At 37.9% G+C, this 288,358-nt stretch overlaps 2 protein-coding genes and 1 long non-coding RNA gene across 9 annotated transcripts; 1 reads left to right on the forward strand and 2 right to left on the reverse strand.

The window, feature by feature from the left end:
• Window positions 1-8,631: 8,631 nt before the first annotated feature.
• Window positions 8,632-16,553, reverse strand: LOC140507785 (uncharacterized). The gene is made up of 3 exons (XM_072615702.1): window positions 16,295-16,553; window positions 12,082-15,841; window positions 8,632-8,823 (listed from the first exon to the last, which is right to left on the reverse strand). The coding sequence occupies exons 1-2, from the start codon at window positions 16,551-16,553 to the stop codon at window positions 15,063-15,065; spliced, it is 1,038 nt and encodes a 345-aa protein (XP_072471803.1). The 3' UTR covers window positions 8,632-8,823; window positions 12,082-15,062.
• On the forward strand, window positions 15,320-201,807 carry WASF3 (WASP family member 3). Of its 7 annotated transcripts, none has more exons than XM_072611777.1 (10): window positions 15,320-15,420; window positions 109,864-109,962; window positions 147,210-147,352; window positions 175,769-175,903; window positions 178,698-178,851; window positions 182,810-182,927; window positions 186,802-186,977; window positions 194,167-194,433; window positions 195,624-195,994; window positions 198,066-201,807. In XM_072611777.1, exons 3-10 carry the CDS (start codon window positions 147,220-147,222, stop codon window positions 198,221-198,223), a joined length of 1,512 nt encoding a protein of 503 aa, XP_072467878.1. In that variant the 5' UTR covers window positions 15,320-15,420; window positions 109,864-109,962; window positions 147,210-147,219; the 3' UTR covers window positions 198,224-201,807. The 7 variants fall into 7 exon arrangements, with proteins under 7 accessions (XP_072467878.1, XP_072467871.1, XP_072467874.1 ...); XM_072611770.1 differs by lacking the exon at window positions 186,802-186,977 and adding an exon at window positions 193,130-193,296; XM_072611772.1 differs by lacking the exons at window positions 15,320-15,420; window positions 186,802-186,977 and adding exons at window positions 17,311-17,415; window positions 193,130-193,296.
• On the reverse strand, window positions 108,627-114,072 carry LOC140505615 (uncharacterized). The gene is made up of 2 exons (XR_011967579.1): window positions 113,804-114,072; window positions 108,627-109,140 (listed from the first exon to the last, which is right to left on the reverse strand). It is a non-coding gene; the product is annotated as an uncharacterized lncRNA (long non-coding RNA).
• Window positions 201,808-288,358: the final 86,551 nt, after the last annotated feature.

A 288,358-nucleotide genomic window follows, 5' to 3' on the forward strand; every position in this document is an offset into this window, starting at 1 on the left:
TTATACTGGCCTAAATTATATTATTGCATTCCATTGCATTAATGTATCACAATTTATTTAACCATTGTCTTATTGCTAGGACATTTAGCTTGCTTCCAATATTGTTCTATTTTATAATTACAAATAAAACTGCTAAAACAATCTTTGATTGGGTATCTTTCTGGCAGTGGAACTATTGAGTCAAAAAGTATGATTTTTTTGCATCATTAAAGAAGTACTATCCTACTGATTTCCAAAAATATTCCAGTAGTTTGCAATTCCACTGGCAATGAATGAGTGTACCTGTTTCTCTGAAACTCTGCCAGTGCTGAGTTTCTAAGCTTTTAATTATTTTTGCCACTTTGAAGGATATTGTTTTAATTACCATAGTTATTTTAATCTGCATCTTTGATTATTAGTAAAGTGGAACATCTTTTGAGTAATTACTAGCAACTTGTACTTCCTTATGTGAAAATTATTCCAATTCTTTGACCATTTATCTGTTGTGAACTGTGGGTGCTTCTATTTTTCCAAGTATTCCTATGCTTTTTATGGGAAGTATAGTCAAGGGTAGCCAGGAATAAATACACCTCTTTATTTCTCATCTGACTTCAATCTAATCTTCTCTATCATGTCCCCCCATCCCTATTCTTCATCCTGTGATATAAGTTAAATCTTGCAATTCAAATATTAATGGTGTACCCCCTATCCCCAGCACATACACTTTGGATGGTTCCTCCCAGAACTTCCATTTAAGGTGGGCACCTAGGCCAGGCATCTCCTCATTTTTTGCCAGGCTACAATCTACCTCCTTCCCCCTTTCAGATTCCTTCCTTTTGTGATATTTTCCTCCATTGGAATGTAAGCTCCTTGAGGGTAGGGATGGTCTTTCTTTTTTATTTGCAAAAATAAATTTATATTCTTATTGGATTGCATAATGCTTGGCAAATAGCAAGTGCTTTATATATGTTTTCTAACATTACTTAACCTGGGAACTATACACTTGGTCTTTTATCTATTGTCTTAGGCAAGTTATCTAACTTCCCTGTGTCTTGGTTTCCTTATGTATGTGTTAAATTCATTCTGTTCTACCAAATGTTAAACCCTCCCCCACCTCTTGGACAATCTTGAATATGGATTTGCACAATTATTGCTCTTGACTATGGTTTTCCAAATGTAATGTAAGTAATAGTATTACATCCTTTTGCCAAGACTGGCACAATTTGCAGATGTGGTTCCAAGCTATTGAATGGAGCAAGTTCTTTGTGATCAGGTAAAGATTCTTTAGTTGTCTTAAGTTTATCCTTTATGTAATGATTCTCTTCTGCCTGTGTATTCTGAGGCTCACTTAGCATATTTAGTACTTCTCATGGCTATATTGATTGCTTCTTCATGCCTTAGAATGTGTATGTATATGTGTATACCTATCACTCTTGAATGGCAAGGAAAATTTCTCTCTGAGATAAAAATAGAGCCTTTCCTTTAAGAGAATCTAGGAGTAAATGAAGCATGTTTATGAAGATTTATCTTTGGAACTAAATTAGTTCATGGGTATTGAGAAATTTATAGTTGTTTCACTTTATATTGAAAACAAGTACAAATTAACATGTCAAAAGTAATGACAATTATTGTACTTTTATAATTTGATTTCTTATATAACTCTAATTACATTCTTTTAATTAGTAACCACTCTTTGTTCCTTGGTTTTCCCCAAATGAGGCGAAACTTAGTTCCTAATGTAAAACAGTTCATAATTTTTATGACATGCTATTAAACTAAAAAAGATGACATTTGTTTTTGTGTTCAAGACTTTGTGATGTCAAAGGAGAATATGAAAGATATAACATGTTGAAATGGAAAGGATCCCGGGTTTGGAGTGAAAGGGCCTGAGTTTGAATCCTGGCTTTCCCATTTAATACCTGTGTGACCCTGAGCAAGTCACTTGAACTCTGTGGGTTTCTCTGTAAAATAGTAGGACTGGACTACATGACCTCTACCATCCCTTTCCTCTCTAAATCTAGTATCCTATTATTCTATAAATAAACTCATAAGGAAATAGTCAAATCTTTTATATCTCTTGGAAAAAAAATCTTTGTATTAACACCATCTCCCTTTGAGGACCCACGTGGAGAGTAAACAATAAAACTTCCCCATCTTATATTTGGAAACCTTTTGGAAACTTACTTAAGTATGACCAGTTAGAGGAAAAAGGAGCAAATGCGGGTACATTCTATAAGCTTAAAATTATTTTAAGACCTTTTAATAGATTACATTTATTTAAGGATGCTTGCATTTGGAAAAGTGGGGTTTCTTTTCATGTGAGAGACTACTCAGCTGTCTTCACACAACTACAAATGAGGCAGTTACTAAAAGTCACTAACTCTGACTTTCCCTTTGCATGTTGCCATATCAACCTAGTCTCCAGGAAGGAAGGAGTATTTGGTTTGGTAAGACACTTGTGTAACTTTAAAAATTAAAAAAGAAATCTTTTCAAATATATATTATTTAGAAGTTACATCCCACATAAAGAGGAGGCAGGAAGCTTTAAGGATTCAGGGATATAAGATCATCCTCAGGCATCTTCAGAGGTCTTTATATCCCCTTGCAAATTCATTTGCATATGTTAATCTTCTTAAATAAAAGGAAAGTAAGCAGCAGCTATATCAGAAATCTTAAGAAACATTTGTTCTTGGTTACCTAGACAATCATACCTGTGGGGTATTTTAAACTAAGTCTACCTATGGCTCTCATTTCAACAAGCCTGGCATTAAGCCTAATGAATGGCCATCTTGGATCCTGCTAAAAATCCCTAGAAAAACCAAATTATAACATAGCTAGTCTGCAAGAACAGTGCCATATTTACTGAACAATTGATTACTGACCAGTTTCTATAGTTCTATTGTGTTAGGTATAGTGGGAATTATAGAGAGATATATGACATAGCTCCTTGTCCACAGGAAGCCCCCAGTGGGTCTAATAAGATATGAGTTCAGAGGTGGGGCAAATCAATAAAAACTGCATCACAGATTTAGAACTACAAGGGACCCTAGATATCATCTTGGCTTTCATTTTGCAGATTAATTAACTGAAGTCCAAAAAAGATAAATGACTTGCTCTCAGTTCACACAGATAGGAAGAAGTAGAGATTTGAATTCATATCCTCTGACTCCCAATCCAGTCTTCCTGCTCCTCTACCACTTTTTTCCTCTCTACCAAGTCAATTCAACAAGTATTTATTAAGCACCTGTATTCCAGCACTGTGCTGAGCACTGGGGGGATACAGAGAAAGGCTAAAACAGTTCTTCCCTTTCTGGCTATGGGATTGAATTTCTAGGTTTCTAAAATAAAAGCATGGCAGCTAGGTAGCACAGTGGATAGAATGTCATTTTGATCTTCTTCAAGTATGGGCAACAACCAATAACCATTTACCTCAGTTTCCTCATCTGTACAATTAGCTGGAGAAGGAAATGGCAAAGCCCTCTAGTATCTTTGCCAAGAAAACCCCAAGAGGATCACAAAGAGTCAGACCAAACAACAAGATAAAAGCAAATTTTCCCAGAAAGACAAAGGGGATATGATTAGCAACTTTAGAAGTTCAACTTCTCCATTTGGAAATATATTTTGGGTATCTTCCACTTTTATATGCTAAAATTTCCTAAATCAATAACCTATATATAGAAACAGAAGTTATTCCCCAGTGTGAGTGAAGTCAGGACGGAAGGAAAGTCATTTTATTCTGAAAACTGTTTCAACCTTGAAAATAGCAGAAATCATTCTGCCATCAGCTGTCTAGAGACTAGGACATTATAAATCATTCATTAACATTTTGGGTTCACTTATCAATTCTCAGAATGGCTTATGTTGACAAATATGGAAAATGAGTATTTGGCATTATAAAAATAAGGTATCTGAAATACTGCTTTTCCAAAGTACATAGTGTTACAAATTATACACTGAGAGCTACACATAGCATGCTCTCTCTCACTTCTTCTGGACATTTTGTGATATGTATGTGTGTGTGTCTAAATGGTTCTGTACAAAATCATAGTGTTTTATCCACTTTTTTGCTTTTGCATTGGCACAACTATTTTTTCCGGTGGTGGCTTTGAAAATGTCAGGTAGGCTAATATTTGTGAAGTGATTATTGACAACATGAAGTGAAAGCCAGTCACAAAATGGAGTTGGTTTGGTGTTGGAATCAAGAAAACCAATTGGATTTTATCACCATCTCGTGCTGCCGCATTTATTATCCTCTATGTTGTTTTCTCCACAAATCATTCATGGAAAAAATAGATGGTATAAGTTACCTATTGTTTTGTGAAATGCAGGTGGATACAATTAGTCAGCATCTCTTGATTATGGGAAGAAAAATACCTTGAACCTCACTTGCCTTCCTCCCAACTCAACTGAAACTCACTCTTCCTCTCTTCTAACTTGGAAAATTCATTATCTTTCCTTCAATGAGAAATAAGATTACCTAATCTTGTATTCTAGGTTATATCCTGTCATTTTCTTTTATAAAAATGTCTCTTCCTGCATTTGGGGGTCCAGTACTAAGCTGAGGAGGCCTATTCCCAATTTGTTATGTAATTGGCACAAACAGCTTAATAAACTGACATGATCAGATGCTTGAGCTTTGTTTCCTCAATTATTTCAGATTTTACCTGTCACACTATGGAAACAAGGGCAACTATCCTTCCCCAGTTAGTTTTCACTGTTTTTTTGAAATTTGTTAACTGCTGCCCAAAGTGGAAGGTTAGAGAATCACTCTGTACTTTTTGCTGAAAATGAATATGTTTTATGTATTCCACACAACTTTACTTTTCACGTTATCCATTCGTTTGTCAAAAAAACTTGACAAAAAAATTTCACTACATAAATAACAGAAAAATAGTATTGTAGATAAAATTGTGAATATCTAACATACCATTTTTAAAATCTGTATTATATTTAACATAACAGTAACAAAACTGCCCTTTTTGACTGAGTTCCAATTTGAAACTTTTTTCTGCCCTCTTTTGTGCATTTTAAAAAGCTTTCATTGATTTTCTTCTTTCCTTTCCTTTTTGGGTATCAATATCATTACCTACCTATACCACTTTATTTTTTTCTCTTCCCCAAAATAAAATCTCTCTTTTGTAACAAATAAGTTTGGTCTAGAAAAACATATCCAAATATTGACCACTTCTGAAAATTTTTGTCTCCTTCTGTACCTCTACTCCATCATGTCTCTGTTGAGAAGCAGTAAGTAGACTCTATCAGTTTTCTTGGGTCAAGTTTAGTAAATGCATTGATCAAAGTTTTTTAATCCTTCAGAAGAAAAAAGTGACATTCAGTGAAATAGAAAACCTTCAAACATTCTTTATGGAAAGACCAAAGCATTAGGATAGTTAGAAGGAGTATATATAGATAGAGGGCACAGGTGTAAGTTGAATATGAAGGGATGATATCGAAAAAATAAAATTAAGGGGTGAAAGAGAGGAATATACTGGGAGAAAAAGAATGGGGGAGGTAGAAAGGGGTAAATTATCCTACATAAAAGAGGCAAGGAAAAACTTTTGCAATGATGGGAAAGAGGGGGAAGGTAAAGGGAAATAAGTGAACCTTACTCTCATCAGAATTGACTCAAAGAGGGAATAGTATATACATGCAATTGGGTACAGAAATCTATCCTACCCTACAGGAAAGTAGCAGAAGAAGGGGATGAGATAAAGGGAGGGGGTGATAGAAGGGAGGGCAGATTAGGGTAGGAGCTTGTCAGAAGAAAACACTTTTGAAGAGGGACAGGGTGAAAGGAGAGAGAGAATAGAATAAATGGGGAGGGGAATAGGATGGAGGGTAGTAATAGTAACTGTAAAAAAATAGTGGAAGCAAATTTCTCTGATAAAACCCTCATTTCTCAAACATACAGAGAACTGAAACAAATTTATAAAAATAAGAGCTGTTTCCCAATTAATGAATGATCAAAAGATGTGATCAGTTTTCAGGTGAGGTAATCAAAAGTATCTATAGCCAGATTAAAAAAAAATACTCTACCTCACTATTGACTGGAGCAGTGCAAATTAAAACAATTTTGAGATACTAGCCCATATCTATTAAATTGTCTAACAGGAGAGAAAAGGTAAATGACAAATGTTGGAGGAGATGTGGGAAAAATGAGACATTAATGCACTGTTGGTGGAATTGTGACTTGATTCAACCATTCTGTAGAGCAATTTGGAACTATATCCAAAGGGCTATAAAACCATATGTACCCTTTGACCAAGCAATAACCCTACTAGGTCTGTATTGCAAAAGAGATTAAAAAAAAAAAAAGGAAAAAGACCTACATCTACAAAAATAGTTATAGTGGCTCTTTTCTGGGGGCAAAGAATTAGAAATACAGGGAAGTCCATCAACTGGGAAATGAGTGAACAAGTTGTGGTATGTGATTATGATGGAAAACTTTTGTACTATAAGAAAAGATGAGCAGGAAGGTATCAGAAAAACCTGGAAAGACTTGCATGGGCTAATGCAAAGTGAAATGTACTATGTATAAAGTAACAGCAATATTTTTAGATAATCAGCTGTGAGTGATTTGACTATTCTCAGCAATGCAATAATCCAGGACAACTCTGAAGGACTTATGATGAAAAGTGCTATCCATCCCCAGAGAAAAAACTGATGGTGCCTGAATATAGATTGAATCATACTTTTTTTTAACTTTTTCTTTTTTATATAATTTATTTATTTTCAGTTTACAACATTCACTTCCACAAGGTTTTGAATTCCAAATTTTCTTCCCATGTCTCCCCACCTCCCACCCCAGGAGAGTGTGCGGCCCATACACTCCTTCCCTCAATCTGTTCTCCCTTCTATCACCCCCTTTCTCCCATCTCCTCTATTTTCTAATAGGACAAGATAGATTTTTATACCCCATTGCCTGTACATCTTATTTCCAAATTGCATGCAAAAACAGTTTTTAACATTCATTTTTAAAACTTTGAGATCCATATTCTCTCCCTTCCTTCCTCTCCACCCACTCTCATTGAGAAAGCAAGCAATTTAATGTATTTCATATACATGTAGCCATGCATAACACTTCTATAAGTCATGTTGTGAAATTCTAACCACACTTCTCTTTTTCCTGTCCTGCCCTCTATTTATTCCATTCTCTCCCTTGACCTGTCTCCCCACAAATGTTTGCTTTTGATTATCTCTTCCCCCAATCTGCTGTCCTTTGTACTATCTTTCCTCTCCTATCTTCTTCCCCCTTGCATTCCTGCAGAGTAAGATAGATTTCCAGACCCAACTGCATGTGTATTACTCTTCCCTTAAGCGAAATCTGATGAGAATAAGGTTCACTTATATCCTTTCACCTCCTTTTCTTCCCCTCCATTGTAAAAACTCTTTCTCGCCTCTTTTATATGAGGTGATTTGCTGCATTCCACCTCTCCCTTTCTCTCTCTCCCAGTAGATTCTTCTCAACAATTAATTTTATTTTTTAGGTATTCTCCCTTCATATTCAGCTCACCCTGTGCCCTCTGTCTCTGTCTGTCTGGCTCTCTCTCTCCCTTTATCTAGCTATCTGTCTATCTATCTATTTATCTAAGTTACACACACACACACATACACACACACACACATATATATACATATACATGCCTAAACATATACATACACATATATAATATACACATATCACACACACATGCACATATTCCCTCTAACTACCCTAATACTGAGAAAGGTCTCATGAATTACAAATATCATCTTTCCATGTAGGAATATAAACAGTTCAACTTTAATGAGTCCTTTATGGCTTCTCTTTCCTGTCTACCTTTTTCATGTTCCTCTTGATTCTTGTATTTGAAAGTCAATTTTTCTATTTGGCCCTGGTCTTTTCAACAAGAATGCTTGGAAGTCCTCTATTTCATTGTAATTCCATTTTTTCCCCTTGAAGTATTATAATCAGTTTTGCTGGGTAGGAGATTCTTGGTTTTAATCCTAGCTCCCTTGACTGCTGGAATATAATATTCTAAACCTTTTGATCCCTTATTGTAGAAGCTGCTAAATCTTGCATATTCACTGTATTTCCACAACACTTGAATTTTTTCTTTTTGGCTGCTTGTATTATTTTCTCCTTGACCTTAGAACTCTAGAATTTGACTAAAATATTCCTAGGAGTTTTCTTTTGGGAGTGTCTTTCAGGAAGTGATTAGTGGATTCTTTCTATTTCTATTTTACCCTCTGGTTTTAGAATATCAGGACAGTTTTCCTTGATAATTCTTGGAAGATCATATTTAGGCTCTTGTTTGGATCATGGTTTTCAGGTAGACCAGTAATTTTTAAATTATCTGTTTTCTAGGTCATTTGTTTTTCCAGTGAGATATTTTACATTGTCTTCTATTTTTTTCATTCTTTTGGTTTTGTTTTATAACTTCTTGATTTCTCATAAAGTTCTTAGCTTCCATTGCTCCATTCTAATTTTTAAGCTATTATTTTCTTCAGTGAGCTTTTGGACCTCCTTTTCCATTTGGCCAATTCTTCTTTTTAAGGCATTCTTCTCGTTATTGGCTTTTTGGATTTCTTTTGCCATTTGGGTTAGTCTATTTTTAAAGGTGTTATTTTCTTCAGCATTTTTTGGATTTCCTTTAGCAAGCTGCTGACTTGTTTTTCATGATTTTCTTGCATCACGCTCATTTCTCTTTCCAACTTTTCCTCTACATCTCTTACTTGCTTTTTAAAATCCTTTTTGAGCTCTTCCATGGCCCGAGCCCATTTCATATTTTTTTTTAGAAGCTTTGGTTATAGAAGCCTTGACCTTTCTTTCTTCCTCTAGTAGTATGCTTTGATCTTCCTCATCTGAAGGGATGAAAGAAAATACCTTTTCACCAAGAAAGTAACCTTCTATAGTCTTATTTTCCCCCCTTTGGAGGTTTTTCCAGCCAATTACTTGATTTCTGAGTTCTTTGTTAAGTGGAGGGTGCACTACCCCCAAGTTTCAGAGGTTTTGTGCACCCACTTTCAGAGATATCTCTAAGGATCTGTAAGTTCTCAGTTCCTCCACAATTGTATAATCAAGGGAGAGGAGTTTACTCCTCTCCTGGACTGTGCTGTGGTCTGTGAGCAACCACAAGCACTCTTTTCTGCCCTGGAACCGCGAATAGATTTCTCTCTCCACAGGTGCCACCAGCCATGCCAGGGCTCCTCCTCACATCAGGACTGCCACTAAAGACTGTGACTCAGATCAACCACTCATTTCCCCCATGGTCTGTAGGCTGGGAGCTGCAGAAGCAGTCACTGCTGTGGCAGTAGCTGCCTCTATCCTGGGACTGGGGCTGGGGCCAGACCATGCTCCCTTCTCACCTTGGGGAGAGAGGTTTCTTACTGACCTTTGAAGTTGTCTTTGGCATTTGTGGGTAGAAAAATCTGGCAACCACAGCAGCTGCCTGTGATTCAGTACCCTGAGATCTACTCCAGTCCTGTCTGTGTTGGCACATTATGGGCCAAGCTGGTGCAATAGACCCTTCCTGTTGACCTTCCAGATTGTCTTGGGCTGGAAATCTGTTTCACTCTATCTTTTTGTGACCTCTGCTGCTCTAGTATTTGCTTAGAGTAACTGTTTTACAGGTATTTTGAGTGATTTGGTGGGGGGAGAGCTCAAGTAGGTCCCTGCTTCTACTCTGCCATCTTGGCTCTGACCCCACCCTCTTTATTTTTCTTGAGATTTTTTTCTCTGTTTTTCCCCCCCCACAACATGGCTATTATGGATATAGTTTTCAGGACTGAACATATATAGCCTATATCGAATTGCTTGCCTTCTTGGTGAGGGGGGTGGGGAGGGAAAAGAGGAGAGAATCTGGAACTCAAAGTGTTAAGAATGAATAGTGAAGATTGTTTCTACATGTAGCTGGGAAAAAAATAAAATACTAAATATAAAAAAAATTGTTTTCTTTCCACTAATAATAATAGTATTTAAATAATGCTTTAAAGTTTACAAAACAATATAAAAATATTATCTGATGCTCAAAACAACTTTGGGAAGTAGGTGCTATTATTATTTGCATTTTACAAATAAGAAAACTGAGCCAACAGAAGCCACACAGCTAGTAAGCATCTAAAGCAGTATTTGAACTCAGGTCTTCCTGACTCCAAGCCCAGCAGTCTATACATTGTCTCACCTAGTCTTCTTATATTGTAGTCATTGTATAAATTGTTGTTTTGATTCTGTTTAAATTACTGTGAGCGTTTCATACAGGTATTCCCAGGTTTCTCTAAACTGCTACCTCTTTTCATTAATTATGGCACAATGTTATTCCATTATATTTATGTCATAATTTATTCAGCCATTTCCAAATTAATATGTACCCCCTTAGTTTCTAATTCTTTGTTCTCACAAAAGAGCGATCAATATTTTTTGTACATTTAGGAATGGTATCTCACTCAAAGTGAGAATACTAGAAGACCTGAAAGGACCAGGGTCTCACGTTACATTCTGGGCCATCTCCAGCCATCCTGATGAATAGCAGGCCACTGGATCCAGATGGTTCTGGAGGAAAAAAGTATTGGCGACCTTGCACAGATCTCCCTCACTCAAATCAAAGTCAACTGCAAGCCATGTCATCATCTTGATGTCATGGTCCTCTTTGAGAATGAAGGACAAACACAACCTGTGAGTGAGTAGCAGCTCTCCTCCTCCTCCTCCTCCTCCTCCTCCTCCTTCTCCAGTGTTTCACCCCCCAAAACTTCCTTTTTTCCCGTACTGGCTACATATCTTGCTCAAAGATCAAGCCTTAAACTCAATTCACTCTGGAGCTCATAGGCTAGACAAGTCCCCACCCACCTAGCACAGAGTGAATTTAAATACTAAATAGTATTGTTTCTCTTTTACCCAGGAACCCTGAGGGTCTTCTCCTCCCAATTTGATTTTCTTTCTGTTTAAAGGGGCCATCTCTTGAGCAACTACTTGAAACCTATTCACTGAATAGGAGTATCTCACTCAAAGTGAGAATGCTATAAGACCATAGCCTGAAAAGGTCAGGGTCTCACATTGCATCCTTGGCCATCTCCAGTCGTTCTGATGAATATCAGGCCACTGGATCCAGATGGCACAGGAGAAGAAAGTGAGGTTGGTGACCTTGCACAGCCCTCCTCACTCAAATCAAAGTCAGCTGCAAGTCATCATCATCTTGATGTCATGGTCCTCTTTGAGAATGAAGGACAAACACAATCACAACAATGCTACGAAATTTTTTTGTACATACAGGTCCCCTCCCTCTTTATTCAATCTTTTTTGGGGAAGAAGATTATATATGGGTCTATAGTATTCCTCAGTCAAAGGGCAGATTAATGAATTTTTGCACATAATTTTAACATTGCTTTCAAGAATTGTTTGACTACTTTACAACTCCTTCCAACAGCGGGCTTCCATAGCCTTTCTAACAATTATAATTTCCTTTTTGATTATCTTTGTCAGTCTTATGTCTATGAGGTAGAATTGCAGAGTCATTTAAATTTCCATTTCTCTGCAAATCAAAACAAATCTGAGGTTTAGTTCACTCCACACCCATCAAACTGACAAAGACAACAAAAGATTGTAAGAGTCATATTGGATTATAAAAAGACAAGGTACAGTAATGCATTGTTGATGGAGTTGTGAACTAGTATATTCATTTTGGAAAGCAATTTGAAATCAAACAAATAACGTGGTTAAAATGTTCATGTTATGATCCATTGATTCCATTGCTAAATATTTGCCCAAAGGACATTGTTGAAAAAAAAAGAAAGGCTCCATATACGCTAGAATGCTTATAATTAGTACTTTTGTGGTAGCAAAGAACAGGAAACAAAGTAGATGCCATCAGTTGGGGATGGCTAAGTAAATTATGGCACATTAATATAATGGAATATCACTCTGCTGTAAGAAACAATGTAAGCATATGATAAATACAGAGAAGCATGAAAAGACTTACATGAACTGATTCAAAGTGATACGAGGAGACAAAAAATACACAACTATAACAAAATAAATAAAAAAACTCACTACAAAACACTAAAAAATAAATATTGCAACATTTCAAAGACCAATTGTGACTCTGAAAAAGAGTTATGAGAAAATACCTTCTGTCCTCCTTTACAGGGGAACTCCATGAATGTGGACCACTGCATATATTTTCAGATTGTTCTAATGTAAAAAAATAAAATAAAGCACATGGATGATAAAGTACGAACATTTTATATTTCTCTTATTGTTAGTGATTTGGACCAATTTTTCCTAATAATTGTTGATAGCTTGTGTTTGTTCTTTTAAGAACTATCCAGATCCTTTTACCCTTTATCTACTGGGGAATGGCTATTGCTCTTTTATATTTGTATCAATTCCCTCACCTTCCTTTCCATTCCCTCTGCTATCATACTACCTCTGTTACTAATCACCAGGAAGACCGCATTTCGCTTATTCTTAAAATATCTTGTGAAAGAATTATGTGAAGAAAGTGACAAAAATACCTGCATCTTTTGACCCATTGCTAGGCATATACTTCAAGGAGATTAATTATAAAAAGAAAAGCCTCATATACAGCAAAATATTTACAACGGCATTTTTTATCACAGCATAGAACAGAAACAAAGAAGGCCATCAATTGGGGAATGGCTAAACAGGTGATGATACATAAATGTAATGAAAGAGTACTGTGGTGTAAGACATAATCAAGAAGATGAAAATAGATGCATGGGAAACTGATATAGGAACTGATACAAAACAAATGAGGTATGCAGAACCTGGAAAACAATTTACTCGATGACAATAACCATATAAAAGGAAAGATTAACAACAATAAAAACATGCCAAAATGGAATACTGCAGAATTATATTGACCAAGCTTCTACCCTGGAAGATATATGAGAAGTTATCTCCTTCACGTCTTTAAAAAGATGGGGAATTATGAGCATGGAATACTATATATAATGTCAAGCCTTTTCCATGCCTTATTTAGTTTTGCTGAACTATGAGTTTTTTCTCCCTCTTATTTTATTCTTTGTTATAATAGATTGTTCTCTAGAGGAGTAGTGGAGAGAGTCATGTTGGGAAAGAAAGGTATTTTAAAGATGTCAGTAAAATATGTTAAAAATACTAGAAGTGTCTGTAATTTTATTGAGTTAGGGAGCTCTTTAGATATGAAACTCCCTCAATCTGTGTAGATAACAAGCCATGTGTGATGTGGTGAAGAATTAGGTCCTAGGGAGCTGCCTGAGAATGACTTACTGATTCCAATACCAGGAGTCTATTCACAGTGCTCTGCTACCTCACAAAACTACTATGGGATTAAACATGTCTAATATGTGTCCTGTGAACTCAACTTCCTTCATAATGAAATGCCATTGCTACAGACTTAAGTCTTTAAGGCACAAAACACTTACCCCAAATAGAGGGAATCTAAATAATCCTAATGATAGCAATTGAAGAAAAAGTTTAATAAAAAGAAAAAGAAAAAAAAAACTTCTGCTAAAACCTTGCATTGAATGAATTTAAAATCACCTGTCAGTCTTGTAATGAGTTCATAGGCTAGTTAAAAAATTTGACCATGTGTCTGGAAGGAGTTGTTTTCTAGTAATTCCATAAACTTTTATGGGTCTATATTCCACAAAACTGAATTAAGGGACTTGTTATATGACAGGGTTAGCCTAGGGTTAAGATAGAGAGGTAAGATAAATTAGGGTTGACAACACTATTCTATGGTAATGTCTTCTTTATTAGAGTTGAAATATAGTCAGGTGCGAATGACACCCGGGTGGTCTTTAAACACATCAAAGTCAAAATGTCCAAAATAAAAGTTATTTTCTCCTCCCTTGTCTCCCTTCCTCCCCACAAACAGAACAAAACCAACAAAACCCAAATCTAAACTCCTAGCATTTTCCCAAAATGTTTACTATGCCTTGAATGGATTTTTGGATTTCCTCTCTTGGCCACCACATGATTCTTTTCCTTCAAGATTCAACTTTCTTTTATGCCACTCTGACATCTAGTAAAAACACTTTATCACAGTTTAATTTGTATTGCAAATTGCTTGAAGTTTGGACCTCTATTATCTTTGTTCTTTGGACACTGAGTGCCTAATACTGTATCTTTCATTGAATAAATGATTGTTGAATTAAAAATAAGTAACGGCAGGGTGTTCCATTCAATAAGATTGTAATTAATTTTGCAAAAGGAAAAAATCCTGCCCATATTTAACAAAACAATGAAAATAGTGCACATTCCTGATACTGAGCTGCCTTGATAATTTAACTCTTTCAGTCTATATTATCTCTAAGTTTATGACCGAGGAAACACAGATTTGTGCTGGTTTTCAGTAATCATTTACCGTTATCAGTGACTATTTGCAAAAGGGCTTAAAGTATTGCAAAAGCCCTTAAAGTTCAATACCCCTGGTCATTTTACTCAGAATGACTTTTCCCCCCTGAAGTTCTCTAATAGAACAAGAAGTAACTCAGTTATTTGCTTTGCATAATCAAACCCAAAACTGATAAAGAAATAAAAAGAGTGCAGATGGGCAGGTTTGGATTTTATACTAACAGTATCCTTAGGGGGTTTTATGGCCTTTTTCAGATGTTTTGTCGAAACTGGCTTTATCAAATATTCCCTGTGTCTGATTGTAATAGAACGGGGTTGGATAACCTAAGAGCTATCTCACCCTTAATATGGTAATGAGTGGTTTGACCATATCTGAACCACTGAATCTGATATGGAAGTAGATAAGTGTTAACAATTAAAAAAAGGTAAAAATCAGCATTGGTTGAAGCTTAAAAGATTTCCGTAGGAAGAATTTAAAATTATTTGAGAGGTAACACGAAATCAAAAGGACACTCAGAATCCTACATCTGCAGCTCAGGGATGCTTTCACCCCAAAACTACAGGTGGGTGTCAATTCCCAGGAACCACTCCCACCCCATAAATGGAAGTGATTAGGTAGACCTTCAAATACCTGCAGCAGGTACATGTTTACCAACACATGAGCGCGCTCACTCTCTTGTTTACCCTTTGGCACGACTCAGGACCAAACTGACCCTCACCTTGCCTTTTGGCAAGAGCAGCCACAGCTTTAGCTATACCCACATCTGGGGGTGGAGAGGGGTCTGTGACTTAACCCCCTCGGCAGCGCCCTCCGCGTACCTCTCACGTCGGCGATTGGCCCAGAGCATCGCCAGTCACCGCGGGGCAGGCCAGCGAGCGGGCTTCGGTTGGCAGAGGGGGCGTCGCTGTCCCCTTCGCCCACCGCTTTCCCCGCCTCCTCCTCCCCTCGGGGAGGGCCAGGAGGGGGCGTGGCTGTGGCCGTGGCCAGGCCGGTGGCGGCGTTGGTGGCTGCCGCTGCTGCCGTGTGCGGTGTGGATGCGGCGGGCTGCGCGGCCGCTGGCTGGGCGGCTGCGACCGAAGGGGATGAAGGAGCCGCGGCGGAGCCGGTGAGTGCGGCTGCAGCCCTCGCTCGTTCTTGTCTCCCCTTCCCTTCCTTCCCAAGCTTTTCCGCTCCTCCGGGGCGGGGATGGGGGCAGGAGCGGGAGCGGGAGCTGGGCCCTCGGACCCTGGCTCCTCTTCCTCCTCCTCCTCCTCCTCCTAGCTGCCGACTTGGGTCTCGCAGTCGGCCATGCTTGGGGCCCGGGCTGGCGGGGTAGCCGAGCCCGGGCCTCGGCGCCCACCGTCTGTCCGCGGCCCCCCCGAGGGAGCTTGGTGCTCCCGGCTGCCCGAAGCTGCTGCGGCCGCCTCCTCTGCCCTGTCCTTCTCGGGCTCCTCCGGATGCTGTGCCCGGGCCAGGGCCCCGGCTGCCCGCTGCTCTGACCGCCTGCCTGGAGGGGAGCCCACACCCCTGCCTGCAGCCCAGCTCCGCTGCCCTCGCGTGCTCTCAGCCCGACTCCTGCCCTTCCCCTGGACCCACTCTTCTCTATCCCGCTCCAGGCTCTACTCGGCCCACTCTTCCCCTCCAGCTTCCCCTCCCCCTCGGCCCCTGCCTCCAGGCTCCATCTCTCTTCCCCTGGACCTACTGTCTTCTCTGGTCTCGGACGCCTTCTCTGGACACTGGACCTCCTCCTCCTCCCTCCCCTCCTCTTCCACCTCGGCCGCTTCCCTCTCCTTACCCTGAGGCCAGATTCCTGCTCTCTCCCCCGGACCCACTCCTTTCCATCCCCTGCTCCCAGCCTTCTGACCCATTCCTCCTCTCCAGCGTGCTCTCAACCTCCCTTTGACCCCTGCCCCCAGGTTCCTGCTCTCTTCCTCTGGCCCCACTCTATTCCTTGTCCCAGGTTCTTTCTCTTTACATTGGACCGACTCTTCTCCTCTAACCCCCATCCCGCAGCCAGGCTCGTGCACCATTCCCCTGGCCCCATTCCTCTACTCTCGCCACATCCTCTGCAGCCAGACTCTTCCTGTCTTCCACTGGGACCCGCTCCTCTCCATCCAGTGCCTCCAGGCTCCAGCCCCCTAACACTGGACCTCCTCTTCTCCCACCACCTTTCTTGCAGCCAGGCTCCTCCTGCTCCCTACCTACATCTCTTGTCCTCTCAAAGGCTGATCCACCTCGACCCCGTCCTCTCCTTCCCATCTTCCCAGCTAGGCGCCTCCTATCTTCTAGTTGGACCTGTTTTACCCTGTGCTCTTTCCAAGCATTTTTCTCTCCTAGTTTTCCTGCTCCTCTTCTTGGCTAGTTCTCCTTCTGCTTTTTCTCCCACCTCCAGAGTGGTTCTAGGGCACACTCCTGCCCCCCTCCTCCCACCTTTCCTTTCCTTTCTATTCCTACTGTCTGGCTCTCCCTACACCTCCCTCCAGGTGTTTGATCTCCATCCCCTTGCCTGTCCGCCATCTGCTTCCCTCTCAGTGTCTGCTCCCTCCCTACTCTTCCATCCCCCACATCGTCTACTATGGGGTGTCTCATCATCCCCCAGCTCTCTGCTTCCCCCTTATCTCCTTGTTCTCTGTCCCTTTCTTGCCCTCTTCATATCGCTGCCCTCTGTCCTGGCTTTTCTGCTCGTTTCATGAGCCTGGGCACCCTCTGTGCCCGCTGCTGGCTCTAGCCCCCGTGCCGGCTCGCCTGCGGAACCCCCCCTCCCCCCAACCCCCATCCCCCAACCTCTGAGAGAGCCCTGGCCTGGACCGCCAAGTAACTCAGCCTCAGTAACAATGCTCAGTACTCGGTCACGGTGGGAAGGTTTCTGGGGGAAGCCTGCAAGCCTCGAGTTGAAGGGGTGAAGGAGAGCCTGGCTAGCGAGGGAGCAGTGTTGCCTTGATTGATAATCACCAGGAGCCTTTCTCCGTGGGGAGCCCGGGGTGGGGATGGGGGTGGAGAGCCTGACTCTTCCGCCACCGCATTGAGGCTTCAGAGAGTTCTGCCAGGAGGACTTTCCCTCCCGGTCCCGGGTACTTGCAGGCAATGGCGATTTCTTCTTGGACTCAGAAGCTGCGCTAGGGTTAGTTTCAAAGCTGTCAAAAGAACAAAGTTATTCATTGTCATCCAGGAGTAGCAGATCGGTTTGGGGTTGAATTATTTCCTTTTTGAGAAACCCATTATCGTAACTGTTATGGGCCGGATGGTTGTCCTGTTTAGGCTTTATGTTAAAGTGTTGCCTTACCCTTACCATTTTTTTAAAGCTAAAAATTAAAGAATCAGTTTATTTGATTTGTATAGAAGCTTGTCAAAAGATGAGCAAAATATATTTCAAAGGACACTGATGCTTAACTCTTACAGAATTCATACTTGTTATGAGGTGGAGCATTTGAAATTACTTGTCAGAGATATTGTGATTTCTTTGACTTAAATATGCTTTTTAAAATTTCTATTTTATGATTCTCATAACATACAGGTTTTAGCTATCAGAGAGATTAGTTATTTTTCAGTATACCTCTAAGGCAGTTTTACTGAATATTATTAGTATACACACAAGTTATTCAACTTTGCCTCCCTCCCTAGCAGTACAACAGTGTAGTAATTCTTGCAAACCAATTCTTTTATCTTCTTGAGAAGTTAAACAAAAGAAAGCTGTCCCTGGCCTTTCCCATAGACCTTTCAGTTTGCCTCATTCTATCTCCCCTACTCCCTCCCTCCATTTTAATAGTTTAACATCACTATGGTATTTTCTCTACTTTGAAGATTTCCTTGTTAAGCAAGTAAGTAAGTGGCAATGTTTTTGAAAATCGTGGTGTAGCATTTATATGCTTAAAGCTTTGTGTTTATGTCTGCTCAAATAAGAGTAATTTCGTTGAAAGTTTGTTTCCAACTTAGGGTGCTTATGTTCTGGTTTATTTCATATTGACTTAAAATGTTGTTGACATTTACTGGTGGAAAAGAGACTTGTACTAGAGATATAAAAAGAAGTCCTCATAGAGTTTGCCATTGACAGTTTGGAAGCTGTAGCATTCTTCCGCTTATTTTCTTGAAATGAATTAAATTAAATGATTTGCCATAAACTGCAGATATTTTTTAAATACCTCAAAGTTTTTTATAAAGCACAGCTTTGAAAGCTGATCATGTCAACATGAAAATCTATTGTCAGTGACAATTTTATATTTACATGTTTAGTGTTTCTGAAACATTTAAATGAATTTGGCTGTGGCAAATGAGCCCTATTAGAAGTTATAAGGACATCTTAGTTAAAATAATTTCATAATGAGTACAAAAAGAATTTGAGACAAAGTGGTATGCTAATTATGGTGGTCCTTTTTTTCAGATTTGCCCCAGTTTCCAGGTCTAAGAGGGTTTTATTTTTGTTTGAAGTACACTCACAAAATAGGGCAATAATTCAAAAGCTTGCTTGTAATCATTGTCCTTCATTTTCATAGATAATTGCCATGTAGATGCGGCTCAAAATACCCACATTATCTTGTTGGAGACCCCCCTCCCCCTTTTAACCATCTTGTTCACTTCAAAGATTCTGTTGCTTTTGCCAAGATTGTTGTCTTCTACCAAGGCCTGTCTTCTTTTTCTCAAAATCCAGTCACTAAGCTAGTCTAATTTTCTTCTCTCTTGGACTACTCTTAACTCAGTTCTGAGTTTCTTCTCTCCCAGGTCTTGCTTTCCTCTCCTGAAAGTGCTCATCTCCCCAAGGTTCTATTCATGTCCCTCAAAATGAACTTTCCTTCAGAGTTTGACCTTTGTGCCAGAACATGTTCTTTCCCAGGGTAGCTCCCCCCTGGGAGAATGGTAATTTTATTCCCAGTGTGGTCCAGTTCACTTCCCCTCGTGTGTTGTATTCTCTTAATACTTGACTCTGCTGTCTCATGACCTGTCCTTTTTACAGGATTTGATCTCAGGGGGTTGTGTTCTCTGTGAAGAAAAAGAAATGTCTTGGGAAAAGAGCAGTTTTTCCCTTATTCACAGCCATGTCTGCTTTTGGCATATTTTCTTCTTTTTCAGAGCTTGTTCTTTCATTCTTTTATAGCCTATTTTTCTCTTTGGGGACTCTTCTCCCTATCTTGGATTTGGACTCCTTTCTCATATTTCAGCCCTTTTTTTCTTAGTGTCTTTTATTTCTTCCTTCCTTTCTTTTTAAAGGGTCTGGATTTTTAACTTCTTTCCCAGGGCCTTGACTCTCTACCTGGTATCTTCCCTAGAACTTGTTCTACTCTTAGAACCCTGTTCATGTCTTTCAGAGCCTCTGCTCTCCTCATCTGAGCTCCTGTGGCAATCCCTGTCTGAAAGATACATCTGGCAATTAATCATTCACTGCCTTCTGCAGTCTTGCTTTTGTCTTGAACAGATCTTTAAATCTTATTGTTGTTTGCATGTTTTTGTCTCAAAACCCTAACTAGATTGTGGATTCTTTTGGGGAAGGGATCCTGCGTTATATTTCCCAGATCATTTATATACTGTGAGTCTAGTAGGCCTTTAAATATGTTTAATTTTATCAGTCAATAAACATTTTTTAAGCAAGTGCTGAGAACTGTGCTAAGCACTGGGGGTACAAAAAAAGGCTTTAGACAATCTCTGCCTTCAAGGAGTTTACCATTTAACGGGAGAGATAACATGCAAATGACTGTGTGCAAGCAAGCTCTATACAGTTTAAATTGGAGATAAGCAACCTAGGAAAAGCCCTGGAATTAACAGGGATCAGGAAAAGCTGCAGGTGGAAGGTGGGATATCATTGTCCCCATGTGTGTTTGTCTTTCCTTGCCGAAGAAGACCTTGCCATCAGAGAAATAATGACATGAATTGCACTTGACTTTGCTTTGAGTGAGGGAGGGCTGTGCAGGTCACCAGCCTCACTTCTTCTCCAGAGCCATCTGAATCAGGATGACTGAAGATGAGCCAGAATGAGGCAATTGGGGTTAAGTGAGTTGCCCAAGGTCACACTGCTAGTGAGTGTCAAGTGTCTGAGGTGAGATTTGAACTCAGGTCCTCCTGACTCCTACACTGGTGCTCTATCCACTGCACTACCTAGCTACCCCAATATAGTTCCCATGGAGTCCTTTGAAGTATCATTATTCTTATTTTACCAGTAGAGAAACTGAGGCTCATTTAAGTCAAATAGCTTACTCAAGGTCATGGCTAATAAATGGCAGAATTTATTCTCCTGGTCTTCTCATTCTTAAATCCTTTGTTCTTCTGCAACTTTCTCTCTCTCTCTTCCTTTCCCCCCCTCATTTCTCTGCCTTCCTGTCTCTGTCTCTCTGTCCTTCTGTCCCGCCACCCAGCAATTACACCTCCCTAAAGAAATTATCTTTCACCTTGCACACATTTACAGATCAGTGTTTAGATTATGCAGCCACAATTGGTCATCCAGTGCCTGTGAGACTCGCACAATTCCCTCCAAAACTTTTACTAGAATCATGGCACCGTGTAGTGGAAAAACCACTCAACGTAGAGTCAGATGACCTGGGCTAATGTCCTGGTTGAGGTAATTAGTCTTTTTCTTGAGCATTAATTTTGATACTTTTCTTGTAGGATGATTTTTTTAGGAGAAAAGTACTTTAGCAGCTTTCCAGTACTACATGAATTTGAGTTCTTAAGAAAATTTGCTCCACTTTAGAGGGTTTCAGGAGTTTTACTGATTCTGTTGTTTCCTAGCGCTGTTGCATTTAAAAAAAAAATTATGCTTCACCATGTGTTTAAAGTATTGCTTTCTGGTGGTTGTTGCTTTTTTCCTTGCATTTGTTCTGTTTCAATTCATCCATAGAGCAGCCCTTTACAACTGGAACACCAAAAGAATTGTGCTACAAGGAATTAACTTCTGTGCTGATTGATTGGCTGGAGTAGAGAAAACTGTCTTGCCGTATCACAAATGTGGCTTAGCTTCAGTTGATGGGAATGAAGCTTTGTTCCAGGTGCCTAATAGGTGCTCAATAAATACTTGCTCACTGATTAATTTGCCTTGTCCCTTTCTATGAAGTTGGACACTACCACCACCCTTTAATTTAGTCTGGTGGTTGATGAAGCACATATTTTTAAACCTCTCTAAGAATGCATTTGCTTTGCTTTCCTTCTTTATCAATTAGTGCAGCATGAAAGAAGGCACTACCCAGGTAGCAGACCTTGGAGCTGTACTGGAGCTGTAGATCTTGGCAATGCTTTTTTCTTTCCAAATAAATTTGGATTTAATATTCATACAGAGGCTCATTGTGCCAGATTTGTTTTGTGTGAGGCGTTGAATTTCTCATGGCAGGCACATGATGTCTCTGAGCTCCAGAATAGACCACTTGAGCCTTGAATAGGAGGGTTTTTGAAGAGTATATTAGACATTTAACAAGTGTTTGAGTAACCACAAGTGCTGACCAATCTACTAGACAACTTGATGCCTAATACTGGCTAGGATACCTGCATTTTTGTTGATCTAACAGCGTAGTGCAACTTTTTCCACTTTCGTCAGAATTGGGCTCCTTTGAGTCAGCCAGTTAGCCAACAAGCATTTATTAAGTACGTACTCTGTACCAGGCACTGTGTTGTGTTGGGGACACAAAGAAGGGCAACAGCAAACTCCCTACCTGTCCTCCTGGCCACTCCAAGTCTCCACTCTTAAGGAGTGGACATTCTAACTTCAGTGTGTCCAATAGGACAAGATGGTGAATAACTATCTACACATATCTTCGTGTCTAGTGGGACAAGATGGTTAATCATTCTATTTATAAAACTTTCAATATAAGATTGTAACATTTGTAGCATTTCATTATTTACTCATCGGAATACCTATTGACTACAGATTTCTGGAGATCAGATACTCAGGCAAATGTATTTCTGGAGATCTTCATACATGGTATGTATAGATTTTGTGCGATCATTTTTAGGGATCTATAACTGCTATCCATGCTTAATACCTTTACATCACAACTGTATGTCTTCCACATAAAGGCACTCAGAGCATCTAAATAGCTTTATTCTCAAAGAATATAGTTTACTTCTTACTAAAGCTTTTCCATAATCAAGCTTCACTTTCAGCTTTTTATGGACATTATCAGCCAGGCAGACAATAGGCTTTACTATCTGACAGGCATAGTGCTAAGTGCTGGGATGAAAAACTAAAGACAGTCACTACCCAAGAAGAACACACAGTTTAATGGGGAAACAACAAGGACCTGGACATACAAGATAAATAGGAAATAATTTATAGATGGAAGACACTAGAAGTGAGGTATGGAAAAGGCTTTCTCTGGAAGAAGGAAGTTTAATTGGGACTTGAAAGAAGATAGGCAAATCAGGAGGTGGAGACGAGGAGGGAGAGTGTTCAGGGCATGGGGGACAGCCAGAGAAAATGTCCTGGAGAGATATTCACTTGCTGTACACAGTAAATTCATTTGACATCCCATTTTAATATATTCCTATTTTATAGTACAGGTAGCAGTCTTGGATGACAGGGTTTTTTGATTCAAATGCCTCTTCTACACAGAGGAAGAGATGAACCTTAAATAAGAGCATATACAGAGAAAGGGCAGTTTTGCTTATGCTAATGCTGAGTCTGAGAGACATCACTGCTGGTCAGAACCTCTTTCTTTTGTAGAAATATTATAAACTTTGCATACCCCTTGTAAGAGATTTGCATAAATGCAAATCCAGTAATAAGTGATTTTTGTTTGGACTGTTTTGGATGATCCATAATATATTGTTTCTTTTAGCATATATTATCAAGGCTCAACTTTATTTGGTTGGAAAAAAGATACCTTCCCTCAAAAAAACCAAAAACCCATTGCTAAATTTACTGGAGAATTCTAATTACAAATCTGTAAGAAACATTTTTGCATCATTTAATCATTCTTTTTAATGACCTTGTGAGCTAGATTGCTTTAAATAACAGTCTCCACTTTCCAGGAGAACACTACAGTATTCAAAGTATATGTAACTTTTCATTGGTAATGAAGTTAGTTGCAGAACCAAGATAAAAATTTACCTTTGAGTTTCTGGACTATTAGCCCGTTGAACCACCTGATGTCAGTCCAAAAGAATTTTTTTTCATTTCTGTTCCTATATTTTGTTTCCAGAAATGACATTCTTTGCCCCTGACAAATTTTGAGATGACTTTTGGAAAAGCCTTGCAGGGAGTTAAAAGTTTAGAGTAGAATGTCTCTTTCAATCTGTTTATAAATATGTTTGGTCACTTACTTTTGCCAGTTCACAGATAAGATAGATTGAGATGCCTGTGACTCATCTTCCTTAGTTTGCCAGATTTCTTTTTTTAATTACTTTGTTTATTTTTAGTTTTCAACATTCACTTCCATAAGATTTAGAGTTTTAAATTTTCTCCCACTCCCTCTCCTCCCCCTTCCCAAGATGGTGTGTAATCTGATAGAGGCTCTACATATTCATTCATATTAAACATACAACATAATGGGAGGAACCAGGAGAAGGAAAAAAAACAACACAACCTAAAAAAGAGCAAATAGTATGCTTTCATCTGCATTTAGACTCCAAAGTTCTTTCTCTGGATGTGGATGGCATTTTCATTATGAGTCTTTTGGAGTTTGCTAGATTTCTAATCATTTTTGTGGGAAAATATTAACTATTCTGAGACCCAGATAAAGTGCCACCTACTCCATGAAGTTTTCCCTGACTACCTTCTTTAACTTTTCTTTTCCCCAATCTCCTCTAGCTCTTCTAGGCCAGGGCTTCTTAAACTTTTTCCACTCTCAACTCCTTCAGAACCTCTCAAACTCCAAATAGGGTCGAGACCCTTGGTTTAATAAACAGAGTCTAGGCTACATTACACAATACTGTCTTATACTCAATCATATAATGTCAGTCAAACAACAAAAATTTATTAAGTAGTTATAGTGTGCCAAATGGGATAGCTAAGTGGTGCAGTGGATAGAGTGCTGGGCCTGAAGTAAGGAAAACTCATCTTCAGATTTGACCTCAGACATTTAGCCTTGTGACCCTGGGTAAGTCACTTAACCCTGTTTGTCTCAGTTTTCTCTTCTGTAAAATGAGCTGAAGAAGGAAATGGCAAACCACTCCCATATCTTTGTCCAGTAAACCCCCAGTGAAGAGTCAGACGTGACTGAAATGACTGAACAACAAATGTGCCAAGCACTATACTAAGTATTGGGTATATAACTTTTTGTCCCTACACTAGAAGCAGCTAAGTAGCAGTGTGGGTAGAGCCCTAGACTTGAAATCAGGAAGATCCAAGTTCAGATTTAGCCTTACATAGCTGTGTGATCCTGGTAGACCATTTAACCTCTGTCTCCCTCAATTTCCTCACTCTGAAAAGAAGATAATAATAATGCCTACCTCTAAACGCAGTTGTGAAGAACAAATGAGATCATATTTGTAAAGTGTCTGGTACATAGTGGAACTTAATAAATGCTTTTTTCCTTCCTGCCTTCAAGGAGCTCACAATCTAATGGAGGAGACAAACATGAAAGTAACTAAAGTATATAAACATAGGAAATACTTACAGAGTAGATAAAAAGTAATAACAGAAGGGAAGAAACTAGCTACTGTGCAGAACCCAGAGGGGAATATGAGCTGAATCTTGAAGGAAGTTGGGTAAACTAAGAGGCAGAGTTGAGGGTTGGGGAGAGCCAGTGGAAAGACACAGAGACAGGAAGAACTGCAAAGACTCTGGAGTAGGTGGATCATAGAGTATGTGGAGAAGAGTAAGTGTAAGAAGACTTAAATGCCAACCAGAGGAATCGATAGTTGATTCTAGAGGTAATAAGGACCCACTGGAGTTTGTTGAATGGGGGATGAGATGCAGTGGGGGTGACCTGATCAGACCTTCACTAGAAGCTCACTTTGGTAGCAAAATGGGGGATGGATTGGAGTGGGAGAGACTTGAGGCAAGGAGACTAAGTGGAGGCTATTGCAGTGGTATAGATGTGAGGTGATATGGGGTTTTACTAGGGTGCATTTGACTGTCATTTCATAACAACAACAACAACATCTAGCATTTATACGGCACTTTAAGGTTTACAGACACTTTGCACACATTATCTCATTTGATACTTATCGCTATTATTGTCCCCATTTTGTAGGTGAAGAAACATAGGCGCAGAGAGATGAAGGGACTTGCCCTGAGTCACTAACATTTGTTAGTTGTTTCTCCATCTCCTAGACTTTTTCTTTGATGTTGCTCTAAGTTCTTATTGAAATTTGATTGGCTTTGATGACTTCATTAGAAAGTAAGTTTCTTGGTGGTTTGAATCATTTTGTGCAGCATCTGGCACAATGCCATCTCAACCCACATGCATAGTAGGAGGTCAGGTTCCCAGAACAAGGCTACATTCCCCTTAGGATTCAAGGGGTACCAAAGGGCAGTGGGACTTTTTCCAAATACCATCAGCTTGAGCCCCCATGTCAATGTATTTCCCCCACTGGTAACCATCACCCCACTTTCCTTTAACTCATTAAACTCAATTAGTTTTTTTTAGAAAGGATCATTAATTTTGAAGCTGTAGCAAGAACGGAAATACAAATGTTTCTCCCAAACCCTTTCCCCTACCTTGGTTCCTGGTGAGAATGGGCTCAAGCTTAAAAGCAATTTGTGCATAGCATTCACTCTACCAAGAATAACTGTAGCTCCCTCTTGGCTATCTGATCTCTGCTAGGTTAAACTGGAGCTTAGCTCCTTATCATCTGGCATCTAGCAAGTCTCTGCATGAAGTTCAGCCCCCAGACTTCTAGTGGCTTGCTTTAATGACCTTTTGGAGCCCATAAGATTGCACTTATCTCCAGTATTCCTTTACCTAAAAGCAGAAAAGAATGTCAGAAGCAACAACAGGACTATGTGCTCTTGGCTTCTTCCTGCTCTTAGGTGGGGGCATAAAGGCACATTCAGAGATTTTGAGTATTATTTTCTAGGATGAAAGAGAAAAAAGAAAGCAATTCTGCTCTTTTTTCAGGTTAGTTCCTTTTGAAAGCATGCCTTGCTCCAACTCAGAAACTAGTAAAAAAGTCCCTGCTTTCTACGTGGTCAGCAGATCAGAACTGGTCATAGAATGTCTGCATATATTCCAAATCCTGAGGGCCTTGTGTTAGCATGCCTTTCTAGAATCATTTTTGCCACCTTCTCCCACATGGGCTCTGCATTAGCCAAACATTGCTAAGAATGCTCACTAGCCCTCCTTTGTTTTATTCCGTGGTCCTGTCAGTCATTCTGTTTCTCCTGAGCAAGAGTAAATACCAAATTTTAAATGTGCTTCATGTGACTGATATAAACTATCTAAATTTATAAGCATTTCCTGCTAGAGATGGTCTATTACTATTCCCAAGTTTATTTTCCTAGGATAATAGGAAGGTAATAAAGTAAAGCTGATCAATGTCAGTGACTTTGTGACCTTGGTTTTGTATTTCTCTATTTCTTTCTCATATACAGCCTTCTTTACTGAAACTGTTTTCTCAAAGGTCATTGATCATAATATCCAGGTCTAATGGCTTTCCCTTCCAGAATTATCTTCCTTGATTTTTCTTTTACTTTTGGCAGTGTTGATGTTCCCTGCTTTTTATTGTCTGTTCCCTTAGCTTCAGAGATACCGCATTTCTTCCTACCTTTTTGTAATTTGATAACCTCTTCTATGATGGTTCTATGTCCTCTTCCTAACTTTTCTATAGGGCGGTTCCTTAGGGATTTGTACTTGGTTAATACCCCTTCTTTCCCCCTGATGTTTCCTGTCTTGGCAGTTTAATCCTTATTTCTACTGGTATCCAGTTCCACATCTACATCCCTCAATATATCCCTTCCTTTGTTTTAATTGTCATACCTTTAATACTGGCTCTTATTCCCATTTGCTTGTATAAATAAATTGACTTCTTAAAAGTTCTCTCCATTTTATCACTTGCTCCCTACTATCATTGTCTGAATAATCTTTCTTGTACATGTAGCTTTTCATATCACTTCTGCTCAGAAATCTTCAGTAACTACCATTGCTATCCAAGTAAAGTTTACATTTCTTTGCCTGGAGTTTGAGGCTCTCCATGACCTAGTCCCACTCCTTCTTTCCAGTCTTAATCTCGTGTTTGTATCCTCTCCACACTCTATGGTCTTCTTTTCCTCTCTGACACATGAATTCCTCACAAACTATTTCCTGTGATTACAATAACCTCCCTCTCCCTCTTAGGTTGCTGAGTTCCTACTCATTCTTCAAAGTTCAGCTCAGATGCTCTCTGATCTATGAAGCCTATTCTTATCCCCACTGGAAAAGATCTTTTTTTTCAGTCACATAGCATTTCATTTGCAGCTCTCCTAGGTACTTAAAATGTAAGGTATTTTGTAGTTATCTGCATTTGGGCACTGTCCAATTTAATAAATTCCATGAGAGTTAAACTTTGTATCTCCCTACTGTCATAACATCAGATTGAGAACAAGTAGGTACCTAACAAAATGTATATTAAATGTAACTGATGATTTTATAAATGAGCTTTGTGATAGAAAGTGCTCTGAATAACTACAAAATGTTACATATTATTATTTCTTACAAATGGATATGTATTTCTCTTGTATCTGAACTTTAATATAAAGCTTCTCCTAATGAGAGTTACAGGGCTGGTAGTGGGTTAGCCATTCCTGTGGGGTAGGGTGCTACTTAGTTTAGTCCCATCATTCTCTGAGCTTTGTTTCTACTCTCACCCCTTTCTCTAGGTATTTAACTTCAAGGGTATTAAATAATGATAATTGTTTTTGGATAACTGACTGTTTGCTATACCAGAAGAGCCTGAAAATTCAGACTGTGAAATTGACTGCCTTGTTAATTCCCTGAAGAAATGCTGGTAGCTTGATGGAGTGGAAAGAAACCTTGCTCTTCTGTAGTCAGGAGACTAAATTTTAATCTTAGCTCTGTTCCTTTTCAAGCCTCAGTTTTCCATATTTGTCAGATGTGAATACTACCACTTGTACTTCTACCTTACAGAGTTTCTTGTGAGGAGGAGTGCCTTGTAAAGCTTAAAACATTACACAAATGTGTTATTTTGTAATAATAAGGATGAGTAAGAAAAACTAGACTGCGTTTTTGCATTCTTGTTCTGTCAATGTTTTCCTTTCCTTTTCAACTATAGTTTTCACTGTTTTTAAAGAAGTACTAGAGAAAATGGTAAGGGAGGAATAAAACAGATTATTTCATTTTAGGGTAGTGATTATATTTATGGCTTTTTGGAATAGCTGTTAATTAATGATAAAAGTTATTTAGAATGTGACCTAAATGTGCATTAAAAAATTTTCCCATTAAGCATTTGCTAGAAGGCCTATCCTAGGCAAATACAGAAAATATTAAGTAGTAATCCTAAAACTGAATCAAGGAACCTTTTCTCATTAGGCCAAAAGCAATTCGAAGTCGTCTCCCATCCTTTCTCCATCCCCAACAGGCTTCGTGTAGTGGAAGTTATGATCGGTATAAAAAATCACATTAGATTTTCTCAATAACATTATGTATCAAAGCTAGCATAAAGAGCATATTCATTCCTTCACACATTTCAAAAAAAATTTTAAGCAGCACAAATCCTACTTTAATGACTTATTGGCATATACTGCTTTTGAAGTAAATACTTGATGTTTACTTCTGACACCATTGTGATCTGCCTCATTTGGCTTTCCAAGGGAGCAGCTGTCATTCAGCAATGTTTTCAGTGAGGAAGTTGGTTAAAATGCTGATTTTCATCACGGTTTCCACTTCCCTGGAAGATGGGCTTTAAAAAGAGTGGAGAACTTTTCTGAGCTTTATGTAACTGATTGCATTGGAACCCCAGCTAGAGGCAAACAAGAAAGAACCTTTTCCTCATTGGTATGGTCTTGTCACTACAGTAATAAAATGTACCTCAATTAATATTTGTTTAGAAAGTATATACAAAGCCCCAAATCAGGGTAACAAAAAAGACAGTTAGGCACAATATTGGCCAGTCTTGTCCTAGGGAATAAAATTGTTGATATAACTATCTTCTCAGGTATTCCTGCTATTTTGAGTTGTTTTGTGCACATGTAGTTGACTCTTGGGGGTAGCTAGGTGGCTCAATCGATAGAGTGCTGGGCTTGAAGGTAGAAAGATTTATTTTCATGAGTTCAAATCTGACTTCACACACTTACTAGCAGTGTGATCCTGGACAAACCATTTAACCCTGTTTGCCTCAGTTTCCTCATCTGTAAAATGAGCTGAAGAAGCAAATAGTAAATCACTTAAGAATTTTCACCAAGAAACCCCAAATGAGGTCACAAAGAGTCTGACATGACTGAATGACTCAACAAGTACAACATGTTAGTTTTTTCAGATTTATAGTTTCATTCATTGTTGTATCCTTAAAAGCTGTCTCAGAAAGGGACAATACAAGACAATAAACATTTATTAAGTGCCTACTATGTACTAAGCACTGGGGATACAAATAAGACAAAAAAACAATCCCTGCCCTGAAAGAGTTTTCAGTCTGATAAGGGAAGACAACACACAAAAGGAAGCTTAAAAAGCTGGATCATTTTGTTAATATTATTCTTAGAATATGCCTAGGATGGAACATAACTATCTAGATATAGTGTGACTAGGACAGAGTAAAGCACATCCTTGCATTCTGAACATGATACTTCTTTGAATATAGCCAAAGATGATAGCTTTTGGGGAGCTACTCTGTTGGACTGCCCCAATGCAAGAGCATCATGCAGAACTGCAGATGGAAAGTGATGAGAAACAATTCTTTTCTTATATCCTTTATAGTCACTGCATATCCTACGGTCATAGTCATGTACCATTATATGGTACCCTTCATGGATAAGAAGAACTACTAACAAAGTTTATGAGGAATTTGGGGCAGTTGGGTCTAAATCAGCAGTTGAAATAAACTGAGCAAACAGAGTAAATCTATTAAAAAATATAGATGCCTTTAAGGCAAAATGAAGAATAAACAGATTGGTAAAAATCTCAGTGCATTGGTTGGCTGCATGGTTCAATAAGAAGAAGAATTTGGTGTCAGAGGACCTGCAATTGAATACTGGCACTACCACATATTACTTCTGTGACCTTGGGCATATTCTCATCTGGCAAGAACACATTGGGCTAGAGAATTTCCAGTGCTAAATCTGTGCTCTGACTATCCTTAAGCCTGAATAAAGAATCTGCTCTACAAAATTTCGAAGCAATGATAGTCTAATCTCTGTGCAGAGATTTCCATGAATAGAGAACTCCCTCTCCTGAGGGAGGCTGCCCATTTACTTTTGGACAGCTCCAGTGATTAGATAGTGCTTTCTCACATGAAGCCATTCTCTGCTTATGCCTCTTGCTTCCACCTCTGCCCTCTGTGGCATTCTCTCTTTGTAACAGTAGAACATTCCTTCTTCAGGACAGGCTTTCATATACCGGAAAAATAACTTTCTTGTTCTCCTTAAGTCTTCTCTTTCCTTATCCTTAATTTCTTTAGTTAGTTCTCCTGTGGCCCAACTCTGCAGTCCTCTCCCTGTCTTCTTCTTGCCATCTTCTTTTCTCTCCTCTATGCCTGCTCCATTCTGTTAATATTATTCCTAGAATATGCATAGGATAGAATTTAACAGTCTAAATGTAGTATGACAAGGGCAGAATATAGCCTGTCCTCTCATTCTGGACTCTGTGCTTCTGTGAATCTAGCTTAAGATAATATTGGCTTTTGGGGGGCTACTGTGTCAGCTTGGTGACTCATATTACACTTATAGTCCATAAAAATGCCCCAGTTTCAACTTCCTGGACTGTTATTTAGCCATATCTTTGATCTCCTGTTCTTGTGCCATTGATTGTTTTTGAACCCAAGTATAAAATTTGAAATATAATAGTGTTAGATTTGACTCATTGTTAGAGATGGTTGGAATCTATTCAAATCTTGATTTAGTCATCCAAAATGATAGATATTCCTCTCAGTTTTATGTCATCTGCAAATTTGACAAATGTGGCATCCATACCTTCATCCAAGTCAGTGTTAAAATGTTCAACATAAGGCCAAAGATAGATCCTTGGGATACTTTACTAACTACCTGTTTAACATTGAACCATTAATGATTACTCTTTGGGTGTAGTAATTTACCAACCTAACTGTACTGTCATTTAACTCATATATTATCTGCAGTGGCAGCTGATAATTTGTCACATACTTTCCTAAAATTCTACATATACTATCCATATTTCATTTCCTAACTTTACCAGTCTAGTAATCCTGTTTAAAAAGCCTAATTTGTCACCATCTGTTCTTGACGAACTATGTTCTTAGTGTCTTTCCTTGCCTATTTAAATATACATTTGTACTAATGATTGTAGCTTCTGAGCTCCAACTAGTATACTTTTCATTTCTACAAATCAGTCACAATGACATCATTAACTCTTAATTGTGAAACATTTACTAACCAAGAATGTAAAAGCAAGAATAATCAAAACAATTATCTGCTCATAAATCTGGGTCATGTTCTCCCACCAATACATACATTGGGAGAAGGGTTGCAAATGAACACAAATTTGGAGAAACTCGGCAGTGAGGCACAGTTGTTGGGAAACCCATATGTCTTGGACTCTTCATGATTCTGAATTGAAGGCCTAGATGTCTGTGGTCTCTTTATAGAATGATTTCTATCACATGTCAAATGATGTTCATGTGAGCGTCTTTAATTCTTCCAGGAAGAGTCATTTCTTTGCTACCCCTTGGACTATCGAAACAGTGTTAATCTCTTTTAGGTAAAAAGCAATCTTCTCCAGAACTTCTCAGGACTGATACCTTGGCTAAGAAGTGGGGTGATTTGACACTTTTTTTTTTTTTTTAGTGAAAAACATCTCCTTTTGGTCCTGAGACCTTTCAAGTTCTACAATTGCATTCTTTATAGACTTTGAAGGATTTCCCTTCTCTCAATCTCCAGATGGCTCTTGAGCAGGAATTCTTAATATTTTTGCATGTGTCATGTACCCCTTGGAAGTCTAGTGAAGCCTATTAACCCCTTCTTAGAACAATGCTTTTAAATACATAAAATGAAATATATAAGATTGTGAAGGAAATAAATTATATTGAAATAGTTATCAAATTATTTTTTAAATTCTAGGCTAATAGTCCACAGATTAAGGTAGGCTTCCCTCAACCAGCCCTGAAAACATGATTCTTTCCCCAATCAGCTTCCAGCATCAAAACTTTGCTCTAATCAGATCATTTCCCTTCATCAGCTTCAGCTTCTCAGATGCATTGACTTCTGTATCTTACCTTCTGAAAACAACTTTTTTTGTTGATTTCTCTCCATCTTCTCAAGCTGACTTCTTAACTTTCTGATGTGGCTTTTAATGCCTTAAATCAGCCTCCTCATGCATTATGACCTGTCTCTAACTTTGGTTGAGAAATCAAACCAAAACAAAACAAAAAAAGCCTTATATCAGGAAGTCATATATGACATACATAAGTGTGCGATACAGTAGTCTCATTGTTTTGAAACATTTCCTTGATTTGGAATTTCCTAGTAATAAAATCCCAGTACTAAAAACTATATAAGTACATTATATAGTATACCATGTAAATTAGTCTCAGAAAACAATGCATGCAGTCATCAGCTAGTATTTTTGCCTCAAAGAAAGGTTACTTTCTCTCATGCCTCCTCAGTACTTTTATCTAAAGGACTGTTTTCTCTCAGGTCCTCAGAACTGTCTGTGTTTCTATGTTTCTCATACCAATGAATTTTTTTCTCCTTTTGTAAATAAATAAACTGTCTTTCCACATAATTTTAGTGTAGGAAGGAACCTTTGAAGTCTTGTAGTCCCAACCCATATTTAGTGGAGGAGATTACTTGCATAGTCATTTGTTCTAGAATGATTTCCATTAATTGAAGACTTCATTCTCTTCCCTGTAATCAAAATCAGGACACTTGTATGTTTCTAGTGTAGCCTTAAGGATCTGCTACTGGGCCCATGAGTTGGGCGTATTGTTTCTCTCCTTGTTTTGTACCCAAGCATGGAGTTTGGACTGAGATTCAGTCTTATGAGAGCCTTCTCCTGATGACAGCCTTCAGGCATCGTGTTCTCACATGTATTGAATCATTAGGGCCAACTCCCTGGGGGCAATTTTAATTATACCAAATTAGAAGATTCTCTGTACAGTATGAATGGGGCAGGTAATGTATTCCTACACACACAAAAGAAAGGGTAAACATAAAAGAAAACAACCTTGGAAACATACACTAACAAAACAACATCCAGTAACTTAAGATAGCTACTGGTTCAAGAATGTTGACATAGAACTTTTTTTTCCTTTTCTATCACATAACTGTGCCCCAAATGTTGGATTTCGTGGTTTATTTTTTAAAAATCTTTTTAGAGTTGATGATTGTGTGCAGAATAACTTTGCTTGTAAATGGATCCAATTTTTTGTTCTTTCAAAATGTTCAGTTCCTCTTCAGAATCATCTGAGAGAACTAAAACAAATTAGCCTCTATTTTCAGTGGATTTTGTGTAAAATTGCCCATGCATTAGCTTCATGTTCTCTTTTAGACTCACTTGTCACATAAATAGTCTTTTTAAAAGTATTAGATTCAGTATTGGAGATTTTTTATTCTGTGACTCATGATGACATTTAAAACAGTTGACAATTTTTATTAGTACATAATTTATTTATTTTTCAGTTCTCAACATTCACTTCCACAAGAATTTGAATTCAAAATTTTCTCCCCATCTCTCTCCACCTCCCATACCAGGACAGCATGCACCCCATTCACCCCTTGCTCCAGTCTGTCCTCGTTTCTATTACCCACCCTTCTTCCATTCCTCTTCCCCTCAATTTTCCTGTAGGGCGAAATAGATTTCTATATTCCACTGCCTGTATATCTTAATTTCCAGTTGCATGCTAAAACAATTTTTAACTTTCATTTTTAAAGCTTTTAGTTCTATTTTCTCTCCCTCTCTCCCCACCCACCCTCATTGAGAAAACAAGCAGTTCAATATAGGTCATACATGTGTAACAATGCAAAGCACTTCCATAATAGTCATGTTGTAAAAGACTAACCACATTTCCCTCTGTCCTGTCCTGCCCTCAAATTTTTCCATTTTCTCCTTTGGCCTACCCTCCCCTAATAGTGTTTGCTTCTGATTATCCCTTTTCCCAATTTCTTTTCCCTTCTATTATCTTTCCTCTTCTATCCCCTTTCCCCTTGCCTTCCTGCAGGATAAAATAGACTTCCATATCCAATTGAGTGTGTGTTATTCCTCCTTAAGCCAAATCATACGAGAACAAAGCTTACTTATTTCCTTTCACCTACCCTCTATTGTAAAAGTTCTTTCTTCCCTCTTTTATGTGATATGATTTGCTATATTCTACCTCTCCCTTTCTCTTACTCCTAGTGCATTCCATTCAACAGTAAATTTTATTTTTTTTTACATATTCTCCCTTCATATTCAGCTTACCCTGTGCCCTCTCTATGTATACACACATGTATACATACATATATGTACACACACCCACATGCATATACACACATATGATATACACACATATACCCACACACCTACATATATGCACACATATACATATATGTACATATATGTATATACCCATATACACACATATGTATATATACACATATATGTACACATACACATGTATATTCCCTCTAACTACCCTAATACTGAAAAGGTCTCATGAGTTACAAATAACATCTTTCCATATAGGAATGTGAACAGTTCAACTTTAATGAGTTCCTTACGGCTTCTCTTTTCTCTTTACCTTTTCATATTTCTCTTGATTCTTGTATTTGAAACTCAGATTTTCTATTCAGCTCTGGTCTTTTCATCAAGAAGGCTTGAAAGTCCTCTATTTCATTGAAATTACATTTTCCCCCCTGAAGTATTACACTCAGTTTTGCTGGGTAGGTGATTCTTGGTTTTAATCCTAGCTCCTTTGACCTCTGGAATATCACATTCCAAGCTTTATGATCCCTTAGTGTAGAAGCTGCTAAATCCTGTGTTATCTTGATTATATTTCCACAATACTTGAATTGTTTCTTTCTGACTGCTTGTAATATTTTCTCTTTGACCTGGGAATTCTGGAATTTGGATACAATATTCCTAGGAGTTTTCCTTTTGGGATCTCTTTCAGGAAGTGATCAGTGAATTCTTTCCATTTATGTTTTACCTTCTGGTTCTGAAATATCATGGCAGTTTTCCTTGATAATTTCTTGGAAGATGATGTCTAGACTCTTTTGTTGATCATGGTTTTCAGGTAGACCAATAATTTTTAAATTATCTCTCCTGGATCTGTTTTCCAGGTCAGTTGTTTTTCCATTGAGATATTTCACATTATCTTCTATTTTTTCACTGTTTTGTTTTTGTTTTATAATTTCTTGATTTCTCATAAAGTCACTAGCTTCCACCTGTTCCATTCTAATTTTTAAAGAACTATTTTCTTCAGTGAGATTTTGAATCTCCTTTTCCATTTGACCCATTCTACTTTTTAAGCATTCTTCTCCTCATTGGCTTTTTGGACCTCTTGGGTTAGTCTGTTTTTTTGAAATGTTTTCAATTTATTTATTTATTTTTGGTTTTCAACATTCATTTCCATAAGATTTTGAGTTTCAAATTGTCTCTCCATCTCTTCCCTCTCCCACCCCAAAACACCATGCATTCTGATTACTCCTTCTACCAATCTACCCTCCCTTCCATCATACCCCTCTCTTCCCTTATCCCCATATTCTCTCTTTTCTTGTAGGGCAAGATGGATTTCTATACCACATTACCTGTATTTCTTATTTACCAGTTACATGTAAAAACAATTCTAAACATTAGTTTCTAAAACATTGAGTTCCAACTTGTTTCCCTTCCTCTCTCTCCACCCATCCACACTGAGAAGGCAAGCAATTCAATATAGCCTATATATGTGTAGTTTTGCTAAAGACTTCCATAATAGTCATGTTCTGAAAGACTAACTCTATTTCCCTCCATCCTATCCTGCCCCCCATTTATTCTATTCTCTCTTTTGACCTTATCCCACCCCAAAAGTGTTTACTTCTAATTACCCCCTCATCTCATTTGCCCTCCCTTCTATCATCCCCCATACCCCACTTATCCCCTTCTCCTCTACTTTCCTGTAGTATAAAATAGATTTTCATACCAAATTGAGTGTACATGTTATTCCCTCTTTAAGCCAAATGGAATGAGAGTAAGCTTCACTTTTTCCCTCTCACTTCCCCTTTTCCACTCCATTGAAAAAACTTTTTCCTGCCTCTTTTATGAGAGATAATTTGTCCCATTCCATTTCACCCTTTCTCCTCCCAATATATTCCTCTCTCACACCTTAATTTTATTTTTTTAGATATCATCCTTTCCTATTCAGCTCACACCTGTGCCCCCCCCGTATATATATGTGCATGTATATATAAAGTTTCAAGAGTTGCAAATATTATCTTTCCATGTAGGAATGTAAACAGTTCATCTTTAGTAAGTCCCTTATGATTTCTCTTTCCTGTTAACCTTTTCATGCTTCTCTTGATTCTTGTGTTTGAAAGTCAAATTTTCTATTCAGCTCTGGTCTTTTCATTAAGAATGCTTGAACATCCTCTATTTCAATGAATGACCATTTTTTTCCTTTGAAGTATTATACTCAGTTTTGGTGGGTAAGTAATTCTTGGTTTTAATCCTAGCTCCTTTGACTTCTGGAATATCACATTCCAAGCCTGTCAGTCACTTATTGTAGAGCTGCCAAATCCTGTGTTATCCTGATCATATTTTCACAATATTTAAATTGTTTCTTTTTGGCTACTTGCAATATTTTCTCCTTGACTTGGGGACTGTGGAATTTGGCTACGATATTCCTAGAAGTTTTTCTTTTGAGATCTCTTTCAGGAGGTGATCAGTGGATTCTTTCAATATTTATTTTACCCTGTGGTTCCAGAATATCAGGGCAGTTTTGATAATTTCATGAAAGATGAGGTCTAGGCTCCTTTTGTGATCATGGCTTTCAAGTAGTCCCATAATTTTAAAATTGTCTCTCCTGGATCTGTTTTCCAGGTCAGTTGTTTTTCCAATGAGATATTTCACAATGCCTTCTATTTTTTCATTCTTTTGGTTTCGTTTTATAATTTCTTGGTTTCTCATAAAGTCATTAACTTCCATCTGCTCCATTCTAATTTTTAAAGAACTGTTTTCTTCAATGATATTTTGAACATCCTTTTCCATTTGGCTAATTCTTCTTTTTAAAGCATTCTTCTCCTCATCAACTTTTTGAACCTCTTTTGCCAATTAGGTTAGTCTATTTTTAAAGGTGTTATTTTCTTCAGCATTTTGGGGGGGGGTCTCCTTTAGCAAGCTGTTGATTCACTTTTCTTGATTTTCTTGCATCGCTCTCATTTATCTTCCCAATTTTTCCTCCACTTCTCTTACTTGATTTTCAAAATCCTTTTTGAGTTCTTCCATGACCTGAGAGCACTGCATATTTTTTTGGAGACTTTGGATGCAGAGGCCTTGACTTTTATGTCTTCCTCTGAGGTTATGCTTTGTTCTTCCTCATCCAAAAGGATGGAAGAAAATATCTTTTCACAATGAGAAAATAAGCTTCTGTAGTCTTATATTTTCCCTCTTTTTGGGTATTTTCTTAGCTAGTTACTTGACTTTTGAGTCCTTTGTCAAGAGGAGGATGAACTACCCTAGGCTTCAGAGGTTTTATGCAGCTGTTCTCTGAGATATCTCTAGGGACCTATAAATTTTCAGTTCCTCCAAGGTGGCACAATCAAGGGAGAGGAGTTTACTCCTCTTCTGGCCTGCACTCTGGTTTATAAGCAGCCACAAACACTCTTTTCTGCCCTGGACCTGAAAGTAGGATTTCCTCTCCACAGCCACCACCAGCTCCAACATGCCAGTGTGCTCCTCACTCCCGGGGCTGCTGTGGACTGAGGTGCAGATCAGCTGCTCGATTCCCCCAGGGCCTCTAGGCTGAGGGCTCCAAAAGTAGAGGCTGCTGCCACAGTGGCTGCTGCTGTATCTGCTGCTGCTATGGAGCTGGGGCTTGGGCCAGACTGCCTCCCCTCTCACTCAGCTGAAAGAGCTTTCTTACGGACCTTTGAAGCTGTCTTTGGTATTTGTTGGTTGAGAAATCTGGGAACCATAGCAACTACCCATGATTTTGTGCCCTGAAGCCTTCTCTAGTCCTGTCCCTGCGACGTGGCTCATGTGGGGGTGCATTCAACTTAAAGACATGTGCGATAGACCTTTCCTATCAGTCTTCCAGGCTGCCTTGGGTAGGAAATCTGTTTCACTCTGTCATTTTGTGGCTTCTGCTGCTCTAGAATTTGTTTAGAGTCATTTTTTACAGGTATTTTATAGTTTATGGGGGAAGAGCTAGAGTAGGTCAGTCCTTCTATTCCACCATCTTGGCTATGCCCCCACAGTTGCTAATTTTTGAAAGGGAAAATATGTAGACAGCCATGGAGGGTATTTTTTGGATTTTGGGGGTATTTCTTCTTCATAGAATGTGAAACCCACTTTTAAACACTCTGAATTTAATTTTTATTAAATTAAGAATAAATTTTGTGTAATTTTTTCTCCTAGTGCTAATTAAATAGGCTCCCAAGAATCAATATAGTTATATTGAAATTTTAGATGATACGTCTTGAGCCTGGTTGTTTAGATGTGCTTATAAATACTTTTATTATTGATTAATACTTGAAGGATCAAATGGCTTCTCCATTGTCATGCTAGATCATTCTTTTTTCTGGATTCTTTCAGTTCAGTTTTCTTGCTTTGGACTTAGACTCATGAGTTTTCATAAGGAAAGTGTTTACATATTTTTGTGATAATATTGAGAAAACATTGAGAAAATGATAAGAAAAATTGGTGAGGCTGACAGATGGATCATTGACATTGCTAGGTGTGAAAAGAAAGAGAGGAAGCTGTCTAGGATATTGTGTGGTATGGAAAGGGCAGTCCCCCCAGATCACTCAGAGTAAAGAAGCTCTTCCACTGGGAGTGAGGTAATTTAACTCAACCAAGAGAGACTATCCTAGCTGTTACCCAGGGGAAAATTGCCTGAAGACTGTGCGATAGTGAACTGTGATAGGGACATGATAGAGACTGCCAGCTCCTCTCAAGTCATCTTCATTCCAGAGTCTTTTCCTTCAGCAATTTGAAGTGGGATTGGCATCTTCTTTCTTCTTTCTTGAAACTGGAAGTGAAAAGTCAAAAGTACCTGAAGCCACTTGAAGAAGTCAAAGCAGATCCAAAGACTTGAAGAGAAAACCGAAGAGTTCTCATCTCTTCCATTCTTACCAATAAAGATAGAAAGTCCTATATCGGTGGACTCTGTGACAAGGGTTACAACAGCAAGAATTGCATGGAATGAGAAGATATGGATGGTCTATGAACTGTAGTCTATGTAGTCTTCTGATGGAGGAGGAATGTCTATGACAGTTGACTTGTGGTCTCATTGAAGTATTGAAATGCCTAAAATGCAATTACAGTACATTATATCTTAGTATTTAGAGAGGCAGTTTTGCATAATGCTTGTAGAGTTAGCTTTGAAGCCAAGAGGAATAGTATTGCAGTCCTGCCTCGGACAGATACTGTTTGTGTGACTGGTGCTCTAAGCAGTTCTCTTAAGACTATAAATTGCAGAGAAGGTGAGAACTCATATTGGTGGAGAGTTTGCTTACATATAGGTTTCCTGTACCAATGAAATCACAAGCCTAAGCCCTATATTGAAGCTATCTAGACTTTAGACTTGATTAATTGCCAACTGTTTTAATTTGCTTCCTTGCTAGTATAGGCAATTCATATTATTGAAGTCAATTTCAGTGTGACTGAATCTTCTTTCTCCTAACCACTAATATTTTTTCCAGTTATGTCATATAAGTTAATTTTTATTTAAATTCATTTCAGCTTTTCATTGCTTCTTTCCCAGAGGCTTCCAATTTTAGTGATTTTTTTTCTCCTGTATCTAATGGCTTTTCCACCTTAACTGAAGCTTTTGCTTTTTGTGTTATGAATGAAGAATAATTATAGACATTTCCAGCTAGAAAGGACTTCCAAGAAAATCTAGTTAAATGTAATTTTTTTTAACAGTTGAGAAAACAGAGGCACAGAGAAGGTAAGTGACTTGGACAGAGTCTTACGGATAGTGGTGCAGGTAAATAGAACTGAACCTTTCCAATTCCAGTGCCAGTATTCTTTTGACTATATCCTACCTCCCCCAAAGGGTGACACAAACCAAAATAAGGAGATGAAAGGAGAGAGATTAAGTATAGAGACATAATTGGAAATCACCCGCTTAAAGTTCACATCAAAGCTATAAAAGCAGATAAGATCTTCCATAAGAAAATTTTTAGTGGGAGGAGAGCAGAGGGCCTGAAATAGCTTTGGTGGTTTATGGAGGTGCATTATTCTTGATTGGAGGTGATCAGAAGCCAGAGATGTTTGCATATGGGTATTTTAATTGCATACTAGAAACCCTTTCCTTGAGAATAATTTGATGTAAATTCAGCCCTGGTGGAATTCTAAAATCTAAAAGGGCTTTTGTGAATATGGAAAATGGGAATTTTGGAGAGGAAGTTAGGCAGTTAGAGTTCATAGAGGATGTATCCAGGCTTACTTTGGTTGTACTTTCCTATTTCTGAATCCATAAACTGTAACCATCAAACAACTTGTAGAGCTATGGTTTGATTTCTTAAAGCTAAGCCTTAGAATGTGACAGAGAGGTAGCAGGAGGTAGCAACATTCGTCAATTAGTAAATATACAGTAAATAGGAAAGATAATAGTAAGGAACCTCAGTAGATACCAAAATTGAGCCATGAGGAGAACCTGAAATATAACAGAATTTGAATCTCATGGTCGTGGAAAAGCTGTGTTAGAAGTATTTGAGTAGTGTAATGTAATGAATGTGGATAAGGACACTGACTTTCTTTAAGACCAGGTTTATCTGATCATGTCATTTTCTTTTTTTTAATTTCTTTTTTTTAAAATTTATTTATTTAACTTTTAACATTCATTTTCACAAAATTTTGGGTTCCAAATTTTCTTCCTCTTGTCCCCTCCCCCCACCCCAAAACACCAAGCATTCTGATTGCCCTTATCACCAATCTGCCCTCTCTTCTATCATCCCTCCCTTCCCTTGTCCCCATCTTCTCTTTTGTCCTGTAGGGCCAGATAACTTTCTGTACCCCACTACCTGTATTTCTTATTTCCTAGTAGCAAGAACAGTACTCGACAGTTGTTCTATAACTTTGAGTTCTAACTTCTCTTCATCCCTCCCTCCCCACCCATTCTCTTTAGGAAGGCAAGCAATTCAATATAGGCCATATCTGTGTAGTTTTGCAAATGACTTCCATAATAGTCGTGTTGTGTAAGACTAACTATATTTCCCTCCATCCTATCCTGCCCTCCATTGCTTCTATTCTCTCTTTTGTTCCTGTCCCTCCCCAAGAGTGTTGACTTCAGATTGCTCCCTCCTCCCACTGCCCTCCCTTCCAACATCCCCCCCCACCCTGCTTATCCTCTTCTCCCCCACATTCCTGTATTGTAAGATAGGTTTTCATACCAAAATGAGTGTGTATTTTGTTCCTTCCTTAAGTCAAGTGTGATGAGAGTAAACTTCATGTTTTTCTCTCATCTCCCCTCTTTTTCCCTCCACTAAAAAGTCTTTTGCCTGCCTCTTTTATGAGAGATAATTTGCCCCATTCCATTTCTCCCTTTCTCCTCCCCATATATTTCTCTCTCACTGCTTAATTTCATTTTTTTAAAGATATGATCCCATCCTATTCCATTCACTCTGTGCTCTCTGCCTGTGTGTATGTGTGTGTGTGTGTGTGTGTGTGTGTGTGTGTGTGTATGTAATCCCACCAACTACCCAGATACTGAAAAGTTTCAAGAGTTACAAATGTTGTCTTTCCATGTAGGAATGTAAACAGTTCAACTTTAGTAAGTCCCTTATGACTTCTCTTTGCTGTTTATCTTTTCATGCTTCTCTTCATTCTTGTGTTTGAAAGTCAAATTTTCTTTTCAGCTCTGGTCTTTTCATCAAGAATGCTTGAAAGTCCCCAATTTCATTGAAAGACCATTATTTCCCCTGAAGTATTATACTCAGTTTTGCTGGGTAGGTGATTCTTGGTTTTAGTCCTAATTCCTTTGGCTTCTGGAATATCCTATTCCATGCCCTTCGATCCCTTAATGTAGAAGCTGCTAGATCTTGTGTTATCCTGATTGTATTTCCACAATACTTGAATTGTTTCTTTCTAGCTGCTTGCAATATTTTCTTCTTGACCTGGGAACTCTGGAATTTGGCCACAATGTTCCTAGGAGTTTCTCTTTTTGGATCTCTTTCAGGCTGTGATCAGTGGATTCCATGAATACTTATTTTGCCCTCTGGTTCTAGAATCTCAGGGCAGTTTTCCTTGATAATTTCATGAAAGATGATGTCTAGGCTCTTTTTTTGATTCTGGCTTTCAGGCAATCCCATAATTTTAAAATTGTCTCTCCTGGATCTATTTTCCAGGTCAGTTGTTTTTCCAATGAGATATTTCACATTGTCTTCCATTTTTTCATTCTTTTGGTTTTGTTTTGTGATTTCTTGGTTTCTCATAAAGTCATTAGCCTCCATCTGCTCCATTCTAATTTTGAAAGAACTATTTTCTTCAGTGAGCTTTTGAACCTCCTTTTCCATTTAGCTAATTCTGCTTTTTAAAGCCTTCTTCTCCTCATTGACTTTTTGAACTTCTTTTGCCAATTGAGTTAGCCTATTTTTCAAGGTATTATTTTCTTCAGCATTTTTTTGGGTCTCCTTTAGCAAGGTGTTGACCTGCTTTTCATGCTTTTTTTGCATCTCTCTCATTTCTCTTCCCAGTTTTTCCTCCACCTCTCTAACTTGATTTTCAAAATCCTTTTTGAGCTCTTCCATGGCCTGAGCCCATGGAATATTTATTCTGGATGTTTGGGATACAGAAGCCTTGACTTCTGTGTCTTTCCCTGATGGTAAACCTTGTTCTTCCTCATCTGAAAGGAAGAGAGGAGATACCTCTTCACCAAGAAAGTAGCCTTCTTTGGTCTTATTTTTTTTCCCTTTTCTGGGTATTTTCCTAGCAAGTGACTTGACTTCTGAGTGTCCTGTCCACCCCCACCTTGCCTCCAGTTCTGCCCAGCCAGCACTTGGGGTTTGAGATTCAAATGCTGCTTCCCAGCCTCAGGGCTTTGGGTGGGGGCAGGGCTGCTATTCAGTGTGAGATCAAGTTCAGGTGCTCAGGTGGGGGCAGGGCCGCCACACGGGGGCTCAGTTCCCTCAGGGGGTTTATGTGGAGACTTTCAACAATGGATCCAGACTCCTGCCAGCTTGGGGAGCCCCTGTCTGCTGCTGCCCCCACTGCTGCCTCCCGAGGGGGCCCGAGCCACAGGGACACCCCACTCCCCTCTCGACCAGCCAAAGAGACCCTCTCACTGACTCTTGTCACCTGTGGGTGGAAGGACCTGTGCTGCTGCTGGAGATTCTGTCCCTGAAGCCTGCTTGGATCTGCTCCTCTCAGTGGTGCGCGGCCAAGGCAGGGCTGGGCTCTGCCCCAGGCCCGGTGCGACGGACCTCTGTTGTCTGTTTTCAGAGCTCTCTGGAACAGAAATCCCCTCCACTCAGCTGCTCTGTGGCTTCTGCTGCTCCCGAATTTGTTGGGAGTTCTTTACAGGTATTTTATGGGCTGTGGGTTTCGGAGCTAGCATATGTGCGTTTTTCTACTCCGCCATCTTGGCTCCTCCCCCCATGTCATTTTCTTAATAAGCTCCTCTGGCTTTCTATTATCTCTATCATCAATTATAAATTTGGCACTTAAAAACCCTTCACAACTTGGCTCCTTCATATATTTCCAGCCTCCCTCTAGATCATCCAGACTGGTCTTCTTATTGCTTCAGATACTTACAGTGCCATTTTTCATCTCTATTGCCTTTGCATTGTCTGTCTCCCATGCCAAGCCTCCTCTTAGAATCCCTCATGAAGTATTTCTTAATCCCACCAGCTGCTAATGCCCTCGTAGCCCACATTACTTTATTCTGTATTTATTTTGCATGTTTCTTCCCTATCTCCTTTAGAATGCTCCTTAAGGGCAGAGAAGTTCACTTTAGTCTTTGTAGAGGGAAGGGAAAGTTGATTGAATAATAAGGTTGCTGAGACCATGGGAACATCTCAGATTCCAGTTAATTCAGATTCAGCACTTCCAGCCTTAGAAACTCTTCTCAACTGTATCTGTGGAGATCATTTCTACCCAATTGTATTCTTTTGGGAAGATTGATAACCTTAGGCAGTATATGCTTGTATGGAGGTTTAGAATTCTATAGCTGAATGGGTCCTTCTATAATCTAATCCTGTCTTCTCATTTTACAGATGAGGATGAAGATTTACAGATGGCTCCTAAAGATTAAATGAATCTCCAGTCACACATTGAGTTATTGACAGCCAGGAAGAGAGCCCAACTTCCAGTCTAATATGTTTCTACCACAAATTTTCTGTGGTACTTATTTCCAGTATTATTTTTTTTTTTTAAGATCTTGTTGTGCAGTCATTTCAGTCATATCTGACTTTTTATGATCCCATTTGGGGTTTTCTTGGCAAAGATACTGGAATGTTTTGTCATTTCCTTCTCCAGCTCATTTTGCAGATGCGGAAACTGAGGTAAACAGGGTTAAGTGATTTGCACAAGGTCACATAACTAGTAAGTGATTGAAATCAGATTTGAACTCAGGCCTTCCTGACTTTAGGCTGGGTGCTCTATCCACTCTACCTAGCTGCTCCATTTCTTAAAACTTTTTAAACTTTGAAAAGAGACCCCTTTAAAAAGAGATTCCTTGATGCTATTCCTTCTCACACCAATGTTTCTTAACCTTAGATTTAAAAAATTTTTTTTGACTTTTTAGTAAGGCTGTTACTACTAAGGGTCATTATTCCTTAAAACTATAAACTTGAAAAAAACTGGGCTTTACTTTTATATCTTGTTCCTTTCACCTTCCACTCCTTCCTTCTTTAGGCTTCATTTCCCTTCCTGGGCCCCTAAACTAAAGAAGGCTATTATAATGAGACCATAATTCCTAATGGATGTCCCTGCATCTAAACTCTGCCCTCTCCAGTTCGTTCTCTACACAAACTACCCAAAATCACAGCTTTGTCCATTTCACTTCCTTTTCTCAGAAGCTTGCCTCTAGGAAAAAATACAGATGCCTCTGTCTGGCATTTATAGCCATTCGGTCTGGCTCCAATCTACCTTTCCACGTGGATTAAAGGTTACTCCCCGTCACATACTCTGCATCTTAGTCAAACTGGTTTATCTGCAGTGCTTCATACAGGATCTTGCATCTTCTGCTGTCCCATAGTTTTTCCTCAGGCTTGAAATGCACCTTTTCTTTGCTGTCTATGACAGTCCCTTAGGTCCTTTCAGGCTCATTTCAACTGCCAGTGACCTCAAGAGGTGCTGGTTTCTCCTGCTATTGTTTGATCAGTCTGTCAATTACTGTGTATTTATTCCATACATTTCCTTTATTTTTTTGTGAGCATATTGTATCTCCCAGAAGATAGAAAGAAAAATATATAGATAGATATATAGATATTATGTGCTAGGCACTATGCTAAATGCTGGGAATTCAAGTGAGACAGCTCCTGACCTCAAGGAACTTACAATAGAATGGGGAAAGCTAACACATAAAATGCTAGAAAAGCATTTGGGAAGGGTTAGGACAGGGAAATCTTATGATCTAGAGGTGGCCAGGAAGTGGCAGGGAAACTGTGCCAGGCAAAAAAACCTGCACCTGGAGTCAGGAAAACTTCTTACCTCAGACTTAGTAGCTGTGTGACCCTAGACAAATCACTTAACCATTGCTAACTCAGTTTTCTCATGTATAAAGCAGAGATATTAATAACATTTATCTCCCATGTTGTGAGGATAAAATAATATAGTATTTGTGAAGCAGTTTATAAACCTTAAAGTGCTATATAAATTTGATGGTGATGATGATAAAGTAAGCTCACCCCTAAGATCCTAGTGTCCCAGACACTGAGTTTCAGATTCTAGTGAAGGTAAGGAGGTGATGGCTGAAGTGTGAGTTGGCATGGTATGGAGAAGGACTGGAAGTGGCATGGAGATGTGGTTCTGGTCAAGATAGCCCTGGTTTTGAGCCCGGAGTTCCAAGGACAGAGTCTAAGGTTCTAGAGGGGTTGAGATGAAATATGAAGGGGAAAGTGTTGGACTTGGTTAATTTGTCATTTAGCTTTGTTGAACTTAGTTTAACTCAACTGAATAGTAGAATGTGATCTCTAGGAGGAAAGGAATTATCTCACTGTTATATTTTTGTCCCAGGTGCCTAGAATAGTGCCTCAAAAAGAGTAGGCACTTAAGTAAATACTTATTGATTGATTGATCAAAAGGGGGAAGAATTTCAATATTTTATCAGTTTGTAGTTGAATTCAGAAATAACTACACACATACACACACATATATATATACATAGAATGTGATACATACACATATGTGTATGTATCACATTCTAAATTTAGCTCATGCTAGTAAAATGTCAACTATAGGAGAAATTCCTTCTTGATATCTTAATTCATCAAGAACATTTACACTGTTTAGCAAGGATTTTAAAAAATTTAATATTTTATTTTTTTCCCCCAATTACAAGGATTTTAAAAAAATGTTAAGATTGATACTATATCAACATGGATCCTGGTCCACTATCAGAGGATAATAAAGACAACAGTGTACAAATTCTAATCTCCAGGATGCTAGTTACATGTAATTCTAATTTTAACTTGTTGAGAAGTAAGGATAAGTTTTTGGATGGGTCAAGAGACATGGCGGAGTTTTTTTGATTAAGCACAAATCCTAGGTCACTGATAAGATAGCTCTACAAAAGCAATACAAAAATGTTTAAAATACTTAAAAACATATTAGAAAATATCATCTCAACTTTTATTAGTTTAGTTTCATATTCCAATTATTGAACTGGACATAAGGATAAATGCAAAAGTCTAGCACTTTTGTGTGAAAAGCCATTTGTTAAAGCTATAGCTCAAAAGCATTCATGGAAAAAGAACTGAGGAATTCTAGCTGAAAATATAAAAAGTGTGATCAGGAATCCAAAGGAATTAGCTCACTCTTAGGCCACAATAAGAGAGAGCAATCAGAGTAAGAGAGATGATCATCTGTGCTCTGCCCTGATGAGACCACTTCAGGAGGACTGTGTGCAATTCTAGATGCTGTATTTTAGAGTGGTGAAGAAAAATGTTCATGCTGTACTTTTTGTTTTAGGCCCAAGTCTGCCAGAAATAATTTCATTTAATTTAATATTTTGGATCCAAACCATATGCAAACTGGCATAGTTATCCCTCTACTCAACCTCCCCAAAGTCTTCAGACTTGGTTCCACTCCAAGGCAGTTTGAGGTGACATTTATAGGAATCTTGAAAAAGAAGGTCATAATATGCTTAAAATACAAATTTGAGGTAAATGTTCCAAAACAACATTCACTTAATCTACTAATTAATCTATTAAAATGCATTCTACTCAAACTACTAAATTCCTTCCTTGACACTCCTCTTAAGAATTGAAATGGCTTCCTTCCTGTCATCAATATCTTATTTCTTGAGTAGAAAAGAGGACATTGGCCTGAGATTGGTCAAAATATCAATTACTTGGTTGGCATATTGGTAAGCAATAAATTTGATTTCCACCCTTAATATATTTCCTGGGACTTTAGCCTTTTTTTCTTTAGGGATTGTAGACTAAAAAAATATTTCTTAATATTTTCAGCTGAACTAAAAGGGAGATTTTACTATGTTTCCACAAGAGAATATACTGATGAGCTAGTGCTCACCCAGGTGGTAGCTTCAGTATTCATCACTTAGAATATCCTAGCCTTGAAGTTCAACAACCTCTTTATCCCCACAGTGTAAGAATGATCCATAGTCATCATCATCTCTTTAAGTGATCATTTTTAAACTCTTCTCCCTTTCATAGTCATACTCCTACAAAATGTCATTGACACAGGTTGTCTCCACTTCCTTGTCTCTCACTTCTCAACTTTTTGTTGTCCTCTGTCCAAGTTTACCAATGATCTCCTAACCTTTAAATACATCGGTCAATTGGTAGCTCTTGACACTATAGACATCCTTCAAGGTTTTGTCCTGGGTCTTTTTTTCCTTCTCTCCCTATACTCTCTTCTGTGGTGATCTCATTAGTTCACATGCTTTATCATCTCTGCAGATGACTCCAAAATCCATATAACCAGGCTTAATTTCTGTCTTGAATTTCAGTACTGCATCTTTAGCTTTTTATTGTTTATTTTGTACCTTTTTATTATTTGTCTGAACATCCACTTGGCATCTGAAACCCAATATATCTAAAAGAGAATTGATTGTCTTTTTCCTTAAACTTGTCTCCCATTCATACCCCCTAGAATCTCACTGTCCCCTGGCAACCAAGTTTGTAACCTTGGAGGTATCTTCAACTCTTTCCTCTTCCTGACTTCATATTCAATCATTTGCCAGATCGTATTGATTCTATTTTTATAATAACTCTAGAAAAGTGGAGTGGAAAACAGAACTTACATTTTCTGAATTCTAGTCCAAATTTTTTAGAAAGTTCAATTCAAAATTTATTAAGCACCTTCTGTTTGAACAGTTCTGTGTTAGGCACTGGGAAAAGATACGAAGTTTCAAGCAGACATTATCCTACTCTCTTGGAGCTTGTACCCTAGTACAAGTGTCACAGTGCAAATAACTATAGAAATATAGTAATATTATAGGCTATACTTGTCTTCTCTGTTACAGTTTTTAAAAATATCTGTCATTTCCATAGCCATTTATCACATAAATCAACACTATCAGCAGTTCTCTTAATTAATAGGATATCTCTTTAATGTCCCACTACTAGGCATTTCAGTTACTAACAAATAGTACTTCATCAAGGATTACTTGCCCCAAGCATTTATGGGAAGTAACCATATCATTAACATAATACTTTGAAGTAGACAATCTCTGAAAGTACTGAATTGGAGATTTTCCTGAATGAGGGGATGGCTGAGCTCTATATATTAGGACTAGAAGATAAACTCTCCCTATCTTTGTTACTTTGTATAGGTATTTAGTAAGTAGTTGGATAATTTGAATAATAGTACTAGTAGCCAAGTCCCCCAGAAATCCCTGTTCTGAATGACAAAAAGATTTTGAGTGAAGATTGATTAGAACACATCTGTGTGAACCACATTAAATCTGATTCAGTATCTGATCACCATTGCATACTCAATGAAGTTCAACATCAATCTGAGGTTCCTATTTAGGGAAAGTGTCATTTCGTATAACTTGGTTTGCTCAACTCTTTTCTCTCCCCAAACAATAAATTTGACATCCAGGAATATAAATATCATAGCTTCAACATGGTAGTATTTTTGTTACCACTACCAGTTCCCCAAAAGATGCTCAGAACTGGATCTGTCCCTTTCTTTTCTTGTCTGCCGTAAGTTCAAAATAAGTACATTTCTCAATGGCCAGTACTCTTAGATCTGCAGTTGAGCTTAGCACCTGCAAGCATCACTACAATCTTTGTGGTTTTGGGGCACGTGGCAGGGAAGTCATCTTTGTTTGACTGCCAGAGCCCTTTTGCTCTGATTCATAGTTTCTTTCCCACACTTTTCCTTTTTTTATACAGCATCACTTTGGAGGCTGGTACTTGCTACCCCTCCTTGTGGTAGTATTGTTAGCACAGAGTAATCCAATTAGAAAAGCATTATACTCCAATGTTTTCAAACTCTGTGATTTAGAAAATAATGTAAAGGCATTATCTCTTTTATGAAAGAAAAAATTGAGATGTGGAGAGTTAACTTACTCAAAGTGTACTGGGTCAAAGCTGAAACTAGACTCTAAGACTTTTTCTTTTGACCATGTGTGAAACAGTCACAAAAACACTGAGCACAGGGCTGCAGGACTTAAGTAATCATTTCGCATCTCTGTGCCTCAGTTTCTTTATCTATAAAATGAGTTGGATTAGATGACCTTCAAGAGCTCTTTCAGTTTTAGATCTATGTTCCCTCCTCTCTTTTTGTATACAGATCACATAAACAACATACATCAGCAGATAATGTGGGTATACATGCATGTATTGTATGTGTATATATTTATATTCTGCATAGTTAATATATCCTTTAGTCCTGAATCTCTCAACATAGCAACATTAATCATAGTCCTGTTTATCAATCTTATTGAGCCTTGAAGGTGCAGCAATCTTCTTTATATTGAGACACAATCTGCCTTAGAGTAATTTGCACCCATTGGCCCTAGGTCTGTTATCTGAAACTACACAAATTAGTCTATTCTGTCTGCCACATTAACAGCCTGTCAGGTATTAGAAGATTGCACTTATCTCTTTTCTCCATAGGCTTTATTACTTTACCAAGTACTTTTATCCTTCATCATATGAAGACCAATAGTCCTTTTAAACTGTGACATCTAGAGCTGGACCCTGTAGATATGATATGACCAGAAGAGTGTAATGAAACTATTGCATCCCTTTCTTAAGACAATATTCTTCTTTTACTGCAGACCTAGGCCTGAATAAGCTTTTGTGGCAATCACATAATACTGCTTGTTTTTATTGAGCTTGTAATCAACTTAATCCCTTAGGTCTTTTTCGTATGAAGTGATATTAAGTCATATCTCTCCTGGCTTGTAACTGTGCAGTTAAACTATTTGAACCTAAGTGAAGGAATTTATATACATCCCATATAAACATCCCTTGTTAATTTCATCCCATCTCCTAGCTTATTAAGAGTTTTTGAATCCTGATTGTGGCATTCAGCATATTATCCTCACTCCCCCCAGCTTTGTTCTGTTTTTTAAATTTGATAAACATGTTTTCTGTTTCTTCAAACTGTGTAGTAGTAGTAATAGTATAGTAAAGATAGTAAAAATAGTAAAGAGGATGAGGTTAAGAACAATAATCTGTGATGTGCCATTAGGGGCTGATTGACTAATTTTTTTTTCCTTTTTTTCTTTTGAAATTAATCATCAACAGATAGGAACATTTAGATATAGAAAGAGCAGAGCAAAGGATTGTGTTTGAAAGTGGGACCTTTTTTGTTACATACAGTTTATTTTTAAGGTGTATGTTAAATTTAATGTACTAGTAAAAAATTGTCCTGCATGTCTGTGTCTTTTTCTGAACTTTCTTCTGCTCTCTTCTAAGTATTTCTTTAAACAATTCATTAATGCTTTTATTACTTTCCTTCTTTTTCTGCCTGTCACTACTCACCAACTCTTCTTTCTCTCTCTTTTTCTCATCTGTGCAATACTCATTCATGAAAGTTGTCTATGTAAGAGATGAATACCCTTAACTGCATTATTATCTAATTCATATTTGTACATATTGTTAGCAAGAACATCAAGAGAGACTTGGGATTATAAACTTTGAGTGATAGAAGGGATCTTCAGAGGTTAAATTGTTTGCCTCATCCTTGAACAGAAATCTATTCTGCTACATTCTTGAAAATAGTCTTCCAACTTGACTTCTAGTTGAAGGAGAAAGCAGTCTGAGGCAGTCCATTATACTTTGGGTTGACTTTAATTGCTGAAAAGTTTTGTCTTGTTTTGAGACATAATCAGTCTCTATGTAATTTGGCCATGATTCCAAGTTCTGTTGATAGTCCTTTCTTTTCTGGGCTAAAACTTCAATTGATCCATAATTTTGAGATCCAGATGAAGGCAACCAAGGTAGATATACTCTGCTTATTATTACTTTTCCTAAATTATTTTACCCAAAATTAACCAAAAGATATGATTTTATCAAAGTATAGTCCCACTATCACCTCCCTCAGTCTGTATGCTTTACTTCTGTTAATTCAGACAAAGATTGCATTAGTTTCTTATTCATTTGAATATCACTTTATTGAGTTTGCAGGCCACTTACCTTTGTGACCTCAGGAAAGTTACTTAAGTACTCTGGGACTCATCTGCAAAATGAGGGAGTTGGACTAAATAATCCTGTCTATTGTCCAAATACTTTGCTGAAATCTGAATACATTTTCGTTCCCTGATCTCTTATTTTCAGGGCTAAGTTTGGGGATATTTTTAAAAATTGAGCCCTTTGGTTGTGTGGCATTTTTTTATTTTGGTAATTGATTCTATTGTATCTAAATCACTTAGATATAGTTTATACTTAGGATGGCATTATATGTAAATTCTTGCTGATGTCAGTCATTCAAAGGTCATCTCTGTAAAAGAAACTGCAGAAAATTATTCTTGGCAACATCATCTGTGTGTTTTTTCTTTTCCCTTATAAACATTTGGTGTTTTGAAAGGAAACATATTGTCCAGATTTTCAAAGTACTGCCAAAAAAAAATGGAAGGGGGAGTGCTTTATTTTTGAAACACATGCTTTCAGCAGAATTCATTGTTTAGAAAATCTGAATTTGCTGTCAGAGTTTATATTTTATATATATATATATATATACATATATATAGTATGTATATATGTATGTGTGTCTATGTATATATGTATCTTTCATTTTTATTTATTTTTTATTAAATTATTTTATTTGTTTTCAGTGTTCTACAATCACGTCCATATATTTTACAGTTTTTCCCCCCTCCCTCCTCCTCCATTCCCCCTCCCTCTCCACTCCTTCCCTGAGATGGTATACAATCTTATATAGGTTCTACACATACATTCTTATTAAATATATTTTAATCTTAGTCATGTTGCATAGAAGAATTAAAATGAATGGGAGAAACCATAAAACGAAACAAACCAAAACATAATACAAAAGAAAATGGTCTGCTTCAATCTGCAATCCAGTTCCATAGATCTTTCTCTGGATGTGGAAACCATTTTGCCTCAAGAGTCCAATGAAAATTTTTTAAGTCCTTGCATCACAATGAAGTACTAAGTCTACCAGAAAAGTTCCTCCCACACTGTGGTTGTTGCTGTGTACAAAGTTTTCCTGGTCTGCTCCTTCCACTCAGCATCAGTTCATATAAGTCTTTCTAGGCCTCTCTGAAGTCTTCCTGTTCATCATTTCTCATAGCACAATAGTATTCCATTACATTCATATAGCACAGCTTGTTCAGCTATTCCCCAATTGATGGGCATCCCCTTGATTTCCAGTTTTTGGCCACCACAAAGAGAGCTGCTATAAATATTTTTGTACATGTGAGACCCTTTCTCATTTCTATGATCTCTTTGGGATAGAGTCCTAGAGGGATGTTGCCGGGTCAAAGGGTATGCACATTTTTGTAGCCCTTTGGGCATAGTTCCAAATTACTCTCCAGAATAGTTGGATCAGCTCATAGCTCCACCAGCAATGAATTAGTATTCCAACTCTCCCATATCTTCTCCAACATTTATCATCTTCCTGTTTTGTCATGTTAGCCAATCTTATAGGTGTGATGTGGTACTTCAGAGTTGTTTTCATTTGCATCTCTCTAATCAATAGTGATTTAAAGCTTTTTTTCATATGACTATAGATAACTTTAATTTCTTCCTCTGAAAACTCCCTGTTCATATCCTTTGATCATTTATCAATTGGGGAATGAGATATGTATCTTTTACATTAAATCTTCCATGTAATGTAGTAAGAGTTACTTGGACAAAATTACTGACTCTTGGAGTAAAGCATAATCTCTTTACAATAATTTCTTTTTTTTCCCCCCAGGATTTCTTTAAAAATTTTTTTAAAAAATTCATTTTGAACTTAAATATAAAAAGACAAAGAAGTCTTCCATTTATACAACACAAGTCAAAGAGAGGATTCAATATGAAACCATGAATCTCCATTTCACACTGTTTACTTCTTTTGAAAAACTATGTAATAAATACTACATATTGTTTTCAAAGCAGCCCTGCTTTTCTGTGCTTCCTTCTGAGTTTTGCTCTCTGCTATTCACTTTTTATTTTTTACTTCCTCCCTTCCCATCTACCTTTAGAGATGGCCACCATTAGACACAGATGTGTGTGTGTGTGTGTATAAATATAAAAATATGTATTCTGTTTATCAGTTTTTCCTCTGGAGATGGATAGCATTTTCCTTCATAGGTCCTGTGTAGTTGATTTGAGTATTTATACTACTTGAAATAACTTAGTTTTCACAGTTGTCCTTTGAACAACTTTGAACAACAATATATTGCTGTTATATATATTATATTATATATATTGTATATTTACAATGTTCTCTTGGTCCCGTACTTTGTAGTAATTGAACAGATGAATTTTAAATTTTGAAGGTCAATCTAAATCAAACCTCAGTTTGTATAATATTATGATTGAAATTGTGTTACTGATTGGAAGCATACCATAAAGATACTAACCTTTGAGATAATGAAGCAAATGATGAGAAAAAATTACTAATCATCTGTAGGTAAGTAGCATCATAAAAGTAAACACTATTTTCACAAATGCCAAGTGTAGTTTCTGTGTCTCTTCGTTCATACATTCTTTCATTTCTTCAGCATTAAGTGTCTGCTGTGTGCAGAGCACACAAGGTGTGGGGAGATCCAGTCTCTGACCTCAAGGATTATCAGTATAATCAGTATAGTAGGACAATAAGATGCCAGCGCACTTACCTCTAATATATATAATATTACAGAACAAGAGTAACTTAGAGTTTCAAAGACTTGTATGCACTGAGAGGAGGAAGGTTATCATTGACCCAGGGAGAAGGGCTTTTTGGAGAAGATGACATACTAACTTTGAAGGTTATATATATGAATTGATCAGGTGAAGTGAAGATGGGGAAGGCATTCCATTAATAGCAAACAGCATGAGCAAAGACATGTGGTGGTAATAAAGAGCATAGTGAATGTTTAGGGGAACAGAAAAGAGTCCATTTTGGCTAGAATGTAGCATGTAGAAAGGAACAATACATAGGTTGACTGGTCCCGGATCGTGGAGGGACTTGAATGACAGGTAGAGGAGTTTGAATCTTAATTTGGTAGGCAGTGAGATTTTTGAATAGAGAAGTGACAGGAAAAGATCTTTGTTCATAAAATTTTATGTATAAAAGAATTATTCTGATAATGGTAGGCCAAAAGAAAAAGATTGTAGGAATTGGGATAGATAGGGGAGGAGATTGGTTGAAGAAGACCTGTTAGGATGCTATTGCAGCAGATGAATTGGGTGGTAATATATACCCAGACTTGGTACTGTTAGTGGGAATAGAGAGAAAGAAGAAAGGAACATATTTATGAAAGATGTTGTGGAAGTAGAATCAACAGAATTCGGTAATTGATTATAGTATGTCAAATGAGGGAGAAGGACGGAATATTAATGTAGTAATGGTGTAAAGATATTATGTTTAAGCTTTGGATAGGACTTTTAAAAAACTTAAAAGATAATGAAATATTGTATCAAATTTTAGTAGGTGGGTTTAGTTACACTAGGGAATGGTATCATTCTCTAAACTTTGATTAGTGCTCTGAAGAGGAACAAACAGTTATACAGCTGAATTAGCTGATATAAATAGTAGCTGCTATGTTGTGAACCTTATTGAAAGGAGAAAGATCATAGAAGGGAATTTGTAAGACTGGAGCATAAGCAAAAATTAACCTTAGAGTGTAATCAGAGAGATTCACACTACTTAATTAGCATTTATCAACCACTTAAAGAGTGCTTGATGCTGTACTAATCAGAAATAGAAGATACTTGGGCCATTGGGATTCATAAGAAAAATAATTGGACGTTATAATAGCATTTCTCCAAATTCTAGATGGAGTTGCATAGGTTCTTCTAAGATGAAACAGCAAACCTTAGCTTTCTCTAGGGTTCCAGGTTGAAAGCCATCATTATTAACCAAGAAGGCAGAAGTACAGTTTCAGTGAAAACACAACTCCAGGTGAAATGGTATGTTGAAGGAGGCAGTTATTTCCATAGCAACAATGTTATATATAAGAAATATATTTCTGGGCTGCCAAAAGTAAGATCTTAAAATTGGTCCTTGTAGATGGCTGGGCTGAATAGGACTACTTAAGTATGTCAATAGATCTGGGGTATAGAAACTGGAAGTCTAAAGTCATCAGAGGGAACCCTGCGGTTTGGAGTTAATAGAAAGCATTTGATAGTCCTTCCTGCTATTCTTGTGCATAAGGCAGAGATGTGAGCTAGATACTTCCAGTGAGGGAGAGCTGTGCAAAAGTCACCAGCCTCACTTTTTCCTTCAGAACCATCAGGGTCCAGTGGCCAGATGTAAATCAGGATGACTGGAGATGACCCAGGATGCCATGGAAAACCTTGACCTTTATTTGCTTAAAAGTCATGACTTCATCTTCCTAAGATCATGGTCCTCTTTGAGAATGAAGGATAAACCACATATACTTCCAGTAGAATTTTAGGGCAGAGATTATTTTATTTTGTTTTTGTGTCCCCACAGCCTAGCAAGATGCTTGACATACACAGTGAGTGCATAAGAAATGTGTATTGAATTGAATACATGATAATAAAGTTCATTGAATTTGGACCCAGATGGTAGGTATTCATAGATGTCCCTTGTAGGGGAATTTTCTAGCAGGGTGATCTAGAGACTTTTTGCACAGCTTCGTGTTGTGTAGTAGTTTTTATTTGTGATTTGGATGAAGGCATAGATAATATGCTTCTCAAATTTGTAGATGGCACAAATCCAGGAAGAACAGCTAACACTGGAGAAGGGCCAGGAAGATGGACTGGATTCAATAAGATAAAATTGAAGAGGGATAAATGCAGAGTTGTAAACTTGTATTTTAAAAAATCAGTTGCACAAGCACAGTATGCCAATCAAGCACAATCAGATTTGGTAAGATAAAGAGATCAAAGAAACATATCATGTTTTCAAGTACCATGTCATACCACTGTTTCATCTTGATGTGACATGACCTCAGATTGTGTTAATTGAGGGCTAATGGCCAGAACCAGAGAAGTGGTAATTCTTTTGTACTTTACCCATATTAGACTGTACTTAGAGAATTCAATTCAGGTTTCTAGAAGGGAGGAATGATGGATATTTATTTTGCTTAGAGCAGACTTGAGAGAAAATGATAGGTGTTTTTAAGACTTGGCATGGTTATCATTTGAAACAGAGACCTTTTTCTTTTGGGTCTCACAGAGTAAAACAAGCACTTATGAGTAGAATATACAGAGAGGCTTGTTTTGATTTAGCATAAAGAACAATCTAATAATTCTCCTGAAAGGGAAGAGCTGCTTTGTGGTGGGGAGGTAGGGTTTGGGAGGCGGTAGAAGGTACTGGATTCCCTACAAATGGACATCTTCAAGCAGAGGTTAGATGACAAATTGGGGACATTGTAACAGGATATTCCTGTTCAAATGTGTACTGTCTAACTTAAGTGTTTTTCCCCAACTATGAAGTTTTGATTTTATGTGTAAAGCAGAGAATGAGGTGGGGGCAAGGAATGAGAGAGGAGAGAAGAAACTTCAGCTGGCTAGAGAATGAGAAGCATATGAATGGAGGCATTTGCAGAGTGGTAGAGCTGAAGAATCTAATGACATCAAAGAAGGAAGTTAGGAAGAAGGATTTAATCCTTGGTCTCAAAGCTCAGGGAAATGACAACTCGCAAATAACTATGGACATTGTTTGTTGAGAGTAGGGGATGGGACAACTATTGCCTATGGCTGAGAAAGATACTCTTAATGTGCAATCTTTGTTCAGTGACTAATGCTTTGACACATTTCTAGAAAAACTGTCATATCATAATGTCATTCATATTATATTGAAGTCCTAATATAAGGGAGCTCATAAACTTTTTGCAGAGTAGAAGGCAAGGAAATTGGACAAAGGTCATTTCATTGTGCATTCAGAGATAGCAGGAAACATCTCAAGGTCATTTGGTCATCTTGTCTTGGGATGCTCTTGATGAGCCTCAACAAAAATATTCCCATGAAATTAACTGTTGCTTCTTGCCAGCATAGACATGATGTAGTGGAAAGAACTCAACTTGGAATTATGAACTGGTGTCACTGGCCAGAGTTAAGACTTTTGCTGTGTCACTTACCTCCTTTGGAACCTTGGGCAATTTACTTAATCTTTTTGGACATCTCTTTGGGCATAAAAATAAAGGATTGGAATGCTTACCTTTAAGACCCCTTCTCACACTAGATTGAAGAGGGTGAAAAAGTAGAGAAACTCCATTAAGAGCTCAACAAGCAGAACCTCCAAACAAAATCAGCATATGCGTTGGTGCTTAGTGACTTAATTTTGAAGGTAGGAAGAGAAAACTTGTTGGAAAATACAATTCTGGATCAATACATGGAAGACCAAAAGTTTGCAACACTGTTCAGAAGCTTCATACCTATTTATCATTAATTTTTTTTTTTTTGAGACCTAGAAGGCATTAGATTTGGTGAGTACCAAGCAGCATTGGAAAAAGTGAAATTGAGCACATTTAAACAGATTGGAAATGATTTTTTTACTGATATTGGTAAAGATAAGAAGAAAACATGGTATCACCTGTTTAAATAAGCTGTTGAGTCTAAAAAAGTGATAGTGACTTTTTGAACAGTCTATACTCATGCTGAGGATATGTTTGATGAAAACAGGATGAGTGAATAAGCAGAATTTCTCAGATTTTTTCTCCTTGTATTTTTATAGTCATGCAGCTGACTATAAACTGCAGGGAATATACAGTCCCATGTTTAATGTTATGGGGTTATAAAAAAGACGTTTGATTCTACAGAGTAAAGTGCACCTATAAAGAGTCTTCTTAAAGTATCTGCAATTCATGTTTGGCATCTATCACAGATGGAACTAGGGGCATAACTTAATTTGATAATCTGTTGAATAACCATATCAAACAAGACATAAGACAGGACATGCTCAAGTGAAGAACCCTCTTTTGTCATAGAAGATATCTGCCCAGAATTCAAATAGGTTTTTCCCGTCACTTCTAAATTTTTCCAAATGTTCCTAGTTGAAGGTAAGGTAGCTCTAGAATACTGTAAAATGATCTATAATCATTTGAAAGAGATTAGTCTAACAATATTTGCTTGAAAAAAACTGAAGCACATAAAAAACCCGCACATTGACAGCTGTTTCTCATTTGTAAAATGAATGAGTTGGACAAGATGACCTAAGGACCCTTCTGCCTTCTAGGTCCTTTGATACCATCACATGCAGCTGAATGGACAGCTGTTGAGTTAGTTGAATAGGAGGAAGAGACCAGTCCATATCATATTTGAGAATTATTTAAAGTACTTTGTAGATTCTCAAATGTGATTCAGATACAATCACCTCTTATTCAACTCTGGGAAGTGTGAGTGTATTGTCTATCGGTAGCACAAGGCATACATATGTGTGTACAGTACAAATAAATGTATACACTATGTGTATATATCCATCCATATGGATATACACACATAAGTGACTCATGCTTCAGATAGACAATGCTCTCACATTTCCCAGAATTGAATAGGAGGAAGATATTGTGTCCGCATCACATTTGATAGTTTGTGTAAATCCAAACTGCTTGCTCCTGCAAAACCCTATCTCTTTAATGCGAACATTTCCCCCAGTAATAACATGTGTTGTGAATCCAGGAATACTGCGATCTTGGAGCAATATAAATTAAAAGTAGCCCAAAGAATACTAGAGAAATGAATGGCAGTTGTAAGTCAGCTGTAGCATATATACCAATCATAACCTGCCTACACAGTGAAAGTGGATATGTAGGAGAATTGGCAAATGAGACAGCTAAGTTGTATGAGAACAGAAAAGGGGGGGAGTGGAGCCAAGATGGTGGAGTAGAAAGATGCATATACTCTAGCGCTTCCCCCGCAGCCCACAAAATACCTATAAAAAGGACTCTCAACAAAGTCTAGAGCAGCAGAAGCCACAGAACAACAGAGCAAAAGAGGTTTCCAGCCAAAGGTAACCCAGAAGGCCTACAGGAAAGGTCTATCTCACGGGACGCTGAGCAGAGCACAGCCCTTGCCATGTGGCACTGGGAGGAACAGGACCTGAACAGACCTCTGGGCAGAGTTCCTAGCAGGGAAGGTCCCAGATGCCTCAACCTGCAAGCAACAAAGAAAGCTCCAAAGGTCAGTGGGGGAGGGCTTTCCCAGCTGGGCAAGAAGGAATGGGGTTTTCTCCAGGAATAGCCCCAGGTGATGGCAGAGGCCAAGGCAGCAGACTGTAGGCAGCTACAGAGGCCAGGAAGCAACCTGGATCCATTGTTCAGGCAGCTCAGTTTAAAGCCTCTGGTGGTAGGGAGCAGCTGATCTAAAGCCCAGCCCTGAGTAATGACCCTGTCCCCACCCAAAGCCCAAGGGAACCAAGCATCTGAGTCTAATCTCTTGACAAAGGATTCAGAAATCAAGTAACTGACTGGGAAAATGCCCAAAAAAGGGGAAAAAGAATAAGACCATAGAAGGTTACTTTCTTGGTGAACAGGTGTCTCCTCCCATCTTTTCATATACTGTCACAGGAAGTTAAGATCCCTGCCTCCAGGGCCACCAAAGGGAACTTAAATTGGACTCAGGCAATAGAAGAACTTGAAAAGTGAGTTAGCAGCTTGCTAAAGGAGAACCAAAAAAATGCTGAGGAAAATAACACCTTTGAAAAGAGGCTAACTCAGTTGGAAAAAGAGGTCCAAAAAGTTAATGAGGAGAAGGAGGCATTAAAAAGCAGAATTAGCCAAATGGAGGAGAAGGTTCAAAAGCTCACGGAACAAAATAGTTCTCTGAAAGAGAGAATTGAGTTCAGGGAAATGAATGACTATGAGAAAAACCAAGCAGTTAGAAAACAAAACCAAAAGTTTGAAATAATAGAAGATAATGTGAAACGTCTCATTGGAAAAACAGCTGACCTGGAAAATAGATCCAGGAGAGACAATTTAAAAATTATGGGATTACCTGAAAGCCATGATCAAAAAAAGAGCCTAGATATTATCTTCCATGAAATTATCAAGGAAAACTGCCCTGATATTTTAGAACCAGAGGGCAAAATAAATATTGAAAGAATCCATCAATCACCTCCTGAAAGAGACCCGAAAAGAGAAACTCCTGGGAATTTTGTGGCCAAATTTCAGAGTTCCAAGGTCAAGGAGAAAATACTGCAAGCAGCTAGAAAGAAACAATTCTAGTATTGTGGAAATACAATCAGGATAACACAGGATCTGGCAGCTTCAACATTAAGGGATCAAAGGGCTTGGAATAGGATATTCCAGAAGTCAAAGGAATAGGGGTTAAAACCAAGGATCACCTACACAGCAAAACTGAGTATAATACTTCAAGGTAATAAATGGTCATTCAATGGTATAGAGGACTTTTAAGCATTCATGTTGAAAAGACCAGAACTGTATAGAAAATTTGACATTCAAACACAAGAATCAAAAGAAGCTTGAAAAGGTAAACAGGAAAGAGAAATCATAAAAGACTTTCTAAAACTGAACTGTTTACATTCCTACATGGAAAGAAAATATTTATAACTCTTGAGACTTTTCTCAGTATTTGGGTAGGTGGAGTGATTGTACACACACACACACACACACACACACACACACACACACACACACACACACACGCACACACGCAGACAGAGAGTACAGGCTGTGTTGAATCAAAAGAGATGATATCCACAAAAAAAAGATATAAAATAAAAATTAAGGAGTGAGGGAGGAAAAAACTTGGAGGAGAAAGGGAGAAATGGAATGGGGCAGGCTATAACTCATAAAAGAGATAAAGAAAAATCTTATTCAATGGAGGAGAAAAGGGAGAAGGGGAGAGGGGGAAAGTGAAGCTACTCTCTTCTCATACAGCTTAAGGAGGGAGTAACATGATCACTAAATTTGGTATGAAAATCTATTTTATACTATAGGAAAGTAGGGGAGGAGGTGACAAGTGGGGTGAGGGGAATAAGAGAAGGGAGGGCAAATGGGAGAAGGGAGTAACTAGAAATAAACAGTTTTGGGAAGGGACGAGGTCAAATGAGGGAGTAAAAAATGTAAGGGAAGATACAGTAGGATAGAGGGCGATATAGTTAGTATTACACAACATAATTATTATGGAAGTCTTTTGCAAAATGACACATATATAGCCTGTATTGAATTGCTTGCTTTCTCAGTGGATATGGGTAAGGAGGGAGGGAGGGAAAGAAAGTGGAATTCAAAGTATTAGAAATGAGTATTGAGAATTATTATTGCATATAACCGGGAAATAAGAAACATAGGTAATGGGGTATAGAAATTTATCTTGCCCTACAAGAAAAGAGAGAAGATGGGGATAAGGGAAGGGTGGGGTGTGATAGAAGGGAGGGCTCACTGAGGGAAGAGGTAATCAGAATGCAAGATATTAGGGAGTGGAGGGAGGGGAGAGATGGGGAGAAAAATTGAACATGTTACAAAGTGATGGAAAAGCAATTAGTATTAAAACAATTGACTGAATTAATTACTGAGACTAAATTAGAGACATCTTTAGTTTGGGGAAATGAATTTTAGTCTAAGTGTCCTGGAGGCAGCTAACTTCAGGTAAAATTTGGCATTGATGGAAAAGCTTTAATGGTAAATTTGATTTTATGATTGTTATTTCATCAGGAACTAGAAGAGGTATAGAAAGGCATGTAAGCCACTTAAGACTTGCCTCAAAAGATGTTCCTTAGCCAATGTGAAATTACAGTCATATCTGAAACCTGGTTATTGAAACTTGCTATTTTAAGATGCTATGGCACTCTAAAGTGACTGTTCTTGTGAGTCTAACTCCAGGTATGGATAGCAAGAAAGGAGGTCTGAGTCTCCAATCCATGATTCCAGTAAGCCTGTGAGATGCTGGTATGAACTGAAAAAGGTGATCTCATGGGAAGGGTGGGAGAGTGACTGACTGTTCAGCCTGGGTGAGCTGAGATAAGATTCTCCTGACTCAATTTCCCCACTGACACCTGGCAGACTCTAAGCCTCACTGAATGCAAGTTGACAATCTACTCCTGCCTGGAACTGACATGAAGTTGGGGAGATATTGTTTCCCTGCAATGTCCCTACTCTTGGTGGCAATTTCCTATAGTCAAAAGGTTTGTAAGCTTAATACCAGATCTATTAAATTATAGATTGTTGATAGGGGAACATCCGAGGTCAAGTCTAAAATTAAGCTATTAGACTTAGGACTTTACACCAACAACAATAAGTTAGGGTCCTTTAATTCTTAGTAATAGTGAGGAGACAATTAGGTCAAGGGCTTATGAAGTTAGCCTGAATAGTTATTATTTGTGTCTCAGTTGGTTAATGTTAAAAAAAAATCCTTTGTGGTCTATATTGTAAGTGCTTTAAAAGAAATTTCACCTGACCAAAAGTTGGAGTTGTGTTATGTAATATGAACTGTGTTAAAAATGAAAAAAAAAAGAATAGGAAAGACAGATAACAAGAGACAGATAGCCCAAGTATTACTTTTGGTGCCTCTGAGAAGTGAAATAAAAGAGAATCCTTTATTGGACTGATCTTCTTTGGAGTTTTTCCATGAAGACATAAATAAGAATTGCTTGCCCAGGGATGAGAAGATGCACAGAAGACATGTTCTGTATTGGTGGAAGGAAGAGATCACAGATCCTTACAAGTGTTTTGGTACCAAGTGGTTCTTAAACTGCGACCATCCTAGTTCAGGCCCTCATCATCTTTTGTCTGGATAGCTGTAATTAGAATCCCTAATGTGTTTGCCTGCATCCATTCTCTTCCCTTTCCAAGCCATCCTTTTCACAGCTGACAAAGTAATCTTAATGCAGAGGTCTGATGAAATCTCTCCTCTACTTAAAAATCTTTACTGGCTCTTTTGTAGAAGATAAAATACGAACTTGTTAGCTTGGCATTTAAGACCCTCCACAATCTTGTTCCAGCCTTATATCACATTCAGTCCCTTTGTGCACATTATATTGTAGCTAAAATGAATGGTTATCTGTTTATCCATTTGGGTATACCATCTCCAGTCTCTCTGTATTTGCATTAGGCTCTGTCTCATACCTTGAAAGCACCTTGTCACCTTTGGATTTCAGTCCTGCTGTTTCTTCGAGACTGATCAGGTGCTGCTTTTTATCCAAAGCCTTTCTTATAACTACCCAACCCAGTTGTTAAAGTTACTAAGTGTATTAGCATAAAAACCATACATAGTGATCTGATGGTAACAATTTCTTTTGAGTTAATTGTGAACTCGTTTCTCATTTGTAATTTTGATAATTTCAGTCACCCCCTCCTCAAATTCTAGCAACTTGGTTCCTTTGTAGTTTTCTGCTTGTTTCCATATAGTGAGGGGGAAGGGATGAAGGAAGTAACATTGTATTCGAGATGGGTATATTTATCATACATAGTGGATGTTCCTAGAAAGTCCTGAGTGTAGAAGAGAGTAGACCTTTTCTTTGTAAAAGGCCATTGTCAGTATCAGTATCCTGATTTTGGGGGCTTAGAAAATAAGATAATTGTAAATACATGGGACAAAATGCAACAGATGTCCAGAGAGAGAGAGAGAGAGAGAGAGAGAGAGAGAGAGAGAGAGAGAGAGAGAGAGAGAGAGAGAGAGAGAGAGGCAGACAGACAGAGAGACAGAGACAGAGAGACTTTGTTAATAGAGGCCAAGTGTGTATTTTATGGAGATTTGGTACGGGAGAGAAGCATTGTGCCTCAGAGATGAAAGATGAGAAAAGCAGAGAGGTTGGGGATCTTCCAACTCTCAAGATGTCTCCCCAGACTTGGCTTCCAGGAATACCCTGTCTCCAGGGACAGCAGTGCCACTCTAGTGCCCAGACATCTATCAGGTCATATCAGGACGTTGAGGATTGAGGCTGCTAGAGAAGGACGGAAATACCAAGTCACATGTTCAGCATCGATTTCACCTGGAAATACCCAGAAGTTGTATACCATCACCATACACCTTCTGAATAGGGACCAAGAAGGAGCCAGAAGCCTGGTCAGAATTACTGCCCTACTGCTTCTCTGAGGGGAACCTCCCAGAATGACTAGTCACTTGTTGTAGTGTTACAGGACTTCTTAATCATTGTTCAGCCTGATGTGTTTTGCTGGAACAGATATGTGGGAGCTGGATGGCCTGCTTCTCATTCAGGGAGCCATCTTGACTAGAAATCATCCCTTAGATTTTGTAATGGGATTATGATTTAAGTTTAAAGCAGGAAGGAGTTGTAGAAGCCATCTTAGCCCAACCCCACCTCCCCATTTTACAGGTAAGGAAACTGAGACCTAGGGAAATTAGGTAACTTGTTTAAGATCACATGGGTAGTAAAAGGGAGAGACAGAATTCAAACCTATGCTCTCTGATTTCATATCTAGTGGTGTTTCCATTGTGCCATGCTGTCTCCATTGTTCCCATGGGGAAATCTCTCAACTTCTTCAGTTTACTTGTCTTTACAGTGGGGATAGCAATACTTATATCAACCACCTCACAAAGTTTCTGTGAGGAAAGTATTTTGTATTTTGTAGAAATATGAGTTACTATTATTTATTGAGGACCTATTCTATGTTCAGCAGGCAAGATTCTGGGGTTGCTTGGTGAACCTTGAAACTTAATATTCCATTTGGTTAGAAAATGATAAAATTTAGATGGGCAGCATTTTGTTACTTAAAGGAGGGGACAGAGATGAGACATACTCTTGAGGATTCTTCTGAAGTGAGCAGAGATGAGAGATATGCTTGAGAATTCTGAGGGTTTTTTTTTTTGGCTTATGTAAAAATAGTCTCTAGTTTCTTTTGAAGAATTATTTTCATCCTTATGCTATATAGAGATTGTCTGGCTTAAATTAGCTTAATGGCTTTTCAAATTGGCATTTGGTTTTTATAATTTGAAATAATTTTTGCATAGTTTGTATCTCATAACATTTATTTATTATTTCTTGGCTAACTTTTGGCTATACCTGAGGTTCATCTTTGAGAGTGGGATCTGAGATAATGATCCTCAGAACTTATATTGGCTACACCTCTATGTTCTTTTTCCTAGTAGAAGTTAATCTTCTGAGGGCTCCCACTTATTTTTTTTGTCTTTGTATTTCCAGCACCTAATATATGAGTAGGTACATAGTAGATATGTAATAGATACTTAATTGTATTCTGAAACGTTTGCCATTTTTGCTTCTTGTTTATATGTGTCCTCATAACCAGTTCTCTATGGATATTTGTCTCTTTCTGTTAATTACATTAGTGAGTCATTCCAGGATGTTGACTTTATGATTTAAGTTTTCAGTTGTAGTTACAGATTGGAACATTAGAACTTGGTAGGATCTTGTCAGGATGTCTTTGGGAACTTTATTTACTTTAAAAAAAAAACTCCTTAGTTCATTTGTGTTGTTTGCAAAATTATTTTCAGTGACTGAAAACTGGATGTAATTTGACTCTCATTTGAGAAGATTTTTTTGAGAAAATTTCTAATTTACAATGTGTTCTGGAATCTTTTTATTGGCGGAGATGTGCAGATTTAGAGACATCTCCACTCTGAATGTTTGTATGGATTATTTGTGCCCAACCTGTGGTGGAGTCTGATCAGCCATAGTCTGACACACTATACCTTGACGGCAATGTCAAAATGTCATTTTGTTCCTCTTAGAAAATGAAGGACAACAACCAACCAACCATTTGTGGAGTAAGTCACATTCAGTTCTGGAATTTTTTTTTTTTTTGTATGTTTGTAATATGCATTTCTGAAGTTTGTTCCTGGACTGTCTTCTGCTACAATTTCTATTTTGTTTTTTGTTGAAGTTCTTTGTAGTGGTATTTCAAAATTTTGTTTTGTTCATGACTTTTGGATATGCATAGTAGTATTCTTTTAAACTTAATGTTGGAAACAATTTAATATAGTAATTAAGTTTGTAGCCCTATTTAAAAAACTTTCATTTCTGGTTTTAAATTATGCAAAATAGAAAAAGAAATACTTTAAAAAATCAGTGCCTCAGATAAAGACATAAAAGGCACATTATCAAATTTGCAGGTGACACAAAGTCAGGAGAAAAAACTAATGTTATAAACAAAGGAATTGAATTCAGAATTATCTCCAAAATCAATATTACAGGACTGAAATCAATAAGAGAAACCTTCTAGTTTGATTACTTCAAAGAGCCATGATTTTATTCATTTGGATATGCCCTCCACTCATGCAGATTGCAATTCCACAGCTGGATGGTCCAATGAATAGAGCCTTAGACCTAAAGTCAGGAAGACCTGAGCCTAAGTCCAGCCTCAGACACTTACTGGTTAGTTGTGTGACCCTGGGAAAATCACTCAACCGCTGTCTGCATTAGTTTATTCATCTATAAAATGGAGATAGTAACAGCCTCCACCCCCTAGAGATATAGTGAGGATAAATAAAATGAGATAGTTTTTTAAAGTGCTTTGCAAACATTAACGTACTATATGACAGCTATTACTATTACTGCCGCTGCTATGATTCCCCTCAGTGCTTTGTAACTAATTTCATGAATTGGTGGGGCCAAACAATTTGTTACTCAGTGGACAATCTGCTGATGAACCTTTTCAAACTTTGTCATTGGAATGCCAGCCTAAGTCCATTTTGGCTTAAATTTGAACCCTTTCCAGTTGAGTAATAAGTAGTAAGTGCCAGGGCCTGTGCATTGCCAGCAAAGCTTTGGAAATTCAGGGTCCTTCCTCCATCACCATGAGGTATTAGGGTAAAGTTAAGAGACAGATAAAGTTAACTAGTGATAAATGCAATTTGAGTGGCTTGTTTTAGTTTCTTCATCGGTAAAAAGGATTTGGATTAGAGGTTTTCAGGCCCCCTTTAGCTCCAAAATCCCAAGAAGGTACAATAATTCTTTAGATTTACAAAGTGCCTTCCCTGCAGCAGCTCTACGACAATGGTCATTTACATTATTTCCTCTATTTTGTAGGGGAAGAAACTGAGGCATTCATTGCTGTTGTTCATTTGTTTCAGTCATGTCCAAGTCTTCATGACCTCATTTAGGATTTTCTTGGCAAAGATACCAGAGTTTGCTATTTCTTTCTCCAGCTCCTTTTACAAATAAGGAAACAGACAAATAGGAATAAGTGACTTGCCCAGGGTCATGCAGCTGTTGAGTATTTCAGGCTGGATTTGAACTCAGGTCCTCTTGATTTCAGGACTGGCACTCTATGCAGCTTGCCACCTTAGCTGCCCTAGCTGTGGCATAGAGAAAAAATATGACTTAGTTGAGGACTCATAGCTAAGTAGTGGTCTTCAAACCTAGTTTTTTCTGACTTTCAGTCAGTTCCTCTTTACATTTTATCACATTGACTCTTGTAAATATAACATAATGTCCAAAGATCCATCTCTCAAAGATGAAACCTTTCTGACGAGACGCCTAATGGATGAAATGCCAAATAGAAAGTCAATTGCCTTTCAATTACTTAAGTACAAACCACTCAAAGGTTGAATAAATCATTTTAACCCATAATAATCCTATCAGTTTGAATAATGTATAAACAACAGAAATATTCAAGGAATTATACTCTAAAATATAGAACTTGATTCTCCACTCAGATTTTTTCATACCTCTATGTAGCTGTAGACGTCTTCATAAGTAATAAAATAAAAACTCAGCTAGTCTGCCAACTGATTCTGCTATAAAATAGGACAAATAATATGGAGAGATAAAAATCAAAATCTGCTTTCTCCCCATTGTGTTATTTTGTTGATTTTAAGGATTCAGTTTTAGATGATTTTTCTTTTTTCTCATAATTGACACAGAGACCGACTGGGAGGAGAGGTTGAAGGAGGGACATGGTCAGAAAAGATGGAGAAGGGAAATTCTAGAGTTAAACTACAACCATCAGTATTATTTGACTGAAGAGATGTGTATCATCAGAAGTCATTCCATTGGACCGTTCCAGGTTCCTTGGAAAAAAAGAAGATATGCCTGCTTTCTACTGAAAGGGGAAAGGTATTGCTAGTATTTTGGTTCTCTCTCCCAAAGCCAAATCTGCTGCATTGACCCTGAGGGTCCCAGAGGGTCATCTTGAGAAGCTGAACTCTTTGCTCTCTAATTCCACTGACTTGAGCCTTCATAGGCCGTGTTTCCCTCGTGTTAGGGACCTGTGTGACTAGAGTCTCAGTTCCATCTAACCATTTAATACTAGATAAATTTTACAAAGGGATATTTTCTTTGAAGAAATACCAAGAAAAAATATACAATCTTCTTTTCTCTCAGCACTTTCCTCCCTCCCAAACACCTCTGAGGCATGCTCTTTTCCGTATCACTTCAGTCTCTGGGATAGTAGGCTCAAAACTTAGCTCAGTTTCTACAGTCCTGGTGCTGCCAAGTTCATTCATGCCCAAATGTCGCATGGCTGCAGGATGAGTTATCTGTCTGAGCTTCTGCTCTCCTAAGTGTCCCAAAGTTCATTCCTTGCTCCTTGGAGCATCAGTTCTGGACTTGGCCATAAAACCTCATTTGGAATTCTGGGATGCTGAGGAAGGTCATGAGGCTCCACACCCTTCATCCAGAGGAAAAAGACCAAATGCAAAGGCCAAGGACTGGGATCCACTTCTTGGAGAGATATAAACCCTCATCGGAAAGAAGACCTCAAAGCTTCTTCTCTTAGAGCATGGTTGAATCTCACCAGGTGCCTTAGGTGAAGGATTTATACTACCCAGACCAGAACATTCAGAAGGACTGAGGCAAGAGGGCAATAGAAAAAGCTAGGCTGCCAGTCCAAAAGGTTTCTCGTTTAGCTTAGCCACTGGAGCCAGTTCCAAATGCCTATGAATGCTCCACAGTCTCCAAAGCACTTTTGTTACATGTCAGTATGTCTCTCCATTGCTATTCCCCAGAATCTTCTATCATCCAAGTGAGCTGATGGGTCTATGCATGTTGCAGACCCCCATTATATATATCATATGAGAAGAGGGAACTGCATTGATCCTGGCTCCATGAAACAGATGTAAATGTGTGAAATTAATTTTGTTTCTAATGCACTTTTCTCTGGATTGCTGTTTAATAGTTAACACTGGAAGAAATTTTGACTAATGCCACCATAAACCTTGAGTTATAATCTGATCATTTAAACAACAGGAAATTGTTATAGGTGAGCAGGGGGATTTAGCTTTGACAATTTGAATAGCTTGTTCATTTTTGAACCTGGCATTATAGAATATTCCTTTTGTACCATGTAAGACCATATTAAATTTCTAAGATAAAGCTTGAATCAAATAGCATTTGTCATTACAGAGAAATATGGGGAAAACACATGGACTTAAGGAATGTCTAAGTCTTTTAAAAATATGACATACGTGGGAATACAGAATTACCGTGCATTTATTTGTCTTTTAAAAATGATTGGTTCTCCCTATCTTACTCACACTGGAAGTGCAGGGGTCTACTCCACTGTTGATCAGCATGGGAGTTTTGACTTGTTCTGTTTCTCACCTGGGTTTGCCTCTCCTTAGGTAATCTGGTCAAGCATTTATTAATTGTTTACTATGTGTCAGGCACTGTTCTAAGTACTGGGAATACTAATAGAAGCAGAGGAAAAAAAAGACTGTCCTTACCATCAAGGAGCTTACACTATAATGGGGAAAGACAGCACATAGAAGGGAAATAGGAGCAGTGAGGGGGACTGAGAGCATCCTCAAAGTCCAGAGGTGAATGAAGTCATGGGAGGCTTGGACATTCTGCTGAAAATAGAGTTTTTGGGAGGAGCCAGCCCATCAGAGGGAGGGGCTAAGTGGTGGATACTTCTAGTGTGTGAAATTCAGGGCCGGAGAAAACTTCTGGGGTTCTGGGGTATTATGGAGGAAGTCCAGGATCATCATCAAGAGTCTAGCCTAATAGAATCGGAGCGCATTCTGTCTCTGGTTCTAACCCTCATGGCTTGATTGCTTAGGAAACCCAGCTACATATGTTGACAGACAAAAAACAAAGCCAAAAATAAAACACCACCCTCAAAAGCTATGGTGGTTGAGAAAAAAATCTGAGGAAGAGGACACAAAATATTTGTCAAGTGGGACTTTTCTTCGGTCCTCCTTCAAGCACAGTAATGGCATTAAGTCAGATACTTCCTAGTTTGGAGCACCTTAGATTCAACCTGTCTTTCCACAAATACAAACAAAGCCAAAATGATACCAAGCTGCCTCCACTACTGTTGTCAATAGAGGATTCCATGCTACAACCTTGCAGGCGAGCCAGAAATTACCTACCCTGCCAGGGTCAGCTCAAACCAGCCCTCTATACCTTCTTATGTTGTCACTTCCTGTCTGTGCATCCAGGCCCCAGTCAAACAACATTGGGCTCAGACAGGCTCTGATCCACGGAAAGGAGAAGAGAGAGAATCCCACTTTTAGGGGGTCACCATATTAATGCCAAATTGAGTGTGTATACTAGATTAGCATAGTCCACTGCATCTTAGAACTCCTGAGCTAAAGAAATCCACCAGCCTCAGTCTCTGTGGTAATTGAGATTATAGAAGTACACCATCATGCTCAGCCATTTATATTTTCAAAAGCTATGATAGTGTTCACTATTTAATTTCATCTAGTGAAGTAGATCTCTGATGTACATAGAATTTGAAAGGCCATGTAGAAAAGATGGAAATAGAGATATATGACCAGAAAGAAGAGTGCCAGGAAGGCCAAAGCTCAGGAGGAACTGAGGACTGAGATAAATGCTAGGGATAACAAAAGGTCTATTAAAGCAAGAGGAAAGAAGGGGCAGGCCCAGCTGCTTAGATCAAATGGTACCATGTTAGAAATGGCAGAGAGAAGTCAGAACTCTTTAGGGTTCCATTTTGTTCTGTCTTCTCAAAGAAAATTGTCTTCAGACTTTAAAGCATGGAACCAATGTGACCAAGAGGAAATTAAGGCTTAAGATAAGTAGAGACATTAAGAGAAAGCACCTAGCTTTGCAACTCTTGGCTTGGTCAAATGATACTCAAAAGTATTGAGAGGACTTGTAGAATTGATTCCTGCTTCCCTGTTTGAGGAACCATGGAAAATAGAAGTGCTACTGGAATACTAGAAGGCAGATATTCTAATTTTCAAATAGAAAAAGGTATTTTTTGGAAACTACATCATTAACTTTTATATCTATCATAGGTAAAATTATAGGACAAATTGCTAAATTGGTGATCCATGATCATTTAAAAAGGAAATGATCACTTGGAAATAACATATGTTGGTTCACTAAGAATAACTACCTGTCTCCCAACTTTGGTGTCATTCTTGACTCTCCATCCTTTCTTCCCGCCGTATCCAATCTGTTACTAAGTCCTTGTCATTCTACCTTTAATTTCTATCTTTTAATTCTAACATGTAAGGTGAAGGGGTAGCATATGCCCCCTTCTTTTCTCTGACAGTGCCAAAACCCTACTTAGTACAGGCTCTCATTACCCCATGTCTAGACTATTACATTGGTCTGCTGGCTGGTATCCCTGCCTCAAGTCTCTTCCCATGCCAATCCATTTTTCACTCAGGTATCAATTTGGTCCTTATAAAGTACAAGTCTGACCTTGTCACTCCTCTTGAATAAACTTCACTGGGTCCCTAATCACCTCCAGGATTAAATATGAAATTATCCATTTGACCTTCAAAACTATTCACTACTGGGTCAGGCTTCTTAGAATTTACTCTCCTTCACATACTTTGTGATCCAGTGACACTGGTGTCCTCGCTGTTCTTTGCAAGACATTTCAAGCATTCTTTTCTGGCTGTTCCTCATGTCTGTAATATTCTTGCTTCTCAGTTCTGCCTCTTTTTTTCTATGGTTTCCTTCAGGTACCAGGTAAAATCTCACCTTCTGCAAGAAGCCTTTCCCAGTCCCCCTTAATGCTAGAGTTTTCCCTCTGAATTTATTGCAGTTTATCATATATATGTATCATACATATGATACATATATATATATTTGTGTGTGTGTATCTTTTTTGTGCATGTATGTTGTCTTTCCATTAGACTATGAGCTTCAAAGCAAGGAGTATTTTTTTAACCTTTATTCATATCTTCAGTGCTGACACATAGAAGAAACTTAATAAATATTTGTTGACTTGTTGTCTAGCCCTTTTTAGGGGGCAGGGTTATAGGATTTTTATGAAAAAAAGGTAGAGAAATGTTTGTTGGATAATACTATAATTGACTGGTTTCCTAAGTGGTTGAAAAAAATTCCCAAGGAGAGTTCATGGATTGGTTAGTGCCAGTCTGTTAATCTCCTGTGTTAGAACTCAGAATGTTGTTATTTTTATTTTCTGTTTGCTTTTTATGTGTGCCTTACCTTAAAGCATAGATGACACACTTAAGATTTATAGGATCAATGCAGTTGGGAAATGATAACTGGTGTTGACCATGAAATTGGGTTCCAAAAAGACATGAAAATTATTCCATTAATCTTAAAAAGTAAAATTTGATAGAGGTAAGTATAAAGTTCTGTATTCAAGTTAAAAGAAAATAAACTTTATCAATACAATACCATAGAAGTATGACTATTCAATAGTTCGTTGAAAAGCCTTAGGGGTTGTAATGGACTGCAAGCTCCATATTAAGTCAGCAGTGTGATATGGTAGCCAATAAAAACTAATGTGGTCTCTGGACTAATAAAAATGTAGTGTGTAGAGTGAAGTAGGTGTTAATGATCCCCCTGTTACTCTGTGCCTGTAGCATGTTGTTCAGTTGTCGATGCTACTATAAAACAACTGAAATTGTATTCTTGCCTTTTGTTTTCTATATCTTAGTGGTTGTTGTTCAGTCGTATCCAACTTTTTGTGACCACATGTGGGGTCTTCTTGGCAAAGATAATAGAGTGGTTTGCTATTTCCTTCTTCAGGTCATTTTTACAGATGAGGAACCCAAGGCCGACAGGGTTAAGTAACTTGCCCAGGGTCACACAACTAGCAAATGTCGGAGACTAGGTTTGAACTTAAGTCTTTCTGCTCCCAGGTGTGGTGCTCTATCCACTGTGCTACCTAGCTTCCCTGTCATAGTCATCTACCCTTCATTCCTCCAGACCCAACATTGAACTCTTCCTTGTAACAAGGGATTTAGCTAAAGAAAGCTAGTCAGCATAGCAGCCATGTTTTCATGTGATTATACACGGTGTATTTTGCATATATACCGTTTGTACTTGTCTAAGGATTGTAAGGAGAGTTTACTACTTATCAGTTTTTCAGACCTGAAATTGTTAGGTAGAATATAATAGAGTTGGACTCATTTTTATTGTCATTGTTCTTACATAGTTGTATGTATTGTTTTCTTGGCTCTGCTCTTTTCATTTTATATTATGTAACATTTTCTACACTTCTCTAAGTCCTCATACTGACTTTTTCCTTATGGAACAATAATATTATATTACATACCACACTTGCAAGATTTTCTTTCAATCACCAACCTCCTTGGGATACATGGGATATATGGGATTGCTGGCTCCAAGAGCTAGTGATAATTCTCACCTAATTTCAAGTTGATTTTCAGAATTATTGAATCACTTCATAGCCCCACTAACAACATATTAATATGCGATTCTTCCTTCAAACTCTCTGACATTCTTTCCTTTTTAATCATCTTTGCTAATTAAGAAAAATAGGTTTTTATGGATAATTGCTATTTTCACATTGTCTAAATTTCTTCATCTATATTATTCAACTTTGCCTTTTTTATGAAGTAAAGCCTCAATTACTCTAATTTGACTTTTAATAATGATTTGGAGCAATCTTTCATGTGGTTGTTGATCACTTTTTAAATCACTTTTTAAATCAGAGATTGATGTTGTTTGTGCAAAAATGTTTTGATTGTATTTGGTATAAATTGTCCATTTTCTTTTTTATGATCCCTTCTGACCTGTTGGGTTAAGAAATCCACTCTTATTCCTAGTTTTGAAAGGCACTGCCTTCCATTCTCTTTCAATTTATGCATGGCATGACCTTTTATAGTAGGCCACAATCCATTTAGAGTTTATTTTGGTGTATGATTTTAAGGTGCCAACTTAAACTTAATTTCTTTCATATTACATTTCTATTTTCTGAGCATTTTTTGTTCAATAGAGCATCTTCCCCTACTTAGTTGGTGTTCTTGGGTTTATCAAGTACAGGAATGCTTTATTAACTTATTTTTGGATGTTGCTTAACCGATCTGTTCTACTGGTTTGATTTTCTGTTTTTTACTCTTGAAGATTACTGCCTTATAATCTAGTTTGAGATTTGTTAATTCTGTACCCCTTTCATTTCTACTTATATTTTTCCCATTATTTCCATGGAGGTTCTAGTTCTTTTGTTTCTCTGAATAAACTTTGTGGTAATTTTGCCAAGTTCTATACAAGTACCCCATTGGAAGTTTGGTTGGCATAGTACTGCATTTGTACAGTTGTATCATAAGAACCTTTAGCTAATGTAAATTTAGCTATATGTGCTTGTTAAAGAAAAAAGAAAAAAAAGAAGAAATAGCATAACTATACAGGTTACGCATTTAGTGACATTCCATGTTTCCCACATCCTATTTGCTTCTTTGCATTTAAAAAATGCTTCATTATTAAAGGGCATTAAAAAATGTCCTCTTTCTTTTTGACAAAATAGTTGCTCTAATTTAAGGGTTATTAACCTAGGGTCTGTGAGCTTAAAAAAAAAATCTTAATGAATATATTTCAATGTAATTGATTTCCTTTGTAATTTTAATCATTTAAAAACAGCCTTGGAGAACAGGCACAGTTAATAATCCTCTGACAGTTCGGTACGGCACTGAACAAGTAAATCGATTTAGGTAGCGTTATTATTTATATAATATTAATGTGGTCTAACCATGAATAAGTAATATTTTCCCCTTTATTTAGGTTTGTTTTTATTTCTATTAAGATGTTTTGTAATTGTATTCACATATTTCACATTTTTGTCTTGATAAGTAAACTCTCAAATGTTTTATAATTTGTGCAGTTATTTTGATTAAAATTTATCATTCTGTCTCTTTTTGCTGGACTTTATTAGTAGTTTACAGAAAAAAATAATAATTTCCATAAATTGGTTTTATATTTTATTACCTTGAGGAAGTTATTTAAATTAATTTTTAATTGAATCTTTGGGTTTCTATAGACTATCATATTATCTACAAAACTATATTTTTTTCTTCTTTATGCTTATTCTCTTAATTTATTTTTCTAATCTTATTGCTATAGTTAGCACGTCTAAGAATATGTCAAATAATAGTATGGACATCCTTGCTTTACCCTTTTTAGTATTGGAAAGGCCTTTAGTATTTTCCCATTATCTGTAATCTCACCTCTTACTTTTAGATAGATTATATTTGCCATAGTGGGGTAGGTAGGTAGTACAGTGGATAAAGTGCTGGGCCTGGAGTTAGGAAGACTCATCTTGAGTTCAAATTTGTCCTCAGACAATTGCCAGCTGTGTTACCCATGGCAAGTCACTTAACCCTGTTTGCCTGAGTTCCCTCATCTGTATGATCTGGGGAAGGAAAGGGCTAACTGCTCGAGTATCTTTGTTAAGAAAACCCCAAATGTGATCATGAATAATTGAACATGACTGAAATGACTGAAAAACAACAAAAATTTGCCATATTAAGGGGAGATAATTAGTTTCTATGCTTTTTAGTATTTTGACGGAAAAGAATCTTGTATTTTGTCACAAGTTTTCGGCATCTATTGATATAATCATATTATTATCATTAACATAATTTATTATATTTGTAGGTTTTTTCTTAGATTGAATGTGTCCTACATTCCTAGCATAAATCTAAGAATCATAATATATGATTTTTTAACATATTGTAGCCTTTAGGCTAGTTTTCTAATTTTGTGTCAATATTTAATGAGAATTTGCTTTACTTTGTTCTAGGTTTAAGTATGAAGATAACATTTGTACCATAGAAGAAGATTAGTAGGACATTTTCTTTAGTTATTTTTGTAAACAGTTTACTTAGAATTATTTGTCCTTTGTTCATATGATAAAATTAATTTGTAAAACTATTTGGTCTTGGAACTTTTTTCTTTAGAAGTTCATTCATCAGCCATTTGATTTCTTTTTCTGATAATTGATTATTTAAAAATTATGCTACTCTGGATATCAATTTTGTTGACATAATAGGGCAAAACAATTTTTATGTCATCTTCATTGGTTGTGAATTATTTTTTAGTTTTGATAATGGCAATTTGGCATTCTTTTCTTTAAAAAATAAGATTAGTGTATTGTACATTTATTTTGTTTTTTAAAAGCTTCTAGTTTTGTTTATTAATTTCTTTGTGTTTTTGCTATCATTTTTTAACCTTTTAATTGATTTTCAAAATTTTGTTTTAGTGTTTTGTTGAGGTTTTTTTAATAGTTTGTTTGGTTGTCTGACCAGTTCACTGATTTGTTTTCTTTTCCCTTTTTTGGATGAAGTTGTTTAGCAGTAGAAATTTTCACATAATTAATGCTTCAATCATGTCCCTAAAATTTTGATATGTTGTCTAGTTGGTAATTTTTTAATGAAATTTTATATTCTTTCTATGGTTTGAGCTTTGACCCACCAATTCTTGCAGACTAAATTATTATCAAATAATTTGTAATCCTTTTCTCAAAGACTATTTATTAAATAAAAGTTTCATTAAATTAGGATTGGCAAACGATGTGTTTAATACTTATTTTATTCTGCATTTGTTTTTGAGATTTTTATAACTAATAAATGGCCATTTTTTGTTATGGTACAGTGTATGTCTTATAAATATATATGTGACTTTCTTTTCTTATCTGGTAATTGCCAGAGATCTAAAATATCTCATTTTTCTAAAAGTCTATTCATGTCCCTAATTTTTCTTTTTTTTTTCTTTTATTGTTGTTGGATCTGTGTAAGTCTGAAAGAGATGCCTTGAAATCCTACTCTTTTAATTTCCCTACTTATTTCTCCTTATAAATTATTAAAGTTTCTCTTACGTATTTAGAGACTGTATCCTTTAGTTTATAGCTTAGGTATTGAAAGTGGTTTCTTGTCTATGATACCTTTAAGCATAATATAGTTGTTCTTTTAATTATGTCTGTTTTCAGCATTGATTTGTCTTTGGTCATGATTATTACTCATGCTTTTTTGAGATCCCTTGACAGACCAGTGGATGGTGTGCCGCCAGGAGTTAGGAATGCTTGTCTTACTAAATTCAAATCTGACCTCAGTTAGAACAGCTCTGTGACCCTGGACAAGTCACTTAACCTTGTTTCTCTTCAGTTTCCTTATCTGTGAAATGAGCTAGAGAAGGAAAAGGCAAACCTTCCGGTATCTTTGCCAAAAACAAACAAGCAAACAAAAAACAAACCCAAATGGAGTCATGAAGAGTTGGACACAACTGAAAAATGGCTGAACTGACATATAATAAATTATGATCTAGCCTCTTATTTAAATTCACCATCTTTATGTTTCAAATGTGCTTCTTGTAAACCACATATTGTTGGATTCTGCTTCCTAAACCACTCTGAAATTTGTTTTATATATTAGTTCATTTAAGCTCATGCTTTTGACAGTAATTAATTACTTTACTGTAATACTTAGAATTTCTAGAATGTGCCAAATACCTGCACATAGCAGGTGCTTAATAGTGGCTAACTTTTATCTTTTGTTTTTTTTTTTAATGTAAATGTTATGAAATTTTGTCTCTATATATTTAATAATCATGTTATTTCATTACCTGTTGTACCTTTTATAATGTATTTTCACTCTTATCCCTCTTGACATATTGTATTTTAATTGCCTAAGAGATTTAGATTCCCTTCCCCCACACACACATATATATTAAGTTGGAGTTCAAGTACATTGGCCATGACCTGATACTTGGTAAATTTTATTTTCGCCTTTCATTTTTTTCTTTTTTCCTTTTAAAATAATTTTTATAATCCTTTGTTGTTATGTTACCTAAATTTTCTGCACCGAGAGCCATTACATTTAACGAAATGTTTTTTAAAGAAAATAAAGAAAAAGAGGAAGAAGAGAAAAAAACAACTGGCAAAAATTACACTTAAAAAACTTGAAAATGCAAAATATGCAATGTAATACACCAGTGGACCTGGGAGAGCATGGAGAGTGAGGGGTCTTCTTATATATCTTTTTTGAGGTCATGCTCTTTTTTTAAATAATTTTTCAATTTTCATTTTTGCTTTTTTTATGATCTTTTTAATTTTTTGTTTTTTTGACTTTGTGGTAGTCCTTATGCTTAATGCTCCCTTAGCTTTGCTTATTTCACCCAGTTCATATAAATCCTTTTTTCATATTCATAATTTATTTTGTACAATAGTAATTCATTACATTCATACACCATAATTTGATGGACCTCTACTCTCCCTCCCATTTCTTTGCTACTCTAAAAAGTGTCTAGCCATTCATTTTCATTCTTGGTGTCTTTATTTTTAAAATGCATTTAACATAATTCTTAGATTGACGTTTTCCTCTTTTTCCTCATTTGTTGATATTCTCCTTTCCTTTTTCAATAAAGTCTCTTTTTGTTCCTCTACTTAGCTTTCCTTATATTAATTTGATTCTAATCTGCTCTCTTTGATTTTATCTTTTCCCTGTCCTATTGTATATTTTAAATTTTTATGTAAATTATTATTTTCTCTTCTTTTTAATTTATCCTTTCCTCTCCCAGTCCAGTTTAGAGTTCTCTTCAGAATTCTGCCCCACCCCCTTCTCTTAATTTGATTACCATTCATTTGTGTTACTCTTTAACAAGATATGTTTGCTTTTTCTTCCTCTAATTTCTTTCTCTGAAATCAAGGTTCCCATTCATGGGCTATATGCTCTTATATTTTTTTCTGTGTGGTTTATTTGAGGGAAAACTGAAGGATAAAAGTTCTGTTCGCTCCTCTGTTCCATTTATCTGTTAGCTCAGTCACAAATTATGCTCACTACTTCCTTCTCTTCTCCCCCTTTATTGTTTAATTTAGTTGAGGGTTTTTATTTTTAATTGAAAGGCCCTTTTCTGATGATCCTTCATGTCTTAATGAGTGTCCTTGCTGGGTTTTTGTTTTTGTTTTGGCCTGGAAGTTCAACTTTTCCTCAAGCTTCTGTTGCCCTTCCTGCCCCTGACCTTGCTTGCTTCATCAGCATTCTGATAAGGTAGCTGTAGCATCAGGCTTTGCAGATTCTGGAATTCTGACTGCCTAGATTTAGATTCCTGCCTTGACCCCTTTCCTCTATACTTATGTACACAGGAAGTTGGAATTCAGGAACATTGTCCATGACCTCCCCTGTCGGGCCACATGGGAAAGTATGTCCACAGTTGTTATGGTCTTAGGCAGAAATGCTTAATTGATAGGAGGCTATTGGGAAAGTCCATGGAAATCTCTGATCTCTGACCCATGTTCAGAGATCTGTGGGTCATCACAAGTTACTAATATGTAATTCTGCCTCAAAGATGCCATTCCTAGTCATAACTATTCCTGAAAGCTCGATCTGCTGAACTTTGTTCTGATTTATTCTTCAGACAAGGAAAATGTAGAAAAATGGAAGAAGGGAGGACAGCAAGCTATGGGCTCTCTATTACAGGTTCATACAGAGATACATCCTTTCTCCAGTCACTGCCACTAACTTTTCTCTTGTCTAGTCTGTCAGATCTGGTTTTTAAGAGTCTTTCTTGAGTTGGTGAGTAGAATGGGATAGGTTAGGGTCCGTCTGCTTGTCTGCTTGCTCCATTTCAAGGAATCTGTTGAAGCTGGGTTTGAAAACCCTGGTCTTTGTTCCACATGATTCTTGTTCCCCAACACATAGAGACTTAGTGGGAGCGTAGAAAGCACAAGAAAAAAATGTACATTATAGAAATTTCCAGCTGAACAGGATCTACCTTATATATTCTTCTATCCAGTTCTATTATTATTCAGAGAAGGAAATCAAGGCTGGAAATCAGTCATTTAGTTATGTCTGACAATCCCATTTGAAGTTTTCTTGGCAAAAATACTGGAGTGGTTTGCCGTTTCCTCCTCCATCTCATTTTACAGATGAGAAAACTGAGGCAAATAGGATTAAATGACTTATCCAGGGTCATACAGCTAGTGTCTGAGGGTGAATTTGAACTCAGATCTTCTTGCTACAGGCCCAGAGTTCTACCCACTGCACCAACTAGCTATCCTTTACTACTTCAAAAGGTTATGTAAATGTCATTTATCATCAGCATTATTGTTACTATAAATAATTCAATTAGTTACTATTTTTAAGCTATACTTATACTTCTTTAGTATAGAAGGCTCCTGGTGAGGATGCTCAGTACCTTCTTGCAATTTACAGTCTTAGAGAATTTCCTGGAGTACTCAGAGATTCAGTGATTGACCCAGCACCACATAGCCATTACATGTCAGAGCCTGGGCTTTGTGTCTTTTAGACTCTGAAGCTAGATCTGCCCTTTACTATGCTGCCTGCTGCCTCTAGCTGTACTGTTAATGCAACTACTTGTGAGGAAAATCCATTTCTTTCCCAATCTTTTCCACCATTTGTGCCTTGGAACCTGGGTGAAGAAAACAGGGAAACCTGTTCTAGGAAAGAAGCTTTATGGCTTCCTCTATCCCTCTCACTCCTCCATCTCTTGGCCTTGGGATGGTGCCCTGGCATGAGTTGGGGTGGTAAAGGAAAGGAAGTACAGTTACAGGGGTTAACAGGAGGGAGAAGTTAGGGGAGGAATTCCTATGACCACTGAACCATACAGTATGGTTGCTATTCTTATGTGTCTGGGGGTATACAAAGAAAATAGGTCAATATGGGATTGCCCCTAATCTGTTCTATAATTCAATAAGCAAACCAAAGCAAAAATTGACAAAAATTATGCTACATTTGTTGCCTATGGCTAACATAAACACTGTTAGAGCTTTGCTTTTGATTATTAATTTAATTTATAAGAAATTAATAAACTGGAAAATAGGAAATAAGTATATTCATTTTAATCTCTCAGTAAAGAAAAAGATAAAAGGAAAAGATTCTCAAACTTTAGTCATATTTGATTATATAATATGTTGTAAGCAGATTACCTGGAATTTTCCTTTGTTATTTCTTATTGGGGCAGTATTTTGTGAAAATAATTTTTCAGCATTCTTGTCATGTAGTAGTGAAGAAATAGCCAGAGGTACAAGCAGTTCTTTTAAAAGTTCAGCAGATCAGTAGCATTGCCCACTTTGCTAATAATCACTAGGTGGGAACATTCGGTTCCCTGCTGTTTTCATTCAGGCATAGCAGTTGGCCATAGTGAGTTTCCTATTTTGTGAGAGTATTGCTTTGGGTAAAGTTCTCATTTTTCCTCTATTATCTATTAAATTTGACACTAGAAAGTGATTTGTCTTCGAACTTGTGTTAGATAGAGTAGAAGAGTACCTAAAAAGCATCAAAAAGGGAATAAAAGGCTCACTGAGATTATCTCTGCACTGGATGTCATGGTGTGGACTTGGGATGAGGGGACTGTAAACCAGTACCATAAACTTAGCTCAGCAGGAACTGAATGACAAGAGTTCAGCAAGGTTACTCTTGTCAGCGAGCTGTTAAATTCAGCTAAAGCAGGGAGATTTTAGCCTTGTGTGGCATTGCCAGCAAACACATTTACAGTAGTGGTCGTGCTGTTTTAACATTTGTTGAACATTAAGGACCATCCAGTCGCTGTGGAGGTGATATTTTTAGAATTTATAAATTGTATGCATTATTTCCCCTCTTCATTAATCACATATATGGCATATATATGATCATATATATGCTAATCATATATAGCATATATATATATATATATACATATACATTTTGTGTAGTGCTTTAAGGTTTATTTTCATAATAAGCCTGTGAGTAAGTACAAGTATTATCATCATTTTACACATGAGGAAACTGATGCAGACAAAGGCTAAGTGTTTTGCCTAAGGTGATACAGCTGGTAAGTATCTAAGGCAACATTTGAACTCAGGTCTTCTTGATATCAGGCCCAGTGCTGTACCTAGCTACCTCATGTATAGGTAGATAGATAGTTATATGTTGTTGTTCGGTCTTTTCAGTCATGTTCAACTCTTGTGACCCCATTTGGGGTTTTCTTGGCACAGATACTGAAATGGCTTGCTATTTCTTTCTCCAGTTTTTTTTACAGTTGAGGAAACTGAGGTAAACAGGGTTAAATGACTTACCCAGGGTCACACAGGTAATGTCAGAGGCTTGCTTTGAACTCAGGTCTTCCTCACTTCAGGTTCAGCGCTCTAGTCCCTATACCACCTAGCTGCCTCTCTCTCTCTCTACACACATGCACACACACACACACATCTCAGAACCCAAATGGGGTCATGAAGAACTGGACATGCCTGGAAAACAACTAAACAACAGTATATTTGTAAATAGACACACACATATACATAATATGTAATTGTTGTATAAATGCTAGTTATTATATACAGTTCAGGGGTGAGATTGGGAATCTTATCTGTCCGTCCATCCATCCATCCATCCATCCATCCATCCATCCATCCATCCATCAATCCATCTATCCCCAGGCTTACCCCTTGAGATGTAGTCTTGCACTACCAATTGCCAATTGGATATTCCAGAAACATCTCAAATTCAAGAATTCCAAAGCATAAATCATTATATTTTTCCTCTAAACCTTTTCCTTCTGTGAAACTTTCTCATTTTTATTGAAGTTACCTCCATTCTTCCAGTCTCCCAGTTTTAGAATTTTGGCATTACCTGTGCTTCCTCATTCTTCCTCACTCCACCATAGCCAATTAGTTGCCAGATCTTAGTTTCTAATTCTACGACATCTCTAGCTGCCCATCCCTTCATCATTGTTCACCTGGATTATTGCAGTGGTTTCTTAATCATTCCTTAAGTGTCTCCCTACTATAGTACATCCTCCATGTACCTGCCATAGTGATTTTCCCTAAAGGTATGACACTCATTAATCCCCGGTGGTTGGAGGAAATGTTGCAGACTGTCTCTAACCTATCTTTTCGCCCTCATTGTACTTTACTTCCTTTCCTATTCCCTGTGACTGAGCCAGTTTGGTTTCTCTGTGTCTCATGAATTGACTGTGACTTTATACTTGTCTCCTATATCAGTCTCCTAGACTGAATTCCCTTCTTACCTAACTCCTGTGATCCCTTTCTGCCTTCAAGTAGCACCACCTTATACATGAAACCTTTCCTGTGTCAGCTCCCTCTCCCCACTGCCTTGCATTTATTTCCTTCATAACTATCTTGATACAGCTATATAGATACTTCTTGTCTTACTCAATAGAATGTAAGCAAGGTCCTTGAGAGCAGGGATGCCTTCTTTTGATTTGTATTCCCCAGCACTTAGGAAAGTGCCTGGCACATAATTTTTCATGCATGTCCAACTCTTTGTGACCTTATTTGGGGTTTTCTTGGCAGAGATACTGGAGTGGTTTGCCATTTCCTTCTCCAGCTTATTTCACAGATGATGAAACTGAGGCAAACAGGTAAAGTGACTTGCCCAGAGTCATCCAGCTAGTATGTGTCTGAGGCCAGATTTAAACTCAGGATGATGAGTCTCTCTGACCTGAGACCTGGCACTCTAAACACTGCACCACGTAGCTATCCCCTAGCTGGCACATGATAGCCCCTGAATAAATACTTCTAGATTTTCATTGTCATCATCATCATCGTCGCTGTTGGGGAGTATTCACTTTTTATAGATGTCACTATAGAGTGTAGAACAAGTGGACTTCACAGTAATGGGCTTTACACTGAATTTGAGGCCATGGTCATTTTCCCAAGGGAATTCCATATTTCTTTGTATTAGTTCATTTGGTATTGTTTTGTCTCCCCTGGGTTTATGCTCATTCAGGTGAAGACTTCTTTTATAACCACCTCAGTCTTTTGGTTTTTCTCTGGAATGAATGAAAGGTCTAAGTGCTCCCTATGCAGCATGGTAGCCTTTTCCCGTTGTTTTAGGAGACAGTCTGTTGGGAAAGCTGTCACTGAAAACACATATACAAATAGCTTACCCCACTATCACACTCATCCTTTTTGATCCCATAGTTTGTCAGGGACCTGTTGTGTTTACATCTGTCTTCTCTGATTGTGAACCTGCAATCAGGAAGACCTAGTTCAAATTACCCTTCAGACATTTACTGGTTATATGACCCTGGGAAAGTCATTCGCTACTGCTTGTCTAAGTTTCTGCATATGCAAAATAAGGATGACAACAGCATCTCCCTTCCAGTATCGTTGTGAGGATCTGAGGAATTAGTATATGTCAGTACTTTGCAAACCTTAAGGGACTATATAAATATTAGCCACTAGGTGAGCTGCAATCTTTTAGTTCTGTATAGTCAGATTAAGGGAAAAGTCTGATCATTACTTTCCTGGACTTTCCATGCTTAGGGTACTGTTGTGTATCTAGGCAATACAGCTACAGACTTGCCCTTAGGTGGCACTTTAGTAGACAAGTAGTTGGCTCCAACCCCTGTCAGCCAGCTGGAATATTCAACAGGTTCAGAGTTACTGTGCTGTTGTCTAGCCTTGTTCTGGACCTGTAGCTAAATCTCATGTCTACTGAGAGCCTTGGGGGCTGAGTCTTTACCCACTTCTATTCCACAGTTACTGCCCTGTTAACGACATCTTGGGCTAATGAGATGTTGTACTGTATTTTCAGTCTAGTGTTCTTACTGGATCTTTGTTGGGAGAGAGCTGGCCATAGTGGCTGTCTTGGCTGTTGTCTCTCCCTGTTTTGTTTTGACAGCAGAGCATAGTGAAAAGAATACAGATTTGAAATAACATGGCTTGAATTTGAGTCCTGACTAGTGCTAACTCTGTGATTGGGTTTTATCCCTTTATAATCTCTTTGAACCTCAGCCTCCTTTTCTGTAAAATAGGTATATCTAAACTACCTACCTGTTTATACGTTTATACGTTATAAAATGTTTATATGTTATAAAATGTTATGCAGATAAATTTTGTTATTATAATTATGTGACTAATTTTGGACACTGCTTTGATTGGTTGTAGTGACTATAAAGACCAATACATTGGACATAGGGCTAGTGTTTTTGTTTAGGTGGTCGTTGCTCATAAGGGGCAGTGACTAATCTAGATGCTGAAATGCTTCCCATCTTTATTTCTCAATTCCCTCTATCCTCAACAAATGCCAGATATCCAAAGTTCCCCAGAAGGATAAATAGTAGAAATAATATCAGTATCAGGAAGATAAAGCTAACTTATCAGCAGGATAACTTTTAATTCATTTCTTTGGCTGGCTTAAATTAATGAGATTTTGATAGCTAGAAAGGTAAATTTTTTTCTCTTTAAAGGTAAAGAAAGTTACATTTATAAGTGATAATCTTCTCCATAGTTTGATGAAGGCTATTCACACTGTAAGAACAGCGTATGCAGTGTTATATTCTTATCAAATGGTTAAGACCTTCGGTCTTCAGGAATACTTGAAAAAGGGGTCAGTTTTTGTAAACTTTTGGGAAGATACAAACTAAATCCACTGTTTGAAATTTTAGGGTCTTAATGTAGATTTGGAAGTGTTCTAAAATCTCATCCCAGCTGAAAATGCAGTGAATATTTATAAGCTTGCTCTGGCTTTTAGTCAGCAAAGAAGCATGACCTTCTTCATTTCTGATGTGGGCTGATTCACCTTCCTTAGATAGCCTGGTGGCCCCCTGCTTCCAGGGTCTCACCATATCGGCACCAGACAGTGCAGACATCAAATTATCTTTAACCCACTGAATCTTGGAACTCTGGTGCTGAAATGGTCCCTTGTCTCAGCCTCCCTGGTAGCAGGGATTACAGGCCTACAATAAAACTATACTTTACTTTTAAGGAATTACTTTTAAAACATATTAAAGAACTCTTTAAATCATGCTGTAGGAACAAAAAATGCTCAAAGTTAGTCTTAAGTATGCATCCTACAGGTTTATGGAAATGAACTCAAATGTGTTCTCATGCAGAGACCAGGCTTTTGGAGTTGCTTCTTGTTAACACTGCCTTGAAGACAGAAAGCTAGAATTCAGATGTGGTCCTAGCAAGAAGCAGTTGAGGATCCATCAAAGATATGGTCTTGTTTGTAGTGAAATGATGAAGAAAACTGTGCATTAGATGATCATGTGTGGGTTTTCCTCTGATGGTTTAGATTGTACTTCAGTCTATTTTAATGTATATCTGGATTTTCCCCTTTTCCTTCCCCAATTTCTTTTGTCATGTTTTGCTTATGTAATTCCCATTCCTTCCTCCTCTCATACTGATTTTACTAACAGAACTTGACCTTGTTTATGCTCTATACGAAATACTGTCCTTCACATTATCCCATTTGAATGTTTGACCCCCTTGTAAAGTAAACAAGACAGTGCTGTCAGAGTACAGTAGTGAAAAGAGCACTATATTTGGAGTCAATCTAGGTTTGAATCTTGTTTCTAAATACATTTGCATAATGTTACACAAGTGATTTAAAATTTTTATAACCATTTATTTTCTCTCCTTTGCATATCCTTACCCCCCAATAATAAAAAAGAAAACCCTCGTAACAAATCTGCTTAATCCAAGAAAATAAATTTCTACATTATCCATGTCCAAAAACATATGTCTCATTTTTGTATTTTTAGGTCCATCGCCTCTCTGCCAGGGGGTGGGGTGGCATGCTTCATCTTCAGTCCTCCCAACACGTGGCTTATCATTGCCCTGATCAAAGTTTTTCGAAGGGTTTTTCTTTACGTTGTTGTTATTGCATGAATTGTTTTCCTAGTTCTGCTCACTTCATTCTTACATAACTTCCTAGGCTTTTATCCCGTTTCCTCTGAAACTGTTCACTTTGTTGTTTCTGAAGGCTCAATGATATTCCATTACGTTCACATACCATAATTTGTTTAACCATTCTCCAATTGGTGGGCACCCTGTTAGTTTCTCGGGGTTTCTTCTTACTATGGAAAGAGCTACTATAAATATATTCAGACATATGAATCTTTTTTCTTCCTCTGTTCTCTTTAATGGTATTTCTAGGTTGAAAGATATGTAAACTCTAATAAGTCATGTAATTCCTGTGGATCTCAGGTTCTTCTTCTGTAAAATGACATTAGTGTAATGAGCCTCATTTTGCAGATGAAGAAACTGAAACTTGGTGGGTTTAAAGTATCTGGTTGATTTTACGCAGTAGGACTTGAAACCCAGATAGGTTGATGCCAAGCTCAGTGTCCTTTCTAATGCACCATGTTTCCTCAGTGTAGAAAGTATTAACTAATTGTAATTGCTTTCTTTATGCGTATAATGACCAAACATAATTCTTTTAGGTTAAACTTGTTTTTTTGCTTTATACATATAACCATCATTTGATATTTAAGGGACACTTAATTATTTTGAATTGGAATACATTTCCAATACAAAATACAAATAAAATTCCACTTCCAATTCAGAATGAATTTAATTGTAAAATTCAACTTCGTTAACCATAAGATGAGGCTTATCTTTTAAGATGCTCTTGGCTCTTAAGTCTATGATCCTTTTGAACATTTCCTGATATAGTGGTGCATTCTGTTGCCTGGAAGTGCATCTTTGAAAAAAACTAATGATCACTTTGTATCCTAAATGATAAAGGATAATAAGCTTTCAGTTGAGATGCTCTCAGAGTTAAGATTCTATTTCAAAAATTCTTGAAGAAGATGACATTTGTGTAATTTGGAAGTTGCTTCTATTGTATGAAAATGCTATGTAGGGTAGGTAGTGATTGCTGCTCACTGGTCACTAGGCTGCTAATCACTTTCAAGGTGAAATGTAAGTGATAAATATAAATTCAATATTAATTTTTGAATTCAATTCTGATATATACTTAATTTTAAAATACTTAATGGGCAAAATAGTAATAGAACATTTTCTACATGCTGTATAGAAAAAAGAAAATATGTGACATGGAGTGTATGCCTTCATGTAGAATTTTTTAGATCTGAAAGAATCATATAGCAACTCTCCCTACCCAGCATTTATACCAGTAACCTTGATCCTGACATAGGTTCTATCACCATATTGCTTATTCCTTAAGGGTTCAGAGACAGGTGATGTTGGGAGTGAAGAAGCAGCTCAAATACTGAATTTCATTGCTTTTTTAGCCACATAATCTATTCATTATCACTGTAAGGTCCAAGCTTTGAGTAGTCATAGGGTGGTTGTATTTGCTGTGTATTTTCTGCAAAAATAAGTAGGGTGTTTTAGATCCTCACAGTCCTCTTCATAGAATCCCAGAATTCGAAAGTTGGGCTATCTAGTTCACCTCATGCAACAAAAGAATCTCCACTCTAGCATACAATACAATTTTATCTATCCCTTGAAGAGAACAGGTCTCTGACACTATCCCAAGGCTAGGACTAGGATCTTTGTTCATCTCAGAAGTATCTCCCCAAGCTCCAGAGAATGATAAGAAAGTTAGCAACTGACCTCTTTAATCTTGATCTGTTTTTTTTCTTCTTTAGAAGAGTTTTCTGAGATTAATGGTGCTTGTAGAATTCTAAGCGTGTTCACTAGCAATGATTGCAAGGACAACTTCAATGTATAATATGAAAGATGATGTGCATGAATAAAGACAGGCTGAGTAGTAGAAAAGATGCAGATTGGTCTCATTTCTTCCATGTGGCATTCAAGTAGAGCCTTTCTTTTTATTTTATTTAAAAAATAAATTTTTATTGTTATCTTTTTTACATTACTGTTACTTTCCCCAGTATCTCGAATATTAAAAAATAGTATTTTTAAGGGAAAAAAGGGAAAACCATTGATCAATACATTGAAAAATTTGAAAATATGTGCAATGGGCTACATTTGTAGACCTCCCACCTCGGTAAAGGGGTGGCATTGAAAATGTCTTCTCATCTTCTCTCCCCACCTTTTTTGAGCCATGCTTCTCTTTGTCATTTTGAAACATTCAATTAATAAAAATTAATAGTTTATTCTATTTGCATTTGTGTAGTCATTGTATATATAGTATTCTTGGCTCTTTTTGCTTCATTCTTCATCAATACATGTAGATCTTAACATGATTCTCTGTATTCATGACATTTGTGATTTCCTCTAGCACAACAATAATTCTATTATATTCATACCCCACAATGTGTTGAGTCATTTCCCAATGGATAGTTAATTTCCAGTTCTTAGCTATTAGAAAAAGTGTTGCCATAAATATTTTGGTGTATATGAAAATTTTCTTCTTATCACTATCTTCTTGGAGATTTGAACATAGAAGCTCTGAGTCAAAGGATATGGGCATTATAATCACTTTATTTGCATGATTCTAAATTGCTTTCCAACATGGTTATACTGAACCACAATTCTACCAGTAATACAATAGTGTGCTTACCTTTCTACAACCACTTCAGTATTGACTATTTGAATATTTTTGCCACCTTTGTTAATTTGCAAGGTATGAAGTGGATGCTAAGGTTATTTGTTGAGCATTTCTTTTATCATTAGTCATTTGGAGCATTATCAGAGAAATCTGATAGAGAGTTTTGTTTCCCTCTCCTGACCTTCCACCATTCAACTGCTTTCCTTCTTATTCAAAGTGTATGAATGTTATTTTTTTTCAGAAGTTTTTCACTCTCATGTTATCACAATTGTTCATCCAACTTTTGCAATTTCCTCTATCCCTTGTTTGGTTAAGAATATATTTCCAACCTGTAGCTATGAAATGGTATATGATCTTTTCTTCTAATTTTTAATAAGATAATCTTTAATATCAAGGTTACATATCCATTTAGAATGTATTGTGGAATATGGTATAAGATTTAATTCTTATTTCTGCCAAATTGCATTCTAGTTTTCCCAGAATTTTTTATGAAATAGGAGTTCTTTACTTAAATAATTTATGTTTTCTGGTTAGTCGAAAGCCCTGGATTGTTGAGTTTCATTGTTTCTGATTCTCCCTCATCTAACAGATCCATGGATGGCTCAGATTGAATGTAAATAGCAGTTTGTTTCTGTTTTGGCCAGAAACCCTGAGGGTCTTTCCCCCTAACCCCATTGATTTTTTCTTTTGGACTAGGTAAAAGAGACCTTAATCACTGAATAGTTGTTGCCTTGGACAAACTGAGACCTGGGAAAGATCTTAGCTTGAAAAGGCCAAGGTCTCCCACTACATCCAGGGCCATCTCCACTCCTCCAGATCTATATCTTGCCACTGGATCCAGATGGTTCCAGAGGAGGAAGTGAGGCTGGTGACTTTGCACAGCTCTCCCTCACTTACATCCAATTCACTTGCATGTCATGGCGTCATGTCTCTGATGTCATGGTCCTCTTGGAGCATGCAGGACAAACAACAACCATCATTGATCTACCTCTCTATTTTTTAACTGAGATCAAGTGATTTTAATTACTGTTACTGTATAATATATTATGAGGTCTAGAAGTGCTGTTCCCCATTGTTCTTCCTCTTTTTATGATTTCCCGTGATATTCTGGCTATTTTATTTTTTCTAAATGCATCTATTAATTTTATCAAGTTCTCTAAAATAGCTTTTAGAATTTGATTGGCATGGAATTAAAACTATAGGTTAACTTCTGTAGAATTGTCATTTTTCTTATTTTGGCAGACGGCAGCCATGCTCACTGAATACTCTTCCAGCTATTAAAATTGTTCTTTATGTTGTTAGTGGGTACTTTGTAATTGGATATGTACAAGTACTTTGTGTGCTTTGGTAGACCAATCCCCAGATATTTTATGCATCTTGTAGTTATATGGAATGGAATTTGCTTCTATTTTTTTGTCTCTTAGATTTTATTATTATTATATAGTCAACAAGTTGTCAACAAACATTTATTGAGCAGTTTCTATATGCCAAGCCCTATGTAAGCTATGTAATATACGTATAAAGAAAAAAGAAAGTCCCCATGCTCAATGTTCATTACATTGTAATGAGTTTAGACAACATATAAAGAAAGCTGGAGGGAATTTAGGGGACAAGGGAACCTGGTCAGGAACTTTGTGGAGGAAGTCTGGGAGAAGAGTCTGTTGTGCAGCCTGCAGAAGTATGTAGATAAAGGGTGATCTTGGGTGTCCTTATAATGGAGATTCTGGGAAAAAGCAGGAGGGGTTGTAGAGGTGGAGGGATATGAAGAAATATTGAAATGTTATTGATTTTTGAACGTTTATTTGTACCCTGCAACTTTGCTGAAACTTTATCTTGAATCTTTGCAGATTTCTTAAGATTTTATATTATATTATTAGTAAATAGGGATAGTTCTATCCCTTCTTTACCTTTCTTAATGCCTTTAATTTCTTTGTCTTATTTTATTACTTGTTTTCATTTCCAAAACTATTTCAGATAATAGTGCATCCATGCATTGTTCCTATATTTATTGAGAAAGGTTCTAATCTAGTGTATCCACATTGCATATGATGCTTACTTTTGATACCTTGTATGATATTAAATTAGTTTCCTCCATACCTACACTTTGTAGGGTTTTCAGTATAAATGAGTCAAAGCATTTTACATCTGTTGAGATAAATGTGGTTTGGGATGATTTTTTTTTTTAAATTTGAAGATACTTTTACTTTTAAATATATATTTTATTTTCCCTTGGTGTTTCACAGATAACACACAGGAGGCACTGCAGTTTTAGGACTCCAACCTCTAACAGTTTCATTCTTGATGTGGTCAGACAGGTGGACAGTTTCAGAACTCTAATACTCATCCCTATTCCAGTCTGATCTTCTCAGAAAGGTTGATGGTAATGGAAGCACTAACTCCTATAGCATTCTCTGATCAGCCTTCTTGCAGGTGCTGATGAGAAGGGGGGACAACTAGCCCTACTCTTGATGGGGTCAATAGAGACAGGCACAGCTTGTGCACTCCCTTAGTTCCCCTCAAGCCTCAATGGGGGCCAGTTGAGGCATTTACATGCATTCCTGTATACATTACCTGTGATTTCCCCACTCATTGACCAGTGCCCACTTGTTTTATGGGGCAACAGAAAAAGAAGTCATATCGCCCACATTAAGCTCGCAGATTACTTTAGAAATATTGTCATTTACTAATCATAGTAAATATCAATCATGCCATGCAATATCTTATGGTGTAGCCTCAGTAAGACTGCCTGTCATTATGATTCTGGGAATTACTTTCTAGAATCCTTGGAACTATTCTGGGAAACTAGACATTCCCATGGCCATGGATCCTGAGAAACTAACTCTAAGAAGGATAACAAAATCCTCCTTACATGCACCCAGTTACATGTTAAAACAATTTTTAAATATTTTATTTTGGTTTATTTTTAAGTTTTGAGTTCCAAAATTCTATTTCTCCCTCCCTTTCTCTCTCCCTCCCTTCCTGAGATGGTAAGTAATCAGATATGGCTTATACATATGCAGTCATGTAAAACATTTCCATATTAGTCATTTTATACAAGAAGACATAAAAAAAAGAATAAAATGAAGAAAGTGAAAAATAGCATGCTTCAGTTCATCTTCAGACAATATCAGTTCTGTCTTTGGAGGTTGATAGTATGCTTCGTTATTAATCCTTTGGGATTGTCTCGAATCACTGTATTGTTGAGAATAACTAAGCCATTCACAATTCTTCATTGTATAGTACTGCTGTTTTTATATACAACTTTCCTGGTTCTGCTAACTTCACTTTCATATTCATGTAAGTCTTCCTGAAGTCATCCTGCTCATCATTTCTTGTAGCACAGTAATAATATTCCATCACAATCATATACCACAGCTTGTTCAGGCATTCCCCAGGTGATGGGCAACCCTTTTGATTTCCAATTCTTAGCCACCACAAAAAGAGCTGCTATAAATATTTTTGTACAAATAGGCCCTTTTCCCTTTTTTATGTCTTTGAGATATAGATTTAGCAGTGGTATTGCTGGATCAGTATGCATAGTTTTATGATGATTTTATTTTTAATAAGATTAGTTATGCTGAGTTTCTCTAATGTTGGACCCTCTTTGTATACCTGGTTAAATAAATGTTTAGCCTGATCATGAATGATTTCTTACGTGCAACAATGATTTCTTACATAAATTGCTGTGTTCTGTATGACAGGATTTCATTTACAATTTTTGAATGATATCCAGTGATTATATTTATTGGTCTAGAGCTCTTACTTTGTGCTAAATTTATCCTTTCCTCACTTAGGTATTAAACTACATTTATCTTACAAAAGAAATTTTGTAGGTTGCTTTCTTTCTCAATTTTTAAGAATAATTTGTGTCATATTTGGTACTAATTTTCTTGTAAAATTTGATAGGATTCTCCTATGAATATATCAGGGCCACGAATTCTTTTATTTGGCAGTTCCTTTGCAGCTAGTTCTATTTCATTTTCTCAGATTGACTTATTTAACATCTCTATCTGATCTTCTGTTAGTTCAAATGTTTATATTTTTGAAGATATTTCTCTATTTTTATTCTCAGTTTTGCTAGCAGAAAATTGTGCATCGTAAACCCACATAATTTTTTTCTTCTTTTGTTGTGATTTCACCTTGTTTCTTTGTTATTTTATAGACTTGCTTTTCTTTTTATATGTTGTCTAAAGGTTATCAATTTTATTGGTCTTTTCAAAGAAATGCTTGTTAGTTTTTAAAATTATTTTTGTATCTCTTAGTTTACAGTTTACCTACTTCTCTGATTTTTAAAATCAACTCTTTGTGTTTGTTTATTTGTTGGCTTTCTAATTTTAAAAACCCATATTCAATTCACAAATCCTCTTTTTTCTAGTTTGTTAGTGTATGTTTATAGGTATATGATATTTCCCCCCTGAGGACTGGTTTAGCTGCGTACCAGAAATTTTGTTATGTTGTGTCATTTGTTTCTATGATTTGTTATTTAGCCCCCTCATTATTTAGAATTTCATTGTTCAGTATTTCATTTGGGTCTGTGCCTTTTGTTTTTGTTCTCAGAACGGATGACTGTTTTTGTTATGTTATATGTGTGTTTACTGTGTCTTTTGTTTGCAATATCTCTGTGTTCTAATCTATAACAATTCATACAATAATAACATAAAGAAAAGCACTTTGAAAATTCTTTAGCACTCTGATCAGCGCAGTGAGAAGCCACACTGGCTCATTTTGTTGATGGGACTACTAGGCGTATCAGTCAGGAAGCTCTGTAAACATGACGTATTTTGATTTAGTAAGGCATTAATAAAAAATTTCTCAAAACATCCTTGTGGAGAAATGAAGAAATACAGTAGATTTTAGTGTAATTAATAATAATGATTTTATTATCTCATTTTGTCTTCACAACAACCCTGAGAGGTAGGTGCCATTTTAATCTCAATTTGCAGATGAGTAAATTGAGGCAGACATACCAAGTGACTTGCCTCTAGTCACATAGCTAGTTTATATCTGAGGCTGAGTTTAAACTGAAATGATGATTTGACTCTAGGTTCAGTGCTCTATCCATTGAACTACCCTAGCTTTGGAGTAATTGGCTGAAGAACTGTACCCAAGATGTTGCTTAATGAATTGATGGCAATTTGGATGATGATATTCAGTAACTTGCCATACGGCCCTATTGTGTTCAGACTTTACAGGACTTTACCAAACGTGTTTATCGGAACTGAATGTGACACAAATGTGGTAAATTGATAGTATGAAGATGAGACTCAATAGGATGAGACTCAAAATTAAAAAAAACAAACAACACATGAACAATAGTAAATTTAGTATGGATTTGTGGAGTCTTACATTTATATTCAAAAAGCAAGTGTACAAAGATGGTAGAAATCTAACTATATTAATTAGGAAAGTAATGCTCAGATCAAGGGAGTTCATAGATTAACCATACTTTTTGCATTAACCAGACCACATGTCTGGCCAACTGGGATCTGTAAATCTGCAAATCTGGATCTGTAAACCATGTTCTGAGAAGTAATTGAAAGGATTAGGTAAACTTATAATTTGATAAAGAAAAGGTCTCTCAGAGACACGATTGTCTTCAAATACTTGAAGGATTGGTCAGTCATTTGGAAAAGGACAAATATTTATTCAATGTTATTCTGGAAGGTAAATTTATTGCAATTTTAGCACGAAATAAAGAATGTTCAGCAATTAAATTTGTCTCCAAATGGAGTAAGGTGGCCAATCAAATAGTACACTCTCTGCCGTCGTAAGGGTTCAAGTAGAGATATTATAGGAGTTGTATGAATTTGGATGGTACATGAACATTTGAACCTGATGACTTCTAAAATTTTTCCAACTTTTCTGTGATTATAATAACGGCCTTCAGCTGTTTGGGTACCCGATCTGATATTTTAACTTCCCCCTTCCCTGTGTAGTTCACTTGTCTAATATTCCATATTCCTCAGCCACATTGGAGAGAGTTGGAAGCCTTCATAGAAAACCAGATTTTTTGGGCCATCAACGATCTGACTTAGTCTTGGTGTTAGAATATTCTGGCTGTGATATAGTTTGTGCCCTGTTAGCCTGGAAAGGTCTGTGTGTTACCATAGGGTAACTTGGGACTACATGGTCTCACATTCAAAATGTAGAAGAGAGGATCTTTGTAGGACTGAGATTGAGAGTAGGCCTTCAGAATGATTTGTTCTGCTCAGAGAACAGGTCAAGGGAGGTCATTTGTCTTGCCCAGGCTTACACAAGTTGTTAAGTAGTAGGAGCAGAATTTAGGGCCAGGTCCTGTGACTTCAGATTCAGTCCTCTTCAAGGACATCATGGAGAGGAAGTACTTTTGTCAGAGAACTTTGGCTTTATGATTTGGGGAATTATGGGAAAAGTTACATTTTTGAAAAGTACTTATAGAAATTAGAAATTACCAAAATGGAAAGAGATATAACTAGATTGCTCAGAAATGTAAAATTAATACCAGAAATTAAGAGAGCAAGGAAAGAGAAATATATCTAATTTATTGAGATATAAGATGTCTTACTTCTAATTTTGTGTTTTTATATCTTTGTAAAATGCCATTGTCTCTAAAAAGATGCTAAGGCATTTGAGATTCTTGCAGTTATACCTTGCCAGTAAAATACTTAAGAAAATAAATGTCATGAGTTTCTAAACAGACAACTATTTAGAGTTAAAATTTGAAGGAAGTAGGTCCGTTTGCAGTTTGAAGTGGGAGACAAAGCAGTTGGTGGAGTTTTCTTTGGATGTGGGATGTTCAGCAAATGCAGAATGTTTCTGTAGTCTAAAAAACTATCCTTTAGATGAGAGAGAATGCAAAGATTAAAATACTCATAAGGAAATCCTAATGCATCGAGATTAAGATTAAGTCACGGTGCTTGGCAGGCTGCCATTGTACCTAATAGTCTTTATGACTCCATCTCTTTAATCCTGACCTTCCCTTAAGGTTCAGATGGTTGGGATTACTCTTTCCTTTGAATGATCATAGCACTAATTATCTACCTCCCACTTGGTACTTTGCATACACTACCTAGCATGCTGTTTTTTCATAGATATTTGTATATATTTGAAATAGCAATATAATTTTATAATATAATAGTTATAATCAGATAGATGGAGTAGAATAGATCCCCGTTCTTACATCACTTAACATCACTTAACAATTTGCCACGCATGGTAAAGAGTGCATCTTACCTATGATTTAATTCACCATATGTGATTACAAGACTCTGACAGAGGTGTAATTATGGTGATAAAGGTCACCACAATTACAAACAGGGAAAAGGTCATGAAAGTCTGAATATAAAAAGCAAAAACCTTTGTACCACTAAAATTTGTACATGCTCAGGAAAATTTTTTTTAATTGACCTATCAGTGACTAATTGTGCTTTGTTGTACTGTGCATTTGGTTTGTACTTTGGCCAAGTCTTTGCTTTTTTATGGTGTTGATAAGGTATTTAAAAATCATTATATTTTTGATAATATAATAATGTAATGATACTTCAGTACATGGAAAAAATCCATTATTTCACTAATATAGATATTCCTTTCAAAGACACAGCTCAACTCTTTTATAACTTCATGTATAGAGTTTAGTGAATTCATATGTACGAAAATTTTTACCACTTTGCAATGAAACTTTTGGTAATGATCTTTTAAAAACTTATGTCATGTGGTTTTTTGGATGATAGCCTGTCACCAGGCCTGCCCTCAAAGCCAATTCATCTTTACATCTTATTGCCAAAATCTCCAGGGTAATCTCTTTATTCCAAAGTGAAGTGGCAGAATGGGATTTTGATGTTGTTTGCAGAATATTTTGCAATTTTAAAAGCCCTTTCTCATAACAGTATAATAAAAAAGATATAGAATAATATGAGGCAGCCTAGAGTATGCACCAAAAGGTAGTACAAAGACTGCTGTAGGATGGAAGGGTCAAACATGCGGCATATTGTCCACCACAGTCCTGAGTGATGCTCAAACTAGATTAAAGTGTAATTGGAAAATATTTAACAAAATAAAGACAATAAAACATAGATAATGTTAATATGTGGTTTTTAAAGTCAATATGTGATCCTCAGGGATTTTTATGTATGGCTTAGTGGCCCCTGTTTTTATTTGAGTTTGACCTACTGGTGTAGAGGTGGAAAAGAGAGGTAAGATCACTAGAAGAGGCAGGTGCTTGAGGTGAACAGCCCGGGAGACTGCAGGAAGAGAATATAGACTCAGTATAAAGAATATAGCTCAGTATAAAGAGGCGCTTCATGAAAGAGAAGTCTAAAAATCTCTGAGGTAAGAAGTTCTGTCACTGGAAATAGTCAAGCAGAGGCTGGAGGTTGTACAGTAGGTTTCTTCATAGGGGACTTTTTAACTGTGGTTATATAACACTGTGTTCTTTGTTGTTTGAAAGACTTTGATATGATTATATTTGTAAATTTTATATTAAAAATTTGCCTTAGAGTGGATAGCTAGATGGAGTGAATGGAGTGCTGGGCCTGGAATTAGGAAGACTCATCTTTCTGAGTTCAAATCTGGCCTCAAACATTTACTAGCTGTATGATCCTGGGCAAGTCATTTTAACCCTATTTGTCTCAGTTTCCTCATCTGTAAAATGAGCTGGAGAAGGAAATGGCAAACCACTCAGTACCCTTGCCAAAAAACAAACAAACCAAAAACCCAGATAGGGTCATGAAAAGTCAGACATGACTGAAACAACTGAATAGCAACAGAATGCTCTGAATGGATTTTTTTTTTTTTTAAAGCTAGGGGACTAAATGGAAGATTAAAATAGCTGCTTTGTTTGGAATTATAATTGAATGTCAACCATAATTAAATATTGTAATAGCAGATGAAAGCCTTTTATGATATTCTGATAAATTTACATTATGAAAATGCTTATTATTATGGAAAGGAATATGCCATGAAATTGGTGAAAGTCAATAACCCTGTCTTGGTTTTGGCTAGAAAAGAGTGTGCCTCACTGGAACACAGACTTAGCTATCTCTAGAGCAAATATGGAACAAAAATGACATACTGCATAAGCTCAGAAATCTTTTTCAGAATACAAATTAACCCCAACTTGAAAGTCTAGGGAGTGATTGTGTGTCTAGAGCGGTATTTTAAGGCAAACCTCTCTTGATGAGTACAGCTGGGCTCTTGTGCAGTAAAGCTCTCTGGGACTCTCTTTTATAGTTGGCATATTTTACTAAGCAATCATTTCTTTTTTTTATGAAGACAGCTTTCTTGGTCAGCCCAGTCTTATGATGATTCCCCAAGTTGTAGAATATTATGTTTTCATGATGTGATTTTTTTTTTTTTTTTACCGGAAGGCAGGAGAATTTGTTGAGGCAAAGGATTTAGTTTAGCAGTGCTCTTCTTTTGAACTGCTAAGCCAGCCCAAGGTTTTCCAGCCTAATCTTTAAGTGGATTTTGGGTAATGGTCTAAGACCTAGAATAGGATTTGTGAGTTTCTTATGAAATCTCCTATCCAGATGTATGGTGGTGATCTGATAAGATGCTCAGTCTTGTTTTGTTATTTCTGAATTTTTATTGTTTGTATTAGTTCTTCTCATTTTTATTTTCCCTCTCTTATTTGAAATGAAGACACTGGACTTATCAGTATTTCTAAAATTAATTGGGCCATAGGATACATTTGTGTTTCCAATCTGTTGACCCAATCCATTGCTAAACTGGGGGCATGAGGTAGATGTATTGAAAAACTCCTGGAATAAATTATGTGTGGGTTGAATTTTTCAGCAAAATTAGGCCGTTTCATCCAGCAAATTGCCAGAGGTAATAGGTTCTGATAAAAAACATTTTCCTATTTAATATTTTAGAGCTTAGCCCTACTAAGTATGGAGAGGCTTATCACCAGTTAGTAGAATGGGTATAAACTGATGAGGGTTTCAGCCATGGCAGCCCATGAAACAAAGAAACAAAATTAAATAGCCCTTAGTTCTGTCTAGCTCACTTTGCATCCATATTTATGGAGTGGTGTAAAGGGGAGAAGAAGAAGCCAGGACACTGTCTATAAACATTATTTTTTCTGTTGGCACTCTAGATATATAATCCTTGTCCATTGGGAGAAACTATTCTAAGAGAAACTAAGTCACACCAACGCTGACATTCTTACTGTGCATGAAACAGCTGATGGGAGAGTCATATCAAAATCACTTGCTTACGTGGCCAGACCTTTGAGTCATTAGAGCAAAGATGACAACCAAGCCCCAATAGAAAAATGCATGAATATGAGAACATATACTATACTGTTATAAGAGGTCTGCTCTGACCAATTCAGATAAGCTGGAGATGCTCACAAATGGGAACTGGAACAAGGAAAAGACACTGACTCAGACTATGAAAGTGTCATTGGTGCTTAATGGTGAGGAGGCCAAAAGAGCCCTCCACTTGGCTTAGCCAAAAAGCTCTGTGTCTCCTTGATGCTTGAAGAGATGTGGTAACCAAGACATTAGTTTAGAATATAAACTCATTTCTAAAACCTTATGGAAGAGAATAGTGGAAGTCTTGGGAGTACCATTCTTTCATAAAATGATGTGAAGCAGTGGAGGAGGGAGAAATTAAACCTTCAGGAAAGTTATCCATAGCAGGTTAAATGACTTGTCCAGGGTGACATAGCCAGTATGCAGAGGTCTTTTTGGCTTTGAGGCCAGATATGTCTGCCTGTCTTTCTCTTGACTATGCCGTGTTGCTTCTTTTATCCATAATATCAGCATATTTATGATGCTTCAAGATTTGCAAAGTGCTTTTTTATGCATCCTCACTTGATATGTAGGAAATTGAGTTTCTTAAGAGGTTATGTATGTTGTCCATCATTTCACAACTAGGAAGTATCTGAAGCAAAATTTTGGACCCAATTCTCCTAAGACAGCACTGATAGTCTGCACTGAATAGTGCATGAAGTATCAGACACTGCATTACCACAGTTCTCCTCAGCAGTGATGTCATGCTACTAATAAAGCTTATTACAATACTCATTATCAATTATGTTTTTCCTATAATCATTTGTTTGGGAACCTTGTTAATGAAATGTTGTTGATAATTTTCCCCTTTTTGTACAATACATTATGCAACTTTTTAAACTTATGTGTATTCTAGCTGGTAGTCTTTACATCTTTGCAATTTGGATAAGTAATGAAGACTCAAGGTTGTAAATTTTTTGTTTTATAGTCTGACTTTATAGGGTAATACACATTAATATCTTAAACTCCCTAGAATTTGAATCCAAAGGTTAAGGACATGAAACTCTATTAATAGATGACATCTTGTCAAGGATAACTAAACACATTTGTGTGATGCTAGAATTCATATTCAGTTTTATAATGTGGTTAGATTCTGTAAATAGCATCTATATTTAAAAAAATATTTTGTGGCATAGAACCACTTTAAAGTGAGGGAGATACATGGAAGGAAATATTGAGGGATGTGTAGTTGAAAGTTTAGTGGAAAGGGTAATAGACTCTGAAGCCAGTAAACTGGGGTTCTAGTTCTGGCTCTGAAAATAAATGTTTTGATAATTTGCATCAACTTATCTTCTGATTCTCAGTTTCTTCATTTGTAATATGGAGATAATATTTACTCTACCCATCTTACAAGACTATTATAAGGAAAATACTTTTTAAACCTTAGAGCTCTCTCTCTCTCTCTCTCTCTCTATATATATATATATGTATATATATTATATATATATACATACATATATATATAAGCTATTGTCTATGTTGGTTACTGTTCCCTTATACTTCTTTTTTTAATTGAATTACTTTATTTGATTTCAGTGTTCAACAATCACTTCCATACATCTTAAATTTTTTTTCCACTCCCTCCTCCTCATTCCCCCTTCCCTCCCCACTCCATCCCTGAGACAGTGTATAATCTTATATAGGTTCTACATGTACATTCCTATTCAATGCATATTGCATAGAAGAATTAAAAGGAATGGGAGAAACCACAAAATATACCAAAACAAAAAATAATACAAAAGAAAATGGCCTGTTTCTTTCTGTGATCCAGTTCTATACTTCTTTCTCTGGATGTGGAAAGCGTTTTGTCTCAAGAGTTCATTGGAAATTTTTTAAGTCCATTCATTTCAATGAAGTACTAAGTCTACCAGAAAAATTCCTCACACATTGTGGTTGTTGTTGTGTACAAAGTTCTCCTGGTTCTGCTCCTTTCACTCAGCATCAGTTCATATGAATCTTTCTAGGCTTCTCTGAAATCTTGCTGTTCATCATTTCTCATAGCACAATAGTATTCCATTACATTCATATACCACAATTTGTTCAAGCCATTCCCCAATTGATGGGCATCCCCATGATTTCCAGTTTTGGGCCACCACAAAGAGAGGTGCTATAAATATTTTTATACATGTGGGACCCTTTCCCATTTCTGTGATCTCTTTGGGATAGAGTCCCAGAAGCGATATTGCTGAGTTGAAGGGTATGCACATTTTTGTAGAACCTTTGGGCATAGTTCCAAATTGCTCTCCAGAATGTTTGGATCAGCTCACAGCTCCACCAACAATGAATTAGTATTCCAATTTTCCCATATCTTCTCCAACATTTATCATCTTCCTGTTTTGTCATGTTATCCAGTCTTATAGGTGTGATGTGGTACCTCAGAGTTGTTTTGATTTGCATCTCTCTAATCAATAGTGATTTGGAGCATTTTTTCATATGATTGTAGATAGCTTTAATTTCTTCCTCTGAAAATTCTCTGTTCATATCCTTTGACCATTTATCAACTGGGGAATGACTTGTATTCTTGTACATTTGACTTGGTTCTCTATATATGTTAGAAATGAGACCTTTATTACAGATACTACTTGCAAAAATTCTTTCCCAGTTTTCTGCTTCCCTCCTAATCTTGGTTGCATTGGGTTTGTTTGTGCAAAAACTTTTCAGTTTAATGTAATCAGATTTATTCATTTTGCACTTCATAATGTTCTCTATCTCTTGTTGAGTCATAAATTTCTCCTTTCTCCATAAATCTGACAAATACACTATTCCTTGCTCCCCTAACTTGTTTGCAGTATCAATCTTTACATCTAGATCATGTATCCATTTGGACTTTATTCTTGTGTATGGTGTCAGGCATTGTTCTATGCCCAGTTTCCACCACACTGTTATCCAGTTTTCCCAGCAATTTTTGTCAAACAGTGAGTTCTTATCCCAGAAGATGGGGTCCTTGAGTTTATCGAAAAGTAGATTCCTATATTCATTGACTACTATGTCTTGAGTACCCAACCTATTCCACTGGTCTACCCTCTGTTTGTTAGCCAGTACCAAGTGGTTTTGATGATTGCTGCTTTATAATACAATTTGAGAGCTGGTAAGGCTAGGCCACCTTCCCTAGCATTTCTTTTCATTAGTTCCCTTGATATTCTGGACCTATTGTTCTTCCAGATGGATTTTGATATTATTTTTTCTAGCTCCAGAAAATAATTATCTCATAGTTTGATTGGTATGGCACTGAATAAGTAAATTAATTTAGGTAAAATTGTCATTTTTATTATATTAGCTTGACCTACCCAGGAGCAGCTGATGTTTTTCCACTTACTTAGATCTGACTTTATTTGTGTGAAAAGTGTTTTGTAATTGTGTTCATATAGTCCCTGGGTTTGTTTTGGCAGGTAGACTCCCAGATATTTTATAGAGTCTACTGTAGCTTTAAATGGGATTTCTCTTTCTGTCTCTTGCTGTTGGGCTTTGTTAGGAATATATAGGAATGCAATCGATTTATGTGAGTTTATTTTGGAATCTGCAACTTTGTCAAAGTTGTTTATTATTTCAAGTAGTTTTTTACTTGATTCTCTGAAGATTCTCTAAGTATATCATCATATCATCTGCAAAGAGTGATAACTTAGTTTCTCCTTTGCCTATTCTAATTCCTTCAATTTCTTTTTCTTCTCTTACTGCTACCGCTAGCATTTCTAATACCATATTGAATAACAGTGGTGATAATGGACATCCTTGTTTCACCCCTGATCTTAAAGGAAGTGCATCTAGCTTGTCCCCATTGCATATAATACTTGCTGATGGTTTTAGGTAGATACTGCTTTTTATTTTATGGAAGGGTCCATTTGTTTCTATGCTTTCCAGTGTTTTCAATAGGAACGCGTGTTATATTTTATCAGAAGCTTTTTCTGCATCTATTGAGATAATCACGTGGCTTCTGTTAGTTTTGTAGTTGATATGATCATCCCATATACTTGTTTTCTACTTTCCTCCTCTACCTTGCCCATACTTCCACAACTGCAGTGGTGAAAGGATAGATAAGAATGCTAGATAAGAAGCACTGACTTTTATTTCCTGGATGTGGCTTGGATTGAATTTTGAGCAGAAGCAACCAAGGGGATACAGCACCCTTGTCCCCAGAGGGAAGTAGAGCTGTGATATGTGATAGCCTGGTTTTCTACTCTGTCTTCTGACAAACATTCCAGATGCTGAAGAACGTAACTTTTCATAGACACGAGGTCAGAAACACATCTCAGTGACCATCTAGTCCAACCCAGACCCAACTAGAATTTTCATTGAAGCATACCCAATAAGTGGTCATCTTTTCTCTGCCAGAAAACTATTGAAAAGGAACCCACCAGCTCCATTTTGCTTTTGAACAATTCTATTGGAACTAGAACATTTTCCCTGACATCAAGTCCAAATTGGCTTCTTTATAAATTCCACGTATTGCCCTTGGCTTTTTAGTAAAAAAAAAAAAAAAAAAAATCTAGATCCCTTTCCATATGATAGTTCATCAGATACATGAAAATCAAGTACCACATGGTCCCTTGATTCTTCTTCTGTCCAAGGTAACTTCCCCACTCCCAGTTAATTCAACTCATCATCACATGTCATGGATTCAACTCTACTGGTTGCATCTAGAAGGGAGATAAGAATTTGTAGCTACTCAGTATGTAAGAATTTAGTACAGTTCATTTTATCAGTCAAACATTTCTTGTCTGCTATGTGCCATGTAGTTTACTGGTTACTAAGGAATACAAATACCACAGTCAGAAATTCATTGCCTTGTTTAATTTTATGATTACATGTTTTGGAATAAAAGCACCGTGCTTCAGTGTTTTATTGTAGCATGGAGGTAAGTGATCCTGGATTCTCAAAGACTATCCAGTGGATCATGATCCTTTATAGGTGGTGCAGTGGGTAGAGTGCTGCCCCTGGAGTCAGGAAGATCTAAGCTCAAATCTGGCCTCAGATACTTAGTAGCTTGTATGACCCTGGGCAAGTCATTTAACCCTGTTTACCTCAGTTTCCTCATCTGTCAAGTGAGCTGGAGAAGGAAATGGCAAACCACTCCTGTATGTTTGCCAGGAAAACCTCAGATGGGGTCATGAAGAGTTGGACCCGACTGAACAACAAACAACAGCCTTCTCCTCTAGGCACTCAGTGATTCACTCAGGGCCCTTTGCACTGTGATTGACTTGTCTTTTGAATCAGGCTAATATTACTGTACTTATTCAGTTTTACATGCTTTGCTTCTATGTAAATCAAAATTCAACAGCTGGTATGTCATGGAAGATTGCATAATCTAAAGCTAATGAAAGGATCAATGTGAGCTTAATTTCTACATAAAAGAGAATTCCTACATGAAAGGAACAGAAAACTCTGTAACAAACAACAGACTTCTAGACTGCTTCCTGCAAGCATAATGGTGTCTTGCTTCTCTGCCCAGTCATATTGATCAAATTTGTTTTTTTTGCAAACCTTTATGAAGTCATAGAAACTTATAATTGGAAGGAAAACAGAGGTTATCTAGTCAAAAATATCTTTGCAATACCTCATTCAGAAATTTCCCCCAGTACTTAGAAATTGAAAGGATAATTGTCAATGCCAGCAAAGTTCAAGTAACCATTACTTTTTGGTATGATTTATTTTGGAATATGCACATCATAAAATAACATCTTAAAATGATCATATTTTACTATAAGATCATTTTAAGATGTTATTTTATGATGTGCATATTTTACTATAAGAGTTTTGTAATTGAGGAATGAGTTCTCACATTATAGGTATTATCCTGTCATGAAGCCAAGGAGAGAACTTTAAATAAGGATAATCACTCAAAATAGTAAAATTATTCTCAATCTTATATAATAGATATAAATGTATTGTGTTCATTGCTTTTAGGAGAGGTTCTGATTTACTGCAATGTAAAAATGTAATCCTTTTCTCATAAACATGGCTGCCAACTAACATACTATATATTTGTTTCTCTGTCCACCTGTCTACCCATCTATCTTTTGTATTTTGGGGATTGGTTGGGGACTGTGATTTCATTGGTGTAAGGAACTCCCAGGGAAGTGCTTTCTCTACCAATGGAGATTGGCACCTTTCATCTGCTTATGGTTTTGGGGATTTAGCTGGAGCACTATTGAGTGACTTGTCTGGAATCATACTGTTACTATTTATATGGCAGAGACAGGATCAGAACTGTGTTCTTTCTGACTCTAAAGCTAATTTTCTATCCATTTCCCCCCTACTGCTTCTCACAACTAGCTGTGAAAAATTTCTTTACTGGGAGCTCATTACACTAATGAAATCACAGTCCCCAGCTTACTCCCAAAATATAGATAGATAATAGATAGATACTATATATATATGTATGTATTATATGTAGCATGCAGGATAATATATGTATATATTTATATGCACTTATTAGTAAACTTGAAATATTTAACTGTTGGTTTTCTTAGGATTTAGAAGGAATTTTTAGAGATGATTCAATTCTCTTATTAAAAAAAGCTTTCTATAGAGGTTTAAGCTGATGCTTTATTTTTCTCTTGCTAAATTTCCCTGTAGGAAGCAGAAGCAAAACCTTTCAAAAACATCCATTGACCTCAAGCTTTGCATGAAGTTTTAGGTGTTCAATTTGTAGATGTTAATGCTAGGTGTTTTTTTTTTTCTACTGCGAAGCATTTTTTAAAAAAGTAATAGCTTGTCTAACATTTCTTTCTTTTGCTTTCTTAGGCCAACTATTCAGTATCACAGTTTAATAGACTCAGTTCAATTCAACAAATATTTTAGTGCCTATTACTGTGTATGTGGTTGAACTCTAAGAAACCTTCTCATTCAGTCCCCTCATTTTACATATGAGCAAACCTGAATATTTTAGGTCTCCATTCCAGTCTATTAAAGCTGCTTTGGGACCTAAAGACTTTCACAAAAGTCATATCAAGCAATACCTTTAGAAGCAGTAAGCCTTTATTATGGGTATGTTTTAATTCACACAAGGGAAGACCTAAGTTTTAAAATGAGACACTAGTGTTGGAAGGGACAATAAAGGGTAATAAAGGATGGGGCTGAGGAGGGGGAAAGGTAATCAAGGATGCAGCCAGAGAGATCACTAGAACCTTTGGCAAGGTATTTGTCAGGCCACAGTAGGAGGAGGAAGGGATCAGTGATGGTCCTGTGTGAGTCTGCTGTCCAGACCTTGAACATCTAGGTCATGCTCAACATAGTATGACAGCCCATGCATAGTGGGACCATAACTGGGGAAGAGCATGGATTTTCTAGGAATTAGAAACTACTTGCTCAGACATACCTGATTTCACATCTGTGACTGCACAGGTAGGGAGATGTCAGGTATTGAGCCAGTGAGCTTTCTACTCTAGAAATATCTAACATGGAAAATTCTAAGAAAGGAAGGGGGTATTATGCAGGAGGATGGGATGTGACCCTGTAGCAAGGGAGCTCTATGGATCTCAGACAGGTAGGACTGCCACAATCAGACAGCTAGTGAAGAGCAGAGCCATGAACTATTGGCTGTAGAACCAGCGATTCTGCACTCACTCCTTCCATCTTTGTCCAAAGAGTAAGCTCTCTGGCTCAGACCATTTGAGTTTTCAGCTTCTGGTTGGTTCACACAGGAATATAAGTGGTTTTTGTGAGGGTGGTTCATCTGTTGTTCGTCTTGCCAGCCATGTGACCAGCTACTGACTTTTCACGATAGTCTATCAATGTTGAGGGACCACCAGTACTTTGTTTTATTGTGAATCATTCATTATTTATGTGTGTTAATTTTTTTTAATTTTGTTTATTTTATTTGGAACTTGAGAAACATCAAATCAACTGAACATTTCCATATGCATTATAGAACAAGAGAGGATTGTTCATGAAACCACAAATCTATTATGTAGAGCTTACTTTTTTATTTAAATACGTATATATAAATTCAACTTGTAATTTTAGAAATTGTCCTGCTTGTCTATGATTCTTTCTGATCTTCCTTTTGTTCTCTTTTTTTTGTGGGGGTAGAGGAAGACTCTGTGCTTCTCCCTGCTATGTACCATCCCCATTTAAGGGGAAAAAAAATAAAACCCTTGTAACCAAATTGCATAGTCAAGTAAAACAGAGTCCCACATTTGACCATGTCAAAACAATACATGTCTTATTCTGAATTTTCTCATTCTGCATCTTGAGTCTACCACCTCTCTGAGCAGCGATCAATACTTGTTGCATCATTGGTACTTTGAAATCAGTTGGTCATTACTGATCAGAATTCTTAAGTCTTTTACATTTGTTTGCCTTCACAGCGCTGTCATCATTGTCTGCCTTGTTCTTCTGGTTTTGCTCACTTCACTTTGCATCAGTTCGTGTGAGTCTTCCCAAGTTTCTCTCAAACTTATCCTTTCATTGTTTATTTCTATGCAGAAAGAAGTATTTCATTCCATTACTATACCGTAATCCATTCAACCATACCACCGATTAATGGACACCCACCATAGTTTCTAGTTCTTTGCCACTACAGAAAGTAGTGCGATAAATATTTTTGCACATATGCATTCTTTTCCCCTTTCTTTGATCTCAGTTTCAGATTAGCCGCATAGACTGTTGCAGGCCTCACTGTGGAATTATACATGTGCCCTTGACTTGTCCTCAAAAGTTAGCACTGTATGGATGTGGCAGAAATGAGTCCACATGGTGATACATATTCTGGTCTGTTTTCTTTCTAACCAGCTGTCTGCCCAGAGGTGGTGACCAAAACACATGTATTTCATTGCCTTCTTATTCATATATCCCATTCTGCATGTTACCTTCATAAGTATATGCTTACCACAAAGTACCTACCTGTAATTTACCTCACCTTTCTTTTCTTCTGCCTGTTTCATCTCTTCACATTCACTTTAGGCATTTAAAGATAGTATTATAGCTCTTCTGGGATTGTCAGTGAGAATTATAATATTTTCCAGGCCTCTAATAACCTTCTGCATACCTCAAGCACTCATTAGCACTAAAGGGAACTAGTTTGGGGATTAGAACTGCCCCTGCTGAATTGTTCAAATGTATAATCTAAACCTTGGTTTCTTAAAATGTTTTAATTGGATTTTTCCTTACCAATGTTTAATTTTGTCATTTTTTTTTGTAGTTTTTACATTAATTGCTATCACTGCTGAGATCTGAGACAAGGTGGTATTGATGCTAGCTGAAGAAAATTTCTACAGCCCACATATAGCTTGCTTGTACGGTAAGATTCTTTGCCTTCTTTTCTCTTTCTTAAGTCATTTCATTCCTGTTGGCCTTATGTTCTGCAGTTTAATTTCTGATGCCTCAGCAAAGACCCACAGTGTCAGAAAGGTTGATATCTTAGAGCATAGATCTTAATCACCAAATTAAGAATTTAAGTGATAAGCATTTATTTTAATACTCCTTTTATCCAAATCCGTTTTTGAGAACCAAATGTTATTAGCTCTTCATATTCAGGAGATAATTATCTAATTCTTAAGTCTTAAGCTTGTGATTTCTTTCTTTTTCCCATCCTACCCAGGAGTGTTTCCCCCCCGCACCCCTTTAATTTTTATTAGTCTAGATTTTGACCATTTTTTATTTTTCATCCACATCTTTACTTTGTGTCTGAGTAGGAGGAAAAAAACCAACTACCCATAAAACATTAACTGGTCCATTCTACTACTGTAACTTTAATTGAAAATCTGGAGATGATCATTTGAACTAAAGATGAGTAACTGAAATGAGGATTTGTGTTACTTTTGGATTTAAATTATCCACTAGCAAAAAAAAGAATTATCTACTGGCTTTAAGATCTACAGGTATCTCTTGATACAGAAGGTTATTAGTACATATAACATTAAATTGGGAGGTGGAAGACATGGATGTTAGCCATGTGACCTTGGACAAATCACTTTTACCTCTCCCAGACTCACTTTTCCCATACAGAAAATGGCATGACATCTTTCTTCCCCACTTTAGGGTTACTGCCTTCCACATCATAGTCCCTTAATAAATGCATCTTGATTGATTCTTGGAAAGTTAATTAATAAGTGAAATTTTATAAATGAAATACTTTTGTCTCCTTGACTTAGTTGAATAATGGAAGTTATCCTTACTGGTTCCATAGGAGGATGTCTTTAAATATGATCATCATGAGAGAAATGAGAGCTTTCTATCACTGGGCATCTCAAACTGACCTTTATATTCCCATCCCCTTTCATTCCTTCTTTCTTCTGTCCCCCCTCATGGTTGTTGTAGCACAACCTGTACTGTTACTTCATTCATAGGTGCTTCAACTCAGGTCAGGACAGCTGTGTATAATATGTTTTCTCTTTTTGGCTAAAGAAAAATACCTAGAATGTGGTAATGGTGGATGATTCTTCCTTTTATGAAAGTTAAAGTAATAAGATTTTTAAAGAAATGTCTTTTATTGCAGCAAATTGCATTAGAGTTTTCCATGGGTTACATCCAGTTATGGGGGGAGAAAACATAGTTACAGTTATATAAACTAGGAAATGGATGTTTGTTTTTACATATATTAATATAGATTGTGCCATCTGTTTTCTGATGACTTGAATGTCAAAGTTTTATTACTGCTATTCTGAAAGCTACTATTTCTGGATCTCTTTCTCCTTTCCTACCAGATCACTCTCATCAGGCCCGATCTCCTGTACTGAACATATATAAGAGCTCTAAAAGTCATGATTTAAAGTTGTAAGCAGATGGATTTCAGATGAATGTGAGGAATAACTTTTCTGATAATTAGAACTACATTAAGTGCAGTTCATGAGAACTTCCACATTTTTTTTTCTGTGCAATAGATGGTTTCCAGTCTATAGTTTTGTAGAAAACTCATCATTAGGGATGAAATAGCTTATTATATCCTCATTAACTTGACATGTGCCACAGAGCAGAGATAACTAAGACAGTACTTTGAGAGATTCAGCTGCAGCAACTATTCAACGTGTAGGAAAGGAGTACAAAAAGCTGGTTTCTGTCCACCATTTATTAAGTACTTACTGTATGCCAGGCACTATGTTAAGTGGTGGGCACTGTGCTAAGCACTAATCTGTCAGTTTGTGAATTTTTAAAAGAAAAAATAAACAAAACCAGGAGGAATTTTTGGGTAGATGAGATCACATTCATTTAGTCCACAAATATCTCTATCATTATTAAGGAAAGGGTATGGTTTTTGGCTTTCCTTTGTCCCCTAACTTCTTTTCTCCTTTGCCATTGCCATGGGCAGGAGAGGAACAAATGAACAGAGAAAAGATGAACAAGAGAAACATATTCAGGGCAAGATTTCTGCTTTTTAAACATTTACAGCTAAAGTCCTTAACAATGTCTTCAGATTTTTAGATATTCTCTATCCCTCTCTCCATAATGGTTTTTCTAGTCTTTTTTCTTCTCTTTTCAAGCCTCCAACAAGCATCCTATCTGAACCTCTCTTCTCCTTCAGGCCCTCACCTTGTACTTTGCTAGAAAAATTGAGACTGACCACGCAAGGCTGTCCCTCTTCTTCATGCTCTTCCCATAACTCCTTGACATCTTTACTGACCACTCTCCCCCTTTACTCCTTTTTCTGGTGAAGGGGCCCTTCCCCCAGGCCAGCTCTCCTACATGTGTCTTTCATCCTATTTCCCTCCCATAGTCATCAGCAGATTGTCCCTGCTTTCCTCCCCCGGGACCGCTAGTCTTTGGTCCCTCCCTATCCTTCCATGCTATCTATGAGCTCATCCAAATTTGCACCTCTTCAACAAAACAAATACATGCTAGACTTTTATCCCTAACTATTGCTCTCTATCTCTCCACCTCTTCTTGTACAAACTTTTTTAAAGCTCTAAACTTGAGCCCTCCACATCTTTTTATTTCTTACAGTCTGGTTTCTGACTCATCACTCAGAGTAAGACTTCTCTCTGTAAAGTTATCAGAGATCTCCTGACCATCAAATCGAATGGATTTTTCTCACTCCTTATCCCCCTTGACACTGCTGACTACCCACTCCCTCTGCATGCTATTTTCCAGTGTTCCTCGTACCTGTTGGGACTGATGCTGCTCACAAGCATGTCCAAATTTCCCACCCTCCGTCCTTAAAAACTCTCACTAGACCCTGCCATACTGGCAAAGAGTCATCTTACACTTATTATTCCTTTGCCTACCAAACTCCTAAAAAAACCCAACTACTTGGTTGGTTATCTACTTCCTCTTCATTCACTCACATCTTCACTCTTTGAAATCTGACTTCTGACCTTATCACCGAACTGCAGCTGATCTCCCAAAGTTATTGGTGATACATTGGATGGAACACCAGGACCTTGGACTCAGAAACAGCTGAGTTCACATCTGACATCAGATTACTGTCCGGTTTTGTAATCCTGGGTAAGTTGCTTAACCTCTGTTTGCCTAAATTTCCTCATCATGAAATGAGGATAATAACAGCCCCTACGTGTCGGGGTTGTTGTGAGCATCAAATGAGATGATATTGATGGCACATAGTAAGTAGTATCATTACATATCTATATATCTATATATTACATATCTATCATATAGCTATTTATTATTATGATTATCTCTTAACTGCCAAATCCGACAGCTTTTTTCATTCTGCGTCCTTTTTCATCACTGCTAAATTTTGCATCGTCAACCACTCTCTCCTCCTGAATACTCTCCTTGTAGGACACTGTTCTACTTCTTCTCTTGTCTTACTGATCCTCCTGAGTCTCCTGTGTTGGTTCATCACTGATGACAAACCTAACTATGGGCAAACTCAAGGCTTTCCCTGGAACCTAGACCCTCTCCTCTTTATTCTGCCTGTAAATGACCTCAGCTCCTGTGGATTTGTCTTTATGCAGATGATTCACTTATCTTTCTGTCCACTCCTAGTTTCTCTCCTGAACTCTAGTCCCATATCACCAGCTACTTATTATTAGACTTTTCAAGCTGGATGTCCTGTAATCATCTCAAACTCAACATGTCCAAACCAGAATTAATTATCTTACATTCCTGCTCTCTGCCACCCCCATACCTGTCTTCTAAATTTCTTTGTTACAGAGGAGGGCATTATAGTTCTGGTTACTCACATTTCAACCTTGATGTCATCTTCAGCCTCTTACATATCAACCCACATATCCATTCAAGTGCCAAATTTGTTTCAGTGTCCACAGTCTGTGGCCATTGTCTCTTTCTCTCCACTCCCACAACCACCATCCCAGTTCAAGCCTTCATCAGTTTGTTCTGCAATAGTCTCCTCATTGGTCTTCCTGCCAAAAGGCTCTCACTGCTCCAGTCTGTCTTCTACGTGGCTGCCAGAGGGATTGTCCTAAAGTTTGCTCACGTCACCTCTTCCCACCCTCCCTTCCCCTGCCAAATAGTCAAATGCTACTCTTTCCCCGTTGTCTTTAGAATCAAATATAAACTTTGTTTCACATTTAATTCTCTTTGAAACATTACCTCTTATTATCTTCCCAGTCTGTCTTCCATTTTTCATTTTCTGAGATCCAGATCTAGCCATCCATACTGATCTACTTACTCCTTACACAGAGTTCTCTATCACCCATTTCTGAATATTCATTCATTCCACAAATACCTCTATCATTATTAAGGAAAAGGTATGTTTTATGGCTTTCCTTTGCCCCCTGACTTCTGGCTCTGACTTCCCCCCAGGCCTGGAATGTACTCCCTCCTCATCTCTGACTCTTTAGTCAGAGCCTTTTGATTTGAGCTCAGGCCTTCTTGTCTCCAAGTATTTTGTTGTCTCACTGTGCTACATAGCTGTCTGTATTTTCTCCAAAAAAACATTGGCAGGAATTGAGAGTTTATTATGCAGTCTACTTCCCTGTTCTTTGTGTCTTGTAATGTTTGTGATTGTTGCTGATTGTTAAATTTAAGAACATCACCCAACAGTGTTTCTGAGTCCGAGGTGAGGAGGGAGTGCATTTCAGCTGCTAGTGTCTCCCCTCCCCAAATCACCTTGTAGTCTGTAGTATTTATTTTTATTCAAATAGGAGCTGCTTAAGGGCAAGCTTGCTTCATTTTGGCATTAGTATCTTTAGTGCATAGCTAACGCAGTACCTGATACCTTTCTGCTTATTTCAACAGCAGTTTTTTGGGGAAAAAAATCGATTTTAGAATGATTTTTAATACCTTTGTTTGTTGTGGGGAAATTTACATAACGAGGAAAAGAAGGTTTAAATTCAGGCATCTTTTAGATAGTTTTTGAAAGGAACTTGAACCTTCTCAGTCTCCTTCCCCCCAAGATTTCTAAATTCTGTTGTGCCAAATTGTTAATCAAATATTCAGTTATTGTTTACTAATGTTTATTAATGATATAGGTATTAATGATGTAGGTAGGTTATGATCACAATTATAATATGTTGGAGTTGCATTTTTATGTACTATGCATACTTTATGGGAGACAGTGTGGCATAGTGATGAAAGTTGGCTTCCATGTTAGAAGGACCAGGGTTCAGGTCCTATATTGGACCTTGGGTCAAACCTTTTTTTCTTAAGAACCACACCTTAGACTCAAATCATTCTGGCTGTCATTGATTGGCCAACAGTATGTCCCAACCCAAGCCCTACTTGGCCATTGTTTGTTCCTTGATTGACTTAGAGTGAATGTAAACAGCAGTTGTTTCTAGTTTGGCCAGAAATTCTGAGGGTCTTCCCCTCCTAGACTGATTTGTTTTTTTTTTGACAAGGTAAAGAGACCATTCTGTGCCTCATTTCTTACCTAACTTTGGTCACAGAATAGGCATTGCCTCAATCAAACTGAGACCTCTTAAAAACCTTAGGTTAAAAAGGCCAAGGTCCCCCACTACATCTAGAGCCATCTCCAGTTGTTCTGGTCTGTATCTGACCACTTGACCCAGGTGGCTTCAGAGGAGAAAGTGAGGCTGGCGACTTTGCACAGACCTGCCTCACTTAAGTCCAATTCTCTTGCATGATATGGCATCACCTCCCTGACCTCATAGTCCTCTTCAGAATGCAGGACAAACAGTAATAACCTTTGACCTAGGATAAGTCACTAATGTTTCAGTGCCACAGAAAGCTTTCTCTGACTGTTAAGCTTCAGTGCATGTAAAGAATTAAATTGGGTAGTGTATATTTCTTCTTTAGAGAATTCCTTATGAAATCCCAGATCTAGTTTAAAATGTTCAAAAATAAATAGTCATATATTAGGGATCTTTAAATAATGCATAAATTAATGCCTTTATATAGAGTGGATAGCTTGAGAGTTCCAGCTCTGCTTTTTACTGGGTATATCACTGGGCAAATTACCATTCTGGCCTCTTTTACTTCAAAATCTATAAAATTAAGATGTTGGCAGAGATAATCTTGTAAGTGCATTCTAGCTATAAAATTCTTAGGCTGATTTTGGAGCTTAATATGCCAATTTAAAGTTATTATCTGTATTATATTTTTCTCGCCTTCTCAATGGATGGGGGAAAGAATTTAGAAGTAAAAACAAAATAAAATTTAATGGGAGGGGAAAATATAAAATTATTATGGATGCATAATATTTCTTTTTCCTTCAGACTTTTAATCAGATTTTAATTTGATAATGAGAGACACAAATGTTATACCCTGATGATTAGGTAAAGAACTCTGGAGAATTTAAGCAATATATTTTTACAGCAAGTCAGGACATGCGGATTTTACCATTCTGTGTGACCCAGACATATACTCTGAGCATCTTAAAATCCAATAAGCGCTTGTTAAGTGGGATCAATATTAGTCAGCAAGGCATAGCTCTGCAGAATTCATCTATTAAAGCAGGCTGACGGTTTTACATTCTGAAATGTTTATTACTGATTTTTATGTTGAAAAGTAATTCAGCTTTAGAGGAATTTAAAGATGTGTTTGAAAAATTATTGTGCATCGTGGTCTTTATTGAGTTATAAATAAGAAGTTTTAAAGAAAATTCTTGATTTACAAGGACATCAATTTAAGAAATATTTAGTGTAGATTATAAATAGTAATAAATGTGGTAAACAGCTTATGGACTTTATGTGTTCATCACATAACATGATTCCAGCATTGTTGTAACTCTGCCTTGTCTCCTCCCCTCTTCCCTCCAACCCCAATCCAATTAAAGTGAAAAAGGAGAGTAATCAATATCTCAGCAGTTTGTCAGGCGAGCATTTTCTGATTTAATCATGTATTGCAGAATTGCTGGGGAATATGAAGGAAGCATCTAACAATTAGCATAACTTAAGTCACCTTCTCCTTTTACCCCTTAAATCACCCACTTTTTCCCTCATCTTTCTTTCCTACACTTAGAGAATGAAACTTTAAATTAGGTTGAAATTAACTTGGGCTTTGTCACTGGAAAACAAAATTCTGGATCCCCAGTAACCTCCCTTTCTTCTTTTTTTGGTATCCCATCATGCCTCCCAAGGCCCTTTTCCTACAAGGCCTTATTTTCAGCTAGTTATATGCTAATCTTTGGTTACAGATTATCCAGAATTAATGACAGTCATAGATTTTGAAGAAAAAAAATTTAGAATCCATCTAATCCAACTCTAACCTAAAGCATGAATCCAGTTTCCTAGACAAGTATTCCAGCTCTGCTTGAACAATTTCTTTGACAAGGACTGCTAATGAGTTCCTTGTGTGATGGATCATTCCATTTTTGAATAGGTCTAATTTTAGGAAGTTCTTCCTTATGTTGAACTGAAACCTGCATTATTGCAACTAAGAGTCTTCATAACAAAAAGTTATCTGAGAAATAATCTAATTTAATTTTGTTTTTTATTAATTTTTAAAAAATATATACATACTGTTTTGCCTCATTATTCACTCCCTAATTGCTCTTTGTCCTCCTCCCTTCACCAAATAGGACATTCCCATAAAAAGGGTCAAGTTCATTAACTTACTAGTGGGTAAGACCCACTATGTTTAGTTTCTGGTTTGCTAACAGAATAGTTAACTTTACTACTACATAGCCAATATTGACCATTGTATTTGACCTGAGTTTTGTTAGCTTTTGGTGTTATTTTCATTTACGTTTTGTAGTCGTGTGTAGTTTTTTGGTTCTACATTCTGTACTATGCATCATTTTTTTACAAATTTTTACATTTTACAAGTTTTCCACAGTTTCTCTGAATTCCTTAATTTGTTATTTAGTGTGTGGCTCAATGATATTTCATTACATTTTTATAACGCAATTTGTATAGTCCCCAGAGGTTGAGCAACATGGTTTGTTTCTAGCTTTTTACTCTTGAAAGTAGTGTTACTATGTATATTTTGCTCATATGGAACCTTTATTTGCGTGATTAAAATCACTGGATTAAGAGGAATGAACAACAGTAACTTTTTTTGTGAAATTCACAATGAGTTTCTGGTATTACTGAACCAATTCATCAGATTGGCATGTCTTCCCATAGCCTTTCCAGCACTGAATTTTTTTGTCTTTTCTCACCTTAGCCAATCTGATAGATGTGTGGTGATGCTTCAGAATTGTTTTAATTGTCTTTTTCTGATTGCTATTAATCTTGAAAAGTCTTTCAGATAATTATTGATACTTTTTTCTGAAAACTAATTCTTCATATCTTTACGTCACTTGAATTCTTGAGGAAAGCTCTTAAGATTCACTGTTCACTGTAGATTTTTTGTATGTGAGATTTTTTAAGAAATGCTTTTTGCTCAATCTACTTATTTTCTTTTTACTTTATACGTTGATTTTATTTATGCCAAATGTTTTCAAATTTTGCATACTTGAAATAGTCTATTTTTGGCTTTCCTAGTCTCTGCTATCCTAGATCTGGTTATAGATTCTTTAACTATCTGTACTTGTAAAATATTCTCAGCTTTTTATATTACATACTTTGTCTGATTGTAATATATCATGACATGTTAACAAGAAGCTGGACTAAGTGTATTTTCTGCCACATTACCTTCTGGTTTTCACAGCTTTATCTTCTTGTAGCATTCTCATTTTATAATGTAGAAATTGAGACTCAAGAAGGGAAAATGAAGTCACCCAGTAAGTGGGATTTGAACTTGACTTCTTAAATATAGTATCATTATGGTACCTTGATGATTCATAGTTTCCACCCATGGTCCAAGTTCTACTATATATGCAGAATTATTACTATTACTTCTTCCAAAACAGCCTTTCAGTAGTTTATCTTGTCTTTTACAAAAGATCTAACTTTGTCCTGTAAGTCTTCCCTTTTCCGTGTTAGAATACATATTTCCTTAAAACAGCCCTTACATGACATAGCTTCCAGCCCTCTCGCACTCCTCATTACTCTCTCAGTGTATTCTAGAATAGTGACTGATGAGGTGGAGCAGTTGTAGGATTATTTTTATTTATTAGGAGATTCCTAAAGAGTCCAAAGTCTTCAGTATGAGAAGGAATGAATCCCTAGTGGTAGGACGTCAGATATTGTAATAGACAGTGGCAGAGATATTTTTAAGTAAGAGACACTGTTCAGTGACCTTTTTCTCTGCTTGATCCTGCTGTTCTTGAGGGATTTGGACCGGGATCTTTCACACTGTAGATTTAGGATTCTATGCTGTAAAGGTTTTCTTGACCTTTGTGTCCAAAAAAGTAGGGTTGGAGGAGGTGAAATGGGGGAGTGGGACAAGACTGAACACTATACATACATTCACACACATACATACATACACACATACATATATACATACATACAGAATGTATGTAAAACAAATACAAGGTAATTTTGTTGGCATAGGCACTAGAAGTTGAGTGGTAGGGCAGTTAAAAAAGACTTAGTATTGAAGGAAATGTTCCCACTGTTTGCTGAAGGAAACAAAGGATTCTAAAATGTGTCTTTTGATTCATGTGTAAATCGGATTTAAGTGAGGCAGAGCTGCAGGAAGTTTTAGCCTCACTCTATCCTCCAGTCATCATAGTCCAGTGGCAGGACAGAGTCAAAACTACTGGCCATGGTTCAGAATACAGTGGATGACCTTGACATCTTTGGTGTCTAACCAAGTTCTAAGTGCTCCATGTCACGTGCTTCAGCTGCCTTCATGGTTGTTGGAACAAATTGTTCTCATTCGCCCATTCTACCAGTGGAAGTTTTCACATGTTGAGGGTAACCAAAGGGTCTCAAACCCATTGGTGAGTTAGGGGGGTATCTACTCCAAAAGGTGTAGGTAAAGAGGGAGGGAGGGGAAACTTTCTATTCATGGAGGCATAGCCAGTGATAAAGAACTAAGAGGGAGTGTACTGGGTGGGGAACAGCAAGAAAGCCAATTGGAATGGATTGTAGAGTGTAAAGAGGTGGAGGATGTATAATAATAAGCCTAGGAAAATAGGTTGAAGCCAGTTTATAAAAGACTTTATACGTCAAAGAGAAGAACATATGCTTGACTGTAGAGGTCCAATACAATTGATTATTGAGTAGCAGAGCATCTTGGTTAGACCAGCATTTTCTCTGCCCATCCGCCATGCCTGGAATGCTTTCTTTTCTTACCTCTGCCTGCAGATGTTCCTGGCTTCCTTTAAGCTCAAATTAAAATCCCATCTTCTACAAGAAGCCTTTCTCAGTCCCTCTTAATTCTAGTGCCTTCCCTCTGTTAATCATTTCCTTTCTTTCCTCCACATGGCTTATTTGTACATATTTGTTTGCTTGTTGTTTCCTCCATTAGATTGTGAGCTCCTTGCCACAGGGACTTCTTCACCTCTTGTGTTCCCATCCCTCATTGCATTTCCTGGCCCTTAATATAAGTTTACTGATTGTTGCCTGTACTTCTGGGAAATTGCTTTAGCAGCTGAGTGGAGGATAGGTTGGAGTGAGGAGAGACTTGAAAAATGGAAAAAGATGACAGTGATTGTAATTCCTTAGGTAGAGTATATGGAGTGTTCAGATAGGATTAGCACTTTGAGTGTGAGCAATAGCTGAACTTGCTTCATGGCTGTCACCCAGCTCTAACCTGTGGCTTCAAGAGGCTGTAGCATGAGCAGTGACCATTCCTGGATAATACTATCTTGGCAGACCAGATAAATTAGGTTGAGGGTAACCTACAGGCCTCAGACCTGTTGGTGAGTTAGGGGGTTGTCTATCCCAAGCATGTGAAGACTTCCATTGGTTGGAATGGATAGAGGAGAACAATTCTAATGACCATGAAAGCAGCTGAAGCAAGTGCTGTGGAGCATTTAGAGCTTGATCAGATGCTAAAGAAACCAAGGTCATCCATTGCATCCTAGACCATTACCAGTCATCTTAACTTTTGTCTTGCCCCTGGACTTAAGTCTCTAGAAGAGAGAGTGAGGGGCTTTGTGCAATTCTGTCTCACTTAAATCCAATTCACATGCTGGTCCTCACTCTGCAATGTCATTGGTCCTCTTCAAAACAAAGGACAAATGACAATACTTTAGATCGGAGATGACGAGGGCCTAAACTAGAATGAATGGAGAGAAGGGATCAGATGCCAGAGCTGTTGTGAAAGCAGAAAAAAAGATTTTCCAATTGAGTGGGTCTGTGGGCCAGAGAGAGCTGAGGAGTACTTGATAAGGCTGAAATTATAAACCTAAATGGAATGTGATAGGAAGGAAATTCTGAAGAGTGATGCGTTGTTTTTGTTAAAAGATGAGTCTTGTTTTGGATACGTTGAACTTGAGATGGCTAGAGGACATCCAGTTTAAATGTCAAATAAGCAATTGGTGTGGTACTGAAGCTCAGGGATGAGACTAGTGCTGGATATATAGATCTGTGAGTCATCTGCATAGAGATGATTATTGACAAATGATAATTGAACTTGTACTCCTGAGATCAGCAAATGAGAGAAGAGTGGCCAGGAGAGATCCTTGGAATATGCCTACAGGTGTGTGTATGAGATGAAGAAAGGGCTGATAGGGAGGAGGAAGACCAAAAGAAGGACTGTTGTGAAAATCCAGAGAAGAGAGGGAGAATTGCTATAAGATGAGGACCGAAAAAAGGTGGTTGAATTTAGTAGATGGTAACATTGGAGAGGACAACTGAAGTGAAATGCTGAGGTCAGACATAAGACTGCAGATTGTTAAGTGATTGGAGAGGAAATAGAAACAATAGTGCTGAACTTTTTGTGAATGAAAAGTGAGATATATATATACATATATATATATATGTATATATACATATATATGTATATATAATATATAGAATGATGTCTTGAAAGCATGGTAAGGTCTGTAGAGGGTCCAAGGACTGTGTTTTTAGACATGGAGGAATATGGAGGAAGGAATCACTAGATAGGAAGAGATTAAAGATTAGAGCCAAGAGATGATTGTTGGGAGCAATCAGCTAGAGAAGACAGATGGGAGAGGGGAGATTTAGAATATATTTAAAGAGTATATTCTTAACCTTGATAAGAAGGGTCACTTCTTTTTCAGGGAATGGAATAAAGTTGGAGGATTTTTGACAAGGTATTTTAAGAGGGAAGGGAAGTAAACAAGCTTTTAAAGAGTACCTACTATGTGCCAGGCACTGTGCTAAACACTTTACAGATGTTATTTCTTGATTTGAGAGTCAGAGAAGAGAGAAATTGTGGTAAATGGACTCATACTCAGTAAAGTATGAGGTAATATCCTGTAAGGGCAAGCAAAGTAGGATCTTTTGCTGTTTTTGTTTTAGTATAATCAAGAAGTATAATGCCTCTGTTTGTTCCAGGATCCATGGCCAAGGATCCTGGAAGGGTAGAGTGTGATGGCAATCAAATTAGGATCTTTTGCTGTTTTTATTTTACTAAAAGTGCCTCTGATTGAATAATGTGATTGGGGAGGATCTTTCCCACCCATTTATGGGCCTGCCCATTGTGGGAAGCTTGATTAGGAGAGTTCTTTTGTAGGAGGATCCCAGTACCTTTTGTTTTTCCTATTGAGGTGCTGGGTCAGAGGGTTATGCCCTCTGGCTCTGAAAAGTGTATTAATACTCTGAGGGTGAGCTTTTACTTTGGGGCTTAGTTTTTGTAAGAGTGTTTGTTTGACCAGATAAGGGCTCTGGGAAGCCACTAATGATCCCCTTCTCCCCGCTCCCCCCTCCACTTTGAGAACCCAGATGTCATGCTTTCTTCTCTGGTAACTATGGTCAGACATCTGTACCTGTCTGTTTGAATTATGGTTAGGCAGAGGAAGCGTTGTCTGTTGACTTTTGATTTCTTTGTATTTTCTTTGAAGTTTAGGGTACTGACTCGCCTGCACTAGGTGAATGAAATGATACATGTGCTTGATTAAAGTGATTGTTAACCCTTTAAAAGTTGCCTTTCCTTTTATGAATACAGATCTAAGAATCTGTGATAGCAGCCTCCCCCTCCTCCCCCTGTGTATGTTGGGGTGCTTAATGAAACACATCCTTAGTTAAGAGGTTGGAGAATGGAATAGGTTATGGAGGTTTGATAAGAGGAGAGATCTGAAACGGGCTCTGGTAAATGGAATAGATTCAGTTAAGGAGATGTAAAAAGATTGACTTGATACTGTGAGGGTCCAGTTGAAAATATATGAAATAAATTTGGAACCATTCAGCTCAGTTGGATGATTTCTTCCAGCTTTATTCAGTTGTATATGAGTAGGAGTGGAGGATACAGATGATAGCAGTAACTTAGTCATGGGATACCGAGGCAAGGGATTTGAAAGTAGAGGACATTGTAGAATTGGACTGGTTAATGAGTGAGATTGGGAAAGGGGGAGAATGAAGTAGGAGCAGAGGTGATGTCCTGGGAAGCTACTCAGGAATGTCAGAATTGGAGGTACTGGTGGGGAAGAAGAAGAAATGGAGGAGTGATGAGGCAGAGGAAAGATAGAAAATTATGGTCAGATAAAGGAATTTCATAGGTTTTCATATGGAAGTAAAATATTTGTGGGTGTTGGCAAAATCAAGGGTGTGATCATCCCTGTGTGCAATGGAGGTGAATTGGAGGAGGAGGATATGGACGCTGAAGAAATTGAGGAATAAGGGAGTTAGAGTTTTTGAGGCAATATCAATATATAGGTTAAACCTTATATAAGAACCCTTATATATGTAACTCTTATTATATATACTTTCAAATTTCAGCTACTTCTGTCCATTTAAACAAATGACTGTGCTTACCTGAACATTGGGGCCATTCTTTTGTCGTTGTTCAGTTGTCATCAGTTATGTCTGACTCTTCATGGCCGCTTGTGGGGGTCTTTTTTGCAGAGATACTGGCATGGTTTGCTATTTCCTTCTCCAGCTTATTTTACAGATGAGAGAATTGAGGCAGACAGAGTTAGGCGACTTTCCCAGGGTAACACAGCCAGTAAGTGCCTGAGTCCAGATTTGAACTCAGACAGTTGAATCTTTCTGACTCCAGACCTGGCACTCTGTCCACTGCACCACCTAGTGGCCCCATTTTAGGGAAGTGTATATTATTGATTTGCCCTCTGTCATCTCTGAGATCCCACATTGAAACTGCTTTTATTAAGGCAAAGAATTCTGGACCTTTTAAATTAGAAAATGTCACATTTTCTCAGAAAAAAATGTTTGTGAGAATATAATAAGTACAACAGTCCTTTGACCCTGTTTTAGGAAATATGTTTTTAATTGGAGATATATGGTAATTAAAGATGAAAAAATTGCATAATAGTGGAGTTTTTGTTAGCCTATCCCCTTTCTCTCTTTCTTTTCTTCCTTTTCCCTCTCTTTTCCCTCTTTATTCCAAATACTCTACCCTGAAAGTTTTCAAAAAGGTTTTATTTTTAAAAATTTGTGCAAAAATTCTTAAACAGATTTTAAAAACTCAGAACCCTCTTTTTCCATTTCCATTCTCTTTTCACATGGAGCCATCTAGAAGGTCCTATGTTTGGGATGAACAACTGTCACAGTTAGAACAGGATTAATATGTCAGCATCTTCTTTTGTTAATACTTTAATCTGGTAACTATTTGCCCTAGAGAAGACAAAGTAAACTGAAATCCCCTGGGTGTTAATGTTTTGTGCACTATGGTTATTAGTGTTGTGTTTGCAGGACCTGGATCAAGGAGAATGTTTCTAAAGGGTAAAAAATGTAATAATGATGTAAGAACAGTTTTCACATACAGTTTATTAAGACAAAAATGAGTAATTTAATTGTTAGGCAAAAATTGGAAACTTGTGCCCCTGTCATTGATATTATAATTATATTGAAGTATCTGATAGTAGAGTATTTCTAGTTGAATTACAAAATCTTGGAATGGGAAGAAATTTCAGAAATCAAGCTTGAATTTCCAAATCTTTGCCAGTTGCCACTTACTATTTGTGTGACTTTAAGCAAATTACTTAACCCTTCTGGGGTTCAGCTTCCTCTTTTGTTAAATAAGGGGTTTAGACTAGATTACCTTTTAGTTTCCTTCTAGATATAACTGTTTGACTGATCATCTTAGCTCCTGTCTAAAGAGCTTCTCAGTCTGTGCTTTGACACTGACATTTTCTTGTGTTCCCTGAATCCCTAATTCTAAAGGACCTACTGCTGTCATGACCCATGCGTTGCCATTTGAGTTGATATTTGTTTAGATAACTAATCCTGGAACTACTCACTGTACAAAAGGAACAGATGTATTGTAGGACGAATAGCAAAATGTTCCTCTGTATGCACAGAAGAATAAATAAAAGCAGAAATATGTTCTTGGGGTGGAAAGAGGGACTCATCACTGGCTGAATGTGTAAAAGCTATCTTTTTGATCTTGTCTGACTTATTGACTATTCTGTTCCATACCTAGCCCATTCTGTGCTTGATAATTCTTAATGTTAATTAAGATGACATTTTCCTTATAATTGCAGTTTGTAAGCTAAGAACCTTTTTCCAGATAAAAATCACATCAGAGTATGAAGACTAAAAAAAAAATTACAGTTGTATGTCTGATGACTGTCATCGTTAATGCTAACACAGCTGTTGTTGTTAGTCTTTCATTTTCCAAGAGGACCAATGACATTAAGACAATGTCTTGATTTGCACATGAACTGGATTTAAGAAAGGAAAAGTTACACAAAGGCCTCAGCCTCCCTCTCTCTTCCAGAGTCATCAAAGTCCAGTGGCAAGGCAAAAATCAAAACTGGTGATGACCTGGGAAGTCTGATGTTTTTGTTGCCTGTCCAAGCTCTAAGCAATCCATAGTACCTATTTCATCTGCTTTCATGGCTGTTGGAACAAATTATTTTCATCTCCCCATTCTGCCAGGGGAGGTCTTCACATGCTTGGGGTAGATATTTCTCTAATTCACCACTGGATTTGAGACCTGTCAGTTCCCCTCAACCTGGTTTAGCCTGTCTTACCAAGTTGGTTTTACCAGGGTGTGGCCCCTGTGCATGCTACACTTTTTGGAATGACAGGTGAGAGCTAGGTGACTAGTGGACACCAAAGGTGGATGAGCAGCCCTGAACAGGGCTCAGCAAGTCCTCACACCAGAGGTACTAATCGTTCTTGAATACCCCATACACCCCAACATGCCAGTATCATTTTGTTGAAATACTTGGAGCAATGTGTTGTCTACAAAAGCCATGTTTTGATATGCTTTCTGCAGCTGGGAGTTATAAATCATATTTCTTAGAGTGATCTGATTGTGAAAGATGCTTTATCATGTTCAAGGTCTTCATAAGTCCTGCAAGTATATAGTGTCTTCAAAGTTCTCTCATTTGCTTGATACCATAGGCACTTTCATATTATGTGATGATAAACTGATGTATTAAAATGCTTTCTGTGAATTACCCTTCATGTTAAAGTATGCTAATAGAGAGGGTTAACTCTAAAGAATGAGTTCTTTATCATTTTTATAGGTTACAGTGACATTTTCCTATTCTAAGTTCATATCTAGAAATCTATAGATTTAAAAATCTCCCATTTCTTCCTTATATAAATAAAATACAGATTTCATTGTACATTTAAGATTAAGAAAAAGTTTGAACAGAAGTAAGAATCACATAATTTACCATTATTGTTTTTGCTTTATCCCATATATATCTTGTATATACCTAGTCATTGGCATGTTGTGTCTCTTAGTAGATTGTGAGCTTCTGGAGAAGAGGGACTGCTTTTTGCTTTTATTTATATTCCCAGCACCTAGGATAGTGCCTGGCACATACTAGGTATTTAATAAGTGCTTATTGACTCTTGTCTAAATGAGAAGAATATGAGCAAAATGGACAGGTGGAAATGTAGACTGAGGAAAGGGGTTGAATCTGAGTGCCATCATAGGGTAGAAGTGTAATGGAAAGAGCATTGGATTTGGAGTCAGAGAGACCTGGGTTTAAATCCAAATTCTTCCCATGTGACCTGCTTGACCTTGGGCAAGTCATTTAACTTCAATGGGTCTCAGTTTTCTTATCTGTAAAATGGGGGAGGTCAGGGCTGCTTGGTGGCACAGTGGACAGAGCACTCGTTCTGGAGTCAGGAAAACCAGTTCAAATCCAGCTGCAGGAACTTACTAGCTGTGTAACCCTAGGCAAGTTACTTAACCCTAATTACCTCCAAAAAACCAGCCAAACAAACAAATTAGGAGGTCAGGCCAGGTGACCTCTAAGGTCCCTTTCATCTCTAAATCTTTGACCCTTTGAACCTATAAGTTATTGAATTTTATAGTAGATATTTCTTTGTGATAATGCAGTCTGACCTAGTCAGTAGAGGGCCAGCCTTGGAGACAGGAAGAACTGGCTTCAAGTTTAGTTTGTGACTTAGCTCTGTGACCACGATGAAGTCACACACTTCTCAGGGCCCCAGAAAAATCTTTCAGACAATAAAGTACAAACAGGACTTCTGCACTAGGCGTTTTCTGTACAGATAAATTCATCACAAATCAGAAACACCTTACCCCTCTTCCAAAAAAAATTTTTTTTATAAATTTTTATTTTACACAAACATATTAGTATGTTTTTCTTTTGAAATTTGAGTTTTCTTCAGCTGGCCATTTTTATTGGTCTCTTCTTTAAAACATTAATAATCATTCTGGTAATAAAGAATATCAATTAAAAGGAAGCTTAGCAGGCACTGTGGATAGATCGCTGGATTTGGAATCAGGAAGACTTGCGTTCATATCCTACCTCTGACATTTACTAGTGTTTCCATTTTCTCATCTATAAAATGGAGATAATAATAGCTCCTTCCACTCAGGATTATCATGAATTTCAAATGAGATAACATGTGAAGTGCTTTGCAAACCTAAAAGGGCTAATAAATGCTAGTATTGTGAGAGACGTCATGATCTAACAAGGTGTCCTGAACTCTAAGGAATCCTGGAATCAGTTCCCAGCTCTGATGCCATGGGATCTAGTGGTAGTCATTTAATCTCTCTGATCCATCTGCAAAATGGGCTGCCACACAGGGATGCTGGGAGGAAAAGTCTTTGTGAAACTTAAGTTGACGAAATATTGAGTGTTTGAAATAGAGAATACTTTGAATTAGATTGACAGCTAAGAACTGGAATCCTAATCCAGCCCCCTCATTTTATAGTTGAAGAAACTGAAGCCAAGAAAAATCAAGTGATTTGCTGAGGTCACACTAGTGATAAACTGGCAGTCAGAATTCGAACCCAGGTCTTTTGATGCCAAATTCAGCACTCCTTCCTTTGGACTACATTGCCTTCCAATTAGAACCTATTCTGTTGCATTTGAATTTATCCTTTGGATAAATTTTCCAAAGAGATATAATTTCTTTAAATAAAATTATCAGAACACCAAGTTCAACAGTTCTCTATTCATTGTAATTTGTGCCTGGAAAATGTTACTATTCATTTTATACAGATGCCATTGTTTTTTTTCAGCCTCTCACAGAACAAATAAATTCCTGATACCCTTAGGAATGGAAAGTCTAATGAATTTGGCTTTGACTCCCTCCCTTGATTAGCATTAGTTGAGTTTGTTTTGCCTGTGGGGTGTGGTTAGGGTAACTAATGAACCTGTTAAACTTTGTGCACAAACAGAATATCCTAAAAAATGTTCAGAGGAATTGAATACTTCACTAGTGGGAAGTGGTGGGCTAGAAACAATTCTTCCATTAAGCTCCTCTGCCATCACTTTAGCTAAGCAGAGCATTTAGAAGCAAATATTGCAGAGAAATAAACATTTTGCACTTGGCTAACTCACCAAACAAAAATGGAAAATAATTTTAATTTAGATCGGAAATTTCTACCAACGGTGAACATTCTTTTCCCCATGGGTGAGAGATTGAAATATTTAGATCACTGAAAAACTTTTCAGTTGGGAGTTTCAGAGACATCTTCACAGAGGTGATGGTGCCTGAATTGTGTCTTGTAGTCAGAGAAGAATTTCAAGTTATGAGAATTTAATTTCAAAGGTTCATTTCATTAATGGGGTCATAGCTAGGGATTCCAACATAAGGGATAAATTCATTTTATCACTTATTTATTATTATTGTTATGCCAGTGAATACTACTTTTTGGAATAAAGGAAAAGACATATGAATTTGATAAAATCATCCAGTGACAGAAGGAGTCCAAGTACAGTGGTGAATGGACTTATTCTATTAGTGTCTAAAGGGTATGAAAGTTAGAGTTAGAATTAGCAATGGGCAGCATGGCTGCCTTGTCCTTGGCACCAGCATCTGGAGAGATGGAAGGAATGCTGCCCCTCTGTCCCTCTTAATAAAGCACTGGCAAACCAAGAGACCATCCCCTTGCTGGCCTCCACCTTGACCTTCCTCTCTAAGGGGTCCAGTGGCCAAAACTTTGTCCTACATGCTTGACTTCTCAGAAGAGGAGCTCCATCACACAAGATGTCCAAGAGAAAGGCAAAGGCAGAACATGTTGACTGCTTGCTGCCCTCACTCCAATTGTCACAATTAGCCCAGTTTTCCTCTGCCTTCCCTTTTCACTACATTGTCTGGAATCATCCTCTCTTGTTAGATTCCCTTTCATCTTAGATCTCTTCCTTTCAGTTCCCTCCATCACCTGGTGCTCACTGAAGTCATCTTCCTTCTCAAAGAGGTAGCATGGTGCAGAAGAGAGATTGATTACCTTCTTATTATGAAACTTAAATTTGGGTCCCCACTCTGCCGCCTACTTTCTGAGTAACGTTGAGCAAAACAGTTGTCCTGGGTGTAATGAAATCATTGGACTAGGTGAGCTTGGAGATCCCTTCTAGCCCCATATCTATAATCCCACGACTCTTGTGATTTGTGATTGCTGTGATAACAGGCCTGCTGACTCCTCTCACATCTGGTACCAGGCAGAATTACTGGAATACTCCTTGTACCCTACTGCCACTTTCAGATCAGCCACCATCACTCAACAGCCATACTTGCATCCTTTCCAGATTCTTACTGCTATCATTTATAGATCTCTGGATAACTCTCCTGCCTTTTCATTAAGCATAGGACTTGTCTTGTATTCTTCTTCTCCACCCCAGTCACTATTTTTCCCACTCCTCACCCCCCCAAAACCTGACCTCATGCCTTTTAATTCCAATGACTTGTTTGCTGTCTACCTCAGCTGTTCACAGGAGTGATCAACCCCTGAGCTCCCTTTCTCCTCAATTCTTACAGGGATTTAAGCCACCTTATGGCAAGACAGACCAGCAAGAGAGAGAGATCTGGCCATAGGGCCCGTGGCTAGGGCAGTCATTGTGGGGGCCAAGCAATAGAGCAGGCCTCTAAGACTTGTCATTATGACTTTATTTAAGGGAGAGGGAGGAGAGGAAGCATTCTTTCCCTCAGTCCAGATGTTGTTGCTTCAGAAAAACTCTGACAGTGTTGCCCAGTGCTAATTCTAGTTCTGATTTGAATCCCCTTTAGAAATTAATGGAATGAGTCCATTCACCAATGAGCTTGAAAACCTTTCTACCAGTGGAAGATTTAATCAGAATTCATGTGTCACTTTCCCTGTAATTCAAAAAGTATAGTGTTCACTGGTATAAAAACAACAATAATAATAACTATTTCCAGGTTTACAAAGCACTTTACATATATGAATATTGCATTTCTTACCATTTTAATGGATGGGAAAGGGGGAGAGGGGAAAGAAGAGAATTTGGAACTGAAAATAAAATAAAAATAAAATAATAAAATAAAAAAAATTAAAACCCAGAGAATGCTTGAGATGGAATGATGAGTAGGTTAAATGCTTGATTAATTGGGAAAGAATCCTATATTTGGTGAAATTGAACTTGATAGTTGTAACCTTTCTCAAATTCAGTTACTTCTAATATCTAGGGCATTGACAGTGCTCCTGGCTTAATACTATAAGCCACACTTGTCGAACACTGATATTCATTCTCACCATTGAGTTGGATTATATCCTCAGCTACTATTTGAGTAGAAAAGACCACTATGGTTTGTATGATGGATCTGATGGCTTTGTCCAGCAATCATAGGAATCAAAAAGCTATATAGCTATTGATGTTGAGGAGAGACTTCTATGACCTCTGTCTGCATCCTTATATTCAGTCAATCATTCCAGAATACGTATAGGTCATACAGGCCTTGTGTGACATTAGGTAGATGTAGCAATGTAACACATATTTTCAACAAGAGAAAAACAACTCTAAAAGTATTTTACTGTTGTACAGAATGTTTGTACTTGAGAGACCCAAAAATGTAGTGAAAATAATCTAGATTTAGAGGCAAGAGTCTTGGATTAAAATCAGGAATGTGACGCTTGCTGTGTAACCTCAGCTAGCATCCTCACTTCTAAGGTTTAGGACTATATTACCAACTCCCCATGGGAAAGGGTCTAGAAAAGGTGTCTTAAATATTTTCAGGAATGTAGTGTGTCTCTGTTATCATTGAAATGATCAATTTTAATCTTTTCTGACTCTGGAAGAAAACATCGCTGAGTGACTGAAAGCAATCTGCCCAAGCAGCTGCTAGAGGAAGAGCTGAAATAGAATAACTGCAGAACTAAAGACACTGGTATAAATGTTTACAACTGAACAACTAATGAGATGGATTGTTTGGTAAGCACCTGCTATGTGCTAAATGCTGGGAATAGAAAGATGAAAAAAAATAACCCAGCCTCTTCTTTCAAAGGGTATAGTGGAGAGGTGAGACAAATGCACAGATAACTATCATACAGGTCAGAAGTTAATGTAGTGAAGGAGAGGTCAAACCAAGGAACCTGAAAGATCTGAGGAGGGAGAGAGAATCACTGCTAGCTAGGCTGATCAAGGGAGGCTTCTTGGAGGAAGTGAGCTAGGCCTGGAAGCTGGAGAAGAATGTTAGAGAGTGGGAGTGAAAGAATGGGGAAAGCTGTTCCAGGTTGTATGATGGACCATGCAAAGACATGGAAGTAGGAGAGGAGTGTGACATGAGATTGGGAAACTGATTGCAATAGTTTGGCTAGAGTATACAAAGGAGACCACGGGGAAATAAGACTTGAAAGGTACATTGAAACCAATACAGAGAGGGTCTTGAAAACCAAACCAAAAAAACTTGCATCTTCTTTGCAAGGCATATCTCAAAAGAGATAGAACATGTAAAACACTTTACAAACCTTAAAGTTCTACACTGATATTATTATTAGAAATTCTAAGAGGGGAAGGTTAGGAGCCGTTACAGTTAGGTTAGCAAAGAGAGAGGTAGCAGATACGGAAACCCATTATCAAAGTTATAAAGTCCAAGAAAAGGATAATGAGGAAGCTGATTTGAGATATATTTTGGAAGCAGAATCAAGAGGACTTGATAACTGATGATATACTGGAGTGAGGGATGGTGAAGAATCATGTTTGGACTTGAGGGACCTGTAGAAGAGTGAAATCCAGGAGAAAAGAAGTTAGGAGGAGGGAAGATATTGGAGGCATGATGATGATGAATTCTCTTTTGAAAATTGAGTTTGAGGTGTCAGGAGTGATATCTAAGCAGACCTATCAGGTATGGACATGTGGGACAAGAGGTCAGAGCTCGAGACAGATCTGTGAGTCATCGGCCTAGCTGATAACTGAAAGCGTGGGCGTAGATGAGATTGCCAAGGAGAAAATACAGAGGAAGGAAGGTCAAGAAAGGAGTTTTCACTAATTGACCACACTCTTGGAAGCCAGATAAGGAAACTGACAAAGAATGATCAGAGAGGTGGGAGGAACTGGAACGAACCTGTCACCACAGGTAAGTGGTGAGACAATATTCAAGAAAAGTAGTGCGTATATATGTGTGTGTATGTGCATATACATGTATGTATATATATGTGTATGTATGTATGTGTGTATATATATCTATATCTATCTATATATGTCTATCTAATATATATATATATATATATATATATATATATATATATATATATATGAGAAAGGTGCTTTATTTGAAGTCAAGAAGCCTCTATTTCAAACTCAGACACCTACTGGGCAGTCACTTAACTTCTATCTGCTTCACTTTCCTTCTCTGTAAAATGAGAATAATAACAGCACCTTCTTCCCAGGGTTGTTGTGAGGATAAAATGAGATAATCATTGTAAAGTATTTTGCAAACCTCAATGCACTTCATAAATACTGTCATTGTTATTGCCGTTGCTTTATAATCTCAGAAGGTGATGAATTTAAGAGAATGGATTGAGTGATGAGTGTCAGTAGAGAGTTATGTTACCTCATCTGACACCAGAGGAAAGGACAAGGTCTGGTGAATGACAGACTTTTGAAGCGATGGAGCAGAGGAATTGTGAATCCTCACCATGACTGACCTCTTTCCTTAGTCAAGTAGGAAGCAAGGTCATTTGTTGAGACATTAGTAGGATGAAGCTTGAGAGGGGTTTGAATAGTTTTTGAGAGCAGGATGATAGTGAATTAGCAGATGAATAAAAGGGTGGCTCTGCAGCCTTGTGAATTGAGTTAAGGTTAGGAAGCATGCATTCATAGTGGATAAGTTCTAGTCTTCCTCCAGTAGTACTTGACTGATGGGGAATGAGAACAGCAATGGTGATGACCATGACAATGGCTACAACAAATGCTTTAGAGGGATTTTCTAGGATTGTGGCTGCTCAGAATGAGAACAACAAAGGTCAGAGGGGCAAGGGACTCTAGGGTGGATGAGACACTTGGAACTAGTTAAAATGACCAAACGCAGGGTCAAGACTGTGACAGGTGGTTGTTGTTGTGTTGTGTTCATCCTTTGTTGCCAAAGAAGACCATGCCATCAGAGAAGTGATGACATGACTTGCACTTGACTTTGTTTTGAGTGAGGGAGGGCTGTGCAGGTCACCAGTCTCACTTCTCCTCCAGAGCCATCTGAATCCAGTGACCAGATATTCATCAGGATGACTGGAGATGGCTCAGGATGCACTGGGGAACCTTGACCCCTTTAGGCCAAGGCTTATTCAGGTATTCACTTAGGGTGAGGTAACGCCCATTCAGTGAAGAGGACTCACTATGTGTTTAGGCACTTGGCTAAGTGCCTAGAAAAAAAGGGAGTAGAAAAAAAAAAGAATGGTGGAAACATAGTCCCTGCTCTTAAGGAACTTATATTCTGATGAGGGTGGTATAGCAAACTCGACATGGCCAAATCAGGACTTGTATTTCTTTCTGAACCCTTACATCTTTTGAAATATCTGTTATTCAATCAATCAACTCTGGATGGTATTACCATACTCCCAGTAACCTAGACTTACAACCTTGATGTCATCCACCACTCCTCCCACTCACCCCACATATCCAATCTCTTGCCAGATCTTGTTTTTTACCTTTATAACATCTCTCATATACATTCTTTTTTTTCAATTAATAGCATTTTTATTCATTTTTATTAGTGTCTCCCACTTCCCCCCTACCACTGAGCACATTAAACACACACACATAATCCTTTAAAACATAGTTGCATAGTTCAGAAAAACAAATCCCCATATTAGTCACAAATGAAAATGCATGTCACTTTTTGTGTTTTTAATTCATTACCTTTGTTAGCCAGGTAACTGTCACATTTCATCTTAATCCTTTTCAACTTGTGCTTTATCATTGGGTTGATCAGATTTCTTTTTTTTTAAAGATATAAAGTTATCATTGTGTAAATTGTTCTCCAAGTTCTGCTCATTGCATTCTGTATCAGTTCACTCAGTTTTCTCTTTCATTATGTTTTATAAAAATAACATGCCATTATATCTATAAATCATACTTTGTTTAACCATTCCTCAATAGGGCATTCATTTATTTTCTAATTTTTGGCTGCCACAGAAAAAAACTGTTATAAATAATTTTGTACATATAGATCGCTTCCATCTTTTATTTCTTTGGGATATAGGGTAACCAGCGATCTATCTAGGTTAAAAGGTATGTATATTTTTCTAACTTTCTAGGCATAGCTCTAAATTGCTTTCCAAAATGGCTGGACCAATTCACAGCTCTCCCAACAGTATATATTATGTATACTTGTTTTCCCCCAAATTTCTAACATTTGTCATTTTTTCCTTTTGTCTTGTTGACTATGCTTATAGGTCTGAGGTAGATCCTCAAAGTTGCTTTATCATATATTTAACATAATATATTTAACATAATTTAACATATATATTACATTAATTGCTAAGTCAATTAGAGTATTTTTTTTCCTGTAAGGTTGTTGATAGTTTGGATTTCTTCCTTTGAAAGCTACCTGTTCATATCCTTTGATCTACTGGGGAATGGTCCCTGGCTTCTTTTAAGACTTAGCTAAAATTCCACCTCGTACAGGAAGCCTTTCCTGTCTTCCTTTTCCCCACCATCTGCCAGTGCTTTCTCCTCTGAGATTATTTTTCATCTGTTCTGCATTTATCTTGTATGTACCTAGTTCTTTTCATGTTTATCTCACCATTAGAGTATAATTTCCTTGAAGATAATTATGATTTTGTTGCCTTTCTTTGTATCACTTTCATTTCAGAGTCAGCTAAATGGACAACACAGTGGATAAAACATTGAGTCTGGAATCAAGAAAACGAGTTCAAATTCTGTACAGATATTTCTTAACTGTGTGACTCTAGGCAAGTCACTTAACCTTTTTCAACCTCTGTTTTCTCATCTGTAAAATGGTGATAATAATAATAATACCTACCTACCAGTGTTATTATGAGGATCAAGTAAGAATAGTATTTATAAATCTCTTTGCAAACCTTAAAGCACCATATAAATGCTAGCTATCATTGTTATTATTGTTATTCCAGCACCTTACACAGAGCTTGCCACATAGTAAATGCATAATAAATGTTTGTTGAATTGAATTGTATTTTTTACAACCTCAAGAATATGTAGAATTTTTTTTTTTTTTAAGTAGATGGTCTCTCCCTCTACCTTTATTCTTCTGGAGGAGAAAACAGTAATGAACATGATCACCTCTGAAATTGTAGAATAGTGAACTTATTTACTTGGATAGTATAATAAAACAAATCAGAAGACTGTGATTAAACAATGTTAAAGTAAAAAGTACTCCTCTTTTGAGGAACAAATGGCATAGAATAGTATCTTTATTATAATAGACCTTGTGAATAAATTGGAAGCAGTGGCCATAATCTCTCTGGACTTCATTAAGTTTTTTTTTTCTTCACATAACATTCTTTTTAATGAAATTATTGTTTCTGTGATTTGTTCTTTCACCCATTTATTCTTTAGCATTAGATTATTTAGTTTCTAATTAATTTTTAATCTACCTTTCCACTTTGCTGTGTTGAATATAATTTTTATTGCATTATGATCTGAAAAGAATACATTTAATACTTGTGCCTTTCTACATTTGATTTTGAGGGTTTTATGCCCTAATACATGGTCAGTTTTTGTGTGGGTGCTATGTGTTGCTGAGAAAAAGGTATATTCCTTTCTGTTCCCATTCAGTAGTCATATCTAACTTTCTAATATTCTGTTTACCTCCTTAGTTTCTTCCTTTATTTTTCAGTTGGATTTCTAGAGTTCTGAGATTGGAAAGTTGAGGTCCCCTACTATTATAGTTTTGCTGTCTGTTTCTTCATGTAACTCACTTAACTTCTCTTTTAAGAATTCAAATGCAATACCATTTGGTGCATATATGTTTAGTATTAATATTACTGTATTGTCTATGGTACTCTTTAGCAAGATGTAGCTTCCTTCCTTATCTGTTAATTAGGTCTATTTTGGCTTTTACTTTGTCTGAGATGAGGATTGCTACCTCCTATCTCTTTTTTTATTTCAGCTGATGCATAATACACTCTGCTCTATTCCCTTACCTTTACTCTATATGTCTCTGGACTTCTAGTGTTTCTTGTAAACAACATGTTGTTGGATTCTGACTTTTGCCTCCACTTTTCTATCCATTTTCATTTTATTGGAGGGTTCATCCCATTCACATTCACAGTTATGATGACTAACTTTGTATTTCCCTCCATCCTATTTTTCTTCTTGTTTGTCTTCTCTCTACTTTCACTCTTTCCCTCCTCACCAGTATTTTGCTTCTACTACCTCCCCCAATCTGCCCTCCCTTCTGTCAGTCTCCCTGTCCCCCTTTCCTTAATCTTCTCCCCTCCTACTTCCGTGTTGGTTAAGATAGATTTTTATACTTAATTGATTGTGTATATTATTACTTCTTTGAGCCAGTGCTGATGAGAGTAAGGTTCAAGAGATGCCCATCACCCACACTCCCATCTTCCCCTCCACTGTAATAGATCTTTTGTACCTCTGCTTATGAAATAATTTACCCTATTCTACCTCTCCCTTCCTTCTTCACCCAGTGTACTTACTCATCTTTCTCATTCCTTAATTATTTTTATGTCATTCCTTCAAATTCAATTTATACCCATACCCACTGTCTATGTATATTCCTTCTAAATATTCCATGAATGATATAGTTTTTAAGAATTACAGGTATAATCTTTCCATGTAGGGATGTAAACTGTTTAGTTCTATTGAATCCTTTGTGTATTCTTTTCCCTTCTTACATGTTTCTGCTTCTCCTGGGTCTTGTTATTGGAGATCAAATTTTTGGTTTAATTCTGGTCTCCTTATGAATGACCATTTTCCCCATTGATGTATTGTGCTTATTTTCAGTGGATAAGTGATTCTTGGTTGTAGTCCTTACTCCTTTGCCTTCTAGAATATCATGTTCCATGACCTCTGATCTTTTAATGTTGCAGCTGCTAAGTCCTGATTGTGGCTCCCCAATATTTGAATTGTTTCTTTTGGGCCACCTGTAGTATTTTTTGAAATTTGTCTACAATGTTCCCTGCAGTTTTTATTTGGGATCTCTTACCTGAGGTGATCAGTGGATCCTTTCAATTTTGGCCCTCTGGTTCCAGGATATCAGGGCAGTTTTCCTTGATAATTTCTTGAAAGATGCTATCTAGGTCTTCCTTTTGATTATGGTTTTAAGGTAGTTCAATTATTCTGTTACTGTCTCTTCTGGATCTATTTTCCAGGTCAGTTGTTTTTTCCATGAGATAGTTTGCATTTTCTTCTGTTTTTTTCATTCTTTTGAATTTGTCTCACAATCATTAGCTTCCATTTGCCCAATTCTAACTTTTTAGTAGTTATTTTCCTTAGTTAACTTTTGTACTTTATTTTCTATTTGGCCAATTGTACTTTTTAAAGAGTTGTTTTCTTTGGTGGATTTTTGTATCTCCTTTTACATTTGTCCAATTCTATTTTTTAAGCAGTTGTTTTACTTTTTCAAGCTATTGGTTCTTTTTTAATGATTCTCTTACATCTCTCCCATTTCTTTTCCCAGTTTTTATTCTACTTCTCTTATATGATTTTAAGTTCATTTTTCATTCTTCCATGAGTTCTTTCTGGGCTTGAGGAAAGGGAGAGGATTCTGAGTTACCCAACTAGCTGGGTCCCCATTTAGGCAGTTTGTTCTACTCACAGGTTGTGTTCATCCTTCATTTTCGAAGAGGACTATGACATCAGAGAGATGATGACATGACTTGCTTGATTTTGTTTTGAGTGAGGGAGGGCTATGCAAGGTCACCAGCCTCACTTCTCCTCCTGAGTCATCTGGATCCAGTGACCAGATATTCATCAGGATGACTGGAGATGGCCCAGGATGCATTGGGAGACCTTGGCCTTTTAGGCTAAGGCCTTTTCAGGTACTCACTCAGGGGGAGGTAATGCCCATTCAGTGAATAAACCTCTTTAAAAATGGCTACATTGGCTAGATCCCTTCCCTTCCTTCCCCTCTCCTCCCCTCCCTTCCCCCCCTTCTCTCCCCTCCCCTTCACTTCTCATGACCTTTTCCTCCCCTCCACTCCCCTCCCCTCCCCTTCCTTTCCCTTCCCTTCTCTTCCCTTCCCTCCCCTCCCCTCCCCTCCCCTTCTCTTCCCTTCCCATGAGCCTTCCCTTCCCTTCCCTCCAGTGACACTTTTTTGGCCTTTTCCCTTTCTTTCAAATTTGAGCTCTGCTACTGGGGTGGAAGGGGCACTGTCTCAGGCTTCTTTTTCCTGAGGCTATAGGCCCTGGCTGTTTACCTGCTGCTACAGTGATATTGTCCTTAGGCCCATGGGGGACCCTCATGTCTGTTGCTATGCTAAGGGGGTGTAGTGAGGGGGACAGCTGGCACTGCTGGAAGTCTTGGGCATCTGGCAGCTTACCTGATGCTGACCCGGGGTCCTAGTGGTGCTGTCTGGTATGTGCTGAGGCTGGTGGGGCATTTCTGTGTTTCTTTGGGGCTGCACTGAAGCATGTGGTAGGTAGTCTGGCCACTGGTGGCTGCCTATTTGCCCAGGGCTATGATGAAGCACATAGTGGGGACCCAGTACTGGCAGCTGCCTGTTTGGTTAGGTCCCTGGGTTGGCACCTAGCTACCTATTTGCCCAGGGTTGTACTGAAACATGTGGTGGACTGTGGCCACTTGAGGTTGCTTGTCTTCTGAGGCTATACTGAACTCTGTGGGAGTTTTGGTATTGGCATTTGTCTTCTCTGCCATATTGGGGCTCGGGATCTACAGTTGGTTTGCTGAGATGGGGTTTGCTACTGGGTTGATGGAATGTTTCCTGTTCTGGACTGTGTTCCCTTTTTACCTAAATGAGACAGACCTTTTCTGCCAATCTTCCAAGTTTCTTGGGCTCAAAGATTTTTTCACTTGGTCTTTTTCACCCTGTTATGCTGTTCCAGGAATTGTTTTGGGGTGCTATTTTATGGTTGTTTGGAGGTGAATATGGGAGAGTTATGGTGATTTACTGCTTACTCTCACATCCTGGCTCCTGGAGTCTTAAATCTCATCACTAATTTAGGGATATAAAGTTTATCCAGGGATGGGGAACCTATGGCCTCAAGGCCTCATGTGGTCCTCTAGGTCCTCAAGTATGGCCCTTTGATTGTATCCAAACCTCACAGAACAAATCCCCTTAATAAAAGGATTTGTCCTGTAAAACCTGGACTCAGTCAAAAGGCCCCCAAGGACCTAGAGGACCACTTTTGGCCTCAAGGCTGCAGATTCTTCCCTCCCCTGGTTTATACCATGTTACCTAAAAGGCTATATTATAATGGGGATTATTGAGGATCCAGTGCAAGCCTCTGGAAAAACTTAATGAATGGCCTATTGTAAAGGTGTGTCTTGGGGCTCTTTATATCCAGGGCAAATACAAAGTAGACAAAAACTGCATACTAAATAGATTCAAGATGTTGAAAGATTGGCTAGTTACCCACCTGGATCTGTGTTTAGCATGCTAAGTTTCTAGTCCTAGAGCCAATTTTCGTGACCTTCAACTATTTCTTTTACTCCCTTTTACTTCAGTTTCCCCAGATCTAAAAGTTATAACATCAGGCACCAAATACTGTGACTGTGGGGAAGAATGAAAGAACGGGAATGTAAGGATACTTTGCAAAAGTCAAAAGTATCTGCAGAATTGCATTATTAATAATGTGGTTAATTCCAAATTTTCTGTTCAAGTTGGAGGGAGCAGTCAGGTAAGTGATTTGCCACAGGGCTTCATGGATAATCTAAAAGTTAGACACATATGTGAATACACACACAAATACACAGGTAGTATTTTTTCCCAGCAGCTTTACCTTTCTGAATTACTTTGCATTTAATCAACCAGTCAATGAACAAGCATTTAGTAAGTACCTTCTATGTGCCAGGCATTATACTGTGCACTGAGCATGCAAATCATGGGAAGGGAATGAGCATTTATTAAACATCTTTTATGTGTTCAGGCACATGCTAAGTTTTTGTTGTTGTTCAGTCTTTTTCAGTTGTGTTCAGCTCTCTGTGACTCCTTGTGGTGTTTTCTTGGCAAAGCTACTGGAGTGCTTTGCCATTTATTTCTTCAGTTCATTTTGTAGATGAGGAAACTAAGGCAAATGGGGCTAAGTGACTTGCCCAGGATGTCAGCTGGATCCAAACTGGCCTCTAACCTGTGGGTGGCCAGAGTCAAACAAACAGAGTAGTCTAAAGACAGGAGAGTCAGGATGCAAACAGAAGTTGAATTAATTTCAAAGTGAGGAAAATGATGTTTGCAAACAGAAGTCTCCCATCCTAAGATGGAGGGCTTAACATGCTGAACTAAAAGCAGGTCTTATATACATACTGGGCTGGAACATTACACAGTCATTTTCAGGTCTTGAGTTACTGTTCGTATAGGCTCTGTAGAAACAGTATTGTCTCAAGTATTGGAGGTTGTGCCCATCCTGTGAGTCACAAACCAGAGTTCTGAGACCAGGAGTATAGTTCCTGTCAATGATGAGGAGCAGGGATTGTGAACATGTGATGGATGGCCCTGGATATATAAGGAGAGCTAAATCTCTTAGTGAACACTTGGTGCTGGTCCAAGCAATACACTTTGTCAGAAGGTGATATCATCCTGAACACAAAGGATTATTGTTATGCCAAACTCAGGGCATAGTGTGCTTGGTAGGCATTAGTGCTGGAAGACAGGGTATCTCCAAAATATTTTGACAAGGGTCATGCACTCTATCTTCCTTACCACCTAGCTGCTAAGTGCTTTACAAGTATTATCTCATAATTTCAAATGTAACAAGTGAAACAGTTTTTAGGTCAGTTTCCTGAGAATTAGCCTTGCTAAATTTGGAGTTGTTCATCATCAGTAAACTGACTAACAGTTAATGGATTCTTTGGCTATGCTAATTCGTGAAACAAAGATAATATAAATTGGCCCTTACTCTAGGTCTATTCCCTTCCTCTTCTGCAGTTATGGTGAGAGTAACAAAAAAGAAGGCAGAGGAGGTTAAAAATCTCAGAATTTAGGCAGCCTATGAACATTGGTTCTTAAAGTATTAATTCCTTGTTCAATGCTCACATCTTACCAGCGGAGCCAAATCCTATGAATCGACATTCTCACTGTAAGTGAAACCAGAAGACAAAAGGTAATGGTTACTAAGTTGAAGAAGGGCTCACAGCCTCACCTTGGAAAGTAAATAAATGAAGGAGTTAGTGGAGCAGGTTTTAGGCTTTGTTCAAAAGTAATAAAAACCATCATTTAATGGGTCATATGCTCATATGAGATTACAGTGCTTATGATAGACATTTTCAAAAATACCACCATGAAGATAATTAGAGGTCATGTACTTACATCAGTTGTAAGGATGAGGAGGTAGAGCTATTCTGTGAAGAACTTGATGTTTCTCAAATGTATCTGTGATCTCATCAATCTGAATATTTCTTCCAGGGATGCAGATTACAAATTTATTTCTGCTTGCCCATTAATTCACTACTTGGAGACTACTCAACATGCTAGTAAACCTTGCCTTCTTTCTCTGATTCTCCATCTAGTACTCCTTGTCCTTGCCATCTTCTCTTCCTGGAATCATTTACTCTCTTTCTTTTTTGAAAGGTACATATGACAGCACGTCTGCTAGATGATTTCTGAGGTCCCTTCTAGTGCTAAATCTATGATCCTGTTATCCTGCTGCACCACCATTTTCCCACTCATCCAAAGGAGTCAGCCTTTACTTTTCACTTTCCCCCACCCTCCTAGTCCAATCAATTGCCCTTATCCAATTTTGTCATTTCTCCCTCTACACAGTCCCTTTCTCTCCACACATAAAGCCAATATTACTTAGTTGAGAACCTCATTGCCTCTTACCTGAACTATTATATGCACTTACTAATTGCTGTGCTTGGTTTTTCACCTCTCCATTTTTCAAATCATTCCTCACTTGGCTGTCAAGATAATTTTTCTAAATCATGTCCATCCGTGGCATTCAGATATTCATTAGCCTACAATGACTTCTTGTTGTATCTAGGATAAATTACATACTTTCCAGCTTTTCACTTAAAAGCTTTCTCAATTTGTGTCTAGTTTATCATTACAGAATTATTTCACACAACCCCCTTTCACGTACTCTCCATATTCTTGCAAAACTATCTTGCTTGCTATTATCTAAACTTGTCGTTTACTCTGTACAATCTGTCTCCCATGCCTGGAATATATTCCCTCTGCACCTCAGATCCTTAAAATGTTTCAAAACTCAAGATCGGTGCCATCTTCCAGATAAGGTTTTCTTGATATGCCCTGCATTTTTTATATGCATAAATAAAAACTGTCCCCTTACTCTTAATAGAATTCAGGTTTACTGAGGCAGGAACTACTTTTAAAGAAATTAGTCTTACATATAGTAGGCACTCAATAAATGCTTTCTGAATAAATAAAATTAACATTTACTATAATAAATCATAGCATGACATTATAAATGTAAATTAAATATTTCTTTTATAAGAGTATTATTTTTCCAGTTAGAATTTGAAAAGGATTTTTTTTCTTATGATTTGAATGGCACAGGTCTCATAAAATCAAATTTGAGCTGATGTCTTCTTTTTTCTCCCAATAAATTACTCTAGTAAGCACAGACATTTTGACTCAGTGAACCCTAATGGGTGTAGGTTTTTGTTAATAATTATGCTATTTTCCCAGAGAAAAGCATTTTTCAAAAGAAAAGGCTGATCGAACATGTCTCTGCTTTAATTTTTCCTGAGTTCATTCAAAATTCTGCTCAATATCAGAAAAAAAAATCAATCCACTGGGAAACAATAAATAACAGCTCCCAGAGCATTTGACACTTTATTGGAAAGCTGAGAAAGCAATTAACAGGTTAATTAGGGACTTTTAAGAAGGAACTCAGAAACCTCTTTCACTGAATCAGAAAAGACGGGCAAAAAAAAAGTATCCTGAACAATTGAACACATCTTCCCTGTGCTTGGACATTATCAGGAACCTTTCAAGGAATAGAGAAGATGGCAACATCCTGGGCATTATGTCCTGATAAAAGAGGGGAGAAGAGATATGTAGAGTGGCCCAAGAGCAGATATGTATACACATATGCTTGATAAATATTTAATTTAGTGCTTCAAAGATCCATGATCTTGTCATTGTGAATGATTTCCCCTCTCCCTCTATTAATGGAGCTTACAGCCAACCACCTTATTATTGTCTTTTGTAAATGATTTTTATCACTTGAACTCTTCAAAAAAAAGAAAGGGGAAAAAAGAGAAATTCAACGCTTAGAGACTAATCTTCTAGAGAGGAACCTCTCAGAACTTACCTAGGCTTGTAATATAACCCACACTAGTCTATCAGTAGCCTCTATTCAGAGCCTTTCCTGATTGACAGAGCCTGGAGAACTTGTGTTGCATTCACATAGCTTTGATTACACCCAGGATCACCTGTATGCCAGGTGAAGGCATCTAAGTGAGACTCCCATTATGTGCCAGTAACTTGAATGAAATCTAGGGACACACTGATGTGCATACTAGCTTCATTAGTGTAGATCACAGCCCAACCATGTCTTAATTTCCTGTGTTTCTTGGCTGTGTCCATAGGAATCCTGCCACATTCACTCCAATCAATATGCTTGATATCCATCTCCACATCTTCTGATGTTGCATGGGTACCATTGGGGCATTTGGCTCATCCATCAGTTATCTCTTGCTCTTACTGCATGACCAGCCCATCTCATTTTCCAGTCATTCATTTTTCTGATAATATTTTTATATCATTTTCTGGCTCAAGTCTATATGAAAACATATGTACATGCACATACACATACACGCCCATCTTTATACTGTCTGAATTCTTCTGATAGTGTTGTATGACTATGAATGATACAATATGCCACAGTTTATGAAGAACTGAATTTGCAGTTTATCAGAAGTGTTATGGAGAAGGGTCATAATGTGCAAGAGTATGCACTTACATATTACCAAGGAATAATTGGTCAGGAAACAACTATATATTTAATAGTGTTACATGCATTGAATGGATTGGTCATAGGATTGACACATGGGTTGCATGGTGGAATGAGGAAGGTGGGTTCTATTAAACTTACAAATACTTTGGAAAACACTGAAAGTGAGTGCTAAATGTGATGATTTTGGTGATGTGGTGATCCTATTCTATGATGTCAGTTGCCATGTTTATAAAATGATGATAATGACAATGATGATAGCAGGTTGGCATAGGGGGTAGAAAACTGGCCTCAGACCTATCAAGATCTGGATTCACTTCTGTGCCTGGAACATTCTGGATATGCAACTTTGGGCAAGTCATTTGATATGTCAGTGATTCGAGCCACTTTGTCAGACTATAAATTGCAGAGATGATGACCACCTGGATTAGTAGAAAGAGCTTACTCATCTAGGACTTCCCTATTTTCAGTGATATCACAGGTCTAATCTGTATCCCTAATGATAACAATTGGGATTTATATCATATAGTGTTAACAGATTTGCAAAGTGCTTTCCATACATTATCTCACTTAAGAAACTCTAAAATAAAAGATATTTCATAGGAAATCCATTTTCAGATACTACCGTGAAATACTGATTCAGCCATTCATTCTTTGTAATAATAGCTAGCATATATGTTGTACCTATTATTACCATTCCCTGTGCTAAATGCTTTTATAATTATTCTCATTTGATCCTCATAACCCTGTGGAGTAGGTGTTGTTATTATCTTCACTTTACAGATGAGGAAACTGAGGCAGACAGAGGTTAAGTGACTTGGCCAGGGCTGCACAGCTAGTGTTTGTGGCTGGATTTGAATTCAGATCTTCTTGACCTCAAGCACAGAACTCTAGCCAATGAGCTGCTCTCTTGTTTATTAGCTGGTATACATTAACAATAGAAATCTTCTGCTCTGTGTCCCCCTCTGCTCATAAACCTTTAGTATTTTTCTCACCTGTATTTCCCAGTTTGCCATATATTTTAACAGTGCTTTGTTTTCTCCACTTTGAAATATGGAATTTTAATCTATCTTGTTAGCACATCATTCAAGAAAAAAATATTAGCTTGCAGTTCTGTAAACCTTTCCAACAGCCTTTGTAACTTGTGTATTTTACTGCCTCTGTAATTTTTCATCTCCTTTTGCTCTCTTTTCCTTTTCACATACATTAAGAAACATCTTCATCATTTCTTGGTATTGGGTGAGACATTTCCTCTTATCTTAAAGTGGCTTATCTCATTTGAGGTTAGAAGAGTAGTTGGAACTACAAGTATTCAGTAACTTCAGTAATTATTCTCATTTGACTGTGTTTGGGTTAAAGTGCAGAAGAAATAGTGAGCCAACATGAAGTAAGGTTTATATCAGAAACATGAGATAGGGAATTCAACAGAATAATTTTGAATTCACAGATACTAGCTTATTGTGACTTTAGATCTTAAAATCATTTAATCCAAAAGAAACTGTATTTTAAGAATGTGCTACTAATGAAAGATATGGGACTGCCAGTCTGAGAATCATCGAATTATCTGCAGAATGAACTTGTAGCATACCATCTAATGTTCCAGGCCTCTTCATCAGTGTGTTTCTTTGTGGAGCAGTGTTGGCACATTTGGATGGATAGTATGTTTCCTTTGAGAAGGAATTCTTACTCTGAAGATGAATAGATTTCAGAACCCTAATGTATAGGAGACCAGATACATAATGTATGTATTTCAGGGAGTCCAGAAACTCAGGTGGGGGAAAACTGCATTTTATTTTCACTAATGTCAGTTTCCTTTGTAATCCTATGTATCTTAACTTTATGCATTTAAAAACATTACTCCCAGAAGTCATCCATAGGCTTCACCAGAGTGCTCAAGGGGTTCATGAAAAACCCATGCTGTGGGAGTACATTTGTTGAAGAGAAATTATTTACCTCATTCTTTGACCTCTCAGAATTGTTTGTCTAATTCTGTTTCTATACTTAGACCTCTGCCTTCTTCCTAGGAATGCCAATGAAGATTCAGTCATCACCAATATGTTCTAGTGCAAAGAGCATTGGACTTTAAATGAGAAATGTCAATTTTGGACTCTGACTCACTATATAAATCTCCCTCTCTTTCTTTCTCTCTGTCTCTCTATCCTTCTCTCTCCATCTCTCTATCTTTACATCTCTCCTTGTCTCTATCTACCTCTGTCATCTTCTCTTTGCTTTTTCCCTTCTCTCACTTCTCTCCATATGAATCAACTAATTTCCTCACAGACTTCTTGTGAGAATCAAATTTCCTAATTTATTGTATTTGATGAATATAATGCATTGAGTAAGTATTTATTAAAAATCCGTCCTGGGCATGGACCATTACCATCTGATTATCAAGTTAGGTGTGAACCTATCTAGCGCTATAGGTATGATATGGTAACACCTAGCTCTAAGAGACTTATCATTTTTTTGGGTACCATAATTCTTATATTGTTAAGATGTGAATATATATGTTGCTCATAAATGTCTTTTTAAAATTGCAGACTGTAAACTATGCCTTTAGTCAAGCGGAACATCGAACCTAGGCATCTCTGCCGAGGAGCGCTACCAGAAGGGATTTCCAGTGAACTGGAATGTGTAACCAATAGTACCCTGGCAGCTATCATACGACAGTTAAGCAGTCTAAGTAAGTCTTCTTCTTGAAAAGTTTTTCTGATGACCAATGTTAGTAAAATGTTTTAAATATATGAAGATATGTTCTGATAGAAGCGTGTCCTCTGGTATTAGTGAGACTACTTGAAATCAATGAGAGTACATGGATTTATTTACCTCAGGTACAGACATAACCCTCTGCCATTTAAAAATCCCATCTCCCTAGCATCAAGCAGGAATAGCAGTAAATCATTCTGCACATGAAGTTTCATTAAATTGTTGAAATAAAGAAAATCAGTTCTTCAGATGAATGCCTTCAAAAATTCCCATTATTGTTAACATTTGCATCAGGAGATACTACCTTTTGTTGGCATTTTTCAACTATAATCAAGTGAAATAAAATCTTGATCCTGCCACTAATTTGCTGTGTGAACTTGAACAAATTATTTTACTTCTCAAGTTTTCTGTTTCAACATCTGTAAAATGAGTTAGTTGCATCCAACAATCTCTGAACTCCCTTTTTAGATGTAAGAATTTTTAATTCTGAGCATTTGAAAAGGTATGTTTAGAAATTTATTATTTTAAAGTAGGTAACAGATACTTGTACAGCAAATACTTAAAAAAGAGACATGAGCCATGATAGGGTCTTTTGCCAATAGATAATGACTATTCCTTGTTGTTTATAAGGATTAATAATACGACTTAAATTTAAATCAAGGACTTTGCAAAGCAGTTCATGAAATATTCTTTGCCTTTTAAATTCTTCTTAAGTCCTCTTGGTAATACTTTTACTTAACTTAGACTTCACTTCTTATGCCTCTAGCAATAATACTTCTGAATGGAACTTAAAGATGAATTCTTTACGTTTGACAATATTTTAATGAGTTTCCAGCTATGTTGGCTGAGCCTCTTTAAACTGACTTTTCAAGGGGGTAATATGTATATGCTCTCAATTCTTTTCAGAATTTTCAAACATGTTGAATTTCATTTTTTAGGTACTTTTTATAGTTTGGGAATGCTTGAGGTGCTAAATGCTTAGATGTAGTCTTTGAGCCTACTTGAGATCACATTTATGCTAGTTAGAAAAGTACAAGGTTTATATAATCTATTTATTTGGGGTTTTGTTGTTAAGATTTTAGTTCTTTTCAAGCAAGTAAGCAAAACGCTATAATGTAATTTTACACCTCTGTGAATTAAGGGTTATAACAATGATGTAATTGAGAAGTGTTCAGAAGTACACTATTCACTAACTTCCTTAATGCAATTCAGTTTATTCCTATTATAACTGAGTGGTTTTCTAGTTATAAATTAAACATTCTCTTACTCTGGTGCTTTTTTTGAGGTTCACAGAAACTGAAAAGGTAGCTTAAGATTCCACATAATCAGTGTTGTGCCCAAACTCTCATTTAGTTAAAAATAAGATCCATGAGGACTTCTTTTGAAACCACCTTAAAACAGAGAGAAATGTTGGAGATAAAATCAATGTAAAGAATGGTGAGAGGCTCAACTGAACAGGCATCCAGAAGGCATTCAAAAACAAAAATAAAATAACAAACTGAGGAAAAAGGGAAAAGATTTGTAAACACTTTTTATAACAAACTTTTTATCATTGAAGATAGAAAAGCCATCCCACTTGGACTCAGTAACATCACAGTCTTGGATGGGTATATAGAAGACAAGGTAGAAATGACAGTAAAAAATACAAAGATGGGGAAATACCCTGAGTAGGCTAAATGTGCATAGTGTGGCTATTTAACTTATGCCAATCCACCCACCATATGCTCACTTCAGACCTAGATTCCACGCTTTTCCTGCAGTTATCATAGCAAATCTCATATTGTTAATATTTGTTATGTTCATTGTTTCAGTATCCTTGCTGGAAGTTACACAATTGTGGCACCATTTGAGGGATCGATTCACAAAGTATATAAAGAAGACATAAAAAAAAACCCACCTCAGATCCACCTTAAGATCAAACAACAAGGTTTGTAGGCGTACACAAGAGTTTTGACATGACAACACAAGAAATTGCTTTGTGTTCAAAGTTTTCATAGTGGCATTATATGTAATTATCAAAAATCCCCTCCAAAACAAAAACAAACAAAAAAAGCCCAACCTAAATATTCAACAGTAAGGGGATAGTTAAATCATCATGGAATGTTAATGACTCATTAATTAATCAATCAGTCAAACATTTATTATAAAGCATCTATTATATGGTAGACACTGGGGATAGGAGGACAAAAAATGAAACAGTTCCTGCCCACTCCCCCAAGAAATTATTTCCAATTAGGAGAAACACTCTGTACACCTCTAATTATATACAGAGTAATATCAAGTTTCCCAAAAATCTTATTGTAGTTTTAAGCTCTAATACCTCAGAAGTATAAATGCTACAGGCTTATAAAATATTTAATTTTTTATAATATTGATGTTTATTAAAATTCCTCATCACCACCATCTAGTGCTTATCACTCATCACTCTAGTCAATTTTCCAAGCTTGTAAAAACATTTATTGACTACAACTCAGTGACTGAAAGGATTGTATTTGCAATCCTAAACTTGAGATCATACCTACAATGATGTTTCAGTGCATGCATCACAGTTTTGATGTAGCCCCCACAAGAAGGAATGTAGCAGAAATAGATGAGGTGACCAACGTGGCCAAGCAAAAGGGTCCTCTCAACAGAAACACCTGCGTGAGAAAGTGTCATCCTGAAACTGTCTTATGTGCAATGTCCCATCTTGTTAAAATTAAAATTTTATTCTTCAGAATTCACAAGACTTAATAAGTGTAAAAGCAATTTAAATAATTAAACTTTCAAATTTTTTTTCAGTAAGTTTGTAGCCTTTACAGCTCTGAAGTTATTCAGGCTTTAAAATGCACTGAGCGTTTGGGTCACTCTGTACCGAGTATTTGAAGAGAAAAGGCACTAAGAGCTGGAGGAGTCAGCAAACAAAGATTTTGTATAGAACATGGGCCTTGAATTGAAAGATGAAGAGGAATTCTGTGAGACGAGAATACATTCCAACCATGGGCAAAGATGAAGAGAGGAGACGGAGTGTTCTGAGTGAAGTACAGATTGAAATACAGATTTACAACTAGAAGAAACCTTGGAAGTAATTTGTTCAGAGTCACACATTTATATAAGTGTCTGAGGCTAAATTTGAACTTATGCCTTTGGATATGTTGGGGCCAAGTTATGAAGGGCAGTAAAAACCAAACAGCACTTTGTAGTTTATTCTAGAGGCAGTATGTGTAGCCACTGAAGTTTGTTGCTTTTTATTGATGAAGCTTATTTATGTTTCTGCCTTACTTAGGGAAAATCATGTTTTTGACAGCTCAGTGATCAGAGGGATAGCCTACCTATCCAACGAGAAGTCATGTTGGCTACATTGATTCAGCTTTTGTTTTTGTTTTCCATTGTGTTCAGAATGAAACTCTTGGAAAATATGAATAGTACTTAAGCATGGCCTAGGTTTAGGTCACCCCAAATGTGGATAATGGGATTTCCTTTTCTTAAAGAAGCACAAAAATACGGGTATCAGATATGGGACAGCTTTTATCATACCAGCCACAGAAAATGCATAAATCTCAAAGGACCTACAAGTTCTTACAGAAACAAAACGTCTTATTCTCCCTTGTAACTTTAAGACTCTAGATCTAGGCTACAGTGTCTTAGAAGGTTCAGAAAGGTCCAGATCTTTTCATAGCAAGTTTAGTCCTTCAGCTGTCAAGCTGTCCTCTGGGAATGATATTCTTTTCCTCTGAGAAGTTTACTGTTAAGAAACGTTTCTCCCTTGGGGAGGCTAGTACTTAGCTCTCAAATCCATGAACTGTCAAACTCAGGATTATCCACAAGGTGATCCCTGAAGGATGGAAACATTTATTTTCAGGATCAGTAATCTCTACTACTTGCTCAGAAAAGACAGAAGAAGGAATTCAAGAACTGAATCTCCCCTCTTAGTCTCACCTTGGCAATCATTGGCCTCTTATCACATTCTTCCTCTACAAGATGCCATTTTCTACCCCTGAAAGGGAAGAGGAATACGTTTTCTCTTTCTTCACCCGTTTCTTTAGCTGAATTCTGGTCTGGAAGTCTGAGGAATAATTTTTTCCCTCAGGAGAAAAAAAAGAAAAGGGGAAATGATCCAATCTTTGTAAAATTTTTATGCAAATCATATATATATATATATATACATATACACACAAACATATATACATACACATATGTGTATTTATATGTGTGTATATTTACATATATATGTGTATATCTATCTATATCTGTATCCATCTATCCATCTATCTAGTGTATCCTTGATGAGGATAGCAATAGGTAAAAGGCAAGCATTCCCAAGTGACACTCCATAGTAGATTACAACTTTACCATTTCACAGTTGACTAAAAGGAGGAGAGAATACAGAATCCTATGGTGCCTGCTGTTTGTGGATTATAAAAATCTCATTCAGCACAGTGAAACACTCACCCATATATATCAAAATCATACAGATTCCTTGAAATATATCATAAGAAAGAGAACTTGGCTAAATCATAGATACCATATGAAACATGCAACAAGGAGACATGTTCATCGAGGTCTTTGCTACTGTGGTGAAAGAGGTCCAGGGCAGAACCCAAGTGGAAGAGGCACGATAGTAAGAGTGTTTATTTCCCAGAGTATAATATGTAATTGGATGCCACCTATACATATTTTCCATCAGTATATTTATCCAGCTAGACAATAGAAATAAACTTGTCAACTTGGACCTGTAATTAAACAGAAGGAAAAGAGTAGGCTTCATTGCCTTTAGGAAATTGCAAAATTCTTTTCATAGCTCCAAACTATTGTCAGATACAAAGGCCAATCTTTTTGATATCAGTGTTCTGTCAGTATCATTAGTATGATTACGAATACAGCAGACAGTTTGGAGGCAGCTCTTGTGATGGGCAGCATTCGTCTGTCTTTGGCCCTCTGCTGATTAAATTTTGTAGAAGGACTGATATGAAGATATGCTTCATGTGTTTGTCAGATTTGTAGGTAACTATGACTGGGAGAGATAGCAAACACTTTGTATTCTGGAGTTCAGATTTGTAAGTTCTCAGCAGACAAGACTGACATAGGGAATTGAGTAGGATGATATTTAGTAAGGGTTTAAAATTCCACATTTAGGTTAAAAAAATTGACTTCACAGATGGGATGGCAGAGATGTCTAGACAATCACTCAGTCATTAAACATTTATTAGGTACCTACTGTGTGTCAGGCATTGGGGGGAGAGGTTTAAAAGCTGGAAAAACAAAGAAAGGCAGAAAATAATTCCTGGCCTCCAGGAGCTCACAGTCTAATGGGGGAGACAACATGCAAACAACCATGTATAAACAAGCTATATTCATGATAAATTGGAGATGAGTGATAGACGACAAGCACTAAAATTAAGCAAACTTGGGCAGAGCTTCCAGTAGAAAGTTGAATTTTATCTGAGGTTTGAAGGAAATCAAGGAAGCCCCGGAGAGTATTCCAGACATGGAATGAGAACAGCAAAGGATTGTCATGTGTAGTAATAGAAGGCAGCTAGGTGGTATAATGAATAGAGAGCCAGGGATGGAGTCAGGAAGACTCATGTTCCTGAGTTCAAATCTGGCCTCAGACACTTAGTAGCTGTGTGACCCAGGGCAAGTCAGCTAACTGTTTGCCTCAGTTTCCTCATCTGTTAAATGGTCTCAAGAAGGAAATGGTAAATATTTCTGCCAAGAAAACCCCAAATGGGGTCCTAAAGAGTCAGATACAGCTGAAAAAAATTTAGCATGTATAATAAGGATTCAATTTGTTCTGCTTGATCCCAGAGGGCAGATCTAGAAACAATGGGAGAAGGATGCAGAGGGATAAATTTAGACTTCGTGTGGTAAAAATTTCCTAAAAATTAAAGTGATCCAAAAGTAGAATGGACCACTTTGGGTGGTAGTGACTCCCCCTCACTAGAGGTCCTCCATCAAGCTTGGCTGACCACTTGTGGAATCTATTGAAGGAGAGATTCTTATTCAGGTATAAGATTAAACCATATGGATTTTGAAGTTCCTTCTGACCCTATGATTTTTTACTGTACTAACTCAGATCTTTGCCTAGTTATTATTTGTAGTATTGAGACATCCAAGAGTGTAGTGGATAAAGAACTCTGGACTTAGAATCAGGAAGACCTGAATTTGAACCTTGCTTTGGCCACTTAACTCTTTGTGTGACCCTGGGAAAGTCATTTAACCTCAGCTTCAGTCTCTTCTTCTATAAAATGAACTTAATAATGACACCTACCTCACAGGGTTGTTGTGAGGATCAAGTAAGATACCCTCCGTAAAAGAGCATTCCAGAATGTAAAGGGCTATGTAAGTATCAGCTCTTATTATAGTGTTCATTTACTTAGAGAAGATATATTAGATAAGCATTATATCTGGGATGGTGGATGGGAGGAAGAGGTGTAGTTTTCTGGAAAGAACATTGGATTTCTAAAGAAGATGATTTTATTTGTGACTCACTGATTGACTTTATAACATTAGTTTTTTCACATGCAAAATGAGGATTAGGTAAACTCTAGGATCTCTTCTGACTCTAACATGCTGGAGATTTTGTGATTGTGTAAGTAGCAACCATATCTGTAAGCCAGAGAACTAGTTTGTTATATAAAGTGTGAAATGCACTGCAGGTTACTGACTTTTCATCTGTAATGCTATGTATTAAGCCTATGTGTAAAAAAACTGACCTATTTTCAGAATTGAATGGTTCTACGTGTTTATTCAAGGCTTAAAAACAATGGAATTTGATTTTGAAAACACCTATTGACAATAAACATTCAAAATGTAGGTTCAAAAATAATTTTTAATTTGAGGAAAATTAAATTAAAATCCTATTGAGGTTTTTTAAAATTGTTTTTCAATTCAGTAAACATATAAAAAATTAAAGTGAACATATCAAACTCTAAGTGGAGATAAGCTGAAGAAAAAAAAATGAACCCTATTAGAGTTTGCATCCTTGAGAGACTGACTTTATCTTTAAAAGAACAGCCTAGGTCTCACAGGAGCAAGAACTTGCTGATTCTGTTTATCTTTTTCAGAGATAACGTGGCATCTTTATTATAATAACAAAATCTTGGAGGTAAATGGGCCCTTAGAGGTCATTTAATTCAACACTTGCTTGAAAGATGGACCCCTAATAGAATATCTTGACAGGTATTATCTAGCCTTCCCTTGAAAGCCTCCAGTAATAAGGAACTCAACATCATCAAAAACAGTCCATTGTATTTTTAGGCAGCTATGTTGTGTAGTGAATAGAGCACTGGACCTGGAGTCAGGAAAACTCACCTTCCTGAGTTCAAATCTGGTCTCAGATACTTACTAACTCTGTGACCCTGGGCAAATCACTTAATCCTGTTTGCCTCAGTTTCCTCATATGTAAAAAAGAGCTGGAAAAGGAAATGGCAAATCACTTCAGTATCTTTGCCAAGAAAATCCCAAAATGGGGTCATGAAGAGTTGGATATGACTAAAAATGATTGAACAAAAATTATTAGGAAGTACTTTTTGATATTATACCTTCTTTGCAACTTCTACCTTTTGGCCCCAATTCTTAGTCAGCCAGTCACTGAGCATTTATTAAATGCTTCCTAAATACCAGGCAAAAAAATAAAATCTCAAGTCCCTGCCCTTAAGAAACTCACATTCTAATGGATGGTTCTGCCTTTTGAGATTAAGTAAGATAGTGTTAGAGAGAGAGAGAGAGAGAGAGAGAAAGACAGAGAGAGAGAGAGAGAGAGAGAGAAAGACAGAGAGAGAGAGAGAGAGAGAGAGAGAGAGAGAGAGAGAGAGAAAGTGTCTTAGTCATTGCTGGCAAAATTCTTGCTGGTGTCCTCCTTAATAGACTGATCCTCCACCTGGAAGATGGGCATATACCTGAGAACCAGTATTGCTTCAGAAAGGGCCAAGGAACAGTCGATATGGTGTTTGCTGCCCGATGACTCCAGGAGAAATGCCGGGAGCAGAACAGAGGTCTGTACACAAAGTTTGTAGATTTGACCAACACCTTTGACACTGTTAGTTGTGAGGGCTTTTGGAAAATTATGTCAAAATTTGGTTACCTGGAGAGGTTCATCAATATTGTACATCAATTTCATGATGGCATGTTTGCCCAGGTTCTGGATAATGCACAAAGTTCTCGTGCCTTCCCCGTCACCAATGGAGTGGAACAGGGCTGTGTGCTTGCTCCCATGCTTTTTAAAAAGCATGATGTTTTCAGCCATGTTGACAAATGCTTTCCATGAGGGTGAATACGGCATCAAGGTCAACTACTGTACTGTTGGAGAGTTCTTCAATTTGAAAAGGTTACAAGTCAAGACCAAAGTGGAGGGAGTATCGGTGCATGATTTTCTGTTTGAAGATGATTGTGCACTTAATGCAGCCTCTGAAGCTGAGATGCAAAAAAGCATGGATCAATTCTCTGCTGCCTATGCTAATTTTGGCCTAATAATTAATACCAAAAAAACAGAGGTGCTCCATCAGCCACCACCACACCATCCATATGTGGAACTATCAGTTACAACAAATGGAGAAGTTTTGAATGCTGTGGATAAGTTCACTTATCTTGGCAGTGTACTTTCCAGGTATGTACACATTGACAATGAGGTTGATGCAGGCATTGCCAGAGTTAGCTCAGTGTTTGGGAGGTGCCGAATAAAGGTTTGGGAGAGAAGAGGTATTAGACTGACTACCAAATTGAAGGTCTACAGAGCTGTTGTGCTGACCTCATTGTTATATGCCTGTGAAACATGGACAGTCCACCAATGCATGCCAGGAAACTGAATCACTTCCATTTTCCATCCACATTCCAGGAAGATTTTGAGGATCACCTGGCAGGATAAGGTACTAGACACTGAAGTCCTTGCTTAAGCTAAACCAGCCAAGTATTCAAACTATGCTTTAGAGTGCACAACTCCAATGGGCTGGCCACGTTGTTCAAATACAAAATATAAGCTTGCCAAAAACACTATTTTATGGAGAACTTGCATGGAGCAGATAATCACATGGTGGCCAGAAAAAACGATACAAGGACACTCTCAAGAACTTTGGATTTGACTGTGCAACATGGGAGACACTGGCACAGGACCTCTCAGCATGGCATGCCTACATAAGAAAAGGTGCTGTGCTGTTTTAGCAAAGCACAAAGTAAATGCAGAATGTGCAAATTTGGGATATTCACCCCAAATATTTACATGGACTATCTGTGCCCAACTGTGGTAGAGCATTCCGAGCTCATATTGGTCTGATCAGTCACAGCTGGACACACAGAAATTTCACTTTGCAATGGTGATGTCATTTTGGTCCTCTTTGAAGATGAAGGACAACAACCAACCAAGTACAGAATGAATCAGTCCCTTTTCAACATGACAACCCTAGAGCTATTTGAAGACATCAGAACAAGAATCCAAATCCAGCCTCAGACACTTATTTGTTGTGTGACTCGGGGCAAGTCACTGATGGGGAGAATGATAACACCTGCTTCCTAGGGTTGTTGTGAGGATAAAATGAGATTATATTATTAAAATGTTTTACAAATCTTGAAGTACTATTTGAATGCCAGTTATAATAATAATAATTATATTATTTTAGTCTTGTCCTGCTACATCTTTTTTCTCAGTTCTTTCTGTCTCCTCTTAAGGCATGAGTTTCTATCCTTTCTGAATCCTTTTATGTTCTCTGCCTTTCTGTATACACCCATTTGTTAATGCCCTTCTTCACAAGTGGTGTTCAGAGCTAAACACAACACTCTAGATGTCATCTGGCCAGGGAAGAGTGGATTATCTCTTCCTTCATTTTGGATTCTTGTTATGTAGCACTCCTTCAGAGGAATTTGACAGGTAGAGAATGTGTTTAGTTTTAAATATCTCCAAAATAGATCTCTGAACTTGAGTAAGGCCCATCTGGCCAACTCTAGGGAACCTCTATTTGAGGAAAACAAATTGGTGTGTGTGTGTGCACTCTATATGCCCTCTGCTTATATATTATATGTACACAGAGATTTGTATAACAGCCAAACATAAGGAAGGAAGAGAAGTCCCTTCTGTTGTTTGAATTCTCAACTTTAAATTTAAGCCCAAAAGAAAATTGCTTTTTTGAAGTGTAAGGCAAAAATGTAAATTCTGCTGCCTTTTTCTTTAAAGATTTTCAAGTTGATTTATTTTTTTAACTTTTACATTTGTAGCCTGATTTTGTATTCTCACTTCAACCCACTCCTTTTCAGTTTAAATGGTTTCTATTGCATCTTGGGTGACAGGTTTTCACAGTTAAGTTTTCAGAAACTCTTTAATAAGTTGAAAATCCTCCATGGAATTTCACATTCTGGTAGCCTCAAGCATGAAAAAAGCTTCCTCTCTTTGAACACTCAAGTGTTTTTATTTATCTAGTGGGTGGTTAAAAAAAATGCATCACAGTCATCATCACAGCCCAAGTCATTTTTTTGTTTTCCCAATAGCAATCACTAATCATTTGTTTATAAAATATAACCTTACACATCATTTTTTAAAAACATTTTTTGTTTGGTTTTTATATAGAGATTGCTTCTAGAATCTGAGTTCATGCTCTGGAATAGTTGCAATTAGAGATGACCAAGATATTTTCAATAGAAGTGGTAATAGGAAATTCATGATTCAGTTCAACTCCACAAACTCCCCCTCCAAGCAAGCTAGTGTGCTGTGCTCAAAATGGACAAAAATGAATCAAGCCATAGGCAATTATTAAGTACCTACCATGTTTGAGGCATTATGCTTGGTGCTAGGGATGTAGATACAAAGAATGAAACAATCTCTGTTCTCAAGGAGCTTTATTCTCACAGGAGAGATGAGAAGTACATATATACATAGGTACAGATTAAATATAAAGAGAGTATATGAAAATAAATACAACATATATAAGATATGGAGGAACACTAGCATGTGGTGGCATCTAGAAAGGTTTTGTGGGGAAAGTGGTGAACTGAATTTTGAACTGAATCTTGAAGGAAGAGAGACACTCTATAAAATACAGGGGAGGAGGGAGTGCATTCCAGGCATGGGAAAAGGACAGTGGCCATGAATGCACATAAAAGATAGATTATTTTGTACGAGGAACAGAAGAAAGCCATTCTGACTGAATCTCAGAGTGCAGGAAGCAGAAAAGTAATGGCCAGTGAGGTTGCAGAGATGGATTGGGGCCAAATTGTAAAGGATTTTAAAAACTGTTCAGAAGAGTTTATATTTGAGCCTATAGGCAATAGGTAGCTTAGTAGAGTTTCTTCACAGAAGTGACCTGTGCTTAAAAAAAATCATTTTGGCAGCTGGGTGGAGGATGTATTTGAGTAGGGAGAGACTTGAGGCAAAAAAACCCGTAAAGAAGCCTATGCATGATCTAGGTAAGAGGTGACGAGGGTATGAACTAACAGTGACTAGTGAGTAGGAAGAAAGGATTGGATACAAGAGATGCTATGGAATTGAAATGGCAAGATTGAACAATTGATTAGAAGTTGTGAGGCAGTGAGGAATTGAGAGTAACACCAAGATTATGAACCTAGGAGTTGTGGAAGAATGGTGGTACCTTTGGCAAAAATAGGGAAGTTTGGAAGAGAGTAGGTTTTTTTTTAGGGGGGTGGAGTGGGATAGTGACTTGCATTGGATTTGTTGAGCTTGAGATGGCTCTAATGATAACCAGTTTAAAATATTCAATAGGTAGTTGGTGATATGAGATTAAGTTCACAGGGGAAGTTGGGACTCGATATCTAGGAATCATTTATATAGAGATGGTAACTCCTGAGAGCTGTTGACATCACCAAGAAGGAAAGGGTAGAGAAAACAGAAGAGGACTTAAGTCAAAGCACTGGGAAACACCACTGCTAGAGAATATGAGATGGATAATGGGCCAACAAAGGAGTCAGAGATAGAGTGGTCAGATGTCTTTGCTTGAGAGAGCCAGGAAGGAGTAGTGTCTTGAAAACCTAGGGAGGAGAGAGTATCCAGGAGGAGAGGATGGTGACCAATGTCAAATGCAACAGCTGGGTCTTGGCTTGGCATGAAGACTGATGAAAGACCATCCAATTTGATAGTGAAGAGATGGTTGGTAACTTTGGAGAGACCAGTTTCACTTAAGGAATGAGGTTAAATCTGGATTGTAAAGGGTTGAGGAAATGTGTAGACTTTTTTTCCCTAGGAGTTTGACTGAAAAAGAGAGTTACTTTAAGAAAAGGGTGATTTGTGTATGTTTGACATGAGTAGATTCATTCAAGGGAAGAAAGTCAAAGGGGATATTTGGTGAAGAAGATGAAAAGGACTAGGATCAAGCACACATGAACATACGATTGGTCTTTTCATGGAAAAAGTTACCTTATCAAAGACTAGGGGGAAAGGACAGAAAGGGGAGGATGAAGTTAAGGAGTTTGGAGATGCAGGAAGGGAAGACTCAAGTAGTATTAATTCTCTCATTAAATAAGATATGAGGTCAACAGCTGAGCAAGTGGGGGTGGGTGGGAGGTATTCAGTTTGAGGAGATATGAGGCGGTTTGGAATAGCTTTTGTGGCTATTGAGATAGAGTTATTTAGGGAGAAATAAATGCATTTTTTTCCTGCACTGAAAGCTCAGTGGTAATTAGATAACATGAATTTATGGTGCACCCAGTCAGCAGCAGCAGCTTGTGGGTAAGAAGGAGGGGCAATGCCCCTGACCTCAAGGAGCTTACAGTCAATAAATAGAAAACAATTTGAGGAAAGTGAGAATAAATACCAGTAAGTGGTGAGATCAAGAAAGGTATCCCATAAGTGGTAGCCTTCTGGCTTATCCTGGAAGTGAAGCTCTATTGCATTTCACATATCTTATAGAAAAGAATGGAGACAAGGGAGATAGAATGCTGAGTTTGGGGAGCAGTGAACTGGCCAGTTTGGCTAGAATATGGAATGTGTCAAGCAGAGCAGCACGAAATAAGTCTGGGAAGACTGAAGATCGGAGCTCGATTGAGCAGCTTTGAGTGTCCAGCTGAGGGGGTGATTTTCATCCTAGAGTTAATAAGGAGTCTTTCAAGATCCTTGAGCAGACTTGTGATTTAGGAAGAGTATTTTGGTAGCCTTGTGCAGGATTAGACAGGGAAGAAACTGGTAATGATAATAATCACTAGCATTTATATAGCATGTTCAGGAGTGCTGGATGTTTTATAAATATCCCATTTTATCCTCATAACAACCTTGGGAGGGAGATGCTTATTATCACTTTTACAGAAAAGAAAATTGAGGCAGAGGTTAAGTGACCTGCCCAAGATCACATAGCTAGTAAATGTCTAAGACCAGATTTGAACTCAGAACTATCCTGACCGCAGGTCTATGACTCTATCCACTGTGCCTCCTAATTAAAAGTAGACCAATGAGAAAGCTGCTGTAATACTTCAGGCAAGAGGTGCTTGATGAGTATCTGAATCAGGATGGTGGCTGAGTGAATGCAAAGGAGATGTATATGAGGGATGTGAAGTTAAAAATGACGAGACTTGATAATGGATTGGAAGAACCATTTATTAATCACAGGTGGTATTTCTACAGTAGAAATCCACATGGTCCTGTGTGATATTCTACATAAAATAAACAAATCTGATGCCTACCTATTCAGAACCTGCATCCTCATGGATGTGAGGACAGATGTGCTCAGTTTTGACAAAACAGTTTTGACAAAACAAAACAACAGCAAAGCAATATAAGGATGAGAGAGCATCGCACCACTGCTAATTTTTTTTGTAGACTTGTGGCATATGAATTGCTTTGTAAATCAAAGGAGGCTTAGTGGAGAACCTTCAATACAAAGACCTTAAGAATCCTAGGTCTAGAGCTGGCCGGGACTTCAGAGGTGATGTGGACAATGAATCTCAGGGAGGGGTGAATGACTTGCCTATTATCACATATCTGGGTTGGAATTTGGACTCGGGTTCTATGACTGTATGTGCAGGACTTTTCTCCCTTTACTATGCCATGTAACTTTTAAACTGAACAAATTTAGTTTTTAAAATTTTCAGATTAAAAATGTTTTTAAAATGTCCTTCTTGTAACCTTTTAGGTATTACATGAATCTGTCATAAGTGATTTTCCTGTTAATGGAACAATAGCTGACATTTATATAACTTTTTTAAGATTTGCAAAATACTTTGTGTATAATTACAGTCTCACCACAGCCCCATGAGTCAAGGTAAGTTGGGTGGTACAGTGGACAGAATGCTCAGCCTGGAGTTCGGAAAACCTGAATTCAAATCCAGCCTGCTACACTTCTTGGCCATGTGACCCTGGGCAAGTCACTATCCCTTGTTTGCCTCAGTTTCCTCAACTGTAAAGTAAGAATAATAACAACATCTACCCCCCAGGGTTGCTGTGAGGATCAAATGAGATAATACTTGTAAAGTGATTGACCTAGATTCTGGCACATAGTCAGCATCTATTAGATGTTCCCTTTCTTACTTCTGGTCCCATTATCTCTACTTTTATGGATAAGAATGTTGAAGCTTAGAAACATTAAGTGACTTGCCCATAATTATACAACTTGTATTTATTTGTCAGTGGTGGGATTTGAACCCGTGTCTCCTGTGCTCTTTCCATGTTGCCTGAGTAGAGATTAAATTGATCTTAATTCTTAGTGGGTTAAAGTTATATCAGATGCAAACAAACTCCTCACCTCACTAAACTCAAGTACAAGGGCCTCACTTTTCTTCTGCTTGTTTATTTGCTTGCATTTGCTTATTTGTTTGTTTATTTTGATACTCAGCCTCCCCTAGCCTGAGCTGGAAGTATAGTGGCCACTCATGACCTGGATCCCAGTGCTGGTAGGCACAGGAACTTTAAGCTACTGTTCTGTGCCTTTTTAGAAGGTCCCCTCCTCCTGGGAGCTCACCACGATGGTCCCAGATTTAGTGCAGACATCTGATTGGCTTTTGTCTTCCTTTAGTGTAGAATTCTGAGCCCAGGGACTATAAACATGTGCTACCCCTCTGGACTAGGACCTCATTTTCTTCTAAGAATTGTGGAAAGAGTGTTTACAATTGATTTCCTTTCCTTGAGTTATTACAGGGCAAAGTTACAGAGCTTTTACCAATGAGTACTGACAGAAGGGTTTGATTAGAGTGTCTCTGCATGACTTCATAGCGGGTAAAAGAAACAGTCTTAGATTGTCTACATTTTAAAATTTGAATTTTTTTCAATTAACAAGCATTTATTTTCTCTCCCTTCTCGCAGCCTGCCCCACCATTCCTCCCCGGAAAAACAAAACCCTTGTAACAAATATTCCTAGTTAAGCAAAACAAATTCCATATTGACCATCTCTGCTTCTTTAGACCATCAGGCAGTACATGCATTTGCTACAATCCAGCCACAAGATGAGTACTTTTTTCTAAGGTACTGAATAGTGAAGACCTACTCAGAAAGTAGGAGGGCTTATTCTGGGTTTTCTTGATAAGAAATCCTAAGGGAAGAGAAACAAAAAGCTAGAGTAGTTGTTGCTTGCTTTTGCCACCAAAAGAATGATTAGAAACCAAGGATATGCTTTCTGGTTTATAAAAAATTAGGTCCAGACTTCACCGGGTCATGCTAATAGTCTTCACAGCTGAGTAGAAATTAGGGCCAGGAGGAAATAGAAACTATTACGTAAAAGAGACAGATTATCCGGTCTCCTTATATCAAGCTTACCCTATATACTTGTTACATTGCTGTAGAAAATCTTAATTTCTAGATTCCCCTCTCTGACTTTCTAGCACAGGAAGAGCCAAGGAAACTAGTGCAGTTTAGATATTGAGGATCAAATGTAATACCAATGCATTTTGCTTTTTTTAAAAATTATCTCCTGCTTTGGAATTATATTATGGCATTATAATTTTTACAGTGAGAAACACCTTGAGCATTAGAAGTTGAGGATCTTGTAGAAATAACCTAACAACTTTTAATTACAGGCATATAGAGAGAATTTCACAGGTTAAGGAGTAAATTTGAATTATGAATAGTTATGTAGATTAATTCATCGAGATAAAATCATAGTATAAGATAAAGCAGTGCTACACATTAGAATTGTTGTATTTATCCTACTGCATCTATCCACTCATACTTCCTTATCAATTAGATTCTAGGGCTTTGAAAGACTAAAGTTAACTTTTGTTGTCTTTTGTGACACTCATGATTTCCTTATCATTTCCTAGCATGTGATTTCCAATAATGGAATTAAAAGGGTTAATTATATCATGATTCTTATGATTTTTCATGCTTGATTATCTTTATGCTTTCTTTGCCATCTGTCAGATGGAGTTATAGTAACATTTTGTTCTAATTCCATTCTTCTATAAACAGATACCTTGCATCCCAGACAGCTCAGGTGACTTGCCCAGGGTTACCCAGTTACTAGTAGAAGCAAGAGTAGAATTCCAATCAATTCCAATCAATTCTCTACAAAAAGCAGAGAACTTAGGCCTCTTCAGACTTTAGATACAATGGAACCAATGGTATTTGTGTGAAAAATTATACTAGGACTAAATCAGAGCATCGTATCAACTGTTTTTGTTCTATCCATATTTTTCCTCCTGCATTAATTGAATGGTTTTCCATTATAGTTTATCTTTCAGGCCCTTTTCCCCTCCCATATTAAACAATTTTTTTAATTAACTATAAGAACTTTCTTTCCCTTTTTATTTATTAGAATAAATAGACAATAAGTGCAGTAGTTTAAAAACTACTTTTTACAGATTTTTAAAAGCTTCCACTGATATTTAGTATATCTATCTCTCTGTCTATCTTTTAAAAAATCTGATATGTATATGTGCAAGGCACTTCTTTAGCTGGGTGCAAAACTGATCACAAAAATATTGTCCTTAGGTACTTTGTACTCTGAATATAAATGCTTCTGATTACATCTAACAAGAGCTAGAATTTTGAGTGGTTTTATTAGTTATGGTAAGTACATTATCTCACATAGAAGTTTTAAGGGTTATTTTGAAAGGATACAGTAAATGTTTGCTTTTGGATAAATGGGATAAGGTGGCCATAAGGAAAGATGTTGAAAAAAAGGGTACAAAGGAAACTGATCCAAAGTGTTTTTGTGCGGGTGAAGGATATTATTAAGAGCACAATGATAATATTATTTTTATCAAGTAGATGGATTATAACCGTGTAGATGGATGAGAGTTGTTGGAAATCATGCAGAGGTCAAGAGTTGATGGAAACATTATGTCTTCAAGTTCCTTTTTTTTCAACTTTGAATATAAAATAAAGAGACATAGGATGGGAAATCAACAAGGATAATTAGAATAGTTCCTCGACTAGTTGTGTTAATTCATTAGGGTGGGTACTGCTTCTACTGACACAGACTGTATGACCCTTCCACCCTTGGATGTTAGCAAAATGACAACATTTGGTACTTATGAGGAACCTGAAAAATAATCAGTAAATATTTGATGAAGATGACAGTGAGGAAGAAATAATCTCCAAATGCTGTCAAATTCATAGGCTCTTCAAGGCGGTATAATTTATGCAGAAGTTCTCACCATTCAGATCTATTGATAAAACTGAATATTTGCATAGATTTGACAGTCTGCATGAGTTATTGTGGCAGAAAAACATCCCCATCCCCATGGTGAACCTGACTACAAGCTTTTTGTAGTCTAAGTAGGCTGGTTCTCAGAAAAAAAAAAAAAAGGACAAAGTTCATTGCAAAGCAATACTTAAAACCCCTAGGGCTTGGAATAGTCTTTGAGAACCTAGGTGACCTCTGTGCCTTAGTGTGACATTGGAGCAGAACTTTTAATTAGAGTAATGCAAGATGGAAATCTAGTAAGTAGTGGGATTTGGAATGAAATACTTCGGAGACAAGTGTGAGAGGGTGAGCGTTACAAAGAGATGCTATTGCCAGCTCTGGCTCCCTCTCATTTGTTCATTTGATATGGAATCAAAGCAAAGCCCCATGAAGCTTTTGCAGAACACAAGTAAAGTTGGGGAGTTGGGTGCTTTCTTTCCCTCTCTTCCTTATGGACTTTTGTAGTAACAATCACAACGTACACATGCTAACTATATCCAGCCGTATTTCTAAGACAGTAGAAATACAGGCAACAACCTCTGGCTTTATCAGATCTATGCAAATATTCAGTATCATTGGTATATCTGGATGGTGAGAATTCTGCATAAAGTATACTGCCTTGAAAAATGTATCAGTGTAACAGCATATGTAGACTATTTCTTCATCACTGTCATTCTCATTAGATATGTATTGATTATCCTTTGGGTTTCTAGTATGATACTAAATGTCATCTTTCTAAAGTCCAATTCTTACAGGAGTTCACAATCTCATGGTACAGTACTTGAATTTGTTATGACTTTTCTTTCACCCATTTAAAAAAAAATATCCACCATTATGAAAGGGAACAAGGGGTAAAAATGTAGCTTCAGTGAAGACTTTAAAAACACCCACATGCTCATACACCCATGCACCTTCCAGTTTGCAAAATATTAAAGGCCTCTTAAACTTTCATTCTTTCTCTTTTCCCAAATAACAAAGGCAATTTGAAGGTGATAGCAAGCATTGGTGGTCAGTGGTGCATTATGAATACTGTCTATTAATTTCAATTTAGTTTAAGTTCTTTTCTTGAAGCCAATCTTCTTAAGGCCTGATTTCTTTTGAAATAAGACTCTGTGGTCATTTGAATAAATGACACCCCTCCCAGTCCACTTTTTTTTCTACTCATTTTACTTAGATGTGTGATGAGGCAATATGAGGATATATTTCTATACATTGGTGATATTTTTCCACCCACTACCTACAAGATATCACAGAAGACTCTAAGATAATCATTGATAAATTGATGCTAAAAAAGTTTGATTGTTTGAAGGAGACTGGGGAACGTTGAAAATACACTAGGCTTTGTATTATAGCCAGTGTTAAATTCATTGTATGTGGACCTGGAAAAAAATATCCAATGTAGGATATGATTGAAGTTCTTGAAGAACTATCTTATGACCTGTCTTTCTGTGACATGGTTCCATAGAAACACATTATGTTGTGAAGCTCTAGGGTAATGACAGACATTCTGACAACTAATCTTCCTCTCAAGCTGCAGTGGAAAGTAAAGAATCCTTTCTTTTGAGGATACTTAATGACATACTTATTACCATAATGTCCATGATACGGGAATAGCTAGGTGGCTCAGTAGATAGAATGCTGGGCCTGGAATCAGAAAGCCTCCTCTTCCTGAGTTCAGATCTGGCCATTGACATTTACTAGCTGTGTGACCCTGGCTGGGTAAGTCACTTAAACCCTGTTTGCCTTAGTTTCCTCATCTGTAAAAAAATGAACTGGAGAGGAAAATGGCAAACTACTCCAGTATCTTTGCCAAGAAAATCCCAGATAAGACTATGAAGAGTCAGACATGACTGAAGACTTAATTAAACAACAACCACAGCAACTGTATAGATGATAAACTCTAAAAAGGTGTCAGTAAAGCTAGACCAGGCTAATGTCTTTGAAACATGAACAAACTGGCCTTGTCTTTTGCAGTGTCCAATCTCTAGGGTTCTTTGTGTTTTTGATTTAGTCATATCTCAAAGTGAATTCATAGTCATATAGTGAATTTGTTTAAATGTAGCCTGTTAATAGATGGGTAACTGGTTGGAACAGTAGATACGAGGATTGGATCTGGAGTCAGGAGAACTCTACTTGAAAACCAGCCTTAGACACTTACTAGCAGTAATCCTTAAACTCTCCTAGTTTTAGTGTGAGGAAGAGATGCCCTCTGACTCAAGGCTACCTTTTTCAGTTGGGCTTGGTGGGGAGGAATTCATTTGGGATATATTAACTCATGGTAGTAGCAATATAAAAAAGTATGTTCTTTGTACCCTCTAAGTTTTGGTGCTTCAGTACAGACGAAGCCTGATTTGCCCTACCCTACTAATGATTTTTGTGGACAGCCAGATGGTCTTTGTTAATCCCTAGTTAGCTATAAAGAGCTAAGATACGAATTCTGGGTTTTGTCATGCTATCATCAGGAGTCTAATAAACCAAGTTTCTCAGCTATAAGGGTCCCTAGGTTATGGGATCAGGCATGTTAAAATTCATAGATAGTGTGCGACACTTTGGTGGTGATATCAAGAACTTGATCTATATTGTATGCCTGCTGGTCATTCTAGTTGACCATACCCCACACCAGATAAACAAAACTTATTCTTTCAGTAAGCCAATAATTGATCTCCAGCACAAGATACTATTAAAAATTGTAGATGCTATAAAACCAAATCTGACCAATTAAACATATTGCTTGTAGAAAGACTAGGTCTCTTCAGATGTTGGAATATGAGAGAAGGGGGCATTAATCTGTTGATTACTTTCCTCTTAGAGTAGAGGTTTCCAAAGTGGGATATACAAGGTAAATCATTAGAATAGAGGTAGAAGATTCTAGAATGAGGAGAGTAGCACCACATTGCTGCATGCATGCATCCACCACTTGCCTCTGCTTCTCTTCTTCCCCTGGTACATCCAACATGGGCTGCTCTTACTTAGAAGATCAGCTACTAGTGCCCTTTTCAGCAGGCAAGCTGACAGTTATTTCCCTCTCTCTGGTCCCCATTGCAAGAACACCACAAACTCCTTACTGCTGTCTATGCTGTTCTCTCCCCACTCCCTCAAAAGAAGAAAGAGACCAGTGCCAGGCCCAGGAGGAGCTTCAGGAAAGAGAACTGCTGCAGGACCAGCTATCTTTTAACTCTTCCAAAACTGAACTCATTATCCTTTCTCCAACCTGTCCCTCTCCCTAATTTTCCTATTTCTATCAAAGGTAATCCTCCCAGTTACCCAGGCTCACACCCTAGGTGTCATCCTTGACTCTTCTCACTTCTTTCACCCTCACGTCCAGTCTGTTGCCAAGCCTGTCAATTCTACCTTCATAACATCTCTTGAATATGTCCCCCCTTCCCTCCCATTGCTCCGCTGGTGCAGGCCCTCTTTACCTCACACCCTGGAGTATTGGAAATAACCTTCCATTGATCTCCCTATCACAGGTCTCTCCCCAACTCCACTCCATCCTCCACGCAGCTACCAAAATGATCTTCCTAAAGTATAGAGCTGACCTTGTATAATTTAAAATCTGGGAGTACAAATTGCCTTTATCTCTTTTTCCTTTTTTTCTTTTTTTAAATTTTTAAAATTTATTTATTTATTTTTAGTTTTCAACATTCATTTCCACAAGATTTTGAGTTCCAAATTTTCTTCCCATCTTTCCCCTCCCCCCACCCCAAGAAATCATGCATTCTGATTACTCCTTCCCCCAATCTGCCCTCCCTTCTATCACACCCTCCCATCCATTATATATCCCATTTCCTCTATTTTCTTGTAGGGCAAGATAAGATTTCTAGACCCCCACTACCTCTATTTTTCATTTCCCAGCTGTATTTAAAAATGATTTTTAGCATTTGTTTTTAAAACTTTGAGTTCCAGCTTCCCTCCCTTCTCCCTCACCACCCATCCCCACTGAGAAGGCAAACAATTCAATATAGGTTATATATGTGTAGTTATGCATAAGACTTCCATAAAAGTGATGTTGTAAAAGATTAACTATATTTTCCTCCATCCTGTCCTGCCCCCCATTTATACTATTCTCTCTTTTGACCTTGCCCCTACCCAAAAGTGTTTACTTCTAGTTACCCCCTCTTCCCATTTGCCCTCCCTTCTATCCTCCTCCCAACACCCCACTTATCTTTCTCCCCTACTTTCCTGTAGTGTAAGATAGAATTTCATACCAAATTGTGTGTGCATGTTATTCCCTCATTAAGCTAACTGTGATGGGAATAAGCTTCATTTTTTCTCTCTTACCTCCCCCCTTTTACCCTCCACTGAAAAAGCTTTTGCTTGCCTCTTTTATGTGAGACATAATTTCCTCATTCCATTTCTCCCTTTCTCCTCCCAATATATTCTTCTTTCACCCCTTAGTTTTATTTTTTAGATATCATTCCTTTTTATTCAACTCACCCTGTACCCTCTGTCTATATGTGTATAATCCCTCCAACTACCCAAATACTGAGAAAAGTCTCAAGAGTTACAAATATTATCTTTTCATATAAGAATGTAAATAGTTCAACTTTAGTAAGTCCCTTATGATTTCTCTTTCCTGTTAACCTTTTCATGCTTCTCTTGATTCTTGTGTTTGAAAATCAAATTTTCTATTCAGCTCTGGTCTTTTCATCAAGAATGCTTGAAAGGCCTCTATTTCATTGAATGACCATTTTTTCCCCTGAAGTATTATACTCAGTTTTTCTGGGTAGGTAATTCTTCGTTTTAATCTTAGCTCCTTTGACTTCTGGAATATCATATTCCAAGTTCTGCTATTCCTTAATGTAGAAGCTGCTAGATCTTGTGTTATCCTCATTGTATTTCCACAGTATTTGACTTGTTTCTTTCTGGCTTCTTGCAATATTTTCTCCTTTACCTGAGAACTCTGGAATTTGGCTACAATATTCCTAGGAGCTTTTCTTTTCAGATCTCTTTCAAGAGGTGATCAGTGGATTCTTTTAATATTTATTTTACCCTCTGGTTCTAGAATATCAGCACAATTTTCCATGATAATTTCATGAAAGATCATGTCTAGACTCTTTCTTTGATCATGACTTTCAGGTAGTCCCATAATTTTTAAATTGTCTCTCCTGGATTTAGTTTCCAGGTCAGTTGTTTTTTCAATGAGATATTTCATTTTGTCTGCTATTTTTTTCATTCCTTTGGTTTTGTTTGATAATTTCTTGATTTTTCATAAAGTCATTAGCTTCCATCTCCTCTATTCTAATTTTTAAGAAATTATTTTCTTCAGTGATCTTTTGGATCTCCTTTTCCATCCAGCCAATTGTGCTTTTTAGGGCATTCTTCTCCTCATTGTTTTTTTGGATCTCTTTTGCCATTGGGTTAGTCTATTTTTTAAAGTGTTAGTTGCTTCAGCATTTTTTGGGTTTCCTTTACCAAGCAGTTGACCTGTTTTTCATGATTTTCTTGCATCACTCTCATTTCTCTTCCAAATTTTTGCTCTACTTCTCTTACTTGATTTTCAAAATACTTTTTGAACTCTTTCATGGCCTGAGACCAATTCATATTTTTCTTGGAGGCTTTGGATGAAGGAGCTTTGACTTTATTTTCTTCTGTTTGCATGCTTTGGTCTTCCTTGTCACCAAAGTAAGATTTTATAGTCTGATTCTTTTATCAGTTTTTGCTCATTTCCCCAGCCATTTGTTTGACTTTTGAGCTCTTTGTGAAGGTAGTTCTCTGCTTCCAGTGGGGGTGGGGCATGTACTGTAAGTCCCTCGATTCCCCCCCCCCCTCCAATCTGTGGGCCTAGGGTTCCAGAAACAGTGACTGCAGCTGCCCCTGCTGCTGCTATGGCTGCCAAGGGTTCCTCTGCCCCTTCCTCCTTGCTCTGCTGCCCTGGGGCTAGGGCTGCATCACTCCACTCTCCTGCATTGGTCCCACAGGCTTTTTCCACTGACCTTCTAATTTATCCTCAGCGTTTTGAGATCATGAAGTCTGGAAACCATCACAGGTGTGAGAGATTCAGTCTCCCCAAGGCCAGCGCAGGTCCTGTCTGTGCTGTCATGGCCCACGCTGGACTGTGCCCTGCCCCCTGCATGGTGCGTGGTGCAATAGAGACTCCCTTAGCAACCTTCCAGGCTGTCTTGGGCTGGAGATTTGCTTCACTCTGTCATTTTGTGGGTTCTGCACCTCCAGAATGTTTTTAGAGCCAGTTTTTACAGGTATTTGCCTGGGCTTGAGGGCAGCACTCTAGAAAGTGCCTGTTGTTACTCTGCCATCTTGGTTCTGCCCCTTTTTCCTTTAAAAAAAAAATCTCTCAAAGTTCTTGTTTAGTTATTTCCTTTATTGTTGCTTTTAGTATTAAAAATTGTTTCTGACCATATTCATCGCCTACTCAGTGAATCTTCTATTTTTTTTACAAAGATTTAAAAAAAAAGAAAGATAACTCAGTAAAACCTGCCACTCTACTAAGTCTGAGAGCATTTGTCATGTTCCATACACATTGTCTCTCATGCTTTTTAGTGAAAGGGGAGGTACGTTTTTTCTAATTCTTCTCAGAAACCAAATTGAATCATTCAAATTATGTAGTGTACGACTTTGTTTTATTCTTTCATTGTTTGGATCTTTTAAACATCATATTGATCGCTTCTTGGTTCTGCTAACCTCACTCTGCATCAGAACATAAGGTCTTCCTATGTTTCACGGAATTCTTGGCTACATCCTCCTAGAAAGAAACACTGTCAGAATGGCTTTTATAGATTCAGTCTCATAGTCTGTCCACTTGGAGCCTCAGATGCATTGTTTTAATTATCCTTTCTGGGCACAGATCAATTTAGAGGAAGAATCATTCTTTGAGACTGACTAAGTCACACTTCAGGTTCTGTGACAAATGAGCCAAAAAGAAGACAATTTTTTATGAACCCTCCTCATTCTGTAACTTTCCTCCAAAATGTCCAAAACCCTCCTCATGTTTTGTTCATTGATATTATTGGCAGACTTGTGGTTTGGGTGAGAATGCTTTTGGAATTCACCGATGTTTGAATTTTATCTTTGCCACTTATTAACTGCCTTGGGCCTCAGTTTACTTGTTTTTAAAATATGCACATTAAAGTCTTCATATAATTTGCATAGAGATTTTTGCATATGAATTTTCCTCAGCACATTTGTGTAAAAAATAAGCATATTTAAGCAAATCTCACTTGAATATAAAAGTTTTTGCTTGCAGATGATATTTTTTAAGAAAAAAAGTCTTTTCATTGAAACAGAGTAATGTTTGAATGTTCGTTTTTTTCTGAGTGTTTTCATGGTTCCTGGACTGTGCATGAATTTCAGGAAGTGATCCTGCCTGGAAGGAACTTTTCTCAAGTAGATATTCCCTTCCAAGGACATCTGTGAGCCAAATTTGTCCAGCTCAGATCCTTAGAGAAGCAAAAGTGAAGTACTTAAGTATTGTTTCGCAAACATCACACGGGGAGCTCTGGAGTTTTTGGACTCCAGCCTCTAACAGGTTCACTCTTGATCTGGTCAGACATGAAGGACAGGAAGACAGCTTCAGAGGAGTTAATAATCTTACTTTGTTCAAGTCTACTCTTCTCAAGAGGGGTTGCTGATAATGGAAGCACCAGCTCCTATAGCATTCTCTAATCCCCCTTCTCGTAGGGGCCAGCTACAATATCGTAGGAGCTACCATTGCTACAGGACCCCCTAAGCCTCAGAGGGGGCTGGTTGAGACAAATACAGATTCCCCCGCAAGCTTGGATAGGGGCCAGTCGAGATACACACAGCATTATGTTGTCATATTCCTTTATGGGTTTCTCACTCACTGATCAGTGCCTGCTTTGTTTAGAGGGCAACAGACAAAGAAGGCATGTTGCCAGCAATTGCTTGTGGATTAAACTTAGCAATATCATCATCCAGCATAAGTGTAAAAAAATCAGTTTATATTACCTCCATATTTCACTGTGAAAGTGTGAAAACTGATTGTGAGAATTATTATCTAGCACCTGGAAACTAGAGATTGCCATGACTATGGATCCTGAGAAACTGAACTCTAAGAACGATAACAAAATCCTCTTTACTTACAAGTATGTAATGTGAGCCGCTACGTGGAGCACTGGTAAGAGTGCAGGACCTGAAGTCAGGAAAACTCATCTTCCTGAATTCAAATCCAGCCTCAGACACTTACGAGCTATGAAATCATGGGTAAGTCACTTCATCCTGTTTGCCTCAGTTTCCTCATCTGTAAAATGAGCTGGAGAAGGAAATGGCAACCCACTCCAGTGTCTCTGCCAAGAAAACACAGAGAGGCTGACATGACTGAAGAAAGGACTGAACGATAACCAAGTGTATAACAAGAGGCACGATCAGGCTATACTTTGGCCTTGGAGCCAGGAAGATTTTAATTTAAGTCCCACTTCTGACACATATTGCCTAGACAAGTCACTCATCCTTTCAGAATTCTACAAGTGAGGAGAGCATTGGGTCTGGAGGCAGAAAGGCCTGACTGAGTTTACAGTCATCTTTAGACCCTTACCACCTGTGTGACTCTGGGTATGTCGCTTCACCTCGTTTGCCTCAATTTCCTTCATGGTAAAATGAGAGTGATGAGAGCATCCACTTCCCAGGGTTGTTGTGAGGATCAAATGAGACAATATTTGTAAAGCACATGGCACAGGGCCTGGCCCATGGCAGGTGCTATAGAAATGCTTATTCTCTTCCCTTCCTCATCTGTATTTGCGCACACACACACACACACACACACACATATATAAAATGCGATATAATTGGTTTCTTTATGCTCTTATGTATTGTACATCCTGCATTTGAAAACTTTCTGAGAAGGGGTACCTAGGTTTCACAAGTCTGCCAAAGGCATCCATGACATTATAAAAGTTGAACAACTCTTGCCCTAAGATTATAGGTAGATAGGAAGGACACAAGCATTTATTAAGTGCATATATGAGCTAGACACTGTGCTTTACCAGAATTATTTGTTATTATTATTATGTGTCCTCATCACAACCTTGGGATAGAGGTGCTATTATTATTCCCATTCTAGAAAAGGGAAAAATGAGACAAATAGAGGTTAATGACTAGCCCAGGGTCACACAGCTATTAAGTTCCTGAAGTGGGCTTTGAACTTGGGTCTTCCTGACTCCATTCCCAAAAATATTTACCATACCACCTAGTTCCCTTTAGGAGAAGCAGACATGGTGTTGACCATCATTTGTCAAGGGAATTTTCTTATCCAGAAATTCCCTACATCAGTCATATAACTAGAACTCCAGTCCTAGTGCTCCCATTAAATATTTAACATTTTCAGTCCATTTAGTTAATGTAATAGGAATTTACCAATTCCTAAAGTTCTGTGATAATTAGGGACTTTTGTGTGTCCCTGTCCTAGATCAACAAATTGAGTGAAAATCCATGTGTAGAGTGAATGACAGATATGAACGTATTTCCCTTCAGGGAATGGGGAGGGGGGGATCCTAGAAAGGAAGTTAGACTTGGCATCCTGCCTTATTTAATGTCTCATTAATTAATTGTTAAGTTGAAGTTGCTTCTAGTACTCAAAAGAACATGGACGTGTTGTGTGCCTTAAAAAAAAAAAGAGAGAGAGAATTCTGGAGAAAAACAGTTGAACTCAAAAGAGAATTCAAAGTAGAAATTTTGAGCAAAATCTGGGAGTTGTTAGAACCCAACAGATTAGAAGTGAATTTTTAAAATGATAATCCAGGGGAAAATATGAATTCCACTAAACTATTGAAAAAATGCATGGATTAGAAATCAGATGACTTGGGTTCAAGTGACTAGTCATGTGACCTTGGCTTACCATTTCCCTCAGTTTCTTTATCTTCAAAATGAAAATTAATATCTCCCCTACTTTTCACTTCAATTCAACCATAGATCTAGTCTTTATCCCATCCCTTTTACTCTACAGGGCTGTGGAGGCTTTTACTCCACAGGGCTGCTGTGAGTTTCTAGTGAGATAATGTATGTATTTTTTTTTTTAAGGCAAAGCTGTGTTACTGCCAAATGAAGTTATTACATCATAAAACAGCACCTCTGTCTTTGTTTAATATGAATATTGGTTGTGAATACTGAGGTCAAAGTTAGTATTCCTTCCTCCCAAAAAGTATTGTCATGAGGTAATGTTGAAGACTGAATTTGGAAAACTATTTTAGGATCTATATTAAATATTTGAAAGGTAAAAATACTTGTGGAGAAACCTGAATATTTGAGATATTGTGAAATAATATGAGTTAACTAACAAAATATATTTTAAAAATATATTTAGATTGAATATTAGGGAAATCTAGAGTGTTATGATGTTTGTGTACAGAGGGATTGCGGTTCCTCCAACTTTTTCTTTATCACCATAGTAGTAAAATAATTGAGGTCTATCTTGTCAGATAGGCACTGGTTTTTTATGTAAGCATGGTGTGCAAACTTGGTAATATTGGAACTAATAGAGAGATTAATTCCTGAGAACTCTCTACATCACTTCAATTACTAAACATTCTGCTGTGAGTTAATGCCAAATGGTCTCTAGCTTAAAACATGTTTGATAACAGTAAAGTGGAAAAAAAGATTTAAATTTCAGGGAAATTAGACCTAAATCATATTTTATAAGGCAATGAAATGCAAATCCTAAGGTATCTTTAAAAGATTTTAAAACATTACAACTCCAGGTCCTTTTCACATATATTTGAATGTTCCAGATACATTTTTAGAGAGTCTTGGGAGCCCTTGAATAAAACATTTTTGAAGTTCTTTGCAAAAAATATATAATGTGTTGACAGTAGTATAGCAATGGTGAAAACATGTGAAGGTTGCTTCCACAGATCTTCAACAGATGGCTTTCCCCATCCATTTTCTTCTTATAGGCAAACATGCTGAAGACATATTTGGTGAGTTGTTTAATGAGGCCAACAACTTTTACATCAGAGCAAATTCTCTTCAAGACAGAATTGATCGCCTCGCTGTCAAAGTTACCCAGCTGGATTCAACAGTGGAGGAGGGTAGGTAATGGCATGAAAGCAGTGAGCCAGAAGTGATGTGGACAAGATGGTAATAATTAATTACATACAGCACAATTACAGCTTTTCCTTAGGGTAGTAAGTTGATCATTCATTTTGTCTTTTCCTAGGATATTCTGATAAGAACAGAAATGTGTAACATAGGGTTAATTAGGAAAGAAGCTAGAAAAAAAGATGTGTGTATACATATACATACATACATATGTGCATGTGTGTGTAAATGTGTATATCTTACCTATACCTCATTCTCATGTCCAATTTTAAAAATAATTCTAAATAAATGAAAAATTTCTCTTTTAAAGGGTTTTCATTAGTATGAAAGCTTATACATACCACCCATTCCATCCAGAAATCCTTCTTTATGCTATAAGTAATAGCCTCAAATACTGTTGTACCTGAAAACATCCAAATTATCTAGTCACTTCACCAGTAGGGACAGTGGTGTCCTTTTGAGAAGAATGACAGCAAGATTGAGAGAAAATTATGTGCTTTATAAATTATTATATATTACATAGTACAGCAAGCTGAAGGCTTCCTACTGATTTGTATTTTGCCATTAATTCTTCTAAGTGTTTCTGGGTAAGTGTTTTGATCATTTAGGGTCCCTCAGACTTCTTAAAGTGACATATATTGGGAGCTTTTAGACTTTATGTTTTTAAATAATGTTAATACTTGCAAAGGCTGCGCCATTACTAATGTTTTTATGTTGGACTCCAGTGGCTGAAATTGTTTACTGTGGCAATTGGCACAGAATTTAAAGCGATCAACATTCCTTTACCTTTTTAAAACCAAAAATTGCATTATCAGACTATTTACTATAAAAGACTCTATTGAGAAAAAGCCCCAGCATCAGGAAAAGTACTGTATTGTTGCCTCAAATCTAATTTTATTAAAAAATGTTTATCATAAGTTGCTTTTGCCTTTATATCGCTGGACCAATGAGGTATGCGGCACATTCCATTCATGTCAAATATTTACTGAACACTCACTTATAGAAGACATTATTTTATTCATTAAGGAAAGTAAAATAGCTAATTAAAAAAACAAGAAAACTTTACTTAAGAAATTTAAATGGGACATAGTTTTTAAGACATTAGGAAATTCTTGTACACTCCCTGCACATGTGTCTTTATGATATGTCTCATTCACATTGCCCTTTGAAAGAACCTACATTTATTCTCTCTGTAATTAGATGTGTTGAGATCTTTTGTCAAGAAACATATAGTAAAGTTTAACTTTAAAAAGCTATTATTCATGGAATTCTTGCTTTTGCATTTTATTTTATTTTTTAGATTTTTTTATAATTTTTTATTGCTTTCTTTTGTTTTCAGTATCACCTGCATTTTCAAACATATGCCTCTGTTCCTTTTCTCAAAGAGTTATCATCCCTTGTAAAGAATACAAAAGAGGAAAAAAAAAGTTCCTACTGGCCCATGCTAAAAATAAATTTCCTCTCAATATCCAATTTAATTTTGGAGGTCAAAATGAAATTTGATAGAAGTGTATAACAATCAGCATGCTGATATTTTAATTGTTTTCCTTAAGAAAAATGCACATGTGAACATTAGAAAGTTACAGAGTTCTTTTTGTCTTCCTTTTCAAATGGCTAAGTTTTCTTTCAGAAGATAAAAATTTGGGGAATAATTTAGGAGCTTCAGGTGTCAATGGAGTAAAGGACTTTCATCTTAAGTTATACTGTAACTGACTATTTAAATTGTTGGAAATCAAACTATTTTCATATGTATTGCCTCAAGTTTTTTGTTATAATTAAAATGTTTCTGGTACAATAGATTTAAAACCACATGAAGGTAAATATATAGATCAGAATTTATGAAATATTGAGCTAAACCTTATTTTAATAACTCTCAATAACCCATTTAATCAGCTTGTAGATGGATTTTTATCATAATGCTCTTATTGATCATTTTTGTGATGCTGATAACTTTTTGTAGCATTTTAATATAGTTAGTGTATACAGCCTCTTGCCATCTTTCCTACTGTGTGACTGAAGAAAAAAATCCTGTGCATATTACTAAGTAGAACCATAGTCCAGTTATTTAAGTAAATATTGATTAGTATTTGCTATTTGAATAGATTTATTCTATGGGAAACTGAATTTGGTGCGTGTATATCTATTCTGGACACTAAAGGCTTCACACTGATTCCTCTACTTGCGCGCGCGTGCACGCGCGTGTGTGTATGTGTGTGTGACTGTATAGATTCTGGCCATTTATCTACTTCCACATCTCTTCTTTGGTATTAGTAAGGAAAGAGGGATATCTATACAATAACTGTGGTATGGCAGTTTATGTGCCATTTTTGAGAAAAATTTAAAGAATGTACTTAATATACCTGAAGTGTACTGGATAGTTTCTTCACAAGTTGAGAAAGAAGTACTTGTTTTGGAGTTAGTTTTGAATTAGTTGAGAGAGAGAGAGAAAGAGAGAGAGAGACAGAGAGACAGAGAGAGAGAGAGAGACAGAGAGACAGAGACAGAGACAGAGAGAGAGACAGAGAGATGGAGAGACAGACAGAGAGAGAGAGACAGAGACAGACAGACAGAGAGAGACAGTCAGAGAAAGAACTGCTTGTGTAGGGGAAAGAAGATATAACTGTACATATGATTCTATATGGGTACCTGCAAAGATTGTTGGAAAACTGTCCTGGAAGACTTTGTGATTGATTTAAATGTATAAGAACTGAATTTGACTTAGATTCTTAACAGTGAAAACAAGTGTATTCTCTGCTAACCAGACTTTTTTGGGTCTTTCAACAGTATCATTACAGGATATTAACATGAAGAAAGCATTCAAAAGCTCTACAATACAAGACCAGCAGGTGGTTTCCAAGAACAGTATTCCCAATCCAGTTTCTGACATTTACAATCAGAGTGATAAACCACCTCCTCTGAATATACTTACACCTTACAGGTATGGATTCATGTAGCCATGAGGTCTAATTTTACCTTTTTCATTATGAATATGGTTTTAGACAATGGATAAGTATTAGGAAAAGACTCATTTAGCTGCGTAGAAACTCTTCTTTGAGGAGAAATTCTTTTAGGTGACAATCTGACATCCTTCCAAATTCTTGGATTGTTGCACAGGGACCAAAACAAGGTGAAATTGGAAAGCCTTGGATTCTTGTCACATTTTGTCCAGTTATCAGCATACTTGCTGTCAAAGGAGGGAGCCCTGGGTTTCTTTAATAGGAATGGTTCATTTGTCGGTGATGGTGTGTGGGCTTTGTGTTTACTGTGCTCCAAGACTATATAAAAGTTAACTATGTGATTCAGTTACCGTACAGCAAACAATTGATTTGCCTCCACATTTCAATGCAGAAGCGTTTATCATTCCAGAGAGCAGAGTATATTATGCAGTGTTACAGGCTATAGGGAGACAGTTTGATCAACAAGTTAATCCAGGGTTATTATGGAACACTACAGCAAACAATTGAGGCCAAATGCAAAATGAACTCTAAGGGAATGAATACTGCCCAGCTACCCACTGCAATCACGTTCTTTCTTTTCCTTCTCATTCTCCCCTGTACAGTGCAGCCACCTAATCTAAACCATCTATTCCAATTTGTTGAACTAAGTTGCCATAAAGGTCACTCCCTTGTTTAAAGGTACAGTAAAGTGAGATGTTTACTGAGCTAGACCTCTGCTGCATAGCATTCTGTAATTCTGTGGAATTAATTCCTACTGTGTACAGAGCAGTTAGACAATGGGAGAGGTACAAAGTTCAGATAAGATACTATCAGTTCGGTGTAGTGAGCAATTATTGAGTACCTACTGTATGCAAAATATCTTGTAAGCAGGGAGTACTTAAAAACAAACAGTGACAATTGTTCTTGTTCTCAAGTAGTTTATGTTTTACAGAAGGAGAATATGACATGTATATAGATTAAGTATAATAAAAGGTAGAAAATGTGTTGGAGCAGAGGAGAGATCTAGGCAAAGTACTCCAGGAAAATAGAGGGGGAAAGAGATAGAGGAGTAGGGAAGGGCGACTTCTTGGAAGAGGCAGCACCTGGAGACTTGAAGGATGAGGAAGACTATTGGTTAGCAGCAGCAGCAACCATAAAACCCTGGAAAACCCTCAGAGGCCACGTGGGAGGTCCACAAGGGCCAGGGAAGAGACGCCCTGGCAATAAGGAACAAGGGCAAATAGTGGAAAGGGAAGTAGCTTAGTTAGGAGATGGAGCCCTCTCAATAAAACGAAGTGGGTGAGTAGAAAAGAAGTCCTGTCTGGTAGCGATGCATCTTCTGGGAGTTTATACCAACAGGAGGCCCCAGCTTTCCATAGTTCCTTAGCAATATGAACCTCATTGTTGGTTCTTTGGACTTGAGGATTTTAATGCCAACAAGGCTGCCCATAATGACTGTTGTCTTCTGTTAGCATAATTTGTCAGTCATCCACCTTGCAGTTTCTTTCCTTTGCTTTGCCCCATTATCTCCTCATTCTTCTGAAGTCCCCTACTCAGGTCATGGGGACTGCTATTAGTGGTTTACAGCTACTGAATCTGCATTCTCTGTAAATGAGGGATATGAGTGGAAAGGGAAGTCTGATATAGGCTCATAGGATTTGGAATTGTGAGGGACATTGGGGATCTCCATTTTACACACAGGGAAACTGAGACCCAGAGAAGTAGGTGAAATTACTTGCCCAAGGTTGTAAATGGTCAAACCAATATTCAAACTCAGTACTGTCTCTACTCCACACCAGGCTTCTTCTCCATGATACCTGAATAGATCTTCCTCTGCCTTAACACATTCACTTGATCCTGTTGTCCCCTCAAGTTATCATGCTGTATATCTCTTCCTTTTCACTGCCAAACTCCAAAAAAGAAATCTGGGTAAATGTATGGCCTCTTGCTCTCTCATTTCAAGGGATCATCTTGTTCTCCTTTTCACAGCCAAAATCCTAGAGAAATTGTGGTTGCCTCCACTTTTGAAATTTCCACTTCTCAACCTCATGCAATCTGACTTCTGACCCCACCATTCAGACACTACTCTTCAGCATTACCAATAATATTACTAAACCTAATAAATCAAATGGTCTTTTACCACTCTTCTGTCTTGTCTGCTCAGTAACTTTGAACATTGATCTCCACATTGTCCTACTAGGTACTCTTCTTTTTGCGTTTTTGTAACACTGCTCTCTCACTGTTCTCCTTTTCAGTTTCCTTTCCTGGCTTATCATGCATGCCCACCTCCTTTGTGTGGGTAGAAGTCCTAAGTGCTTTGTTCTCTGGATATATACTCTTTTGGTGATCCCCATAGCTCCCAAAGCTATATTTCCAGCCCTCATTCTACCCTTTTAGCTTCATATATACACATCTTGCCCAATGGACATTTTTACCTGTATGTCCTATAGAGTATTAAACTTAGCGTTTCCATAACATAACTCATTTTTTCCCTTCAAACTCCTCCCTCTCTTCCACAATCTCAGAGTATCTTCTATTTTTTTACTCTCCTTTATTGCTCATATCAAATCAGTTATTAAGTCCTCTTGGTTCTACCCTTTCTCCACTTACATAACTGCCACCCTAGGTGAGGCCCTCATCTCTTTTTGCCCAGCCTCTTACAATCATTTTTTAATTGATCTCCTTGACTCCAGTTTCTCCTCTCTTCTGTACATTTTCCACACAGCTGACAAATGGATATTCCTGCAGTTCAGACCTATGTCACTCCCTTCTCAAGAAGTTTTAGTGTCTCCTTCTTGTCATCAGGATATTTGTCTACTTGGTCTTTAAAGCCTTTCACCGTGTGGCTCCACTTTATTTTTCCGCACTGATCACACATGTACCTTTCCTTGTGCATGCCGCATTACAGCCAAACTGGACTGCTTGCTGTTCCTCTTACACATTGCTTTATCTTTTTTCTCCTTGTCACCCTCCATGTTTGAAATATTCTCTCTCCCCACTCTACCTGTGTGATCCCTGCCTTGCTTCAGAACACAGCTTAGGTGTTTCTTTGCGCATAACATTTTTCCTGATCCCCTCAGTTGTCAATGCCCCACTTCTCACCTCTGTGCCATAATGGCCTTGTATTTACTTAGAATGTTATATATATATATATATATATATATATATATATATATATATATATATATATATGTATATATATATATATATGTATATGTATATGTATATACACACACATACGTCATATATAATATTTATATATTATTTACGTATATTTAAATATATTATATATATTTATATATTTATACTGTGTTCATGTTCTTCTCTCCTCTTCCTCCACTAATATAAACCCCTTATGGGGAGAAACTGTCTTCTTTCTGTCTTTGTAAATCCAGAACCTAGCAGACATTGAATAAATGCTTGTTGAATCGAATTTATACTGCTAGAAGGAGTCAGAAAAAAGTTCTGAGTAGCATCCTGTGTTGGAAATTTGAGATGCATTGGGGCTACAGAATAAAAGTAGGCATGTGTTTCCATTCCACACAATAATCCCAATTCCACACTTGAGGAATTGGCCGGGTATAGGGAGAAAACAGGGGGAAAGAGTATGGGAGATACCAACACAAACACGCCCCAGTAATTTCTGAATACAATTTTCAATCTCTAGGTTTTGAAGAAATTTTTTCTTTTCAACAATTTTCTTGATGCAACTGTGGAGCCAAGAGAGTTTTGAAATGCTTTTGTTACCAAATTAATTTATCATATGTTGCTAAAATTACATTCGAAATTCGTAGTTCCACAGATTTCTTGAGGTGGTTATTGAAATAAGACATTTAACAATGTTTCTTGCTGTCAATTTGTTAAATATTGTGATTTAGTGAATTAGAATCAGAGTTGAAGCTTTTAAGCTTAAAAATGTACATAATCTCCCTTTTCTTTACTTCCATATTATTTTTATAGAGATGATAAAAAAGATGGATTAAAGTTCTATACTGATCCTTCCTATTTCTTTGATCTCTGGAAAGAGAAAATGCTACAGGATACAGAAGACAAAAGGAAAGAGAAAAGAAGACAAAAGGTAAATCGTGCCAGAATAGAAAACATATATATTCATGGACTAATTTGGGTATCACATCCAAACCAAATTGCTGAGTCTTTCTCTTTATTGAAATGGGTGTTTATATGAGGAGTGTGTCAGAATGGGTGTTGAAATTTTTTCAAAGGTTACATTTTTCACATGAACATAATTGAAAATCACATGTGACTATAATTTTTCAATAAATATTCTCAACTTTTTTTCCCTTTTCCCTTTCAACCAAACTGCTTCATTTTAACAAGAAAAGATGCTCATAACTCAATTTTTGTTCATAAGTTTGTGATTACAATTCTCTGCCTATGGTTTCACTCACATCTCAGAAAAACTCCTATAATCCCTTTGCAGGGGAAGAAGATCAACTTTAAATTTTTTTAAATGTGATTACTGGTTGGGCTCTCACCCACCTAATTTTTTTAAATGGTACATTGCATATATTAGAATGAAAAGTCAGTTTGATGTTTATATTTAGGAGGGCTTATGTGCCATAAATTATGCTTTCCTAGGGGGATTGATGGAAGGGAAAGGAGAGGAAATCATAAGAGGTATAGACACTACCTTAAACATTCTCTGCAGGGTTGCCTTCTCTGTTGGAGATAATTTGTGATTGTGATTGAGAAAAGGTAAAGAACACTCCCTGAAAGTTTTCCTGGCATCCCAGAAGTTTAATTTTTTCTGTTGGATAACAATTTGTTGTGTGGACTTCCTGGGAAGGACAATCCAGTTTTTATGGCAAATATCCAAAAACTTTGGCTTAGAACAGAGGTCTTAACTTGTCTGTAAGTGGATTTCACAGGGGAGGAGGGCTGTGAACTTGCATGGGAAAAAAATTACATCTTTATTTTCTCTCACTCTTGGTTTCTTTGGTAATCTGCTGTATGTTATTTTATGCATTTAAAAATCATTTTGAGATGGGGTTCACAGGTATCATCATACCATCAAAGGGCTCTCTGACACACACAAAAAATTATGAACCTCTGACTTAGTGTTTGGCATTTGGAAAGCCCAAAGGATTTTTCAGTGATTTTTATCGTTTAAATAACATAAGCTACAAAGATCCTAGAGAGAGGGCTTCAAAAGGAAAGAATTCTTTTAGTTATCTCCATTTTGTGTGTGTGTGTGTGTGTGTGTGTGTGTGTGTGTGTGTGTGTGTGAATTTGGGGAATTTATTAAAAGCAAGAATGTCATGGGTGAGTTGTAGGATTCTGTAGGCATCGTCTGTGTGAAGAAAAATTGAATTGTACTCTCCGAGGCAAAGAAATATTTGATTGGCATGCTAGTGATACTTCCCTGTACATTTCTTATGGAATGTAAAAGCCCATTGAGACTTATAAGAGTGCTTTTTATTAAATATATAATTTACCTTTCAATGACCTTACAGATAATCCAAAACTGATGCTTTTGGCATAAATATATGTATAATTATTTTTCTACGCTTTCATGGGAAATGTATTAATCTGTAATTATCATGTCTACAAAACTAGTAGCTCCTTCCAGATCTTTGATTTGAATTACCCAAATACTTGTAACTGTGATGATTACATCATTCTGGTATCACACTGTCTTCAGGTCAAATAGATTTTCTAAAAAAGTCACAATGGTTATTGTTTGATTCTGAGAGTAGGAACAAAGATCGTCCTGTCTTTGGAAGATTTAGGCATTAGAGCTTATCTTAGAGTTCAGCTAGTCTGAGCCTTTCATTTTATAGATGCAGAGCCTGAGACCTAAACAATGAAGGGACTTGTCTAAGGTCACATAGGTAGCAAGTGGCAGAGCTAGGGTTTGAGTGTGAGTCCCAATCCAATATTAAAAACACACACACAGTGACTTTATTTCCATCTGTTTTTTTCCTTGGTATAAAATCCATCTGTGTATATCTCAATCCATCTATGTCTTTTCATCCTGAATGAATTATCAAAGTATAAAATCCATTCATTTTCCTTTGTGATGCAATAGTGCCTCCACTGAAGTCTTCCTTCAATAATCTGAGAAGACCTTGGTTTCCCAAAAGTTAGCAGGGTGTAAATATGGACAGATATTGTTACTAAGCTAGGAAGGTTTTGATTGTGGGCTTTGCATCTACCCAGCCTAGCTATAGTTGAAGGAGGCCCACAGCAACTCTCAAAGACAATCTACCTAGCTGTAGAGATAACATAGTCTGTGTTGGAGGAAGTCCCCATGATGTCAAAAGCTTGGATTCTTTAAGATAAAACAATAGCAGAAAACCAACAAATTAGATTCACCACTAAAATAGGTTTCAAGCACTAACACCTCTGCTGTTGATTTCTTGTGTCTGACTCTTCATGACCCCATGGGGGGGTTTCTTGGTAAAGATAGTAGAATGGTTTGCCATTTCCTTCTCCAGATCATTTGCAGATAAGGAAACTGAGATGAACAGGGCTAAATGATTTGCCTAGGGTCACATACACAGAAATTGTCTGAGGCCGGATTTGAACTCAGGTCCTCCTGACCCCAGGCCTAGCACTCTATCCTCTGTGTCTCTTAGCTGGCCGGAACCTCTATACTTTAGCTTAGTAATTTCATGATGATTTAAATCAACCATATAATCAGCCCTCAGCCCTCTGGAAAAGATAGCTACAGCACAGAGTCCCTAGGATGGTGATTTCCAACTATATTACTGTCCCAGCCCCTAACTTCTGTTAGCTTGCTTCTTCAGTACTTTTCTCTACCTTAAAGTGTAGCATGACACATCTAGCTCCAAAATAAAGCAAGTAAAAGTCAATTCTATATTTTCTTGTAATATTTTGGAGAAGTTTTGATAACTATTTGAGATAACTGGAGCTATTCAGGAATGACTCAAAATCAGGTTTGGGAACCATTGGTCTTGGATTGCTGCTTTTCTGGATCCTCACAGAAATGTTGTAGAGAGACAATATGATGACTGTGAAAAGCTCACTGGGCTCAGTCTCCCACTTACTTTTTCTGTGTCAATTCATGTGTTAGAGCCTCACTTTCCTCATTTGCAAATGGAGATATAATACCTGCCTAATCTACCTGCCTTTCTGACAGAGCTGTCGGAAACTCCCTTTATAAATCTTAATCTTAATTTTCAGTGGAGTTGTTATTATTGCTTGGGCTTACGACATGTTGTCCATGCAGCTGATTGGTCGAAATGAGTTGAAAAAGAGTTGATTACCTCACATTCAAAATGATGCAGTTGAAAATTTAAGTCACACAGAAGTAGAAAGTTCAGGCCTTGTCTTTAAGAGGTGGAGCATTTTATGGGTTATTTAGGACAAATGAATATAACAGAAATAAATAACTACCAGTCTCTAGAGATATACATGTAAGTCTAAAGTATTTATGGATGAGGTTGTACTGTTGTGACTGTCAGTGGTGGAACCATGTTCTCAATTTTTGTGTAGGACCAAAGGGTTGGGGCAAAAATAAGTGTTTCACTAATGGGGCAGGTAAGTTTTCTGTTTTTCTACTTAACCATTAGCAAAGCTGGCTTAAATATCATTTGGCATACTTTTTTAGAAATTCAGAATAAAGACTATTTATCTTTATTCTGGAAGAAAAATATTTTGATATGCAGATATTCTATAACAAGACTCTTTAAAAAATGTGCAGTGGTAGAAAAAACTGTTTCTTGATCGTACCTTGTCAGATGTTTTATTTAGAAAAGAAACACAACATGAGGTGAAAAATATAGACTGCTTCCTCTTGGTTCTATCGTATATGCTGGTTAGGCTTCTTCAGAATTTCCTTTACAATTAGGTTATGGCTTCTATTTGCATATCAGGTTTATATTTCTGTGCATTTTAACTGCATTTAACCTGCTGTTTTCCCTTTCCCTTCTGTCTTGGCATGCTTCCTTTCTTTTCTTGGACATCAGGAGCAAAAGCGTATAGATGGCACAACCCGTGAGGTGAAAAAGGTTAGAAAAGCCAGGAACAGGCGCCAGGAGTGGAATATGATGGCATATGACAAAGAGCTTAGACCTGACAACAGGTTGTCTCAAAGTGTGTACCATGGAGCGTCTTCCGAGGGATCCCTGTCCCCAGATACTAGGTCTGTGTGTGTTAAAGCTCCCCTATCCTATGCATGAGGCATTTCTCAGTGTTTTTTATACATATAATATAGGCAATGCATGAGATATTTCTTGTGTTGTTTTTTTTTAATAATTTGGAAATGCAGCAATAGCTTTAGTTCTCAAAAAGATCTGGAATGTATCTCAGAACTTTCTTAAGCTATGCATTGAAAGTATTTTGTTGAAGTTACAAGCTTTTTTGTGTATTCTTTTTCTTTGTATGATTTTAAACCCCTGTGACTTGAATTTATTATTTAGTTGAGCTACTGCTGTTGAATTTAGCTCTGTTCATTTAGAAGATATTTAAATTTCAATTTAATTAGCCATAGTGATACTTTCATTTTTAGCTTGGCACGCTGAATTACCATTGATATACAGTGTCTGAAAATGATTGGTAGTTGCTATTAATAGAATAATTAATAGAATAACTCCATTGTTCTGTTTGGGAATCTCACCAAGAGTAATGGAAGAAAACGTGTGTCTCTTTCTGCTCTTCACATAACTAATCTCCTGTGCTCTCATTTACAGGAAAAGATGCTCACCAGAGCTTCTAAGAGACTGTTAGCTGCTCAATTAAAATGCTTCTTCATACAGGTCTAAATGACATGGCCGCTAAGTGGCGATTGCAGTTCAGTGGATGGAGTGAGTCCAGTGGAGCTAATTTGATAACTTTTCATTTTGTTTATATTATTTTTCCACCTTCTAACTTAAAATCTTCTATTGGAGAAAAAAGAGACTTTATGAAAAGTCTTTTATCAGCATATAAAATAAGAAAAGACATCTCCTATAGCTATTAAGTCTTACTTATTTTTCAAGATTGCTCTTCCAGATTTCCTCTTGGTGGTGGTTTTTATATTGAAAAACAAATAGAGTAAAATACCACTTAGTCTTGGGTTTATATTTATTATAGTTTTATTAACTTCCCTATCCCAATACCATTCTCCTCCCCAAATTTTGGTTATTGCTAACATGATATGAAAAAAGTCTTAAGTTAAATTTTGCTTGTCTGCTACAATCAGTGCAGTACAAGAGTTTCTAGTTAATTTTACTTTCATCTTTGGAATTTTAATGACCATATATTTTTTCTGCAAAACAAATATTAGAATACATCATGAGAGGGCAACTGCTCAGAAGCATTTATCTTTCTTACTGGCAGTCATTGGGCTAATTTATCATTTAATTTCATTTCTAATCTACTCATGAAAAATGACATGATTATTATGGATCTGAACTTTTTGTTCTGAGTGAAACATCTTATTTCAGGTAATGTTCAGCAGAAACCCTGATAGAAGAAGATGAGTATTCTTTTTAATGTGGTGGAAGGTCCTTGTGTGCATCCTGAATTTTCAGATCAAATTGATCCTAGTTGATCACAAAATTGGTGGTTGTTCAAACTGTCCAGCCTCTTTATACATAATTATGTTTTAAATATTTCTTTATCTTTCTTAGTTTTGTTGTATGAGCTGTACTTTTTCTGAATTTCTAAATTCCATCTAGGCAGCCTGGTGGTACAGTGGATTGAGTACTAGGCCTGGGGTCAGGAAGACCTTAGTTTAAATCTGGACTCAGAAACTTACCAGCTGTGTCTGTTTGGGCAAGTCACATCAACTCCTTCAGTCTTAGTTTCCTCAACTATAAAATAAATGTAATAATAGCATCTACATCCCAGGGTTATTGAGAAATTAAAATGAGATAATATTTGTAAAGTGTTTAGCATAGTGCCTGGCAAATATGGGGTGCTACATTGTATGCACCCTATAAATACTGTCATCAATAGCAGCAGCAGCTGCAGCATTATTGTTACTTGCATTTTTGTAAGACGCATTCCTATGGTACTTCACTATTCATCAAGCAACCTTTTCTACCACTGTATACAGTGGAATTCGTTATTGTCTTTGGATCATTTCTTTCATCAGGTTTTCATATGAAAATACATTCACTTGCTAGCTACCACACCTTTAGCTTACATATAAATTGAAACACATAAGCAAATGATGCTGCCCCTACATAGTCTAGATCACTGGGAAGATTGTTTTCATAAACAGGATCATAGATCTGTAGCCCCCTCATTACAACCAGGCAGTTTTTTGACTTTTTTCTAATTGTTTCCCTTTTTTGCTACCTACAGAAGCTATTCCAAATGCTCTCTTCCTTTCTCATATCTTCTGCACATAATCCCATCTCCACCTTTTCAGCTGAAGACTTTAACTCTGATTTTATAGAAAAAATATGGAGGTCATTCAATTTGGAAGCTCCTGCTTCTCTTCATCTCTTCATATCATAACCCCCTTTAGTATTTATGAACTTCATCCACTACTCTTTCCTCCCCAGTCTCTGATAATTAGATTAATCTTTTTGCCAAAACCAACCCCCTATCTACTGGTATGTTTAATTCCATCCCCTCCCATCTTCTCCAGAAAATTTCTCCTTCAGATATTCTCTGCACTCTCCTACTTTAAACTTTTGCTCCATTTCATACTCTCTTCCCTACTGCCTTCAAATATGTCTTAGCACACACACACACACACACACACACACACACACACTCACACACAGCCTTCACTAGACCATACCATTCCCTTAAGCTATCATCTTAATAACTTTTCCTTTTTCAGTCAAATTCCTTGATTAAGTTGTCTATACCTTCTACCTCTACTTCCTCACCTCTTCCTCTGAAAATCTTTGCAATCTAGCTTCATGCTTCATTATTAAAGTGTCTGAAGTTATTAACAATCTATTAATTGGCAAATTGGATGATCTTTTCTCAGTTCTTATACTCAGTTGAGACCTCGCTGCTATATTTGAAACTTTTAACCACCTTCTTCAGTTGACAGTCATCCCTGCAATTTCCAGTTCTTTGCCACCACAAAGTGAGCTGCTATAAATATTTTAGAACATAGAGGTTCTTTTCCTTTTTCCCTAATCATCTTGGGAAGCAGACCTGTAGTGATCTTACTGGGTCAAAGATCACCTTCTCCTTCTGGATATTCTCTCCTCTCTAGGTTTTTGTGTTCAGGGAGGACCAGTACCTTTGGTGTGATGGCTGCTGAGCCCTTTTTGGGGCTCTTTCCACCTTTGGCGTCCACCTGTTCCACCCAGCTCCCACCTGTGACTCTGAGAAGCTGCAGCATAAGCAGCCACCATACCCCAGTAAACCGTTTTGGCAGATGAGTCAAACCAGGTTGAGAGTAACCAAGGGTTCTCAAACCCATTGGTGAATTAGGGGGGTGTCTACCCCAAGCATGTGAAGACCTCCTCTGGTGGAATGGGCAGATGAGAGCAATTTGTTCCAACAGCCGTGAAGGCAGATGAAGCAGGCTATGTGAAGCACTTAGAGCTTGATTAGACACTGAAGATGCCAAGGTCATCCACTGCATCCTGAGCTGCCTCCAGCCGTCTTGACTCTGTCCTGCCATTGGACTATTATAACTCTGGAGGAGAGAGTGAGGCTGACGACTTCATGCAACTCTGCCTCATTTAAATCCAATTTACGCACAAATCAAAAAAGTTTTCCTAACAACAGTCTTTCTTTTTGTGTTTGTCCTACTTGTTTGACCATTCCTTCTCAGTCTCTTTTGACAGACCATCATTTCATTTCATCCTCCCAGGTTCTGACATAGGCCTGCTTTCTTTTCTTTCCACATTCTTTTGGTAACCTCATTAGCTCCCATGTATTTATGAAAATGACTAATGCACACATACACACACATACACACACACACACACACACACACAGCCCTCATCTCTCCCCTGAGCATCATTTCTGCATTATCATTTCCTATTAGACATCTCATCCAAAAAAGAACTCTTCCTTCTTTCTTCCCAAACCCTCCCTTCTTCCAAACTTCCCTCTTTCTCTTGTAAGCACCATCATCCTATTAGTTTCCTAGATTTGTTGCCTTCACGTTATCCTTACTCATTGACCTGACTTTCACACATCTGGACAGTTGCCAGATCTTGCTGTTTCTATTTCCTCTATCCCTTTTTTCTACTCATACAACTAATGCCTTAGCTCAGTCCCTCATCACCTTTCTCCTAGATTATTGAAATGGACTCTGAATGTTTTTGTGTTTGCTTCAGTTCTCTCTCCACTCCAGTCCATCTGATATACTGATAAAATGATTGTCCTTAAGCACAGATCCAATCATATACATCTCTACTTAATAAACTGTAGTATTCTCCCTATTGCCTCTAGAATCAAATAAAAACTTCTCTGTTTTGATTTTTAAAGCCCTAGACAACTTGACTCTAACCTATCTTTCCAACTTTATTGGACATTATTCCCCCTCATCTATGCTGTGATCTAGACAGCTTGCTTTCCTTTTCTTATACATGAAAATCAGTCTGCCATCTCTGCGTCTTTGTGCTGGATGCCTTGTATTCCTGGAGTGTACTCCTGTCTCACCTCTGCCTCATAAAATGATTCTCTTCATCCAAAATAAAGCCTAAGCACCATCTTCTGCATGAAACTTTTCCTACTATTATACTCCCTCCTAAGCTCATCTATTTTTAATTACTTGTTATTTATTCATTTTTTATTTTATTCTATATATACTTCTATATGCTCTTGTCCTCTCTCTTAATGTAAACTCATTGCAAGTAAAGACTTTTTTATTTTTTGTATTTCTAGTACCTGTAATAGTACCTGAAACTTAATAAATGCTTATTGATTGATTGATAGATTTAAAAAGTATAAAGGAGTTCAGAAGCATTCTAATTCCATACCTTCATTTTCACATGAGGAAGCAGATCTAGAGACATGAAATCACTTGTCCAAGATCACCTAGGTAGTTAGTGCCAGCCAAGGTTTTCTAACTCCAAAGACCATATTCTTTGCATCCTAGCATAGAATTGTTGCTGGCTAGAACAACTCTAGAATTATTTCCATCTCTTTGTGGTCACTGAAGATTAATGAGCATGTGTAGTCTCAACTGAGTCCAGTGATTCTTTTCCTGTATCCATAGGTCTGTCTTTGTAATGCCTACTCTGGAATGACCCATTTTATTACTGGTTCCTACCTACCCTCTAAGCTTTTCCTGCTCTGTAATAGCCTCTTACCTCCCTAAAGACCCTCCATATACCTATCCTTGACTTTTTGTCTACTGAAATATGATAGAGGCGTAATGATATGCCGTTTAACGTACTTTGACTCCTTACTCTTTTCCATGTGGCTCCTACCTGTCCTTTCACCTGTCCATCATCAGAACCTACCTCATTTTAGATTTCTGTTCCTTACTAGCTGTGATTATAAGATTATAATGATCATTATAATAATTGCTATAATTTATAGAGAGCTTTAAATTTGCAAGATACTTTATGGATATCTTATTTTCTCCTGTCAACAACCCTGGGAGGTAAGTACAATTATTATCCCCATTTGACAGATGAAGAAACTGAGACAGGAAGCGGTTAAGTGACTTGCCCAGGGTTATACATTTAGCAAGCATCTGAGGCTGGGTTTAAGGTCAGATCTTTCTGACTTCAGATTCAGCACTCTACACTGCCCTGTTGTCAGTTTGTAATTCTGGTTCTGAAATACCACTTTCCCACCTTCATCCATTCACCATTATTACACTATTAACCCTTCTTTATTTTGTCTCCCCTACATCACTATATCATCCCTACATCACAGTACCGTTTTAGAGGGGTAGCAAAGCAGCCCAGTGCTATGTTCTTGTTTTTAAGTAGATAATTTCATTAAATAATTCTCTTTGTTTTTCATTTGGCTAAGGTTCTTTTAAAACCAGTCAGTATCTCTCTTCTCTCTTGGTCCTTCCCCCTTGTCTTCAAAGTGTTTTCTTTAATGACTGTCCTGAACATGGACACATCTAGAAAACACACCAAATCTCAGGACAGGACAGATTCTCCCTGCACTTTGCTGTGTTAAAATTTTAACTCCTTTACCAGAGCTTACACACTACAAATATGCTTTCATAGTTGCACCATCTTCTGGAGCTTATGCTGCAGTTAGGGACAAGGACAGCTATGAAGGATTCTATGACAACGACAGCTCCTCTGCATTGGAAAAAAAAATCACTTGATGCCTTCACAGGACCTCACTGCATGAAGTCCCAGAGCTTGACATCCAGTCTGTGGCTTTTCCACCAATGTCTCTTTGCCTGTTTTGCTTCAGAGGGAGAAACACAAGCTGAATCCTAGCAGAAACCAGCAAATAAATGTGAGGAAAGTCAGAACAAGAAAAGAAGAGTGGGAACGAAGGAAAATGGGTATTGAGTTCATGAGTGACGCCAAGAAACTGGAACAGGCAGGGAGCATGAAAGAGGACAGAATGCCCAGAGGGTTGGTCTTTTTTGCTTTATTCAGAGCCCTGGCTTTTTGTTGCCTGTCCTGCTTCAGTCTTCCTGCGATGATATGCATTCCATTTACTGACTCAATGTGTCCTTTAACAGAGTGCCAGAACGGCACGATTGTCTCTTACTAATGCCACCTGGTTCTCCGCAGCTGTGGGACAAACAGGTCCTTTTACTCATTCCCCTCCTTTGGGCTTAGCTGACCCTGGACTGCAGCAGTCTCTGTATCTTTGTGAACTCTATGCTCAACTAATAAAATATTTGCCTTCCTTTCAGCTTGTTACACTCAGCTGTTTATGCAAAGAAAACAAGGCTTTTAAATATTAAGCTTATTAAATCACTACTGCTCTGCATTGGTTAAATACATTTCCTCTGTTTAGGCAAAAAATTATTCCCTGCATTGCATTCTTAATTTCTTTTCCTTCTCTTACTGTTAATGTTTATCCAATTTATCTACTGTTACATAATTTCTAATTATATGCTGTTGATATTTCATTGCACTAGAATGCTATGTCTGTCTTAAATACGGTTTGTTAATTTGATTTGTTCTATACTATTCCGTGTGTGAGTAAATACTGTAAAATACTGAAAACAATAAGGTATCGGTATTTACTGCATGCCAGTTCATCTGATATACTCATTTTGAAACTGAATTTAATTTCAAACAACACTTGCATTTTCTGGCTAAAATAGTAACCCAATTATTGCTCTGTAGTTTTCATGAAAATGCAGGAAGGGGAATAGGGAATTCATAATTTATGAAATGATATCAGAAAAGCAGATGTTGTATGTGTATTAAAAGAAAAAAAAAACCTGGAAGTCATTTTCTTCCTTCCCATTTCTTCTCCCTTAATCACAGGTCCCATGCATCTGATGTGACTGACTATTCTTATCCCGCCACTCCAAATCATTCTCTTCATCAGCAGCCGGTGACTCCTTCTTATGTAGCAGGGGATGCACAGCAGTATGGGGCTCCCAACCAAGCCCTGGAGCATGAGTATAACAGACCACCTTCTGCCACAGTCAGGCACATGACCTTGAACAGACCTCAGCAGCCACCCCCACCCCCACCCCAGGCCTCTGAGGGTTCACAGGCCTCTGCACCTTTGGTGCCATCGGACTATGGGTAAACTTTCCTCGTGCCTGGACTCTGAAAGCACAGTAGATGTAGTTGGCATTTTGATTTTATTTTTAATAATTCATGGGTGACAGTGTTTGCAAGAGAAAACCTCACTTCTGATCGATAATTCTATCAGGAATGCCAAATTATAGGCATATAAAAGGGGCAGTAACATACTTGTAGACCACTCTCCTTTGTAATTATATCATGTTTAACAACAACCACCACGTTTTATAGGGAATTTGAAGGGATTGTTTCATGAGGCATTTTTAAACCCATAAGCTAACTAGGGATAAACAAATATCTTTAATCTTATTAGATTGGAAGGGCATGACACCTGTGCCACTTATCTTCATAGTTCTCTTAACACCTAGCACAGTACATTGCACATAGCAGACTTTTACCAAATGTTTATTGAAATGATCAGAGAAATTAACTTTAATTGTAAAAAACAAGATGAAATTGAACACACATTGAAAAATAGCTTAATCTAACCCTATACCATCCCTGTGCCTAGTCCTGTACCCCCTCTCCTCGACCTTGCTCATCTTGGCAGAGCATTATGATGTCTTCTCACCAGGACCCATAATTTTCTTTCGTCCAGTTAGAAAACAAATATCTTTCTTCTTCTCCTTAAAATGAATTCCATAGTTCCTGAATGCCCCTTCATTTGGTCAGATATGCCACTTGTATTATCATTCCTCTCAGCTTAAATATGTTCTCTGAAGCATTGCCTTACAACCAGTGCTGAAATGGGCATTGCAGTCTCTTCCTTATTTTTCAGTAAATTCAATTGTCTCACTTCTGTCCTACAGTTATTCGTAGTGATTTTCCTCCAGACTTGATTAACTATGTGTTTGCATGCTACTTGCTACTGTAGAGTATGCATTAATAATGTTCTTCCTGCCTTCCTAGATTCTGTGATCAGCAGGGAAATGATATTGCTTTCTCCCACAAATATTCCTTTTACCTTTGGAAACATTTTTATGTCTGAGATGAATTAAGCAAAGATATGATATGCTGTGCTAATGAATTGAGCAGGACTTTTGAAACTACTCCCAGAAAGTGGATAGGCTTGCACTGTGTAGTTTTAATTAGACCCTCAATATACAATGTGACCGTAGATTTTAGAGCCTCAGAAAATTTCACCTTCTGCTGACATTCTGGTGACTTGGTGTGTTTCCTCTTTCTGTCAGGATGCTCCCAGCACAAATAATTGAATATTACAGCCCATCAGGACCACCACCGCCTCCACCGCCTCCCATGATTCCTTCAGCACAAACTGCTTTTGTTAGCCCTCTCCAGATTCCGACGCCATCTTCCTATCCTCCATTAGCGACTAGTTCCACATACACCACTACTCCCCATCCACCTTCTACTGGGCTTGTTGTTACGGCTCCTCCTCCTCCTGGTCCCCCACCTCCCCCACCTGGTCCTCCTGTAGCAGGGCCTTCTCTTTCATCCTCCCCCATGCATGGCCCTGCAGGGGCCGAAGCGAAGAGACAAGAACCAGCTCAGCCAGCCATCAGTGATGCTCGGAGTGATCTTCTTGCCGCCATTCGGATGGGTGAGTGCAAACATGCCGCAAAGCAGTTACCTTTTAGAAAGCGAGTTTTTGATACTCTCTTCTAGTTATATCTCTACCTTCATGGAGTAGCTAGTGTCCGTAATAATTGTTTTGAATAACCATTGTGCAGTTACACCTTAACTATGTTCCAGTTAACACTTAGTTAACTGGTCTCTCCTCCTTTCCTTTCTCCCTGTATGCTGCCCCCATTATACTTTTAGGAGAAAGATATAAATAACAAGAAAATACTCAAATTTAGGCTTAACTATAAAATAAGATAGTTCTAAGGCAACGATCTCAATATAAAAATGTCATGTTGGTTTTAGGCTTATAACTAACCAGGAGGTACAGTGGATGGAGTGACGAGTCTGGAATCAGGACGTCCTTAGTTCAAATCCAGCCTGATGCTAGCTATGTGATCCTGGGCCAATCACTTAACCTTTGTCTATCCCAGTTTTCTTACCTATAAAATAAGAATATCGTAATAGTGCTTGTCTCTAAGGATGGTGTAAGGATTAACTTAGAAATATTTGTTAAGTTCTTATCATAGTTTCTGGCACATAGTAAGTATTTAATAATGCTTATTTGTTTCCTTCCTTCCCTTCCTCCCTCCTTCCCTTCTTTCACTCCTCTCTCTCTCCTTCCTTCATTCCTCCCTCCCTCCTTCCCTTCCTCTCCTTCCTTCCTCCTTTTCTTCCTTCACAACTCATCTATTTGAATAGCTTACTGTTTTTTCCCCATATCTCTTCAGCACTGGATTGGAATATCACACCTTTGCCCTGCTATAACTTTGTCACTCTTCCTCAGTAAGCTTCAGTGGCTCCTAACTGCCTCTAGTATCAGCTACCAACGCCTCTGTTTGGCAGTTAAGTCCCTTCACGGCCTGTTTCCAGTCTATCAGGCACATCATTTTACTCTCTTAGTTCAACCAGATTATCTGGCCTTTCTGCTGCTCCTCATACATGACATACTCCTATCCCCATGCTTCTGTCCAGCTTCCTATTCTTCCCCCATCTTCTAGAATCCTTAACTTATCAACTCAGATACTACCACTTCCATAAAGCCTTTTCCTGATTTCCTCCTCCTCCTCTGAATTACTTGGTAATAGTCTTTACTTGTGTGTGTATGCGTGCATGTGCATGCGTGTGCGTGCATGTGTGTGCGTGTGTGTGTGTATGTACATGTTGTCTTTATTGATAGACTGTAAGCTACTTGAAGATGGGATTGTTCCATATGTTTTCCCATTGTGTCCCAGCACCTTGCAGTATTCCTAGTACATAACAGGCTCTTAATAAATACTCGTTTATTGATTTTTTAATAGTTACAGTCCTGCCTGGCAGAGGGAACACCTGTATCAGTGAAACCACTGCTCCCTGAAGCATCCATGTGTGCCACACTTTAGTGAGGCAGAAAAGTAGATGGATACATTTGAGAAGTGTGTCCAATAAGCAGAGCTTTCTGACCAACTTTTTACTTCATCAGAGAATGCTGTTAGATGGAATGGGTCCGACTGCTTCTCTTTTAAAAACGATAATACGTAATGGCACACACTTAGTTTTTGTTCAGTTGTGTCCAACTCTCCATGACCCCATTTGGGCTTTTCCTTGGTTAAGATCCTGGAGTGGTTAGCCATTTCCTTCTCCAGCTCACTTTACAGATGAGGAAACTGAGGCAAACAGGGTTAGGTGACTTGCCCAGGTCACACAACTACTAAGTGCCCAAGGCCCAAAGACGAGTCTTCCTGACTCGAGAGCCTGCACTCTATCCACTGCACCACTTTCCCACCCTAAGGATGCATGCAGCATACTATATGTGAAATTTGTTCTTACCAGTTTAGTTCTTTGCTTTTATTGGAAAAGACAACTTCTGATTGTTTGATGGATGGGTGTTCATTCACTTGTCTTCTTCAGGAAATTTTAACATTGCCCGTGCTATAGTTCCTTTCAAGCCTTTTAGGATGCTTGTCGTCCCCCCCCCCCCCCCAATTCTGGTATCATTACTCTAATAATAATTTTGATTTTTGCATTTGGGTCAGAATAAGGGAGTTCATTCTAAACGGTTTTGCCCACAGGAATTCAGCTGAAAAAGGTGCAAGAACAACGGGAACAGGAAGCGAAACGAGAGCCTGTGGGAAACGATGTGGCGACCATCCTGTCCAGACGGATCGCAGTAGAGTACAGCGATTCTGACGACGACTCGGAGTTTGATGAGAATGACTGGTCCGACTGAGTGGGGCAGCTCGTTGCAATTGATGACACTGTTGGCCAACAGGTCAGGCAGTGTGTTGAAAATTTGTAGTGGCCTCATTGCTCATGTAATGCTATTATAACACCGTAGCTTAGCAACTTTTGTATTAATAATGTGATTATGCTTTCTGCACATCCAAAAATTCCAGGTTTGTTTTTTCCAGTATTTACTGTGTAATACTTAAGTGCCACTAAACATAGCAAATCATGTGCTTCACACAAGAAAATGTGCTATTGTTGTTGCACTGTTATGGAGCAAGCTTTTTGTTTCCCTCCTGGCCAGGGAAGGAGTTTTATTTCACATTCATTGTTCAGTATAACTCTGCTGACTTGAATTCTATTTGTGAAACTGCCTGGTTGTGAGATTGTTACAAAATTCACAGCTTTATGTCAGTGATTGTCTTCATATCAGTCAGACAGTTTGTTGCTTGGCTTTGCTCTTAGTATACGCTTCTGAATTTGGCACAAAGGGAGAAAAATTACCAAGTGAACACAAACAAAATCTCTTAATATGCTTCTGTGCTTTATTTCTTGGTTTAGTAGCCTGTGTGTGAATTTGAACGTTTTCTCATAGAACACTATTTCCTTTGCATACTCTTTGATGATCCTCAGAAATCACCAGGAACTGTAATATTGCAAAAGCCCATCCTTAGGAGGGATTCCACAGTGATTTTTCCCTCGTCCTGTGGGCACTCAGTAAATACAGTTCATGATCTTTACAAAGGGCTCCAAGGGCCTCGGTGCTGGTAATGCTGTGAAAGAAGGGGCGTTTCTGCCTGGGGGGTTGCCAGTGAACATTGAGTTTTAACAGTAGTTAATTAATGGTAACTCTTCAGAGACAGCCTAAGATCATTTGAGAATATTAAGTTTTCAGTGAATGAATCACAAAAAAACAGGTCTAAGAAGCCAGAGTTTATATAAAACCTGTGATTAGTATATTCCCACTTTTCGTGGTTCTATCTAGAGGCAGAGATAAACCACATGGTTGGTATCCTGGAAGCACATAATTTCTGATGCAGTTAGCCTTGGGCACATAGAGTAAAAACGTACCTCACTTTTCTTGATCATCTTTGTGAATGGAGCATCTCACTAAACTCCCCACCCCATCACCCCATTTATTTTTTTTCTGGCTATCGTTTATATTTATTTACGTTTAAGATCCACAGAGGCCAATGTTCCACCTTGAAATGATCCTTTGGAAATTTCATACACTAGAGTTTCTGTTTTTTAATTCTGGGTGAATGATGACTACTTATTTAACCTAAATTAATTCCCCATGCCCTGATTATAGTTTGTGAGACTACTGACTCACACTCGGCTCCTATTTTAAAAAAGATTGTAAAATTTTAAGATATACCAACACATACATATATATGTGTGTCTATATGTATATATACATGCTTATGTATATATAAAATGTCATACCAGACTAACTCTATATATATTTTGTGAGGTCTAGAACTGTGTTTTTAGTAGTATAGGGGACTTCTGCTAAGGAAATTACCTCTACGAGTTTAGATCAGTCAACTCTTCTGCAGTTTATGGCTTTAGAGAATTGTTTGGGACACTTAATGACTGAGCCAGTATGTGTCAGAAGTGGGACTTGAGCCCAGGTATTCCTGACCCCAAGGCCATCTTTCTATCTAGTATTTCATGCAGCTTCTAAAATACTTAAACCATTTAAAATGAACTCTCAAGTCTTTGGACTGCCACTGATACTTGTAATGAATGGAAGGAGAATGAATTACATACGCACACGCACACATACAGTTTCACAGTAGAAATGTAAACAGAAACGTTAAATAACGAATCTGATCATCTTCCAGACTTGAGATATTGGCCCTCTGGCCTAAGGTATGTACATATAGATATAGATAGGAAGATAGATAGATAGATATTTACTTTGGGGCTCATGAGCGTAGTCTCATAATGCCGTTGCATTGGATATTGATGACCAATGGGTTTGATGAGCACAAACATTTAGACTCCGAGCAATCTGGTGTCTGTCTCCTTTATAAAATTATTGTAGACCCCTGTACCTATTCATTTGGGTCTCCTTAACGATATTTGATTAGATGTTAACTCCTTTGCTTTCTGTACTTAGAGTTTATTCTAAAAAGCAAGGATTCTTACTTTTTATTATTTCCTTTTCCTGCCCTCCTTCTGAATAGAATTGTTTGTTTATTAATGGATTTTAAAATTCCCTTTTTGTTGAAGTCTCTTTTGCTGTATTAATTCCTGGGGCATCTTAGAGGGGTGGGATGGGAGAGGGAATCTTTCTTTTCTGATTAGGATTATAATCTTTGTACGAGAAGAAATCTACATAATTCTAGGCCTAATATTTGGTAAAACCTCCTTGTTTCCTAAGAACCTTCTGTTCTCAGGAGGAAAAGAGCACATTACAATACCTTCTCACCCCCTGCCCATTCATGGTTTTTCTCTTCTTTCTATTTATATCTTATCACTAGAAAAAAATTAAAATTGGTTCCCCCATAATTATGCACATCCTTAATTATTAGCTGTCTACTTATAGTGTAATCCACAAGTTATTTTCATCCTTCTGAATTTGCCACTATAGTATTTAAAAAACGGTTTTGCTCTGATAAGTTTGTGCTTCTTTTAAAAAGGATATTGTGAGGTGGTTTAATCCTACAGCCTAGGTTGTGTTGGGATATTTTCTCCACAAATAAGATTTATTCTAAAATTTCATTCCAGATTGCCATCTCAACTTTGTGCCAATACACGATAAAGGAGCTTCTTTGAATTTTTCATTTCCTTTGTCCAAATTAAAAGATCAAAAGAGGGAGGGCATGGAGAAGGAGATCATGAGAAGTAAATTTCATTTCTAATATTTTAACTTCTTCAGTTTGGGTCACTGGACAGAAAGTTGTTTATAATCAGCATCTCAAACCATTAACTTTTGATTTGCCCTTCATTGCTTAAGTTGCTATAGGATCATTAACCTGCTGTGATTGTATATTGGATAGTATTAGTTTTAGACGAAAGGGATGAAATTATTATGTAACTGAGTGTGAAAAGTCACCACAGATACCTAGTTAAATAAGTCAAGTAGCAAGAAGGCACCTGACTTTGCAGTATCATCCCAAGGCAACCCCTGAATAGGAAGGCTTGGCACATGTTATTATCGTTTTCTAAGAAAAGATCATGCTAGAGAATTCCATACTTTTAAGTGAAATATTCTAATAGCTACTTTTTATTTCAGTGGAATTTATAACACCAGAAACTTTTATGAGCACCTCACTGATGTGTTGTGAAAATTTTGTACTTATTTGCATCCGTTGTTAATGATAAACAAAATAAAGTGGTATATTGTAACCCGTTAACGACTAGTGGGATGTAAGCCAGAGTAGCCAATAATTTTTTTTCTCTTAAAATTGGAGTATTTTGTCATCTCCTTTCAGTATTTTGCCACGATTATTGTAAATTGAATTAAAGTAGTATAAACAGACTTACTCTTATTAGACCATTTTTATCTGTTTGTATATCTTAATATAGATTATGTACAAGTAAAAAAAATCCAAATAAAATTCCACTTTTGACCCTTTAGGATTTTGTTTTTTCATAGTAGATCTATATATTTACTGGTAAGTAAAAAAGTGTAATTCAACTTTTGCTTTATTAGATAATAGATTCTATCATGAATCACATTTAAATTTCTGCAAAATATTAGAGTATCCTAACAAATTTAAGAAATCTTCATGGAAGAGCTGGTGCATCACAAGGTCACAGGATTTATAGCTAGCAAGGATCTTAGAGGTCATCTGGTACAACTTCAGAAAGGCTAAGTGACTTGCCCCAAGGTCACAGGTAGGAAGCATCAGAGTCAGGCTATGATCCCAGAATCTAACCCCCAGTCCATCTTCTACTCTATCCACATCCTTGTGCTTATCCTTGAAGAAAGATAAATACTATTTTAGTAGGTGGAGGCAGGAGTGGAGAAGGAAAGGGCATTTTAGGCAAGGGAAAAAGTCTGGGTAAAAGTACAGACGTCAAAAGTGAATATGTCATGTTCACAGAGGCGTTGAGGCAACCAGCCTGCCTAATACAGAAGAGGACCTGTTTAGGAGTTGAGGGAAATAAATTTAGAGAAGTAGAGATTATTATAAATTAGATAGAGACTCTAAAGATTAGAGATTATAGAGAACCTCTAAAAGCTGTCAAAGGAGTTTCAATTTAACCTTGTAAGATGTAGGAAGGCTAAAGATACTCAAATTGAACACAAACTTATTGAGCATCTACCTTGTACACAGCATGTAAGTGGCACAATGGATAGAGTGTGGTCAGAAAGACTCATCTTCCTGAGTTCAAATCTGGCCTCAGACACTTACTACCTGTGTGACTCTGGGTAAGTCACTTAACCATATGTTGCTTCAGTTTCCTTATCTGTAAAATGAACTAGAGAAGGAAATGGCAAACCTTTCCAGGATCTCTGCCAAGAGAACCTCAAATGGGATCATGAAGAGTTGGACATGACTGAAATGACTGAACAACAAAAATTGTTCAGGATACTGTTAGGTACGGAGGGTACAGCAAGCGAGATGAGTGGAAACGAGAGAACTTTGTATACAGTGTTTTAGCAATAACTTTGAGCAACTAAGTCATTCTGATGATTGCAAATACCCAAATTAACTGCAAAGGACATATGAAAGAAGATGCTCTCTGCGAATCTGCATCCAAAGAAAGAACTGATAATTAGAAGTATGTACATAGTGGTATTTATCTGTATGTGTGTGCGTGTGTGTGTGTGTGTGTGTGTGTGTGTGTGTATATATATGCATATGTATGTGTGTATATATATCACATATTTGTGTCTATTGGAGGTCATCTCAAGGTGGGAGAGGGAGGGAAAAAAGGAAACAAAAGGTTGCATGATTATTATGTATTTGAAAGAAATAGTTTGTACATTATAGTTTTGCAATTTCATATACAATCATAATTTTTTCTGTTCTCTATTATAGAAATGCTTGCTTTATACTTAAGTTGAGAATAAAATAAAATTTAAAGCAAAAGTCATGGGACCTTCCCTCAAGAATCTTACAATCTAATAATGGTCAAAAAACAGGTATACCAATGACTACCATGTAAGGCAGAAGATAAGTACAAAGGAAAAGTGCTTTAAGGAATTTAAAATAGGATAGAGATATATCACTTTGAGCTCGGAAGACCAGGGAAGGCTTTCAAGAAGATATGGAATCAGAGTTGGGCCTGAGGGGAAGGATTTTAGCAGCTAAAGATGGTGACGGTACAACCCAGGGAAGAGGGATGGCATGGACAAAGGCACAGAGCAAGGAGAACATAAGATGAGAATAACATAATTTGACTGATTGTCTGGGCAATGGAGGTAAGAGAGGGTGGTGTTCAAGAAGCCAATTAGGAACAGGACCTTTCTGCTAAATTCAGATATGACTATACATAAATAAGTATACATGCATATGCCCATGCTAATCTGTAAATATATACGTGTGTGCACATACACATACAATGTCAGGGATTGTAGGGAAAGTCTTCTACCCAAACTCCTGTCCAAGAAGAGTTACTGCAAAATAGAAGAGTCACCAAAGTTATAAGCAGTGAATTTCAAGGATTCTAGGGTCATTTTTATTCTTCTAATATCTGGTCTAGATTCTATTTGTTGGCTAGTTCAGAGTCAGTCAACAAACATTTATTAAGTGTTTGCCATGCCACTCACTGTGCTAAAATACCTGAGACAGCCCCTGTCCTCAAAGAGATTGCAATATAATGGGAGACAACATATAAAAAGAAACTGAAAAGTGGGGAGAAAGGAGTTTGTCCAGCTCGGAGCATGATGAAGTTGTGCAGCTGGGGTGGGAAGAGATCTAAGGAAATGTGAGTTTCTGAGCTTATTCAGTCATGCAGAATGATGTTTCTGGAGGTGATCAAGTTTGGGTGTGTGGAGTTGGGAGATGATGATGATGACGATGATGATGAGACTTTCCGGAGTACCATTCTTAAATGAAGGCACATCAGAGATGGGCTCCTACATGTCCAGTTCTCAGGACTAGTCCCAGGGTTTTGTTGTGAAGTCATTTTATTCACATCCGACTCTTCATGATCCCATTTGTCTTGGCAGAGATACTAGAGTGGTTCGCCATTTCCTTCCCCAGTTCATTTTTACAGATGAGGAAACTGAGGCAAACAGGGTTACATGACTTGCCCATGGACTCACACAGCTAGTAAATGTCTGAGGATGGATTTGAACTTGGGCCTTTCTGACTCTAGGCCCAGATCGCTATCCACTGTACCACTTAACTGCCCCCCATGGGTCTTAGCAGTTTGACAAAAACGAGTATCCCGAAGAGCTCAGGGCATCTTAACTATATATTATCCCTAACTATAATGCAAGAGAAAGCTAATATTAAAACCTGAACTGGAATGGCTGCAAGCTGAAAGACAAAAGAAAGCTTTTCCAGTTTTCTTTAGTCCAATAATGGTGGCCATTGGGAAATGTTGGTGGCAGGCATCTCTATTTGATTCCAGCACAATATTGAGAATTGAGGTCAACCTTTTTTTGGACAATGACTTTGTGAAGTCCACAAGCCTTCAGATAAGCAAATTGCTTTATTCTGCCAGTGATTTCAACAATGATTTGTTCTAAAGTAACAAATACATGATTTGGAATGGGAAACCCTGGTTTCAAATCTTGACTCTACCACTTACTACCTATGTGACTCCAGGCAAGTGGCTTATCTTCTCTGGCTTCATTTTCCATGTGTGTCAGGTGTGGAGGTTGGATTACATGACCTCTCTTCCCTTCTGACTTTAAATCCTATTAACCTGGGTTTGAATACTGACCTAATTCCTTATCTGTGCCATCTTCATATGTAATGTATTCAGTTTGAAAGAATGGCCAGTCTCTCATGGATCTTTCTAACTACACAGACATGTGCCTGAGAATGAACAGGAAGTTAACAAAAGAACTGAGACTTCCTGACCTTCAGACCAGGGTTTCTGATGACTTCCTCATGCATGATGTTCTAAAAATAAGCCATCCTAACCCGACTGTTTATTAAAGGTTCAGAACTTGTCTGGTTACTGCAACATTGAAGTGTATCCAAAGACTTTGAGAACATATTTGATGGTGCAAGGTAGCCTGCAGATTCATCTCAATGGATAATTAGATCATGAAGAAATTTGCCTACAATGTACACCTTCTTCACAGAGCTGTCAGCTGGCCATCTGTTTGCAAAAAATATAATAGCTGTCTGTGTCAAACATTTGCATATATAATATATCTAAGAATCCTGCTCTGCCTTCACCTAGTGCACTTATGACTAGGTAATTAGCTTCAAATGCATCATCATGATTAGTGAGGTCTGGTGCATCACTGGATGAATTTCCATGAAAAAAAAAAGACAGGAAATTCTGAGTTTCGAGAGTAATTTAAAAACATTCTAGATGGCACTTACCATGGAAGTGACATCTAAAAACATTTAACATTCTAGGCAGTGATTTGACTTTTCTGTCCTAAAAAGCAGTTTAAATAGAATTCAAGCAATTCAGAATTTTAAAGCCTCAGACTTCCTGAAAATCTAAGTATAGCTTGGCATTTAGGCTTAGAGGATGTTTCCTTCTGTGTGACACTCACTTGAAATGTACCTTCTGTATTTTGAAATCAGGATTTAACATTTTCAGCCTTAAGTTCTTGCTTCAATTCTCATCCTGTTGAAATGTCTACTTGAATATCTCAACAATTTAACAATGAATCCGATTTTTTTCCCCAAGTATAGGAATTTCAACTCAAACTAGATTTGGGGTCTAACACAAAAAATAGCATATGATTTAAATCATTTAAGTAAGAGATCAGTTATTTACAGCCCAGCTATTCATTTTTGTCTCTACCCTCAGCACCCAAATTGGAAACGAAAGAAAATGGGTGGAAGTGATGGCTGGTAAATATTGAGAAGGCATCTGGATAAAATCATGTCAACATGACTTACTGTTTCCTTTTGGCATAAGGCCAGAATAATAGTAAAAGGTCCAAGTGTTCTGATTGGGACCGAATCTATTGGACATCTACTCAGTCCTCCACAGCTTCCCATAAGTTGGCATTTACCTTGTCCATATAAGTGCCTCATGGAATGAATCTTATGGAACATTCTTCTAAAATCATCTCATGACTTCAAAAATTAAAAAAAAAAAATACACTATTCCAGAGTTCAAAAAAATACCCTATTCCAGAGTTCAAATCTGATCTCAGACACTTATTAGCTGTGTGACCCCAAGCAACTCACTTCACCCTATTTGCCTCCATTTCCTCATCTGTAAAATGAATTGGAGAAGGAAATGGCAAGTCACTCCAGTATTTCTGCCAAGAAAACCCCAAATGGGTCAGAAAGAATCAAATACAACTGAAATGATTGAAAATCAAATACCATGCTGAGTAAGTGCACAGGGAATAGATGCAAAGAAGTCCACCTATATCCCAAGAATGCTTTACTTTCATTCATTTGTCATGGGCATGAAAGAGATAAGATTTTTTAAAAGAACTAGCCTTGAGAATTGAAAGACCTCAGGTCTAGTCCCTTGCTCAAGGTCACACAACACAACTATTTAGTGGAAGAGATGGAAATAGAACCAAAATATTTTATTACCTCATCCAGTGCCCTTTCCATTTTCATGTCTCCCATTTTACCTAATTGTTACTCTCTGAGATCTCTGACACACTTTTATGTGGATGTGATGGGTACCACAGTACAGTAAACATGAAATAGTACTTACTACTTTCCTCTCATTGAAACCTTACACCTCTTCTCCCATTTATAACTATACTATAAAACACATCCAGATGTATTATTTCCAGTTCTGACCTTCAGTTACTTGCAGTCGTGACACTCAGTTACTTGTAATCTAGTTTCCAACCCCAACATTGTTCTCTCTCTCCAAAATGACTCTTCCATCAGTAGTTCCCACATTTAGTGCATCAGACCAATCAGAGCCTGAATGTTCAGATGAGCAATTAGTTTAGCAAAAATATACTGAGTGATGTTTGTATAGAACTGTCCATAAGTAGATTAAGAGAGCCCACAAGGAGGTTCCATGGGCAGTCTCTGAGGCTCTGGTGCAATCGTAGATTGGTGTTTATGTACTCCTGGAACAAAGAGTCCAAAACTGCCAATCCACCCAAGGTAAAGTTAACTCAAATTATCCTGGTCTAATGGATGTTTACAGTGTCCTAGCTCACAGCAACCTTCAATGATGGGCGAGAGATGGAAGTAAGGGTTAACTCAAGCTATCCCAGGTCTACTAGCATCTTGGATTACAACAATTACTAAAAATCTCTTAATTGCTAAGTCTAGCAGATAAGGCTTCTTCTCCTTTATTTAGCTGTCTTCAGCTTTTGATACTGTTGATCACCTCTTTCTTCTGGTTGCTATCTTCTCCCTCGGCTTCTGTGATATTGCTTTCTCTTGATTCTCCTGTTTGTCTAACCATGCCTCCTTCTCCCTCCACCCCTGACTGGGATGTCCCCTAAAGCTTTGTCCTTGACCTTTTCTTTCTATACCCTCTCAGTGATCTTCATCAGGCACCATGGTTCTGATTATAATTTCTCTGCACATTGATCCTGAATCTAAATGCCTATTCCTTATCTCGTTCTCAAGCTACAGGTCCGTATCACCAACTTTCTTCTGAATTCCACTAGGATGTCCCACTAATATTTCAAACTCAGTGCATCCCAAACAGAATTCATTATTTTTTCCCCTAAACCTGTCCTTCCTCTAAACTTTCCTATTTCTGTTCAGGGAACCACTCTGAAAATATCCCAGTTACTCCTTATAAGCAACCTTGGTTAGTCATCCTTACAAGTGAGAGGACCTGATTTCAAGTTCTGCCTTTTACATTTAATATTTATATTACCTTGGGTGGGGCTCAAGTTTCCTCAAATATAAAAAATAGGAAGGGTTCTACTAAATGGGCTCTGAGCTCCCTCCATGTTATCCTTGATTTTTCACTCTCATTTACTGCTCATGTCCAGTCAGTTGCCAGGTGCTGGCAAAATCTGTCACATCCATACTCTTTTATTCACTTAAGGTCACTGCCCTAATTCAAGCTCTCATCTCCTCTTGACAAGTCTATTGAAGTAGTCTTCTTGCAATTCTCCATTTTCTACATTTCATTTTTTCACATTATACAGCTGTCAAAAAAAAAATCCCCCCAAAGCATTGTTGTTGTTCAGTAGTGTCTGACTCTTCGTAACCTCATGAACCATAGTATGCCAATACTGTCCAGGAGGTTTTCTTGGCAAGCATATTGGAGTGGTTTGCCATTTCCTTCCCCAGTGGATTAAGGCAAACAGAAGTTAAGTGACTTGCCCAGAGTCACATAGCTAGTAAGTGGCTGAGGCCAGATTTGAATCCAAGTCTTCCTGACTCCAGACCTGTGTTCTATCCACTGACTACTTTGCTCAGGGATCCTCAAAGACTCCCTTTTGACTTCCCTATAAATTACAAACCCTTCAGTTTGACCTTATTTAAGACTTCAACAATCTACAACCTCCATTTTCATACTGATTTCACCATTTGCATTGAGCAAAATGATTTTTGAGAACCAATGATTTGAGGAGATCTAGAGTTTCCTTTTTCTAGAGTCCTCATTTCAAAAGCTCTCAGTTCATTCTCCTCAATTATGGTCAGACCTAACCTAACCAAAGGAATCTCATCTAAAATGAATTCCTGTCCATGGTGTTCCATTCAAGCAAGGTTGGTTGGAGGTAGATCCTTGGTCTAGATTGCCCAAGGCTAGCACTGGTCTGGTTGTAGAGATAGTCTCTTTGTCCAAGAGTGACTTGATGTCACTCTCTCAGACTCTCATTGCAGCAAGCCCACTTTTCATTGTAACAGTCATTCTCTCATTAATTGTTAAACTAATCAGAGTCTGGAACACCCACTTTTCCAAGGGCATAAACCTGCTGTCATGATTGTCTTTGGCATTTGAGAGTGTCACTGATATTTTTTATTAATAATATCTTAGCATTACTAATAAAATGATTAATTACTCAGGAATTATGTCTCTAAACTTTTTAAACATCACATCCTATTCTACATTACAGGTATACTTACTGTTCCTTGAACCTGGCATTCTGTCTCCACCTTTCATGTGTTATATATGTCTCCTGCCATGTTTGAAGGGTGTTACTTCTTTGCTTTTGGCTCTCAGAATTCTTAGGTTCCCTCAAAGCTAAAGGCAAGTGCCACCTCTCCCAGGAAGCCTTTCCTGGGTTTCAGTTTCCTCATCTGTACAAGGAAGGGTCAGACTAGATGACCTCTAATGTCCCTTTCAGCTCTAACTCTATGATCCCAGGATCTCGGAGCTATTATTCCTCTTCCTCTTTTTAAATTACCACATAATTAGTTATTTATGAAGTTGTACTCTCCAATAGAACAGAAACCCTTGAGAACAAGGACTTTTCTATTTAATCTTTATATCCCTGGATGCCTTCAGAGTGCCTTACATGTACCAGAAACAGACTAAATTCTTACTATTGATTTAAACCTTGGGAATCATCTTCCTATAATTCCTGAATTCTTTTATTTTCCACATTTGTGTCCATCTTCTGTCTTCTCTGCCTTTTTTCCTGGGCTCCCCATCCAGCTTTCTACCCCTTTGCATTTTTAAGTCCTTCCTCAGTCAGTTGAAAGATATGGGGGAAAAAAGAATAATGGTGGAAATTCTTCTCTCATTTCTCCCCAGGACAGACAACCTAAGAGATGGCACCTAAAAAAATACTTTTTGTTTGGCTCCAGAATTTAAAACAATTTTTAAACTGCTTTCAATTTGTGACATCTCTCCCACTTAGCATATTATGCAAATAGAAAAGGGATTGCTTACTTTTTACAAAACCTAAATCTGGGGAATTAGAGAAAAAAGTCAAATTTTCCTGTGGAAACCTGTGTGATCCTCTTGGGCGGGGAGGGCAGCTTAGAACAGGTCATTCCAGGGAAATGCTTACAGGGGACTCTATTTTGGCCCTCATTTGTTTTCATATAATAATTTTCCTATAATAATAATTACTAGAATATAAAATAAAATAAAAGCAATGCATCCTTTCTTTAGTCTACCCTTCCTGGTCCCTTTTCTGCTAATGAAATGTGTGTTTCTCAACTTTTTTTTTCTTCAAAAATGGCAGATCTGAGATCCTGATTTAAAGCTTAGTGTGTTCTCAGAATCTCCCTGTAAGATAGACACAGAACACAGTTTCCATTTTCCACATGGAGGCCCAGGGAGGTTAAAGACTTTCTGAGCCAGGCTAAGAGCTGAGGCCCTACTGATCCCCCAGCCAGATGCTCCATGGGCTCATAGCTTCTCTTAAGGAGGGCAGGAGTCACGGATTATTCTTGCAGGTACCAGGAAGAAAGAGATTTTGAAAGTAGGTTAACATTAACGTCTTTCTCTCTGTAATAAGCAGAGCAAGCATCTGTGGAGTATTTCTTGTTCAAAGCTCTTTGTAAATGTTAACTACAGAACAGTGAATAGGCCCCCCGGCAATTTCAGCAGGGGCAGTGATTGCCACTGTAGCTTTCCGGGACATGAAAATGCCCGAAAATTACCCAAGCCTCAGAAGCCACCATTACAATCTTGCAGGTTGTGACTTTCCTATCATATCTACTGGTTTTTTTTTTGCTGATCTCTCTCTCTCCTTTGCATTCCCACTGCCACCTGCTTCAACTATTATAATAGACCTCTAAACAGGCTTCCTGCTTCCCATCTATCCTTCACACAGCTACCCAAATAATCTATAATAACAATAATAATGAATAATAATAGCAGCTAAATTCAAATAGCACTTACTATGTGGCAGGCATTATGCTAAGTGATCTTCATGACAACCCTGGGAAGCAGGTACTCTTATGATCCCCATTTTACAGTTGGGGAAATGGAGGCAGGGATTAAGTAATTTGTTCAGGGTCACACAGCTGGGAAGGCTAGATTTGAATTTGAGTTTTCCAGACTCTAGGCACAGAGGTCCATCCACTATGCCACCTACCTGCCCCTGTTAGGTTATGATTATAAGAGTCATCCAGGCACCATGCAAAAGCCACTGTACTTGAAGACAGAGGAATCAGAAGATGTTGTTTGGGTTCCAGGCTCTGCTACTTTCTACCTGTGTGATCATGGTCAAGCTACTTGTAAGAAGAGAAACCTTTCTTTATGTCCCTTAATTCTAGTGCCTTCTTTCTGTTGATTATTCCTAGTTTATCTTGTATCTATCTTTGTACCTAGTTGTTCACCTGTTTCCCCTATTAGACTGAGTTCCTTGAAAGTACGGACTATTTATTGCCTTTTGAATGAGATAATATTTGTAGAGCACTTAGCACAGTGCTTAGCACACAGTAGATACTTTCTCTTTATGTATATATATATATATATATATATATATATGTATATGATATACGTATATCATATATATATATATATCTCCTCTCAATATATAAAACTCTCTCCTTTACCTCTACCTTTTCTATTCTCTCAGCTCTTTGCACAATTCCTGGTACATATTAAGTAGGTACTTAATAAATGTTTTTTGATTGCCTGATGTAACCTCAATGGGCCTCAGTTTCCTCATCTGTAGAAGGACAGGATTGGACCTCTAAAGACACTTTCCAGCCCAAGATCTGTGATCCTGTAACTATTCTCCCCTCCTTTCACACCCCAAACCATCATCCACAGATAAGGGAAAGCATGCATTTTCCTCTAGGCAGAAACTGAAAGATAAATATCACATGCTGACTTTACAGAGCTTATAAATTGTGAGCGCCGTATAAAAGGAAATTATTCCTCTCATGTCCAAGTTTCTGCTGGCTTTTTAGGGCAGTTGGGCTCTGACTGCTTTTCATCGAGTACCCTACGTGACCAGGACTGCATTAGAGCATGTCTGTGATTGTTCATGTTGGAGTTTCACAGGTTGACTCTCTGACCTCTGGAATGGCTGACTCTTGCTCACTGCGACCTTTCTTCTGTGAGGGGTGTGTGTGGGCTCGTGCGTATTGGAAGCACCCTGGACAGGGCTCAGGAACTGGTGGAGCAGTTATTGCTCATTTATCATTCACTTATTCTCTGCTCTGAAGGCTTTGAAAATGAAATTGTAGAATGGAGAGCGATGGGCTGAATTACAAACATTCACTCTGAGGAGTGGTTGATGACAAAGAAAAATTCCTAGATTTGATCCGAAAACCTGGATTCAGATCCCAACTCTGTTCTTTACTATCTTTGTGGCACATTTAGGCCTCAGTTTTCTCATCTGCGAGATGAAGACAAGGTATTCTCCAAGACTACTTTCAACTCTAAATTCTATGACTTGTTACTTCCAAGGTTCCTCCCTGAATATAGTGTTACTGTCAGTTGTCATAAAGGCATTAACTCCACAGACGATACCCAGGAGAAGGGAGAGGAGAGAGAGAGCATTTATGGAGCTGAGGAGCTTTTGGTGAATGATTCCAGAAGTACATATTTTCAACAGTCAATATACATTTATTAAGCTCCTATGTGCAAGGCACTGTGCTAAACTCTTAGGATACAAGATGAAAAAATAAAGGCAGTTTATGCCCTCAAGAGGCTTAAAATCTAATGGGGAGAAGACCCAAAAGGAAGTTAAAGAGTAGTGAGGAATGAGGGCAACAAAAGAGGAGAAGGGTTCTTATGGAGAAGTTGTAGTTAGGTGAGAAATGGGGACTTGAGCTGAGCTTTCTCTCTAAATGGAGTTTGGAGTTCATGGCTCAATCCTCCATTCAGAGTGGCAGAGGGTGGTGATGTGGTAGAGTGCCAAGGCTGATGAGATCTTACAAGAGAATGAGGTTATACCAATAATGAGCTTCCTGGGACATAGAGAAGAAAGAACTCAGTCAGAGAGAGTGCAGCCAGGTAAGAAATGAGGACATTTTGTGATCAAGGAGACTGTGGACAGGTTAAATAGAGATTCCCCAAATCTACTGACCCAAGACTAATCTAGAGTATTAGATATAATCAATTTAAGAGTATTTATCAGAGAAATTCAGAGTTGGAAGGGACCTTAGTAGCCATCTAGTCTGATTCATGCACAAATACTTATTTTATTAAGTACCTACTATGAACAAAGTCCTATGCTAGGCCTTGTAAGAAGTAAAAAGTTTAGATGAAAAGGAATAATTCAGTTACCTACTTTTATGTAAGTTTAAGGACTAGAAGGGAAATAGGACATTAGGTGGTAGAGTGGATAGAATGCTCAGCATGGAGTCAGGAAGACTTGAGTTCAAATATGACCTCAGAAACTTTCTAAATTATAAAATGAGATAATAACAGCACCTACTTTCCAGCATTATTGAAAGAATCAAATGAGGTAGCTGTGAAAAACTTAGCACAGTGCCTGGCACAAAACAACATTATCCATTCTTATAATGATTAGATTGGGAGCTCCTCAAAAGGATGGCTTTCGCCTTTCTTTGCATCCCTGGTGCATCATAGAGTGCCTGACCCATACTAGGCTATTAATCAATGCTTATGAACTTGCTGACTGAGATTACACAAATAATCCCAATGTACAATGATACAGAAATGCATTTGAAGGGCTATGTGAGGTCCAGAAGGAAAAGGTTTTTTTTTTTGTTTTTTTTTTTTAATCAATAAGATCAAGAAAAGTTTCTTGGAAGAGGTCCCCAACACTTGAGATGAGCTTTAAAGAATGCATGGGAATCCATCCAAAGAGAGGGCAGGGAGGACATTCCAGTCATTAAGGAACAGTGGAAGCCAAGAGACAGAGGAGGGAGAGTACAAGGTTGGTTGGGGGACAGAAAATGACTTCATTTGTACGGAGCCTGGAGTAGGTGGTGGGATCTTCCAGATACAAAGTTCACCCAAGGGTCAAGCAGAGTGAGGTGGTTGGGGACAATCTAACAAAAGACAAGGGTTTAGGAGGGGAAAGCTCTGTGGGGAGCTTGGCCTGGTTGATCCTACCACAGTTTTCTAAGTTGTTTTCAATTTTTAAATGTCTAGTGGGAATCTAGAGGCCCTGGGAGAAGGCAGAAAGGTTGACTCTTGGGAAATTGCTGCAGGGTCTGATGCTACTAAGGGGGCTGATTTGATTGCTTTGCCGATGAATAGAGGAACTTGTTTGTACACTGGACATTTGGGAGAATTGTAAAGCAAAGCAATCTGGCTGCAAGCTGCTTTAGAGCTAATCCTAGGAAATGAACCAAGTATAATAAAGAAGGGGAAATCCGGGAGGCTGAGCAGAGGGAATTAGGGCAGTGTTATTGGAATGGAAATATCCAAGGAGAAACTCATGGAAAACAGACCACTCTGGGAGGAGAAATCCATCTCAGGAACCCTTCCCCAAGGGCAAAATCTTGCATTCTGATGCTGCTCTGTCCAGGACCATAAACATAAAAATGAAATAGCCTGGACAGCTGCCTTAGTGGAAGTCCTACCCAGAACCCTATGGGCAAAGATGGAGAATGGTGTGTGTGTGTGTGTGTGTGTGTGTGTGTGTGTGTGTGTGTGTGTGTGTGTGTGTGTGTGTGTGTGTGTGTATGGTGTGTACAGGGAAGGAACAGAGACAGATGCACCCAATAAAAGGAGTCGAGAAGTTGTAAAAGGTAAAATGGAAGAAAAGTAGAATACTACATTTCCCAATCTTGTAAAGCCTTCCAGGGCTATAGCTTTTAAGAACAGCCTAAAGGGTGGGAGAATCTGACCCTGATCCTACTGCAGGTAAAGATGGTTTTAATATTCAAGGACTGCCTGCTTTTCTCTTGGAAAATACTGACCTCTTGTGGTCAGATTAATAAATGTTTTCACTGGATGAAGAAGTACCTTGTTTTCAACCCCAGCTCTGAGCCTTGGTTCGGTGGATGGCATGGGCAGTGTATCTGGAGCACTGTGTTCAGTTCTGAGTACTACATTGAGGAAGGGCAGGGATAAGCTTCAGAGCATTCAAAGGAGATCAACCAGGGCCTGACCTTCATGCTGTGTGGCAATCAATTGAAGGAACTGAGTATGTTTAGCCTGGAGAAGAAAGACTCAGGGGAACATAATAGCAATCTTCAGAGGGCTATTATGTGGAAGAAAGATTAGATTAATTCTGCTTAGCCCCAAAAGGTGGGACTAGAGAAGTGGGACAGAAGGTGCAAAAGAGGCAGAGTTACAGGTGATGGAAGGAAACACTTCCTAACAAATGTTGTTCGGTCATTTCAGTTGAGTCTAACTCCTTGTGTGGTTTTCTTGGCAAAGATTCTAGACTGGTTTGCCATTTCCTTCTCCAACTCATTTTACAGATAAGGAAACTGAGGCAAACAGCGTTAATGACTTGCACAGGGTCACATAGCTAGTAAGCACCTGAGGGCAGATTTGAACTCAAGAAGATGGATCTTCCTGACTTTAACCCTGGCATTCTATCCACTGAGCCATTTAGCTGCCTAACAATTGGATAACTCTCTTTTTTAATTTTTAGTTTTTAATATTTATTTATTTATTTAACTTTTAACATTCATTTTCACAAAATGTTGGGTTCCAAATTTTCTCCCCATTTGTCCCCTCCCCCCACCCCAAAACACTGAGCATTCTACCAATCTGCCCTGTATTCTATCATCCCTCCCTTCCCTTGTCCCCATCTTTTCTTTTGTCCCGTAGGGCCAGATAACTTTCTATACCCCATTACCTGTATTTCTTATTTCCTAATAGCAAGAACAGTACTCGACAGGTGTTCCTAAAACTTTGAGTTCTAGCTTCTCTTCTTCCCTCCCTCCCCACCCATTCCCTTTGGGAAGGAAGGCAATTCAATATAGGCCATATCTGTGTAGTTTTGCAAATGACTTCCTTAATAGTCATGTTGTGTAAGACTAACTATATTTCCCTCCATCCTATCCTGCCCCCCATTGCTTCTGTTCTCTCTTTGGATCCTGTCCCTCCCCAAGAGTGTTGACCTCAAATTGCTCCTTCCTCCCACTGCCCTCCTTTCCATCATCCCCCTCACCCTGCTTATCCCCTTATCCCCCACTTTCCTGTATTGTAAGATAGGTTTTCATACCAAAATGAGTGTGCATTTTATTCCTTCCTTTAGTCAAATGTGATGAGTAACTTCATATTTTTCTCTCACCTCCCCTCTTTTTCCCTCCACTAAAAAGTCTTTTGCTTGCCTCTTTTATGAGGGATAATTTGCCCCATTCCATTTCTCCGTTTCTCCTCCCAACATATTTCTCTCTCGCTGCTTACTTTCATTTTTTAAGATATGATCCCATCCTATTCAATTCACTCTGTGCTGTCTCTGTGTGTGTGTGCGTGTGTGTGTGTGTGTGTGTGTGATCCCACCAACTACCCAGATACTGAAAAGTTTCAAGAGTTACACATATTGCCTTTCCATGTAGGAATGTAAACAGTTCAATTTTTGTAAGTCCCTTATGACTTCTCTTTGCTGTTTACCTTTTCATGCTCCTCTTCAGTCTTGTTTTTGAAAGTCAAATTTTCTTTTCAGCTCTGGTCTTTTCACCAAGAATACTTGAAAGTCCTCTATTTCATTGAAAGACCAATTTTTCCCCTGAAGTATTATACTCAGTTTTGCTGGGTAGGTGATTCTTGGTTTTAGTCCTAGTTCCTTTGACTTCTGGAATATCCTACTCCATGCCCTTCGATCCTTTAATGTAGAAGCTGCTAGGTCTTGTGTTATCTTGATTGTATTTCCACAATACTTGAATTGTTTCTTTCTAGCTGCTTGCAATATTTTCTCCTTGACCAGGGAACTCTGGAATTTGGCCACAATGTTCCTAGGAGTTTCTCTTTTTGGATCTCTTTCAGGCGGTGATCAGTGGATTCCTTGAATACTTATTTTGCCCTCTGGTTCTAGAATCTCAGGGCAGTTTTCCTTGATAATTTCATGAAAGATAATGTCTAGGCTCTTTTTTTGATCATGACTTTCAGGCAGTCCCATAATTTTTAAATTGTCTCTCCTGGATCTATTTTCCAGGTCAGTTGTTTTTCCAATGAGATATTTCACATTATCTTCCATTTTTTCATTCTTTTGGTTTTGTTTTGTGATTTCTTGGTTTCTCATAAAGTCGTTAGCCTCCATCTGTTCCATTCTAATTTTGAAAGAACTATTTTCTTCAGTGAGCTTTTGAGCCTCCTTTTCCATTTGGCTAATTCTGCTCTAGAAAGCATTCTTCTCCTCATTGGCTTTTTGAACCTCTTTTTCCAGTTGAGTTAGCCTATTTTTCAAGGTGTTATTTTCTTCAGCATTTTTTTGGGTCTCCTTTAGCAGGGTGCTGACCTGCTGTTCATGCTTTGACTGCATCTCTCTCATTTCTCTTCCCAGTTTTTCCTCCACCTCTCTAACTTGATTTTCAAAATCCTTTTTGAGCTCTTCCATGGCCTGAGCCCATTGAATATTTATTCTGGATGTTTGGGATACAGAAGCCTTGACTTCTGTATCTTTCCCTGGTGGTAAGCCTTGTCCTTCCTCATCTGAAAGGATGGGAGATATCTGTTCACCAAGAAAGTAACCTTCTATGGTCTTATTTTTTTCCCTTTTCTAGGCATTTTCCCAGCCAGTGACTTGACTTCTGAGTGTTCTGTCCACCCCCACCTTGCCTCCAGTTCTGCCCAGCCAGCACTTGGGGTCTGAGATTCAAATGCTGCTTCCCAGCCTCAGGGCTTTGGGCGGGGGCAGGGCTGCTATTCAGTGTGAGATTAAGTTCAGCTGCTCAGGTGGGGGCAGGGCCACCTCAGAGGGGCTGAGTTCCCTCAGGGTGTTTATGTGGAGACCTTCAACAATGGATCCAAGCTCCTGCCTGCTTTGGGAGTCCCTGTCAGCTGCTGCCTCCGATTCTGCCTTCTGAGGGGGCCTGAGTTATGGGGACACCCCGCTCCCCTCTCGGCGAGCCAAAAAGACTCTCTCACTGACCGTTAGCACCTGTGGGTGGAGGGACCTGCTCAGCTGCTGGAGATTCCATCCCTGAAGCCTGCTTGGATCTGCTCCTCTCAGTGCCACATGGCCAAGGCAGGGCTGGGCTCTGCTCTGGTCCGGTGCATGACGGATCTTTGGTGTCGGTTTTTCAGGGCTCTCTGGAACAGAAATGTCCTCCACTATGCTGTTCTGTGGCTTCTGCTGCTCCAGAATTTGTTGGGAGTTCTTCTTTACAGGTATTTTATGGGCTGTGGGTTAGGAGCTAGCATATGTGTGTCTTTCTACTCTGCCATCTTGGCTCCTCCCCCAACTGGATAACTCTTAAAGTAAAATGGGCTGCCTTGGGAATTCATAGGTTCCCTGTCACTGTAGGTCTACACACAAAATCTCATGAGCACTTAGCTAGGATACTGCAGATGGAATCCTTGTTTAGGTACAAGTTGGACTAGGTCAAAGCTAAAGACCCTTCCAACTCTAAAATCCTATGGGACTTCTACTGGCCTATGATACAATCCATCTTTACCCTCTCATCCAGGGTGATGCTTAAATTAATCTTTCTCTAAATCTCCATACAAGACCCACCCAGTACTTATGGTTCTTTGAATTTCTCATGGACACCAGTGGGAAGCCTGGGTTTTCCATACATGTCCTTGATGTCTCAAGCACAAGTCATCACTGGAAAATGATGAAACTGAAACCATTTGCCATGACTCCCTTCTTTTCCCCTTCTCTTCATCTCCAAACTCCTTATCATCATTCCCTGCTTTTTCTTTCTTTCCTTTAGTTTCTGATAATGAGGTGGCCTTTCCAGCCAAGGCTAACTCTTCTACATATGTCCTTGATCCGCCTCCCCGCCCCGTCTTCCTGTCTTCTTCAATAGATTGCCGCTTCAGTCATTTCTTCTCTCTTTAATCTTTAACTTCTCCATATTGACTTATTTCTTCCCTCATGCCTTCAAACATTCCCAAATCTCCCCCATCTTTATTGCGTACTCCACAATTCCTCCCAACTCACAGGTTTGTAATATTGATATCATCCTTGATTATTCACTATCCCTCAGCCCACATAATCAATAGGTGGCCAAATCTTACTATTTTGACCTCTATAATACCTCTCAAATCTATTTCTTTCTCTCTATTCACACAGCCACTATCTTAGTTAATGCTGTCATCATCTCTCACCTAGACTATTGCAATGACCTAATTGGTCTCTTTGCTTCAAGTCACTCTTCCAATCAATCTTCCACTTAGCTACTAAAATGATATTCCCTAAGGTCAGATCAAATCCTACTCAATAAGCTCCTTACTACCTCTATGATAAACTGTAAATTCCTCTGTTTGGCTCTATCATCCTTCAAAACTTGGCCCCAGTCTATCCTTCTGGTCTACCCTTCCTGTATTCAATGATCCAGTCAAGCTCTTTTCCTCCCAGAGAGCACCTCAACTCATATCTCTACACCTTTGCACAAGCTCTTCCTGAATTGCACTCCCTTCTCCCTCTGCCTCAGAAAATCATTAACTTCCTTAAAGACAGTTTAATCACCATCATCTACATGAAATCTCTTGGCCTCATCTGCTGCTAATGTTTTCCCTCCCAAAACAGAACCTTGGATCAAGAAATGCTGAATCCAAATTCAGCCTTAGACACTATCTGTGTGATCCTGAACAAATCACTTAACTTCTCTCAGCCTCAGTTTCCTTATCTGCAAAATGAGTACAATAATAGCACATACCACACGGGATTTTTATGAGGATTGAATGAGACAACTTTTATAAAAATGCTTTGCAAATCTTAAAGCACCATATAAATACAACAAAATAATTCAGTGGGACTTGATGACGTCTAAGATTTCTCCTCACTCTAAAGTTATGATCATTTGTTGTTATTTAGCATATCCTTTGGGCAGAGTTTTACATTTAAGCACTGGGGATGTGAAAATATGGGGAAAGCTCTCAATTCCCTGTGGAAAGGCTGTGAATAAACCCTTATAACACTGATAAGGAATCCTGGTGAAACCTTTCTGATGTCAATGGGATAGCCATAGAGTCTGAACCTATGATTTCATTGGTATAGGAAGCTCTTAAGTCAGGAAACTCCCCTTACTGATGCAGTTTGGTACCTTCTCAGAAATATGAAGTCTTAGGGAGTTATCTAGAGCCCTGAGAGGTTAAAGGATTTGACTTGGATCATACAACCAATATGTGTAAGAAGTAGAATTTGAACCAAGGTCTTCTTGGCTTTTGTATCAACTCAATAACCACTATGGCAAGGTACCAATACTCACTCTTTAGTTTGTCATTTTTAAAGGTTTGGAATATTATCTGTGGGTTTGTTTATGGATCAAACTGGAGTAGAGAAAGCATGGGCACAAACCCATCACCACTACTAGAAAGACAAAGCAGTTTCCACCATAGCGATGGTGGGTCAATAACATGGCTTTCAAAGAGAAAGGAGAAAACTTCTGGCCAAGGTGGCTGCCCATGTCCATGTACTAACTTCATTAAAAGTTTGAAACATATACCAAAATAAATAGTGATCAATAATTATGATGAGGAACTACAGTAATTTTTCCACCTCAGAAATGAACAATGATGTAGTCTGCAGTCTGTGGGCAATACATAAGAGGATTGCCAATGAAACCAGTAGCAATATCCCTTCTATATTGCAGCTTTCCTCATTGTTCTTTTGATATATCACTAGTTGACACGAGATTAAATGGGAATTTGGGGGGAGTTTTTTGGAAGCTGCATATGACACACAAAGCCAGTAGATAACATAGAAGTTTGGAAACTCAGAAATGCACTATATATATATATATATATATATATATATATATATATATATATATATATATATAGAGAGAGAGAGAGAGAGAGAGAGAGAGAGAGAGAGAGAGAGAGAGAGAGAGAAAGTATTGTAAATATCAACCCAAATTTTACAATAAGTGCTGTAATTGTGAATATACCATAAAAGAAAAAGAAAAAACTTAGACTTCTCTGATATGAAAGGAGGGCCAAAAAATTTTACATAGATTTTCCAGATGGTGGAGGGGTGGGGTGTGTGTGGGGTGCTATATCCCTAATTCCATGATGTGGAAGGGATAACTGTACTATCATAGGCAAGCAATGCCATTGAACTAGCACAAGTAGCAACTGGCCAGAGACAAGTATAGCCTGTAAATTTCTGTGTCAGGAGGCAACAAGAGTTGAGAGTCCCCAAGAAATCTCTAAGGAGGCCAGAACACTCATTCAATGAATAGGCCTCTTTAAGTCATTACTCAAGGGATGGGCCCTTTTAAGAAAAGAAAAAAATAACAACAACAATAAAAAAAATCAAACTGGGAAGAGAAGACCCTCAGGGTTCCTGGGTAAAAGAGAAATAGTTACTATTCAGTCACTCCTCCATCCAGCCTCTAAAGGGATTTTCTTAAAACACAAGTCTGATCCTCTCTGTCTCTGTCTCTGTCTCTCGGTCTCTGTCTCTGTCTCTCTCTCTCTCTCTCACACACACACACACACACACACACACACACACACACACACACACACACACACACACACACACACACACACACCCCACTTGATAAACTCCAGGGTCTCCCTATTGCTTACAGCATAAAAACCCTGGCTTCCTTTTATTCCCAGTTAAAATTCCAATTCCTACAGGAAGACTTCCCCAACCCCTCTTAATTCCAGTGCCTTCCCTTTTTTAAATTTCCTGTTTATCTTGTACTTTGTTTATCAAATTCTTTATTTTGTATATGTTTGTTTACATATGGCAGAAAACTATCTTTTTGCCTCTTTTTGTATCCCCAAGTGCTTAGCGCAGTGCTTGGCACATAATAGCACTTAACATATTTTTTGAATTAAATTGAACTTCAAACAATTTAGAACTCTGATCAATGAAATGACCAACCAAGTCTCCAGAGGAACTACAAAGAAGTCTATTACCCATCCCAGGATGGGGAGATGATGAATGCAAGATGCAGAAAGAGAGATATGTTCTTGGACATGGCCACCATGTAGAGAAGTTTTGTTTTACCATGCTTAATCTGTCACATATTTCCCGCCCTCCCTTTTTCTTGATTTTTAATTGGGGATGGTTAGAAATGGTAATGGAAAAAAAAATTAATGCAATTAAAACATTTTTACGCATGGAAAACAATGAAAAAAGATCAGAAAAAATACAGACACATTAAAAGTACATGTATTACATAAATATACATTAAAAGTGAGTGGTATGAAATAGACATTCATTCCACGTACAACCATTTTGTTTTTCTATGTGTGGGAATATCTTTTATTAGTGTTGAAATTCAAAATATGTTTTAAATTAAAACAAAGAGAAAGAACACTTTTTATGGTTGTAACCTTCTATAAAGGATTTATTTCAACTCCTTTCTTTTAGAGCTATGTACACAATACAGCACATGATAACAAACACTGTCTTGGGACTCAGAGGATCTTGTTTCAAATCTCAGCTCTTCTACATGCTTCCCATAATATCTCTGGGCCTCAAATTCCTCATCTGTAAAATGACAAGAATACTCTAGATTTCCTAGCAGGTCCTTTCGTTGTTGTTGAGATTGTCCTATTCTTTGTGACCCTGTGTGGGGTTTTCTTGACAAAAATACTGAAGCGGTTTGTCATTGACTTCTACAGCTCATTTTACAAATGAGGAAACTGAGGCAAACAGCGCTAAATGATTTGCCCAGGGCCACACAGCTAGTAAGTATCTAAGGAGGGATTTGCATTTAGGAAGATGAATCTTTCTGACTCCAAGCCTGGTGTTTTATGTATTACATTGCCACCTAGCTGCTCTATCCAAGTCTATCCAGCACTAAATCTACTACAATATGAAACTGTCTCTCCTTCCCTCCTATCCTTACTATATATTCCTTTCACTGATAGAATTGCCTTTTTACCTCTTTTTCATGACTGTGGTAGCAGTGAGAAGTCAGGTAGTGTGGTTAAGGAGGAAGAGAAGAATTTATCTTTATTCAGCTTCTCTGGGTTGAAGAAGGGGGAATGTGATTTTCTCAAGATGTGTTTGTTCAACTAATATCCTACATGGAATGAAGGTGCAAGGATTTTTTCCTTGTGTGTGTTTTCTGTTCTTTTCCATATATATACATATACACACACATATATGTATACATATATGCACAATACATATATACTTATATGAACACACATACACATATGTGCATACATACATATATGTATATGTATATGTATTTAATCACAGGGTTCCTTGTTATGGAGGTAGCTAGTTGGTGTGGTAGATAGAGGTCTAGACCTGAAGTCAGGAACACCTGAGTTCAAATGTGACCTCAGACAATTATTACCTGTGTAGTAACCCTGCTCAAGTCACTTAACTGTTTTTCATTTTCTTCAACTGTAAAATGGTGTTATACCAAGGTATTTGTGAAGATCAAATGCTTGTAAAATATTTAGCACAATGCCTACCTCATGGCAGATATTTTATCAATGCCTATGTCCTATTTCCTCATCTGTAAAATGGGGGTGGACAACTGGATCACCAGGAAGATTCATCCTCATGAGGTCAAATCTGGCCTCAGATATTTACTAGCTGTGTGACCTTGGACAAGTCACTCAACCCTGTTTGCTTCAGTTTCCTCATTTGTAAAATAAACTGGAGAAGGAAATGGCAAACCACTCCAGTATCTTTGCCAAGAATATCCCCCAAATAGGGACACAACTGAACAACAATAATATTAATTAGCACCTATTTCCAAGGCTGCTTTAAGGATAAAATGAGTGAAAATTGTGAAGGGTTTTGTAAACCTTAAAGCTCTACATAAATGCTAATTATGATGTTTTTGGTTATTATTATTAAGATGGCTTGTTGAGAGCTTATTAAAATGGAAGTTTTCAGACTTCCACAGGGTGGCAGCAACATACCTCTGAGTAGCCCAGATAGTTCTATGTGACCTAATAGTAACTTAGATCATAAATCACAGGAAGATCTGAGAATGTAGAGCTTATATCAGTTAGTTCCAACCAGCTCATTTTACAAATGAGGAAACTGAGGACCAGAGGAGTAGTTTTATCCAGCCAGAGCCAGAATTCAAACCCAAGTCTTCCAGTTCCCAAATTCAGTTCTCTTTTCACCTGCTCCTCTCCTTTTATGAGTGTCCTGGTTCTGAGAGACAAAGTTTTAGAATTAAGAGTCAGTTTCCGGCATATCTTTGAAATGAGATGACTTTCTGAACTGTCAAGGAATGGTTGTTAAATATCAGGACCCTTAGTAATTCCATTCAATAAGCATGTATTAGTTGTCCACCAGACACAGAGAATGCTGTGTCAGGTGGGCTCCAGGGAAGATTCATAACCACAATAACAATAACAACTTGTATTTATATTGCATTTTAAAGTTTGCAAAGCACTGTACGTATGCTATCTTGTTTGATTCTCACAACCCTACGTGCTATTTTCAAGGAGACTGAGGCTGAGAAGGGTGAAGTGACTTACTCAGAATCACACAGCACCTCACACAACTGTTTGTGTTACTCAGGGCTTCCTGACTCCAAGTCCAGCAGTTCTACACCTTGTGTCACCTTTCTGCTTTAATTACTTTGGTTGATGCTGTCTAGGCATCCAGTCATTTCACTGTATCTGACTCTTCATGACCCCTTTTGGGGTTTTCTTGGCAAAGATACTGGAATGATTTGTCATTTCCTTCTCTAGCTCATTTTACAGATGAGAAAACTGAGGCAAACTGGGTTAAGTTGACTTGCCCAAGGTCGCACAGCTAGGAAGTGTTTGAGGCTGGACTTGAACTCAGATCTTCCTGACTTTAGGCCCAGAGCTCTATCCATTGCACTACCTCTGCTTCAGTACAAAATTTAAATAAGGCAAATTCCCAGCCTTTACAGTCTACTGCATAAAAAAACTACAAAGTTAGTAAAGCTCAGTTTAGATGTGTCAAGATATGATTAGGAGTCACCCTGTTTTCCAGAGCTATGATCCAGTCAGCAAGCTGTGCCCTGAGCTGGCCATAACAGCAATCCTTTGCATTTACTTTCTGGAACTGAAGGTCCCTGAGCTCAGGCAAGCACCAACAGGCCCAGATATGAAGTCCTGTTACAAATGGACTCTTTGTCACTAGACAACCTTGCCACGCTGTTGCTATTGTGCCCCACCACTGTTGCTATACTACACTGTTTGACTCTTTGTCTAGCCACAATCATATAAATCAAGGCACAGACAAACTGAAGTGGGTGCCCCCACCAGAGGCAGATCCCCTGGCACATATGTCTAATCAGCCATTTCCTTCACTTTGAAATCAAACTTCTGTTTGACTCCTGACTCTTCTACCTCTAGCCTGCTTTGTTTGGCTCTTGCCATCCACAGGTTAGAGATTGGTTTGATCCAGTTGACATTAATTGGTGTCAGGAGTGGGATTGGACACAGAATTGGGCCATTGGACTCTCCAGCATTGGTAGGAATGGACCAGTGACCACCAGAGATTTATTTCTCCAGAGTCCAATCACTCCTCATCTGGCGAGTCTTCTGCTTTTGTCTCTACTCCGGTCTTGGAGCTCCTGACTCAATCTAGCTTCCCATTCTTTGTGAGGAAAATTCCAGGGCCCTATGGTGACTCAAATTGCTTTAGGTCTCTCTGGTAAGGCTATTGTTTCTGCACATTCTGTTCCCCTAACCAACTGTGCTGCTTGCCCTGTTTGGCCCTGGTCTCTGCATGCCAAGAGGTTCTTATCTGCTCTGTTCTGGCTTTGGCCCTCCTGAAGCCTAAAAGAGTGTAAACACACTTTAAATGCATGCCTGGCTGTGGACTGCAACTGTGTGCTTTGCTAGAATTGTTTGTATCTGTTTAAAATGTCTGTGTTATTTATAAATTCTGTAATCTTGAAAGATTTAGAATGCAGCCAGCCAGAAAAACTTCTAAGAACTGTAACTAAAGAGTTTAGAACACTAAGAAAGATGGATAAAATTTCATACTTGAAGCAATTGTCCCAGTAAGCAGGACTAGCTCCCACTTTAGGCTTTCTACAAGAGATCAGGTTATAAGAAAAGAGAAGAAAAAAAAATCTGCAAGACACTTTTCCCTCCTGTCATTTTAGCTTTGGCTATGTTGAAAGTACAGAAATAAAGTCAGATATCAAAGTTGTAGAATTGCTAAAGCCATCTTGATAGATTTTAGAGATTTGAAGGTTTGTCATTTTAAGATTGCAGGGGAGAACTCCTGGGATTTGGAGAAATTCCCCTCTTAAATATCTTAGTAAGTTTTGGGGTACCACTCTGTAGAATCTGTTTTAAGGAAAAATAAAAATTAAATTCTAAAAATTTTAAGAGTAAATGACAAGATTAACAGTCTTGCTGTTTTAGGGCAATGAAGGAAGGCAGCTAGTTTGGAGGTAACCCCAGAGTAAAAAAATAAATAAGTAAATAATTTGTAGCTTATAGCCACCTCTTGTTAACCCTTCCTTGATCATCTCAGATCAGATTCCCAAATATAGGTATTGAAAAAAATTGCTATGGAAATGTAAGAAAGTTTGAATTACTTTCCAGCTGCAGAAATTTATTAGCTCTGCAGTCTTAGGCAAGTTATCTTATCTCTATTTGCCCAGTTTCCTGATCTGTAAAGAAAAAAATAATAATGATGCCCATGACCTGGGTGGTTATGAGATCAAAATAATAATGACTGGTATGCTGAGAACTATATTATTATTATTTCTTTAACTGAATGTAATTGTTTCATATCAGATAACTTTAAAATGGGTTTAAAATGTCAAAGGTAATAAGATTAATGATTTTTATATAGGATAGTTTGGAAATGCAATTATGTCATCTGAAGTTTCATTTCATGTTTTAAATATATATCATCAATGTTATTATTGTATTTCTAAATTCTCTTAAATTATAAAATTAGAGTGACCATTGTAAGAGAAATTCTATTAGAAAAAGCGGTTTTTTAATCTGGATTCTATTATATGTGAATATGGCTTTTAAAAATATGATAGAAAAATAGATATTTGAAAACTGTTAAATAGTTAGTGAGAAATATTTTTCTATAGAGCAGGTGATAATAAAATATAGCAAATTTTCATTTGAAAATTCTTGGCTATTATGAAAGTGTATAGGGCGGTTTGACGATGTAGCTTCAATTTATTAATGATGAGTCAACTATTACATATTAACTGTATGTCTGAAGCCCCAGAATATAGTTAGTTTTAATTTATAGGTAAAGAATAAATGAAGTGTTAACTGTTAGGGAAACAACAGGAAAGATATTCAAGCACTAAGTTATGGTTAGTGAAATTTTACTATTTAAGGTAAAAATTCCTGGGACTGTAATTATTATTTTTTCTGAGATTTGATTACAGGGATAGTTGTCTGAATTGTCATGAAGCCAGTAGTAGAAAATGGCATGTGATGCAGTCTAGGAACTGCTAAAGGTGGATGTCAGTATCTGGGAAAGGTTTTGGGGACAACTTTGGCATGCCCTAAGGTAGAATCCTCATGACTTAATTTTCCCATTATGCTATTTCTTTTCTGAAAAGGAAATTCTCTCACCTAATTAATACTGAGCCTTGCTGTTAAGCACACCATGACTATATGATTTGCTGTTAGATGTGACTCATGCCTGGAATCAAATAGAGCTAAGGGAGTTTTTTCCTCTGCTATGATATATGCTGTTATTATAACTATGTCCCTCTTTTTCCTTTTATAGCAAACTTCTATAATCAAGAAGTTTTATAATTACCATGCTAAATCTTTTAAATAGTAGATTCATTCTGGTACATCTCTGAATTACTATAGTAGGATGCAAGTATGAGCATTTTACAATTTTAACCTGTATTTGTGGTCAAATTATAATATAGGGTTGATATCCTCCTTATGGGGGAAATGATTAGACAAAGATGTAATGCAAATGTTTTCTAAATGGATGGAATAGTAGATTTTGAGAATGAAACAGGATGAGACTGTTTTCTCCAAGAACTATATATAGATGTATATGATTGACTTCCAAATTTGTGTGTCATGGAAATTCAAGTTTTGATTATGTTTTAGTAATAAATTTTCAAAATTGGATTAGGGATTTTACACATAAATTGTTTTGATAATGGTAAAAGGTAGACGAAATCATTTTACATTAGACCCTCATAAATTTTTGAAAGATTCTTATATTAGGTAGAGGATTTAGTTAAGAATAGAGAAAGCAAATGGCATATAAACTGAAATTCTCTAAAGTTTCAAAATTGGAAAACTAAATTTAAGTGATTGTACTCAATTATGTTAAGTCAGAATTATCTCAGAACCTGCATATTTGGAATCAAAGAAGCAAGGCCACCTTCCGAGCTGTCTGAGAGTAAAGACTGTTGTCCAAGAAAAGATAGCTAGGAAACAGATAACTCCGTGAAACATCTGGCACTCAAAGTGTGCTGATTAAATGGATATTGAGAAGGGGTTACTAGGATACAAGGAGACTTGATAGTTGATATTGGTAACTATTGTATTTCTTGGGTCTTCTCTTTCAAGATATTTACGTTTAAATTCGCTTCATTACCTTGGTGACATGTAAATCTCTCTTAAAACTAGTTCATTGAGAGTCCCCTCAATAGTTTGACCTGTAACTTGACACTAATGTGACCTGATGATATAATTATGATAATGAATTTATGAAAATTTTTATTGCATTGTTTTAACCTAGCCCTGTGTGACTGGGAAACTGGATCATCTCTATGTGCTGTTTAGAGACCTTTAACCAAGGACCTATGTTATGCTGACCAGAAACTCATATCCACAGATTGATTCAAGGAGTTTTCTTATCTGAAAACTGCCCCATACTGATCAACCAATCACTGTTTCTAAGAGCCCCTACCAGGTCCTTCTGACTACTTCCACAGGTGCCAAACTTCTGAATGTGGACTCCTAATTCATCTGAAGAAAGCCCTTGCTCCTGAGTGGATGGCAGAAACCTCCAAGGACTTCGAGGTTCATCTAGTATGGATCCAGAAGCAGCCAACATCCAGACAAGACAGCTGTCCCAAAATTCTGTATCAGGGTTGAATATACCATCCTAGTTTTTTTTTCCTCTTCCCTTTTGTTATATGCCCAATCACCAAGGCCCTGATTCAAGCATGTGTTGGCATTTTCTCCCTTTACATTCTTGGCCCTCCTACCTGGGACACATTTCCTTGTTGGGTTCTTTCAAGGAACTAACCCCCCCCCCCCCGGGCAATGTCTCATCCCAGCCTAACTGGTCCCTTGTGGCATCTTGCTTATACTTGCCTCTCCTTTATTAGCCAGTAGGGTAGGGGTTCTTTCAGACCCCCTCCCTTTGGCCAAAAGGGGGAAATGTCAACATACTATTAGGACACACCCTGTTTTCCAGTGCTAAGTCCCAACAAGCAATCTGTACTCTCTCCTTTCTCTCTCTCTCTTTCCCCCTCTCCCTTTCTTCCCCTCCACCCCACTTTGGAAATGTTGCAAGATATTTTGGGATCTACTGGCTAGAATTCTTAACGACCATACCTTAAATCCAAATCACTCTGGCTTTCACTGATTGGCCTCATATTGACTCAGAGTGAATGTAAATAGGAATTGTTTCTGTTTTGGCCAGAAGCTCTGAGGGTCTTCTCCTCCCAGTTTGTTTTTTCTGGACTAGGTTAAAGAGGCCATTCTTTGACTTAGGATTTTCTTTCTTTTGTTTTTAAACCTAGCCTTAATCACTGAATGGACATTGTCTGTGACAAACTGAGACCTGCTAAAGATCTTAGCTTTAAAAGGCCAGGGTCTCCCATGGCACCTGGGGCCATCTCCAGTTATTCTGATGTATATCTGGCCACTGGACCCAGAAGGCTCCAGAGGAGAAAGTGAGGCTGGTGCCTTTGCACAGCTCTCCCTCACTTAAATCCAATTGACTTGCATGTCCTGGCATCACCTCCCTGATGTCATGGTCCTCCTTGATAAGGAAGGACAAGCAACTACAACGGGAGGAGGAGGAAGCAATCTGGAAATTTCTGGGAGTATCCCAATTAGGAGAAGAATGTGTGCTTTTACTAATAATAGCCAACATTTCTATGTCACTCTAAGATTTGCAAAGTACTTTACAGATGTCATCTAATTTTATTCTCACAATAATCCTGGGAGGTGGATGGTATTACTATTCCCATTTTACAGATGGGGAAACGGAGACTTTCCCCGGCTCGTACATCTAGTAAGTGTTTAAGGTGAGATTTGAATTCATGTCTTCCTGACTTCAACACTCTTATCCACTGAACCAAATAGGCGCTTTTTGATATATAATATTTTATCTTTTCCCCCAATTACATGTTAAAACAATTTTTTAAACCACCTAGCTGCTTTTGCAAAAGTACTGCAAAAAGAAATATCTTTGTTGAACTATTTATTTCAATTTCATTTTGGAAATTATAGTCATTGTAATCATATTCTTACCCTACTTAGGGCAGGATGGTAAGAGCAGTGGACTTAATACGTTTTCATTTCAACTCTGACACTTATTAGCTTTGTGGTACTGGGCAAATTGCTTAGCCTTCTCTGAACTTAGGCTTCTTATCCCTAAAAGAGGGAGGATAATAAGACTTTTATTACCTACCACTGAAAGTTGTGAAGAAAATATTTTGTGAGCCTTATAGTCCTAAATGAATGGCAATTGTTTATTATTATTGTTATTACCTACTCTCCTCTCTACTGATATCAGACTTATTCCATCTAATCCAGGAGGACAATTGATCCGTCTTTACATAACTGCTGAGCTTGAATGACAACTAATCTACATGTGGAACAGGAAACCTTCCATTTGCATGGAAATAAAAACCAACTATAGATTGCTGTGGAGGGCAGAGGATCAATAATGGTTTCTGTGGCTCCTTTGGACAGAAAATCCAGTCTTGAAAAATTGCAGACTCTTAGAGATGGATGAGATCAAGACAGATGGCTGGATCCATCACCAAAATTCCAGACAGGAGAATGACCAGCCTACCCAGGATGCTTCAAGTCCCACCTCAAATATTTAGTAACTATGTGACCCTGGACAAGTCACTTAATCTTTCCATGTCTCAGTTTCTTTATCTGTAAAATGAGGAGTCAGACCATTCTAGAGAGTAATTTGTAGCTATGCCCAAATGGCAATCAAGTTATGCATATCATTTGATCCAGCAATATCACTACTAGATCTGTATCCCAAAGAGATCATAAAAAAGGGAATACATGTATAAAAATATCAATAGCAGCTCTTTTTGTGGTGACAAAAAATTGGAATTGAGGGGATGCTGTCAACTGGGGAATGGCTGAAAAGTTATGATACATGAATGTAATGGAATACTATGGTTCTATAAGAAATAGGGAGCAGGCAGATTTCAGAAAAACCTGGAAAAACTTGTATGAATGGATAGAAAGTGAATGAGCAACACTGCATGATGATCAGCTACAAATGACTTAGCTCTTCTCGATAACACAGCGACCCAAAACAGTTACAAAGGCATCGTGATGGAAAATTCGCCTCCAGAGAACAAACTGATGTACTCTGAATGTAGATCAAAGAATATATTTTCACTTTCTTTGCTTTTTTTCTGTAGTTTTTCATTTTGGTCTGTTTCTTCTTTCACAACTATGACTAATATGGAAATAAATACATTTTACATGATTACACATATATAACCTATATCAAATTGCATATCATTTTAAGAAGAGGGGAGGAAAGGGAGAGAGAAACAAAGGAACTCAAAATCTTGTAAAAATGAGTGTAATAAAATTATCTTTACATATAATTGGAAAAAAAATAAAATACTGTTACATCAAAAAAATGAGGGGCTGGATTTGAAAGCCTTTAAGTTCCTTTCTAGCTATAAAGCTAAGATACTATTTTTTCTCCTGGACAATCTTTTAGAATTTCTTTGACTACCTTTGGTTCTGAAGTAATCCATGACAAAATTAATCACATTAACAGTCAAGAAGTCTTTTTTTTTTTTAACATCCAGCCAAGCTTAATAATATCTTGAGATGAGAAGTTCAAAAGTGATCACTTAAGAGATAATTAAGGTTATCTATCCTGCTCCCTGATGCCCTCCCTGATGCTGCCATACCTTCTACCTGTCCCTTTACCTTGGCCTTTTGCCAATCTTGCTTCTGCCTGACCTGTGATTGAAGAAAGACATTTCCCTCAAAAGGAGTGAAAAGAGTTCTCAAGAGATCTGGATTCAGCCTTGGCTCTTCACCTCCCATAGTTCAATTTCCTCTTCCCCTTTCTACTATAAAGTAGAAACAGTGATTTCTAGCTCACTGGGTGCATGTGAGGTTACGTTGGGATGACAGCTATGAGAACTCTTTGCATAGGCAAAAGCACAGTGGTATAAGGGTAAAGAATGAGCACTGGTTCAGAGGACCTGAATTTGAATACCAGTTTTGTCCCTTATTACTTGAGTAATTTTGGGCAAGTCATTCTATATCTCTGGGCCTCTGTTTCCTAAACTATTAAAATGAAGAGATTGGGCTGAATGATCTCTGAGGTTCTTTCCAAATCTAAAGCAAGGTCCTATTTTTGAACCAAATAGAGGAAGTCCTGGGCAGCTAGTGTATCACGTGCTGGGCCTGGAGTCAAGAAGACTCATGTTCCTAGGTTCAAATCCAACCTCAGACACTTACTTGCTGGGCAAGTCATTTAACCCTGTTTGCCTCAGTTTCCTCATCTGTAAACTGAGCTGGAGAAGGAAATGTAAAACCTCTTCAGTATGTTTGCCAAGAAAATCTCAAATGGGGTCATGAAGAGTCAGACATGACTGAAATGACTGAACAACAATTACACAGTGAGCCCTGGGAGCACCAGTGTGCCCTGAGATGACTTGGGGAATCCATAACAGCTTTTGTCTCAAAGCCGCTTTCTCAGCAAATTAAAATGGCTTTGTCTTCAGCCTCCAGAATCAAATTTTTTCCTTTTGTTATACTATACAGTGATTGAATGCTCCCCAAGGCCCTGCTCTGAGCTCCAGTGCGGACAAGGATCTCTAATGAGCTTCTGTAAACACCAATCACTTAGAAGCTGCCTCCTTTCCCTCCCCTCCCCACTCCCATTTTCTAGAGACCTGCTTACACAGACAAAGCCAAATCAGTCACTGTTCATCCAGCCCTTAACACTGTGGCCAGCACTGGGCTTTGTTTTAAAGAAAAGAAATCTGATCTTGCTTGTTTCAAAACTTAACCATTCAATTCCACAGGATCTTAACACACCATTTTTCAGAGAGGTTACCAGAAGACATGTGATTCTTGGTTACGAAATCATGGAGGAGGTAGGATAGTTTTTTTATACCTGTTAAAATTCAAGAATGACAGATAATATGGTACAGTGGATTGAGGGTTTAGCCTTGGAGTCCGAAAGGCCTGGGTTCCAGTCACAACCCTGAAACACACTGTTTCCCTTTGGACAAGCCATTTAAACTCTCATGGCCCCCTGGGCAACTTTCTAAAACTTTGAGTTGCTGATATATATTGGAGAAGAGACATTCCACCCTGGGAGTTTCTTGCACTGATGAATTCACAGGTCTGGATGAGTAGTAGTAATAGTAGTGGTGGTGATGGTGGCAGTAGTAGTAGTGATGGTGGTGGTGGTGGTGGTAATAGCACAAGAGGCTCTTGGAGAAAATATAGGAGGAAAGACTCAGTCATCTCTCCTTCAGAGACAAGGCAATATGAATACAAAGATGGGTTGGTTTGTATTTTATTTGCTGTGAAGTTTTATTTAAAGTAAAATGCTAGCCACCCTTCAACATAACAGCAGCTCCTCTTCATTCGGGGAATCTGTAAAAATCAGGCTATTCAGATATTCATCTATTTAATGACTCAAACAACCATTCAATCAGTAAACATCTGTTAAGCTCCTACTTTGTGCTAGACCCTGTGCTAAGTGCTAGGGTTACAAAGAAAAACAAAAGATAGTCATTGCTCTTAAGGAGCTCACAGTCTAAGGAGGAAGACAATGTGCAAACAACCATGTACACATATTTTATATAGAAGATAAATTGGAGATAATCAACAGAGGGAAGTTACTAGAATTAAGAGAGAGTGGAAAAATACTTCCTGTAGTAGATAGAATTTCAGCTGAGATTAGAAGGAAACCAGAGAAGCCAAGAGGCATTAATGAGGAACCAACCAACTAGGAAGCATTTATTAAGCACTTTCTATATCAGTCAGTCAACATTTATAAAGTTCCTATTGTATGCCAGGCACTGTGCTAAGTAAGCAGTGGGAATATAGAAAACAGGCAAAGGACAGTCCCTTCTCTAATGTGTTGGGTGTTGGGTAGACCAAGATAAAGATGCAACCTGTTTATCTAAAGCTGTACTTGTGAAACTGTCTAATTAAGAGGAGAGGGATTGCAGGATCCTAGACTGAGAGCTGAAAGGGACCTCAGTCCAAACTCCTCACTCCTCCAAACTTGGGACATGAGGTAAAATCAATTCCCTGGTCACTCAGTCAGTAAGTAGTAGAGTGCAGATTTGACCTGGCTCTCTCCTCTGACTCAGTCTGGCACTCTCTCTGCTGCATCCTGACTTCAGTTTCTACTGGTACTTATGCTGATGAAGTCAGGACCTTCTGAAGAATGGGGACTGGAAGATTTCTCCCAAACACACTTGTAGAATTAGTCAGAATTATGATTCTTGCTCTGTAGCTGATTAGGTGTAATGTCCTGGCTTCCAGTCCTGCCTTTGATCCTTCAGGCTGTTTGATAAAGGACAAGTCACAATCTTCCAGAGCCTTAGTTATCCAGGTTGAGATAATTAAGAAGACAGGTAGATGGCTTAGGGAATATCATTTTAGGCCTGAAATCAAGAAGTTGTTGGTTGGTCATGTGCAACTTTTCATGACCCTATGGACTATGCTGTCTATGAGGTTTTCTCGGTAAAAATTCTGGAGTGGTTTTCTATTTCCTTCTTCAGTGGATTAAGGCAAATAGAAGTTAAGTGACTTGCTTAGGATCACACAAATAGTAAATGTCTGAGGTCAGAATTGAACTTAGGTTTTCCTGGCTTTAGGCTCAGTGCTTTATCCAATGAAAAATCTAAGTACCTCCTTAAATCAAGAAAACTTGAGTTCAAATCTAGCCTCAGATTTTTACTAGCTGAGTGATCCTGGGCAAGTCATGTAGCCTTTGTCTCAGCTTCCTTATCTGTAAAATGGAGATCATAATAGCACCTACATCCCAGGATTCTTTTGAGGATCAATGAGATATTAATTATAAAAAGCACTTAGAACACAGTGGGTGCTATGTAAATACTTATTCTATTTCCTCTCATCTATAAAGTGTGAATAATAAAACTTGCATTACCTTCTTCACCAGGTGATTACAAAGAAAAAGCATTAGATAAGTGTTGGTTATTATTTTTTTATAGCAAGGACACATGACAGCTGCTGAGCTGGGGTTATAATTGAGGACTCCTTGTCCTGAAGAACATTCCTTAGCACAAAGGGGGATGCTGAGCCTTCCTCTATTATCTGCAAACCACATCCCACTCTTCAGCCAACTGAGCTTGGAATAACTTCATGTCTGTAATTCTGGCCTCTACTAAGAAATGATCTTTGAAAGGAGCTGCATGTGCTCTCCTCCATTTCTTCCTTGTTTTAGCTACACCAAAATATTTCTGGCCTAGGAAGCATTATAGATGAGGAGATTTTTATAGATGAGGAGCTTTTAATAAAGGATTTATGTAACAAAGAACACAATTAAGGCTAAAGGAATAATTCTTGCTACTATACCAAATTACGCCATTCAATTAACTTTTATGAAGATTCCAGTAGGCCAAATTACATAACTAGAGTTTTATAGTGTAACATGACTTGGCTACCATGAAAATGTTTCTTAGTATCCCCTGGTTGCTTGCTTCACTGACCAATCATGAGATGGACGCTATCTGTTTTCTACCCACTCTAGATTTGCCAAGGATTATAGGGTTCAATGTAAGGGTAATTTGGGATGATATGTGTACCTTAACAGGTTCAAGCTTCCATCTCAGATATATTGGGAATCTGTAAGATCATCTATATACTGAACCTTAGTACTTTATTGGTAGATCACTTCAGGAACTATGCATTTTAAAAGTAAGACATTTAATTTGGATGAATACAATTAACAAAGAAATCTGACATGCCGCTCAGGTGACTGGGGTCTTGCTCCCTCGCAAACAGGAAGGGAGAAAGAATCCATGAAAACTGATGTTACAAAACGAAGAGTTCATTACTAAGTCTCTTCTGTGAGGTGGGGTGGAAGACTGGAAAGATTTCAGTCATGCAGCATCTGCCACTTTTCACCATCTCATTCAAGCAAGGACAGATCCCTTTCTGCTTCCTCCTGTTTGGTGTTAGTAGTCAGCAGGAAAGCCGCAGCACAAAGGACTTCACTCTGCCAGAGGCACAGCTTGCTTCCACTGTGATGAAGGGTGGGATTCCCGGGTTCCCAGGGTAGTCTGTACAGCTGACGTTACTTTGTTTTTAATTAATATTTTATTTTATTTATCTTATTTTTAATTTAATATTTTACCCTTTCTCCAATTACATGTAAAACGACTTTAACGTTCTTTTTTTAATTTTTAATTCCAAATTCTCTCCCTCCCTCACCTCCCTACTTCATTGACAAGGAAAGCAATTTGACATAGATTATACTTGTGTGGTCATGCAAAACACATTTCCATGTAAGTCATACTGTGAAAGAAAACAGACAAAAAACCCCAAGAAAAATAAAGTGAAGAAAATGTATCTTTGATACACATTCAGGCATCACCAGTTCTTTCTCTGGAGACAAGCACCTTTCGTCACAAATCCTTCAGAATTACCTTGGATCATTGTATTGCTGAGAACAGCCAAGTTATTCACAGCTGATCATCATACAGTGTTGCTGTTACTGTGTACCCCATTCTCCTGGTTCCACTCATTTCACCTTGTAAGTGAAAGTTCATGTAAGGTACATGTACACGTAAGTCTTTTCAGGTTTTTCTGAGATTATCTTGCTTGTCATCTTATAACGCAATACTATTCCAACACAATCATCTATAACAACTTATTCAGTCATTCTCCAATTGATGGATATCCTTTCAATTTCCAGTTCTTTTCTACCACCAAAAGAGCTGCTATAAATAGTATTGTTCATATAGGTCCTCTTTTAAAAAATGTCTTTAATACAGACCTAGTTAGTAGTGGTATTGCTTGGTCAAAGGGTATGCATGATTTTATAACCCTTTAGGCATATCTCCAAATTGCTCTCCAAAATGTTTGAATCAGTATACAACTCCACTAACAGTGCACTAGTGTTTTAATTTTCCCATATCTCCTCCAACATTTGTCATTTTCCTTTTCTTTCATTTTCTTTAGTCAATCTGACAGGTGAGTGGTGGTAGCTCAGAGTTCTTTTAATTTGCATTCCTCTGATCAATAGTGGTTTAGAACATTTTTTTATATGACTATAGATAACTGATTACTTTGTCTGAAAACTGCCTGTTCATATCCTTTGACAATTTATCAATTGAGGAAGGACTCATTTCTAAAAATTTGATTCTATTTTCTATATATTTGAGAAATGAGGTCTTTATCAGAGAAACTTGCTGTAAATTTTTTTCAGTGTAGTGATCACTACTATGTATTTCCATCCATTCTATTTTCCCCATTTATCCTACTCGCTCTCTCTCCTTTCATCCTGTCCATCCTAAAAGCCGGCATTTCTGTTCAGAATACTGTATCTGATGACAGCAGGCTACTCTAGTGTGACTGTTCTTGACAGCTTCGGAACAAGCCATGACTCTCCCATACAATGCTCCATGACTTCTTCACATAGATTGGGTCCTTTCTCCTCCTTGTCTTCTAGACTCATGATGAAATTATCAGGGCCCAATTACAGCTCATGGAATTTTAGTCCTGAGTGCTCTGATAGGGAGTTCCGATGAGTACTCACAGCCTGGAGACAATTTGGGAATAGGTAGAGATGAGGAGTGAGAGCACTCCAGGCAAGGTCACAATACCAACCTAATCACTTTCTCTCCCACACATTTTCTAGTCTCTCCCCTCCATACTTTGTTTCCCACCTGTGAACATAATAATATTTCATGCCTCTTCTGTTTTGACTTTCTATTGTCTTTTCCCTTTATTGCTTTAAAACCTTCTCTACCGATAGGTGGATACAAATATTTCTTGACAATGTCTCTTTTGTGGGGCAGTAGAAATGGAGAGTGAGGAGGAGGAGGGAAAGAAGAGAAAGACAGGGAGTGGTCCTTCAGCAGGAACAAGAATAAAAAGTTTAGGGGGCTGGCAGGATTTCTGTGGAAGGCAGAGCAGAATTAGAGTAGGAATAATGGGTAGAAGGGCAGATTCTAGCCTAACATAATGGAAAAATTCCAAGCAACAAGAACAATCCAGTGGTGAGAAAGGGCTACCTCACCCAGAGGGCTTTAAGCATAAGCTGCCTGACAATTTGATAAGGACATTATAGAGAAGATTCCTTTTCAGGCATGATGGATTGTAATAATAGCTAGGATTCATATAGTGCTCTGCCAGGTTCCCCATGCCAAGACCACTCCTCTTTTTCACCCCTCTCTTTTTACTGTCAGGGGACTCCCTGTTTTCCAAGAGGGTATCAAACTTCTAGTATATTTTATAGCAAACCTTTGGGTCAGAGTTGACAGTTGGTGTAATAACCTCTGTGACCATTTTACAGATAGTAACTCATTGGATTGTCACAACAATCCTACAAGTTAGGTACTATTATCATTCTCATTTTACAGATGAAGAAAATGAAACAGAAAGAGGTTAATGACTTTTCCAAAGCCACATAGCTGCTAAGCATCTGAGCAGGATTTGAACTCCGGTTGTCCTGACTCCAAGTGCCAAGTTCCATTCACAGTGTCACCTATCTGCCTCACAGGGTATGAAGGCCTCTCTAACTCTGATCTTCCATGAGAGTATGACTATGTATGTGACAGGATGTGTTCTAAAAAATAAAATCCAAACTCTTTGACTTTGCAATCCAGCCCCTCTACAACCTAGACCTATCCTAACATCTTGTATCATATCTCTCACTATTTCCCTACATGAGTCATCCATTGTAACTAGAACCAACGCTTTTCAATTTACTGTTGCTCTATTATATTAATATTATCATTAGACAGGACTTGTGTAGTGCTTTAAATTTGCTTTATAGCTTTATATTTGCTTTATAAATTGCTTTATATATGTATAACTCTTATTAGTGGGCACGGCTCAACCCTACTGGAGAAACAACTCTCTGCAGAACCTTAGCCTCCACTGGCAGCTCCTACCAAAGCAGCGGAATCAATCTATCTCCAGGACCCCTCAGCTACCAGCAGCTACACTATGCTTAACTGCTAAGAAGGAGCTCACCAAGGTTTGTCTTTGTTTATAAATTACAAGAGAGATAGTAGAAAAATACTCCTTCTGTTCCTGAGAAGTTTGTTTTCCCTGAAAACAGACTGGGGACAGATCTGTACAATTTCTATATCTTTGTAACATTGTCAAGGGAAATTATGGGAAGAGAAGAGCTCAGCCCCTTGCTTGGTGAATGGCAGAAATATAAAATGCTTGAATGAGTGAAAAATACATTCACCACCTATGACATCCCCTGAAAGCAAAGCCATAACAATTTCCCTTTTTTTTTTTCAGATAGGATGCAGGGTATAATCTATCCTTCTGAGAACCCACCATGACACTGAATATGTTGAAAAGACACATTTCATTGCTTCTCTTATTGGTTTTTCCTTCTTGTTTTGAAATCAAGAAGTGTGAGGATTACTTCACTGTAGCCTTTGAAGGTTGCAGGAGACATGACTGGTGGGAAAAGATGCAGGCACTGGCTTTGGGTGCCTAGTTTTTCATCTTGATCTCAGTTGATCCAAGATTCCCCAGGGCTCCCTTATATGTTGCTAATGCCACTTAAAAAATACTCCAAACTGGAAATTTCCAAAATAGGATTTTTTTAAGCAACAATTCTATTCCTTCTTTAGGTTTGGCCTCATTCAGAGGAGGAGTCTTAAATGGTGTGGGTTTTAGAACTCAGAAAAGGACACTGCTGGGAAACATCTCTCCTTCCTGATCTGTCATGGTGCTAGAAATTCTCACCAAAGGAGCCATTCATTCCAGTCAAGGCATTATCTGGAGAAATGCAAGGATGTTACCTGGATGGGGAAACATATTAATCCATTAGCTTCCTTTACCTAAGTAGCATAGAAAGATTTATTAAATTAGTTTTTAAGGGGCAGCTAGGGGGTAAAATGGATAGAGCACCAGCCCTGGAGTCAGAAGGACCTGAGTTTAAATATGACCTTAAACACTTACTGTGTGACCCTAAGTAAGTCATTTAACCCCAACTGCAAAAAAAAAAGACAAAATTAGAGAATCTGCCTTGGAGTCAGCAAGACCTGGGTTTATCTTCTTTCTGATACATACTAGTTGACTGGCATCACATAATATCTTTGTGCCCCCAGACTACTTTCCAAGATAATAAATTAAAGTTGCTTATTTCCATTAGTGGAGAGACATCGGGCACAAAAGAGTTCTCTGTGCTGATGATGTCCAGACAAAAATAAATATATAAATCTCACATTTGTATAGCACCTTCTATAAGTGAGTTCCAGGGGATGGGCTACTGACATGGCAGATGGAGACCTTACTTGGATATTGCTGTTAGAGAGTTAAGGATCTTCCCCACCCACAGATGGGCCTACTCTTTAAGGGAAGATTGATTAAGGTAGGCCCACACCTTTTGTTAATTTCTATTGAGGCACTGGGTCAGAGGATCCTGCCCTCTGGCTCTGAAAAAGTTTATAAATATTCAGAGGTGAGATTTTGTTTTGGGGCTCAGTTTTTAGAAGGTTTGTGTGCCAGATGAGACTCTGGGCAGCTGCTAAGGAGCCCCCCAGCTTTGAAAACCCAGATATTAGTGCTTCTATCTCTGGTAACTCTGTATGTATTGCTTATGGTCAGACAATTGGAAGCTCTGTCTGTTGATCTTTATTTCTCTATATTTTCTCTGAAGTTCAGGGTGCTGACTTTTTCCCCTGAATGAAGTGAATGATGTATGTGCTTGATTAAAGTAGATTGTTGACCCCTCAAAAGTTGCTTTCCTTTTAGAAAAGCATATCTAAGAACCTATACAGTAGGCCCTCCTGTGTATGTCAGGGTCCTTGATGTTACATGCTGTATAGACTGGCACCATATGTGGGGACAGGTAGTGGAAAAAGTTCAGGTAAGAAGGTTCCAAAATATGCATATTAAGATGATGAAAAAATTAAAAAGAATTTCATGTAAAAGAGCATCGTTACACTGAGCCAAGACACATGGTTTCCAGTCCTGATTTTATCACTACCTAAAAAGTGGGAGATACCACCCCCAGGGGGGTGCTGGAACAATCCAGAGGGGGGTAGTAGCCTCAGGTGCAATTAGGGGGCATTGAACAAAAATAAGGGAGCAGAGGGAGCATAAGAAAAGAAAGAAGAAAATTTTGAAAAACTGTTAGTATATGTTTCATCTGTTGTGTAACAGAGTTAAAGGGTATTACATTATTTTCCAAATACACACATAAAATGCAAGTTATAACTGATCAGTGGTCAAGTCTTAACAAGCAAGTGTTGGCAGGTGAGTGCGTCTCCCATTGCTGGGAAGTTCAGCATGCATCGGGAGAAATATGTGTACATAATGACTTGTTTACAACATAATGTTATGTGATGCAACATCTCATCACCAAAATTTCAATGTAGGAAAAGACAGCAAATTTACAATAAATTATTAAATTTAAGATGCATTATTTTTTAAGAAACATGCATTATTTTTTAAAAAATTTACATTTTTTTGAAATGATGCAAATTTTTTGAAAAGGTTAAAGGATTAGAGAAAGTAGATTTCCAGGAGAATGGGGAGTAATTTTTTTTTGAAAAAGGGGTGGTAGGTCAAAAAACTTTGGGAACCTCTCAACTAGATGGATGTCATTGGACAAGTCATGTCACCTATCTGAGCCTCAGTTCTTTAAATGTGGAATGGGCTTTAGAATACTTTTAGTGCCTTATTTAGAAGGCTTGGCTTTCTGTCCTAAGCTGGCTTTCGTTTCTTCTTCAAGGTCATCTTTTCATTGCAGAAGCTTATTCTTGGCATTCTTTATATTCTAATGCCTTGATCTAATTTCCTCCTCTTCTTTCTTCTCTTTCTCTTTATCCTCCCTCCTTTCTCTTCATTTTCCTTCTCCTCCTCCTCCTTTTCCTGCTTCTCCCCCTCCTTTTTCTGCTCTTTCATCTCCTTCTCCTCTTCCTTTTCCTTTTTCTCCTTCTCCTTCTTTTCCTGCTCTTCCTCTTTTTCCTTTTCCTCTTCCTTTTCTTCCTTCTCTTTCTCCTCTTTCTTCTTCTACATATCTTCTTTCTCCTCCTATTTCTTTTTTTGTCTCCTTTCTTTCTCTTCCTCTTCCTCTTTCTCCTCCTTCTTCTTCAGTGTTTAGCATAGATCTTGACTATTTTATGGAGAAGAGTCTATAGGCCAGTTTGATAGGAACAGAGAATGGGTAAAAGAAAGTAATATGAAATGGTGTAATGCAATTAGAAGTCTAGATTGGCGGTGAGAAAAGCTAGGCTAGAATCCCATCTCTATCACTACCCATGTAACCCTAAGCAAATCACTTTATCAATCTGTGCCTTACTTTCCAAATCTGTAAAACAAGGATGTTAGATCCCTGGGTAACCTTCTAAGGTGCCTTCTGACTCTAAATATATAATTCTGTGATAACAGTAAAAAAAAATAGGCAGCAGCTAAATCATGGAATTTAAGAGTTGGAAGAAACCGTGGTGGCTACCTCCTCCTACCCATACATGAAAGGATTCAGTACTATGACATATCCAGCAAATAGCCATCCAGCCTCCAATTGAAGACCTCCAAGAGTGGGACACCCACCACCTTTCAAGGCTTCCCTTTCCACTTTTGGACAATGCTACTTGTTAGGAAGTTTTTCCTCACATCAAGCCTAAATTGTACTCTTCAAATCAACTACCCATTGCTCCTGATGTCTGCCTCTAGAGTCAGACAGAGCTAATTTATTTTCTTCTACATGGGATGACAGATCTTCACATACTGGAAGTTTGCTATCATGATACCCTTAAGTCTTCCTTTTTTCAAGCTAAACAGTCCCAGCTCCTTATACTGATCCTCATATGACATGAACTTGAGATCCTTCACCATCATGGCTCCTCTCCTCATGGCTTCTCTCTAGGGTGTGCTCTATTAATGTCATTTTAAACTGTGGTGTCCCAAACTGCACAAATACCTTTGGTGAAGTTTGATGACAATTCTGATAAAGTTTGATGAAGGTAGAGAAATACTCTCCACCCCTGCAATCCCTTCCTTTGATTGGTTAATTCCTCCCAAGATCCTTCATTTCATTTTTTTTAATATTTCACATTTTATTTATTTCCAATTACACATAAAAACAATTTTAACATTCATTTTCAAATTTTGAGCTCCAAATTCTCTCCCATCCTCCCCTTCAAATTGAGGAGGCAAGCAATTTGACATAGGTTATACATGTGTAGTCATGCAAAACACATTTCCATGTAAGTTGTGATGTGAAAGAAAACACAGACATAAAACCAAGAAAAATACAGAAAAAGTATCTTTGATCTTAATTTGGATTATATCAGTCCTTTCCCTGGGGATAGATAGTATTTTTTTAAAGGCATAAGTCCTTCAGAATTGTGTTGGATCATTATATTGCTGAGAATAGCTAAATTATTCACAGTTGATCATCACACAATATTACCATTACTATATACCCTATTCTTCTGGTTCTGCTTGTTTCACTTTGCATCTATTCATTTAAGTCTTTCCAGCTTTTTCTGAGACCAGCTTGCTTGTCATTTCTTACAGAATAATAGAATTCCATCGCAATCATATATGACAACTTGTTCAGTCATTCCCTAATTGATGATCCAGCCTCATTAAAATCTATAATATATGTACAACATCCCTTCATCTACTGGATTGGATATACATCATAAAAGGAACTGAGAAGGACTTTATATTTTATTACAAAGGAAATTATAATCCATTAAATGGAGGGGAGATATGATGAGATTTGTATTTGGGAAGCATAAATTTGGCAGTTGTGTGGAGAATGGGTAGGATGGGGTGAAGCTAGGAATAGGAAGATAAATTCAAATGCTTTTGTAATAATCTCCCTGAGAAAGAAAGAAAGCCTGAACTATAGTAGAGATTTTATGAATGGAAAAAGGGGTATGAATTAAAAAGATATTGTGTAGACTCAAAAAAAGCTGGCAGATGCTTCATTATGGTGGAGTAGAAGAGACAAGAATCAAGGGTGACTGATTTTGTGAACTTGTGTGAACTCATAGTGCCCACCAAGGAAACTGGGAAGTTTGGAGAACAGATAGGTTCTGGGGGAGTATAGGGAATATAATGATTTCCATTTTGGACATGTGTTGTTTGTAAAGTGCATGGGTTTTGGAGTCATCTGTGTAGTATTTGCCCATCCCACTTCCCTAAAGACACATAAACTTCCATCAATGTTGCCCCAGGTTGCAAAAGTGTTGTGGGTGTGAGTTAGCGTCTACTTAGAACTATGGCACACCATCAATGTTTATTTTACCAGTGAGAGATCACATTAGCAATAAATAAAACACATTTAATGAAATGCCTAGCAAGAAAATAACAGTAACAATTCCCCCCATATACAATAAAATTATTTTCTTTTTTAAAAATTCATTAGTAGCCTTTTTGTTGTCATCCAGTTTTGGCTGACTCTTTGTGATCTCATTTGGGGTTTTTTTTAGCAAAAATATTGGAGTGGTTTACCATTTCCTTCTTCAGCTCATTTTACAGATGAGGAAACTGAGGCAAAAGGGGATTGCCTAGGGTCATACAATTAGTGTCTGATTTGAAGCTGGTTTTGAGCTCACGTCTTCCTGACTCCAGGCCCTGCACTATATCCACACCTAGCTGTCCATTAGTAACCTTGGAGAGTTACTTCAGTGGAGTGGTAGGGTGGGAATCCAGACTGCAAAGGCTAAGGAGTGAGCAGACATGAACTTTTTTGGAATTTAACTATGAAAGTGAAAAGACAAGCACTTGAGGGGATGGCAGTGTCAAGTAATGGTTCTTCAAGAATGGGGTAGATTTGAGTTTATTTGTAGACAATAGAAAAGAACCAGAAGCGTCTTCATGGAATGGTGATTTCACAGGCCATCAGGCATATGGCTTTTAGCTACTGGTATCATTGAATTCCATCAATGGTAGGAATATATGATTGAACTTTTTTTGTATCACATGTCAATTTGGAGCTTATTTTTGGTGCATGGTACTAGTTGTTGCTACAAGACTAATAACTATTAAAGGGCTTTTCTATTTTCTCTGGTAGTTTTTGTCATACAGGGAGTTCTTACCTGAGTTATTTCTCATCTTAAGTTTTTTGTTTTGTTTGTCTAACTCTAAATGGATTGCAGATGTATTTTCCCATTTTTTTCACTAATGTCAAATCATTTTGATGATTAGCATTTTATATTATAGCTTGAGAGTGGGTACTCAAGGTCTCCTTCATTCTTACTTTGAAAAAAATTACATGCTTGTATAGCTTATATCAGATTGCATGCTGTCTTGGGGAGGTGGGCAAAGAGAGAGTGGAAAAATTTAGAACTCAAAATCTTATAAAAGTGAACTGTGAAAACTAAAGATAAATAAATTTAAAAACAAACAAAAATTACATGATTGAACTTTTAAAGAAGGACAGATTTTATGTTGTTGCTATAACTAGGAATAAATATAGAACAGCTACAAAAAAATAGACTCTGTATAAAGGACAGGAATAATGTGATACCTTGTTTCCTGGGTTTAAAATAGAAATGTTTCTGTTATTTGTACAAAAGTTAGAATGAGGACATTATTCATATGCATATAATCTTTAAGACTCCCATATGATTGGCTTAGCTACATTTCGGGGGAAGCATTTCAGGGCAGCTAGATGGCACAATGGAAAGTAGAGTCAGGATCTTGCTGATTTCAAATCTGGCCTCAAACATAGTAGCTATATGATCCTGGGCAAGGCATTTAATCTTGTTTGCCTCAATTTCCTTATCTGTAAAATGAGCTGAAGAAGGAAATGGCAAACTGCTTCAGTACCTCTGCTAAGAAGACCCAAAATGGGGTCAGGAAGAGACACAACTGAGAAGTCTGAACAACAACGACGTACCAGGCAGTGTTCACTAGTGACACAAAGAAAGACAAAAGACAATACCTGTCCACAAGGAGTTTACAATCTAATAGGGAAGGCAACACACAAGAGTAAGCAGAAAGGGGATGGGTGGCTAAAGAAAGTACCTGAAGAGGAACCATCAGAGAGAAACAGAGTTCAGCTTAGTGGGAAATGAAAAGATGGTTGACCTGGTCTTCCTCCTAAAATGGTGGTTCTAAGAAGAGAGTTCTTTACTGTACAATCAGAAGGAGGGAAGGGCCCCAGGAGCACATGAGACTGATGAAGGGTGACTGTCAGGCTGATGTGATCTTGAAGATGAAGAGATGTTTTTCCCCTAATCTTTCTTCCCTCAAACATGAGAATCTCACTCTATAACATCAGTCAACATGTTGTCCCTAGTGTCAAATCATTCTGATGATTAGCATTTTATGTTATAACTTGAGAGTGGGTACTTCAAGGCCTCCTTCATTCCTACTTTAAAAAAAATTACATGATTGTATATCCTATTATCAGACTGCATGCTGTCTTGGGGAGAGGGGAAAGGAGGGAGGGGAGAAAGTGTAGAACTCAAAATCTTATAAAAGTGAATGTTGAAAACTAAAGATAAATAAATAAAAAACAAAAAAATTACATGATTGAACTTTTAAAGGTCATAAAACAAAGCACACAGGTCATAAAACAAACCCAAAGAAGAATAGTATTTAGTTAAAGGACAAATAAAACAAAATTCATGGCAGAGTTTGTGGAAATAATGACACCCACCAATAAGCACCCCAGACCTAGAGGCAGCATAGCTTCTGTCACTTTGGGCTGACCACATGGTAAAGCTCCCCTCCAGTGTTTTCTCTCTTCCTCAGCTCATTGTTCCTTCTCATCTTCCTTCTCCCCCAGCAGGTAGAATTGGTGCCCTTTCCTACCATTCCTCTGTAAGCAGTTTTTTGTAGCATTTGTGTAGGTTTTTTTTGTAGTTTTGTGTACGTTCTCAAGAGTTATTAGTCCTTGGCTAGAGAAATAAAACAAAATACTTTTGTTGGGGCTCCCATCTGAATGTGGCAGAGGGGAGTATTACTGGTACTGGCTCCTATAGACCTCTATCCACTTTTCCGCAATGGGTGTTTCTAAGTTGTTCAAAATTCCACTTCACTTTGAGCTAGCACTTTCCTAATTTGGCAGGAAATGTCCTAGAGGACAGAGGAAAGAAGTTATTGTCTGGTGTTTTTTCCATTGTATCTCAGATAAGGAGGACAAATGGGCAGGCTGCGGACTAGGAAATTTGAAGGAAAAGGGGAGAAATAGACCATGCAACATGTAAAGAGGATATGGTTCCAAATATTCCCCTGGTTGCTCCAGTATCCCATCAGTCCAGGGCCCAGCCTATGGACAGTTAAGGTTTAGGGTTCTCAAGATGTACTGGAAGATCGACAAGGATTTCTGAATCCTGTGGACAACCATATCTACATCTTCCTAAGCTGTGAGGAAGTAGGTCCTAGGAATGTGGAAGAAGCATGTCAAGATGGATATGGCTCATTCTTGGGTTACAGAGTCAGGGGCTGATCTCCCTTAAGTTGAGAAATAGCCAGAGAAAATCAGCTATCAGTTTCCTCTACCCCCTTTGTAAGGGGCCTTTTGCTAATGAAAATGTAATAAAATGTAAAAAAAAATGTAATAAAGTAATAAATGTAATAAAATAGAAGAGTATGATGTAACAAAAAGGAGTGAAGTGGAATTTTGAACAACTCAGACCCACCCACTGTGGAATACCTGACAGAGGTCTATAGAAGCCTGTCTAACTTCTATCCTGAGAAATGATTAAATATAGATAGGACCTTAGAGATAATCTAATTTCATAGAGTCCAATCTGTAGGTCAGATGCATCATGACTGATGACAGGATATGACCGATCTGAGATAAATATCTTTATTTAGTATTTATTCTGAAAATACTTATATGTGTATAGGTTGTCTCCCTGGATAGAATGTAGAGGACTGGGAGGGATGCTCATTTTTTTTTAAATCCCCTGCACCTGACACATACTAGGTGCTATTTAACATATACTTATTAATTAATTAAGATTTTTTAAGAAAAAAATTACCTAAATATTTTCTTTTTACTTTATTGGGTTCTCTACTTCTTTCAGGATCAAACATGAAATCCTGTTTAGCTTTTAAAGCCCTCCACAGCCTGATCCCTTCTTATGTTTCCAGTATTCTTGCTTTTTACTCCCCTGTATGTATGCTGTCATCCATGAAACTGGCCTTTTCACTGTTCTTTATACTCCATCTCCTGGCTACATTTTCCTTGGCTGTCTCCCATGCCTGGAATTTTTGGCTCAGTAAAAATCCTCTTAACAGGGTCCATGAGACTGTGAAAATACGTTTTCTTTTCATGAATCAGCTGAAATGGAAGCTGAGAGCCACCACTGGTGATGAAAACATGGAGTAAGAATCGCAATGTGCCCTGATGAAATATACCCTTTTATTCTAGAGATTACTTCATTCTGTTAACTATCAGTTCATTACTGACCAAAAGGTAGCAATGAGTTCTGTAACTGTACTTTATATGAATAAAGCTGATTCTTAAAAATTTTTTTATATTCCTGATTTTTAAAAATCCATATGGTCTACACAGGTGAGGTAAGTGACACAGTAGATAGAATGCTGGGCTTGGAGTCAAGAAGTCTCATTTTCATGAGCTCAAATTGGGCCCCAGACTTTTACTAGCTGTGTGACCCTGGGCAAGTCACTTAACCCCCTTCACCTCAATTTCCTCATCTATATAATGAGCTGGAGAAGGAAATGGCAAACCACTCCAGTGTCTTTGCCAAGAAAACCTCAAATAGGGCCATGAAAAGATGGAAACAACTGAAATTGTCTGCACATGTGGATCCCTTCTTTCCAATGAAATACAGTATATCTTCTCCCAAGAACAGCCTCCAACACTTAATGCTCTCCTAAGGTTAGCATGTCTAATGGACATTTGAATTGGAAAATCTTTCCTATTGATTAATAGGCCCATTAAGTCACATGGAGCCTGTGGTGGGAGGAGTTTGCTGAATGGGTGGAGCAGGAAGAGGCCGAGCTAGAGCAGAGCTGAGAGGAAGCTAGTCTGGAGAGCAGTCAGAGCTAGGAAGGAGGCAGGGTCCTGAGTATCGAGAGTGATTGTGTGATTGTTCATGATTTTGTTTGAGAGCCTGCTTGTGATGAGTGTAATGGACCTGGTTTGTGGGAAGCCTAGCAGGGGGAAGGCTTGGGGATGGTGTTGTCCTCTGCATTGTTATTGTGTACAGATTTTTGTTGCTCTGACAGATTTGGGTCTGAATAAATGTTCTGCCTTCCATGTGGATAGTCTGTGGTATTTCGTGATTCTGAATTGAACTGTGATATTCATGGCTGCCATGGGTGCTATGAATATTGCATAGGTGCTACAGCATGTGCTAAAGAAATATTTTTAAGAGTGAAGTCTCCAAACTCAAGCTCAATCCATGCAAATCCTAAACTATAGTTCTGCGCCTTATGTTACAAAGGACAAGGTAGAAATTAAATAGGTAAATTTAACTCATTTTATTACCAGCTCTAGATAAGTGGTTAAATGGTTGTGATTAGGCTGGTTATGACATCTCGAAGAGGGTTTGGAAAATCTACCCTAAATAATAATGATATAGGCATGTAAATAATGACAAGCATCATAGTGTAGTGTGGGGCAGGGTCAGAAAGGCCTTTGCTGTGGACCAGGCCAGTGGTGGAAATGGAAAAGCTTCCTCTCATTTCCACTAGACTGACTGCAGCTGTTGTGAGCCAAGAAGCAATTGGGCAATTTAAGGTACCTTTGCCTCTGAATGGGCTGATGTGGGATCCAGCTGTAGGCCTTTTGGTCAGGAGAAGTCAAGAACAACTTTAGGATTTTGTTGGAGAAGCTCTTAAGACCCCTACAGAATTTTCTTGACAACTATTTTAATTTCTTTGCCAATGGCTTTTACATGGTTTTGTTTCCCAGACTTTTTTTTTTAATCACCTTTGGGATTGCTTTCACCTAAGGATTATCAGAAATGCTCTTATTAAAAGAATTAAATTATTTGCCTGAATCCTACAGTTCTGAGTGATCTATTGCACCAGACTTGGAACCACATGGACAACCTGGGTTTAAACCTTTTCTTTGATGAATTCTGGCTTTGAGACCCTGGGCAAATCACTTTACCTCTTACTGCTCCAGGCAATGTCACTAAAACTAGAAGTTGTACAGTAATTCTCATCTTCATTGGTAGAGGAATTCCTACTCAAATGAAATCAGAGGATTAGACAAAATCACGATAACAATCCACATCTATACAGTACTTTAGCATGAACAAAACACTTTCTTCACAACAAGCCTCTGAGGCAGGTAGAGCTATTATTATATTATATAATATAGTATATATTATATAATTTTTTATATTATACATAATATAAATTACATAATGTATAATATAATATAATATAATAACATAACACAACACTCTATATATGTGATATAGCATATCATCTGCAGTTTTCAGGAAACTAAGACCAAGAGGTTAATTGATTTTCCAAAGACTCCCCCAAACCCTTTCCATTAGTAAACCCCAAGAAATCTCCCAGAGGTTAAGTGACTTGCATATTGTGAAATAACTAGTAAGTGATGGTCTTAACTAAGTCTTCTGAATCTTGAGTCCAAAATCCTTTCTGATATACTATCTTCCTCTCCCCCAATTAAATAATTGCTTCTCAAATTTACTCCCCCGTATCAATAATCATTCTATCTAAACCATCCTTGTTTGTGCCCCAAATCCTGCTTGGATCCTCTGCTTCTATTCCCATACTTTTTCATACACCCAAATGGATATGATTTTCTGTGTAAGCAATTTAGGGAGTTTGTATGGTGTTTTTTAAGAGTTATTCTTCAATTCTAACAAGAATACAAGCCCCAGGAAAAAAAGGTAATTTTTCTTTTAATTCTAAACATTTCCATTTGAAAATGGTGGGGTTTTTTTCCAGTGTCTAAGAATCATTTGTGCATCCAAAACTTCTTTCTCACCAATAAAAATGATTAATTTTGCCCAACAGGAGGAGGTGGGGAAAAGGCTGGGCTGATTGAATTTGGAAAACCCACTTAAGGCACAGAGGCTGCTGGCTATGTATCTTGCTGGTTGTTTTAGCTCAAGGCATTCCTCAGCGGTCCTCCTGACCAACTGCCGAGCTGGAAAAAAAGGGACTACAGCTCCCAGGTAACCCACATGACAGAGAACAGTCTGAGAATTCATTGGGAAGAGGGGGAGGAGGAAAAATTTATGAAATACATCACTCTAAACACAAGTCTCCAGTACTGCTGTTTTTAAAAATGAAAACGGGGGAATATGGAATGATCATCAGGCAGAAAATTCTGTTTTTAGCCATCCTCGGGGTTAATGTTTTGGTAGATTGCGTGTGTGTTGTGTTTTTCATCTTTCTATTGTTTTCTATAGCAAAGCCAGCTTATCCTCTTTCTAAAGTCTGCTGTGCATCCTTTCAATAAGGCCAGCTCAAGATGGAATAGCTCCCAGCCTTAGACTCAGAGTGGAACTTTACCTAAACATCTTTAGAGAGTTCTTCTTGCACTAAGAGTAAGTAGGCTAATGAATGTGTTCATCTTAAAAGGTCCCTAATAAGATCCATGGTAGTAGATACACAACGTTTGGGGAGGGGTCTGAGAGGAGCAGAGGAGTGTGAAGTTTACAAATACTTCATAAATGCTTGTTGACTGACTGATAAAAGGCTTTCCAGGGTTCTAGCAAGGAAAGATGATGTATTCATTCCAGGTGTCTCTGACATCTAACTGAGACTGCTGCAAATCCTCAAGTAACCTCACCTGCTTCCACCTTATTTGTGTTGCTTCTTTCCTCTGGGATGCTTTCCATCACTGTTGACTTATCTGGATCACTTCTGTGGCTTAGAAACTGTAACTATGGATGAAACCTTTCCTCGATCCAAGGATCCTTTACTCCAACAACTGTCACATTCAGCCATTCAGCATTTCCTCCTGCCTTTCAGTGATCCTTTTTGCAACACTATCTCTGCCTCTACCACAGCCTAAGCCTTTGTGTACTAGTAATATTTGCTTTGTCTTAATGGACAAACAATTGCTACAGTTTGTAAGTTTCTCTCTTAAAATGTGGTACTCAGAACTGAACATGTGTTCTGATCAGTGAGAGAAAGCACTCTCTTCCTAGTAGCTCTACGTAGCTATCAGAGATAGGTGAGACCTTACCAGACCTATCAATCAATCAATCAAACACTTTCTATATGCTTATTATATTTCAACCACTGTGCTAGGTGCTGGGGATGAAAGTACAAAGAATGAAACAATCCCTTCTCATAAAGAGCATAGAAGGGGAAACTAAATGACTACTACATAAAATATTTGCAGCATAAAGTTAATAAATATTAAAATATACAAAATAATTAAATACAAGATAGTTTCAAAGGGATGTCACTAGCAGGGGGAAGAATTAGGAAAGACTATACGCATGAGATAATGCCTAAGTTACCGCTTTCTCTTTTTTTAGGGCTGGAAATACTTTATTTTTAAATGACTTTAGACATGCACATATGTAAATGTGTTATATATCTACATATATATGTGTGTTTGTATATATGTATATATATGTGTATGTATATATCTATGATCTATCTATCTATCTATCTATCTATCTATCTATCTATCTATCTATCTATCTATCTACCTATCATCTATCATCTATCTATCTATCTATCTATCTATCTATCTATCTATCTATCTATCTATCTATCTATCTATCTATCTACCTACCTATCACCTATCTGTGTCTAATGGTGGCCATCTCTAGAGTGGGGGGAGAGAATGAAAGTTACATGATAACTTTATTACATATTTGAAAAGAATATTAAGCTCTACATAATAAATTTGCAGTTTCATGTGCAATAATCATTTTAAAATTCTACTATGTTATTGAAATGTTTGTTTTTATTTAATAAACCAGAAATATAATAAATAAAATTAAAAACAAATTTAAATCAAATTTTAATTTATTTTCAGTTCTGAATTCTCTCCCTCCTCTTCCTTCTCTCATTGAGAAGACAAGGAAGAAAAACAAAACCCATTACACATATCTAAAGTTATGAAAACAAATTTCCACATTAGATCAATAAAGAAGTAAAAAGGAAGGAAGGAAGGAAAAGAATGAAAGAAAATTAAATATACTTCAATTTGTACTCTGAATCCAAGAATTCTCTCTCTGGAGATGGACAGCATGTTTTATGATGATTCTTTGAAATTGAAGTTGGTTACTGTGTTGATCAGGGTTTTTGAGTTGTTTTCCTTTACGTTTACATTCCTTTAACATTTTCCTTTCATTGTTTAAATTATTCTCTTAGTTCTGCTGTTGATTTTTTTTTATCAGTTCATATGTATTCCCAGATATTCTGAAACCATTTCTTCATCATTTCTTGCAATAATCATATTCCATCACATTCATATACCATAGCTTGTGCAGCCATTACTCAATTGATGGACATCCCCTCAGTTTCCAATTCTTTGTCATCACAAAAAGAACTGCTATAAATACTTTTGCATATATAGGTCTTTTTCCTTTTCCTTTGATCTTTTTGGGGTATAGACCTAGTACTGAAAAAAGGGTGTACACAATTTTATAGATTTTTGGGCATAGTTCCAAATTGCTCTTCAGAATGGTTAGACTAGTTGATAGCTCTGTCAACCATGTATTACTGTACCTATTTTCATACATCCCCTCTAACATTTGTAATTTTACTTTTTTGCTATCTTAGTCAATCTATAGGTGTGAGATAATACCTTAGAGATATTTCAATTTGTATTTCTCTAATTGTTAGTGATTGAGAGTATTTCTTAAATATGGCTATTGATAACTTGGATTTCTTTTTCTGAATCCTTCCTATTCCAATCCCTTGAACATTTATCATTTGGGGAATGGTTCTTAGCCTTGTAAATTTGTAGTCTATTTATCTTAGTTAGTGCTAATATTAGTATTTAATTAGTACTCTATCTTAGAATTGAGATCTTTATCAGAAATTTTTTCTGCAAATATTTCCCTCCAGTTTCCTGCTTTTCTTCTAATTTTAACTGCATTGGTTTTGTTTGTGCAAAAAAAAAATTTAATTTTATGTAATCAAAATTATTCATTTTCCCTCCTGTGAACCTTTCTGTCTCTTGTTTGGTCATGAATTCTTCCCCTATCCATACATCTGACAAGTAATTTCTTCCATACTCCACTCATTTGCTTATGATGTCAACCTTTAATGTCTAAATCATGTGCCTATTTCGAACCGATCTTGGTATACAGTGTGAGATGTTGTCTTGTACCTAGTTTCTGTCAGCTACTTTCTAGTCTTCCCAGCAGTTTTTATTGAATAGTGAGTTCTTGGCTGAGTAGCTATGATCATTGGTTATTCAAACAGTTACCGTGTTCATTTGCCTCTGTATATTGTGTGACTAATCTATTTTCCACTGATCAACTTCTCTATTTTTTTCCCCAGTACCAAACTGTTTGATGATTACAGCTTTGTATAGTTTGAAATCTGATACTGCTAGGCCTGCTTCCTTCTCATTTTTTTTCATTGATTCCCTTGATAAAGGGAATTCCTCTAGATTTATTATTTTTATTATTTTATTATTATTATTATTATTTATTTTTGTTATTTATTATTATTTTTATTATTTTATTATTTATTATTTTTTTAGATCTGTAAAGTAATTCTTTAGTATTTTGATTTGTATGGCACTGAATAAGTATATTAATTTAGATAGTATTGTCATTTTTATCATATTGGCTCAGACTGTTCAGGAGGAATTACTATTTCTCCAATTATTCCATTCTTTCTTTTGATTTCTGGTAGGTACAAAATGGAATGATCTCTTTCAAAGAGCAAATGGACTCAAGATGCAACTTAAGGTGACAAACCCTGAAAACCTGAGCCTAAATATTAATGAAAAAAGATGGGCTTCAATTACAAAAGAGATATTTGAAGCATTCTGAGAAAGAAAACTGTACCTGAACAAGTTATTTAATTTTCAAACATTCCAGACAACATAAATACAAGAGAAGTAAACAAATAAAACAGCAAAGGACAAAAACAAGAAAATAACAACAGAAAAACCATTAAGAAATTTATTCCTAAAAATATTCAAGGAAACAAGAGTAAAAGCAGAAGTCAGACAGAAGTTTTGGTGGAAAAATAAGGCTAAAATTATCCATGGCCTAAACCATACAACATCCCACTTTCAGGTGAATCAATCACTTTGTGAAACTAAATTACAGAATGGGAGGGTATACAAAAGTGGAAAGGAGAGGAAGAATATAGAGGGCATGTACTCTAATTAGTTCAAAGGTTGTCAATTAATGGAAAATAGCTCCTATGGTCTTTGGGGAAGAAGAAGGACTACAGGAGAATGGGCTAAGAGAATTCTACAGGAGAAGAGAATGTAAGAAGGGAGATAGAGACTTTTCATGAGTATAATGAGGTATTTGGTGTTTAGAGAAACAACTCGTTCTCACCCAGGAGAAGGGAAATCAGAGCTCTTAGGGGTAACTAATACTCAGAAGAATGGGAATGCAAGGACCCAGAGAGAAAGTTTCATGGTAAATGGGAAAAAATTATCATAGAGAGGGCAAAGGTTAAAAATTAATTGGACAATCAGGGCCTCAGGAGAATTCCTAACAAGACAATGATAGTATTACCTCTGTCATCTGCAGGAATTGTTATTTCTAGGTTTGAGGGACAGCAGAAAAAGAGGATGGGGTAAGATCTACAAGGTAATAACGTAAAAACTTTTTAGAAGAGGGAACCCAAAATAATGCCTTAGAAGCCTTAATTCTATGAGAAATGCAGAGACAAAAGGAAGAAATCAAAGAATAAAAGTCTAGAATTGACGGAGAGGGAACATAAATAATAAAGAGAATGAAGGAAAGAAATCTTTTTTTTTTTTCAGAAAAAGGCACAGAAAATGAAAACTTTAAAAAATTAACAAACAAAACAAGTTGAAGGGGAGGAAAAGGAGGATTTACTTGACTACTTAAAGAAAAAAGAGAGGAAGAATTAGATAACTAGGTAAAAGGAAAAAATAAAAAAGAAACTAATAAGTGTAACAAAACCTCAAAATTAGGGAAAGGGTTAACAAATAAGAGTAGGAAAGCTTGGGTTTGAGAAGAAAAGAGATGGGAATAGGGTTGCCATAAAGTACATTAAGCTAAAATAAGTGAAAAGATGTAAAATACTGTTTTTTTCAGAGGAAGTGGGAAAAATCCTAATTGGAGGGGAAAAATTTGAGACAAATGGAGGAAAATATACATTTAACTCTCAGAACTTTAAGCAATGGATTAAACAATCCAATAAAATGAAAAAGAATGACAGATTGGATAAGAAAACAAAGCCCTATGATCTGTTGTTTATATACAAGAAATACACAACATAAAAATGAGAAGCTGGAACAAAATTTACCACGCATAGATAAATCCAAAAAAAGAAGTAGCAGTTATGCTATTAGACAAAGCAAAAACATTAACAACATAAAATGGAAAAAACTCATAGACAAACCAACATCAATATTAAACTTATAAACTCCAAGTGCCTTAGTATCTAAATTCTTAAAGAGAAAAATTAACTAAATTACAAGAATACACAGACAGAAATACAACAGTGATGGGGATTTCAATGTCCCTCTATCAGATTTGGATAAGTCTATCAGAAAGAAAAACAAAAAGGAGACACTAAATTGAACAAACTGCTGAAGAAACGAGCACTAAAAGACTTTATAGAATCTTTTAAACTGGGCTGCCACAAAATAATTTATTTTTCAATAGCACATAGAACTTTTATAAAAATTGACCATGTATTGGGGCACAGATATAACAAACTTAAGCCAGAAGTATTAAACACATCCTTTATAAACCATAACATACACAAAAAGATAACAGTTTCAGGAGTATGAACAAAAAGAAACATACCCAAATTGAAACTGAACAATGAAATCCAAAATAATGATTGAGTCAAAGAAGAAATCAAAGGCACAATTAATAACCATGTGAAAGAAGTTGATAATTATGAAGCAACCTACCAAAAATTTTGAAAAGCAGCTAAAACAGTCCTCAAGGGGGGAAATTATGTCACTTACGAATATACATTAACAAAATAGAAAAAGAGAGAATTAACGAACTGAATATGCACACTCAAAAATTAGAAAACCAACAAGTAAACAAACCTAAAATAAGCACAAGAGATGTTGAAAACTAGAGAACTAGATAAATTGAAAACCAACCCCCTCAAAAAACCCATAGAAGTGATAACTAAAATGAAAAGCTTGTTCTTTGAACAGACTAATAAAATGGATATATCTTTAGCTAATCTGATTAAAGAAAAGATCAAATCAACAAAACAGCAAATAAACAAGTTCAAATTACCGTAAAGGAAATAGAAAACAATTGTCAGAACCTACTATGCACAGTTTTATGCTAATAAAGCTAAGAATATGAAAAAAAATGAATACTTAAAAATATAAAACATACAAATGAACAGAAGACCAAATCGAGAACTTAAATAATCCAATCTTGGAAAAGGAAATAAATTTAGCTAAAAAGAACCTACCAAGAGTGGGGCAGAGGAGAAGAAGGGAACTACTTTTTATCCTAATAAATTCAGGTGAGAATTTTATCAAGTTTTAGATTAGTATTAGTGCCAATACTGCACAAAGTATTCTCAAAGATTAGGAGAGAAAAAACCCTACAAGATTCCTTTTAGAGATAAATAAAGTCCTAATCTCTAAACCAGGGAAGGATAAAGAAAAAAAAAAAAGAAACACTATAGACCAATACCATTAATGAATATTGATTCAAGAATTTAAAACAAAATCCTGTCAAACAGATGACAGTGATTCATCATTTATTACAACCGAGTTAGATTTATACCAGGAATACAGGGATGGTTCAACAACAGAAAAATAACATGATTAATAACATTAAAAATAAAAAGAAAACATTCAAAACTTCAAATTATCTCAACTGATGTGGACAAAGTACAATATCAATTTATGTTAAAAATCCTACAAAGTGCAGGATAGACATAGATGTACCTTTTTTTAAGCATAAAAAGTATCAAAACAAGCATTATATGTAATGGAGATATACCACTTTTCCCAATAAATACAAGAGAAAAGCAAGTATGTCCACTCTTCTCACTATTTTGTGATATGGTTCTAGAAGTACTGACAATAACAATAAGCCAAGAGAAAGAAATTAAAGACTTAAAGATAGGAAAGAAAAAATAAGACTGTCCTTACCTGTGGCCAACATGGTGGTTTACATAGAAACGCCTAAGAAATCAGCATGGATATGAATTGAGACAATTCATAGCTTCAGTGAAGTTTCAGGATAAAAAATAAATAAAATCAAATCAATTTGTGTTTCTATAGAATAATGAAAAACAAGATTCAACAATGGAAAATGAAATTTCATTTTGAACATCTACAAAATATATAAACTATTTGAGAATTTATCTATTTATTAATTTCTTTATCAAAGCATACAAAAGTCTTATATAGATCAATTACACAAAGTGCTGCTTAAAGAAATAAATAAAAACTTGAATAGCTGGAGGAATATTCAGTGCTCATGGCTTGACTATGTCAATATAATAAAAATGACAATCTAGCAAAGTTAATTTATATCTTCACTGCAATCAAGTTACCAAAGAAATGCTTTACAGAAATCATTTGGATCATATCAAAATTCATTTGTAAAAAATTATTCTAGAATTCCAAGGGAAATAATGGAAAGAGTTAAGATTGAAGGGAGAAATAGCATTTCCTGACCTAAAACTATTTTACAAAGTACCAGTCATCAAAACCATTTGGTATTGGTTGAAAAATAGAGAAGAAGATCAAGAGAGTCAACTAAGCAAGAAGAATGAAAAAAATGGAACCAATAAATCAAAAACATAAATTACTTAGGAAAGAACAATCTATTTGATAAGCTATTGGGAGATCTGGAAAGTAGTCAGGTAGAAATTAGACTTAAACCAACACCTTACAAAATATTCCATAATACCTTCTAGATAGAAATGTGACCTACATATTAAAGAGTGTACTAAAACAAAAGAAGATAAGTAGATCACATAATTCTCATAACTATGGGTAGGAAATGTTTTTGTAACCAAAAAAGAAATAAAGATGATTACAAAAGATAAAATAGATAACTTCATTACATGAAACTGAAAAGCTTCTGCACAAACAACATTAATGTGCCTAGAATGCAAAGAGAAAGGGTCAAATGGGGAAAAAGAAATCTTTGTCTCCAATTGCTCTGATAAGGGCTTTGGCAATTCATTGTAAACAATGAACATATATCTATATCTATGTATACATACATATACATGTATACACATATATGTGCAAATACACATGTTATACATGTATATATTATATACATATATTACACATATGACCAAAAGCCATTCCCCAATTTTACCCAATACAATCAGTTCTCAAAAGAAAAACTGAAAACTATTAACAAGTACATGAAAGGATGTTCTAAGTCCCTAATTGTAAAAGAATTAGAAATCAAAATAGCCCTGAAATTTCACTTTACATCCTACAAATTGGCAAAAGTAGAAAAAAAAAGATGGGGAGGGTCACTGCTGGGGCTGGGGGTAGGGATGTGGTGGGATGATAGGTGCACTCTCAGTATTGGTGGATCTGTGAATCGATACAACTATTTTGGAAAGCAATTTGGAAATATGCAAATAAAATTAATAATATTTACATACAACTTTGATTCAGAGATTCCATTACTAGGCTTATGTCCCAAGGTGGATAAGAAGAAAGTACCCATATACACTAAAATATTTATAGTAACACTTTTTGAGATAGTTGGAAACAAAGTAAATCTCTTTTGATTGGGGAATGGCTAAAGAAATTTCGGTACACAAAGGGAATGGAATGTACTGTGTAAGTATGTGATGAGTACAGAGAAATATGGGAAAATTCACATAAATTGATACAGACTGAAGTAAGTAGAGCCAAGAAAACAAAATACAGAATAACTATCGCAACATAAATGGAAAAATCAATAATAAAAATTCAAAAGCAAGTGTTGTAAAATTACAAAGAACAAGTATAACTCAAAAGAAGAGATATGAGAAGACACTCCCACCCCACTTCTTTACATTGATGAAGTTCATGAGTGAGATACGTTGCACATTATTTTCAGACTTCTGTTGCATTAAGAGTTATTTTTTCCCACTATTTTCTTTCTTTGTTTATGTGATAGCTCTCTGACAAGGGGAGGGGAGTATACTGGGGAAAATTATGCTGATATAAAAAAATCAATTGATAGCAATAAAAAATTATTTTTAAAAGTAGCAACAATAACAAAAAGACCGCTCATCTTTGGAGAAAGGAATTTCAGTTAGTGGTGAGGTCAGAAGGAAAGTAGCGAAGGGTCATCGAGTCTGAGGCCACTTCTCAACATGGCTCCTTACTGGGCATACCTGCCCCACTCAAACCACATTCTTCCAGAAACACAGAAAACAAGACCTTTCTTCTCTATAATAACAACAATTACAAAGGGGAATTACAATCCTACATGGACACGGACCTGGTGGTGCCAACCATTGACACTGTGTGAACTAAATTCCCTGGAGAAGCAGGTCCTACCCATATGCTCCTTTGATCTACATATACCCATGGTTATGTGTCTGCAACAACTCTTAAGCAAGAGTGGGAATGGTCTGGAAAATTCCCAGTATCAGTTTATATAATGTGAGCCTTTTTACTTCTGGGTTAGTAGCAACTAATCTGCAGATATGGCTAGAGATGTACCCCTTAGGGGTTATTGCCCCTGTGTGATCCTGAGCCCTACATCTTTGGAGCTTTAATATGGAGGAACTGCAGACAGATATCAGCTATGAAGGTCCTCTGTGGCTGATAACCAGTCTTAGGTACTTTTAAACTCTTCCCTCCATTGTTATGGATACTATATTTCTATTAATGTAGAGTATAATTGCTTTAGCTTGTTTTGTTTTGTTTTGTAATAACATCAGCACTGACTCATGTTGAGCCCGAGGTCAACTGAACCCGCTGTCTTTTTCATTCGAATAGTTTTTTGCCTTGTCTCTCCGGTTCTGTTGTTCTACTGTTGATGTTTTGAGCCTAAGTGTGGAATTTTCCTTGTCCCTGTTATATTTCATCTTGATAGTTTGCTTCAGCCTGCCAGGATCTTTTTGGATTCTGATTGTGTCATCCAGCACATTAATGTTTGCTCCCAGTTTTTTCTCATCTGGAAAATGAATTAGCATGCCACTTCTATCCTCATTCCACTGAACAATTCAACAAACATTTATTAAATGTCTGCTGTGTGAAAAGCACTGTCTTATACTCTTTGGTCTCTTGAATTATGCATTAATTGAATATTAAAATCTAGGTTTAGAAACTTTATTAAAAACTAAATCTGAATTAGAAGCCTAAAACAAAGTAATATGCTAGGCATTAGGGGAGGTATAAAAATAAGCAAGACATGTAAAATCCAATAGTGGAATAAGACATGTACACATATAAAAATAATGTAATAAGTACAGCAGTTCCCACAGCTGGTCCATCAGTGAAACTCACAGGTTAGCACATAAAAGCTAGGTTTGCACACTGTGTAAGCAGACAAGTAAAGTCTATTTCACTCCAAGTTCCCCAAATATCTAGCTACTTTTTCTGGTCTGGTTCATTGTACATCAGCTATCCAACCCTTATCTGCCCCATTTCCTTTCTCTCTACTGCATGGTCTTCTTTGGCAAAGAAGGATAAACACAATCCTGTGAGTAGATGCAGTTGGCTGAATGGGGACCCAGCTGAGTAACTCAACTCCTCCTCTCCTGTCTGCCTTCCTCTCCCCTTCCTTCTGCTCTCCAAAGGAAGGTAAATTTGGATGGCCAAAAGATGCCCAGCTAACGGGTTTTCCTGGTCCCTTCCCTTCTAAAGTACTCTGAAATCTGCTTGTGATGATACCACCCTTTTTTGGTACATCTCTAACCCATGTCCAAAGCCCAATATTGTGAGGCTCTCTCCTTGTTAGTGGAGACCAATGTCCTATGTCTATATGAGGAGAGAGATCCTGGTTCTTCTATCTTCTACCTTCAAGAGGGCAGATACACAATGCCAATTTCTCTTCAGGCTCACAAAGAAAAAGACCTGGAGAAAGAGATGACTTGAGAGGAACTGGAAATCTCCATCATATTCTTATCCCCAGACTGCTATATTAGAGAGTTGGGGGAAATTTCCCCTTGGGTGAGATCTGGGACTTTCTCTCTTTTGGTTGAGCTAAGATATTTTACTCTCAATGGGAAATCTCCTTCAATTCTGGCATATGTCCTCAAGTGTATACTTTCTCTGATTTATCTTTTGCTATTGACTTAGATAAATGAATTTCTTTGCTATTAGCAATGTGTGTTCATGGTGGAACTGGTATTTATGGGAAGGGAGTCAAACTTTGGCTATAAAGCTTAGAATTCCCTTTCCCCATCAATGAAATCAGGATCAGGAAATCAATGATCAGGAGTTTAACTTGAACCTTAGAATTACTTCCTCTAGAGTCTAGACCAACACTATTTAAAAGAACAGATAGAATAATTCTAGCCCAATAGTCCCTGTCTCTGAAAAGAGCTATGTGGTGCCCTCTGGCTCCAACCTCCTATTTCCCTTCCTACCTACCTACCTTAAAGTCTTTCTTGGAGAAGGGTGGGGGGAGAAGATGCTGGAGATATCTCTTCTTCCCTCCCTGGGAGGCACACACATGATCCAGCCCCTCAAAACATACTTCGATTCAATTCGGGTCTGTAAGAGAAGCATATAGCATTAGGAGAAACTAGAGTAAGGAAAACAACTACTTCTATCAGGAAGGGGGCTCAAGAAAGGCTTTGTGGTGAAGGCAGCATGCAACCTGGATTCTAGAAGATGGGTGGGAGAAAAAATAGAGATGGGGATAGGAGATGGTTTAAGAAAAGGCAAACATGGAACGAATGGTTGTTTATGTTCATTTACTACTTAGAAGCAACCTCCATAGGCTTAATAGCATAACATCTTGGCCGTGTTTTGGAAACGGAGGGAGAGTTTGTGGAGTGAGTAGATTGTGGCGGTAGTAGTTGGCAAGAGCAGATTGCAGGGAATTTCACCCCAAAGGGGACAATAATTATGCACAGAATATTAAACATGGGCCCCAGTAACAGGGGGCTCTTAGTGATTTGAAATTAGCCAACGGTCTTTCTCTAGAGGTGGAATAGAAATCAGAGAAGAATGTTTGAGAGAGAGAATGGGCAGTCCTTAGAGCTTAGAACTAGAAAGGAAGCTGACCTAAGATCCCATCTGTTCCAACCTCCTCATTTTACAGTTGAGAAAACTGAAGCCTGGGGTGGTTAAATATTTTGCCTAAGTCACCCAAGTGGCTTAAAGTGTGAAAGCTGATGGAACCATAGTGTTATTGGGTAAGTATTTTGTGACTCTTTTGAGAGATCAATAGGTTAGATCAGATATCTAAGGGTGTGTCTGATATCTGTGCTTCCTTAGGAGTTTAAGCTCTGGGGGTCTACTAAGTATATCTCTCCAAGGCTATGGGAAAATCACAATAAAGGCTTGAGCAGAGTCATCGCAAGAGAAAAGAGCTAACAGTGAATTAAGTTGTGGTCTAGATCTTAGCTTGGCGTCTTGTAGTTCCTTCCTCCAGGACATCCTGGCAATTGGCTTCTGTTGTTATGATGAAATTTTGTGTGTGTGTGTGTGTGTGTGTGTGTGTGTGTGTGTGTGTGTGTGTATGAAGTGGGGGGGAAAGGCATCAAGACAAGTTTAGTGCAGCTTGTACCAACAGGCCAGATGCCTGGGACTGCTGCACTCAAAGTAAGGGCCATGGTAGGCCCAAAATAATCATGTCGTGGATGCCTGAGATTTCCATCTTACCTTTAATAAACTTGTTACTGGAGTTCAAAATCCATATTTGTTGACACTCATTAACAGGTGATTAGGGATGCTACAGCACAAGTCAAGGTGAACTTATCACCCTACTATTGCTTTCTGGTTCCAGTGTGCAACAATCTAGTGCCTTCTTGTCTATTCTTATCACCCACTCTCCTTAGTCATGAGATTACTTTTTGTTTTAGCATTCAGACTGGTCATCAAACATGCTAAGCTATATGGCAAGGGGATCTGCCCATCAGTCCTGGTGTGCCTGATTTAGGCCTTCTTAAAAGTCTCCCAAACACTGTCTCCTCTTAGCCCTCAAATGGACCTCATTTGGTCAACTAATTCATTTACGATGCTCAGCCTCAGAATCAAGGTTACTTGGTTTCACGTTTCCCTCTCTATACACGCTAATTATGTGACCCTGGCCAGGTCATCAACCTCTTTGTGTCCCAGGCAGCCTCAAGATCATATGCAGCAGAAGAGTTGCTGATCTATATTGTTTGAGAGTTTCTTCTCCATACAGATGAAGTTGCAGTTCTGGAACAAGAAAGAATAAATTTATACAAACAATGCTCTGTTCTCTGCTTTATTATTAAGACAGAAACTTCAATATCTCATTTTTTACAAGAGAACTCCAAAGTAACACAAAACTCTCCCTCAGAGCAATAGTAATGTTCCAGCTAAGGACTTCCTTCTGCCATCAAGGGCACCTCCCATTCTCCCAATGACAAATAACCCATATGTGCATGATAAGATGATAGAATATGTGGCTAATTATGAAAGGACAGTTGATGTTGCTCAAGGAAGGCCAACATCTATCTCAACTGTCCCAGGAAAATGGACATGAAGACAGATATGCGCCTCAAGGCTACCGGCATGATTTCTACTAGGTATTCTCATTGGGCTTTATTCTGACAGGTAGGATTTGCAATCCTAAATTGTTAGGGCAATCTTTGAACCACCCCGACCAAATTCTCTATGTAACTGTCAGCTCCTTGTGCCCACTGCTGACTAACCCCCTCCTTTGGCATAGGGAAGAGCTGGCACATCAGAGACCATCAAATAGGTTATTCGAGCCTGGATCTGAAAGGTATTTTCTTCCTCGATCAACTCCCACTATTCTGGTTTATGCCATGGCTAGCCACTGACACAGAAAAGCTCATGCCTGCATACTAACACAGACATCTATGAACACCTCCACACCTGTCACAGTGAAGATAGAAGGGAAGAAAAATCTAGAAACCCCAATAGCAATTATGGCTGGGCTAATCTAAATATATGCTCATCAACAACATCAGCTGATTTCATTTGTTCTGTCTGTCTCCCCTAAACACTTTGTTTGCTGAAAGAAACCCCTGTCCAAAGTACTGGCATCAATCTGCAATGCTATGCCATACCAAACCCGACCACACTACAATACAACATTTAGCACAGTCAATAAGCATGAATTATGTACCCACTAAGTGCCAAGCACTGGAATAAACTTTGGGGATACAAAGAAAAAGACAGTCCCTTCTCTCAAAGAGTTCACAGTCTAATGGGGGGAGGGAGGAACAACATGAAAATAACTACATATGAACAAGGTAAGTTGTTGTTCGGTCATTTTCAGTCATGTTTGACACTTCATGACCTCATTTGGGGATCTTCTTGGCAAAGATACTGGAGTGGTTTGCCATTTCCTTCTCCAACTCATTTTATAGATGAGGAAACTGAGGAAAACAGAGTTAAGTGACTTGCTCAAAGTCACACAGCCAGGAAGTATCTGAGGTCAGATTTGAAGCCATGTAACTCCAGAGCCAGCATCCTATCCACTGCACCACCTAACTGCCACAAACAAGAGATAGACAGGATAAGTTGGAGATAATTGACATTGGGAAGACACTGAGCTTTGTACATAGGTAATAATAAATGCTTGTTGGCTGACTGACTACAAACAGTACCATACAATACAACATAACAAATATTTATTGAATAATGATGGTGTGCAGAGCACTATACCAGGCTTCTGATTTGACCTGGCTGTTCTTGAGAGTGTTGATGTGGTGCCAGCCTGAATCCCCTGAGCCTCAGGCCGCCCATCCATCACCTCCTTCTTTTTTCCTTCCACCTCTGAGTTCCTGTGAGTACCTAACTCCCCCTACTCTGACACTAATGAGGCAGAACATAGAGAGACATTTCTCAAGCCCTTATACCCTCTCTTCAAACAGGGAGATCAGCTTATATTTAACCCACACAAAGTTGATGAGAGCCTCTGGCAGGAGGACAAACATGGAACAAACCCCGGGAGTTCACTTGAATGGTTTCTTTACTTTCTATGCCCACTAATTCTCAAATGAAGCTGCTAGTCCTATGTGGCTCCTCTTAAAACATTAACTGCACCAACAAGTTTCCTATCTGACCTTGCTATTTGCCATGACTCCTAGATAAACAGAATCTTGGAATGCTGTGACCAAGATAGACTACTAACTCACTTCTCCCTCAATCCCTCTGCTCAGGTATAAGAAAATTGGCATAAACTCCAGTCTGCAAGTCAGCTAAGTGGGGCATCTGCTCAGACTCCAGCTATCAAGAAGACACAGAGACCTCTGAACAGGATATCTGAACATTTTTCCTCTCCACTTCTTGCCTATCTTTTCATAATGACTGAAGCTACCTTACAATTATAATTGCATTTTTATAAGCACTTTAATGTTCACAAGGCATTTCTTAATAATGTAGTTAACAACAATAATTTCCATTTACAAAATGATATGAAATTCCCATAGTGTTTTTGTCACAACATTTTATGAAGAAGGTATGCAAGGACTGTTATCTCCATTTACTAATAAGCAATAGTCTTAGAGAAACTACATAGTTTGTGAGTATAGGGACTACTTTGGTATTGTGGAAAAAGAGCTGACTCCAGAGTTAGAACCTTCATTCAAATTCCACCTCGAATGCTTGCTACCAGGGCATACTTGGATAAGTCACTTAACCATCACTGAATCTCTATGCTGTCATGTGAAAAATGAGAGGCTGTATTAAATGACCTCTAAAGTCCCTTCCCATTCTAGATCTGTGATATCAAGTCTTTCATTCTTTCCACAACATACTTTTTTTTATTTTTATTTTTTAAAATTTATTTATTTAAGTTTTAACATTCATTTTCACAAAATTTTGGGTTCCACATTTTCTCCCCATTTGTCCCCTCCCCCCACCCCAAAACACTGAGCATTCTAATTGCCCCTATTACCAATCTGCCCTCTCTTCTATCATCCCTCCCTTCCCTTGTCCCCATCTTTTCTTTTGTCCTGTAGGGCCAGATAACTTTCTATACCTCATTACCTGTATTTCTTATTTCCTAGTAGCAAGAACAGTACTCGACAGTTGTTCCTAAAACTTTCAGATCCAACTTCTCTTCATTCCTCCCTCCCCACCCCCTCCCTTTGGGAAGGCAAGCAATTCAATATAGGCCATATCTGTGTAGTTTTGCAAATGACTTCCATAATAGTCGTGTTGTGTAAGACTAACCATATTTCCCTCCATCCTATCCCTCCCCCTATTGCTTCTATTCTCTCTTTTGATGCTGTCCCTCCCCAACAGTGTTGACTTCAAATTGCTCCCTCCTCCCCCTGCCCTCCCTTCCATCATCCCCCCCATCCTGCTTATCCCCTTATCCCCCACTTTCCTGTATTGTAAGATAGGTTTTCATACCAAAATGAGTGTGCATTTTATTCCTTCCTTTAGTGGAATGTGATGAGAGTAAACTTCATGTTTTTCTCTCACCTCTCCTCTTTTTCCCTCCACTAAAAAGTCTTTTGCTTGCCTCTTTTATGAGAGATAATTTGCCCCATCCCATGTCTCCCTTTCTCCTCCCAATATATTTCTCTCTCACTGCTTGATTTCATTTTTTAAGATATGATCCCATCCTATTCAATTCACTCTGTGCTGTGTGTGTGTGTGTGTAATCCCACCAACTACCCAGATACTGAAAAAAGTTTCAAGAGTTACAAATATTGTCTTTCCATGTAGGAATGTAAACAGTTCAACTTTAGTAAGTCCCTTATGACTTCTCTTTGCTTCTCTTCATTCTTATGTTTGAGAGTCAAATTTTCTTTTCAGTTCTGGTCTTTTCATCAAGAATGCTTGAAAGTCCTCTATTTCATTGAAAGACCAATTTTTCCCCTGAAGTATTATACTCAGTTTTGCTGGGTAGGTGATTCTTGGTTTTTAGTCCTAGTTCCTTTGACTTCTGGAATATCCTATTCCATGCCCTTCAATCCCTTAATGTAAAAGCTGCTAGATCTTGTGTTATCCTGATTGTATCTCCACAATACTTGAATTGTTTCTTTCTAGCTGCTTGCAATATTTTCTCCTTGACCAGGGAACTCTGGAATTTGGCCACAATTCCAGTTCCTAGGAGGTTCTCTTTTTGGATCTCTTTCAGGCAGTAATCAGTGGATTCCTTGAATACTTATTTTGCCCTCTGGTTCTAGAATCTCAGGGCAGTTTTCCTTGATAATTTCATGAAAGATGATGTCTAGGCTCTTTTTTTGATCATGGCTTTCAGGTAGTCCCATAATTTTTAAATTGTCTCTCCTGGATCTATTTTGGAGGTCAGTTCTTTTTCCAATGAAATATTTCACATGATCTTCCATTTTTTCATTCTTTTGGTTTTGTTTTGTGATTTCTTGATTTCTCATAAAGTCATTAGCCTCCATCTGCTCCATTCTAATTTTGAAAGAGCTATTTTCTTCAGTGAGCTTTTGAACCTCCTTTTCCATTTGGCTAATTCTGCTTTTGAAAGCATTCTTTTCCTCATTGGCTTTTTGAACCTCTTTTGCCATTTGAGTTAGCCTATTTTCCAAGGTGTTATTTTCTTCAGCACTTTTTTAGGTCTCCTTTAGCAGGGTGCTTTTCATGCTTTTCTTGCATCTCTCTCATTTCTCTTCCCAGTTTTTCCTCCACCTCTCTAACTTGATTTTCAAAATCCTTTTTGAGCTCTTCCATGGCCTGAGCCCATTGAATATTAATTATGGATGTTTGGGATACAGAAGCCTTGACATTTATGTCTTTCCCTGATGGTAAGCATTGTTCTTCCTCATCAGAAAGGATGGGAGGAGATATCTGTTCACCAAGAAAGTAACCTTCTATGGTCTTATTTTTTTTTCCCTTTTCTGGGCATTTTCCCAGCCAGTGACTTGACTTCCTCTCCACACCCACCTCACCTCCAGTTCTGCCCAGCTAGTGCTTGGGGTCTGAGATTCAAATGCTGCTTCCCAGCCTCAGGGCTTTGGGTGGGGGTGAGGCTGCTATTCAGTGTGAGATTAAGTTCAGCTGCTCGGGAGGGGGCAGGGCCTCATTAGTTCCCTCACGGGGTTTATGTGGAGACCTTTAACAATGGATCCAAGCTCCTGCCTGCTTTGGGAGCCCCAGTCCACTGCTGCCTCCACTGCTGCCTCCTGAGGGGGCCTGAGTTATGGGGACACTCCTCTCTCCTGTCAGCGAGCCAAAAAGACTCTCTCACTGACCTGTGGGTGGATGGACCTGCACGGCTGCTGGAGATTCCGACCATGGAGCCTACTCAGATCTGTTCCCCTCGGTGCCGCGCGGCCAAGGCAGGGCTGGGCTCAGCTCCGCGACCCGTGTGTGACAGACCTTGGTGTCAGTTTTTCAGGTCTCTCTGGAACAGAAATCTCCTCCATTCTGTTATTCTGTGGCTTCTGCTGCTCCAGAATTTGTTGGGAGTTCTTCTTTACAGGTATTTTATGGGCTGTGGGTTCGGAGCTAGCATATGTGTATCTTTCTACTCTGCCATCTTGGCTCCTCCCCTCAACAACATACTTTTTTAAAAAAATAAGCTTTCTGATAATTTCACCTCACATTGCTATAATTCCTTCAGGGGCTCACTCATCCAGCTCTCACCAGCAACGGACAATTGGGTACCCAGAGCTATTATTGCTCTCAGAGGTCTAAAGATAATCCTGTGGGTGGCTATCCTTCTAAAACCAGGTCAAAAACCCCCACTGGTATATTTTTCCTTAACAATTAGCCAGTAGATTCTGTTGATTCTTTAATAAAGGCATTTCCTCAAATTGAATAACTGAATAAAGCATTTGTTAAGCACCTATCACATACAAAACACTGAGCTAGGCACTTGGGATACATGAAAAGTAGGTCATTCTCTGGTCTCAAGGATAGCTTATTCCAATGGAATAGCAAGAATCATAATTAGGAATCTTTCTTGTTAACACCAGGGATACACGATCCCACAAGTACACTCAGAATACAGAATGGTGGAAGAGTTGATCATAAACGAATACTATAGTAGTGAGACACATGCATAGAGGACCCCCAAGTCAATCACAGCTTTGAAACTGCAGAGACTCAGTGTCTTTTCTATAGACTCAAATGTTGTTCCTTCACCAGAGGGTCTGCCAGAAGTTCAGCTGGATTGGCTCTACCTAGGACACAGTTTTCCAACAGGACCTGTGGTTTATGTGGGCTTGCTTCTCCTGGAGTGTGATGTCCTGGATGGATGGGTCAATCTGTTTGAAATTTGGGGACTGTCTACTCCTTGCTGCTGAGCTGGACCGGGCAGCCTTTGACTAGGAAGGCTGCTTCCTTGAGCAGGTCACACTGACACTGGGCAGGGCATGTTACTCTGTCACCAGTCTTTTCTGAGTTCAGCATCTCTGCTAGACAGGTCAATCTACTGTATTCCTGGGCTCAGTCTTCTATCAAAACTGCATTGCCTTCCCCTCTCCCCCAACTTCATCCACTGGCTAGCCTGTGAAGTACAAAGCTCCTTTCAAGTGTAATGCTACAAAGTGCTTTCAGCCAGGTAATTTGCCACCTCTGGACAGGAGAGGACAGAATACTTACCTATCCTTTTGCCAGTTTTTTTTCCTCTGCTCAAAGCCCCTTCTCTCCACAAAAACCATAAAACCACTCCATGTTCCCTTAGGGTGATCCATCTGTTGTTTACCTCCCATAGTCCTTTGAGAATTTTATGTAGATGAGTGGCTAGGGACAACTGTGTGAATGCAGTCTGCCAGAAAAGTATTCATTGTCTTACTGGCTTCTTCATATGCAATTAAGGTATTCTAGCCTACCACCCTTTCCAGGGCTGGAAATACTTTGAAGTAGAACTATACTTCACTGGAGCATCCCTGTGTTACCTCCTTTTCCTCTGAATTGCTATTACACTATAATCTATACCACATAGTCAAATTCTTTATGATAGACCTCTCAGCCAACAAGTATTTGCTGAGTGCTTACTATATCTCTTGCATTGTTTTCTAATTGTTTTCTGTGCTACCAAGTTAAAGAGGATAATTTAGTGGGAAAAGCCTTAGATGGAGGGTCAGAAACCCTGAATTTGAATCCAGGATCTGACACTTACTATGTGACATTGGCTAGGTCATCTAACTTCTCAGAGCTTTGTTCCTTTACCTATAAAATGGGGACAACAAGACTTTCTTTACCTCACAAGGCTCTTGGTGAATCAAATGAGATAATGTGTAACTCTAAAGCATTAGGAAATGTCAGTATTGTTCAGGCTATGGGCTGCCTGACTGTAGGGAATGTTATTTGTATACTTCGCATCTCCCTCAACTGGGCAGCCTCTGGACATCCAAATTTACCTTCCTTTGGAGAGGAGACAGAAGGAGAGAGAGAGAGACAGAAGGGAGATGATGAGTTGAGTTACCCAGTTACCCACCATACTGTAGTCAGTTAGCCAACAAACATTTATTAATTACTACCTATGTGCAAAGAAGTGTCTTCCCAATGTCAGTTATCTCCAACTTATCCTGTCTATCTCTTGTTTGTGACATCTAGGTGGTGCAGGGGATAGGGTGCTGGCCCTGGAATTACATGGGTTCAAATCTGACCTCAGACACTTACTGGCTGTGTGACCTTAGGCAAGTCACTTAACCCTGTTTCCCTCAGTTTCCTCATCTTAAAATGAGCTGGAAAAGGAAATGGCAAACCACTCCAGTAACTTTGCCAAGAAGACCCCTAATGAGGCTATAAAGGGTCATTTCCTGAATGGGTGTTATCTCCCTCGAAGTGAGTACCTAAAAAGGACTTAACCTAAAAAGTCCAAGGTTTCCCATTGCATCCTGGGCCATCTCCAGTTATCCTGATGAATATCTGGTCACTGGACCCAGATGACTCAGGAAGAGAAAGTGAGACTGGTTACCTTCCACAGCCCTCCCTCCCTCAAAACAAAGTCAAGTGCAAGTCACGTCATCATTTCTCTGATGTCATGGTTTTCTTCAAAAATGAAGGACAAACACAACCTGTGAGTAGATCGAGCTGCCTGAGTGGGGATCCAGCTAGCTGGTTAACTCAGCTCATCCTCTTCCTTCTGTCTCCCTCTCCCTTCCTTCTCTTCTCCAAAGGAAGGTAAATTTGGATGGCCAGAGACTGCCTAATTAACTTGGGGTTTACTGGCTAGATGTCTCTCTTTCTTTCTCTTTCTCTCTTTCTCCCTTCCTTTCTCCCTTCCTTCCTTCCTTCCTTCCTTCCTTCCTTCCTTCCTTTTTTCCTTCCTTCCTTCCTTCCTTCCTTCCTTCCTTCCTTCCTTCCTTCCTTCCTTCCTTTCTCTCTCTCTTTCTTTCTTTTTTTTTTCTTGTTGTTTCCAAAACCTTAAACCCAGTGCATTCTGAAGCCCATAGACTGGACAACAATAGGTCCCTGCCCAAGCTCTAGTTAATGACTGGCTTAGAGTGGTTATCAGTACTAGCAGTTTCTCTTTCCCTTCCAGCTTGATTTAGTTTTTTTTTTTTTCTTTTGCTCATTAAAGGGGCCATTCCCTGACTACTTCTTAAAGAGGCCTATTCACTGAATAGGCATTACCTCCCTCTAAGTGAGTACCTGAAAAGGCCTTAGCCTAAAAAGGTCAAGGTCTCCCACTGCATCCTGGGCCATCTCCAGTCATCCTGAGGAATATCTAGTCACTGGATTCAGATGGCTTTGGAGAAGAAGTGAGGCTGGTGGCCTGCACAGCCCTCCCTCACTCAAAACAAAGTCAAGTGCAAGTCATGTCATCATTGCTCTGATGTCATGGTCTTCTTCAAAAACGAAGGACAAATACAACAGCTAGCATCTCCCTCAGTACTTAAAACAGTTCAGAGCTTGTAGTATGCTCTCACCAAACGACAGATTAATTGATTGCAGTGAATGACTTCTTTTGGATGAGGCCCAAGATACATTAACCCCTGAACATTCAGCAACAGAAAGAATAATGTTTTAGCCAGGATCTAAGTCTATTTCCTGATCCCATCTTTGACTGGAAGCCTTCCCCAACCCCTCTGAATTCTAGTGCCTTCCCTCTGCTAATTATTTTCTGTTTGAGTAGTTTGCTTTGTTTTCTTATTGTCTCTCCCTTTGGATTGTAAACTCCATAAGGATAAGTGTCTGTCTTTTGCCTCTTTTTATATCCCCAGGATTTAGTTCAGTGCCTGGAATAGTAAGTGTTTAATAAATGTTTATAGACTGACTGATTGATTGATTGATTGATTGATTAACTGATTGCAAGGATTCTTAAACATGGGAAAAGGTCACTGATGGAAGCTACATGATATCCTCCAACCCTAGATTTCTTTTAAAAATAGGATTCATTCATTCATTCAACAAATATTTATTGGTTTCCTGTATGTGAGGCATCATACACAGTGTTATGGGAAATATGAAAATGAGTAAGAGACCCTTAGGGAGGCTGCATGCACCTAGATTGAACAGAATGCTAGAAGTCAGAAGACCTGCCTCTAGTAAATAGGAACTGAGCAATCATGAGATTCAGTTCCTTAATCTCTATTGCCCTCAGTTTTCTCAGCTATGAAATGGAATGATACCAACCCTACTCCATTGCTGTAAGGTGCAAATGAGATTAAATCTTTGCACAATGCTACACAAACCTTAAGGCTGACTATGAATACCAGTTATTTTCATCTGTCTGGGAAAGGCAGTGCATCTCCAAGATCACACTCTTCTGGAATTTATTGTATATGGCTGAAAGTCTCTCCCCTCTCTCCCCACCTCAGTTGATGGAATGTATTCACACATGACAAGAGTAGCTAGCTGGTAAAGTGGATAGAGTGCTGGGCCTGGACTCAGGAAGCCTCATTATTCTGAGTTCAAATCTGGCCTCAGACACTTACTAGCTGTGTGACCCTGACCAAGTCACTTAGCCCTCTCTGCCTCAGTTCACTCCTCTGTAAAAAATGAGCTGGAGAAGAAAATGGCAAAGCGCTCCAGTATCTTTGCCAAGAAAACCCCAGATAGAGTCACAGGACTGAAAGCAACTGAATGATAGCAACCACCCAAAAAAGATTTTTATGTGTAAACGATGTATATATACACACCTGATCTCTTTATAAAGCCCAGATACCTCTTTGATTAGGTCAGAACCACAGCAGGATTGCTAGACAGATTGACCATATTTCTGGAGTTTTTAAATAGCGAAGCACCAGGAGCTCAAGGCAGTCAAAACTGGGAGGAGTTCAAATTCGAGTTATGAAGATCCCTGTGCCTATAGCAGAGATCAACAAGGGGTGGGGGTAAGAATTTTCTCTTTCCAGTCCCCTGCCCCTAGCTATGTAATCACAGTTACTTGATCAGTGGGAGACACTGCATGTAGCAGGGATAAGAGAAGCTGGTTCCAGATTGTTTCAAATAGATAAAAAAAGATAGTTTTTGAAGGAAGAAAATATCTTTAAGGAATTTAATCTCTGGCAATCCAGAGTCAAATTGGGGAGAGAACCAGACCCTGGGAACCCAACAACTAGGTGGCTCAGTGTGTGGAGCATTGAGATAGGAATTAGAAAGGCCTGAGTTTAAATGTGGCCTCAAACACTTACTAGCTAAATGACCCTGAGTAAATCATTTACCCTCTGTCTGACTCATTTCTCATCTTTCTGGTTAGTTATAAGGGTTAAATGGCTTAATATTTATAAAGTGCTTATACAATGTCTGGAACAAAGCAGGTACTTAAAATGCTTCCTTCCTTCTTTCATCAAAATTCTACAAAGAGGGAAAGGACTTCCAGAACTTGCAAGAACAGGAACTGTGAGTTGCCTTTGGCATACCTGCATCCTACACGTGTGCCCCCACTACCATTGTATACTATAGTTGAGCCCACACTTCCTGAGCATTGTTGTTGTTTAGTTGTTTCAGTGGTGTCCAACTCTTCGTGACCCGATTTGGGGTTTTCTTGGCAAAGATAGAGAAGTAGAGTGGTTTACTCTTTCCTTCTCCAACTCATTTTCCAGATGTTAGAAACACACTTGACACACAAAAAAAGTATCAAGGAAAATTTATTACAACAGTTAGTTAGTTCAAAATAGATCCTCCCACCATTAGGTCACTTTCTTCTCTACATGCCCATTACATAACCAGCCTTAGTGTGATCCCCCCTCCCAAACATACTTTAGCATAGGACCCATGATCACCATCAGGATCCAAGACTACCTTTCTCTTTTTAGACACCCTGTTTTTTAGAGCTAACGCCTGGCAAGCAAGCTGTGTCCTGAGCTTGGCATAGCAACAATCCTTTGCACTCACCCTCTGGATGAATTCTGCTGCAACTAATTCATAGAAGTGACGGTCCCTGAACTTGGGCAAGTACCAACAGGCCCAGACGTGAAGCCCTGTTATGAATGGACTTTTTATCACTAGACAACCTTGCCTCTTGTTGCTACACCACTCTGTTTGATTCTTTCTCTGGCCACAAGATATCAAGATTTAGCCCCACTGCCTTGGGTCTTCTACTAGGGGAGGCCCAGATGCGTGTCTAGTTTCTCTCCCCCAATGGAGTAAAGAAAGAGTTTTGCTTTTGACCTTTGTTTTCTGGTGTTTTTGGAGTTCATAGTGGCTACAAAACCTCTGTGACTCTTTGGTCATTTGTTACTAGAGTTGACGCTACCCTCCTCTCTATAGTATCTCAATATATGCTTTTGCTAAGAGCTAATTGTGTCTACTGGCCAAATGTCAAGGGGAAACCCATTAGTGTTGAAAGTGCAGACCCACAAGGATACCCCAAGCACCTAAGTTAGCAGCCACCCTCCGGGTACTCAATCTGAGGACTCGATTGAGTGAGAATCCCAGAGGGGCTGCTACACTGTTAAAAAAAAAATGGGACTTGTGCTTTTCTTAGAGTCCATAGATTGTCATGAAATTTAGCAACCATCTCTTGTCTTGACCTGTCATTAAAAGGCACTGCTTAACCCAGCTGCTACAAAACTTAAAATATCTCTCTTCCTTTTCCATTCCTTTTCCCTGGAGGAAAATCTTCACATTCACTTTGGTTATTTATCTTTCCAGCATAAGAGTTTAGGATCACAATCTTCTTTTTCTTTTTTAATTTACAGCTGAGAGTGAAATGGTTTGACATTTCAGAAGGGCTTTGAGGTATCTCAAAAGACATACAAAAAATCCAGACTTCTCCTAATTAGATGATGAGAACAGTGGTAACAAGGTTGGGGGAGGGGTGACTTAGCAGAAAAGAGTCCTTGAAGGATCATTTTTTTCATCTTGAAATCTGCTTTACAGGACCAGCAACAAACCTGGTATAATGAGAACTTTTGAAATAGAGGAAATTTTATTTTTGCAATGTGCAAATGCCTAGAAAATGTCCGGAGAGGAACTGTTTGAGGCTTGGATTAAATGCCTCTATTGGATACTTGTTAGTCAGCAAGATGGGTTAATACATATAACCTCAGTTCTGCTGTGCCTGTGAGGCCAGGTACTGATGCTTGGTGGTTTTTTTGGCTTATTTTTTAGTATCTACATGATGAAATATTCTATATGTGTATTTCTTAAACCTGAGCTATTATCCCATTTTTCTTCCCTGCAAATTAGTCCAGGCCTTAAGAGGAACACAAAACAGGTCATCCCTGAAACAAATTAGGCAATGTTAATCAAAGTTTAACCCAAAACCTTTAGCTTTGTGATTGTTTAGTCCTTTTTAGTTGTATCTGAGTCTTTATAACTCCATTTGGGATTTTCTTGGCAAAGATACTGGAGTGGCTTGCCATTTGCTTCTCTAGCTCATTTTACAGAAGAGGAAACAGGGTTAACAAACCTTAACAGACAGGGTGAAGTGACTTGGCCAGGGTCACACAGGTTGTAAGTGTCTGAGGAAGGATTTGAACTCAGGAAGATGAGTATTCTTGACTCCAGGGCTAGCACTCTCTCCCTTGCATCACTTAACTGCCCCCCAAAACTATAGCACATTGGTATTAAACTGTAGAGTGTGGTATAGTGGAAAGAAAGCCACACAGAAAATAAATCCTAGATTCAGAGCCCTAACTTGGGTGAGGACAATGAGACTTTGTTCCAAGGCACCAAAAAATTTGAAGACACCTTAATTTAATGCATGAGTCTCCTCAGTAACATAGAAACAACTGATCTAGGCACCCTCATAGCAAGAATAATTAGTTAAAATAGAAAACCATCAGCAGGATAATAAATAATACCCACTATTCCTGAGCCATGCCAGTGAATAATTTCCCTTCCTACTGAACTGAATATGTCTTAATTACGTCTTGCATTATTCTAATGTCATGCATTATGGAGTTGAATTGAGAGTGTATTTCATGTAGCTTGACTAGGGTGCCAAAATTGCTAGTTATAGCTCTATAAGTTATATGAGTTTGGTTCACTTATGATCTACCACTTAGTATTCATTCCACATTGGGTAATTCATATAACCTCTATGAATCTTGGTTTCCTTGTCTTTAAAGTGAGGGGGCTGGAGTCAATGACCTTTAAAATCCCTTTATAGCTCTAAATATGAAACTTGGGGGAATTTTTTAAGAAATCCCCTCCAACTCTTGAATGTGGGAACCATGCATAAAGTGAGATGTAAGATGTTGTGTAAGTAGGGGATAATGGGTCAGACTTATTTTATTTTATTTTTTTTTGAGATGGGATCTTCCAATCTTGCCTAGTCTCGGAGTACAGCAGCTCCTCAGGGGCCAGACTCCTCTCCTGAATGGCATGCAAGCTTCAGTCTGCTCCATTTCCGACCAGGGCTGGTTCATCCCTCCTAAGGCAGTCTGAGTGCCCAAATTCTGTATTGGTCCTGGACTCAGTGACAGCACCCTATCAGCTTTAGCCCTACTACAACTCAGAACTCCCAAGCTCAAGTGATCCACTGGCCTCCGCCTACCCAACAGCAAGGATTGCAGCATGTGTCAGCACAACTAGCCAGATGGCTGAGTCTTCTGAAAGGGCTCTTTTTATTCCTTGTACAGACTCTAAAGACTGTTTCACCCAGGAATTGCTCCTACAGGTGGGTACATCAACCCACATTCACACTCTCTAATGGTATATGCCCAGTGGGTCCTCAAGTACAGCAGTAGGTCACCCCAGCATCTGTCCTTTATATTGGCACCCATTAGAAAGTATCTTTCCCCTCCTTCCTCCATGCCCACAGCTGCGAGGGTGTGAATAATGCTTAATTTAACTCAAACGCCATATCACTACTCCAGAATACAGCATGGAGAGATGCAGTGACCTCTGGCTGTTCCATAAAAATAAACATTCAAAGCAGCCCCTTCGGGGGAAAACAGTCACAACGAATAGCAGAGCTGGACTTTGTTCAGACCCTGTTCCAGTTTTGCCTTTCCCTGGGAGCAGAAGTGAACATTAGTGAAGGCTAGAAGGATATTCTGCCCCTCCCTGGCATACGAGCTCCCCTTGGACTCTGGGACTGAACACCTTGACTTCTCTCTTGCCTTCTTGCCTGTTTTCAGAAACACAACAGACCATATTCTAGCTCTCCTAATGAGATTTTTAAACATAGCTGGCCAACTAACAACTCTTAATTGTAGGAATTAGGATTAAACAATGGAAGCCTTTACCCTTTCAGTCACTATTGCCGGGACAGATGAGTGTCTAGTGTGTTGAGCAGAGAGAAGACTTTGCCCCTTAGGGTAGCATTTTAAAAGGAAGTTTTAAGTACATCCCTTTACCATATAACAATAGCATTTTATGCTCCTTCATGGTTACAAAGTCTTTTCACATACATTTTATGATTTAACCCTCCTATATGGTGATCACATTGGAAGTTAATATACTGTTATTATCCCCATTTTACAGATGAGAAAACTGAAGTCCAGACAAATTAAGTGATTTGCCTAAGGTCATATACAGCTAACAAGGAGCAGGAACAGGATCAGAACCTACGTTCTCTGCCTCCAAGTCTAGAACTTTCCATTCTAGCACTTTGCAACTCTACATAATGATGAAAAATTCACCTTTGCTATAGGTAGGAAGGAAATAAGCATTTATAATATTTTCAGATATCATCTCATTTGTTCCGCACAGCAACCCTTCTAGGTAGGTGTTTTTACTATCTTCATTTTACAGTTGAGGAAACTGAGACAAGGAGAGGTTCAGTAACTTGCCCAGAGTTTAACCATCTAGTAAGTATCTGAGGCTGAATTTGCACTGAGGTCTTCCTGACTCTACGTCAGTGTTCTCTCCAAATCCCTAACTACAGTCAGCCTAGGATACAATGATGAAAATACCTATAATTATATGTCACACATAGTATAATATATACTCACATGGAACTGGGGCAGCTAGGTGGCTCAGCTGATAGAGTACTGACCCTGAAGTGAGGAAGACTCATCTTCCTGAGTTTACTCCGGCCTCAGATACTTACTATGTGACCCTGGGCAAGTCACTTAATCCTGTTTGCTTCAGTTTCCTCGTCTGTAAAAAGAGCTGCAGAAAGAAATGGCAAACCATTCCAGGATCTTTGCGGAGAAAACCCTAGATGAGATCATGAGGAGTTGACTAAGAATGACAACAAACATGTAATTATATATATTCTCTATATATTGCCTTTTATACAGTATGTATATTATATCCTATGTAAATAATACTATATATAATATGTGTTAGATATATATACTACATGTCTATTACATACTATGTAATGTATGTGTTATATGTCTAATATCACATATTATGATAGTTCATAAATATATGTATCAATGTAATGTGTAATATCATATTTGTAATGATATTACGATTATTATCACTGTTGTTTTGTCCTTCCATAGTCTCCAATGGGGTATGGATAGAAATGGTCCAAGGACAAGTCGCTTTCTCACTCTTATTCTTATACATGGTGATATTCTGTGGTCTAGAGTGCAGATGGCTGAAACTGCCTTTCATAATTGAATAAGAACATTGCAGTCTAAGCTTACCTCCTGGAGACATCTTTGGGACAAGTCCAGAAGCATCCAGGATGACAGGGACAGTGTGTGCCTCATCCTGTTCTCTCACATGGTTTTAATTTCTTTCACTAGATCCCCATGCCAAGGTCTGGGGAGACCTAGACAAACAGGAAACAGGGAAGGGCCTTTAAAGAGTTTATATTCTACTGGAGAAGATTACATGTACACAGATGAATATTGACAACATCCACACACAAGAAAATCCACAGTAATGGAGGGAGGGCACTAGCAGCTAGAGTGATCAGAAAAGGTGTCATGTTGGACATTGGGCTGATGCTGAATATTGAAAGACTTCTAAATGGTGGTACAGAGAAGGGGGCCCATTATGGGCATGGAGGCTGGTCTCTGAAAAGGCATAAAGATGGAGGGAAGAAAAAGCCAATTTAGCTTTATGGTGGATCAAGTGAAGGGGAATAATGTATAATAAGACTGGAAAGGTGGTTTGTAGATGGGTTGTAAAGGACTTGAAACGACAAATAGAAGAGCTTGCATTTGATCTTAAAGTTAAGAGGGACCCACTAGAGTTTACTGGGCAGAGAAGGAACAAAGTCACACCTGGGCTTGATGAATATCATTCTGTCAACTGTGGGGAAGCTATATTGGAGATATGAAAATCTCTCTCTCTCTCTCTCTCTCTCTCTCTCTCTCTCTCTCTCTCTCTCTCCCTCTCTCTCTCTCTCTTTCTCTCTCCCTCAGTCTCTCTTCTTGCTCTCTGCCTCTGTCTCTTCTTTCTCTGTCTCCATCTCTGTCTGTCTGTCTTTCTCTGTCTCTTTCATCTGTCTCTCTCCATCTCTCTATCTCTCTGTCTCTCTCTCTTCTTTCTCTGTATCTCTCTCCTCTTTCTGTCTCTCTCCCTTGCTCTCTATCTCTTTCTTCTCTTTCTCCACTCTTTCTGTCTCTTGTCTTTCTCTTTGTCTCTCTTCTTTTTCTCTGTCTCTCTCTCCTCTTTCTCTCTCTCCCACTCTCCCTCCTTCTTTCTCCCTCCCTATCCCTTCCTCTCCATATGTTTCTCTCTTCTTCCCTCTCTATTTCCTCTCCCTCTTCTTCCCCTTCTCTTTTTTCTCCCCACCCTCTCCTTTTCTCTCTCTTTCCCTCATTCTTTCATTTTCCCCAGTCTCCTCTCCCTTCCCTCCATTAATAAATGCTTGTTTCCTTCCTTCCTGGAAGGAGTAACCTGAAGTATCAGTGACTTATCAGACCTTTTTTTCCTGACAGCCTTTAACCACTTCCTCTGGGGGTGGGAGGTGCAGAGAAGGTTGTAGTGGAGATGAGAGCAGTGACTTTGCCTCTGTCTCTTTCACCACATAATCACACACACAGACATACATGCACACATGCACACACATGCCTACACACATATAATCATATTATCATTTCAGGGAAGGAAGTGTTGGGGTTGGAGTCAGAAAACCTAGGTTCAAGTATCAGCCCTGTCATTTATAAGCAGTGTGCCTTTGTACACAGACTTTCTTTTCTTGAAATTGAGTTTGTTCCTGAGAACTCTGGGATGTTTGATTGTAGTAACTACAGCACTTTCTGTGTGCTAAGCACTGTGCTAATAGCTAGAGATAGAAAGCAAAAAACATGGTTCCCTCTCCTTAAGGAACCCACATTCTAATGGAAGAGACAGCATACAAAAACTTGTACTTACAAGATAAACAGAGAGTAGAGAGTTGGGAGGTATTTCAGGTGAAGGAGGTCTCCTTTCCCCCAAATATATCTCCCTACCTATGGAGTACTTCCTGAAATTCTCCTAACAGGAAACAAAGACTTTCAGCACAAAATCAAAATACATGTTTCATGCAAATCCCTGGGACAGTTAATTCATTGATCTGACTGAGTAATCCTGTAAATGCTATTCGCTAGGATACAGGCTAATTTTGTACTTAGAGAGTGTGATGTTGTGTCAGAAAGACCTGTTAAATGTATAAATGCTATCCTCACTAAGCCTACAGTGGGACTAGGTAAGTTAAGCAACCTTTTTGGACATAGGTATCTAGCAGCTACGTGGTCCAGGGGATAGAGCTCTGGGCTTGAAGACAGGAAGACTCATTTTTCTGAGTTCAAATGTGGCTTCAGACACTTACTATCTGTGTGGCCCTGGGCAAGTCCCTTAGCCCTGTTCACCCCAGTTTCCTCATCTGTCAAATGAGCTGGAGAAGGAAATGGCAAACTACTCTAGTACCTTTGCCAAGAAAACCCCAAATGGAGGCATGAAGAGTCAGACATAACTGAAGAAAAGACTCAGCAACAACAAATCCAGTTCAGATTCCACCTTCTGCACGACACCTTTGCCAGTCCCTTCCTTGTTAGTCTGCTCCCTGACGTTGCCTTTTATCTACTCTGTACATTTCTTTTATCTTCTTACTTTTTACATATTGTCTTCCTCCTGTTTTTGCCTTTCTTGGTATCCTGGATCAACCAACGGACTGCTTTAGGGGGTTATGAAAAGCTTCATTTAGACAATTATGCAAAACTTTAAGACCCCCCCCCCCCTCACCAAATGGCCTATCCGAACTGGCCTTCCTGCTGTTCCCCTTACAGCACAGCCTCCTGCCTCTGCCTTGCAGCCCCCTCCCATGGGCCCAGGACACCCTCCCCCTGCTTCTTAGGATGCTCAGCTCCCTTCAAGGCACAGTTCAGCTACTGAGTTATCCTTCAGGAGGTTTTCCAGATCAGCCTTGTTGTAAGGACTCTCTTCCACCTCAAGAAATTCTTTTCTATTTACAGTGTGTGTTTGTACACATACATATACACACATACACATACACACATATATTCATACACATGTATATATATATACATATACATACATACAGATCTGTGTACATGTTCCTTGCTTAACCTCCTCCATGTAGAATGTGACAGCAGGGACTTGTTTTCGTTTTTTCTTCATGTCCCTGGCTCCTGGCACTGTGCCTAGCTCAATAAAAGCTTGTTGAATTGAACAGAATTACAACATGAGCCACCCTCATCATTGTTATCCTCCCGGCACGGTACAAAGCCCTTTGCCCCCTTCTGTTTCTACCCACTGGCATCCTCCAGTTCCTTAGTCTCCCTATAGAACCCAGAGTTCCAAGCCTGGATCAATAGCAAGAATTACTTTCTCAGGCCCAAAAATGCTTTCTCCCTTCTCTCAAACCCCATAGCACTTTTTTTTTTAAACCTCTAGTTGCACTTTCAAGTTCTAGCTTATATTATTACAGTGAAACAATATGGTACAAAGAATTGAGACCATTCTATCTGCTTGGAGTTATAAGATCTGGATTCAGGGATGTGCTGGAGCCAGCTCAAACTGGCTCTTCTGAGAGCTGAGCAGATCGTTAAATGTTTAGTGTGAGCATTTCCACCTTAGACATTAACAAACATCACAAATCAGGGCTTGATTTATGGTTTTTTTTTGTTTGTTTGCTTATTGTGTAGATTTAAGAAAGTGATCGAGAAAATGTTAATGTAGATAAATTTAAAAGAGTGTCCTGTGTACATTTCCCCCCGGAGAGCCACTTGTTAAAACATTTGCCAACAGACACTTACCTGGATTTAAATCTAGTTTTGGTCTGTGTGATCATGGGCAATTTACTTAGACTGATTCTTAGTTTCCTCATCTATTAAATGGGGGCAATAATACCCATAACACGTTTCAGAGAATGGTTATTGGGGTCAAATGAGATGATCTATATAAAGCAGTATAAATATCAGCTCTTATTGTTAGTCATTTATATTCATGTCTTTTCTCTCCAGATAGACTATAAGCTCCCTGAGGGCAGGTTCTGGGTCCTTTTTTGTCTTTACATCTCACATAACATCTAGTAGCATCTTATGCATAGTGAAGTGCTGGGAAAAAAGCAATTTTGGAATGAATAAAAATTCTCATTGTCCAGTCCAGCAATGTAAAAACACACAAAAGTCTTTACGATAATGTGTGTAAATAACCACCCTGCCCAAAGAGTTGCTATTTTGAAATATTCTTTTGCTAAATTCATCTCCACGTTTTGGTTCATAAGTGAAAGGAAGAATAACTCACTTATTACATGCGACAGAATAGACTTTTGTTTCCAGTCCTCTGATAGTACCCATGAATACCTCCCAAAAGGTGACCTGAGGGGGGATGTCCAAGATTCACAACATGGATACTGTGACTGCCTGATATCTAGTCTCTTACCCAACACCCATTTCTCCTCTATCTCAGACCAAAAGCTTTTTCCCTACAAACTTACTCCACCCTAAATAATGACTGTTATTTGCCTCTACAACCACCCATAGACCCTTCCTACTTTCTGGTATCCCTAAATGCTGGCATTATCAACTGCTCCCTTTGACTACGGCTGCATTAGGAAATGTCATGAAGGAAACTCTGCTCCCTAGTTTTGTTTCAGCTTCAAAGAAAAATACACTGCTTTCATCTGTACCACAACCTTCCTCTATACAGGGGAAGCTGTTAAAGGATGTCAGGATGGAAAGATCTGATCATTCATCAATATCTTATGTTACTCATTGGAGGAAGGAAGGAAGAGAGGAAGGGAATGAGAGAGAGATGGAGGAAGGAAGGGAGAAAGAGAAGGAAGAAGGGAGGAAGGAAGGAAGGAGGAAGGGAGGAAAAGAAGGGAGGAAAGTGCCAAGCACTGTTCTGAGTGCCTTACAAATATTGTCTCATTTTATCCTTACAATAACTCTGAGAGATAGGTACTATTATTGTCTCCATTTGAGGAAACTGAGGCAAGCAAAGTTTAAGTGACTTTCCCAGAGTCACACAGCTAGTAAGTGTCTGAGGTCACATTTGAACTCAGGTCTTTCCTGACTACAGTCCTAGAGTTCTATCCACCACAGCTTAGGAACATGTTAATTTTGAAAAGAATTGTAATAATGGGTAGCCCAGGAATGAATTTCTGGTGGTGAAATTTCAAACTATGTGATACCTAGATAGAGGAGGTATATGGGCAAAAAGGTGGTTGTCTGGGTGACCTATTGTATGTGTAATCAGAGCACATACCGTAGCTGAAACCAAGAAGAATAAATGGAAATATCTAATGGATAGCAATAGACTTGTGTATAAGTGATAACTATTGTGCCTTCCTCTTCTTTTTCAGATTCAGTTGTCCTCTCTGTGAGAAGCCTTCCCTGACATAAGAGAATCTATCTGTCTTCTAAACTCTTACAGCACATACCTCTCTGGTCACAATATATACAAATCCGTATTGATGGTTAATTTTTCATCTGAATTAAATTAGATAAGGTATATAGTGCATTTTGTAAAACTCAGAGTGTCATATAAATGTGAACTATTCTCTACACAGTCATCTTTTTAACTAGATGATAAACTCCATGATGGCAAGAACTGTGTCCTATATTTCCTTGTATCTTCCACAAAGCTTAGCATAGCATCTAGAACATAGTAGGTAATCAATAAAACATTATGGTTTGATTTTTTTTATCTTGCCTGATACCCCAGAAAATGCTAGGAAGTACAGAAACAGGAACTCTCCTTGGCTTGTGGGAACTAACTGGGTGACAGCCAGTAACCTTAAAGATGTGGCAAGACTTGTGATGTGGGCACAACTGACCAAACAGTCAGCTTCTGATGTGGTCACCCTCTTGAAGTCTCAGGATCTTACTGCTGATGGCTACCACTCCAGACCAGCTTACAGTCCATAAAAATGGATGAAGCACCATGGTGGAAAAGTAGTTTGGCCATCCAAGTCCAAGTTAGGCTTCCTTACGTTGCTGAGCACACATGACACTTCCCACCTCTTTTATTATCTTTTATATTACACTCTAATTATTGCAATGCTATATATGGGTGTCATTCTGAATATTCTGTCAGCTTCCATTTCTTTCATATTCTCCCAACGCCCAATATCTAGTAGATTGTCCATCCATCCATTCATATTAGTTTGTTCATTTAATATTTACTAAATACCTAATGTGTGCAGATCATTCTGTTGTATTATGGGAGGAGATTTAAAAAAATATAGGTAACACATAGGCCCTTGCCCTTGTGAAATTTTAAGGAACTGTTCAAAAAAATATTATTTGACTGGAAGAAGTGAAAAAATTTGTGAAGGATAGATTTAGATCAATATAAAATCATAAAAATCACAAACAAAGGCCTTTGTTGCTATATAACATTCTACAGGAGAGAGGCTATCTCAGAAATGTGTATAGTTGCATATGCAAACACATAGAGTGGCATATGTTATTGTACTTTGGCTCAGACAGATTTTAGAAAGGATGCTCTATGTGCAAGTCTAAATGCACACACTTCTGCCTACAAAAATTCTGAAGAGAATTTCCTAGATGAACTTCAGCCAAACCGTATCCTTTACCAAAAATGACTGCTACTATTCTAGGTGTAGAAAATGATTTTGTCATTCTATTCATATCAGCTGGTGAATATAATCTCTCCCTCCTAAAATGTAGTTAAAAGTTCAAAAATTGCACAAAGGAAGAAAATATTGTGCAAATTTCCATAGTAGTACAGTATTTGCATAGTAGGCAGACAGTTAGGTGGCACAGTGGATAGAACACCGGACTTGGAATCAAGAAGATTCATCTTCATGAGCTAAAATTTGACCTCAGACACTTACTAACTCTGTGAACCTGGGCAAGTCACTATTTGACTCAGTTTCCTCATCTATAAAATCAGCTGGAGAAGGAAATGGTAAACCACTCCAGTATCTTTGCCAAGAAAACCCCAAACGGGATTATGGAGAGTTGTAAATGACTGGACAATAACAATTGATTTAGGGACACATGTAAAAGAAACCCTATCTGGCCTCAATTTTACCCCAAAATAGCTGAGGAGATTGATTTAAATCAGCAAAGACAGAATGAAGTGCTCACAGAGTCATGCTTATACTGAGGAGGAATCTCAAAGTCAGAATTTAAGAGTTGGAAGTGACCTCAATGGTCAGTTAATCTGACCCGTATGCTTAAAAAGTCTTCTTTTCAGCAAAGTTGTTCTGTTGTAATGTACCCTTTGTTCAAAGACCACTAATAGAATGGAAGTGCCTCAAGGTCACAGACAGTGTCATATTTGTTTTCGTACCCCCAGAACTTGGTACAGTGACTGGCACATAGAGCAGATACTTAATAAATGTTTGTTGAGTTGGATGGAACGATCGTATGGTTTGTTATATCACAGGAGGAAACTGAATTGGTCTAGCACAACTGGCTGTTTACAGAACCATGGTTAGGGTTTTGGGACTTCTTGTCCTTTCTTAAATGACTGCACATTGCCTCATCAGTTGTTCTAGTATCTTCTAAGGCATCAGTGCCAAGTTCAATGGTCTTTAATTTTCCAAATTAGGCTTTTTCCCCTTCTTCCTCTGTAAAAACAGTACTATGTCTCTCCAGTTATTTTAACTATTTCAAAGTAGTCCTATTCCCACTGGCTCTCTTTCTGACTCCCTCACTATCTTCGTGTTGCTTATTACCCCTTTCCCCAGTTTTGGAGTTTTGCTTAATTGATTAAACTCCTTCTCAAGCTTGCTTTTACTTAGTTATTTAATTGTTCTCCTCTTTTTCTCCTTCTAGGTTAAGTAGTCAAGTAAAATTTCCTTCCTCCCTTTCAACTTGTTTTCTTGGTCATTAATTTCCAACCTAATCTTATATAAAGCCAGATATATTTGTTCTCTTCTTCTCTGTTCTCAGAGACTCTTAGTCTCATCCTTGATACTTAATTAGAAATGCTACAATGGAAGCCATACATTCTGTAAGTACCTTCAAAGACCAAGGCTAT

Source organism: Notamacropus eugenii, chromosome 5, assembly GCF_028372415.1.
Source record: "Notamacropus eugenii isolate mMacEug1 chromosome 5, mMacEug1.pri_v2, whole genome shotgun sequence".
Lineage (NCBI taxonomy): Eukaryota > Metazoa > Chordata > Mammalia > Diprotodontia > Macropodidae > Notamacropus > Notamacropus eugenii.

What these genes read in the sequence shown, in the direction of transcription:
- LOC140507785 (XM_072615702.1), bottom strand. Translation starts at nt 16,553, where the DNA reads ATGGGAAGGAGAGGACGGGGTCGAGGTGGATCAGCCTTTGAGAGGACA. An exon ending in AGCCTGGCTGCGGGATGGGG is followed by an intron (nt 15,842 to 16,294) that starts GTTAGAGGAGAA and finishes ACGCGAGGGCAG; the next exon opens with CGGAGCTGGGCTGCAGGCAG.
- WASF3 (XM_072611777.1), top strand. Translation starts at nt 147,220, where the DNA reads ATGCCTTTAGTCAAGCGGAACATCGAACCTAGGCATCTCTGCCGAGGA. An exon ending in AATATACTTACACCTTACAG is followed by an intron (nt 178,852 to 182,809) that starts GTATGGATTCAT and finishes TTATTTTTATAG; the next exon opens with AGATGATAAAAAAGATGGAT. An exon ending in TCTTGCCGCCATTCGGATGG is followed by an intron (nt 195,995 to 198,065) that starts GTGAGTGCAAAC and finishes TTTTGCCCACAG; the next exon opens with GAATTCAGCTGAAAAAGGTG.